This window comes from Wyeomyia smithii, chromosome 1, assembly GCF_029784165.1.
Source record: "Wyeomyia smithii strain HCP4-BCI-WySm-NY-G18 chromosome 1, ASM2978416v1, whole genome shotgun sequence".
Lineage (NCBI taxonomy): Eukaryota > Metazoa > Arthropoda > Insecta > Diptera > Culicidae > Wyeomyia > Wyeomyia smithii.
Genome location: NC_073694.1, coordinates 8,080,723 through 8,369,080, shown reverse-complemented (window position 1 = coordinate 8,369,080; position 288,358 = coordinate 8,080,723). Strand labels below are relative to the sequence as shown.

Here is a 288,358-nt window from a genome sequence, read left to right as displayed (position 1 = left end):
CTCCAGGACTTTTCCTTACTAAGTTATAGTGCATTGCAGCATATTTTTTCGACAACTTCAACAACGTATAGAATAAAGATTAGGTGGATTGGGACGGATGGAACTTATAGTAGTTTTGAGCACTTGAGCTAAACTTTGAGAAAAAGAATTGACATGATGGTTCCATTTGCCCCTTTTTCCTTTATACGTTCTTGAAGTTATCGAAAAAAATTGCTGAAATGTGCTATAACTTTGTAAGGAAAAGTCTTGGAGATGAGTGGCCTTTAATAAAAACGTGTATTTTGTATGCCCAAATGCTTCTTTAGAACAACGTTTTCTTGAAAAATGTAACTAACAAAAGTTAAATACAAAAAACTAACTTTTAAGTAACTTTTACATGAAATACTCTATAACTCTGTTCCCAGTGAAGATAGGAATTTTGTTTGTTCAACAAAGTTTTATATTTTTGCACGTTCTAAAACTTTACCGAATAAACCATTCCTCTATCCCTTAACACAAAAAAGTTAGTATTTTTGATATATGAGAACCTACAGTGACATATGCTCGCCGTACTCTTAAATGGGTGGATTGGGACAAATGGAACCTAAAGAAGTTTATAGTACTTCAGCTTAACTTCAAGGAAAAGTATTGACATCATGATTCCACTTGCCCCTTTTTAACCTATACGTTCTTGAAGTTATCGAAAAATAAGCTAAAATATGATATAACTTTGTAAGAAAAAGTCCTGGAGATATATGGTCTTTGGAAAAAATGTGTGTTTTGTGTGCCCTAACAATTCCTCCGAACTACACTTTCGTGTAAAATGCAACTAACAAAAGTTGAGTACAAAAAACTAACTTTTAAATAAGTTCCATGTAGTGTACTTATTAACTTTGTACCGAAAAGATACAGGATTTTCATTTGTTCAACAAAGATTCATATTTTTGAATTTTCTACAACTTTGCTGAATAATCTATTCTTCTATCTCTCAACACAAAAAAGTTATTTTGTTATTTTTAGTGTAGTAAATTTTATATAATTTTTGATAATTTGCGATTATGCGGGTCATTCATACAAACAATTGCTCCAAAGACACTATTAAGCTAGAATGAAGTTGAAAGGCGCTATGGAATTAAGTTCCACTTTTTGCCTTATTGGACCACTGTGCGGCGGTATCAAAATGAAATGAATCATCGACTCCGGTGCCCACATGAACAGAGATGCCAGATATACAGACAAATCTGTATTATACAGACTTTCTGTGTTGCGATACAGACACGCATAAGCCTACAGATTTTATACAGACATTTAGTATAATACAGATATTACACAGATATCTGATATTCTACATAATGGTTTTACCAGTATACACAAAAAAACGAACACAAAAACCAAAAGTCACTGTAACCGTTGCTGGAAAAAGTGAACTAGGAACTGAACACTTTGCTGAACATATTAATCTTGCGTTTTTGAGAGTGAAATCATGACAACGGGAATCGAGTCAGGCTATCGGGGTTTTTATCGGCCCCGTGGGCACTAATCTGCCTGTTTCGCCCCCAGTAACAAACAGCTGATTGTCTCGATCGATTGCCATGCAGGTTATATTGGTGAAAAGACCGTTTGTTCTATTCGGAGCAATATCCAACGTTGAAGAATTGCTTAAAATGTCCCAAACCTTAAAGGTACTATTTTTATAACCGCGAGACTTCTGCCATCATGTATCAGTTTAGCTACATTACGACGAACGACGATTTTTATCATGGGAAAGACTCTTACTTCTATGTGTTACTTAGATTTAAAAGATAAATTAGTTATCGATTAATCGACCAACTATGATAGACTCGAAAAAGAACAATCAAAACAAGCAATAAAACAAAACAATCTGACAGGTCGACAAATAATTAGGTATCAATGTATCGGTAACTTTTTTTCGCAGCGGTATACAGACTCATACAGACAATTTTATGGATTATATAGACTTGTAAAAAAAAGTCTGGCATCTCTGCACATGAACGTGATGACTCGAGGAAGTGGCTGAGAAACCAATGGCGTATTGTGAGCAAAAAGTGCAAATCGTACAAAGAACTCAAAGTATATGGTGATGGAAAATAAGAGTGAATAAGATCATCAAAATGGACATCTCATCACGGAACAAAACAGTGTAAATCTGTGTAGGAGACAATAAAAAAGGGCTTCCTCTTCTAAGCAAAGCGCCATCTATCGAATTTGGATTGCTAGAAATCTGCGGTAAGGTGTTCAGTGTTGCAATCAACCTGGGTAGTAAGGTATTACCACATACATAAGACATACGTAACACTCAGGAAGAAATCTTCCAAAAAAGTTGGTACAAAATGAACTACTCAAATGGTACCACATCCTGAATAAAATCACTGTTTGAGTTGTTTTTATAGGCAGTGTACCTGCGCAGCCCTGCATTTGTCTCGTTCCTACTCGACAAATGCTGCATTGATTTTGTAAATAACTTTTTGACAGTTGCTTATAGGATTTTCTTTGGGGCTCGATAAGGCCGAGAAAAAAAAATTCATTTGGTTCATTATTTAACGAGCAGTTTGACAGGGCGAGATACGGAGTACTATGGGGCAACGTGTACCAGAAAAAAACGCCAGTGTTACGTATGTCTTATGTATGTGGTATTACCGAGTCAGCAGTCATGCAGGAAACTAATGGCATTGGTGCTTTTGGACCGAGACCGACCCTCTCAACATCAACTGGGCATCTCCTCTCGTGGTTTCTGCCAAGGACAGTGGGCGTATCATGCGATTACGCGTAGATATGGACCAAAGCAATAATCCCGGAGAACATCTACCAACTTTCGAGGAAACGTTGTCTATAGTCACTGTATGTTTTACTAGTCTGGCGGAGTGGATTCGGGAACCAATTTTAACTGTTTTAACGGGAACCAGTCGTATCGAATTTCCATTGACTGGTTCCCGTTATAACAGTTTAAATTGGTTCCCGAATCCACTCCGCCAGACTGTAAATATAGGGACTGTAACGTTGTCCTATTTAGAGAGACCAAAATGTAAGGTATTCAAGTGAAATTACCACCTTCGTTACACAGGACGCATATTACCGGCATGAGAGGTTCGGGTTCGGATTGAACGTGACTTCTGAGAACTTTCAGTGGTGCATCGAGAAAGTGCTAAGGCCTGTACTTGAAAAATCCGTGTGTAACATTTTTGTCCGTGTATTCCCATCCTTTTTTTTCTCGTTCAAAAGCCAGACAAATATCCGCACCTTCGTAGCCCCGAATTGAGATGTCATCGAAACATGAAGAAAATCGCCAGAGAATTTTTTCGCTCCGTCATGGAAAATCCGACAGCGACCATAAGATGGATCGGAAGACGACTGGGGATCACCCATACAACTGTGTCTCGGGTGGTAATATCGTTTAAGGAGTTCCAGACGGCCGAGCGCATCAAACAGATTTCCAACAGCATGTATTCAAGTATATTACATGCAAGCTTTCATGTAATATAGGGCTTCGGAAGTTGTTTTCTTCAGCAGGTTCCTGCATAAGATCGCTGTAGAAAACCTGCCGAAGAAAACCACTGACGAAGCCGTTGGCTATCCTACATAAAGTACATGCAAGATTAAGATTTTAATTGCCTTATAGTTTGGAGGTTTCAACCAAGAAATACATTAGAAAATTATCGAGTGACTAGTTTGATACTTAAAAAAGTGACAGCCAGAGCCAGTATTTAGACGGTTTTCCTATCTATCTCTCAGCGCTTACAATAAAGTATTCTGAATTCGAAGCCGAATTCAGAATACAAAACAAGTTAAAATCTATATAACAAATCTTTAATTGCAACAAGATCGTTAAGATCGTTGATTTTTTAGTCCAAGAAGTTGCATAATTGCTTAGGTGTTCGAAATTTGATGCTACTGCGTGATACTGCGGTACATAATAATAGAAAGTTCATAATATTCGTGATCTTTAACTGAACGGAAGACCACCCAACATCTGGTTCGCCAAAATTTTATTTAGTTTCCATAAGAGACAACGTTCGCACATGCAGTGTTTCTCCATTAGTTCCGCTCAAACACCGATCTCTCGAATCCGAGGGGTCAACCTCCGGCCCGGCCGCGTCACATGTTGTCAACTGCTGCTGATTCGACATACAAATGCGATATGTTTCTTGCGATCCTCCTTTGATGAAGTCAACGCCGCCGCCTGCGGGTCTACTGTGAACTCGATCCCAAGATCAGCCTGAAGTTTTGCTTGTGCTGCGCCAGCAGCAGCGATTCAAGCTCAAGGAGCTTGAGAAAATCCGATATTGGCCAGAGCCAGATCATAATTTTCTGCTAAGAGGATTATCGGATGTGTGTGTTTCTTTCTTTTTGTGGGCGGGCGGCATCGGGACCATGTTTGCTTTGGAAATGATCTCCTGTGAGGCAAAAATAGGAGCATCCGAGCCACGGCAGCGGCGCAAAAAGAGGTGAGGAATGAGATAAGCGGGATCAGGCGACGACGACGACGGCGGAGCTTTGGATTGTTAGTTTTTTTCTTTCTTCTATCGGGGAAAACAATACAGGAGCCCACCTTCGATGGGATCCTTTTTCAGCTATTTACTTTGATGTGTTGAATACAAAGCGACACATGTGGCCCCGGCAAGGATCGGAGCTTTCCGCAGGGTTTATCATTATTACTGTTTAGTTTTGGTTTTGAAATGGTTATGGTTTCTTTCTTTACCTGATCAATGGCAAGAGAATGAATCCGTCCACAAAGGGCACGGCATTCAAGTCGGTATTTTCTTTCTGTCGATTCTTGAGGATCACCGACAGCCGATCTGCGGATGAGGAGGGTCAAAGCGAACAATGAGGTTACAAATTAGTTATCAAAATATTTGTTCTGCATTGTCCGTCCGCCTCTGGCGGCCAACTCTCGGTGTTGAGGTTAGAAATTATTTGAATGGATTGAAAGCCTAAACAGTTTTATTAACAATTCTAACTGTGATAGCGAAATGCTATTCTTACAACTAACGAAAGTGGAGGTTTCATCTCAATATCCCGCAGCCGTGCTGCGGGGCTGTTACCTTACCTAACCTAAAATATCACGAAGCTTCTCCGATCAGTTCGAATAAATCCGAAGCTCCGTCGAACGGTTCTAGTAGTCAATTGCAGCACTCGTTCGGGTCCAGAGTGCTCTGGCGAATCCAGCCGAAGAAGAAAAACCCAATGGCAGCACCGGAAACGACGGCCAAACCGAGCCATAGGTTAAAGGTCATAACAATCAGCATCAGAATGTACGACACGGAAACCTGGATCAGATGCAGTACCGATTGAAGGATGTGGAATTTGCTCGTTAAGTGTTGTCTGAAATGATACACAATCAAAAAAATTGAAAGTTAAAAACCGTTATTGTCAGATTCAGAACTAACTAGGGAAATTGTCAAAAATATTTTCTAACCAAGTGACATAACCTGTTTCGTTATATGTCCGGATCAATCCATCCTGATAACCTCAATTGGATTTGAACTCGCTTTTCGACACCCTTTCTTTTTCTAAGTCAGTTTAATTTGCTGCGAAAAAGATCGTATCGTATCCGGAAGATGAAATATTGAGTAAAATAATAAAAAAAAGAACTCCACGCTGGCAAAGTGCTCCGTCGCGAACAAAGAATCAAAGCAAAATCTTGTTTCGTTTCAAGCATCCGGAATCGATTGCAGTCCCGGTGATGCAACCGACGTCGAGTGGGCCGTCGGATGTGAGGTCACGTGTCGTAAAATTAAAAAAAGCTTTTCTCATTACAAAACACTCTCGCTGGCAGAGCTGAGGACAGTCAAACGGATGCGGGGTCGGCTTGCTGCGATCTGACTGCAGCGTCAATGTCAAAGGTCGCAACTCTGGGGGTTAACCGACGGTGGAATGCAATATCGCGCTTGCTGAGATGGTTATTTATCAAATAAAACGATTATTAATTTCCTTTTTATCCTTTTTTCTGCTTCCCCTCTTCATCGTCTGCACGTAGTGGATTACGGGGTGCTGTGAGATTACGGACTGTGTGATGATAGGCGGAATAGAAAAGTAAGTGCTTCGTTTCTCTAATGAGCAATCCAGTGCCAAAGCAAGTGGCAAACGTGGGACCACTTGTCGGCTTAGTCAGCCGCTCGGCTCGGCTTGGCGGAGATCCTTGTCGTGGCTGCGGTGGCAGCAACCAGTGCCAGTGCAGGGAGGATTTATAATTGTTCCTCATTCATGCCATTCGTGCCAGGAAATTTGAATTCTTTCATCTTCCTGTCGTCGTACGACGACTGTCGTACGTATGTAAGCGCACAAGCTTTCCAAGATGTTACGGATCGTCCACGCCTGCTTGGGTACGCAGTTTTTCCTCTCGAGTATGCCATGGAATGGAAATGGAAGTGCGTGGTGGTTTTTCCCTTTGAACTCTGAACCCTTTTTTTGATGTGTGTTCCCTCTGCCAGGGCAGCAAATAAAAGCGTTCAAATGAACAAAGCGACAGGATGCGAACTAAATTTATATGCTATTCGTGGGAGGTTCTACATCTATCTAAAAATATAAAATCAAATGTTCATCTGTCAAAATGTTAATACTATCAAAACCAAAAAGTAAATGTTGAAAATAAAAAAACTCAAAAAAAACATCAGAAACATCAAAATTAAAAAAAAAGTAATGACGGAATTTATAAAAATGATGTCAAAATATAGTAAAGATAATATAAAATTGCCTCAAAAAAGTATAAAATGAAAGCTAAATTGAGTAAAAATAATGCCAAAAACGTCAATAAAAGCAAGTAGCAAATTTGATATAGTCGAAATAGGTCAACGACCATCATAAGAATATAAAAAGAAATGCCTAAGTATATAGCAAAACACAATACAAAAACAAAATAGATTAGAAATGGAGTTAAAAATTGTAAGAAAAACTTTTAATAATGGTTTTCAAGTAATCCCAAGACGATTTCCAAATAGTGAGTCAATCACGACCATTTTCAAACGTCCGATGAAGTTATCAAAAAAAGAAAAATCGTAAACCGAAAGTATTAGAAATTAGAAATAGAACCAACATTAAAGCTGTCGTCGGGACAGGTAGTGCTGTATTCCGGCATACTAGGTGAAAATGTTCCACAGTGGGACGAAATCGAAAATAGTAGAACATTGGTGTTTATGAAGAAACGCATGGTTTTAGTGTTTCGATGTATTCTAGAACGTTTCTCAGTTTTATGAGTACTTTATTTGCGTGGTGATTTTTTTATTTTTGTTTAAGGGGGGGTGTACATCGAAATCAAAAAATTAACTTTATTTTTCTTGATGAACTTGGTAACTTTCTTCCGACACATTGTCTAGCTATTTCGGGTAAGTTTGTAGAGGATTGGAAAATTTTATCTCAACCTGACAAATTTATAAGGTATGAAAGTAAAGCACCCCCTTAAAATGTGTTTTTGCGTGAGTGTTCTACAAACTTCAAACTAAGATTAACTGTCACATTTTTTTAGAAGTAAGTTTATCGCTATCTCTTATTTTGGAGGAGTTATGTATGTTTGTGAAATTTTATGACACAATTTTATAGAGAAAAGGCAGACATTTGCAGCTACTTTCAGTTTCATTTCATTCGAATACTTATTCCCTCCAATTGTGTATTTGTATATACCGTACTGGAATCGAAGGGGATTCATAGTAATTTTTCGGAAACTAAGTTGAAACTTTTTTGGAATTTAATTATTTTTAATCAACGGGCAATTGGTGCCCGTAAATGAGTAAGCCATGGACGTTTAGAGAGAGCCAGAGAGAAAAGATAGAGAGAGAAAGAGAGAGCCGGAGGAAAAGAGAGAGAGCCAGAGAGAGAGAGAGAGAGTTAATGACCGTCGTTTAAAAACTGGCTTCGTCGTTCGATTTGGATTTAGGACTCAAGTATTTTTCCACCACATTTTATCGAACAGCCCGGGTTTTTAGTAAAGTTACACATTTCAGCACCTGTCAAATCACCAAACGTCCATGGCTTACTCGTGTACGGACACCGATTATCCGATTTAATTTTTTTTTGATCAAAAAAATATCAAATTTCAAAAAAGTTGGTTCCCTGCTTAGATTCTGCTTATCAAGTGGGAAACTATCAATAAGAAAATGACCGTGGCCAGATTCAGAACACGGGTTTGAAACCTAATCATAATCTTATACTATACGCCAACCGATGCTGCCGAGCTACAAGAGAAGGAAAACTTTTATAGTCAACTATATGACATCATCGATAAGGTTCCAAAAGGTGACATCAAGATCTACTCTAACGACTTCAATGCGAACATCGGCTTTGATAACACAGACTAAGAGGACATCATGGTCATACGGAGTGTAATCGTGCGGATCCAGCGCCTGGAGGAGGGTCGACTAGAAGATCCAGCTGTGAAGATTGCTTGTTAACAAACTGGAAATAAGAGCAGGCGATATTCCGGACAGTGGCAACGTAGAGCAACAAAGAACGGCCACCAAGAACGCCTTTACCGAGACTAGCGAGAATAATCTGGGTCAACTGCGCACACAGAGAAAGAATGGATCACAGATGGAACCTGGCGGAAGATGGATGAACGGGGCTGCGAAGCCCCGAGGAGCCAAGAATGAAGCCCGTCAACGGCTCTAGAGAGGACAGTTAAACGCTCTTATAGACGAGACAAACGAGCGTAAGCAGACTCCCTGGCTGATAAAGGGGAGAGAGTCGCAGCAACCGGCGATATCCGTCTCCTTTACGTAGTGAACCTATAGATATGAGAAATGACAAGACACTCACCGTTAAGGCAACTGTCAACATCAAAACGGATAACGGCAATGCAAAATTATACAGATCGCCCGTTTTGATGTTGACAGCTGCCTTAACGGTGAGTGTCTCGGCGTCTCTCTGGTGTATAGGCTGACTACCTTTACGGTATCTCACAAGGGCTGAGTGGAGCTAGTATGAACCAAGAAAGCAACTTACCGACCCCGCTGGTTTGATCACTTTGAATAATTTCTTCATGTTTCGACAGCCGACAAGTCATCAACATCTCGGAGCAGCGAAAAGTGCGATGTATCACTCGCATCAACTCCGAGGCCGCTTCACTGTAGGAGATTGAAGCAACTATCCGATGTACCCAAGTCAGAGCTGCGATTAATCCAAGCAACATGCTGACTATGACGAGAGAGAAAATATCATCGCACTCGTTTCTTTCTCTCATGAATAGCCAGCAACCATAACAGTAAGCGTGGAGATCCGACAAGTGATTCAATATCTTGTCTATTTTGTTGCCATTTTCGGGTTCTCATTGGCAATCGTCATGGATATACAGAGTTAACTCGGAAATATCACTGCAATGCAAATCAAGGTGATTTTTGGAATATCAAAAATCGTTTCAGTAGCGTGATTATGTCAGTGCCAGCTTGAAGTTTGTTGCTATCAGGATTTTTTAAATTTGATCTGCTTTGCGGTCCGTGACGATCCCAATTCAAGATATGGCCAACAATGAACTAGGTTTATAATTTCAAACTAGTGGTTACAGGTGTCGCTTGATGGGCTGGCACAACAACCCCGAGTATTCGGAATATAACCGGAACAGGTCCGCATTTTTACATTTTTCAATGAGAGGAATGTTAGGATTTTTAGCGCTTCTAAGCACTGCTTTGATCATCGTTACCATGTTACTGAAACATATTCCGGCCATATATCCGAAACCAGTCGATTAACTCCGGCCATCCTCTTCGTTAAAAGAAAATATGAATGAAAACTAGGAGAAAAGCAAAACCGTTCCGAACCGAAATTGAACAGTTTCAAATTTGAACCGTGCCAAAATTTAACAGGATCTGTATATAAATATACATACCCATACATATTTAAAAGGTTTCTGTTTTGCCACCCGCGATTCATTTTTTGCCGCGAACTAACACTGTCTTTAGTTTAACCTACAACAAGCACAATATTTAAGAATCAAATTAATAAACTCATGCTGTCAAAAAACAAATAAAAATGCAATATTATTTTTCAGATATGAGATCATTTGAAAAATATTAATAGAATTCTTTTTATTACAATTGGTGTTATGAAGAAGCATATTCTCTACTTAGAATAAAAATGAATGATCATACAGATTCAAAATGTACCAAACTAAAATACGCTCAGTTACAAAACGAAGTAATAGTTGCTTATTGACAATGCTTTTAGTCGGCGTGCAGCCAAACCGAACCAAGCGTCGAAAAACATTTACCGCCGCAATTACTGTGTACAAGCTGTTACAGAGAATTTTTGTTATAATATCGTTATCAAATGCTCAAACGATTTCGTTACTTCATAATAGATAGTTTATTACTTCTCATATCCACTGGGTGTCAATAACTCAATCTGAGAAAACGGCGCTTAGTTCGGTCTGATCGCACGCCGACCATATATCAATATCATACATATCAATTGAAGAAAAATCATTGATTTTATGTTTGCTATCCTCATAACATCATGCTGTCAAAATGAAGTTGATATTTTTGCTGGTTCAATCTCAGTACAGCTATACCCGAATGATCGAGAAAGATAGCAAGAAAAAAATGAGAGTGAGAGTTGACGCTAAGAGAATCATTGTAACATCGCAAACTCTTTTGTAATGAACCATGCATCGTAGTTGGCTGATTCTGGTGTTGCATCATTTTGGCGCAATGTCATTAGTATGATATTGACTTTCCGCAGCTCTGACCCAAGTAACACATGCAACATCTTTTACGAAAAAAATGAAAGGAAAAAGTTATAAATAAGTCATAAATAAGTTACAGGGAAAACATTGGGTTTTAATTCACTCGCATTGATGTTTTAAATCGGAATGATGTTTTAAATCGAAATAACAAGTTGAAGTTGTAAATACATTACGAATTGCTGTAAAAACTGATTTATAACATGTTTATAACTAGTTTTTTCTTGAGAATGAAAGAGACAACAGTGGTGAATATGTGTTTGACAGCAAAACGTATAGTGGAGACAAAATTGAAAAATGGCCGCAAAAGTTGTAGTTCAGTTTTAAATCAGTTGTAAATGTGATTTTATTTTGTGAACTATTTCTTTTTCATCAAATACAGTGCAGATCAAAAATACTGTTATAATATTCAAAACTATATAAAATATTTAAACACCCAGGGAATTTATGTTTGATTAATTGTTTGTAATTGATTAATTGATGTTTAATTATTTTCTCTACTACAATAATCAAGATGGTGACGGCGATTTTTTTTATAGATTGTAGTAGCTTTATATAGCCTTGCTTAATTGGTTTCACGATTCCATCTCCAAATTGTGGCAGAAATTACTCCTCGCTTGATTTGCTAAAAGAGTAAGAAAGTTCAAAACATTAGTACAAAGTGCATGACATCTTAGTTCACCTTGATGTTTCAATGTACATTTTTTCCAATTATTTTGCGATATTTTTACCGAAATAAACTTTATAGATAGTGGTCATATAACGGACAAAATCTTTGGGCAATCGGTGTACCCATTAAACGAATGCTAATAATCAACATGGCTGCCTCGTTAGCGCAAGCGGCGTGCTAAAATAATACTCAACACCATTTTTCTGTGCTAAAGGCACGTTTCATAATATAATCCTATCGAAAATATATACCTGAGGCTCATTCCTCTAGAGTTCATCTGTTACTTTTTTCTTTATTTCAAATTTAAAAAAAATATGATATTGATTACTATCATATTGTGGTATTTTCGAAGCGCGTAAATTTTAACGAAGTACAAGGCAAATATTCACGACAAATCTGAAATCGCACGTAGATTTATTGTATTTAATCACTATACCAACACCCTATTCTATCAATGAATTGTCTTGATAATTTCTAAAATGAATAGCCATTATTATTTTCGTGGGTCATCTGTTTTGTATGTATTAGAAACAATCATCAGCGAGTGAAATTTCAACTCATTTGTGCAATTTGTTTATGACCTATTAATAACAGGCCACCATGTTGGTACTGGAAATGTGAGAGTGGTGGTTATAGTCGCTACAAAGTTGTTTTATATAAGTCGTGTGAACGATTCATTTGAAGTTGAATATATGTTTTATATTGGCTCCGCCCCTTGCGCTTTTTGAGTTGTTAACAAGTTGTATATAAGTTTATACGTTATTGTTATAGTGACGAGATTTGTTATATATCAATTACCTAAACTTATTAAAGACTAACCGTGTTACTTGGGTAATGCTTCCGGGGTCAATCGCATATCAGCAAAGATGCTCAAAGCTGATCCCATGGTAACCACAAGAATCAACTATTCGGCGATATCCATCTGCCCTTTGTGGAGTTAGACCATTCCCGCTGCCAGCGTGGCATCAAGAAAGAACTTCTGGTACCGGGGTCCCTTGCGTCACGTTGGTCGAAACATTCTCTGTCCTCCTTGATGGCGATGCTGATAAACATCATGCCGGACAAGACAAATCGATGCGATGCGATGACATGGCACATGAGCCTGTAGGTACTTTCCTGTTCACCGCGGTAACTGTTAGTACCTAGCGCTCTGGACCACACTGGCCCACCATACCTAAGTATGGACGAAACCACGATGGCAGGTCTTCGCTGAGCTATTGGACATCATACGAGATAGTGCTGCAATAGCCGATGAGGCCCTCCTACGGGCATAGTCGACGTAACTCCCGAACGTGAGCTTATCTTTAACCATAATCCCAAGAGCTTCAGACATCGCTTTGAGGTGATGGTGCAGTCTCCGACGCTGACCACAGCCTGTTGCTCCGATTTACGGTTGTTCACAACCGTGACGCGTTATGTCGTCTGCAAAGCCGACGATCACAACCCCTACAGGGAACTTCAGTTTCAACACTCCGTCATACATGACATTTCACAACACTGGACCCAGGATAGAACCTTGCGAAACTCCTGCGATGATTGGGACGCACTTCTGACCCTCTTCCGTGTTGTAAACAAGTTCTTAATTCTGGAAGGAATTTTGACACCGGTAAATGGAAGCTCCTGAGCGCTAACGCTATGGAGTCCCAACTGGCGCTTTTGAACTAATTCTTCACGTCGAGCGTGACGATTGCGCAATAGCGTATTCCCCTTCTCTTGCGCTGGAGTGCTACCTCCGATGGCATTCAGCGTGTACACCCTCCAATAAACCCTGTATGCCGATGGGGGGTTTCTCAGCCTTCGACAGTAAGACCAGCCTCTGCCGCTTCTACCTGTCCGAAAAGAGACATCTGCATGACTGCCCGGATCAGTTCGGGGCCGTTTTTCATCGTCAGCCTGATAGCCAGGTTAGGGATACCATCCGGACCCGGTACCTTGCTCACCTTAAGGGAGTTGGCGAACATGATGAGTAACTCTTGCCTCCTCTTTAACCTCATACATAGTCGAATGCTACGCGGCACTCTGTCCTCTTGCACGCACTGCGAAGGTCGGCAATCGCGTCCGTCGACCAGTAAACCGCGCTCTCTTCTCATTGCCTCTACGCATACCTCGGCATCGAAATAGGATGTCTTTCTCCCGTGGACGGTCGGAGTATAGGCTCTACCCGTCGCTTGCCGCCTCTCGTTGTTGTCTACTCTATAGAAAACCGGCTGGTGGTCGCTATTAATATAGCCATCGTCTACCCTCAAGTTCTTAATATGTCCAGGGCTGGAGAACGTCACATCGATGATCGACACTCCACCATTTCTGCTGTAGGTACTTTAGTTTCCAGCGTTGGCCAGACCTAGGTTGAGCTTTGCCAAAGCATCCAGTAAGATCTGACTCCTCTAGTTCGTGAAGCGATTTCCTTACTTAACAGCCAGAGCATTGAAGTTACCCGCTTTAGGCCCGTTACCTCCATGGATAACAGGTCGACCATCTGGGTGAACCTTACGGTAGTTCAACGCGTTGGAACATAGCAATTGCAGTAGTAACACTCCGTTCACCTTGGAAACTACGTACCCTTCTTCTGAGATTAAAACAACCTCCTGTGCCGGGAACTTGCTCGTCGTCCATATGGTCGCCATACTGGACTTATCCGCAACCCAGTTACAGTTTCCGGTTCCAAAACGATGCGTCATCCTCACGCCCGTGGTTTCACAGCCAGCTTACCGGCTGGACACCTGGAGCCTCTTATAAAGTGGTCAGTTCTCGTTTTCCGAAACATACCATACACTTGGGAGACTCCCTACAGTCCCTCGCTTTATAGCCTGCATCTTCACATCGCCTGCACAACTGGATCCTATCGGGCCTCTTCCTCTTCCTTCAGGGCCAGGTTACCATCCGCCGACGCTAGTCGGAAGGTAGCTAACTGGGTCCCCACCGTACCTTTGCGGATGCGGACTCCTCAGCCACCTCCACCCCACACTTCACTTCGAGGGCTTGTGTAATGTCGCACCCCTCGGTGATTTCATTTAGGTTTTCAAGCTGGAGAGTCACCTCTTAGGTGAGTCCCCGCACTTGCACATCCTTCCCTAGGATCTTCTCGGCTACCGTTTTGTAGGTAGCTCCCTTGTTCTTGGCGTCCTTCCGGAGCTCAAGTATCATCTCGCCAGTGCAAGATCGGCGGATACTCCGCACGTCCGCCTCCAGATGTTTGAGCTTCGCCACTCATCTTCTCCAAGACTTCTGAGTACTTAGACCCATCCGTCTTGAGTATGAGGGCATCCCCCCCCCCCTACTCCGCGCCTTTTTGACCTTTTTTGGTCCTCTGGCCGCTCCACCATCGGCGATATCTGGGCCATATCCGGCCGACTGGATGCAAGACGTCTAAGTCAATTTATGTGGACAATTCTTCCAACTTCGCTTGGTTAATGACTGGACCAAAGGCGCATAACAGTTCCCACTAGTGAACCTCAGCCTTCCAGCTACCGTACCCCTACCTTCTCGTGGTACCAATCGATGTGCGAGTAACCAGTGGAAAGATCGGGTAACCAACCCTGGTGGGATTGCTGGTCGCATGCTGACAGGGGGCGGGACTTCATTCCTCGGCAGGGAGTTTCCTGGGATCGACACCAACAGAAGCGTTCTAAGTAACGCAGTGTCCTTCTCAAGTCCTGGTAGTGCCCGGGACTCTAAACAATGGCACTACGATGGACTTCCTGCAACATAGTGGCCCTCCTGCGATCTCTCAACTTCCTAGGAAGTACCCGCATGCTTTCCGAGGAATTGAAGACCCGCAAGTTCAACATCGTAGCGCTGCAGGAGGTATGCTGGAAGGGGACGATGGTGCGTATGTACAGGGATGATTACACCATCTACCAGAGTTGTGGAAGCACACATGAGCTGTAAACAGTTTTGGAGCGATGGGAGAGATGCAGAAGCGGGTGATCGGGTGGTGGCCAATCAGCCCTAGAATGTGCAGGTTGAGGATCAAAGGCCGTTTCTGCAACATCAGTATTATCAACGTGCGTAGCCCACACCTCGGAAGTACCGATGACGACAAGGACGAATTCTACGTGCAGTTGGAGAGTAAATATGACCGCTGCCCAAAAGATGATGTCAAGATCATCATCGGGGATTACAACGCTCAGGTTAGCCAGGAGCAGGAGTTTAGACCGGTGATTGGACGATTCAGTGCACACCAGCTGACGAATGAAAATGGCCTCAGACTAATCGACTTCGCCACCTCCAAGAACATGGCCAGACGTAGCACCTTCTTTCAGCATAGCCTCCACCATAGACTCGCCTGGAGATCACCGAATAGAACAAACAAATCGACCACGTTTTGATAAATGGTCGCCACTTCTCGGTCATTATCGATGTCAGATCACATCGAGGCGCTAACATCGATTCGGATCACTACCTAGTGATGGTTAAGATACGCCAAAAACTATCCGTTGTGAATAACATACGGTACCGTCGCCCGCCACGGTATAATCTCGCGCGACTGAAGCAACACGACATCGCAACACAGTACGCGTCATCGCTCGAAGCTGCACTGCCAGAAAAGGGAGAGCTTGAAGAAGCCCCTCTAGGGGATCATTGGAATGCCGTGAAAACAGCTATCAGCAGTGCTGCGGAGGAAGTCCTGGGACACGTGCAACCGAATCGACGTAACGAGTGGTTTGACGAAGAAAGTCGGCAGATTTTAGACGAGAAGAACGCAGCGCGGGCAACAATGCTGCGTAGAGCCACCCGTCAGAATGTGGAGCGATATAGACTGAAACGGAGGCAGCAAGTCCAATTCTTCAAGGAAAAAAAGTGTCGCCAGGAAGAGGAGGAATGTGAAGAACTGGAGCAGCTGCACCGCACACACGAAACACGAAAGTTCTACCAAAAACTCAACGCATCCCGCAGAGGCTTTGTCCCACGAGCCGGAATATGTAGGGATAAGAATGGAGGCATTTTGACGGATGATCGTGAGGTGATCGAAAGGTGGAAGCAGCACTACGATGAACACCTGAATGGCGTGCAAGCAGGAGACCACAACAGGCGATCGGAGAAGACGTGGTCGTAGCAACGAACGACGAAGATGTGCCACCCCCAACAATAAGCGAAGTTAAGGATGCGATCCGGCAGCTCAAGAACAACAAAGCGGCCGGAAAAGACGGCATCGGAGCTGAGCTTATTAGGATGGGCTACGACAAAGAAAGAAGGGGTTATCTGCCCCATATACAAAAAGGGTGACAAACTAGACTGCGAGAACTATCGAGCGATCACAGTCCTGAATGCCGCCTACAAAGTGTTTTCACAAGTCATCTTTCAACGCCTGTCACCATTAGCCAGCAGATTTGTAGGAAGCTACCAGGCCGGCTGCATGGAAGGACGACTGACCAAAACTTCACACTGCGGCAGATCCTCTAAAAGTGCCTTGAGTTTAGAGTCTCTACACACCATCTTTTCGTCGATTTTAAAGCCGCATGCAATACAAGAAACCGACAAGAGCAATGGAAAATTCTCGACGAAAACGGCTTTCCGGGGGCGCTAACAAGACTGATTAAGGCTACGATGGAGGATGTGAAGTGTTGTGTGAGAATTTCGAGTGGAACGTCTGACCCATTCGAGTCTCACAGGGGGCTCCGACAAGGTGATGGTCTCTCCTGCTTATTGTTTAACGTCGCGCCAGAGGGTGTTATGAGACGAGCGGGGTTTGACAGGCGGGGCACGATTTTCAACAGATCAGGTCAATTTATTTGCTTTGCGGATGACGTGGATATTGTCGGCAGAAAATTTGAGACGCTGGCAGACCAGTTTACCCGACTGAAACGTGAAGCAGATAGGATCGGACTGAAGATTAATACGTCAAAAACTGAGTATATGCTTGCAGGTGGGCCCGAGCACGACATGGCACGCCTAGGCAATACGGTAACAATCGACGGGGATGAGTTCGAGGTGGTCGACGAGTTTGTGTACCTCGGCTCTCTGGTAACTGAGAACAACGATACCAGCCGGGAGATAAGGAGACGTATTATCAGTGGAAGTCGTGCCTACTATGGGCTCCATAAAAAACTATGGTCGCAAAATCTGAGTCTTCGCACCAAGTGTATCCTGTACAAAACGCAAATAAGACCGGTCGTTCTCTACGGGCATGAGACGTGGACAATGCTCGAGGAGGACTTGCGAGCACTCGGAGTTTTTGAACGTCGGGTGCTAAGAACCATCTTTGGCGGTGTGCAGGAGAACGAAGTGTGGAGGCGTAGGATGACCCACGAGCCACGAGCCACGTGTCAGCGGATAACAGCCAGAAGCTACAGGTCTGCGTCAATCGATGTCTGCAGTATATAATAGTATCTTAATAGTATCAGGAAATCGGGAACGAAAGTGGAAGTGGATCGGCCACCCAATTTGAAGGAGCGAGCAAGCGCTGGACTAGTCCCTCAACTAGGAAATCAAAAAAGTCGATAGGAATCTGGTCTGGGCCCAGGTCAAGACTAAAGCGAGCAGTCGCCTTTTTCCTTAACTACCTAGTTACTCTATTTAACTCTATCACCTTGGCTACGACTCATTAATTGGCGACGAGCAAAAACAGCTTAACCGTGGAAGAGTGTCATCCCCAAGCAGGACACACAGTTGGTGGTGGTGGGGTTCGAAGCTTCCTGTGCTTCGCAAAGGGAGCCGCGGAACTCCTTGTGTTTAGCAAAAGAAGCCACGGTGTCAAAAATGTTGGGAACCACTGCTCTAACCTAACAAGAATCAAATGGAAAAGTATAAACACACAAACTCAAGTTGAAGAGTTGTCGTTGTCAAGGCAGTTGTCAAGTAAGGGTCAGGTAGATATGATGAATTATTGCTGCCTCTGGTGGGAGTACTTTCTAACGAAGGTATGTTTCAGAACGAAAGATTTTAAATCTACCTGGATTCTAAAAAAATAAATTCTAGTTGTTCATCATTTGTTCATCATTTAAAAATAGCACAAACAGCAGTGGGCCTAAATTGCTTCCTTGAGGTACGCCAGGAGATGGGATAAAACTGTCAGATACTGTTGATTCGACTTTCACGTAAAGCTGTTTGTTGCTTAGGTGAGAACGAAGCCAATTGCAAAATCTATCAGAACTTCCTAGACGGTGTAGCTTAGCAAAAAGAAGGTCATGATTAACGGTGTCAAACGCGGCCTTAATATCGGTGTATATGGCCTCAACCTGAGCTTAACCGTGGATTGCGCCGATGCAAAATTATGTAAATGCACACAGTTCAGTGTCCACACCTTTCTTATGCACCAGCAGCATGTGAGAGATCTTCCATGCAGAGGGAAACATTTGCTGTTCTGTGATGCAGTGATCTGTGGAAGATTGCCTGGAAAGGTGCAATCAAAGAAGCGCTGCACTTTTTAAAGACGCAAGAAAAAATACCATCGGGGCCTGGTTGATAGAACTGTTTTAGCTTCTGTGCGGGTGATGTGGCTCAATTGGAACAACTTCTTCTAATGCTAAGGAGGCGGTGCCATTCGTTATGACGGAATCACTGTAGAAGACGAGGTCCAAAATACGATCTATGTTGTTGCGATTGCTGTCTTAATCTTGGAAAAGCCATGTTATCAAGAAGTGATTGGCTGACAGAAAAAAATTGTGAAAGTTATGAATCAGCAAATGCATACCCGCTACTAGAACTTTTCCAAACCAAGTGAGGTTGATAAGGGTCACCCATCAAGACGCGTTTACTTTTGTCGCTAAACTTTCTGCTTATTTCAGAGACGGTGTTGATATGAAACGTCAAGTTAACGTCTCGACTTCTATCTAGTTGCAGGCGCAGCGATCAACACGATAAACACAAAAATCTGAATACGATCGTTAAAATTAGTCTCTGTGAACACGTACACACTATAGTCCAATTCAGTGGTAGAGAGGCAAAATTGATCGACAGTTCTAAGTTGTTCGAATAACAATGAAAATTGGGTTACCCTTTATGTGAATGATTGTTACGGTTACGAAGAAATCATCACAACTCTACACAGCTTTTAATCGAAAGCCAATAAAATCAAACCCGTAAACGAGGTCACTCCGCGTCCCATATCAGAACCACTTATCATTACAATCACCTCAACGTCTTGGTCGCATACGGCGTTCCTCCAGCGTTGAGTTCCTTTCGTCGCAACATCTCCCGGGAGAACTTAAGAGCTTCGTACAGCAGCGCCAACAGGAAGAACCCGAAACAGGCTCCCACGAACTGTCCCGTTTCGGTGGTGGCCCACTTTGGAAACAAAATTATCTCACAGCTGCCCCCGTGGAACTGCAATTACTTTACTTTGTACCAATTCCGGATCCTCTAGCTGATTCAAACCTACCGACATCTGCATTGGACACAACATTTCCTCGTCATCCCCTCCGCCATGGTTGTGGTCCATTGCTTGATTCTTGAACTTCCAGACAGGAACAGAACTTATTCTACCACTAACTAAACTCGCGAACTATCCGAATGGCTCTTCTGTGCCTCATGGTTTTATAGAATTGAACTCGACGATTGCTGATAAGACCTCTGAACACCTGTGAATAAGTATGAATTGGAAGTTGATAAGAACATTGAAATACTAGCATTTCTTACCGTTTAACGCACGAGAAAGTTTGATCCATCGGTTGTTCAGGAGGCACACTGCTGACCGAAGCGAAACGCTTATCTTTTCAAGCCCGGGCTCAGCACCCGAGTGCCCAATACAAAGTAAGCTGAAGTTATCTTATCTGTGCAATTGCAAGACCGAGTACACAAACGAAACCGAACTGAGCGAGAAGCCACCAAGAGGGCAACCATCGACGATGACCGCGGCCACCGAGTGACCAATCAATAAAGCTCGAATAGAAATCGATAACAGGATAACCTGGGAATCTGGGAAAAGTTGCATCGCTTTGGGGCCGTGTGCAATGCAACAACCTTTTTTTTTCGTTTTGGACCGTGTGCAAAATTACCCTTTCATAGTCACGGCGCGCGGTGTAAACTTCGGCTCATTTCGATTTCGGTTGTTGTCAAGTATGGCACCGAAAAAGTGGCCATTGTTCTATCGCGCTACGGGCTGAAGCTAATCAGTTCGATCGCTGGTTGAATGCGACCCGAATTAGTGCTTATCAAGCACCAGTAAATATGATTTTGTAAACATGGTTTAGTAGGTTTCGGCTAAGTTTGACGATAGTAGGATCAAAACAGAAAGAATCTATACAGATTTAACACAAACTGATGCTACGATAAAAAAAATTAACCTATAAATGAAATGAACATGACAAATAATGACAAAACAAAACCCAAAACCTAAATTAATCCACCTAGCGGTCAGACCCAGCCTTTCTCATTCAATTTTTTATATGTAAAAACAGATTTACATGAACGCTTCAATCCAATAAATGTATATTCACTCTTTAGGTTCAAAAATATTGATGTTGTTACCTATACATATAAAAATGCAGTCCGGTCTGTCTGTCTGTCTGATCCATATAGTATTTAGTATATACATATTGTATGTAGGGGTTTTTGGTGCCGATAAAGGTTCCTATGATAGTTTGGGACCCTTCCCTCTTCTGGAAGGGAGGGGTCCCATACAAATCAAACATAAATTTCTGCACAACTCAAGAACAAACCAAGCAAATGAAACCGAATTTGGCATGTGGATGTTTTAAGGGGTAACTAATATGTCCATAATAATTGGATGAAACACAAATTTGTGCACATCTCGAGAACTAATCAATCAAATGGAACAAAATTTGGCAGGTAAATGTTTTTAGTGGTAACAAATATGTACATAATGGTTTGACACCCGAATCCCTCTTCTATAAGGGAGGGGTCCCATAAAAATGAAACACAAATTTCGCACAGCTCAAGAACCAATCAAGAAAATACAACCAAATTTGGTATGTGAATGTTTTTAAAAGGTAACAAATATGTCAAATCTAGAAAATCTATAACGAGCGTCTTAGCAGAGTGATTGAGAACAGTCAAAGAAATAGTTATCGGTTTCCGTTATACTCTACTAAATTTTTTGGAAATAAATATTGAAATTCAGTCCGCAAATATATATTTCGACTGTGACGTACAGTCTTCCTCAGTGCTTATGTGGACGGGTAAAGAGCAAAGCGTAAATCCTGTTTTTTTATTTGTAGTAGGTAAAAATGAAAATTTAGCACCCTTAATTGGAGTTAGGTAGGGAATTATGCGGTCGATTGTTTACCGTACCATGTCTCGGGTTTTTGGGAAGCAGATTGAATAGCCATGAGGGGTGATTACGTGCGTCTTTATTGAGAAGCGTGCATGAGTGTTGTTTATAAATTTCTAAACTTTCAGCTACGTCTAATTTCCATAAATTATTAACGGGGCGGAGGAGGTGAATGTTATCCGAAGTTAGTGGATGTTCCTCGCTAAAAATATGTTCAGCCACTTTTGATTTGAAATGGTGTGGTGGGGCATTTGTTGAAACTTTACTTGCTTTGGTTACTTCTGCGAAATGTTCTTTGAAACGTATCCCTAGGTTACGTTTAGTTTGTCCAATGTAAACCATGTCACAGTGACTGCATGCAATTTTATAAATTCCAGCTTCGTTCAGGGTATCAATAGGGTCTTTGGTAGACCCTAATTTTGTTTTGAGTTGGGTATTTCTACTAGTGTAGACAATATCCATCCCAAATTTTCTAAATTTTGAACGAAGTGGGCGTGCCAAGTTAACGTCATATTCAACGGCTACCCTTTTCAGATCTTCTGTTATTGGGGTGAGTGTTGTAAAAGATTTCCGAATTTGAGCACGCTTCTTTTTATCAACAATGGCTTGAATGATACTTTCATTGTAGCCATTAAGTTTAGCAATTTCGAAAATATATTCCAGTTCCTTTTGCTTGGCTACTTCACTTAGAGGGAAAGTTTCCATGCGGTGGATCATATGATGGAAGGATGCCATTTTATGCTGGAAGGGATGGTTTGAAGTGTTAGGTATTACCCGTTTTGTATTCGTGGGTTTCCGATAAATTTCAAATTCCAAGTCCGTAGACTTTCTGACTACAACGACGTCCAAGAAAGGGAGTCTGTTGTTAAGTTCTTTTTCAATTGTGAAGCTTATATTTTTATGGGTATTATTAAGGGATATGAAAAAAGTTTCAAGATCCGCCCTTTTCAAAATACAAAAAATATCATCCACATACCTCAACCATCGAATCGGTAAGATGTTCCTCTTCTCTAATGTACTTTCTATATTTGCCATGAAGAGCTCACATAGAAAGGGAGAAAGAGGATTCCCCATTGGTGCCCCTTTAGTCTGTTTGTAAAATTTACCACGAAATTTGAAGTAGTTTTCTTTCATGCAAAGGCGTGAAAGTTTCAACAAACTGTCAACTTTCTTTTTCCAAGTATTATCAAAATATTGGGAAAGAAGCCAGTCCTCTAAAAGGTTTAAGGTTTCATTCACTGGAACGCTAGGAAATAAGGCCGTAACGTCAAATGAAACCATTACCTCATCAGATTGGATGTTACCCGAGGATCTTAAATTTCCAACGAAATCTCCGGTGCTCTTTACTGATCGACTTGGAAATTTATGGGGCATGGCTTGAAATTCTTTTACCAGCCATTTAGCCAATTTTTCTGTGGGAGCCCCTACCGCTGAGATAATTTCTCTCATTTCATTTCCAGGTTTGTGAATTTTGGGGAGACCCTTTGTTCTTGGAAGAACTGGATTTGAAACACGAAGATTTTGTAACGCATTACCCAAAACGGGTTTGCATTCTTTTATTGTATTTTCTACACGTTTTACCATATCAGCAAGAGGATTGAGTCGCAGTTGCCAATATGGACCTTTATCAATTTTTTGGGTTATTTGTTCATCATAGTCAGACTTGTCCATGATGACGGTTTTGTTCCCCTTATCTGCTTTTAAATAGAAAACAGGTTTTTTACGTAATTCCTCAACTGTCTTTAAATCAGACGAATTTCCATGACGGGGCAGTGTCTTAGTAATTTTTGAAAAAATTTGGCGTACTTCACCAGTTTGTTCTGTGGAAAGTTTACAACTGTCCATCCCAGCTTCTATATCGATGATCGATTGTTCAATATTGGGTCGTGAAGGAAATGCGAAATTTAGGCCCATATTTAGAAGATTTTGCTGGGGTTGTGAAAACTCGTACGAAGACCTATTGACCACAAAGTCGTCAATGAGGTTACTTTGGCTGTCTTTCTACTACTGTTATTTCGTAGAAGCAGTTGATTTAACTTTTTCAGTCCCAATTTTCGTTTTCTTTCCCCTTCACACTTTTCGGCTACTTTAACTTTAGTTAGAAAATTTTGAAATTCAAAAGGAAATTCTTTGGCAAGTTTTAAATGAAGTGAATAACATTCCAGAGTTGTGGAGCTAAGTTTACTATAAAGAAACTTGATGCTACTTTTCAAACACTCCCGTTCCATATGTTTCATAATGGAGGGGGCTATAGGACTTTTAACTTTTACTCTATGACTCGTGGGAGTGACATGATATTTCAAACAATTTTTAAGAAAGGAAATAGGTTTGTGGATACCCGCAATTCTCTTTTTAAACTTTAAAAACCTATTTGGCTCATTTGGCTTGGATGCCATTGTCAAATCTAGAAAATCTATAACGAGCGTCTTAGCAGAGTGATTGAGATCAATCAATGAAATAGTTATCGGTTTCCGTTATACTCTACTAAATTTTTTGGAAATATATATTGAAATTCAGTCCGCAAATATATATTTCGACTGTGACGTACAGTCTTCCTCAGTGCTTATGTGGACTGGTAACATATTTTTAACGAGGTACATCCACTAACTTCGGATGACATTCACCTCCTCCGCCCCGTTAATAATTTATGGAAATTAGACGTAGCTGAAAGTTTAGAAATTTATAAACAACACTCATGCACGCTTCTCAATAAAGACGCACGTAATCACCCCTCATGGCTATTCAATCTGCTTCCCAAAAACCCCAGACATGGTACGGTAAACAATCGACCGCATAATTCCCTACCTAACTCCAATTAAGGGTGCTAAATTTTCATTTTTACCTACTACAAATAAAAAAACAGGATTTACGCTTTGCTCTTTACCAGTCCACATAAGCACTGAGGAAGACTGTACGTCACAGTCGAAATATATATTTGCGGACTGAATTTCAATATTTATTTCCAAAAAATTTAGTAGAGTATAACGGAAACCGATAACTATTTCTTTGTTTGGTAACAAATATGTCCATAATGGTTCGACGCCCCTCCCTCTTCTGGAAGTACATGTTTCTTCACAAATTTCTGCACATCTCGCGAACTAATCAACTAAATGGAACCATATTGGCAGGTGAATGTTTTTAGTGGTAAGAAATATGTTCCATAATCGACCTCAGACAACATTTTGGATTGTAAGATGGCTACTTCCGGTTTCTGGAAAACAGTCAAAAATGGCCGATTTTCACCCAATATAATAATATACGGATCTAGAATAATACACAGGAGCTAAAATCGACCACAGATAGCATTTTAAATTCTAAGATGGCGACTTCCGGTTTCTGAAAACAGCTGAAAATGACCAAATACCACCCAATATGAGTTTTTCTTTAACCAGTATCCTAAATACCATTTTGAAATACAAGATGGCGACTACCGGTTTGTGAAAAACAGCCTAAAATACTATCCAATATGAGTATCTCTGGAACCAGAATGATGCAAGGAGCTAACAATTGCCCTCAGGCACCATTTTGAATTGCTAAACGGCAACTTCTAGGCAACAGTGGAAAATTACCGAATAATACTCAATATGGATATTTCCGTAAACGTGATGATGCATAGAAACCAAACATTGACCCTGGACACCATTTTGAATTTAAAGACGACCACTTTAATTTTTGGAAAACAACCTAAATAACTAAATACCTCCCAATACGGGTATTTCCGGTGTCGGATTGATGCCAGACAATCTGCTGAAAATGACCGAATACCACTCAATATAAATATATTTAGAGTTAAAGCGATGTACACAAGCCAACAGTCGAGGATGTTGTCATTTCGATTAAAACCAATCATTTCAAACGAGTTGTTATTTAACTTTGATCATATCCTATGGCCGATTGGTTAAGCATTTGCAGACTTTAAACACATCGCAAGGAATCAATGAATTTGAAACGTTCAAATAGTACGATACCACACTTAAATTATGTTAAGGCCACATATATCGATCAAAGCAGGTATAGTTTTAAATAGTCGTTGAATTTCTTTTCTTTCCATAACTTTTGAGCCACATATCAAATTGTTATGAAGTTTGTTATTTGTGAGTTTGAGAGATGACTCGTTCGTATGACACCAGTAATGTTCAAATAAGTCATGTACTCTTTGAGATAATAGACTTTCGTTGTATTAACAATTTAATATATAACAGTTGCTTAAGTTCGATTATAATCAAATGAAATGGAAACGTATAGGGCAGCCAAACTTTGAAACCACGTGTTCAATCATAATTCATTAGTTGACCCTTAACTAACCCGCTCATCTGATATCAATATTGATCAAATCGGTTGTGTAGTTTCTGAGACAATGAAGTTTCGTGATTTTCACAAGTCGGTACATCACAGATGAAGTAACAGTTCGATTACAGTAAAATTCATTTGACACTAATTTTGTGGAAATTGGGTTAGCCATCTCTGAGAAAAGTGAGTGAGTCCAAGTAGTCATCGGAATATGTTCCTTTGCATAGCTGGATTTCACATTTTTAAACATAACAGGCAAACTAATAGTCCGATTGCAAAACAAATCAATAGGGTTTTATGGGGCAACTAGACCTACCATTTGACACTGATTTTATGAAAATCGGTTCAGCCATCTCTGAGAAACATGAGTGAGATTAAACAGTCTTCAGAACACGTTTCTTTTCATAACTTCTGAACAACATGTTCAATCTTTATGAAATTCAAAACTTAAGGGTTTCCCAGGTAGCCCGTTCTTTTGAGACCAATTTTGTTCAAATCGGTTGTGTAGTTTTCGAGATAATGATGTTTTATGATTTTTACTATTTGATACATAACCTCGAAACTAAAAATCCGATTACAATGCAATTCAATAGGGTCTGATGGGACAACAAGACCTTTCATTTGCAATTAATTTCATGAAAATCGGTCCAGCCATCAATGAGAAAAGTGAGTGATAATAAAAATCTGCACATACACACACACATACAGAAAATGCTCAGCTTGTCGAGCTGAGTCGAGTGATATATGCCATACGGCCCATTGGAGCACTTTTATATTTTCGGTTTTGCAAGTGATTGCTATACCTTTCTAGGAGAAAGGCAAAAACTCATAAATTAAATGCATAGTCCTTTCAGAGCCAGATTTGGATCTTCTATATCGATTTTGTTCTAATTCTTTGCAACAAAAGTTTTCCGTAGAAAATATTTATTTATTTATTTCGTCAAGCAAACGTAGACTACCGTTATAATAATACAATGTTTTCTTATATTCTATACATTATTTCCAGTAGTTAGTGGTTTTTTTATTTGATTTCTGCCCATGGTGATGTCGATATTTTCGCAGTGCTGATTATTGTGACGCATCATGCGATTTATTGGGCCATTTTTTGAGTAGTTTGTTCTGTGCGAATTTTCCGAAAGTATTTTACGATTTCTTTATTGACGACTGGGTGCATAAAAATTTAGTTGTGACAATAATTGAGTAGATTGCACGCGTTGAGAAATAATGTCATTGATAAAATAAAGCATTGAAAGATCGCGGAGTTCTTTAAGTGCTTGTATGTCTATCAGCATGCAGCGTGCTTTATATGATGGTAAGGGAAATGATGTCCAATTTAGCTTACGAAGCGCGTACAAAAGAAATTGTTTTTGGACAGATTCAATGCGTTCTTCATGTGTGGCAATATAGGGATTCCATACAATGCTACAGTATTCCAGAATTGGTCGGACGTATGTAATATATAATAGTTTGATTGTATATGGGTCTAGAAAATTGTGGCCGAAGCGTTTTATAAAGCCCAGCATACTATTTGCTTTGTTGATGATTGTATTATAATGTTCTATGAATGTAAGTTTGGAGTCTAAGATTACGCCTAGGTCCCCTACGATTTTGCATTTTTCTACTGGTTGGTTTCCTAAGAAAATGTTTGTAGGTGGTGTTACTGTTTTTCTGCTAAAGGCTATTGAATTACATTTTTAAATGTTGAGTTGTAATAGGCTTTTGTTGCACCAAGTGTAGAATACATTAATTTCATTCTGGAATATTTCGAAGTCTTCTGCATTGGTTATTTCTATGAAGAGCTTCATGTCGTCAGCATATACAAGCACATGTATTGACTTAAGAAGAAAGGAAATGTCATTTACGTATAATATAAAAAGAAGAGGGCCCAGGTGGGAACCTCGAGGAACCCCAGAAGTTACTTCTATTGGGTTTGAAAAGGAATTTTGAAAGCGGACTATTTGTGTTCGATTTGTTAAGTATGACTGGAGCTATTCCAAAAATTTTGTTTCAGTTCCGTATTTTTCGAGCTTGAAGAGTAATAATGGTATGTCGATTCTGTCAAATGCCTTGCTAAAGTCCGTATAAAGAGCTTCTACGTGGTTACCGTTGTCCATTACAGTCAGAGTGAAAGTTATGAATTCCAAAAGATTTGTGGTAGTTGATTGGCCTTTGTAAAAGCCGTGCTGTTGAGTTGTAATTTGGTGTTTTTTTTTTTTTGTATGCCTGAAGGGCATTGGGTAGAAAGCGCCACTGCGACAGGAATGTTTGTCTTTTGTGGCTGGTCCCGATTGCTTTACACAGATTACAAGATGCTCGAACTCATTGATGGAGTTGAGCTAGTTGGTTGTAAGCCTGTGCCCCAATCCGGAACTACATGGTTGATGAAACCTGTGACCGTTTTGGGATCGGTGCTCCATACCTGGTATGGAGTTGAGAGGTAACTTCCAAAGAAGTTAAACCTCGATGAAGCAAGAGCCCCGCAAAAGCAAAGCAAATGCGCTGAGCTCTCAGGTTCAGCGTTGCAAAAGCGACAATAGTCGGTTAGGACTTTGCCGATTTTCTTTAAATGATAAAGAGCAGGACAGTGTCCAGTGAGAAGTCCCGTGATGATGCGTAGTTCACTACGAGTTAAACTAAGTAGCCGTTTGGTAACCGTAGGGTTAGGGTAGATAAACTGTTTAGCTTGCCTGCAACCCTGCGCATGTTGCCATTGAGATGCTATCTTTAGCTTTTCCCATGTACTTAGTTCGCCTTTAATGGCGGATGTGGAAGTACCCAAAAACGGTTCCGGTCCAATGAATTGCTGAGCAGATCCTTGTCTTGCGAGGCTGTCGGCATGTTCATTTCCCTCGATTCCGCAGTGACCGGGTACCCAAAGTAGCATAACTTTGTTGAGGCGGGAGAGTTCCCTGAGTGTTGCGATGCACTCCCAGACTAATCTGGAGACACATGTAGCAGACTTTAATGCCTTTAGTGCCGCCTGACTGTTCGAAAAGATTCCGATTTTCGCATGTCTATATTTGCGATGTAGACATGTTATAGCACAGATATATATTGCGTATACCTCCGCCTGAAAGACGGTTGGCCACTTACCCATTGAGATAGTGGCCTTTATACCTGGTCCGTAGATCCCTGAACCAGTCTGGGGTCCGATTTTTGAGCCATCCGTGTATAAGCGGATTGTGCCCGATGGAAGACTCGGCCCTTTATTGTTCCACATTGAGCGATCTGTGTCGATCACTATATATGGAACGTCCATGTTTGGCTTCGCTTCCATCCAGTCCGAGACTGTTGTTACTAAAGGTGTCAGCTTAAACTCCTTTAGGATGCTTAGGTGACCCGTTAGGTCACCTTCGAGCATCGTTGTATTTCTTTGCAGCCTTAGTGCGCCAAGCTCTGCTTCCTTCTTCACATGGAGATGTAGAGGAAGTAAGCAAAGCAAGGCCTCCAAGGCTGCTGTCGGTGTTGTGCGCAGGGCACTGGTAACTGAGAGACAGGCCAATCGTTGGACTTTGGTAAGTGTCGCCTGAGCTGTCTTTTCATTTACTTTAGGCCACCATGCTAGGTTATACGTGGCCGAGCAATGATGATGTAAGACCAGAGCGCTAATTGTGGTTTTAGCCCCCAGGTCTTGCCAAACAGTGTACTGCAAGCCCAGATAGCTGAAGTTGCCTTCTTGATAGCGTAGTCTAGGTGAGCAGTCCAGTTCAGCTTCTTATCCAGAATGATTCCAAGATATTTGGTCTCATTGCTGAAACATAGTCTTACCCCATTCAGTAGCGGAGGAATGATTGTGTGCATTCTTCGCTTGGTAAATGGTATAATGACCGTTTTAGCGGGGTTAATGTTCAGCCCTTCTTCTGAGCACCACTGAGAGGTGGTGTTAAGTGCCGTTTGCATGCGACTAGATAGAGTTGCATCACATTTTCCCCGAACAGTGCGTCTTGAACTGTCCTACAGATCAGACGTTTTTTCGGTTGCTTGTGGACTGGTCTTTGACTGCCTATAGCTTCAAAGTTTGAGTTTTGTCAGTGTGTCTTTTAAAGACTACCTGAAAGTTATTTCCCATCAGTCTTTCTCAAGACTACCTACTTTTGAATTTAACATTTGTTTTAACTTTTTTCGTATCACCTGAAATGGCTGGACGGAAAAAGAAACCTCGCATCGCTGCGGGGAGGAAAAGAGAGGCATCTCGTTCTGACACTTCGAGTGTCTGTAGTGACAATCCTTTTGATATTTTGCTTGAGCATGAAGCTGGTGAAATGGTAGTTACCGATAATGAAACTATACAAAATATAAAATCTTTAAAAAAGGAGAAAGTTCCACCTATTGTGGTAACTATTTCTTCTGAATTTAATATATTCAAAAAGGAACTTTCAACGTTTGTTTCTGACGTTAAAGTTACCTATCAAATTGGCCGTAGAGGTGAATGTCGCTTATTAGCCGACTAAGTAAAGGGTCGTGATCGTCTTGTTCAGTATTTAACTGACAAGATGTACAAATTTTTTACATATGACACCAAGAACGCCAAGCCGTTCAAGGTTGTCTTGAAAGGTCTCACCAACGATCAAACCGTTGATGAGATCAAACTTACTTTAACAGAATTACTTGGCATAGCCCCTACCCAAGTAATTCTAATGAAACAAAAATCACGAGGCGAAAACAGTCAGAGAACTGGAATTTCCCTTGTTAATTATTTAATTCATTTTAACCGCAATGAGGTTAACAACTTAAAATTTTTTGAAAAAGCACATGCTTTGTATAATGTGCGTGTAAAGTGGGAAATTTATAGGAAGTATGGCGGAGGTGAAAAGCATATCACCCAATGCCGTACTTGCCAACGTTATGGCCATGGTTCCAAATTCTGTAACATTGACCAAAAATGTCTTAATTGTGGAGACTCTTCTCACAAAAAGGACACATGTCCTGTGAAAGAGAGTAAAAATTTTCGCTGTGCGAATTGTAAAGGCAACCATATGTCAAATTTTTATCAATGCCCAGTCCGTTTAGCAATTGTTAAGGCAAGGCAAGGTAAACAAAATTCAATTTCTCAATTAAAACCAACTTCAAAACAAAATTCTCCAAGCGTACCATTGACGCATAGTTTACCTACTCCTTTGCATACCCGTTTAACTTATGCACAGGTTACAGGTAGTTCGAACATTATACCACCTAGTGTTGGTAGTTCGAAAATGACCGTTAATATGGGTAAGCAAAACACGCTAGAAAATAATTGTACACCTATTACTCCAGCTAATATTGCTGCCGAAAATATTTTTTCTAATGTCAACTGCCTGGGGCCTATTACGGCAGGTAAACTTTCTTTTTTGCAACAGGCAATGTTCGATCTTACGAACGCCATTTTGCAGGCAAAATCAATGTTTAAAGCCATTCAAATAGGCACAAATTTTACTATTAAAATTGTTTCTAATTTAAAATTTAGCAATGATTTTGAATAAAACAATTAAAATATTAAATTGGAATGCTCGCTCATTGAAGGCCAATGAGAATGAGCTTTTTAATTTTTTAACAGTAAATAATGTGCATATTGCAATTATTACTGAAACATTTTTGAAACCTAACATAAAATTAAAATATAATCCCAATTACGTGGTTCATAGATATGATAGGATTCAGGGTTCCGGCGGTGGAGTTGCAATTGTTATTCATCGCCGAATCAAACATCGTGCTCTTCCCCATCTTGAGACGAAAGTTATTGAAACTTTGGGAATTGAAGTTCAAACTGAACTTGGGATTTTATTTATTGCCGCAGCATATTTACCATTTCAATGCACACGCGAGCTCAAAAATTATTTTAAAGGTGATTTACAAAAACTCACCAGAAATCGTTCGAAATTTTTCATAATCGGCGATTTTAACGCAAAACATCGTTCATGGAATAATTCTCAAAGTAATTCCAATGGCAAAATTTTATTCAATGATTGTTCTTCAGGATACTATTCTATTTTGTCTCCGAATAGTCCTACATGCTTTTCTTCTGTAAGAAACCCTTCAACAATTGATTTGGTGCTGACAGATCAAAGTCATGTATGTAGTGATTTGATCACACATGCTGATTTAGATTCTGACCATCTTCCAATAACTTTTTCTTTATCACATGAATCAGTTTTAAACCCTATGAGCTCTGTTTTTAATTATAACAAGGCTAATTGGGAAAGATACAAAACTCATATTGAGAGAAATTTCAATAATGAGCTTGATTTGCAAAACGAAGTGAATATTGATTCCGCTTTGGAAGCATTAAAATGTGCAATTGTTGATGCCAGGAATTATTCTGTTCCAAAGGCTCAAGTGGAATTTGATTCATCAATTATTGACGAAAATCTTCAACTTCTAATTCGTTTGAAAAATGTCCGCAGACGTCAATATCAACGTTCTCGTGACCCTGTTTTTAAAACTATTTATAAAGATTTACAGAAAGAGATTAAACATAGATTTACTCTTCTGAGAAATCAAAATTTTGAGACTAAAGTTGAAAAATTGAAACCATATTCAAAACCATTTTGGAAGCTGTCGAAGATTCTTAAGAAACCTTCAAAGCCTATTCCAGTTTTAAAAGATGGTGAACGTTTTCTTGTATCCAATGAACAAAAGGCTCAAAGGCTTGCTCAGCAGTTTGAGAGTGTTCATAACTCAAATTTGAATTTAGTGAGTCCAATTGAAAGTGAAGTCACACATTTATTTACTACTACTGCCAACAGACATGAAATAACTTGTCCTAATGGCTACTAATATAGAAGTCGACGGAACAGTAACAAAAATTTCGAGCGTATAACACTAAACGATAAATGATAATCGAAGGCTTGTGATACTCTGTTGAAAGCGCGTTGTATACCGATGATGGCACTATTAGAGCTGTAGTTAGTTCGACGAAAGGGCAATAGCAACGCTGGCATCCTTCGCAGAGTTCTAGTGGGGGCATTCAGGTTGATTTGGCGAAGAATGGCAGGGCAGTAAACTCGTGATGTCAGCATATCTGATACTAGCATAGCACGCGCTGTTTCTCGGCGTAGTTGGAGAGTGTCGATCTGAAGAAGCTGACAGCGATCCTCGTACCTAGTATTACGCATAGGTTGCCGCCAAGGGAGCGTTCGAAGGGCATAACGTACAAACCGCCGCTGGATCTTTTCAATACGATGGATAGCATTGTTATAGTGAGGGATCCAGACCGTTGAACAGTACTCCAGTGAAGACCGAACCAGCGAACAGTAGAGCGTGACTAAACAGTGGATATTTTTAAAATCACGCGTCATTCGGAAAATAAGTCCCAGTTGTCTGGAAGCTTTCGCTACGATGAAAGATATATGTTGTTTAAAGGTGAGTTTTTCATCCAGAAGCACTCCGAGGTCCTTGATGAATTCGACTCGTCGTATTGGGGAACCGTTAAGGGTGTAATCAACATGTAGTGGCCGGAGTTTTCTAGTGAACGTGATCACGGAGCATTTGGATGGGTTAAGTGTCATTCGATTCAACTCGCACCAGTTGGCGAATATGTTAAGTTGTTGCTGAAGAAAAGTGGCGTCGGTGGTATGTTTTATTTTGTTGAAAAGCTTCAAATCATCGGCGAATGCTAGACGAGGGCATTTTACGGAGTAGTGAACGTCGTTGAAATAAAGCAGGAACACTAGTGGGCCTAGATGACTGCCTTGGGCGATCCCGGAAGTAGCGGAAAACGATTGGGAGATTTCGTCGTCGATTTTAACACTCAGTGTACGTCCCATTAGATAGGATTCTAACCAGCTCAGAAGGTGACCGCTGAAGCCGTAACGGTCGAGTTTAGCGACAGCAACACGATGGTTAATTTTATCAAATGCGGCTGAGAGGTCCGTGTAGATCGTGTCCGTTTGTGATCTTTCGATAAAGCTGTCGACAACAAAACTTGTTAGGCACATTAGGTTCGTCGTGCAGGAACGTTTCGGTAGAAATCCGTGCTGTTCGTCAGCTATGCTATTCTGGCAATGCGAGGTAATAGGTTGCAGCACGATTAGCTCGAACAGTTTAGATATAGCACACAGAGCTGATATTCCACGGTAGTTGTCGATTTGCGTACGATCACCCTTCTTATAGACCGGGAACAAAAAAGCATGTTTCCAAGATGTAGGAAACCTTCCTGTGGAGAGCGACAAGCGGAACAAAAAGCTCAACGGAATAACTAAACCGGAGATACACTTTTTTAGCAACGTGGCAGGAATACCATCTGGACCAGGAGAGAAAGAGTGTTTAAGTTTAGTAGCGGCAGCAATAATCATAGTGTCATCGATGTTGATGGAGGCGACAGAACGTCCAGTAACGGGAACATTATTGGCAGCTTCGAAAACTTGATCTTCAGTGAGAACTTCATAACTGAATACGCTCGAAAATTTCTTGGCAAACAGTTTGCAAATTGCGCTGGAGCAATCTGCTCTCTCACCAGCAAGCTCCATAGTAGAAGGCAGGCCAGCTTGCTTCCGCTGCATGTTGACGAAATTCCAAAACTTCTTGGGGTCTGTCTTTAACTTTTTTTCCATGAGCCGTCTATAATTAGAGTAGCAACGTCGTCGTAATCTTTTGTACTCATAATTAACTTGACGATAGTGATCGCGTAAACAAAGCGCACCACTTGCTGAAAATCTTCTCAGTGCAGCGTTTTTCAACGATTTCAGGCGACGTAGTGCTGATGATTGCCAGGGAAGATACTTCTGATTGCGTACTTTGGGAACAAAGCGTTCTAACAGTTCGCAACAGATAGATGTAAAATCATTTACAGCCAAGTCGATATCGATAGGATTTAAAGCATTAGTCCAGTCAACGTTATGTAGCGCGCTTAACAAACCATCATAGTCAGCTCGACGAAAATTGAATCGAGTCGAGTTTGATAAAAACGGGGGATCGATACTGTATCGATTTTCAAGAGACAGTACAAGAGCCGGATGGTGAGGTACGGTCTTAACAAGAGGGTCGGGTGCGTATGCCATCTTGGGGGCCGTCTCGCTAAAACTGACGAAGCAAAGGTCCAGGCAACGTCCGTTTTCATTAGGATTTCCGTTGATTTGCTGTAAGCCAGCGGCGTTATAACCGTCAAGAAGGTTCAGTGCACAATCGTGAAAAGTAGACTGAGCCGGGTCGGGGTAGTAGAAGCCGTCGCGAGAAGGGCGCCAGAGCAGACTGGGTAAATTGAAATCTCCAACTATTATGATTTCGTCGCACGGTTTGGCTTTAGCGGTTATCGAATAAACAGACTGCAGATGGGCATCGATCAGTTGCTTTTCATGGGTACGATCAGGTGGGAAGTAAACAACGCAGATGAATAGTTTCCTATCGGCTAGCTGGACAGACACCCAAATCTGTTCAAGCATATTCCACGAGGGATCACTGATAATATTTGCTTTCAAGCGGCGACGAACAGCGATAAGTACGCCTCCACCGATCGTTTTCTGGCTGTTAAGTGAGCTCCGGTCGCAGCGGAAACCCTCATATTCGTCACCGAACAGATAAGATGATAGGGTACGATCGTCCAGCCAAGTTTCCGTTAGCGCGATAAAATCGTAACATCCCTCCGAAAAAGCGAGCATATAGTTGTCAATGTTGGAATTCATGCCGCAAGTGTTCTGGTAGTAGAGTTGGGCCAGCGTGTCCTGATCGCGACGTGGCGTTAGCAACGGAGCTTGCGGCGTTGGTAGGCTAAAACACGAATCAGAATGTTGGCATTCATCGTCAGGCACATGAAAAGACGGTGGATACTTAACTTGTGCGAGAGTCAGTTGACTCTCGCAGTCCAATAATAAAGCGTTTCTATTGTCGAAATCTATCCTGTCTTATCTGATCGAAGTCGAATTCGCGAACGAAAACACCGGTGGGCCAAGTAGAAGCACGTAGAGCGGCATCCTTATGCTCTTTCGGTATCTCCACCCGAAATGATATAAATTTCAAATTCGTTAGTTCCACATTTTTTTTCACCAACATAATAACGTTAGGTGCTTCACTTATGCCGAGACACTCTCGGGTCATCGAAACGACATCATCAGCTGTGTGACTGGGATCTAATCTGCTTACATAGAGCCAAAACTGCTGCCGTTCATCAGCAACTGTTTTTATTTTGCACTGTGTTGATCTCGTACCACACACACCGGCCGCTGCAGAACGAAACTTCACATTGTCTTCGCGGCTCCTTTTAGGTGTCGGTTGTTCTCCGGGCTGTCGCTGAGAATAAAAGATCTTCTGAGCTGGAACAGCCGCGCTGGTAGGAAAGTGTTTCTCGATGCGATTCGACAGATTTGTGACGACTGTATTCAAATTAGCGACAGCTTCACACAGTGATGATGTATCGGTGGCTGGATGTGTGTTGGGGGCTGGGAGCTGCAACCAGTCGTTAAATCTTTTTGCGCACTCATCGCATAACCAAAAAAGATTATCACTGAGGGTTGATAACACATCCAAAACAGAGCGCTGCAATCCTGGTATGCAGGTGCGATGAAACATCGAACCACAGTTTCCACGGCAGACTACTCTGTCGATTCCGTTGATAGGTGAGCTGCATGTTTCGCAAACAGAAGCCATGATTAGAACAACAGGGACACAATGCCAGTAAGCGCCAACTTAAAAACGGTGATTTTGCAACAGAAACGGCTGTAAATACTCCAAACTCGATATCACACGCGTGAAAGGCGTTGTAAAAGAGCAATAGGTAGAAAGAAATGTTTGTATTTAGAACTTTTACTCGAATAAAAATGTCGAAAAGTAAAATAACGGTTAGAGCAAAGTAAACAAACTATACACGTCAATTTGATTTAATTTCTTCCCAGAATTTTTTACCTGCAGAAATAATTGAAACTAACTTGAATGAGATTAAATCAATTATTAAAAATTTCAAAAATATGAAAGCACCTGGTGACGATGGAATCTTTAATATACTAATCTAACATCTCCCTGAGAGCACAATGGAATTTTTAGTGAAAATTTTCAATTGCTGCTTCAAAATTGCATATTTTCCCAAATTATGGAAAAATGCAAAAATTACTCCCATTTTAAAACCGGATAAGAACCCAGCTGAAGTTTCAAGTTATCGACCAATCAGTTTGCTTTCTTCAATAAGTAAACTGTTTGAGAGAATTATTCTTAACAGAATGATGTCACACATCAACGAAAATTCAATTTTTGCAAATGAACAGTTTGGATTTCGCCATGGGCATTCCACAACTCATCAATTGCTCAGAGTTGCTAATATGATACGAGCTAACAAATCTGAAGGTTATTCCACTGGAGCTGCTCTTTTAGACATAGAAAAAGCATTCGACAGTGTTTGGCATAAAGGTTTGATTGCGAAATTGCATACTTTTAATTTTCCAATTTTCCTAATCAAAATTTTAAAAAATTATCTTACTGATCGAACTCTGCAGGTTGTCCATTAGAATTCAAAATCTGATAGATTTCCTGTCAGAGCAGGTGTACCTCAAGGTCCAGTCATGTACAACATATTCACTTCAGATCTTCCTGATTTGCCTCCAGAATGCACAAAGTCATTGTTCTGCGATGACACAAGCATTTCCGTAAAAGGAAAAAGTCTTCGTGTCATATGCAGTCGATTGCAGAAAAGTTTAGATATTTTTTCTTCCTACTTGCAAAAGTGGAAAATCTCTCCCAATGCTTCTAAAACTCAAATGATAATTTTTCCGCATAAGCCTAGGGCTTCTTTCCTCAAGCCAAACAATAATCACGTTGTCAAGATGAATGGGGTTATTTTAAGTTGGTCCGACAAGGTGAAGTACTTGGGACTAATTTATGATAAAAAACTTATTTTCAAAAAGCACATTGAGAGTATACAAGCCAAGTGCATCAAATATACGAGATGTTTATATCCTCTCATTATTAGGAATTCTAAACTTTGTTTAAAGAACAAACTTTTGATTTACAAACAAATTTTTAGACCAGCAATGCTTTATGCTGTACCGATCTGGTCAAGTTGCTGTTCAACAAGGAAGAAAACGCTCCAAAGGATTCAGAATAAAATTCTGAAAATGATTTTGAAGCGTCCTCCTTGGTTTGGTACACTCGAATTATATAGACTTACTGGTGTTGAACCATTAGAAGCTATGTCAAATAAAATTATTAACAATTTTCGACAAAAATCGTTGCAATCCTCAATTGCTACGATAAGCTCTCTTTATAGCCAATAAGTTAGCAATTAAGTTAGTTGTAAGTTTACTTCCCCTTTTCTGACAAGTAGGTTTAAATCCCTACGAATGATAAGTCCTAATTGCGAAAGCAAACAAATCCTAACAATTAAAATTACAAATTTCTAACAGTGTTGAGAAGTCACCATTTGTGATTGGACACACATACTCATTATTTACTAATATTTATCATAAATACTTAAGCTACTAACAAATCCCCCCTTAAAAAAAAAAAAAAAAACATTTTCCCCGAACAATAAGGACTATATCATCAGCATATCCAATGACTTCGAAGCCCAGCTGTGATAGCTTGGTTAGGAGAACGTCTACCACCAGTGACCATAGCAGTGGAGAGAGAACTCCTCCTTGAGGACACCCTTTCACTGCCCCTACTGTGACAGACGTATCCCCCAATGCAGCTGTGATCTTCCTGCTCGAAAGCATTGCTTGGATCCAGCTCATTGTAGTATCGTCGACTCTTTCATTTTGTAGAGCCGTGTAAATTGATGCAAAGGACGTGTTATCGAAAGCTCCCTCAATATCAAGAAAAGCGCAGACCACTGTCTCTTTATATTTCAAGGACTTCTCGATCTTCGTCACTAGGCAATGCAAAGCGGTTTCAGTAGATTTACCCTGTTGATAAGCATATTGATGCTTGTGTAAGGGTAACTCCTTCAGAAACTCACTGCGGATGTAGTTGTCCGTAATTTTCTCCATCAACTTGAGAAGAGTTGACGTCAGACTTATAGGTCTGAAAGCTTTGGGCAATGTTTTGTCTTTTTTGCCCGGCTTTGGTATAAACACCACCTTAACGTTCCGCCAGTTGACCGGGATATGTCCCATAGTAAAGCTGGGTCGAAAGAGGCTGATGAGTTCGGACATAACGACTCCGTCCGATTTTTGTAGAAAGATTGGTAGAATGCCATCCGGTCCTGGTGACTTCATAGGCTCAAAAGAGCTTAGTGCCCAGTTGATAGAAGTCTCCGTGAAAATTCTACGAGCGAGCGCTGCGGAGTCACGTGACGTTATGCGTCTGGATTCGAGGCTCTGTAACGAATATTTTGGTGGCAGGATGTTCTCGAATTGACCAAATGTTCCTTAAAAGAGTTCCAGTTGGTTTTCTTAGGATTCCTGAAATGTTCTCTTCTCAGAGGAGTAGCCTCGACGTCAAATCTGATGTGTCTATGGTCTGATAAACTGGGTTCATCAGAGACATGCCAGTTCTTGACTTTCTCCGTTATCGAGGCGCTACATAGAATGAGATCTAGGACCTCTTGTCTAATAGCATTACTGAAAGTTGGCTCGTTTCCCACATTGCATACATTAACATTGTTAGAAGTAAGGTATTCAAGTAGGTACTCACCTCGAGTGTTGACATCCGAGCTGCCCCAGACTGTGTGATGCGCGTTGGCATCGCAGCCGACGATGAGTGGCTTGTTGATGCTTCGGCAGTATCGCACAAGTGCTGCGACTTCGGATGGCGGTATATCGTCCTCGTCCCCCGGGAAGTAAGCGGAGGCAACAACCACTTCTTGAGTGCCGTTGGTTGTCGGGACTTCCACCGCAATGGCAACCAAATCCCGTTGGATGAACTCTGTAATGGGAACAAATTTAATGTTTCTGTTCAGCAGAATTGCAGTCCTGGGATTTGACTGTTGATTACAATAGACCAACTTACTGTTTGTGTTGGCTAAGCCAAGGATCCTGGTGTCGTGGACCCATGGTTCCTGGATCAGCGCCACGGATAGCTGATCCTTGGTGAACCTCCGGCAAAGAACACCAGAGGCGCCCTTTGCGTGATGGAGGTTCAAAGGGGCTCACCAGGGAACGACCAAGATTGTGAGAATTTACGAAATGCTGGCCAAGTGCATTAGCTTCTTCAGCTGGTGTTATTAGCTGAACTTGGCCAGCTTGTTGATCAGAATGGGAGAGAGGAGAGACAGGTCTCGGCTTGTTTTTCAGAAGTTTAGTTAATTTCCAGAAGGGGTTTGCACAATCTGGGAGAAAGCGAATATGACTTTCAAAGCTTTTGTTTCTGAGATCCACCAACCGGGCCTTAATGATTTTATTAAGACGATTGCAGTATGACTTTAAGTGAGGCAGGCCAGTACGTTGATAATGGCGCCTAGTTGTGTTACGAAGTCTTATATAAGATTAAGTTAGGCTGTCTAGATTCAGAGTGTTACTCACCAGGTCAGAAGCAGGGATGTGTTGGTCACGGGCTAAGGATAGAGCCTCGTCGATGATCTGCAAGCACTGATCGATGTCGTCCGTCGATTCAAGCTCGATGTTGTAGTGGATGTTGGCGTCGATGAACTGCTGGAACCGTGGCCAGTCAGCACGATGGTAGTTGCGACGACGAGCACGAAATCGATTGGCGGAGTAGCCCACTTTGGCCACCACTGGAAAGTGGTCGGAGCTCAGTTCCTGGTAGACGATCGGATTCGAAAGGTTTGCCATGTTGGTGATGAAAAAATCGATGGTCGAGTGGACACCAGAGCGACTCAACCGGGTGGGCTCAGGATGACGTACGAAGATGCTTGTAAGTCATTGTGGACGACTTTGCCATTTGGATTGCTTCGAGTGTTGCCCCAGGCTTGATGTTTGGCATTGAGGTCACCAGCCAAGATGCAGTTTTGCCGATGTCTGGTAAGCTTGACGAGATCTTGTTTCAGATTAGAGGATGAATCGTTCCTTGAGCTGACTTGCGACGGACAGTAGGCGGCTATGATAATAATAGGGCCGACAAGGGTAGAAACCTCGACCCCAACCGCTTCGATGACTTTTAAGTTGAAACTGGGCAGCAGCTTACAGCAGATGTTCTTCCTCAACGCGATGGCTACGCCTCCACCCGCTGAGTGGGTACGATCGAGCCGAACAACTCGAAAGTCGGGGAGGTAGATGTTGACGCCAGGTTTTAGATGTGTCTCGGTGATGATAACTACGTCGATGGTCCGCTCGTTGAGGAAATCAGCGAATTCGATGGCTTTGCTCTTTAACGAGCAAGCGTTCCAGTTAGCGATGTTGATGCATTCACGGGCCATATTTGGTGAGGATGGAAACTGCTGCTTGCAGCTGTTCAGCTCTGGTTTTATAGGTGCGAAGGGCTACGAATGCTTCGGCCAGGAGATGCACGAACTCTTCTGTAGTGAGAAGGGAATCTGCGTTGTTTTCTTCGGCGTCTGTGCGGGTAAACTTCATTCCAGTGGCAGGAGTTGTAAGCCCTGGGAGCCCCGGGGGAGGCGAGGAACGGCTCGATGCTGCGACATCGGCAAACGAGGTTGTAAGCCGATTATTCAGTGGGAGAGGTGGAAGCACTGGGATTGCACGTCGCGATGTGATGACTGGAAAATTTTGTTCGTTATTCACTGGCACTGGGACTTTTCTCCGACCGGGTTGGTTGTTGATTGAGGCTCTTTTGCGGATCTCAATGAATTCCGCCCGCTTTGGGCAGGTACGACTGGTGGCCTTATGATCAGCTCCACAATTTGCGCAGACAGGATCGGCAGTTTCCATCAATTGGCAGGCGTCGGATGCGTGCGTTTATCCGCATTTGATGCAGCGGGAGGCCATATGGCAGTTTTTAGTCCCATGTCCAAACAACAGGCAATTGGAACATTGGGTCACATCTCGATGAACTGGTTTGTAGCGCTCCCAGGCCACAATGATGTGGAAAAGGGCACGAATGGACTACAAATCCGCCAAACATGTTGAATTTTTCTCCAGGTTGATAAGGTACAATTGGTCGCGGTACTTCCGAGTCTTGTTGTGGCGTGACATCTTATGGATCTGTATTGGCTTGAGTCCATTTCCCTTCAGTTCCTCTAACAGAGTGTCAATTTCCATGTCTGGAAGACCACGGAGAACAACCTTGAGCGGTTTTTCTGCTTCAATGTCATGGGAGAAATATTCCACCTTACGCTGCTGCAGTATTACTTGCACCGCCTTGTAGTGATTCAATGCCGGAACCATCAGTTTGTAGCCGTCAGTGCACATACGGATAGTGCATTTCAGTTCTTTCTCGATGTAAAAGACAATTGCTTCACGAAGACCTTCTGGAAATCCTTTCACATAGAAGGGTGGAATTTTCTCTTTTTTCACTATTTCGGGGTCCGTGGAGTTTTCCAAGACAGCAAATCTGTTGTTGGCCAAAAGCTTCTTAGCCGCCGAATCAGGGGCATTTCCAGGTCGAAAAAAAAAAAGAAAATACGCACATGAATTACTCCTAAACCTTATGACTGACATGAGTGTTCACTTACTGATAGAAGCAGCTCGTGTACCACCATCCACTCCCCATCATGGAGGCGCAACATTGACCAACTTCTCCTCGGTCGAAGGTAGAAAAACTTGTGATATTATGTTTGCTGAAATCAGGTTGAATTCACTTTCCACCCCGAATCTATCGAAACGAGCTGAAATTGTGGTTCCATTTTTTAGTTCCGCAAGCACCAGCTGCTCGTGATCACCGGTTCGTGTCATTTGATGGAGACTTTCCAAGCCCAGCAAAAAATTCACCCTGAAGATTTCCGAAACCATACTTGTAGTCGATCCACGATCTTTGAAAAGACACACTATCATCGAACCGTCGTTGAATTACGGTCCAACCTCCGTCTTTAACACTATTTTCACAATATGCAAAAAATGGAGGCATCGAAGTTGAATTGGGAAAAATGCGATAAACTCCATCACTGTGGGGCGCTACATCTTGGCACGAAGAAATTCTGCCGGGTTCTGGAACGAAGTATTAATCATTTTCCCGAAGGGGGTACGAAACTATGAACTTACCCTGGGCTGCCGTTGTGAGCACAACAATGAAATCTATGAAAAAACTCAGCATAGCTCCCAGCCGGAATACCATGGAACAACTGTACAGATAAGATACTGCAACTGACTGCGTTGTCTATAGGTCTGTAATAACGTTGTTATTAGTATTATAAACGAGGTATCTCTAAAATCGACACGCAAAAAGTAAGAATCTGAGCAATTTTTGATTCGGTTTGAACATAAATCCACAACTCTCCAAAATAATCCCTATCGAAAAGAAATTAAATTGCAGCTTAACCTGAATACAATTGATTAGCGGACCCCTCGACGCTGATACCCAATTTATCTTTGAAGCACCTGCCCTTTTCGCAGTCAATAGTTTTCCAATCTAGTCCGGGCATCAAATCAAAGTAGGCAACCGGTGGAAATTCTTTCTTGTCATGGCAACACACTCCCAGAGCCATGCTTCACTGCAATAAGTACCAATATTTTTCACTCCACGCACGGTAAATTGCCGTCGGAAAAAGCGCTCAATTATTACCGTATTCCTACGTAACCAGTTGTCGATGATGATGATGATGATGATGATATGGGAAAAAGGCGTATCTTCCTTGCTTGCTGAAATCCATCTGGACGGAAGGCGCTTATCGTCACCTGAGCAAACAGCAAGCAGCAGCAGCAGGCTGCGTTTGAAGAACAAAGTGATAGTCGAGTTGAGTTCGGGTGCACGTGCGGAACAACCTCTTCTTACCACACCTACTTTGATCAGCAGACCATGAGACTTTCCGAGGGATCTGAGATGGCGTTATAATTTAGTTCGAATTCCTGCCAAGGTTACAATACAACACACAAACTTCGCCGCCACCGCCGCCGCCGCCGGTTGCCAAGTGACGGTGGCGGTGAAAATAGCAACCCACACAGCCATCAGGGAAGAGGATATTTTTAACATTTTCAATTCGAATCGAACAGGTTTGTTGCTTCCATTCGATCTCGACGGTGCGGAAACCGTGTCCGGATTAGATCGGAATCTTCCTCGAATGAACGAATGAACGAGGGGTGTTCCCGTGGCGATGATGGCATGGAGGCAATAAAAGCATAATCGAAGCGATAACGCGGACCCGGGCGGGACGACAGAAAGTTCCTTTCCCCCATGTTTGGCTCGTTATTTGCGGCGACAGTCTTTTTTCGGACCGGCTGCAATCAGCGCAGAAAATAACTCAATAATAATAGTAATCATAATGGCCTTACGCGTACCGCCCGGAGTTTTACCGGTAAATCCTGTAGAGGAGGGATAGAAAGAAGACAACCATCCGCGAAATCTGCGTCCCTCCTGCGTCTGTAAGGCTAGTTCTGGTTTAAGCTCGTTATTACTGTAGCACGCAATTACCCACCAGGTCCAGCAGCCAAGGGGCTCCGAACCTATCCTGCCGTGCCGTATTGTCGAAATAGAATTACCCACTGTTCGACGTAAAAGTGGTTCACCGAATTACATGTTGCGGCTATAATGAAACTGTAATTCAATTCCGAACCCGGAACTGTCCGCTTTAACGTGCGGTGAAACCGAACTGTCAGACCAAGTGACAGTTGGTTTTTGAGTATAAACATAATCGTCACAAGTAATGAGTTTTATCATTTGCACCCATTTCGTCGATTACAATACTGTGCTGATTATATCAGATGCCTGAGAACTTATTAGATGAGGTTTTTGCGAAATCACATATTTTGAACGAATAATTCAGAATAAATTCAAGAGTTTCTCCAACATGCCACAACTCCAACATAGCTGTAACATTATTTGAAGTTAAAGGCATAGTAGAAATTTTTTTATTTTTTTTTTATATTTTTCGTCTTTTCAACCCTTTACGACATTCTGAAAAAGTCGCTACCAAAAAGTAATGCAATGTTGCTAATCATTTGTTTCACACCACAAAAAGGTAACAAAGTATCGCCAGAAGCCGTAAAAATCCAATAGTCGCCTAAAAAGGCAAAAATGGAGAAAATGTAGATTGAGTTTAATACAGTTAAAATATTAGTTACCAGGTTCGGAGATAAAATTATGAACGACGATAGGAATATTCCTACCATCTAGAAACGTTATTCTCCATGCTCTGTGCTCTTCATTTTTGATTCGTTTGGAACGTGAGTTGGTAATATTCGTAAATAAAAAAAGGATTGTAGAAAATCTGTGAAACGTCGAAAAGTCGTTGAAAGTCACCAAACGGCTTTCAAAAAAGCGCTTGGACAATAGTCAAAAGCTTCAAAAAAGTTGTTGGAGACAAGCTACAATAAAAGCATGGGAACAAACAGAAATTTATTTAAGAGTCATCACAAAGTTATCAAAAACTTGGCCAAAAACTATTAGAAGAAAAAATATAGATTTTAAAAATCCATAAAATAACGTTGAAAAGTTGTTAGAACATATTGGAAGCAGGCCACAAATATATTTTCAAAAATTCATCAAAAAATCATTGAAAAGTGGAAGAAAAATCACTAAAAAGGCGAAAAGCGCTAGAAAAAAAAATTTAGCAAAAATTGTTAAAAAGTCGTCACCAGGTAGTTAAAAGTTGAAAATTATTTGTTGAACACTATGAGTGTTCAAATTCACACCATAAAAAGGTGACAAAGTATCGCTGAAAATTGTAAAATAATAAATAGTCGGCAAAAGAGGGCGAAAAACACACTGGAATATCGAAAAAAAATGGGCCAAATCTGTTGTCAAAGAGTTGCCAGAAAGTTAGTCAAAGCTTTGAAATGTCGTTCAGAAAGTTGTCGAAAGTCTGAACGACGAACGAAAAAAAATAAGAGAAAGCTTTAAATTGCCAAAAAATTTCAAACGAAAATATGTAGATTGAGTTTAATACAGTTAAAATTTTTTTTACCAGCTTTTAAGGCAAAGTTATTATAAATGACGATAGGAATATTCTTACCATCCAAAAAGGTTATTCTTCATGCTTTGTACTAGAAAATCCATAAAATGTCGACAAGTCGTTAAAAGGTTTTATAAATGCTTGAAAATTGTCGAAAATTTCTAAACAGATGTCGAACATCGTCAAAAAATTGCAGTAAAATCATAGAAATAGCCAAAAATTTATTTAAGAGTCATTACAAAATTATCAAAAAGTTAAAAGAAACAGCAGCAGAAGGAAAGTTCTTATATCCATAAAATATTGTAGAAAAGTTGGTAAAAAATATCGAAAGTACGCTTTAAAATTCTCGACAAATATATTTCGAAAAATTCGTAAATAATCATTGAAAAGTGGAAGAAAAATTACTACAAAATTGTTAAAAGCTATGAATAATAAATAATTATTGAAAAGTGGAAGAAAAATTACTACAAAATTAACAAGCTTGTTACTTTTTAAAAAGCTTTAGAAAAACATGTGAACAAAAATTCGTAAAAAGTCATTACCAAAATGTAGTTCGATGTTGCTAATCATTTGTTAGACACTTACATTAGTCAAATTTACACCACAAGAAGGTTACAAAGTATCGATAAAACTCGTAAAAAATGGCATAGTCATTAAAAATAATCAAAAAACAAAACTGAAAAATCGTGAAAAAACCAGTTCTGTTCTCAAAGAGTTCCAAGAAAGTTAACCGAAAAAATCACTATTTCGTTCAGAAAGTTGTCGAAAGCCGTTCAGTAAAAATTTAGGAAAAAGCTTTAAAATTCCAGGAAACTCAGCAAGAAAGTGTAGATTGAGTTAGTTACAGTTAAAAAAAATATTCAACAGCTTTTAAGGCAAAATTATAAGGAATATTCTTTTCATCTAAAAACGTTATTCTTTATGCTTTGTACTCTTCATCATTGATTCGTACGGAACGTGAGCTCGTAATATTCGTGAATAAAAAGTTGTTTAAATACCGTTGAACGTCAAAAAGTCGTTGAAAGTCATCAAATTGGTTTTTAAGCAGAGCTTAAAATTTGTCAAAAAGTCCTAAAAAGATGTTGGACGTCGTTAAAAAGTTGCGTTAAAATCATGGAAATAAACGAAAATTTAAGAGTCATCACAAAGTTATCAAAAAGTTAGTGGAAAAAAAAACCGAAGAAGAAAAACAAGGAAGCAAGTTATGATCGAAATCGGACGCAAAAATTTTTCGCTAGCATGTTATATCGGAATAAAAATTGTTTAATTTAGTTGTGCATGTTCGTTATAGATGTTATCGCGGAGTGAGTTTATTTTCTAAATTTAAAATTGTTTTTTCTTGGAAAAGTTCGCGGATGGTTGTGCGAGGCCGTGATCAAGATTGGCCAGCTGGTTCCTGCTTTGAAATCATTACATTGTTTGGTGATTTTCGGTTATTTTACACCTAAAGAATTGTTAAACATATATACAGGTGTTCTATTGAAATGTGCTGAGTGCGAAAAGTGTGAAGTTCCACAAAAAAAGTGAAAAAAAGTGAATTTAATTGTGAAAATTGAATATTATTGCGTTGCTTTTTAGATTCACCAAAGTGTTTATTTTTTCTTGTTTTTTTTTTTCTATCGCTGTCTTGGCGACGGTTTGAAAGTGTGGAGTGTGTGGTGTTATTACATACAATAAGGAGAGTGTTTTTCGAGCAGCTGCTCCACATAGTTTTATAGTGATTAAATGCTCATTAGGGATTTATTCATTGGCATAGTGCAAATTATATTTGGCTTGTATCTAATTAAACTTGAAGTGAAAATTTGCCAATAAGATCAAAACCATGCATCGCTGTTTCAGTGTTTATGTGCTATCTCTTTTCAACGAATGAAATGTTGTATGGATTAAACGAGTGTGTGAAGGCATACATGCATGTTGCCACTGTACTTCCATTTAAAGAAAAGTCCAAAAACGATGAAAACAACTGGAAAATGAAGAGATGAAAGCTAAGTATACGTTTTGTCTTGTCTGTATTGTAAAGTGATATTTTGATGCTTGTTTCTAATTTACTTTTTGTGAGAAAACAGATACAGAGAGATTTTGATTTCATCGTTGAAATTGTGTGCGCGGTATTTTTTTCCGCAGGGTTTCAGTAACAATTTTTATTTTTGTCCACAAAGTGTTAGTGTGGTTTGTGGAGTTTGGAGTATGTGTTTCTCAGGAATCATATGCTTTGATTTTTTGTTTGTTCTAGCTTTCGACCAGTTGTTTTACATAATTTGTTATATTTATGACTAGTTCGGCACTTTGTCAATAAATTTAAAAATATATTCAGGCTTATATGTATATTTGCTTTTATTAAATTGTTGAGGCATTGGATGCATGGAAAATTGCCAATTTTCATATTTATTAGGCGTATTAGGCGTACATTGTTAAGAGATAATCGACGTAAACGCCGAGTTCCTGCGCGTATGTGTCGGCCGGGGGGATTTAAGCGGTTGCTCGTAACGCTTCGGTGTGAACGCGTATTCAGCCCGTGCGAGTTTTGCTGATATATGGACTTCCGGCGTGTGGTGATTTCGCGAAGTGAACCCAGATATTTCATCATATCTTTCTTATCTTCATCAACGTTAAGTCGGAGACTGTTCGCGCGTTGCATCTAAATTATTACATCGGAAATCGAAGTAGATTTCGTTGAGTCGATAAATATCATTTCAACCCCCGCGTCGGTACCTTCCATGAGGTCGTATTATCTTCAGATGGATCAACAACGCGCAATTGTTTTAGGTATAAAGAGCATCACCTTACGAGGAGATATACGGTAATTTTAAGTTGTCTCGGTTTAGTCAAAAATCCTGTATCCTCGCGTACGTTTTATTGTTGCGGTGTTACATTGTCAAACTAAATAAGTTCGAATCACATTATGAATATCGTGGCGGATGTAATAAACTTTTAGACGCGGCACTTGTTCTGAAGAACCCGACATTAGCGCATCGTTTACCAAAACGAACCCTGCTGTATACCTTCCCCTTTATCCAACATCCCAGTGATTTCTCGTGGAAGTGCAGAGGTGTTCTCGGCTTCCAATAAAGCGAGTATCACGTCAACATATTCCTATACAAACTTCTTCTTAGACCTGCATTCGGATGCGGCCGGCGCTGGTATTGCCTAATATAAAGATTTAGGTCACCTGTTTTTACACATTGAGAATGCATGTTGGTCCCAAACATCATCTGTTGGTTCTTTGTGTAATTACAGCTGATCTGGCAATAACGGAGTAGCAACCGCGGGCGGTCAATCATGATCATGCTCATGCTTCAACCCTTTACGACATTCTGAACCTTATTTGCTGTGACTTATCCATCATTTAAATCCTATATGGAAATGTTATTGAAGATTTTTTCAGCCAATGAATTCTTTTCCATATACAAAGGCGACATCGGTGGGAAAATTCTACTTCAAATCTCGGCCGAAAAAGACGATTAGATCCTAATTAGAAAAAAATCACACTGCCATATTAACATGATTCTTGAGGTAGAAAGTGAGCAGCGTTTATTTTCCAGAAATGGCGCTTCTCCATTTGCTACACACAAAGAGATAGAAATACCCAAGCAATAATCATCCTATATAATTCACACCTAAAGCTCACACTCCAAGATGAAAATCGTGTCTAAGTTTCGACCAAAGTGATACCTCTCCTTTTGATCATCGGCTTGGTGACAACTTATCGCTACTCAATAGCCCTCTCATGAATTCCCAAATCCAGCGTTTGTTTACTCTATAATTAATAATCTTACAATCAGGCTTCAAGGAACGATAAATACAGTCATACCTCGATATAAGGCGACCTCGATATAATGTAACTCGATATAACGTAACATTGAAAATGTATTGAAATTGGAAAAAAAAATGATACAGCAACTGTTTCCGGGGTGTAAATTGCTTCTAAAAATGTTTGTAGTAAGTTTTAAAATTAATGAAACTAATGTGAAAATTGTTCTAAATGGGCATAAGGAAGGTTTGAAAATACCTCTAGGTGATGGAAAATAGGTTTTCACGCATCCTTCAGTAACAATTCACAGTCTTGCATCAATTAGAAACAAATTTTTTTTTGCTTGTTGAAATTTTCTCTTAATGAGCATAAGAAAGGTTGAAAAAAAAACTGATAGGTGATGGGAAATAGGTTTTCGCGCATCTTTGAGTGACCGTCAACAGTCTTGCATCAATTAAAAAATTTTCTTTTGCATGTCGAAAATTGTCCTAAATGGGCATAAGAATGGTTTAAAATTACTGATAGGTGATGGGAAAAAGGTTTCCACGCATCTTTGAGTAACCTGTGTATCAATTGAAAAAAAAATTTTTTTTTGCTTCTGAAAATATTTCTAAATGGGCATAAGAAAGGTTTAAAAATACTGATAGGTGATAGAAAATGGGTTTTCGCGCATATTGGTGCAACCATTAACATTCTTGCATAAATTAAAAAAAAATATTTTTGCTCCGATATAACGTAACGAAAATAAAAATAAAGTTGCCTTATATCGAGGTATGACTGTATTGGTTAATCTGCAGTGCCTACTATGTATTTTGATACTGATTCAAACAAACAAACTAAATGCCGTAGTCGAGAATGGTTGACTCGATGTTGCACACACTGATGATTAGCACATTTTATAATATTCTTTCCATAATAAAACTCGAATAGCTCTACAACGATTCAAGATAGGATTTTTGTGTCTTTTCGGAAGTTTCTTCTTATAAAATTTCCATCTTTCTGTGATATAGGATGGTTGCTAGCGTAAAGCTTGGTACGCTTTTTAATGGTTTAATTTCAGAAAACACCAGAATTAAGAATTTTCAGTAGAGATAAAAAAATTTTCACAATGAAATTTGAGCTACATATTTTTTCCTCTTAGTTTGGATTCCGAAGGATGCGCAAAAAATATATTTGGGTTAGGTTTTACAGGATTAGTACGTGATAAGAAAATTGAGATAAGAACAACTTGAAAACTTAATTGAATTCAGTAAAAATTGGAAAATTAACTCCCCGAGCGAAACTCTTGAAGTTTTTGATATTTATTTGAAAAAAAAATAGACATCGCGAATTTTAGTGATCCGTTTCACGAATTCTGACCCTATACAAAAGTTTTTTTTATTACACCATAACCAATCATTTTCCGGTTGACACCCCGCCCATAATATCTAGAACGGAAGCTGGCCAGAGTGAATACAGTGCTGCAGGAACCAGAGGCGTCCAAAAACGCCCTACAAGTTCAGCGGCCAACGCCCGCTCAGAGGGTCGCTCCTTCAAGGATGTAGCTAGTTTGATGAAAGTGGGGATAATCCTCAAGGGATTTCTTGGGAATCAAATGACAACGGCGAATCTGGTCGCTGTACAACACGGAATGAAAGAATGAAAGGGCTTACAGAAAGCCAAAATGACGGTTTGAGCCCAAAAAGTTGGCAAATCATTAACCGTACAAATGTCAACAGACATGCCGAATGGAGACTGCATGTGGACGAGGAATCGCTTCAGATACTAACGAAGCGCAACTTCACACTCAATTTTCGATTCGGCGAAACACAACTTCGCAAGAAGAATCAACGACAGCGTCAGACTTCCCAGCCGATGGACGCTAGCATTCCACCCAGTGATTCAAAAGCAGGACCTAGTGGTACCAAAGTGGTGGCTCCGAGATCAGGTCCCAAATACAGAATTGCCGGTAACGGAAAACCCCGACTAGCGGAAAACGCTCACGACTTCCAACGGCTGCTCTGCTCCGCCTAAAAGACACGAGGAGCAGATTCCGTCAAACAATGGAACCAATTAGGTTTCTACAAGTAAACCTCCATCACGCTAAAGGTGCATCCGCTGTGCTATGTAGGAGGTTCAAGTGAGAAGGGGTGGACATGGCTTTTGTACAGGAACCATGGTCCAATAAAGGCAAAATTCTTGGAATTGAAACGAACACATGTAAGCTATTTTATGACGAGAAGCAGGGCTCACCCAGAACTGCAATTCGCGCAAATAAATCACTAAAATGTTACCCTATTACAGAGTTCATTAAACAAGACATCGTAGCGGTCAACAAGATCCGACCACTCTGGTTCGTGAAGCGACTTCCCCACTCAACAGCCCAAACGTTGAAGTCGCCCGCCACCACCAACGGCGTTAGGCCCTTTAGCTCCATGGATAACAGGTCGACCATCTGAGTGAACCTTTCGGTAGACCAACACGGCAACGCAAAGCAACCGCAGTAGAACACTCCGTTCACTTTGGCAACTACGTACACTTCTTCTGCGGTTGAGACAACCTCCTGAACCGAGAATTTGCTCGTCGTACATATGGCCGCCATACTGGACTTATCCGCAACCCAGTTACCTTTTCCGGGAGGGATGCGGCAGGAGTCCGATATGATGGCAATGTCCGACAACGACTCAGTGGCTGCTTGGTGTGGCAGCTGCTGGGTCGCGAAGCAATGGTTCAGGTTCAGTTGCGTTACCCTCACGCCCGTGGTTTCGCAGCCGGCTTACCAACTGGGTACCTGGGGCCTCCCATAAAGTGTTTGGCGTCCCGTTTCCCGGAACACCCTACACTTGGGAGACTCCGCAACGCCTGCACAACTGGCTCCTATCGGGCCCCTTGCAGGTCCAGGACTTATGTCCTCCCTCAAAGCACCGGAAGCAAAGTCCGGTTGCTGTAGTATGCTCAGAGGGCATACAGACCAGCCGACCTTCAACTTGCTTTCTTTCAGGACCAGGTTAGCGTCCGCCGACGGTAGTCGGAAGAACCTTTGCGGAGGCGGATCGACTTCTTAGCCACCTCCACCCCGCACTTCGGTTTGAGGGCTTGTGCTATGTCGTGCTATGTTCATCCAGGTTTTTAAGCTGGAGAGTCACCTCTGAGGTGAGTGCCAGCACTTGCACATCCTTGCCTAGGACCTTTTCTGCTACCGTTTTGTAGGTAGCTCCCTTATTCTTGGCGCCCTTCGGGAGCTCAAGAATCATCTCGCCAGTGCGAGATCGGCGGATACTCCGCACATTCGCCCCCAGGTCCTTGAGCTGGGTTTCCCCCTCATCTTCTTTAAGACTTCTGAGTACTTGGACCCGTCCGTCTTGAGTAACGGGAGCATCCCCTCTACTCTGCGCCTTTTTGACCTTTTTTGGTCCTCTTGCCGCTTCGCCATCTTAGCGCGTCACACCTTCCCGACGCTTCCTACCCTCTACGGTAGTCCAAGGGTTGCCCGTAGCCTCCACCTGTGCCGTTTTCCCGGTGGACCTTGAACCGGTTGGTGTGTTCTCCCGTGGGAGTAGCACGACCAATCGTTTCTTGGTGTTCCCGGGGGTCGCTTACCCCGGGGACTGCCTCGTTCGCTTAGCGACCTGCCCCGTAGAGCAGACTACGCCTCTTTGGATTCAGTCACCCTGCTGGTCCTGGCCGCTTTCTCGGCCGCCTCCACCCGAGCTACGAGTTCTTCGTGTTCCTTTCTGGCTTCATCAATGGTACTCCGAAGCAGGAGGAGGCTCTGCTTCAGGTCGCCAGCGATATTCTGCCTATTCGCCGCGTCTTCGACAAAGTTTTAGGTTATCTTAAAACAAGAAACTTTACCGAAGACATCATGTTTCTATCTCTTACATATTACGAGCAACATTGGGTTTTCTATTAGAAGGCACGAAAAATCATAATTTTCGTTCTAACTTTTTTTGCAGCTTTTTCCAAATTTGAAACCTTCTACTAAGTTATTAGCCATCCAAAAATGCACATGTTTTCTGAACATTGTTATATTTCATCTCCCAAAATAAAATAGTTATTCAACATATTTGTTAGAATGCATAGTTTTCCATCACATAGAAAAATGCCACTATCGCAGCCCCCCGATAAGATATCAAGTATCTTTTTTCATGTAAATTTTCGTGGAAAAGTTTTTGATCAGAATTTTTATTTGTGTATTGAAGGGTTTTATCTAAAAATTATTAGAATGAAGAAATTTAATGGGCTCTGGGAGTCAAAAAACTGAATACAATGCTGAACCAAACCAGGCAAAATATTCAAAAACAACCCTACAAAAATAAAAAAATGTAGGAATCGAACAGAATTGAAAAAAAGTGCAAAAAAGTGGGTTTGTAGCATATCCTGAAACAAGTATCGAAGCGTTTACAGGTGTAATGCATCTAAAGCTTAATTTAGTTATCTATGTCGTTACTACCTTATTCAGAAATCATAACATAACATGTCTGATAATAATACAAATAATAATTATTTCTACCATACTATCTCTGATTTAAATAAAAATTTAAACGTGAGTTGCAATGATAACAAGCTAAGAATTTTGCAAATAAATATCAGGGGAATGGATTGTTTGGAAAAATTTGATAGAATCAAGGACGTTCTCTCAATGTATACGGTGAATATAGACATCATCGTGACTAGTGAAACATGGCTTAAACAGGATCGCACGAGTCTTTATAATATTCGAGGATTCCGTAGTTTCTTTTCTTGTCGTTCTGATTCGTCTGGCGGTGGATTAGCTGTCTATGTAAGTGAAGCTATTAAATCCAATCTGGGAAAAGTTGAACATGACGATGGTTTGTGTTGGAAGCAACTGGAGCAGAACTGGGAACACCGTCACCGTTTCCTGTTTGCCGCTGGGCTCTCCCATGACAGCAAGACTGTCACTGACGCAGCCAAAGTGAGGTTATTAGTCCGGAAGTTGGGAGTAGCTGAACACGAACGCTTCCTGAGTTTCATCATGCCTGAGACTCTTAAGGATTTTAACTTCCAGCAGGTCGTGAATAAGCTCAAGACTTTGTTTGGAGCAGCGGAATCAGTGATTAGTAAGCGCTACCGTTGCTTACAGACAATAAAGTCTCCAACAGAGGACTATTTATCTTATGCTTGTCGCGTCAATAAGAACTGCGTAGAGTTTAAACTGTCAAAGCTCTCAGAGGACGAATTTAAGTCACTGGTATTCGTCTGCGGATTAAGAGGTGAATCCGATACTGATATCCGCACTCGTCTCCTTACTAAGATCGAGGATAGCATAGCCGTCACTCTCGAACAGTTGTCGACCGAATGTCAACGGCTGATGAACCTTCGACATGATCGAGAGTGTAATTCGGTCAACGTTATCAGCGGAAAACATCAGAAATTTCGGAAGCAGACGAAACAGGAGAGTTTCCCGAAACGGTCACCACCGGCAAATGAGAAGAAAAGGCCGTCTGGGCCGTGTTGGAAATGTGGGTTGATGCATTTCAGCCGTGATTGCACTTTCAAAAACCATCAGTGTGCCGAATGCAAGCGTTACGGCCACAAAGCAGGTTATTGTGGAAGTGCCAAGAAAACGTCCCGTCTGAATTTCAAGCGGATGTCTCAGCGTGTACCTGTAGATACTAAAACCGTCGAAGTATCAGTGGGTGCAGTTCAAGATAGACGAAAGTGCGTTTCTGTCATGTTAAATGGAGTGTCCGTTCGAATGCAATTTGATACCGCTTCGGACATAAGTGTCGTGTCTGTCCGTACATGGAAGCAGCTAGGAAGTCCGGAAGGGAAATCACCGTCGGTGAATGCTAAAGCAGCCTCCGGAGACCCACTCGAACTAGTTTCACAGTTCGACTGTCCAGTGAGTGTCAAGGGTGTAACGCATGTAGGTAAGATTTTCGTCAAGGAGAGGGACTTGCACATCCTAGGTCTGGATCTAATCGAAGCATTCCAGCTTGATTCGGTTCCAAAGAGTGCATTCTGTAACGAAGTCTCTGTATCATCGCCGTTATCGGAGCGTCTCAAAGCGCAGTATCCGAAAGTTTTCAGCAGCGAGCTGGGTAAGTGTACTAAAACGGCAGTAAAGTTCGAATTCAAGCCAAACCAGCAGCCGGTGTTTCGACCCAAACGTCCAGTGGCGTATGCCATGTATAATACGGTGGATGATGAGCTTGATCGGTTGGAGCGTATGAATATCATCACGCCGGTAGACTATTCGGAGTGGGCGGCTCTGATAGTGGTAGTCCGAAAAGCGAACGGGAGCATAAGAATTTGTGAGGATTACTCCACTGGTTTGAATGACGCCATTCAACCAAATCAGTATCCCTTGCCCCTTCCACAGGACATCTTTGTAAAGCTCGGTAATTGCAAGATTTTCAGCATAATTCATATGTCCGAGTCCTATTTTCAGCTGGAAGTCGACGAGCCCACCAGTAAACTCCTGGCATTTAACACTCACCGGGGCATTTACAAGGTCAACCGTTTAGCACCCGGAGTGAAAGCTGCGCCAGGAGCATTCCAACAAGTTGTCGATGCAATGCTGGCAGGTCTGCAGCACACGAGTGGATACATCGACGACATCGTCGTCAATGGGCGTACCGAGAAAGAGCATTGGGAGAACCTGAAGGCACTATTTGAACGTCTACGAGAGTTTGGATTTACCATACGTCTGGAGAAGTGCTCCTTTGGGGCTAGCCAAATTAAGTACCTGGGACACTTGCTGGATCAACATGGGGTTCGACCGGACCCAGGAAGGGTTGAAGCGATCAGACAAATGCCTGCACCTGTCGACGTGTCTGGTGTCCGCGCATTTCTAGGAGCCGTCAACTATTACGGCAAATTCGTGCCAAATATGCGTGCCCTACGATTTCCTTTGGACGAGTTGCTGAAGGCGGGCACGAAGTTCGAGTGGACGGCGGAATGTCAGTCAGCTTTCGATAATTTTAAAGATATCCTGTCGTCGGAGCTGCTCCTAACGCACTACAACCCAGAGCTAGAAATAATTGTCGCTGCCGACGCATCGTCCATTGGTTTAGGAGCCACGATTAGTCATCGGTTTCCTGACGGTTCTGTGCGAGTTATCCAGCATGCATCTAGATCCCTAGCCCCAGCGGAACAAACTATAGTCAACCTGATTGAGAGGGCCTGGCGATAATATTTGCGGTCACGAAATTTCATCGCATGGTCTTTGGGCGCAAGTTTCGGCTCCAAACCGATCATGCACCGTTACTTCGTATATTCGGCTCGAAAAAGGGCATTCCCGTGTACACCGCCAACAGATTGCAACGGTGGGCCCTGACGCTGCTTATGTATGATTTTACCATCGAATACGTGGCCACGGAGAAGTTCGGTCACGTGGATGTGTTATCTCGCCTCATCAACCAACACGTTCGATTGGATGAGGATTACGTCATCGCTTCTATATCGCTTGAGGATGATGTCAGGTTAGTTGCTTTCGATTCCTTTCGATTCGAAGTTCAGCAAAGTACAGAGAACGATCCGGTTCTCAGTAAGGTGGTTCAGTACATTCACCAGGGCTGGCCATCCAAGCAGACCGTGGCATCCAATCCTGAGCTGCAGCAATTCTACAACCGACGGGAATCTCTCACTACTGTACAGGGATGCGCACTTTTCGGTGAGAGACTAGTTATTCCGTCTCGTCTACGAAAACGTTGTCTGGATCAGTTACATACTGGCCACCCGGGAATCGGAAGAATGAAGGCCATTGCCCGAAGCTACGTGTACTGGCCTGCGATTGATGCTGAAGTCGAAAAGGCCGTTAAGGCGTGCACACAGTGCGCGCTTGCTGCAAAGACATCCCCTCGAGTCGCACCTGTACCTTGGCCAAAACCACAACGGGCATGGGAACGGGTCCATGTGGACTACGCCGGACCGCTCGATGGAGACTGTTTTTTACTGGTAGTGGACTCCTTCACCAAGTGGCCCGAAATAGTGCAAACAAGCCACATCACAACCACAGCAACTATCAAGATTCTGCGAAGCCTTTTCGCACGCATGGGGATGCCAGAGCTGCTAGTATCCGATATTGGCACACAGTTCACCAGTGCCATGTTCGGAAAATTTTGCAGTATGAACGGCATTGAACACACCACTACGGCACCGTTTCACCCGCAGTCGAACGGGCAGGCGGAACGGTTTGTCGATACCTTCAAAAGAGGTATCAAGAAAATTCGAGAAGGGGAAGGTCCGATTCAGGAAGCACTGGACCTGTTTCTCTTGAAGTACCGAAGCACTCCAAATCCGGCAGTCGTGGGTGGAGTATCGCCATCAGAAGCAATGTTTGGACGTCGAATCCGAACCAACCTCGAACTGTTGCGGCCACCAACAGATCGTCAGCAAGCAGAACAAGAAGAAGACCAGCAGAAACCCCGAAGCTTCAACAAGAAAGATCCAGTGTATGTAAAGGTTTACAACCGGAACTCGTGGTCATGGGTTCCTGGTACCATTGTAGAACAAATTGGAGGAGTGATGTATAATGTGCGCACCGAAAAACGTCGTTTAGTGCGGTCACACGTTAATCAGCTAAGAAAACGGTTACCGAGTGCTGAATCTTTTGAAGAAACGTCGGGTTTGCCATCAAATCCGCTCCCTTTGGATGTTTTGTTAAGCGCTTGGAACTCACCGAGCACATCTGTTTTACCATCATCGGCTACGTTTTCCCCCTGTGTCTCCAGCATTGACGATTCCGTCCATATCACCACTACGATCATCGGTTCCTGCTAGTCCAGACAGTTCAGTTTGCCCTATGGAGATGGGCGAACCACAAACACCAGTCATTCGCAGCAATCAACAACCAAGCATCGCCAGCAATTCCCAAGTACAGCCACTGCGACGTTCTCCGCGCCTTAGAAGATCGCATCCGCGGTTCGATGTGTATAGTACTATTGAGGGGGAGATGTTGGAAGCAACTGGAGCAGAACTGGGAACACCGTCACCGTTTCCTGTTTGCCGCTGGGCTCTCCCATGACAGCAAGACTGTCACTGCGACAGATGCCCGGTTGGCAACATGAATGTCATCATCCGGTATAGACGACCATATTGTTTTACAAGCATCTAGGTAATAAACGTTAAATATTTTATTTCGTTAACTACGCGGTTAATTGTTATAAGAACGTATCGTTGAGTGTTAATCTCACTGTCCCTTGTGGAAACACAACAGTTTGCATCATGTTTACTAGAAGGTTCGTGCAAATGCTTTGCCCATACATGTTCATGCAGTGTATAGGCCTCCATCCTATGATTTTGGACGTTTCTTGTCAAAGATGGATTCAATACTAACGGCGCAAGGAATAGATACTTCCTGTGTAGTCGTAGGCGATTTAAATGTTCCGGTGAATCAACAAAGCAATCCCTCTGTCATTGAGTACTGTAGTCTATTAGGCTGTTACAATCAGAGCTGCGGAAAGTCAATATCATACTACTGACAATACGCCAAAATGATGCAACACCAGAATCAGCCAACTACGATGCATGGTTCATTACAAAAGAGTTTGCGATGTTACAATGATTCTCTTGGCGTCAACTCTCACTCTCATTTTTTTCTTGGCATCTTTCTCGATCATTCGGGTATGGCTGTACTGAGATTGAACTAGCAGAAATATCAAGTTCATTTTGATAGCATGATGTTATGAGGATAGCAAACATAAAATCAATGATTTTTCTTCAATTGATATGTATGATATTAATATATGGTCGGCATGCGATCAGACCGAACTAAGCGCCGTTTTCTCAGATTGAGTTAGGCTGTTACAATTTTGAAGTTACAAATTCCTATACCACGCGACAGGCAAGTAAGAATATCCTGGACCATGTAGCTTGTTCCGATGCGATTCGGCGTAACGTTATTAACGAAACCATATTAACGGATATAAGTGACCACCACCCAATTTTATCGACCTTCAGCCCGGGTAGGACAATACAGTAACGCTCGCTAGAGAAGACTATTGTTGATATCCGCAAACTTAATGAAACCTTTAAGGTTGCAGCTCGAGAAATTACATACGTATCCGCTGAAGATCGGTTGCACAAAGTGAGGCGTCGAGTTGTTCGGACAACGCTGCCACTCTTGGCCGCGTGTCCATGCATTTTTCGACGGCTTTGACTAGCAAGGGACCGTCCACCGAGATGTCTGGTGTAAACACAGACCGAATCGCCGTTTTTCCACCTCCAGGCTTCGCCGCATCCGTCTCCGCTTTCTTCTGCGGAGACCGCTGGATGCCACTCCTGGTGCGAAGGGGTTAGGTAATCCCTCCGCCCCCGTCTCTTTCGTTTTTAAAAGGTTCATTATGAAGTTAAATGGGTCCCCCTTCCAGCCGCTATCCTTGTCCATGGTGGAGTAGTCGCCTTTGTGGTCCCATGGTGGACTATGCCGAAGCAGTGAGGTCATGGCTAGGGTAAGCAGTCATAGCGCCTTATGGGCAACTATAACTCCACCGATCGGCGCATGTCAGGAACAACCATCTGATCCTACTCCTGCCTGATTCCCACCAGGCAATGGACACGGAACGCACTGAAAGGCCTGCATGGTTTTATGCAGGTGTTGACGGTGTATGTCCTGCGTTGCTTTACAAAAGTGAGGCAACCCTGATACCGTTACTAAGGGAGACTTTTAAGGCAAGTCTAAGATTTAACTGTATTCCGTCGAAATGGAGGTCAGTGCGGGTTATCTTTATACCAAAAACGGGCAATAGAGATAGGAACAACCCCAAATCATATAGACCAAAAAGCTTGTCTTCGATTCTATTGAAGACAATGGAAAAAGTACTAAAGGAATGTCTAACTGCAACATACATGCATAGATATCCTTTATCTAAATTTCAATTTGCATATCAAACAGGTAGCTCAACAGTCACAGCTCTTCATACGCTGGTAAACAAAATTGAAAGATCTCTTTCAGCAAAATAAATCTCTCATTCCGCGTCGAACACTCGACAGAAACGGACGTGCAAAGTGGTCGTTCTATTACAATCCGGTCCGTGTGTACGAACAGCCAAACAAAAGAGTGTATTATTCGCGCTAAAGGCCAACTAGATTGTGAGTTGTGTCGCTACGTTCTGTACCCGGCTCGCAACTTTGGCTGTATTGGTGCAAAATACCAGCTGCAGTTTTGATCTGTGCACAGTGAATAGATCTCTCTAATTCAAGGCCATCAGTTGACAGTCGAATCGTGTTGCTGTGCTGAGTGATCTCACACCCGGCTTACTGCTGGTGGCTGTATTGGTGCTGCTGTACTGGTGCTGCTGGCTGCTTTGGGTGCAGCTTCGAACGATCGGACAACCACTGCTGGAAGGAAGAAGTAAAGAGGTACGTGTTCTTGTCGGCGCTAGTTCGCTAGTGCGCTACATTTAGCGCGATGGATATAGATCCCTCGCCTCCCGTGCCACCATCCCCGAACCCCCCTGACCCTGACCCTTCTGTTACCCCCTCCCCTGTTCATTCTCCAGTCCCCCCTCGCCCCAGGCTTTACCCGGACGGATCTCAACAGGGCAGCTATACTGTTTATTTTCGTCCAAAGACAGGAGTGAATTCAAAGCGGTTAAACATACTGCAAATTTCTAAAGACCTGACGAAGGGGTACAAGGCCGTGACCGAAATTTCCAAGGTCCGACCTAACAAGCTCCGTGTCGTGGTCAGTGATCTGGCACAGGCCAATGCTATCGCTTGCTCTGAGCTCTTCAAACGCGAGTATCGCGTTTACATACCCGCACGAGACGTGGAGATCGACGGAGTCATAACCTATTCGAGTCTGTCTGTCGAGTGTATCCTAAAAAGCGCAACCGGTTGCTTCAAAAATACCGAAACACAGGCGAAGATTTTGGATTGTAAGCAATTGCGGTCCATGTCTGTCGTCGGCGGTAAAAAAGTTTACACTTCGTCAAACTCGTTTCGCGTTACGTTTGCCGGATCTGCACTCCCTAGCCACGTCTCGATCGACCGGGTTCGTCTGCCTGTGCGATTGTATGTACCCCGTGTTATGAATTGCACCAATTGCAAGCAGTTAGGCCTCACAGCCGCCTACTGCTGCAATAAGGCACGATGTAGCAAGTGTGGGGAGACTCATGCGGAAGATTCTTGCAGTGTTAATGCTGAAAAATGTATTCACTGTGGGGAAAACTAGCATGAGCTCTCCACATGCCCGGTGTACATGCAGCGCAGAGATAAAATCAAGCGGTCACTTAAGGAGCGTTCAAAGCGTTCTTATGCTGAGATACTGAAGAAGACCGCGACCACTTCTACCATAACATCGAATCCCTTTGATCTGTTGTCCTCTGATGAAACCGATTCTGACGATTCATCAGCGGGAACATCTTATGCCAATCCTGGGGAGTCTAGAAAGAGGAAAAATGTTTCTTCTCCTAAACTTCTCCGTAAAGGTCCTAAGATTTCCCAAAGTGTAATAAAAAGTACGAACAAACCAAACAGTGCTGCGGAAAAACCGTAGCAAACTCCTCCTGGGCTTGCAAATTTAAAGTCCCAGAAGGAGTTCCCAGCACTGCCAGGAACATCTAAAACCCCAGTTGTTCCTTTTGCACATCCAGTTGATGAAACAAACTCTGGATTAGTGAAATTTTCTGACTTTGTGGACTGGATTTTTGAAACTTTCAATGTACCCGATCCAATTAAAATTTTTCTTACAGCATTCCTCCCAACAGTTAGATCATTTTTGAAGCAGTTGACTGCCCAATGGCCCCTCCTTGCAGCGATTGTATCCTTCGATGCCTAATTCAACTGCGTATATGAAGGATTCTATCTCTGTCTTACAGTGGAATTGTAGAAGTATTTTACCAAAAATTGATTCGTTTAAAGTTTTGATAAATAAAAACAAATGCGATGCATTTTCCCTTTGTGAAACTTGGCTTACTTCAAATATTGATCTCAACTTCCATGATTTTAATATTATTCGCCTTGATCGAGACACCCCATATGGAGGAGTACTTTTAGGGATTAAAAAGTGCTATTCTTTCTATCGTATTAACCTCCCCTCGATTCCAGGCATCGAAGTTGTCGCATGTCAAATGACATCAATGGTAAAGAGCTTTGTATTGCCTCAATATAATATTAAGGTTTTAAAATAGGGAAAACACATCTCTGCTTTGTTTTTTGTAGACTTCTTGATAAAGACAAAATATATTGTCGAAACGTTGAAGGAAAAGAGGCAGTACTTCGTTTAGTTCAGCTTAAAGACTGATGAGCCGAAAATCCAAGCAATAATACATAAACATTTTAGGTAACTCTCGACATGACTCCCCCCCCCTAAAATTACGTAACGCTGATCAGCCTGACCCCCCTCCGAAATTTTCAATTTCGAGCAAACATCACAGATACGTAACTGTCTCTACCACCCCCCACCCCTTCCCCCTACGTAACAATAAGTAACGCAGTTTCAACCCCACTCCCCAGCCTTCATGCGTTACTTAGTTTGTGTACGACGCCTAACTGTTTTACCTTTTTTACGTCAATCCAAACTAGAACTCTTGGGACATTTAGCTGGAGGAAAGGTTACGATTCATTGGTTTGAATATCGATTTTAAAGCAGCTTAAGCATTAAAAATCTTTTATTTTCTTATTTTCTACGAAGTTTTGTGGAATGAAAAATGGCGACTTCCGGTTTCAGGAAAATAACCTAAAGTGATATTTGGCCAACAATTTCAACACTTTCGAAAGTGGAACTCCATACGTCATTTTATAGCGATGACACGTGTTTTTTTTTTCATTAAAATGTTTGTTAACGTTCTGAAAAGAGATTTGAAGAAAAATAACAAGTATCTGATTACAAAATTTTAAACATGCAAATTTATGACCTCTAAAGTGATATTAGGCCAACAATTTCAATACTTTCGAAAGTGGAACTTCATACGTCATTTTGAAATCCAAAAAGGTGACTTCCAGTTTCTATAAATCAGCCCAAAATCACAAAAAAAAAAACAATCCAATATGGGTGTTTCCGTTCTGTGAGTTCTCAGAATATTGAAGTACTTAAAGTGATGCTGGAAATATAAGATGTGAATTATATTTTTGAAGTGAGTTGAGCTAATGCAGCAATAAAATATGAAAAAAAAAAACTATCTTTGAAACCTTCAATCCCGAGCATCGCCGGGAACGTTCAACTAGTTTGTGATATTTCGAGAAACGATTGAATGGAACAAGATATAATGTAATGTTCGTATTACAGAGTTCGCGAGAAACGAAACATCGAGAGCGCAAGTGAAAGCGGATTTTCACAATCTGGTTTAGACACAAAATCAACTTCACTTTGGCATCACTTCTAGGTTTGTTGTTACCTCAGCATGCCGTGTATTTTTCAATCCGGTGTCAGTTTTTATGCTACGCGTCCAATTAACGTGAAAACGGTTATTGAATAACAAAAAGCAGTGCGGTTTGATGAGACTACGTTCGGGAGACAAAGTTTTATTTTTACTACGATTTGAAAAAGTGCAGAAGTAGAAATCAAGCAAAGAATAACAAACAATCGATTTTTTTGTGAATTATTAAAAGACGGTTGGCTTTAAGAGCAGAAAAGTTGAATTTCATCAGAGTCGAGCTACGTGTTGCTCAAATACAACAACGCCATCTTGCATTGTAGCAAGATAAAAAGTTTGTTTTCTCGAGTGAGGCAATAGCGGTGCGAAGCCCCGCAAGACGGGGAAAATATCTACCCAAGTAATTCTGATGATTCTTGTAAATTATTTAATTCATTTTAACCGTAGTGAGGTTAATAACTTGAAATTTTTTGAAAAAGCACATGCTTTGTATAATGTGCGTGTAAAGTGGGAAATTTATAGGAAGTATGGCGGAGGTGAAAAGCATATCACCCAATGCCGTACTTGCCAACGTTATGGCCATGGTTCCAAATTCTGTAACATGGACCAAAAATGTCTTAATTGTGGAGACTCTTCTCCCAAAAAGGACACATGTCCTGTGAAAGAGAGTAAAAATTTTCGCTGTGCGAATTGTAACGGCAACCATATGTCAAATTTTTATCAATGCCCAGTTAGCAATTGTTAAGGCAAGGCAAGGTAAACAAAATTCAAAACAAACTTCCAAACAAATTTCTCCAAGCGTACCAGTGACGCATAGTCTACCTACTCCTTTGCATACCCGTTTAACTTATTCACAGGTTACAGGTAGTTCGAACATTTTACCGCCTAGTGTTGGTAGTTCGAAAATGACCGTTAATATGGGTAAGCAAAACACGGTAGAAAATAATTGTACACCTATTACTCAAGCTAATATTGCTGCCGAAAATATTTTTTCTAATGTCAACTGCCTGGGGCCTATTACGGCAGGTAAACTTTCTTTTTTGCAACAGGCAATGTTCGATCTTATGAACGCCATGTTGCAGGCAAAATCAATGTTTGAAGCCATTCAAATAGGCACAAATTTTACTATTAAAATTGTTTCTAATTTAAAATTTAGCAATGATTTTAAATAAAACAATTAAAATATTAAATTGGAATGCTCGCTCATTGAAGGCCAATGAGAATGAGCTTTTTAATTTTTTAACAGTAAATAATGTGCATATTGCAATTATTACCGAAACATTTTTGAAACCTAACATAAAATTAAAATATGATCCCAATTACGTGGTTCATAGATATGATAGGATTCAGGGTTCCGGCGGTGGAGTTGCAATTGTTATTCATCGCCGAATCAAACATCGTGCTCTTCCCCATCTTGAGACGAAAGTTATTGAAACTTTGGGAATTGAAGTTCAAACTGAACTTGGGATTTTATTTATTGCCGCAGCATATTTACCATTTCAATGCACACGCGAGCTCAAAAATTATTTTAAAGGTGATTTACAAAAACTCACCAGAAATCGTTCGAAATTTTTCATAATCGGCGATTTTAACGCTAAACATCGTTCATGGAATAATTCTCAAAGTAATTCCAATGGCAAAATTTTATTCAATGATTGTTCTTCAGGATACTATTCTATTTTGTCTCCGAATAGGCCTACATGATTTTCTTCTGTAAGAAACCCTTCAACAATTGATTCGGTGCTAACAGATCAAAGTCATGTATGTAGTGATTTGATCACACATGCTGACTTTGATTCTGACCATCTTCCAATAACTTTTTCTTTATCACATGAAATAGTTTTAAACCCTATGAGCTCTGTTTTAAATTATAACAAGGCTAATTGGGAAAGATACAAAACTCATATTGAGAGAAATTTCAATAATGAGCTTGATTTGCCAAACGAAGTGAATATTGATTCCGCTTTGGAAGCATTAAAATGTGCAATTGTTGATGCCAGGAATTATTCTGTTCCAAAGGCTCAAGTGAAATTTGATTCATCAATAATTGACGAAAATCTTCAACTTCTAATTCGTTTGAAAAATGTCCGCAGACGTCAATATCAACGTTCTCGTGACCCTGTTTTTAAAACTATTTATAAAGATTTACAGAAAGAGATTAAACATAGATTTACTCTTCTGAGAAATCAAAATTTTGAGACTAAAGTTGAAAAATTGAAACCATATTCAAAACCATTTTGGAAGCTGTCGAAGATTTTTAAGAAACCTTCAAAGCCTATTCCAGTTTTAAAAGATGGTGAACGTTTTCTTGTATCCAATGAACAAAAGGCTCAAAGGCTTGCTCAGCAGTTTGAGAGTGTTCATAACTCAAATTTGAATTTTGTGAGTCCAATTGAAAATGAAGTCACACGTCAATTTGATTTAATTTCTTCCCAGAATTTTTTACCTGCAGAAATAATTGAAACTAACTTGAATGAGATTAAATCAATTATTAAAAATTTCAAAAATATGAAAGCACCTGGTGACGATGGAATCTTTAATATACTAATCAAACATCTCCCTGAGAGCACAATGGAATTTTTAGTGAAAATTTTCAATTGCTGCTTCAAAATTGCATATTTTCCCAAATTATGGAAAAATGCAAAAATTACTCCCATTTTAAAACCGGATAAGAACCCAGCTGAAGTTTCAAGTTATCGACCAATCAGTTTGCTTTCTTCAATAAGTAAACTGTTTGAGAGAATTATTCTTAACAGAATGATGTCACACATCAACGAAAATTCAATTTTTGCAAATGAACAGTTTGGATTTCGCCATGGGCATTCCACAACTCATCAATTGCTCAGAGTTACTAATATGATACGAGCTAACAAATCTGAAGGTTATTCCACTGGAGCTGCTCTTTTAGACATAGAAAAAGCATTCGACAGTGTTTGGCATAAAAGTTTGATTGCGAAATTGCATACTTTTAATTTTCCAATTTTCCTAACCAAATTTTTAAAAAATTATCTTACTGATCGAACTCTGCAGGGTCTATCAGAATTCAAAATCTGATAGATTTCCTGTCAGAGCAGGTGTACCTCAAGGTTCAGTCTTGGGTCCAGTCCTGTACAACATATTCACTTCAGATCTTCCTGATTTGCCTCCAGGATGCACAAAGTCATTGTTCTGCGATAACACAAGCATTTCCGTAAAAGGAAAAAGTCTTCGTGTCATATGCAGTCGATTGCAGAAAAGTTTAGATATTTTTTCTTCCTACTTGCAAAAGTGGAAAATCTCTCCCAATGCTTCTAAAACTCAAACGATAATTTTTCCGCATAAGCCTAGGGCTTCTTTCCTCAAGCCAAACAATAATCACGTTGTCAAGATGAATGGGGTTATTTTAAGTTGGTCCGACAAGGTTAAGTACTTGGGACTAACTTACGATAGAAAACTTATTTTCAAAGAGCACATTGATAGTATACAAGCCAAGTGCATCAAATATACGAGATGTTTATATCCTCTCATTATTAGGAATTCTAAACTTTGTTTAAAGAACAAACTTTTGATTTACAAACAAATTTTTAGACCAGCAATGCTTTATGCTGTACCGATCTGGTCAAGTTGCTGTTCAACAAGGAAGAAAATGCTCCAAAGGATTCAGAATAAAATTCTGAAAATGATTTTGAAGCGTCCTCCTTGGTTTGGTACACTCGAATTACATAGACTTACTGGTGTTGAACCATTAGAAGCTATGTCAAATAAAATTATTAACAATTTTCGACAAAAATCGTTGCAATCCTCAATTGCTACGATAAGCTCTCTTTATAGCCAATAAGTTAGCAATTAAGTTAGTTGTAAGTTTACTTCCCCTTTCCTGACAAGTAGGTTTAAATCCCTACGAATGATAAGTCCTAATTGCGAAAGCAAACAAATCCTAACAATTAAAATTACAAATTTCTAACAGTGTTGAGAAGTCACCATTTGTGATTGGACACACATACTCATTATTTACTAATATTTATCATAAATACTTAAGCTACTAACAAATCCCCCCTTAAAAAAAAAATTGTGAAGAAAAATCTCGTTGAACGTTGATCGGGTGCGGACAGCCGGTCTGGGTGTGGTGCACTTTATCCGTTTGATTCGGTGGGAACCAGGAGCTGTCACCTCCGGAGTCATCCCTTATCCGGTTACTAGTTAAGTCACTGTTATGTTCTGGGGCGATTACATCCTCCTCTGTCAGTTTAGTGTCGTCATAGTTACACGCGCGATGTTAAGTTTATTCTGAATTGATGTCTCGTTGGAAAAATTCTGAGGCTATTGACATACTGAGGCGTCAAATGAAGCGAAGCAAGAAGCTTCGCAAAAGCGTCCGAGCTTCTTCTTCGAACGTCTATATGAAACGCTCAAACCGGTCATACTCGAGCGGCAACGCCGCGTCGATAGAGGCGGCGAAACAGAACGAGTAGTGTTTTGACGCGCGTATACTTACGCGGTAATACCTTGGTCAGACTAAATCTTTCATCGCAATGCTTTATATTTGCTTTGTTTTGGTTTGGTAATTGTAAAAAGCAAATAGAAAAAACATTTTTGTTTACAAAATGTTAAAATGTTTAAAAAATGTTAGTGCAGTAATACCATGTTCAGACTAAACTTGATATCGCCAGGTGCTTTATATTCGCTTTGTTTTGGTCTTAAATATAGAAAATATCGGGAAAATTTTTCAGGTAGTCAGGAAAATGACACTGGTATTTTTGATTGATGATTGATTGATAGTCGCGAAACGCCATTCGCTGAGTAACTAGCTGTGCTCACAGGGGTTATTCAAAGCCTAACAGATATCATAAACTAGTTGAACGATACTCGGGGTCAGCGGGTTTAAAATTTAGAATAATTTCTTATACTTTTTACTACGTCTGTAGCGCAACTGACTTCAGAAATATTATTTTACTTCATAGAAAGTTAAAGGGTATGTGCTTGAGTGCACAAACGTAGGCCTGCCGTGGGACTATGGTGGGTGTAAAGATTTAATTCTGCCAGAACCATAGTATATAACAAACACCAAACGTACAAATACCATACACAATAATCCATGAGCATTTCACAAAAACCCACATACACCTGTACAAACACCCACATGAACTGCCCATAAATGCATAATGGTCCCATGTAATTTCTTATTACTTTTTGCCTGAACTTCAAAAACTTCTTCACATGCTCTCAAAAAATCGCAAAAAAAAAGCTTTTTGTTGCTAAATTGATTAGAAAAATATGAATTTTGATCAGTCCCATGTTACAAATAAACGCAAAACAAGCTCAGTGCTGAAAGTAACTAGCATAAAATTATGGACACTATCATAAAAATACCAATTGAGTACTAACAGGAAAAACAATGAACTTGTTGCCTATACAAGTGTACTGTCATAAATATATTTACCTCGGATAAATGCATTTTTGCACACACATGTTATACACACATACACACACACACGTAATACACACACACACACGTAATACACACACAAACACACACATACACATACACGCTATTAACACACCCACACGCTACTCAGATACACACGCTTCATATACGACACACTACACACTTAGTTTCTTTTACCGAACTCAGCAATCTTTTTAACGAGTTCTCAACAGCTGAGTCATCAGCAATCTGTTCAGTAATTTATTTGCTTGACGAGTGTTCGGTAATTTTTCATTCTCGCTGAAACGTCAAACGTAGAAGATAGCTCAGTAGAAATTTACAAAGTGTTCATCAAAAATTGCTGCATGAGTCGGTATTCACAATGCTGACTATTCGTCACGAATTATCGAGCGTTTTGTAAATTTACAAAGCTGACGATTCGTCAAAAATTACCGAGCGTTCTGTAAATGTACAAAGAAAAGAGAAAAATAAATACGACCATTGTGAAAGCTGCTATTACAACCGTTGAATAATTTTATAAAGGTATTTCGGATTGTAGTGATCGATTATACTGGTGTTCCCAGCACATTCGAGTAAAAACTTGATACGTTTAATGTTGTGATGAATATAAGCTTTTTATTGCAGGCTTTTAGTAAACTGCTCTCCTGTGGTGGAAAAATTTCCATATGCTGACTGAAATGATTTGCATTATCTCAATTGTAATAGATAGAATTTTGGGTGAAATCATTGTTGTGATATGAAACATTCAACTAAAATACACAAATACGTACATATTTGATAAAAAACAACTCACTGAATAGATCGTGTACTTCCACGTCGTTTTTTTGTAGATTTGAAAGTACGATATCCATTTTATTTTATTTTTTTTTTTTTTGAAAATCACACGCGAAACACTTTAAAAACTCAGCTTCGAAACTCTTTGAATATTTGCATAACGGCAAACTTTTGTTTGTTTCGTTTTGACAGATGCATAAAAATTGCCGAACAGTATAGTAACAGATATCAAGAGTTCAGTAAATCAATTGAAGAGTTTTCAGCAACACCTAGGTAGGTGATGACAGATCGTCAAATATTTACTGAACTTTATGAAAGTGCAGAACATACTTTAGTTTACAGAAAAAGTCAGCACTGTTTTTTGCTGAGCTCGTCAAGTGCCTTTTGTATAACGGTAATCCGGTAAAAACTTTAACCGACATCAGTTATTTTTGGGGAAATTACAAAATGATCAGTATTTTTTCAAATTTACTGAACATGACCGTAATAAAAATTACTGAACAATTAAAACGAGAATAAGTGTGTATACCTACACTATCGGCAGCACCAAAACGGCTTCAAAGTCTTCTAATGCAGGGCTGTTACAGAAACCTTAATTTTGAATCCGCAAAATCCGCGCCACGGGATTTTGGATCCGCGCCGTGAAAACTAAATCCGCGCCGGAAAAAAAAACTAATAAAAACTTATGGTTCAACATGGTAAAATTAATACCATCTTTCAAATGTCATGCTGATATGTATAACTTGTTTGTATTTAGCTTCAAACGCAGGACAGTTGACCTACTGCGGCCATGTTTAGGAATGATGCTGACCAAAAATGTTGTTTGGAAATTCTTATATACAAATGAAAAATGCCTCTAGCACTGATTTTTTCTCTCGCGATTTTCTCTCGTTGAAAAGAGTATGATTATGACGAGTAAATTTCCTGTGAGACATAAGTTAGACATAAAAAGTGAGAATTGAATGACGAGATTTGGAAAGTGATGGATAACCATTTTAACCCGAATATTGTCGGAACATTCAATGAGTAATTAATAATCTTCGTGAGCTGCAAATAAAAGCAAGTTTTACTAAAATTTGCAAAAAATCTTGTTGAAAATAATTCAAAAGGACGAGATAGGTTTAGCTAAAAAAAGCTTATTGATACGATTATGTATATGTAACTCACGTATAGCGCCAAACTCCTGAAAGAAGAAACAATCGTAGAAGTAGAAAAATCTCTCAACTCGAATTGAGGTCTAACATTCAAACATAAGTTGAATGTCATTAAAAATGTTTTCGGAAAGTCTGAACAACATTCTCTGTAGAAACATGGAATAGTCTCAAGTAAAAGTTTTTTAATGCAGGGTGACCACTCAAAATCAATTTTCGATTTCCCGCTTTTTTCCCGCTATATATATACATGCTCTACATGCTTCGGTCCTCCGTCGATGCTGCGAAAAAGGAGCATGCCGAGCTCGAAATGAAAGCTACGGCTGCGGAGAAAGAGGAGACGAAGCTGGCGACGAAGTCGGTCCAAACGGACGCCAGCACGTTTGCGGCGGTTTGCGCGGCAGGACCAGCTGCCAAACGAACGCGACAGTCCCCGGGAGAGACGGCCCCCGGGGGCACCAAGAAGCGTTTAATCGCAAACAGCCCTCAGACCGGTGTAGGAGTGGCGCAAGCAACGCCCACGGTGGCAGCCAAGGAGCAGAAGGCTCCCGGTAACCCGTGGGTAACGGTTCCGGGAAGGAGTAGGAACCAAAAAGTGGTGGCCAAAAAACCGCACCCGGTTACAAATCCTGCGACGAAGAAAGTTAAAAATAAGGGCGACGCACTCATCCTTAAGACAGAAGAGTCAAAGTACTCGGAAGTCCTTAAGGCAATGAGAGGCGATGCGAAGCTCAAAGATCTGGGGGCAGATGTGCGTAGCATCCGCCGATCCCGCAAGGGAGAAATGATCGTCGAGCTCCGCAAGGAAGCCAGAAACAAGGGCCCAGCCTATCGGGCATTGGCCCAAGAGGCGCTTGGAGATAGAGTGCAGGTTCGGGCACTCACGTCGCAGGTAACCCTACAACTTAAATACCTGGACGAAGTCACCGAGGCATGCGAAGTCGTGGATGCCCTGCTTTCGATGCTTCGAGCAAGGACACAAGTCCTTTAGCTGCAAGGGGCCTGACAGAAGCGCCCTATGCAGGCGGTGCGGTGCTGCAGGCCACAGAAGCAAAGACTGCGGAGAGCCCCCGAAGTGCTTGGCGTGCGCCGGGAAGCGTGACGCAAAGCACATAATGGGAGGCCCGAGGTGCACGGCCGGTAAGCCGACTAGCAAGCCACGGGCGTGAGAGTGACACAGCTAAATTTGAACCACTGCTTCGCGGCTCAGCAACTGCTATACCAAGCAGTCACTGAGTCGTTGTCGGACATCGCCATAATCTCGGACCCCTACCGAATTCCTTCCGGAAACGGTAACTGGATTTCGGACGGGTCCGGTATGGCGGCAATATGGACAACGAGCAGGTTCCCGGTTCAAGAGATAGTGTCAACTTCAAACGAAGGATACGCGGTTGCCAAGGTGAACGGAGTGTACTACTGCAGCTGCTATGCTCCGCCTCGTTGGTCTACCGAGCAGTTCGCAAGGATTATCGACCGAGCCACCGGCGAGCTGATCGGTCTATCACCGTTGGTAGTGGCGGGCGACTTCAACGCATGGGCAACTGAGTGGGGAAGTCGACGCACAAACCAGAGAGGCCGGATCTTGTTGGAGGCTTTGGCGAAGCTCAACATAGATCTGGCCAACGTCGGCTTGAAGAGCACCTTCAGTAGAAACGGCGCGGAGTCGATCATCGATGTGACATTCTGTAGTCCAGGATTGATCACGAACTGGAGGGTAGACGATGGCTACACTCATAGCGACCATCTGGCGGTCTGTTATAGCGTAGACTGTAAAACGAGACCGCATGTGGCGAGTAGAATTAACACTCCAGCTCCTCGCGGGTGGAGGATATCACACTTCAACGAAGAGGTATTTGCGGAAGCAATTAGACTAGAACACGAGGCGAGCATAACTCGTAACCTGAGCGCTGATTAACTTGTTGCCATACTTTCGCGGGCGTGCGACGCCACTATGCCTAGGAACCGCCAGCCTAGGCATGGAAGGCCACCAGTCTACTGGTGGACCGACGCGATAATGGACCTCCGCAGAGCGTGTCTTCAAGCGAGAAGAAGGATTCAACGTGCGCGAACCGACGAAGAAAGGGAAGATCGTCGAGGGGCATTCAGTTCCGCAAGAGCGGCGCTTAAGAGAGCAATAAAAGCTAGTAAACGTGCGTGCTTCGAAAGACTGTGCGCTAGTGCCAACACTAACCCGTGGGGTAACGCCTATAGGATGGTGATGGCCAAGACTAAGGGTGCGATGGCGCCCGCAGAAAAATCACCAGCGATGCTTGAGCGGATCATAGAGGGACTCTTTCCACGCCACGAGCCAAATCCTTGGCCTCCGGCTGGCGAGTCACTTCACCGACGTTCCAGTATCTCAAACTCAGACAAGAGGTGGTCGGCCAACCTGCCGAACACCCAATATATGAGTGACGGCGTTAGCCGTGCCGAGGCAGAGGAGGCGGAAACGGTTACGAATGAGGAACTCATCGCGATCGCCAACTCCCTGAAGGTGAGCAAGGCACCGGGATTGGATGGGATTCCGAATCTGGCTGTGAAGAAGGCCATCAAGGAGGCCCCCAGACTATTCCGGGAAGTCATGCAGAAGTGCCTGGATGACTGTACATTCCCAGAGAGATGGAAGAAGCTGGTCTTATTGCCGAAGACAGGGAAACCACCTGGTGACCCGTCGGCATACAGACCGATATGTCTGCTCGATACGGCGGGTAAGGTGCTCGAGAAGGTTATTCTCAATAGACTGGTTAGGTACACCGAAAGTGCAAACGGTCTGTCGAGTAACCAGTTCGGCTTCCGAAAAGGCAAGTCTACGGTGAATGCTATTCTGTCCGTCACCAAAACAGCAGGGTAGCACTCCAGCGTAAAAGATGGGGCATTCGCTATTGCGCAATCGTCACGTTGGACGTGAAAAATGCGTTCAATAGTGTTAGCTGGGATTCCATAGCCCACTCGCTTCGGAAACTAGACATTCCGGTGTCTTTGTACAGGATTCTGGGAAATTATTTCCAGAATCGTGTGCTAGTTTACAGCACAGACGAGGGTCAAAAATGTGTCCCAATTACCGCAGGGGTTCCACAAGGTTTCATCCTGGGCCCGGTACTGTGGAATATCATGTACGATGAAGTGCTGAAACTAAAGCTCCCCCAAGGGGTTGTGATCGTTGGGTTTGCGGACGACATCACACTTGAGGTCTACGGCGAGTCGATCGAGGAGGTTGAGTTGACGGCTTCGCACTCTATAAGCGTCGTCGAGGACTGGATGCGCTCCAAAAAACTGGAGCTGGCGCATCATAAGACGGAGATTTCAGTTGTCAATAACCGCAAGTCGAAGCAACAGGCGTTGATCAGTGTCGGGAATTGCACCATCGCCTCTAAGCGCTCCCTGAAGCTGCTGGGGGTGATGATCGATGACAAGCTCGCCTTCGGGAGCCATGTCGAATATGCCTGTAAGAGGGCTTCAATGGCTATTGCAGCATTATCTCGCATGATGTCCAATAGCTCAGCAGTGTACGGCAGCAAGCGGAAACTTCTAGCTAGCGTGACTTCGTCCATACTGAGATACGGCGGGCCAGTGTGGTCCAAAGCACTAGGTACTAGTAAACATCGGAGTAAGTTGGAAAGTACCTACAGGCTCATGTGCCTGAGGGTTGCGAGCGCGTATCGAACTGTGTCATACGACGCAATCTGCGTCCTGTCCGGCATGATGCCTGTCAGCATAGCCATTAAGGAGGACGTAGAATGCTTCGATCAACGTGACACAAGGGGCATACGAGGTACCAGAAGATCATTCTCGATGATCAGATGGCAGCAGGAGTGGTCCACTTCCGTGAAGGGTAGATGGACGCATCGACTTATTCCGGATGTATCCGGATGGGTCGGGAGGCGCCATGGAGAAGTGAACTTCCATCTGACACAGATTCTGTCAGGCCATGGTTGCTTTAGGCAGTATCTACACAGATTCGGGCATGCGGGGTCCCCCATGTGTCCCGAGTGCGCGGAAGCGGAAGAGACTGCTGAGCATGTCTTCTTCGTGTGCCCTCGTTTTGTGCATGCGCGACATGAGGGTAGTGAGCGGGCCAGACACCACTCCGGACAACCTAGTTCGGAGGATGTGTAAAGACCCAAATATTTGGGGGGCGGTTTGTACAGCCGCCTCCCAAATAGTTTTAGAATTGCAAAACAGGCGACAGGTTGACCACCGACACGCCAGTGTTAGCTAACGGCCAGTCTCCAGGTTAGCTAGCTAAGTTAGCAAAGAGATCTATAGAACCAAGAGGGTGCACAGAGCACAAAAGCCGCTCCCCGAAGCAATACCTAGCGGTGGTCCCGGGGAGTATTATGGGCTGGAGACTGGAGGGGTTTTAGTGGGTCCGGTCACTGATTCAAACCAACCCCACACTCCCTGAGGTTGGACACCTCAGGGGTTTGGATGCAAATTTCCCCTTCACCTGAAACAAAAAAAAAAAACAATATATATATATATATATATATATATATATATATATATATATATATATATATATATATATATATATATATATATATATATATATATATATATATATATATATATATATATATATATATATATATATATATATATATATATATATATATATATATATATATATATTCTTGCGAGAATAGTGTTATTAAAACTATGAAAAATATTCGCCTTCAAAAATTTTTCTTCCTTCAACTGTTTATCGACTTTAGCGAGTACCTTCATGGAAACCTGCACAATTTGCGCCAATTTTATCTAAAAATCGTTGACAATCTTCCTTCTGCTTTTACTCTCTGTCAACCTGCTCTTGAATGCCAATGGAATGTATGGAAAAATTAAACATCGATCGTTTTAAATTATAGCTTAGAAGTTTTGTCTTCTCATGCAAAATTTGTTCTCAAGCGAACATCGATCGGGAAGAAAAGCCTCAAAGTGACCAATGAAAAAATTCACATGGAACTGTTGAATTTTTTTTATGGTAAATGTGTTGGAAATTCATAAAACGTTGAGATCTGTCTCGAAACATTTTTTTTTTTGAAAAGTTTCGATCTTCGGACCAATTAAATGTTTGAGAAATTCTCTAAAATCCGTAAAATAAATTCAACCGACACTCTGAATAAGCAATTTGAAAAGAATATTATTTGAAACAATCGGTGTAAAACGCGACTTTTCCTGGAAATCCGCATTATAAACCACGGAAGCTTCAATCGACGATTTGATGCAACTGCTTAGTAGACGTCTCATTGTACGATGCTGGCCTAACAAGCCAGTTGTCGTAGGCTCGAGTCTCGGCACGGGAAAGACTGCTAGTATCAGTAGGATCGTAACGCTAGCCCCGCAATTGTCCTGTACACTTAACAGTCGACTGCGAAGTCTGTGTATAATAAACAGAAGGTCAAGTTCAGAATCGGATTGCAGCACCAAGGCTTTGCTTTGCTTTGCGTTGGTAGCTTTGTTTACTTTTGTACCTAAACAAACAGTTTGAAATTAAGAAAAAATAAAACATCAACAAGATTGGATATTTGCATTTTAAACAAATTTGAGATTTCCAAATAGAGAAGTTTTTGTTAGAAAAACTTTTTTTCTTAAGAGTGACCATTAGGGTGGGACAAAAAATAAATGTTAGCTCTCATGCACTTTTTGTGTTCTTTATGGGTCCCATAACAGCTGTGTAACTTTTCAGATCGATCGGTGAAACGCCCGATTTGCGCCCTATTTTTAAAGTTTCCATACGATTTTATATGGGAAAATCCACTTTTTTCAATACTTATTCTCTCGAGATGTCAAGTTGGCTCTTAAAAAATATCAATACATGATATAAGTATGAAATTTTTCTGGGAAAAACTTTTCTGAAGGCCGTAGGGCGCTACGATGCTTGTAGAAACAGCTATTCACCCCAAACTAATTGAATGTCTGACGGACGGCTCACCATTGAAATTTTCAAGCAACACTGCTACAGCATGCTGCTATTCCAAACTTGCTTAAGTATGAGAAATAATTTCGCGTGGAATTAATTTTCAAAGTGTGATCTTTGCTCATAGTATCTTCGGGGAAGCCTCATATCGATATCATTTCTCATCACATGGTTGAATTTGGAACAGCAGCAAGCTGCAGCAGTATTGCTAGTAATATTCAATGGTGAGCCCTTCGTCAGACATTCAAACAGCCTGGAATATATTTTTTCACAAGCAAGGTAGCGCCTCGCGGTCTTCAGAAGAGTTTTTCCCAGGAAAATTTCCTATAAATATCATGTAAAAATATATCAATTTTAAGAGCCAACTGGACATCTCTATGGAAAAAGTTTTGAAAAAGTGGTTTTTCCCATATAAAATCTTATGGAAGCTTTAAAAACCGTGAAAACAGTGTGGTGTACTTGCTCAGAAATGGTCGACCCAAAGCATCTAATTAACTCAAAGAGTGCCAGGACTTCGAGCCAGGAATGGGAAAACCATATCGAATCAGCAAACTGTGAGTAACGTCTTTGGCTAGAATAATAAAGTTCGGATATTCGGCTCCAGGCACAAACAAAGAAACAAATAAAACTCAACTTGATTTTTTCATCGATACAGATCTCGCTTTTATATTTTCTATATTTAATTCAAGGACTTAAAATAGAATATATTCACATTAAACTAAATTAGATATAAATTACATTGTATCAAAAAACATTCAAAATGTTATGTTTATCCCCTCCTCAACCTCCTCCTCCTACTCCAAACAAACTCTTGTTGTTTTTTGTTTGGGTTTTGCTTTCTACAATTTTTTTTTCACTTTAGTTCGCCAATTTACAATCCGGGGAGACACAACTTATACACGCTTATTCGCCTCTCTAATGCTACTTACTTCGCTAGATAATTGCCTACTTATCGATTTGAGTGTGATGCATTTCTTGCTTGTTTTTTTTTTGTTCAACTAGTTTTCTCCTGGTTTTTTCTGTTTCAAGTCATTATCATTATCATAATGCTACACGCTTTTTTGCTTGTTAAAATAGATTCTCTTACTTTTGTTTTGCAAAATTGATTTAAGTGAAGCTCTTTCCTCGGTGTTTTTTTTTTCAATTATTCCTTTATTCACTTGTTTTTCGCTAACAATAATACAAATTTACAAGAGTATGCTTCGACAGCATTCATTTTGGATTATCTCGCAAACTACCTCTTAGAAACTAATATTAACAATTTGTTTTGAGAAACGTGAGAATTTCCAATAGCACTGGTTTGTTTGTTTTTCTTTTTTTTTTCTACAAATTCCTAAAACTAAAACGAGTACTGAATCGGCTGAACCCGGGGCTTTGCTGATAAAAAAAAACACAATCGTGAGGAAAATCGTCGTGACACAGAAACGGAAAAAAATTGGCGAGTGTAAACAAACGCTTGGGGGATTCCATAGCAACCACACCGCTGCTACCCCTCTCGCGGTCGCCGGAACACGGACACGAACACACACACACTCGGTGTAGGTGCGAAAAGAAGTCACGTATGATTGCGTTTGCCGGCCGCCTTCTTCGGTTGCTTTGATTTGCTCGCGCGAATCTCGCCAAGTGTTCGCGGTCGCGTTCTGGACCCAGCAGAAGGGCAATGGGTGGAGGGATTTCACGCGAATTCGCTTTTTAATATGGGTTTTCAAGCATAAAGCATTGGGTTATGATGTCACCAAACTCACAAGTGAGTTTGGTGTGAAATCCCTCTCTAATAGCATTAGCGTTTTTTTCCTGTTGGTTATGTTTTGCTAGTTGCATTTGCCTAGGCATGACTATTTTACCAAGCTGCTGCGCGATTAGTACTCTCTGTCTCTCTCGCTCATGTTTTGTTGATTGTTTTTTTTTGTTCTGTTCTGTTCTGTTGTTGCTATGTACAAGTTTGCCGGCTAATCTGGGTTCATTTTTTTGTTGCTGTTGTTTCGCACTGTTCTCCTCTGTATATATATGTTATAGAAAAAGGCACACATCTGGGGATATTTATTACACTTTTTTCTCCTCTTTTTCATGCATAGTTTAATTTTAATGTGTATGCTCTCTGATGAAGCAGGTTTGTTCGATCTCTGTACAGTTTAAAATAGTCCTTTGCTATAAGTTTTTCAAGTACTTTCGCAAGTTAAGGTATGCTTATTAAAATATTGCTTTTCTCTTCTGTTTTTTTGTTACTTTCGCTACATGATCGGAGCTTTTCTGTTTGAACGTTTGATATAAGTGTTGTACTTGCTTTTAGTTCACTTGTTTTGAGAAAAAAATAAGTTTTGGTGGTACTAGTTTTTGTTCAGAGATTTAGTTTTTGTTTTAATTTACAACCTTTTGAGCATTGGATTTTCTCTTATTCGCTGTCATCATACAATAGTCACCAGCAGTGGAGGAGTTCGAGATGATTCGATCGAATCTCCCCCCCTCTGTGTTAGTGTATTATCATCTTGTTTTGTACTGTCAGTTGTTTGTTTTATAAGCTTTTGTTTTTTCAATTATTTCCTGAATTCGATTAGTTTTGTCTGAATGTGTTTTGCGTCCAGTTCACCCCTGAAATCTGTGTGTATGTGTTTGTGAGTGTTTTACTATACAAAAATTATCGACTGACTATGGAAGCTTATACGTATGGCAAACTATAAAAAAAACTGGTTTGAAATTGATTTTCCAGCTGTATGTACGAACGAAGAAAAATCATACTAAGTGTAAACGCAGGTTTCCGTAACCTTGACATATTCACAATATTGCACTGGTTGGACATTGTTTTTCCCCCTCTTCCTCTTCTCACACTCTTTCGCACACACACAGGCACGCATTCGCACCACGTTTGTCACACGCTCAATTTAAGCTTTCATAAAAAACCAGTTTCACCCTAGTTGGTAGCATTAGCAGTAATAGTTGTAGTATAAGTAGTAGTGATAATAATAATAATGGTAGTAGTTTAAAAAAAGGTGACCAAACGGAAGAGAAAAAAACTCAAAAATAACACTGTGTAATTGAACGGCGTGTCCTGCCCCCTTTAAAATAGCACACTCTGGCTAGCCATCAGAGGAGGCCACGACGACGACGATGACGACATTGACGACGACAACACGGGTGGCTCCTATAATCCACTGGCGCTGGCCAGCCCGCCGTGGTGCATTCCTCCGCTCTGCAGATACATGTAATAGTTGTACGAGTTCGGCGATTGGTGGGTTGTGTCCTGCATCTGATGCTGCATGTTGCCGGCCATGTTAGGCACGACGGAACCCAGCGACGGAGGTGGTGGCGTTGTGTGACACTGCGAGACGGGATTGCCATTCCGGAGGGCGGCTACCGCGGCCTGGTGATGAACGTTCGCCAGGATATCGGTCACCGAGTGGGACGAGGGCCAACAGTGATGGTGGTGGTGAGGCGATCGCATCGGTGTGACCCCCGTCGGAGGGGACGGACTGCCGCCGCAGGAAACTTCCGATTTGAGCGAATTGGTCGTGTACGGATAGGAGGGATAGATCGAGTTGTACAGATGGGTCGTGTGCGGTGTGTGATTGCCACTGTGATGATGGGTGATGTTCCCCAGCTTGTTCCGCAGGATTCGCGAGATCGAACTAACGCTAGGCACATTGTTCTTATCGCAAACCCCATCCGACAGGAGTCGATCACGGATTTCCCACGCGAAAATGCCCGGATCTTTCTGCTTGAGCTCGCGGATGTACGTCACTACTTTGGGTGTTGTGACGCGGGGCTTGGAACCGCCGATGGCTCCCGGTAGGATCGATCCGGTCTCGTGGTAGCGTGCTAGTATCTTCGATACACAGCCGTGGCTGACGCGTAGCTGCCGGGAAATGTCGCACGGTCGGATTCCGAGTCGGGCTAGCTCCACGATCCGCATGCGGGTGCTGTTCGGTAGGGGACGCCCATTCACGAACACTCCTCCCAGCTGGTTCACTTCGCCGTACTGTTGGGCTTGGTTTTCTGTAAGGAGAGAGAGAGAGAGAAAAAAAAAAGAAGAGTTAGATGAGTTTGTTATGAAAATACACGTAATTGGTAGCGAGAAATCCGATTCCTTCCGGGCAGAGATTCTGGGTTAGTAGTGGTTGTTGTGTTTCATTATTTCTTGCTCTTGAGCGGATGTTTGCACGGAATTGTGTAACAAACATTGCTCGTGCCAAGCGCAATTCGAGTCAATAGAAACATAACCTCAAAAGCATGCGATTCATTCATCGCACTTCAACTATTTGTTACTTGTTATGTTATGAAATTTTTCATATGTTTTTCTGTTTCTTTTTTCTTGCAGGTGTGTGATGGCAATAAATATGGGATCCGATTCAAACCAGTGCGGAAGATCTTCTCAGGTAATAGAAACGAAATTCTAAATTATATCGAAAAAATTGAAATCCAATTGCAATGATATTAATTGTAATAGATCGATAGTTATTTGTTTGACAGTGATGTCTTGTAGAATATGAATGAAAAATTATTGATAAGTTATGATAATAAAATGTCTACCTTCTATTTCTATATATTTTTTTGGCAGATGAGTGATGATTCAAACCAATATCAAGGGTGACTCCAATGCAATAAAAAGGATGTTCTGGATGAAGTAAATCAAATGGTGAGTTCTGCTTCTATTTTCAAGCCAATTCATACTTGTTCGTAAATTCTTGTTTCTCTCTTTCGAATAACAACAAGGCAGTAGTGTCTTATCAAACCAAAGAATAAAACAAAAAAAATCTATCTTCGAAGCGCAGACAAACAGACGTGCCACTCGATGACGATTTCATTTCAGAAAAATAACAATTATTTGGAAATTTCGCTTAGTGGACAATAATGCCACTAGTGTCGCTACAAGCAAGCGTGTATATATTATCAAAGACAAAATGCCGCTGAGGTTTATTTAAGCGAGCGTACACACCCATTAGCAAAGACAAAAACCGTTTTACGAGAATCAGTTAGTAGGCAATAAGCTCACATGGCGGCGCATGAGTGTAACGTTTCAAATAAGAACGAAGATCTTTCAGGATTTTCCTTCGAAGAGGCGCGTCTGTTTGTCTGTGTTCAAAGTTTAAACAATATACCTCCTTGAAGATTTGATATTCTATGTAAAATTTCCTAAGGAATCCAAAGAAAAAACTTAACGATAGGGTCTCCTTAGTCTTGAACACTCCAAAACGTTAAAAAAACTAAAATGTAATAATGCAAATAAAATTGATAACAAAATGTCGGAAGACAAACCTTGCATGATTGCTGCTCCCATCACAGCTCCATTCAAGGATCATCACAAAATTTTCTTTTGGATACGAAGTGTCAGACTTCAAGTATTGAAAAACTCTTCGAATAGCATGATCAATAAAATTTTGCAAGAAAACGTCTGCTTCAGAAAGTTTCACTATTATATCTGTAAAAGTTGTAATGCTACAATGTGTGTCATAAGTGTGGTAAACATCATAATGGAACTAATGTTCAATTTTTCCTTGAGAATAGCACTGATTTTTAGCGGATAGTAGCAGGTTGTAGGTGGGATATATATCTGTTCCTCTGTCTAATATTGTCTTACGTAAATTCAGGTCCTGGGCTTTCGGAACTAGTTTTCAGGATTACCATACGATATTCTTAATCTTGCGACGAATATCTCGTGAATGTCAGCTGTTCTGCCTCTTCTTCTCTTTTGAATAAACACGTAGGCTCAACAAATGCAGATTGGTGACATTAGACCGGGATTCCTTACAGATTTTAAACGGTGAAAATTACCTTTTTCTAGCATTGCACATGTTACCTACGGAAATAGAATTCACCGCCAATTCCGGAATAAACAATACTTTAATCAAAATCATTGGATTTACGGTGTCTTTTGGTTCAAAGCTTCTATCTAGATCTCCCAGTAACATCCGCTTCTTGTTTTTAGAGTAATCCACAAAATCTCTCCATGACTCGGTTGCTGGCAACGGATGCATACTTCTGCTTTTCATTGGTTTTTTAAACAGATTCCGGTCCCTTCGAATATTTTTGTATTTTTCTTTGAAAATATGTGTATATCTGTATCTCGGGCCAAAAAATCTGTATCGAGCAAACTCGGAATGTTGGATGGAAACATTTTTACTTGAAGAATATATTTATACAGGTTTTGGTAAATTTATTCTTTAAAGCTTTCGTTTATTTAATATTAGTATCTCCTCCCTGCTCTGCAGGGTAGCTTTCAGCTTTTAAAATTGAGATCATTAGCTTAGAGGCCATGCAATTTCTGGTTTCAACTATATATTAAAAGTATGCGTTCTAAATAAGCAGAAGGGTGTGGATTTATTGAAAAAAATCTCACAAATGATCTGTAACGAAAACTTCAAATTACCATCCCGCCTATAGTGGTGTTCAACAACTCAGACCAAGTTAAATCATTTGTATTAATGAATCTTCCGGTCAAAAAATTTTTTTCAAGCGTGCAAAATTTGTTAGATAGCCCTTGTCAATCAGTTACTGTTACAAATTTAGAAAAATTGACGCATCAAATCGTTTAAATTTTCTAATTTCAGGAACGATTTAAGATTACTTAAAACTGCCGTTTTTACAACAGGGTTGGTGGAAACGCATCCCGCATAATCAATAACCATAAACGGATGATAATCCATATGGTTTAACGATACCCCATACAGTCGGGACTATCACCCGAACTAGTTGTTAGGCACGTTTTATGGTTATTGATTATGCGGGATCTCTTTGCAATTTATTTTACGAACTTTGCATAGAAATCCTGACAAATATTTCGAAACGTTCATTTTCGCGTTTCGTTCAAGTCACATTCCACTTCTTCAGCTTCGATACCAACATAATCCTAATGTTGTTATTTTTTTACAAAACTTTGAAAATCATATAATCGAATTTTACCTTTTAAATTGATTTCAGTCGTCAAAAAAAAAAATCTGTAAAATCTGTATTTTCGGCAATATTCTGTAATTCTGTAATACAGATTCTGTATTGCTTTTTCAGTTCAAAAATCTGTAAAATACAGAAGCTCACTGTAGCCTGAGTTCTCGAGGATTCAGAAACACCGAATTATTTTGAAGTTAGTTACATTCATAAATTGAATACTGTTATTTGGTAAAGACCAATGGAGCTATCCAGAAGGTCCACTCCACTCATATGTGCATTGTATTCCCAGCTTTCGGAAATTGTACAGATACTTCAAGCGTTTCTTGTCATATCGAGTGACTGTAGTGATTGGTTCCGCTCAAACATATTTGGACAGCAAAATGACGGGTTTGTTCCAAACTATTGCAGATATACAAAATATAGTTAACATTGTGCGGCACAGTTCGAGCACAGTTGTTCTGGCGGCTGCCATGTACCTTGCTGCTGAAGTGTTGGAATTGGCGGGAAACGCTGCTAAAGATGATAAAACGATAATCATCCTGCAAGTAGCAATTCGCAATTACAAGAAACTGAACGAGTTTTCGTCATTGACTGCTCAAGGAAATGATTTTTCAAATATCCAAGCTGTTCTGCCTTCGAAGAAAAAAGGAAAACGGCATTATTCGATTGATTTCCAGCCTTGTAGAAAATAAACCTAACTGTCCTTTTAAGGACTGTTACTTGCTTTTAATTGAAGCAGTTAATGAATGTAAGTATATTGCCAACCAAAAAGCGCATTTTTAATGCAAAAGCGTTTTTTTCGTGATGTTTGTTTGCAAATTGGGTTGTTTATAAATTAGCATCAGTAGAGTTATTCAACAATTACGTGTAACAAAATCCATGTGGGCTATTACTTGATTAAAACAAATAGTAATAGACTCTATGACTCAGTAATGAAATACTCTCAATAGAGCATTTATTAATAACAACCCAACAAAAAAATGTGTTATATACTTATTAGGCTGTTGTTCAGCCGGAATCCGTTCTATAACAGCTTAACAAGTTATCAATCAACAAAATGTCGGAAAGTGCGTATTATACGTCAGTTATGCGGTCGTATCTTAGATCGTCGTATCTTTTTCGGTTTGGTCGACCTATTTTAGAAACTATTTTAGAACTATTCATGAGTTATTTCAGAATTTTTGTAGAGTTATATAGAAATGACGTAATCGTATTCCTCCAGAAGTAGTGTCCATCCAGCGATCGTTGTTGTAATATCCTTATTTCCCATCGTCATTTTGAATGCGGAACAGTCGATGACGAACGGGATTCCCAGCAGATAACCTCGGATTTTTTTTGACCAGGTTTAATGTAAGAGGGACTTATCATGTCAAGAGGAAGGATTCTTATCGAAACCTCGTTCCCTAAGCCAATAACGCGCCACAATTACAATTCCCTGAAGAGAACTATTTTACGTTACTCAGACCAGTTTTGATTATAAGAGGGACCTCTAGACGGGCTTCGGTAAAATCACTTTTTAAGTATTTATTAAAGCTTTTTAGAGGTTTGATTGAAGCCCGCCAAAAGGCGGCATTGGGCACTAGAGGGTTAACAGGGGTACTGGAGAATTCTGCTCATAGAAAGGGTATGTAATGGAGGGCTTGAGTATACACCCATGCTAAAGTCCTTCGACAACCAAATGGCCTGATTCTACTAAGATTCGAACACACGACCATTCGCTTATCGAAGCGAACTCTGTGACCTTGCGACTACGAAGCCTCCTTATTATTAGCGTTACGTAATTTATGATTGTCAACTTAGAAAATCGGTTCATGAAAAAATTTAATTCTGAATCGCCAAAATAATTATTCGTAAAGTCAAGAATAACTAATAAACCCAGATTAAACGCCAGAAAAATCTCCAAAAATGTCAAAACAAATCTAAACTGAGCTTGAAAGTACATAAAACAGTGAAATGCTTGGATATATAACGGACGCAAGTATAACTTATATTAAGACTGAAAAATGTGGGAAAAGAGATTTACCAAAGAAGAAAATTATCCAAAATTATTTTAAGTCCAGGAAATGCAACGAGAAGCTTTATTGGATAATACTTGAAAACTTAGAACGATCTCAAACATATCTTACTTATTGCAAAACAATAATTAAAATTAACTAACAACGCTTCCAAAGACCAAAGATGTTAGAAAATTATATAGACGCTCAAAAAGTTGTCAAAGCTAAATAGAAAACAATATTAATGTGGCTTAGAATATCTGAAAAACGTTCCGCTTTATAGATGTTTCCAGCACAATTTTCTTAGATTCTAAGTTTTTGATACAATCCCACAATAAGCTAGAGTGGCACAAAGCGGTTTTTAAGTGTATCAAAACCCCAAAAATTATCTATAAATAATCTAATCAAAATTATTAAGAATCCCAATGTTCGAAAAAATTACAAAATTTTCATAAATATTGAAAACACAATACAAAAATATCCTAAATTATTGATTTAGCGTAAAATCAAGCAAACCCTTACTAACACGTAGAGAATCCATCCCCAGGCTACCTATAAATCAGTGACGGAATCGTGAAAGGAATCGCAAACACGATCCGGAGGATTCCCACTCACGATTCTTATTTCAAAAATCCTAGAGCCATATACAGGGCATTCCTGAGGATTCTTTTTCAGGAATCCTTTTCAAGGACGCTCAGGAATCCAATGTGAGGAATCCTAGAGAATCTATGCGAATCGTATGTGTTCGTTCGGGAAAGCTGAAATTTCACTTAGAACCAGCGAGAATCGTTCAGCTTCAAGCGGAGGATCGCCAAACAATATTTCTTAACCCATTCCCGGCGGAGAGAAATCAGATTTTACCTCGAAAAATTACCTTTAAACTCGTATTGCTCAGCAACTACATGTACAATTGGGTTGTTCAGCTATATCAGTTTTTGGTATCATCTGAAAGAGCTGCATTTTCTAAGCAAAACGTGATTCTATCGTTGTTCTTCGATTTTTAAATCACGAATTAAAACTTTTAGAAATCTGCTCGAAATCGCTACAATGACAGTTGATATATCGACGAACTGTCATTGTAGCGATTTAGAGTGATTTTTTAATCTTCATTGAAGGATAATGATATAAAAAAATTTAAAAATCATGTTTTGCTCAGAAAATACAATCATTTAGCTGATATATGAAAATCAGAAATCCGTGAACAGCTAAACAACCCAATTGACCCAAACTGTATTGCATATTGTATATTAATCTGTTCTCTAACTCGTCGATCGGTCAAAACTGTAAGTATAACTGTTAACCTTTCAATCAAAGTTTAAATCTCAGGAGATGCCATAGATGGCATCATCCGCTGGGAATGGGTTAAGGTCAGTGAAGTTAGGATCCAGAATAAGGCTCAAAATTAACCGAAAAACTTATTAAGAAATTAGAAAATACGAAAGAGGAATGCAGGTGAAGCTCCGAATCGCCGCTGAATGATAGCCAGAAATTGCATAAAATCTTGCAAATTAGGGATGAGAAAATTGCAACTAACTCGAACTAGAAGATGCAAACAACAATTCAAATTATATCTAGAATTGATGTATGGTGCCAGAGATCTCAAAAACAAGGATATAATCCTTCATAGTGCCGGAAATCGCCAAAAAAGCAAAAATTCCGAATTGAGTGCAAAAAAGCTCAAAATTCATCCTGGAAAATCATCAGGAAATCTAGTTCTTACCTTCATCGAAAACGTGTTTAAAAAATTGCAAAACTTCACACAAATATTTTACTCTCGTATCAAATTGCTGCACCCTTTCTTCTCCCTTCTCACCGAAGAACAATCAAACATATCTCATCTGAATTCGGGCTCTGCTCGCCCATGCCCGGTGAGGCATGCAATTTATTAAATAATTTGCGGTCGAAAGAATTCCGTTTGAAGTGCCTCCGGCCAGGGGGATGCCAGACAGGAGACAAAACGAAACTGACGACTGACGAAAAAGGGGTGATGATCTGCGTTCGATCTGGTTCCGAAATGATTCAACAATAGGGAAACCGTTTCGCCCCCTTTGATTGTGCATTGTTTTCCCGGGCGAGCGAGAGGAAAAAAAAAAGACGCAAGAAAATTGATGGTTTTGATTTAAATTTCATAATTGGCATTGTGGTGGGCTCGTTGAAAAACCGCCGGGAACAAACAGCGGTAATTGGTTTTGAAATTTTTGAAGGAATAAAGTTAACAATACTTCCTGCTTTTTTTTTGTTCTGTAATATCGAACGTGTGAGGGTGGGAGTGAATTGCTGTCTAATTCCTCACCCAATCGAGAGAGGCGGGTGCTGCTGGCTTTTGTCACCTTCGCCTGCGGTTGCCAGCGGCAGCGGCGCATGTTGTGTGCCTCCCGGGCCTGGAACACCCGAAACCCGAAAGCGTAGGAGCCATTGTGTTCTGCTGCACACAAAAAACCGCACGCAAGCTGACCGCAATTACGATTTGTAGCAGCAGTAGAGGCTGAAAACAGGAATTGTTAAAGAAAAGGCGCGAAGTGATGATGTTTCGTCAGCCAATTGAATCGCAGCGTAGCAAGCCTTGCGATGTACGGCTGTTGTTTTTTTTATTTGCAGCGGTACGCTGCAAACAGGGGTGCAAGAATGTCAGATTATACAAACAGTCATGTTTTGATTTAGACGCGCTTTTAGCATACACAATTTTCAACAGAATTAATTCAAAAAACTATTTCATACATTAATATTATCGGTATAAAAGTGAAACCAGACAAGACACCACCAGCGTTACGCAATTCAATCGAGTAATTGTCTCATATTCTGTCAAGCGGGGGGGGGGGGGAGGGGGATGTCTCAGTTGGGGTAATTACTTAGCGCACAGCGCTAATTAAATCATTCAGCGACTTAAAATTATTACACAGGCTAATGAATCCTTTTGTTGGGAGCGCGCGCGCGTCATTCCCCCTTCCCCCCTCAATCCAGGAGGCAGCTTTCGAATGAAAATCGAGATGCAGAGCGAGAGAGAGAGAGAAAGAGTATAATGCAAATGAGCCAAAAGGTCGAACCTGACATGTAGTGGCCGGACGGAACCCAGGCCAGGCCAGACCAGATGAACGACCTACGGCGGCTGAGGTTCGTAACACAGTAGCAGGCATTGTTTTTTTTTCAGCCTTCGGTACACTTGAGTGCAGAATCAGAAGCATTTAATCTTTTGCTGCTACTGTTTTGCTGTTCTTTGCGGTGGTGAGTGATGGATTGGAGACGCTGCTGGAGTGCGCTGTCTTCTCTGTCTCCACGAGATATGATGATATCTAATACCCCTCGTCAAGTTTCATGGCTTGCTGGCTGGCTGGCTGACTGACTGACTGGACGAGGGGATGGACGTGTCGGACAAAGGTATCCTCCGTTCGTGGAATGGAACGGAGAAGTGGTTTCTGTCTCGATGTCTCGCAGATTTTGATGCGGGACACGCAGATATAGTTTATTAGCCAGTATGTACACACAGATGAAATGTGGAATCCAGGAGCTAAGTGCGTTCGCAAACAGGTTTACGTCTGCTCAGTGACTGAGGTCAGGACACCGGTAATTAGACGGAGCTTAATTCAATTGTTTCGAAATATGTGGTTTTTGGGGCAGCAGCAAGGTAACCCAAAACCGAGTGCACTTACGGCTGCATGACTTTCTCGCCGGCATTGCCGTTTTAGGCGCCGGTTGTGGCCAGCCAGTGTCAAACATCCGAAGAGAAAGGGCCAAAGAATCCTCCTCGGGTGTAATTCGAGATTTATGGTGATGTTATTTCCACTTCACTCACTTAACCTTCTTCGAATTCCTTCGCCCGTTCTTACTTACGGCCGACGAAGACATTGGAAACGACTTAATTAACTTCCCCGACGCTCTGCGATGACTGCGTGTGACTGGTGCTTAGAAGTGACGTTTGTCAATCGAATAGCAGCACCCCACAAGTTTGGGCACGTGTTTGGCATCCCCCTTCTCTCCTGTAGTTTGGATTTTCAGAGCGCGCACTAATTACCTTCAAGCGCGCTGTGATTGATTTGCCCCTGGACCCCAAATCCGACAAAAACATCGCATCCTAAAGCAGCAATCAAAGCCACGCGACCGAAATTAAACCGAAAGGATCGATCAAAGTAAGCGATGACGACATCGTTCGAGACTAGAGAGAAAAAAAGTCGGGGGTGAAGAACTGTTCCTATAAATAACCGGGCCGCACTTTACGTGCGGGAGGGGGAACGGGAGAACAGAGAAAATCGTTTCACCGAATATTGTAACGAGATAATTAATGATTATTGGGTGCTTGAGGGAATGTTCGTTTCCGCTTGATTGACCCGGAGAGAAGAAACCGACGGAGAAGGTGCTGCTGGGTGGCAGGGCAGGCGCTTGCTACCGGTTAAGTGATTTGCGTCAATTTCCGTCAGGAATGCCGAGTGCGCACATGGGTGCCCTGGGATTGCACTTTGGCTGCACTCCAATCGATAAACGGGTATGTGTACCTACAGCTTTTCCTTTGTGCAAGTGATGGAAAATTAACTGCGTCGCAGGTTGTCACGGGGACATTCCTGCCAGGCATCGGGTGTGATAAAGTGGATTTCGAATTAGTGGGGAATTCGTCTTCCACTTTTATTGTCGCCCATGATGGGCTCTAACTTACGCTGAAATGGATCATTGTAGAGAGCGGTCTAACCTCACTTTTTGACAGTTCAGGGAGCTTTGTTTACAAGGTGTTAAAATTTGTTTGTTGTTGTTTTGGCCCTGGTTCTTACTAAGATTGTGACCTATTCCATTAGGAAGATCATGAGTAACTAAAGTAATAATTAATAAGGCTCAATCTGAGAATTTGATTTGAAAGCGTTTTTGGGGAAACTTGTCTAACCTTTGAAGAAAAATGCTTAGTTTAGTGCATTTTTCGCATTTTTCGACTTTTATTCAAACCAAAAATGAACCGGATTTGAATAAATCAATAACATATGCTAAACTGACTTAAACTTAAATCAACTTAAACCTTCAACAAAGCGCAAAATGAAATATGGAGTTCTAGGGGCAGGACACAGAAATTTTCTATGAGGTTTTTATTGCTTCTTAAAAAAGAATATTAAAACGATTTCAAATCATCCCAAAGTTTGACTAAGGCAGTGTAAATTCAAAGCAACTTTTTGAAGGGTGAAAAAACATGCTGTTGAAAATATATAGAATTTATAAGAAAGTTCTAAACTTTTCATTGTTGCGAACAAAAAAAAGTTCTAAACAAAAAAAAATTATGTTTGCTTGAAAAAAGTGCAGAGTTCACTCGCCCCGCAAATTATGATGAAGATCAGAAAAGAAATAAATTATATAAAGTTGGGATTTAATATTTTGATAATTTTCCGATACTCTCAACTAACAGACGTAAATTTGTTCAACAGACTTTTCTGGAAAATCGACGTAAGTTTAGAATCCACCTAAAAAAATTCTAAAATACTCGACCAAACGGCGAAAAGTCTCCAAAAAACTGTCGGTAAGTTAAAAAATCGTGGGACCATTGTCGAAGAAATCTTTAGAAGTTTGATAACAAAAAATAATCAATTGATTAATCCTAAAAATCTCGTTAAACTTGTGTGGAAATTGTCACCAAAGCGCAGTGGTGGGCACCATTCCGCTAATTCGCTATTTCGCTAATTAGCGACGCTAAAATTCAGTTAGCGATTTAGCGATTTCGCTAATTTTTGAGCTGGTTAGCGAGACTGTTAGCGTCGCTAAAATTTTGGCCTTCGGCACGCTAATCGCTAATTCGCTAAATTTTGTAGAGAAGCGACAATAGAAATATTTAGAAAAACTGTGAATTGCTGATGGCGTACGTGAACTGCTTCGAAAGATGAACATACTTTACTGCGAAAGTTACTTTTGTCAGTTTTTTTACCCTAGAATGGAGTTCCAGTTATCGTACAAGCCACAGAAGCATTTTGAAGAACAAGCACAAGGTCTAGATTAAATTTTCGGCACACCAAGAACTTTGGTAAATTGCAATGCGCTTGAAATTATGACAACTTTGGTTCAACTTTTTCGATTCAGATTATAATTGAATTTTCATGAAAACATTCCTTAGAGTATCTATTTTCAATGCAAGCTAAATAACTTTTGTTATTCTTGTTTTTACAAAATCAAATATGAATACCGTTTCGTGAACCTCTTACTGTAAATAGCTTTAAAAAGTAATTGTTTTCGTTTGTTTAACCAAAACAGATCAAAGTGGTCCAAATCTTACAAAACACGAGCAATAAATATAGCGATATGTCTATTTACGTATTAAAAAGTTAGCGATTAGCGATTAGCGAAAGTTCCGCTAATGTGGGTTTAGCGTTTAGAGTTTAGCGATTATCGAGCTGAATTTTCCGGTTAGTGACTTAGCGATTAGCGTCGCTAAATTTTCGGTTAGCGGTGCCCACCACTGCCAAAGCGGTACAAAGTTATCGAAAAATATCAAATCAATCGAAAAGTTATCACAAATCTGTTGAAAAGCTCCGTTAAATCATAAAAGAATACAGTAAAGTCTGTTTTTACACGGTTTTATTTTACACGGTTCTTTTTCACGACGATTTTCCAAATTAAGCGATTTTTTAAGTCGTTTTTTCAAATAACGCGGTTTAATTTTACACAATTTTTTTTGCACGATTTCTCGTAAAATTGTTACAGTAAGTAACAGTAACGGTAACAGACTATGGTAGGCTGTTTTTACACAGTTTCATTTTTACACGGTTCTTTTTTACGACGTTTTTCCAAATAACGCGGTTTTTTAACACGGTTTTTTTTTGCACGGTACGTAGAATCGTGTAGAAAAGAACTTTACTGTATTTTAAGAATCTTGAAAAAGTTGCCTTTCTTACTCTGGAATCTGTTTACATTGTGGTTGAGATACCAATGTTTTTATGAAGCGTTCTAGAAAAAATTTCAATGCCTAAACAGCAAAACAAAAACTCGTGAAAATGTTGAAAAATATGGAATCAAATTAAAAATGTGAAAAAAGCCGAAAAGCATGGTGAAAATCGTAAAAATTTAATCGAAGAGTTCCCAAACGATGTTCAAAAAATTCCGGAAAATCATAGATCATTGAAAACGAAGGAAAGTAATTTTAATCAGAAGACGGTTTCACTCCTTGTCAAGCAATGCGAGGGCATAAGTATCAAATCCGGCGGGTAAAGATTTGAATCGTAGTAGACTATGAGTGCAGTTTTTTTTCAAAATCGTTTATTTGGAGGTTTGAGGTTACGAGGAAATTTAAGTTTTTTTTCCTTCCTCTGTTTACTCCACACTCTTCTGTCAAGACGAAATTATCATAAAACCCTTCGTAAACTCCCAGTTCATCCTGTTTTCTTTTGCCACTCCAAAAAACTTCAAAGACTTACCAGCACAGTCGTACTAGCAAATATCGCTCATTATTATTAATATTGTTATTATGTACGAATAACATATAAAGTGAACGCTTTAAAACGTTTCTTGTTTTCTTGCTGGCTTTTCACGTCCTTCATTTTCTCTACCGCTTCGCGCCGGCCGTCGGGAAACCCACTGACTACTACCCCAGAGGGGCGGCGGTGTGGCCTGGCCGCTCTGCTACAAGCCGAAAAGTGTAATACGCCAATGATGGCGGCCGAGCAAAGTGTCGCAAAAAACGTGTTGAGTTTCCTTCATCTTCTCGACGGCGGAGTGAAGTTTTGCTTGCTCGCTTGCTACGCTTGCCACAGTCTACTTTGATCGACGGCTGCGTCGCCCCATCATCGGACCAGGCTGCCGTCGCCGTTTTCATATGTGACTTGAGCTAAAACATGCGTCGCACATTTAATTTCCACAGCTTTCATTACCGAAATTGATTTATGGCGATCTGTGTGCAGCAGCGCGGCCTGCTGCAACGAATCGCTCGTCTCTCGGATGCAGAAGAAGACACGCAGGAAAAGGAGGAAGGGAAATTGTTTCGGTTTTAATCTTTTAAAATTATCATGAATGTTGTTACGCGATTATGGGCGAAGAAGCGCATCCGCAAGGCTGCCGACGGATCGAACAGTGAAGTTCAATTTTTGTGTGAAATTGGATTTTTTTACACATGCCGGTAGCAGAGCAGTAGGTTGAACTGGATTTTCGCCTGTCCCCCCACCCGCCAGGACGACGCAAGGCGGGAAAGTAAAAATCCTGACAAGAATAACGAAATTCGGCGAAGAAGAAAATGGGGGAAAAACACGCTGCACCATCACGGCGGGCGCTGTGACAGAGAGCGAGGGGATGGGAACAAAATGGCGGACAGATATTAAACAACTCCACATCATCCTAAGGCCCCGACGGGTGAACTTCTGGCCGAAAAATATGGGGGAAAAAACAGCCTAAAATGCTTGTTACATTTGCCGCCAGCCTGCCGCGCTGAGGAAGGAGAAGAAGGCAGCAGAGGAGGGCCCGGAAAAGGGGGAAATAAAAACGAGATTTCCATAAAATTGTTGAGAAATGACGATGATGGGATCGTCAGCGAAGGGAGAATTATTGTGATATTAAGGGGGAGAAGAAGCAGGGCCATCACCAGCAGACGCAGTTGATAGGAAGGGACTGCTTGCGTTTTTTTCCTCCTTATTCCAGCAAGCCTACCTAGATCGACGCACGCGAATTGTGTGTGCGAGTGTGTGTGTGTGCGTGGATGTCAAACATTAGAATTTGAATTAAAGCAAATATTTAACCGCCTCAATTTGTTGGAGAATATTTTTCTTCTTTTTCCTGTACACTGTGTGGAAAAGTTTCTCGGTACGAGCGAAATCCCTAATGAGCGCTGTTTCGGTGAATATTTCGGTCCATTTTGTTTGACTTTAATTAGGCTTCGAAGGGAGTATTCTCTTACGTTCAAGTGTTTACAGATTTCCCCGATTTGCTGTTTTAAGAAGAGTTGTGTTAATTCCTGAGGTTTGATTCAAAGGATTTATTCATTGATATGAGTAGAATTATTGTTTGGAATAGACAGATACTGCAAAAGAATCAATAAGTGTGTAGTTTTATAACATGGTAGAGCAACGTTTTGATGTAGGTCTACAATTCTTCTTTGCGGAGCCTCATGTGTGTTCGCAAATTATATGTAAAATACACTATCGAAGCGATTCTCGGCTTTTTACGGAGAAAAGAATTGGAAATTGTTTCTCCAACAAATTAAGTTCATGAAACTGCAGCTATTGTTCAGGGTACAGGAATTTTATCAACAAAATTTCAAAATTTCTAGTAATTGTTCCAAGAAAGTGGGAATCTTGTACATTTGGTGCCTGGACAAAAAAACACCAACCTCGATCCCGATTTATTTTTTGATCTAAGTTTTACCTATCTAATAGAAATTTTAGGTTTAGTAACTCTAAAAAAGGCTTAGTCTAATGAAAATTACCTACAATTTTGAGGCTTTCTTTTAAAATGGCCAGAATTTCGAAGTTCGAAATATACGAAATAGAGACATTCGATTTTATCATTTTTATGAGGATTTACTAAAAGACGTAAGTTAACAGAGAATACAATAAATAGTACCGTTCTAGTCTATGGACCTTTTGAGTTGTTGGACCTTTAAACTCATTATCAATTTTTCATACTTTTATCAATCAACCTTCAAACTGGTTGGATTTTCGGCTTGTTGCACTTTTAGATTGGTTAGGCTTTTTAGTTCAACCCTCTGATGCCCAAGCCACCTATAAACGGGCTTCAGTAAAATCACTATAAAAAGTATTTATCAATTGGCGAGCATGGACACCAGAGGGTTAAAAGATCTAATAGATCCTAATATCAGGTTAATATCGGAACGTTCGAGGACTTCTAACCAAATTTAACGTTCCGAAATCGGAGAGCAACAATTCTTCAAGCCATTAAAGCTCGAATGATTTATATTAATATTGTTCAAAATGATTTAAAAAAAACTTCAAACAGATTACTATTTTAAAAATATATACATAGTTGTTTGTTGTTAGCATTCAAGTAATTTAAGAATGTCTCCGGCTGTGACTGTTCATCAACCCCAATGTGAGGCATTTGTTATATCTTCTCAGCACCAGATTTTTATGTCGAAGTCTTACTTTTTTTCGTTCGAAACGTCCTGATAATCTTTATATATGTTCAATTATTCAGTTGAAATATTTTTTCCTCTGTCGGAGCGCAGTTTCTGAGAATCTACAGAATTCGACTTCTCTCATGGATATCTTCGAATGCCCTGTCTCAGTCGCGCTTTTGAAAGGCTTGCAAAACAATTACAATTATAAGAATTTACCTCATGTATCAACAGAATATTATCGGAATGCTCGTGGACTTTCGACTAAAATTGACGTACCAGCGTAATTCTTGAGTACTGCCGGATACGGCTGGTCGTGTTTTGAAACCTTTAGTGCTGATTAAGAATTATGATGCACCGAGGAGCAAAATCAACAAGATTGAAACTGTTTTTTCGGCCTGCCATCTTTTAGCTGGATCAAAACTGAGATATAAAACGGTGAGTAGTTTTGAATTTCTCAGAAAATTTGAAAACTTAGGGTTATTGAAACTTGTATCAATTTTTTGGCCACCATCAGCAAAATCAACCTAGTTTATAACAAAAAAAAAATAATAATAATAGGTAAATTTGCTATCACCTCACCTGAACCTCAAGGAGAAAACCTATTCTCCCCCTAATACTTGTTACTGATAATGACAAAAGATTGTTGTTATATAAAAGATGGAAGCTCCGTAGCCGTGAAGTTACAGAGTCCGCTTTGATAAGCGGGTGATCGTGAGCTCGAATCTTAGTAGAATCTGGCCATTTGGTTGCCAAAGGACCTTTAACATGGGTTTATTCTCAGACTCCCCACACCTCATACCCTTCCTTCAATGTGAATTCCAAGGAATAAGTCCCTATTATAATAAAACTAGTCTGAATAACGTATAAAAGTCCTCTCCAAGGAGTTGTAATTTTCCGATATTTTTAGGATAAACAGAGGTTCTGTATAGTAGAGCAGTAAGCTTGAAACGAAAAGGTAAAACATACACACAAGCAAGGATATGAATCATAAGCGTATCACTTAACGTTTGCGGTAAAAAAGGGACTTGAAGAAATTTCCCATTAATGGTAATTATATTATCGGCAAGGCAGTTAACCGGAACATTCGCCATGGCGGACGAAAACATGCGTGTAGGCATGGTTTTGAGCTCTTTCTTCGTCTTTTTTTAAATTAATTCTTCCTCCGTTTTCGCGACAAAATTGTTGGAATAGATGTCGCGCTTCAAGTTTGCCCAGAAATTCTCGATGAGACGCAGCTGGGGGACGCTGGGTGGATTCGCCGACTTCGGTACCACATCGATATTCAGCCGCTCCATCTCCTCCAACGATCGCTTCGAGTAGTGAGCCGACGCCAAATCTGGCCAGAACACTGTGTATTCGCCCTTATGGTATTTCTTGATGAACGACGCTACTTCTGGCAGGCACTTCGTACTACAAATTTCCCCGTTCACGACCAGTCTGGAGCAAAAGAAGAGCAACTTTGACATCCCTTTATCGCTGATTGTCAGCCACAGCCGCACCTTCTTGGGAAACTTGGTCTGTGAAATAAACTTCACCCTGTGCTCACTTCCTTCGTGGGAGAAGTAAAATACGAAGTACCCTGCCAGTCGTTGCCATCCAGGGTGGGATAGGTTTCGTCGTCCATCATTATTGCCACGTCGCGATTCACCGGAAAATTGACTTGACCATCTTATTCAACCGCTGTCGTTGCGTCATCGCCTGCAGGTCCGAGACCAGTGGACGGGACTGCCGCTTCCTGACATGTATGTCCATGTTTTCCAGATACTTTTTCACTGTTTTACCGCATGCACCACCAACCTCGGTCTTTCTCTTCAGCATCCTTTGAAGCTACTTGTCGCTCAGGGTCGTTGGCCGTCCGGAGCTGGGCTTTCTTTCGATGCTCTGATCGTTGTCCAATAGTGTCAAGATGTTGTAGATGCCGGTACGGTCCGTTTTTGACGCGGCGGAGTACCGTTCTTTGAACGCGCACACCTCTGAACGGAGTAGCTTCACTTTTTTCGGCATAACAGTTAGAGTTTGACTAATAGAGCTGTCAATTTTTTTCGCTAACTAATGGGTTACTATGATTGATGATGCATGAGTAGTTTCGTCAGTGCGATTAAAGGTAAACCCATGAAAATTCGGCAATTTTTGTCCATTTTTTTACCGCAGACGTTAATTCAATAGTGATACTATCAATAATACATATCAAGTGCGGAGTACAGAAAACACCTTACAATAGATCTAATGTCTCTAGTCACAGTGATGAGTCCACAAAAAATGATTAAAGATAATATTCTCATGAAAACTAGTATCCTAATATCTTAATCTTAATCCTTCTATTTTTCTGAAAGACGTTGAAAAATAGAATTTATTGCGAAGTCTGAAAAATTCTTATGATGCTGTTCTGGAACAATTGAATTGTTTAGCTATATAAAGGTTATCTGATTTTTATGTATCAGCCTTAAGCCTGTTCAGAAAATTCACGAGCAATTTTACCATTTTCTTGGTTGGTTAGTGTCACGAATCGTTGTTTAATTTTTTATGAGCCTTTTTCTCAATTTAAAATTATTTTTAATTTTGTGGCGCCAGCACTAAATTAGAATTTGGAAGTCAGACTTCCGACTTCCGAACTTTCTTCCGACTTCACCAACTGCGTGTTCACACAACATGAACTGTGGGGATGATTGCCGGACTGACAGCGCAGTGCGGGCTGAGATGGTTGCAGTGTTGTGAGAATAACAAAAATAAACATCGAAAGTGAGTCTGACTGCCAGTTTATCAGGACGTTTTGATAATGTTTATTTTAATGCACAATAGTTTTTTTATGGTCTTTAGAAACGATTTTTCGCAATTCTGAGCTTAATTTGTAAATAATTTGAATGAGTATTTTTGAGATTATTTTTGTTTTGTGTTTTATTTTTTTTGGACTTGAGAAACGTTTTGCGATTTTGAGTTCAATTTGAAAATATCTTCTTACCTTTAGAAGTTTGCTTGTTTTTTGTAGAATTCTGAACTCAATACGAAGTTATTTTTTCTGTTTGGATTCCATTGTTTTTTTTTTTTCAAATTGAATCTAGTCCGGCAAGTGCTTCGAATCAATATATGAATCGCATCAATAATTTGTAGAAGATTTTTTTCATAATTCTGAGCTCAATTTGTGATTTTTTTTATAAGTCTGTTATTCAGAAGCGTCCTTCGGCAATTCCCAGCTTGATTTGGGATGATTATTTTTTATTGTTTTTCTGGACTTCATAAGCATTTTTTAGCTCCACTCGAGATCATTTGCGGTTTTACCCTTTCTAACCGTTTTTTCTCAATACTGAATTCTCTCCTGGTTTGGATTTTATTGAACCTTTTCTTGGCATGGCATGGATTTTTTTTTTATCAATACTTGTCCCAAGTAAAACACATAAGTTTCGCGTAGATTACGTCCTCGATGAGAAATCCTCAAGCTCATTCCATGCCCTGTCTATGCGACCATGATTCTTGAACGAAAATCGTGTTATGAGTATCCGTTGGATTCGAAATCTGTCGCATTGAGGGATTCTCAGATTTGGAAATGCTCGGACAAACACGCGCAACGAATCGCGGGCGTTCTTGAGAAGGATTGCCGGAAAAGGAATCCTCAAGACTGCTCAGTCTATAGGACTAGGATTTTGAACGAAACTTTTTACTTTAACCGTTATACTAGAGGATACTAGGGTACCCACAAATTGAAATTCTTGTAATTTTTGCAATTTCCTTCCATTTTCGATAGTTCTAGCACCAAGAGATTTAGTAACTTATTTACTTTCAAGTCAGCGATTCCTCGAAAGCATTTTCTCTCTTCCAAAAATTCGGCTTGCAGCGAACCGAATTTTACAAGTATTTTATAAGAACCTTACGAATATTGGAATATAATCAAAAATTATTGGTTCAAAGAAGATAAAGCGACAATTATTATTATATTGTATCATTTCCATCACTGGTTAGGAATTATTGCTTTCTCCAGGGAAGCTGTCTCAGCGCATATCGGACGAATTTGTATTGTACCCTTCCGAATCTATTTATCCACATTACCTCATGAGGCCACCAAGCAGCACTTGCGAATTCCAGAATCGACCTCTTGGGTACAACTCAACTTGTCCAACTTATTCAATAAAATAGTAGGACTAATAGAATCAAAAGCTGTATATATTGTGTCGACTGGAGCATTTTGGCTCATATTTTACGTGCAAAAAGATACGAAATCTACAACAGGTTAGTTTCTACGAAATGCGTTGGGACAAACCCCGTTTTGAACTCACTCAGCGCCTCTTAAATCTGTGTTGCAGTGGGCACAATATTACTACAAATGCAAGAAAAATGTTTCTTCTGCATAAATTGTATTGAGAAAGACTGATGACAGAAGCCCGGACTCATTCTTCTTCACTCGAGATATTTTGCGGTTTTTGGCTTCTAAAATCGTTATTTCTCAATTCTGAGTTCTCTTCTGGTTTGGATTCTATCGAATTTTCTCTTGGCATGAATTCTTATATTTTTTAATAAAAACTTGTCGTAAGTGCTTCGAATCTCGACTTCAATTTGATCACCTTTTTGCAAGTTTTTAACATAATAAATCTTAATCGATAAATCTTAGCAAATGTCGAAAAACAGTCGCACAGTTTCGTAAAAATGTTCTTGAAGAGAAGTTGTCATAAAACTGGTAAAAGCATTGCATCATATCAAAAATCGTCGTAGGATGGTAGTAAAGGTTTTCGAAAAATAAAATCTCGCCAGAAAAAAAACACCAAAACATTATAATAAAACTGTTGAAGAACATCATAGATTGAAGATCTTAAGAAAATCGTGAATAGGTAATCGAAAATCGTCTAAAGCTATTAAAAAATGCATTAGAGAAAAGTTACAGTTGTTTCAAGTTGTCCACAAATTTTCCACAAATCCGAAAGAGTTTTCGGAACGTCGTTCAAAAATTGTTAAACAGTGGTTAAAAGTAACTTATGAAATCGCCAAAACGTCCGATGAGTGCTAGTAAAAAATTATTGTAACCTCGTCATGGTCGTTTTTTTGTTCTGACTGTTGTTTTTATTTTTGTTTCCTCCATTGGAAAACCAAGGAACCCCCCCGTGCGCACGACTCTGGTTTCGCTGCGAATCGTCACACCATCACAGCCAAAAAAGCCAAGCCAGTGCCAAGTAGCCAAAAAAGAAGTCCATCGTTTGCTGCCGTTTGGGCGGAAGCAAACCGTGCGCAAATGAAGCTGATTTATTAGCTTTATCAAATAAATCTGTCCCCCCCACCTCGAATTCATCTCCCCCTATCCCCTCCCCGTCTCGGAGTGGCGAGACCATTTTTCAGTAGCTAAATAAATTGAAATTCGTCCGACTGAAAGGCAAAGCCCCTTCGGAAAGAGAGACAGCCAGATTGAGTTAAAAATGAGGCATGGCGGACGGGTGCAAGTTGGCCGGTAAAACACTCATCGCATCGCATTGCTCAGTCTCATCTCCTCATCACGGCACGGCACGGCACGGACGGGAACGGACGTTTGTCGTTCTTGCACGAGATAACCGCTGTTGTAGTAACAGCAGCGAAAACCAGCCTGTGAACGTGAATTTAATTTTCACGCACGTACTCCTCATCACTAGCGATGCAAACCAACCGGCTCGAGAACAGTAGGCCATGTATGTTCTAAAAATGGCAGGTATCTTTAATTTTAAAGCCACCATCTTTTCTCTGTTGTTGTTGTTTGCAAGGATGATGCTGATGATGACGATGATGCTCGATTGCCCCGACGACCAGACCGGAGACGCACAAATTACGGTGAAAATGAGTCGAACAAGCGATGAAAAGATAACCCTTCTGCATGGGAGCATAACACCACGACAGCATGTATGTTGAATATACACGGGAAAATCGCGGCAAACGGCGAGCAAAAGGACTGGAAAATGGCCATAAATTTATGTCGCGCTTTTGCATCTTCTGTTGCGTCTTTTTTTCCCTCCCTGTACGCAGTTGATCTTGGTACAAATTGAAGAACGTGATTTACAAATTGAATTAATTAAACGAAAGAGACTAGTAGCGCACAGCACATGCAGTCGGGGAAAAATATGGCCGACATCCAAGAAGGCCTTCTTGATGTATTAGCAATTGCCGTGGCAGCCGCAGCAGTAGACGCTTGGCACATTTTTTTTCTGTTTTGGTTTTTTTTATTTCTGACTCCATCAACGTCGTTGTCAAAGTTAGATTAGAGTAGGCTGCGAGCCTGGAAGCAAACAAACGAAGCGCGCCTAATATTGATTTAATTAATGTAAAAACACTCGACAGTCCGCGTCCATTGATGGATCGGATCGATCGATCGCCATTCATCGGGGGCAATAATTCATTCATAGTCCGCCTGGCGGGTAGGTAAATCAATTAATAAACTGTCTTGTAAAACATCATCAGCTATAGCGCGTTCTTCTTTTAGTAGGAGATTCGACGAAAAAATGTACACAGCGCGACAGTGACACGACAAACAACGGGACAACAGAGAAGAACAAATCTTGACATAACAAACGACGGACTAATAAATATTACGGCAAAATCTCGGATGCACACCAAAGATGAGGGAAACACAAAAAAAAAGTCAAACGCATAAAAATTAACCTGTCGCGCAGTTTGTCATTTACTTCTTGCGGGTGAGACGGCGGGGGGAGACAGCAAATTTGTACTCCGATCCGGGGAGAAAAGAAGTCTCGTCGGAACTTGAAAGATGAATGCGAGGATCACATTCTACCGACGACGCTTGTCATTGATTTACACATTCTTTTTTTTTTTTTTTGGTTAGGTTTGGTTTGGTTTGTTCCGTTTTTGGTTTTCCTAAATGATAGACATGTGTTTTGTTAGTTAGTCTTCTGCGGGTTTTAGTGGCTTGACTTTTGACGCTCGCGGGTTAAGAAGAGTGATGTGAACGATTGCCGGGGATTAGTAGGCTTTGCGGTATTGCATTTGTGAGTCTACTGAAAAATGTTTTATTGGTGGTCGTGATAACAATGATCCTCCATCGTTTTTTTAAATAAATTTTCAAGCCTTCACGATATTGAGTTTTGGTCGAGGGGCAGGACACTTTTGTTTTTTTGATGCTTACTGCTATTCTGAAGGTAATTACGATAAACTGATCTCTACCCGTTTAAAATAGTCAGCTTCTCAGTCGTTTCAGTTCGTTTGTTCTGTAGGTTTTGTTAAAAGTAACAGTCTTTTTATGAAATCACGGACACAGAAAATAACGGTGCAATCAGAAATAAAAACAAAAAAAAGTTCGGTAATTTTTTTTACCTTTTCGAATGAAGCAAACTGTAACTAAAATCATCAGAACAAAGAAAGGTAAATTATCCGGACGCTAACGAAAAGTATCTCAAATCAAAATGCTCGACACCTAGGCTTTAGTTTCTGCTTTCAAATTAACAGTAAATAATGAAGATCATTATTAAAAATATTGCTAAAATTCATCAAAAATTCAAAATACAACCAGTCGGAAAGTCCAATCAAAATAAAATAGTTAGCAGATTCAAAAATTATGAAGGATTATCACTCTTTAAAAATTTCGTTTTCAAAAATCGATAGGCCCTGACAGAAATAATCAGACAGCTGAAGCGCTGTCCTGGTTATTAAAGACGATCAAAAGTTTTAGTCTCGAGACCCGGCACTGTAACGTCAATTTGCAACCCAAAGTCCACGAACATTCTGATAATATCCTGAGACTTCACGGCTTAAAATCGTCGTTTTGCGGAAAAAACAATCATAGAGAATGATTTTCTGGAAGCTCCGTTCGAACCAAGTTATTCATGCCAGTCTGCGGGGCTAATGCGGTCTCAATCAACTAGATTAGTTGGGAGAGTTCGTTATCGATATTGTTTTTGGCACATTTTGCATGTTGTAGGATAAGTACAATGATACACAGTGAACCCGATATCACAACGGTGTGGGAGGGCTAGTCGACCGACATCGCTAACCACAGCACCACGGAGACCACAGCTAGAGTATGGTTCATATAAAACCAAAAAGGTAAATTCTGTGCAGTTTTGGCATTTCTAGGTGTTAAGGATTTTGCTTTCTGCTTTCGAGTCAACAGGAAAAAATCAAAACAAATGTTCAGAACAAATATAGGGTTACTAAGATACATCAAAAAGTTAGAAAAGCGGATATTCGAAATTTGAAGTTTAACTATTTAAAATATTCAAATCGGATAAATTATTACGTTCGATGGATTTAAAATTCTGATGATTCCGCAGACAGCTGGAAAGTTCAACAAATTGTAAAATTAAAAGGTCCAACTGCTTCCAAAAATTTCAAGCTCTTACGATTTAGAATGTCTATGACAAATCACAAGAACAAATTTTGAGCTCTGTCCGAAGGTCAAGGAACTCTTTTTTCCTTAAAGCAAAATCTGTTTGCTTCTCAGCCTTACTGAGATTTCTTTTTATTAAATTAATGCTTGCAATCCCGAGTTACTTACGCTGAAACATCAATCTTGATCCGAAGTCCACGACCATTCTGACAATACCCTGAAAATGCAGTCGCAAAGCTTGACTGAAGCAATGTGAACAAAGGTTTCAAAGTTAAATTCTTTTTGCGAAAATTGGGAAAACATTCAGTTGAGAATATAGAGAGTTTATCAGAAAGTTTTATACCAACAATAAGAAACTTTGGTGGATGAGGCTGAAATCCGGAAATCAAGAGGCGCGTTATAAAAACCATGTAGATTCCGAAATCCGTGTGGTTATTCCAACTTCATTTTGCTCTCTTATCACCTCCGGAGTAACTTCTCATTGAATCGTTCAGCGAAAAGAAATCAAAAATTTGCAGCTACTTTCCAACAGCTATGGAGATACATTACTCATGAACAGCGCTTAGTTGTGGTTCAAAATTAGCACCCTTGTGTACGCCATGAATAATTGAAAGTTGAATTGAGGGTTTGGGAACAAAAAAAAAACGTTTAAGTTGTTCAACCAAGGATAAAGCTTGTGTGAACTTTTTGTTAGAAATGTTTATCTAAGCGATCCATAGCACTGCCCAGAAAACCAATATAGTTGTAAAAACAATCCGAGCCAAACTGCGAATTTTCTTTTAGTTTTGTAAATCGAAAAACCTTTTTTCGTCTATTAATTCTATTCGCTTCAAAGGTTCTTCTTTACTTTCTGATTACTCTTAAAATCCGGAGGTTATTATTTACACAATTGTTCAGTCAATACTTTCGAAAGAAACAAGACTTCCAAGTCTGTCTATTTGCGTATGAAGTCTACGTAGAGTGGGCAGACAATTCTGATAAATCAGAGACTGGCCCCTGGGATTTGCTTTATACTTTAGAATTTACAGTAAAAAATTTAAAGAGAGGAAAAGAAGCATTGAAAGATCAGAAACTCCTTTCAGGTCGGCATATTGTGACATTCAGAGGCATTTCTTGCCATTTCAAATTCAGCGATAGAATAATTAAAGACTTTTTTTTACGCGGGTTCCGGAATTTACGCGGTTTTTTACGCGGCACGTATCCCCCGCGACTTTAGTGTATCCTTAATTGAGCTTAGAATGACAAAAAAAGCTTTTCAAGGCCAAGAAGATGCTAACATTCGCTTGAAAGCCAGAAAAGACCAGAACAATAATATCGCACGCTTAGCCTTGGGGCTAATAGCGGTCTCGATCAACTAGATTATAGTTGAGAGAATTCGTTATCGATATTGTTTTTGACACACTTTGCATGTGTAGAATAAGTACAACGATACACCGTGCCCCAGTGCTGAGTTTAGAAAATTTCCAGCTCGAAAAGTTCCTTGACTCGATCGGGAATCAAACCCGATATCACAACCGTGTGGGAGAGCTAGCCGACCGACATCGCTAACCACAGAGCCACGGGGACCACTAAAAGACTAGAACATCGATTCCAAAACGAATTCGGAATGGCAATAAAACACGCTTTTAGGACCACACAAAGTTTAAAGGGAAAGCCTAGAGGGGTGTAAAACCCTTCTAAAGGCCAGAAAAGACGCAACAATCAAGGCCAACTCGAACTCAAAATAGTAAAAAAGCGCTTCAAAAGGTCAAATAAGTAAAAAAGGACACTGACGATTCAAACGATTCAAGAGACTTAACATAGTAAAAAAACACTTTTTAAAGAATAGAAAAGCCCGAAAAGTCATCCAAAATCGCGCGCAGAGTTGTAAAAAAAATAAACCTTAATTTGGCATACCAGCAAAATTCAAACATACGGTCACAAATCGTACTCAGAAAGGCGACAAAACGCTTTTTAAGACCAGAAAAAGTAAATAAGAAACCAAAGAAAAGCGAAAAAATGCGTCCAAAAGCTCCAACTGGGAATGGCAATTTTCAATACCGCTTTTTTCGCTATTTTGGAGAAGATTTTACATAATCGTTTTTGGCTTTTGCTAAATTTCTAATTTTTTCAAACTTTCAAAAATGATTTTTTCAATCACCCTTAAAATATACCACAAAAGATCATAATAATGATCGCAGTGGTCCAAATCTTACAATAAAAATACTAACATAAGGGAAAAAACACTTCTAAAATCAGTCAAAAGTCGGTACTACGCCAGAACGTCAATTTTAGTCTAAAGTCCACGAACATTCTGACGATATTCTGTTGAAAGTATTTCACAAAACCTCGTTCTGTTCTAACTGCTTCTCAAAGGTTCGATTTAGACAGGACAGCGAATGATTTCATGAGAGAGTGTGTTTTTTTTTTCATTTTGAACAGCTAATTAATATATATTTTTTCTCCTTCTTTGGTGAAGCAAAACCCGTTAGAGTGAAACTCCTTTCAAGCCTTTCCTTCGACAGGCACAAAACCTTCAATCTCTTCAGTTGTGTTTGTTGCTCTTTGAAGTAAATACGGTATTGTCGATATGTTGGGACCATGTAGTCAGAACAGCAGTAGTGAAACATACGACTCGGTAGGAAAGTTGGGGAGATCAGTTGAACATCGAACTCAAGACAAACTGATGATGATAATGCTGTTACGGAAATGACGTGAATTCTGGAACTGTTGAATTGTCTAGCTTCATATGCTTGTACAGTCGAACCTCCATGAGTCGATGTTCTACGAGTCGATATTTTCCATTACTCGATAATATCTTCAGCCCCTTCGATTTGTCATATAACCTCGACTCCAATAGTCGATATTTCCCTAACTCGATGCCTCCCTTGATCGATGGTCCCGCTCGGTAACTATGCTCATTGTTTGGTTTCTATGAGTCGATATCGTTCTCAAGTTTCAAGATCGGAAGACGGGAAAAATTGTGTTGAAGAATAAGAAATAAATTATCCGTACTGAAGATGGAGAAAACTGAGAAACGGAAACTGAATGTGTTAACTATTTCCCAAAGAATCGAGATAATCGAAGAGTTTGATTCAAGTCGTGGAAAAGTGACAGAAATAGCGAAGAAACTTCATGTCCCCCAAAGTACAGTTTCAACCATCCTGAAAAACCGTGAAAATGGCAAGCAAAATCTCAGAATAAAAACCTTCAGAGAAAAAGAACAGACACTTGTCGATGATAGGCTAGACCGGGCTCTGTTGGTTTTCGTAAAACAAGCTAGACACGCCAACCTTCCTCTCTCAGGACCAATAATACGGGAAAAGGCTTGCCAATCAGCAGAGAAACTCGTAGTTTCTGGTTTCAAGGGTAGTAGTGGTTGGCTGTACAAATTTTTGAAGCGGCACAACATATCATTCAAATAATTATGCGCAGAAAGCGCTGCCGTAGATTCTACGATGGTTCAGAACTGGATGACCAACATTTTACCAGGGCTACTGAAGGATTATGAGCCGAAAGACATTTATAACGCTGACGTAACTGGTTTTTTCTACAAATGTCTCCCAGTCAAAACGCTCGCGTTCAAATCCGAAACATGTCATGGCGGAAAATAATCCAAACAAAGACATACAGTTATTTGTGCAACAAATGCGGATGGTAATGACAAGTTGCCATTACTAGTGATTGGAAAGAGTCGAAAACCTCGCTGTTTCAGGACTGTGAAATCATTACCGGTTCAGTACGAAGCCAATTTAAAAGCCTGGATGACTTTCATTCTGTTCGAAGAGTTGATCTTGAAGCTTGACAAAAGAATGAGTGACGAGAACAGGAAAATTTTAATGTTTCCAGACAATTGTACGGCACATCCCAAAGCTGTTGGGGCAAAACTAAAATCCATCAAACTTGTACTTTTTTCCTCCAAATGCAACGTCCGTACCGCAGCCATTAGATTTAGGAATCATCAAAACTTTGAAATATTGCTATTGATATGAGCTGGTAAAGGAAAGAGACCTTTGTATGGAAACAGAACACAACTCGCTTCTGGTAGGAGAAACCAGCTATTACCGTATTGGATGCCATTAATTTGATTTCCAAGGTTTGTATCTCTAACGTTAAGGCAGAAACTATCCAGAATTGTTTTCGAAAGGCTGGTTTCGTTTCAAATTCCATTAGCCGAACTTGTTAGAAGAGAAATCATCAGGGTTCAACAGGATGCAGTACTAGCGGAAGATGAGCTCTTTTCGGTAGAGCCAGTAGTGTCATTTAGCGAATATTGTGACAGTGACAGTAACGTAATTTGTAGCGATCTAATGTCTGATTCGGACATTCTGGAATACGTCACTGCTGAGGAATCGAAAGAAAATGGGGAAAAGGAGCTTCAAGATACTTTGCCAAACTCATCGTCAAATACATGCAACGACATGGAAGTTGCAGAAAAGCCGTCTTTTGAAATGAATTGAATGGACCCTCAATCAGTTTTGCACAACACAGACAATGTTCCTGTTGAAATATTTGAACATTCCTATAAAGTTGAAAATTTTCTTATCCGTAAATATAATTTCAATTGATGTGATATCTATGTAATATTTTTCAAGATCAGCATAGCATAGCATAGCATAGCATATTTGATCGCCCGTGTGTTGCCCGCGATTGACCAGAATCAGCTGAAATTGCACAAAGAACCGTCAAAATGGTGCCTAGGAGTAGCAAGCCATTTTCAGTGTACAATTCCTGGTGATTTTTCTTTTCACTGGTCAATAACGTAGCTGGCCACGCCCAATGCAGATCAATAGAGGAAGGGATATCGGGAGTGTTAGTTTAATACTTGTTGCTACTAGAGACCGAGGAATCCTCTGCATCATCCACAAGTATCAAAGGAAGGTATTAGTGTTAGTGGAAAGGAATTGATCTGGATCCATCGAGGTTGATGGTGCGATCTTTTCTACACAAATTCGCGCCCGATATGGATATTTCTCGGTCTCTGCGCAACCGGCCATCAGAAGACGATATAAATAGAACCGCATCACAATCGCTGTATCGGCATATAGGAGAATCGAAGTTTCTAGGTATCACCGGCAACCAATCGTTAACAGTCTGTATCACACCAAACTTCGCGTTTCATCCCGTGAACTGTTAAAATTTACCTCGAAACGAATGAATTTCGTAAAACGCACCGCACGCCGAACGCAAACTACTGGTACCAGCTCAAAGAACCGTTAGAGCGAGTAAAAAAAACCCACAAGGCACACCCGAGCATTATACGATGTAATGGTCATTGAACTCCGAAACCGCTGTATTAAGATAGTTACACTGAGCGCTGTCAAAATAACGTGCGCGAAACTGAGCCGACCTCCCCGAAGCAAACAATAGCGTGCCCACTACACTCCGGAAACCCTTAGATAAACAAAACTCACCCGGGCCGATGATGCGTTTCACCGGGGCATAATGCACGACCGCTCCATTTTCTCCTACCGACGCATACGCGACACGACGTTACGCACCAAAGACCTACTGAGTATGAAAACTGACAAAGTTCCATGCATTCATAGCCCAAAAACTCAAAAAAATACAAATAAGCATATTAAACAAAACAGAGTTCCAAGTTTATTATTAAAATGCCAAAATAATTGCAATCAAAGTTCAGTTGTCGTGAACTATTTTCACGCCCAAAACGATTTCAACATAATTAAATAAAAGTTACTTATGTATATCAACATATGTCCAAAAGCTAGGAAAATCATAAAACAAGAACATAGAACTGAATAAAATGTCACCGCCCGGCCAGGACTCACAATTGTAGACGATGCATCAACCGCATGCCGCATTGTCATGCTCGAATGATAAATTTTGAAACTACATTGTAAAACTGTCAATTTTGACCTGTGAGAGTGCATCGCACAATCTGGTTTGTAAATATAAAAAAAAACTCTACCCGCAACCGAAAAGCAACCACACTTTGTGCACCCAACAGATGACACATTTACACTTCTGAAAAAGTCCAAAACCCGCTAAAAACCACTGCACACCAAGCCTATGCATTCTTAAAATATTTGATACAAAAACTTATACTCATCTGTTTTATTTTGGTTATGCCTATGCCAGCGAAACAAACACCGACAAGCACAGCGCAACACTACTCTCTTCGCTCTCTCTCCAGATATTATCGTTCTCTTCGCTCACACCGCCATGCATTCCATTTTCGCATGTTAATATCGAACCGCTAGTTAGCGCGACGCACAAAGTAGGCACTCACACTCACGCAACTTAGCTGGCCTTACAATTTTCAATTGCAATTCGAGGAAAAATTATCATTTTCACGCAAGGAACACTGTGTTTTTCACAAAACCTTCACTTTTCTCACTTAGACAAAGCATCACAGATCACAACTTGACACTTTTTAACAAGTTTGGCCACTTAATTCACTTATAAATTAATAAATTAAACGGATAGCTTTCGGGGCACGTATTATTAGTTAGCCGTGATGCCAGCCTCCCTATGTAATATTTTTCAAGATCATCAAATTAAATTAAAAAAAGATTACTATTAAATATTGAACTCAATGTTTCTTGTTTCACTAAAAACTTTTGTAAAAACATATCCATTAGGAAACATTTGAGTTAGTGTTTTTTTTTTGCTGAAAAATAAACCACCAGATTTCTGAGTTGGAAACCCTGACTGAAAATATATTGAACTTTGAAAAAGATAACCGTTTTTACCACACTATGAAAAATATTTGTTTAAAAACAAACATTTTCAAAATAAATTCCATGAGTGGATATTTCCATGGGTCGATGGTCCCTTCGATATCGACTCATGGAGGTTTGACTGTATTTGCTTTTTTTACAGCAGCGATTCTCATTCTTTTTTTGTCTGCGTACCCCTTAGCGATATTTTCCAAATAAATTTTTTCTTGGTTTGTTTTCGCAGGGTGGGATAAAGTAGTGATAGATCATGTTGTGGAGGTCTACCTCAGGTTCCAAATGAGGCTATGACTTGTTTGACTGCTACAGGCATGTTTTAAGAGCAATATTGAAAACAAATGAAGTACTGTAAAGAAAAACTGCTTGTCCGCCATTCCTGTTTTTTTTTGTGTGTACCTCTTAAAGGCTTTTTTGTGTATCCCAGATTGAGTGAGGACCACTGTCTTACAGTAAAGCTGATTAGGGATGGGAAATATCGACTAAAATCGCTATCGATAATTATCGATAATTTCCCAATTCTATCGATAACTATCGATAATTATCGATAGTTTGACAGCTCACTGCAACAAGTCGACATATATTCTCTATTGAATTTGTCCAATGAATTTCACGTACCAAAAGATCTCTCAATTTTTGTGATTCCATTAGAAATCCATTTATAAATTAAATGTGATACAATAATTTTTACGAATCGCACAATGAAATAATTATTATCGGATTTTCACATCCATTTTATTTGATATTCATTTACGTCTAACATGTGCCGCAAAAATTTGAATTTACCGGCAATATTGCGGAATACATTTTATAAAATAAATATATAAAACCGCCATGTTTCGAAACCAACATAAATCTTATTGATAAATCTAATGAAAAACACACGTCGCCGCACTTCTTGTCAGTTTACTTGTGAAATTTTGTTTTGACGTTTGGATTTGGTATCGAATAATCCAGATGGTTATCAAAATGGCTACACCACGAAAAGACGGCGTCTTATTGGGCGATTGGAAGGAAATTTGCTTATCTCCAATGGGTAAGTTATTTTTCTATACTTCATTTGAGTTCAAACTTACATAGATATTCACAACTATAGATCACACCGAAGAAATTGGCACTTATCAAATTGTAGGGTAAACAACGAACAGATAATTGGAACTGGGATCAAGTGGCCAACGTTGAACCGGTAATTTCTTTTTTATTAATCATTTGTCAGGAATAACCGACGAAATTCATTTTTGCCTTAATTTTTAGGATTGCCGTTTAACAGTCAACAACCAAGTACAAATTTGATAAATATTATATATTTTATATTTTTATAATAAATTCTAGTACATTTCATAAACAAACACTTCGATTTGTTTTCATGTACATATCATATGAAAGAAACAGTAACAAAGAATGCATGAGATTTTCCTATGAAAATGTTAGTGTATGTCAAGATATAAATTATGGTATTTCCAATGAGTCTAATGGATTCTATGTTCTTTTGTTTTTAAAGGGTTTTCTTATCTTTTTTAAAAGCTTGGTAGTAATGTGAGTCTATCAGACGATCCTATGAAGAATGCATGACACATTTTCGATCACATCGTTTTGATTGGAAGTTCTAATAGTGCAAATTTATAACACTTCCATATAATATGAACAGGGGAGATTATTTCAGTGTAGTGTCAGATGCAGAAAAACAACAAAATGTTGCTTCCGTTGTGGACAGAAACAATATTTAATAGTTTATTCGCACACATCGTTCACACTTATGCGAAATTTTGCCGTTGTCCGTACGAGTTAAAGTGAGCGAAAAAGATTATCTTTCAATTTTCTAACAATTTTTAAGAGGATTTCGTTTGAGAGCGAACAAGCATCAAAGTGTCTTTCAACACTGGCAAGGTCAATTTATTGTTTTCAGTTCTGGCATCATTGTGGAGTATGCATGCCCCAAGTATAGATGACAGTTCTAAAAGGTATGCTATTCACGTCGATGCATTAGTATTAGTGATCGTTATGAACTTTTCCCAATTTTGTATGAAATTTGAAATGATTTTGCATTTTAAACAAAACTTATAAAACATACTTTCCTGAAAAGTTATAGAAATGATGTTGAAACATGTTTTATTTGTGGGGAATACATAAACATGCTGTGGTTTAGGAAAAATATGCTGTTTTTCATCAATTTACCGGTAACCTTTTCGCACTTTTCGTTTTTTTCTTTTGCTCTAATGGCGCTTCTAAATAGAGTCGCTTATGTTTCATACAGTAAAAAAAGCCATGAGCTATGACAATGACAAAGATTATGCTTGGAATATTAGAAATATAGCATTTTTATATATTTTATTTCGACATATTGTCGCAATTTTTCACACTAAATCTAAATTAATATCAATTTCTAGTGTGTTTCAACTGGAGATTCACTCTCCAACCAAAAAAATCACAGGAAGGTTGTGTGCAAAGCCACGACCGCAAGGTTGAAGTAGAATACTTTAACAAGAAAGATAACCCGGCTGCTTGCGTGTCAGTCATTTTGGAAACGGATTTGTTTCGTATATAAACATCACACTGCTGTGCATTTGCAGCAGCATCAAACCTCAGTTGCAGTTCATTAATAACCATTCATTATGCTTTTCCAAATACATTTAGTAGCCTTGAAAAAGGCCGATTGCTGCAACTGCAATTTTCATTCAATTATTGCATTAATCCTTCATGGCCAGATATACCCGCTAAAACTGCTGCGCTAACCATGCCACAGTTGTGGCCGCTATACGCTGCCATTGGTATCCGCTGTCCCTGCATCAGCTGGCATAAACATATAACGACCAATCAGAGGTCGAATTTTTCGTTTTGACAAGGCTTGACTATTTTCAATAGTACAATAGTTTGAATAATAAAATTACAATTATCTTCATTTGGGAAGAACCTTAGAAGATTTTCCAATCTATTGCTTCAGAAACGAAGGAAATCCATCGAATACTAACCGATTTATTAGCATTTGAAATTGGACATATTTTTCACTTTTTTTCGGTTTTAGATTTTCATTTCACATCCCTATGTAGCCAAACTTCCTGAGAGAAGTATTCTACTTCGAAATCAGAAATAAAACAACATAAAACGAGAAATTTCCAAAAATGTTCTGAATTCCATACAAAAATTTTTCATAACGAGATTTGTTTGTGTGCGTGGATAGACAAAAATGTAGCATACCTTGTAGAACTGTCATCATACTTGGATGCATGCCACCGCGAGAGAATTATCAATAACTATCGATAACGCTGAAAGCTTAACGATTCTATCGATAGCCGGCAACTATCGATCTTATCGATAATTATCGATAGGTTTCTCATCCCTATAGCTGATCTCGCTACCAGTTCGGGTAGCAGAATTCTTTCTGCGGCTTTACAGAATATAAATTTGAAGGTTTTCTCGTGTACTGACTTTCACAGCTTTTTTGAATTTTATCAGGTTCCTTTAATTTTTTTGAAACAGGCAAGGCATTGTATTGTCAGCTTACTGAATTAGTTCGATTTTTTTTGTATAATATCTGTGAGTAGGAAAGGTAAGTCGCTGGTTGTGGTGTACGTTTGTATTACACAACATATTGTGCATTTGTGTCACGCATTGCAACTAAAGCAAAGCTGTTACTGGCAGTATAGATCTATCCGTTTCATCATCATCAGTTCAGCGTAGAATAAGTGAACTTACAGACAGCGACTCTGTATCCGTCGAAGTGATTTTAGTTTCGTTTTATTCACAGCTTCCTAGATTGAAATTAAGTAGGGCAACTTTGAACGGTCAAATGCGTGATAGAGTGTTGGAAGTTGCTTACGTGGGAGGAATTTAGAAGTCTTCCAAAAAAAGCCGCGAGCTGAACTTAAACAAGTCGACACCCCTTCAATATGATGTTTGCAAGTTAATGAGGAGTCAAGTGTAAGCTTGAGATAATTAAAACTGGTTCCTTGGAGAAGCGCTGTTTAGTTTACTAGAAGAGGGGAGTTAGTAGCAGATTCAGAACGGGATGTTCGAAATATCGATTATCTTGTCTTGCCTAGACTGAGTGACAGAAGTTTCTAGGAACTCTAAGTACTCTTGCAGCGGTTTGCCATGTAATCTTAGTTTGGCTATGTCATTTACGTAGAATAGAAACTGCAATGGGCCTAAATTACTTCCATGTGGAACAAGAAAAGTCAAATTTCACGGGGCGCTTTTAGCTTAATGGATATCCACGTACTACGATCTGCAACACCTAAATTTCGTGATTGATGGTGCCGAACAGCTATTTCAAGGAACAAGACTCCCATCATTTGTCCTGTGTCTAGGGCTCCTGTAGTATCGTTAACGAGCTCCCAAGCGGCAGTTAAAGTACTAGAGCAAGATAAAAAACCACACTGGTAACTGTAATAAAACTTCGTAGAAAGTCGTCAATCCTTTTGGCTTAGCCAAAAGAAAAAAAAAAAAAAATTTCACCCCAATTTGGCATAGAAAACCATAAAAATTCAAATACATGATCACAAATCTTGCTTAGAATAACGACAAAAACGCTTTTTAACACCAAAAAAGGAGTAAGAGCATAGAAAAGCGAAGAAAAACGCTTTTGAAAGACAGAAAAGGACAAACAATCAACTTCAAACATTCCCTCATTCAAAACCAAAAACGATTATTGCAAATCTACCTCGAAATAGCGAAAATACGTATCAAAAGGCCAAAAACGGGATGCTGAATCAATATTGGAAATGGTGAAAAAACGCTTCTAAAGCAGAAAAATTATCCTGAATCGAAGCATGTAGTATGTACTCGAGACCTACGCCAGCACGTCAAGTTCAGTCTGAAGTCCACGAACGTTCTGACGATATTCTGTTGGTTCTCGAGTTGAATCGGTAAAATTGTAATTACTGCGATGGTATTCCACCAAACCTCGATCTACGCGCTAGTTCGATTGAGACAGGGTAGTTAAAGATTCCTAGTAGAGAGTGTAAATTCTGTGCAGTTTATTGATTCACACAAAACGGAAAAACCAACTGGGGTTGAACAGAATCATTCCTAAATCTTCTGAGCGCTATCTGTAATAACTGGAAAATCTATTTGGTTCTTGTAGAGCTCCGCCGTTCACCACAAATTACATTATTGAGTTCTTATGCAACTGTTTGCTTAGAGTCACCCTAAAATATATTACTGTAAAATATTCCAACTGTAATGATTTGAAGATTCTTTGCTGGCCAATCTTGAGACACCAACTTTGGACAGTAGTCCTCGAACATTCTGTTATTAACGTGAAGTTCTACAAGCGAATACACTGCCAAAATAATTGTTGAATGCCATTCTGCAAAATAATATGAAATATAGAATAGAACATCGCCAGTGAGTTGTTCTTTAAATTAGTGTCCGAAATTTTAGCATGGTCAAAACCTGGAAAATCAGGGAATGTCAGAGAAAACTGAAAATCAAGCAGGAGATTTTTTTTTAACGGATCTTCAGCACTAAAACGAATTTACTTAGCGTAAAAGCAAAAACACCATATCAAGAAGACTGGCATCTTTGGATCGATCCCATACAAATGACAAGCGTCGAATCAAACAGCGCACTCCATCTATAAAAGGTGGCAGTTTGCTATAAAGGTGCTGCTTATTACATCGCTGCGAAGACAGAGTGTGCGTTCGGCTTGCATCCGCATCACCAACACACCAACACACACACTAGTATGCGTCAGTTCCACTTTTACTCAACAGACTGCGCTGCCAAAACTGTCGCTCAATGTCAGCCAGAGTTCCCAGTCTTCTTGATATGATGTTTTTGGTAAAAGGCTAATGCGGGACCTTTACAGTTTGTTCATATGCTGAAAAATATCAGAAAAATAATGTCAGGAAAAATCAAGGAATTTAATTGTAAAATTTTTCGTCACCCTGATTAGTGTACCTATGATACATGTAATTTGCAAAACCACTTGCGGAATTGTGAAACTAAATCTATCGTGTTATTAACCTATTGATTCTCCTTCTAAAGGTAAATAGGAGAAAGGCAAAAAATTGAATTAAAAAGATTATGAAGGACCAAAAATCATCTTGAACCGAGCTCAGAATGGCCAAAAAAAAAACGCAAAAAACTCACAAAAGGCTGAAAATCTAACACATATCGAAACCAAGCAAGCAAAAAATCGTTTCTTAAAACCAGAAACGCCCAAAAAGTCATTTCTAATCCTGCTCAGGACGGTGAAAATCGTTTTTAAACACCGAAAAGATTGAAAATATAAAAAAGTTGAGTTTGCCAAAGTGCTAACAGACAGAAACCCTAATAATATTGTCAAATTGTGTAATAGTTACAATTTCATAAAATTCTCCCAGAAACAAAACCTTCTTCCCCACCCCAATCAAAAATCCTACGCACGGCTGTGTCTGAAACTATTCATGGCCCAGTTCGTTTGCAACCACCGCACGTGAAAGCGAGTGTGTGTGTGTGTGTTTTTGCATCAATTTGCATCTTGTCCTCGGTTGCAATCTTCACGATCCATTAGTGTCCAACCGCGGACGCGACGCGTCCAAGGTAAATCGCGCAATCGCGATTACATTGTGACGCTCCCCTCGTCCCAAGACTCTGTTTTTTTAAACTTCGTTTGATCTCTACAGCGGCGGCTGCGACGGCGGGCGGCCAAAATGTGTCGAAGTGCAACCAAAGCATGTAGAAATTTGGTAATAACTCATGTTAAACAGCCCTTCACAGTTTTAGCTCAGAATTTCCTTCTTCCAGTTTCATCTTCTCTCGTGACCGTGTGACACGGATGTACCGCTGCTTGGATTTGACAATTTTATTACCAATTTGGGATAGTTTTTTCGTTTTTTCACTCATCCCGACGCCGTCGGATGTAGGGTGAGCGGGTATTTATTTTGCGTCACTTTCCATGTTTTTTCCTGGGTATTACACATCGTACAATAATAACGGTTTGTTGTTTAATTACAAACGATTTCCTACTCGGAGGGAGAAACAATTTATTACTGAACTATCGAGCATCGAAGCAAGCCACCTTTACCTGCTTCTATGGCGGCAACAAAAATGGAGTCCGCCGTTGAGGTGTGGTTAACAGCTTGGCTTGTGAATTGACCCTGTGGCTGCGGCAGCAGAGAGGAGGGTTCGTAGCGAATAAAAAGCACGCAAAGGAATGGGTACAGCACCGAAGATTCACCCGGAATGGAGAGATAGTAGAGAAGGTGTGTGACAGGGACAGACCGAACAAAGGGAGTGATGTCACAAACACATTTGCACCTTCGATTGCTAACCGCAAGAACAGAGTAATGAATGGTGAAGGTGAAGCGAAACAATTTCAGGGCACTCTCTCCCGCTGGCAAATTGTTTGTAAACAAAACGCAACTGTCAGACGCAGACGCAACAACAACATGACCAAAAAAAAAAAAACAGATGGGAAATTATTTCGATCGTTGCCTGCACAGTAGGCTCGGTAGATTAGGGCATTTAATCCGTCCATTCAGAGCCTGCTTCGTGGGGAACGAACGCCGTCGGTACTTTCGTTCGGCCTTTCGACAACCAGAATCGATCGATTCAGCGAAAGGAAAGTCCACCGATGCGTGAAGGTTTTTTCCCCTCTTCCTCTCTAGGCTGTTGTTGTTGCTTGGGAATCCACTGGGAAAAGATTTCCGCACTGAAGGAGAACTGAACGCAATTCCTCCTTTTAAGACGAATCCTCTTCTTGTGTGTAGAGTCAGTCGAACAATGACTGCGTGATGGGACTCTCTCTCATCCCAAGCTGGTCTTCTCGGTGTGCAACGGCGCGTGAAGGATAAATCGGAACGTGTTGTAAGGTAAGAAACTTTTCCGTAGGACGAAAATGTCCTTAACATTCGGCACTGCCGAAAACGTCAATTGTCAAGAGAGTTGAAAAAGTTAAAAAACCATAAAAAATGACAGAAATAGAATGAAAAGGAAAAACGTAAAAAAATAACGAAAATGTCCAAGCAGACAACAAAATATATCAAATTTAAAATTGTCCTAAAATTAAATGTTAAATGAGTACATTGAGAAAAATAACTTGCATAAAATACAAAACAGTGTTAAAATAGAGAAAAAATCATTTTAGATTGAAAATTAGGCTATCAGTTTCATAGTTGCTTCACTCCGCCAGTCTAGTAATACGGTGACTATAAACTTTTCCGCCTACCACCCTCTTGTTGCCAACCCATCCTGTGGTTACGCAATCAAAATGTTTCACGGCGACCGAAGAGTTTGCGAAAATATTCGATCAAACAGCCAGCTTTTCGTCACACAGTAGGCGGTCTAATATGCCAAACAATTGTCACCTTTTTTCGGGTTTCCTCTCGTAATCTATTACAATGTGTGTTGTATCGTTTTAATCCGTGCCTGCCACAGTTGGGTCCGGACTCCGGACAGCAGCTATTTGTATCTGTTTAATCGAAATGTCGTTTTAATTCGCACATCATGACGCCGCCAACTGCAGCTTCTCAACGATGCAGCGACAAAAAAAAAACGAACGAACAAACGAACAAAAGGCTCATCGCTAGCCGGGTTTTAGTTTTTGTGTGTGCATGTAAAAGAACCGTTTTTATCCGCCGTGGTGTGTAATTCCACTATTTAACCACGTCGCTCATGCATGTCCAGCCTGCCACCACCCCTCGGCAGGGCAATAAGCTTGTTTCGTCCTTTTGCTCAAACTCTAAAACTACATAAAAGATTAGTCGCTGAAGGCAGTCAGCCCCCTTGGTGCGCCCGGTAAGCCGTGTGCTTGCTTGCCTTGCATTTTTTGTTCTACCCTGCTAATTCGGGCAACAATTTGATTACATTTACACGCACCTCCCCCCACCCAACCCACGGCTTGCTTTGTCTGTTCCACAGCCGTCCATCCAGCCGTGGCACCACAAGGCGCGCAATCATGATAAAATAGCAGGCCAGAAAGAAGAAGAAGAAAAAACACTGAAACAAAACAAGGATTAAAATGAACCGATTCGATAAATTTTCCTGTCCGTTTTGTTTGCCGTAGTGTGAGTGAGGTTTTTTTTCTCCTTCCGCTACCAATAGACACAAGTGACGTAAGCACGAAAAGCCGTCGGGCGGGAGAAATCTAGAAACAGTTGTTAACAGCAAGATGGCGCGTCCAAGGACGGACGCAGGCGCGAAATTTGGCTACCTTCGACCTTGTAAAAATACGAAAAAACGTTACCCACCACAAAAAAGCGCTACAGTTGTTTGCCATCGCCAAGGCCGCTGCACTGCCTGCACAGTTCAGCCAAGCCAACCAAGTCAGTGACTTAATCCGGACCGGAGTTATCAGTTGGATTCTGGACAGGAAAAGACCGGTCGAGACGATCAGCTTCGTCCAGCCTGCGTCCGAGACCGGGAGCGATAATGGTTTCAAGGGTCAACGAGATTATTATACACATATATGTACACGCAATCCGCCGCCCGAAGAAGCTGCCAGCCGTTTGCGCGTTCACAAAAATGATAGTGACTTTTGTGGCGGAGGAAACAACAAATGAGAAGTGAAAAACAAACACATAGTCGGCGTGGCGAAAGAGCCGATCGTTGTTTCTTGAACGGTTTGAACCGGAACTCTGCTAATAAAACTAACACCACGAGTCGTGTTTTTTTTTTCGATGGTTTTTGAGCGAAAATTTTGTGTTTTCTTCAATGTTTGTTAACATTTGCAAAAGTAATGTTGAAGAATTTTAAACGCAAATGTGTTGACAAAATCAGGTCTTCAGTTTAAAACTTTTTGTTCTTCCTAGTAATCAATTCAGAACAACCTGGTTTAATTTAAAGCTAAGCGAAACAAACGCGTATTGAAGATTACAATGTTACACCAATCTGCAATTTACAGTTTGTGTGGAGCAAAATCCACGAACGACAATACGACCGTACGTTGAACCTGAAATCGGTAGTTGGCTGTAGGAAAATCGACTGGATTTCTGCTTTTTATATATCAGGTAAAAGAGTGTAATTTTCTGAGCAAACCGTGATTTTTTTTAAATTTTATATCAGTGTGTTTCGAGTGTTAAATGAAAAATTAAAATCGCTCCAAATCGCTACAAGGACAGTTGGTATATGGACGAACTGTCACTGTAGCGATTTCGAGCAGTTTAAATTCGTGATTTAAAAATTGAATGACAACGAAAGAAAATATTTGGAAATCACATTTTGCTTAGAAAATGCAGCTCTTTTAGATGACATGAAAAACTGATATAGCTAAACAACCTAATTGTCGCTGGTCGATAAATTCGGGTTTCAACTGAAGTGACATTATTTTGCTCAGATCGTTTGCGATGAAATGTTTAGGTTTGTTTTGTCATTTATTATATAAAAATATGCTTAACAAATATTGACGGAAAGGTGGCCTTTTGGATGTTAGAACAACTTCTTTTTGAATTTTTTGAAACAATTAATCCCATGCTGCAAAATTCCGATTGTCCTGAATGCGGACAGTCCGCTGCAAAATCAATGCCGAATAAATGAGAAGTCATTTTTTGGGTCAGAATGTGAAATGTTTCTCTTGCCCTACACAAAACAAAATAAATTTAGGAAAACTCAGCTTTATTCACAATTTCAACATTAAGAAGTTCATAAAAGTTTGACTTTTGTCATTTTCTGTGTTTGTGATTTCTGACATTTATGCCATATTTGTCATTGGTTATATTTTCGATTCTTCGCCGCTTCCAACCCAGTTTTGTTGTTTCAGCTTTTCAATTTCTGGTCTTCCGATTTTCAAATTTTCCATCAGCCTGGACTTACAAAATATCGACAAAAATTTTTTTTTTTGTTTGTTTGTTAGGGAATTAGAATTACGTTGTCCATTGATGTGAACTTTTGTAATATATATCCCAGTCAATTGCTATACGTGTCCCCTTGCAAAATACAATGACCACTATTGTTGAGTGATCAGGTACCTGCACCGACACGCTCCCAGTCCGGTGAAATATGGTTTATGAAGCCAATCACCTTCCCAGGATTTAAAGACCAAATCTCTTTGGGCTGTAAACAGCCACTGCCAAGAAACCTTGATCTGCGTTTAAATAATGCACCACAACTGCACAGCAGATGTTCCGATGTCTCGCTTTCCATTTTACAAAAGCGACAGATATCATCCTGAACCCGACCAATGTTCTTTAAATGATATCTACTCGGACAGTGCCCCGTTACTAGGCCGACGTATGTACAAAGAACTCTTTTGTTGAGCTCTAGGAGCTTTCTCGAATGATTCTCGTTTGGTGGGATAAATCCTCCCAGCGTTTAAGCTCCATTTTCACTGCACAGTTTGATATACCGCAGAAAGGTTCTGGGCCGATAAACTGTGCGTTAGATCCTTGTTTTGCAAGTTCGTCTGCCTTTTCATTCCCACCAATGCCACAATGTCCTGGAACCCAATACAAATTTACTGAGTTTGTTTGACATAGCTGTCGCAATGTGAGAATACATTCCCAGACAATCTTGGATGTACATTTATAAGCATCAAGTGCTTTCAGTGCTGCTTGACTGTCAGAGAAAATACAAATATTTGCATGTATGTATTTCCTAGTCAGACATACATTCGCACATTCAAGGATTGCAAAAATCTCTGCTTGAAACACTGTTGGCCAGTGTCCCATTGCCACTGAAATATTAATTCCAGGGCCGAAGATTCCTGCACCAGTTTTGGTACCTATTTTTGAGCCATCTGTGAAAAATATCGTTGAACCGGGACGGACATCAGGAACTCCGACTTCCCAGTCTGCACGCGACGTTTCGCATACCTTGTAGGGAATATCATGGTTATCCTGAGGTGCCATCCAGTCTCCATTCATACTCATCATTGGCCCTCTTTTGAAAAAGTCCAGTATTGTCAGGTGACCCACAAGATCACCTGACAAGATAGTTTTTGTTCTTTTTAGCTTCAAGGCACTCTTTTCTGCTTCTAGTTGCACGTATTCGTACAACGGCAGCAGATGAAGAATTGCATCAAGAGCTTTTGACGGGGTGCTTTTCATTGCTCCTGTTATAGCAATGCACGCAAGTCGTTGAACTTTATCTAGCTTTGTTCTAGCGGTGGACTCTTTGGTTTTTGGCCACCACACTAACGCAGCGTAGGTCAGTTCTGGACGTATAATAGATGTGAATATCCACATCACCATTTCAAGCCCCACTTTCTCCCAACGGTTTTGGAGCACAACCATAATGCACTGACCGCCCTGTTGATTGCATAGTCAAGCTGTGCATTCCAGTTTAGCTTGGCATCAAGGATAACTCCTAAGTATTTAACCTGTTCACTGGATGGAATTTCTACTCCTCCAAGCTTGAGAGTTTTTAGATTGAATTTCCTCTTTCTAGTGAAAGGTACGATTACAGCTTTTGTCGGATTAATGCTGAGACCCTCCTTTATACACCAAGACTGGGTATACTTCAGAGCCTCCTGCATTCTTTTCGAAACTATGTTGTCGAACTTTCCTCTTACCAAGATGACTATGTCATCTGCAAAGCCCACAACTTCGAAACCTTTTGCTTCTAAGCTTTTGAGAAGATCGTCCACCACCAAAGACCACATAAGTGGCGAAAGAACACCTCCTTGCGGTCACCTTTTTGAAGCAATGCTGGAAATATTCCATCTACACTTGCAGACTTAAAAGTCTCAAAGGATCTCATAGCACTTTCCACCCTGGTTCTCGTAAAAATTTCATCCGCCACATCTGATACAGTATTTTCCGTTCTAGCAGACCAAGAGCTAGTCTGCGTAGAACAAATTTCAACTAAATCAGAAATGGCTGAATCCGTCTTTTCAATAGAACCGGGAAAATGCGTTTCCATCATTAGATTTAAGGTTTCACGAGGACCACTAGTATAGATTCCGTCGTGACGCTTTAGATTGCCAAGCTCAACGGTATGATCTTTGGCAAGAGTCTTTTGTAATCTAGAAACAACTGGAGTTTTTTCTATAGATTCACACATTTGAACCAAAGACCTCCTTTTAGATTTCCGGATTTCATTGCTATATTCAGTTAAGGCTCTTCTATATTGAGCCCAGTCTGAAGTACGTTTTGCTTTATTAAAAAGTTTCCGACTATTTTTTCGAAGACTTTCAAGCTTCTTGTTCCACCATGGCACGTCCCTACTTGAGGACGATTGTTTGGCGGGACAACTTTTATTGTATGCATTTATCACCATTTCATTTAGCTGAATTGTCATAGATTCCAATTCTGAAACTGTTTCAATTCTGCTCCAATTTAAAGGTGAATCTTTTCGCAAATATTGTGCATATTGATCCCAGTCTGATGATAACGTAACAGATGATGGTTTCCCACCAATCCATTCAAACAAAATGTGCTTGTGATCAGATAGTGAGGTTTCATCCGATACATGCCAGTTAGCAATTTTTTCAGAAATTGCTGGACTGCATAGCGTCAGATCCAAAACTTCACCTCTGATAGCGTTTGTAAATGTTGGTTTGTAACCTTTATTGCATATATCTATATTATTTGACGAGAGAAACTCCAATAGGCACTCACCACGACCATTAACGCCCTTGCTCTCCCAAACTGTATGGTGAGCGTTGGCATCACAGCCTATGATGAATGCCCTATTAATGTCTCTGCAAAATTTGACAAACGAAGCAATCTCAGGAGGAGGCGCCTCATTTATTTCACCTGGAAAATAAGCCGAAGCAACAATTACCTCAGTATTCCCCCTGGTGGTTGGCACCTGAACCATGACCGCTACAATATCTCGTTTTACAAATTCTGTCACAGGATAGCGTTTTACTGCTTTGTTCACTAGAACTGCAGCTCTTGGCGAACTCTGTGAATCGTCGTAATATAGTTTGCCAGAATTCATTTGAATCCCTAATATTTTACCTTTATTGCACCATGGTTCTTGAATAAGAACCATGTCTAGCTCCTCCTTTTTGAATCTTCTACTAAGGACTGCCGATGCGCCTTTAGCGTGGTGGAGATTCACTTGTGGGAGCTTAGCAGATTGCATTTTTGGAAAATATATCTCGTTCGGTTTGATTACCGAGAGATTTTTCCAGCGACATTTTATCAACCTTATTTAAGATTGATTTTAATAATTTCCGTTTTATTGTGAGACCAATTTATTTCTTAAATTCAATTTTAAATTTAAACTATGTTTTGAATAATTTATTTATATATTTAAAAATATTATTTTTTTCATCGTTTTTATCGACATTAGTCTTTTTTTTTCAAATTAAGGATATCTTCAAGTCATAATTGTTTCTCCATGTTGGTGTTTTGAAACTTCAACCTTATTCACATTTATTTCTCCAAGGTCTCAATAATGATGGGAATTTTTTCTTACTTTAATCGTACAGACTTTTCTAATTTTGCTCTTGACTACTTTTGGTGTTTCCGAATTGTATGTTTCCCAATATTATTGTTTTTCGTGTTTTTTCTTGTTTTGGTGTCACTCTTGACATGCAGTTCTATTTTAAACTTCTAACCAATAAAATCAAGTTCTCATGCAATTTACCTCAATTCTCTGCAAGCAGCCTTTGTGTGCCTTAGACTTCCCAATCTCATTTTTCAACATTTCACACTGAAAAAGATTCACTCATCCGAACCTGTAACCACATTCGATCCAGTAAAACGAAAGGTCGTGGATCACATCTTACTTTATTTGGCTTTATCTATTTTATGCTCATATCTCAGGCTGCAGTAGAATGCGCAGAAACTAGCTTAAAATTAACAATCCTGCGTTGTTACAGTCGGACAATTTGAATAATTTTTGCATCCTGCGGCTTCGGCTGGGGGATAACAACATTCTAGTCCTGGTGTCGGTAGAGGTACAAGATTTCGGGGCAGAGAGCTGATCTTTAGACATATTTTAGTGCAACGGAACGCCAAATCAAATTCGTGTTGACGGGAAAATATCACAACGTTGGCGATGGACAAAGAATCTTGCTGGAAAATTCTTCCAGGTCAAAACACAGATGCTTTAGAGCAACGGTTTTCAACCGGGGGGGAATTCCTCCCTAGGGGGGAATTTGACCGTTGCAGGGGGGGAATTGCGAGTGGAAAAATTTCACATGTAATGCGCTTTTGTGATTGACGGTGGTGCGACATTTTTTTCAGTGTCCAATGAATTAGCTCGCAAAAAACCCATGCAGCAGTTGCGAATTATTTTGCTCTACACGCTCACTCTGGGCTACTCAGCGGTTGAGTTGAATTTTAATCATTTTTTCAGTTGTTCGAAAATGTCAAATTATGAGTAGAATTAAATTGATCATGGCGGCAAATTTCCTCAAAATTGGGTAACTGGTGCTTGCGTGTTGTTTTTGTTATTTTTTTTGCAATTAAAAGCAAACAGAAAACTAAGCAAACCGTCTGAAAAAAGGAAGAAATAGAAATGTTTGAAATTAGTTGTTATCGGTATGTAATTCATAATTTGAAATAATTGACTGCAACTAATGCCAATTTTTCTTTTTCACCAGGACTCGTTGGTTGGATATACGGCGAATAAATTCGAAAATCTCCCGTGTCCCAGCGAACAAAGGTAAATTTTTTGAAATAAGCCTTTTTTAAAATAAAATTCATTAAAAAGGCAAAATATAATAATATCGAGTCAATTATGATATTTTTTCCGAAATTCCCTCATTGAAGCTTACAGTACTCATTTTTGAGTCGAAAATGAGTAACATTTACGCATCGCGCATCAGGTATAATATGGGTAATATTTACTCAATTTTTACAACATTCGGTGGTACTCAAAAATGAGTAAAACAACTTCTACTAAATTTTGAGTACATACGGTTTTAGCGAAACTGATTAAATTTTGACTCAGTTTTGGGTTATCTAGAGTGAGCGTGTATAGGCATTCATACGTCAAATCTCGCCAACCATGTGAACATCGTCAACAAGCACATTTCTCGCCAAACATGTGAAAAGGGCACACCTTCACAAGAGATGCTGAATTGTATGCCCGTGTATTGATGTTCTCCTGTTCCTGCTTGAAATCTGATAAAAATTAAAGTTTGAAAAGTCTTATATTTTTTAATTACTACAACTTCTCTTTCATGGTGCCAATAGGGGGGAAAAGCTTGTGTAAATTATCAAAAGGGGGTGCATGAACTGAAGAAGGTTGAAAACCACTGCTTTAGAGTATCACAATTTGTTGAAGAAAATACTTAAGTTGAATTTCCGTTCTTGTTTCTAGGTGCTCATGTTTTAAACTTAGCTGCTTCTGAGGTAAAATTACGTCTTACGGCAACGTATATAAGGGTACAAATTGAAAAACCGAAAACATCGAGAGGGTCACGAAAATTGCCCACTTTCGAATGCTTGAAACTCAGTTAGTTTCCAAAAGATTTCTCCATTCTAACAGTAATCCCTTGGAAAATAGCTGTGTTTTTATCAAGTTGCGGAATTGTGATATGGTGATGCTGACTGATGTACTATTGAAAAATGTATAGCCTTGTTAAACAAACAGCTGGTTTTAGCGCAGCAAGACTAAGCAGATGACTCAGTCGATCGCAGCGATCCACACGAACCAAGCGATGGATAAACAAAACATCGAACGCAGTTTCTTGACAGCTCCTGAACGAGTCGAAGACAGACGGTTTACCACGAAGATTCCGCAAAATGCATTTGTCATCTTGATGGGTAATAAAGGTTTTTAGGATAGGATGGTAATTTTAAAATAGCGTTTTAACCTGGTGAATTTGGCTTCGAACGCATATAGTCAGCTGTTGCTGCATCCACAGAACTCAACGAGGACTCTTCATTGAATAAATTTTTTAAGTTTGACGTTCGGATGAATTGATTGCATTGATGCCTTTTTCCTTTGCCATATTCACTGTAGCAAACACTACAAATAACCGCCGCCTTCACTGTCTGGACTAAATCTGGGTCTTCCGCGCTTCAGTTTCCTAGTTTCGAATTGCTTCAGATTACTTCTGCTCTCCTGTTTACAGGCAGAGCGACGCAAATCTCACATTTGCACATTCTCTGGGATCGCGTAATTTTAAAATTTTCGAACTTATAATCATGAATCCTGGGGACTCTTGTACTTCCTTTACTATACTCTGCACAGGCCACGCGGCATGTTCCGCATTTAACCGACGGGTACATGTTTTTCTTGGATTCAAAATTGACGTTTTAAATCCCGCCTACTTTTCTTCAATGAAAACAATTAATAGAATTTCATCCTTCCCCATTCACTCCACAGAAAGCAGTATTTTAAACTAAATTGAAGCCACTAAGCCGTACGAATAACATATTCAAGTCAATTTGGAGAGTTAAGTCAGTTGTAAATATTCATAATTGTAACAACGCCAACTACATTTTGGTTTAGAATGACTTGGATATATTTTTGAACGTTTTTCGGTGATAGACATTCGTTTAGCCGAGCTTCGATAATTTTAAAAATGCTCGAGAAAAAATATCAACTGCATTCAACGAAAACGATTCAAGTCGCGCTTACACACACACTGAGCGCGTTGCGGTGTTTATAAACATTTAAGCAACGTTTTCGTCCTAGACATTCGTTTAGCCGACGCACGGGAAATATTTGCTTTTGTACAACGATAGTGGTTTTTTAAAGTGGTTTGCAGTATATTTCGACTAAACTACGTTCAATCTACTAGGTAAGTAAAAATTCACAGATCAATTTTGGTTTATTGACGATGAACATTGGAATATCAGCAATGGCGAAAGGTAATCGTTTGACGGAGGAAGAACGGCGTATTACAATGCTTTTTAAGAAGGACGGTCACTCTAATGTCTCAATCGCGCGAGAAATTGGTCGGTCTGAGTAAGCGGTACGAAATGTCCTCAAAAAAGGCTCGAAATATGGCATTAAGCGTCCTACCAAAGGGAACACCAAAGTTTCGTTGAGGCTGAAAGGTCAAATAAGACACGAAGCTACACGGAATCGATTGTCCTGCTCCCAGATAAAGGAAAAAACTGGATGTTCCTGTGACTCCCAGACAAATTGCCCGAATTTTAAACGAATCACCGAACATAAAATGGAGGAAACTTCAAGGGAAACCGAAGCTCACCCTCATACATAAGCAGAATCGGCTCAAGTTCGCAAGTAAATACATGGAGTGGAAGGCGGAATGGCGTAATGTCGTGTTTTCTGACGAAAAGAAATTCAATTTGGATGGACCGGACTGCTACAGTTGCTATTGGCATGATTTGGATCAAACCAGTGTTGTCAGATTGAAATCGAGATTTCTCGAGATCCAGTCGGTGGATTTTTTTTTTAAATTGAACCAGAAATGTAAAATGAACTCAAGAATCTACCCTCATACTTGGTTTTGATGGACAATTTTTTTTACAATAATGGTCCAGCGGGGCAGCGTGCAAAGTAATCAAAGTAGGCAGTGTAACTTTGAACACGCATCCAAGTGAGCTTTCACCCTGAAAAGATAAGCATGTTTCGATATGCGTGAAAGGATAATCATGCGTCAAATAGACTCCCGATTTCAAATGATTGAAAATGCAACTTTTTCTTTATTAATTTTCGATTAATGGTCACTACACATTCGATAAAAAACAAAAATAGCATTTAGGTTTTAATATTTACTTATTGATCAAGAAAAAACGATAAAAAACTGAAAGAGCGAAAACATTGCTTGGAGCGAGGAGTCAAATTGACGCAGATTATCTTTCCAGGGTTGAAACTTGCTTGTAGATCTGTTTCTAGGTTGCGTAGCAACCCTGCTATCTGTGCAATAATAGAACACCGTTGTAATTACTTGAATTTACACTTGATTTGCGTTTGAATCCAACCGAATTCGGAATTTGGGGGCTATTCTCAATGCAAGGGTTGACATACTGCCGGTGATAGCATAAGAGTCCGACCTGCAAATTTTTAATTGACTTTTTAAAGAAAAATGTTCGTATACCGTTCGAACTATTAAAAAAAAAAATAAGTAGCCATACTTTATTCCGAGGGACATGAAAAAAATATTCGTTCAGTTTGTCCCATTTTACTAGTTGATGTCATAATAGTCCCATTATCATTATTGATACAGTTTCTGTAGTTTCATGTGTAAAAACCTAAATTAATCCACCTAGCGGTCAGACCCAGCCTTTCTCATTCAAACTTATTATTTGTAAAAATAGATTCACAATCCAATAAATGTGTATTCACCTTTTGGGTTCTAAACAATGATGTTGTAATAGAAGTATAAAATATGAAATTTGACGTAATGTAAAGGCTCAAGAAATAGCGAAATAAAAGAAATGACTCTTAATTTCGAACAATTCAATCACGCGCGATACCGGGAACATTCAAATGGTACGATACCACATTTAAATTATATTGTGGCAAAGCAGGTATAGTTTTAAATAGCCTTTGAATTTCTTTTCTTTCCATAACTTTTGAACCACATATCAAATTGTTATGAAGTTTGTTATTTGTAAGTTTGAGAGATGACTCGTTCGTATGACACTAGTTATGTTCAAATAAGTCGTGTAATCTTTGAGATAATAGAATTCCGTTGTTTTATTAACAATTTAATACATAACGGTTGCTTAGTTCGATTATAATCAAATGAAATGGGAACGTATAGGGCAGCCAAACTTTGAAACCACGTGTTCAATCATAATTCATCAGTTAACCCTTAACTAGTCCGTTCATCTGATAATACTATTGATCAAATCGGTTGTGTACTTTCTGAAATAATGAAGTTTCGTGATTTTCACACTTCGGTACATTACAGACGAAGTTACAGTTCGATTACAGTAAAATTGAATAGGGCGTTATGAGTCAGCTAGACCTTTCATTTGACACTCATTTCGTGGAAATCGATTCAGCCATCTATGAGAAAAGTGAGTGAGTTTATGTATTCTTCGGAATATGTTTCTTTTCATAGCTGAATTTCACATTTTGAAACATAACAGGCAAAGTAATGGCCCGATTGCAAAAAAAAAATCAATAGGGTCTTATGGGGTAACTAGACCTTTCATATGACACTGATTTTATGAAAATCGGTCCAGCCATCTCTGAGAAACATGAGTGAAATTAAACAGTCTTCAGAAGACGCTTCTTTTCATAACTTTTGAACCACATGTTCAATTTATATAAAATTCAAAAGTTAAGGGTTTTTTAGATAGCCCGTTCATTTGATACCAATTTTATTGAAATAGGTTGTGTGGTTTCTGAGATATTGATGTTTCGTGATTTTTACATTTTTTTAAACATAACCTCTAAAATAAAAATCCAATTACAATGAAATTTAATATGGTCTTATTTGATACTAAGATTGTTGAATTTATTCCAGCCATTTTTGGGAAAACGAGTGAATTTGAAAAGTCACCGGAACATGTGTCTTTCCACAATTTTTGAACCACGTGTTTAATCACTATAAAATTCATCAATTAACCTTTAGCTAGCCCGTTCATTTGATACCAATATTGTTCAAATCGGTTGTGTACTTTCTGAGATAATGAAGTTTCGTGATTTCCATATTTTGATACATTACAGACATTGTAAGAGACCGATTACATTGAAATTCAATAGGGTGTTATGAGGCAGCTAGACCTTTCATTTGACACTAATTTCGTGGAAATCGGTTCAGCCATCTCTGAGAAAAGTGAGTGAGTTTAAGTAGTCTTCGGAATATGTTTCTTTTCAAAGCTGGATTTCACATTTTTAAACATAACAGGCAAAGTAATAGTCCGATTGCAAAAAAAATCAATAGGGTCTTATGGGGTAATTAGACCTTCCAAATGACACTGATTTTGTGGAAATCGGTCCAGCCATCTCTGAGAAACATGAGTGAGATTAAACACTCTGCAGAACACGTTTCTTTATATAACTTCTGAACCACACGTTCAATCTTTATAAAACTCAAAAGTTAGGGGTTTTTTAAGTAGCTCGTTCATTTAAAACTAATTTTGTTATGATCGGTTGAGTAGTTTCTGAGATAATGATGTTTCGTGTTTCTCACATTTTTAAACATAACCTCTAAACTAAAAATCCGATCGCAATGAAATTCAATAGGGTCTTATGGGACAACTAGACCTCTCATTTGCAATTAATTTCATGAAGATCGGTCCAGCCATCTCTGAGAAAATCGAGTGAGATTGGGAGAGCGTTACATACACACACACATACAGAATCTCCAGTTATGCCAAGCCGTTTTTTGCGGCGTTCAATAAAAAATTCAATATTTTTGCCTTGTTCTAACACTATTTTGATTTTTTTTTCTTCACATAACATTTATTTGATGCGACACAAATACAATTTAATGTTGACGGGGCCAATTATATCTGATGACTTAAAAACTAAAAGCAAATTTTTGACGTGGGACTACGTCTTTGTTTACTATACTGGGATGCCTTCTGTAAAATTGGGAATGAAACTGGCAAATGTTGCGTCAGATTCAAAACGTTAATAACAGCATAACCACATGATGGATAACAATAACCAATATGTTGTTGGATAGATAAAATGTATAACAATTTTTTAATATGCTAGTTATCACTCTAATTTCATTGCTAAGCGGTAAAATTGATAAAATGTTTCAATAACAAATTTACGCGAATAATGAACAAATTACATGCGAGCATTCCTAGCACAGACGACGTGAATGGACACCATCCGTTCCCTGTGATATTCTCTGTATCAATATCGAAATAAAAATTGACAGAGTCTCCCCGTCCCAATAGGTCAATTTAGATGTCTCGAAGGTAAAGGTTTTTCGAAAAGTTTGAAACAACCCCCTTTTCTTGAACAATTTTTGAACCTGCTTTCAGAATCTAATAAAAACTGATGTCTTGAAAGAAAACATGCTAACATGCTGCAAGTTTTTCCATAATAAACGTATATTAGCTGTCTTCGTAATACAGCGAATGCAGTTGTAGGCGAATGAAAAAAAAATCAAGCAAAAAACAAAAATGTTATTGTGGATTGCTACGAGTTTTTGCTGCAACTTGTTAATAATTATGTTTAAAATATCTTCTTATGTTTGCCAATTAATTAACCTTTGTGAGGACTTCCATATTATTTTGAAAGTAAGATCCATATTATAGATTTGTTTAATTCAGAGTTAAATAAGAGAAAACCATTCATTATGATAACGTAAGTATTATTGGATTTGGTTGTTGAGGATATAGAGTTAACTCTGACTTTGACGCATTACGAGAAATTCTTGGTGCTTCTTCAACAAGCACGATATGCTTGTGCCTTATCAAATACATGTTGTTCGCACAAAAAAATATTACAGGCATAATGTCGTCCAGAGCTGCGGAAATTCAATATCATACTACTGACATTACGCCAAAATGATGCAACACCAGAATCAGCCAACTACGATGCATGGTTCATTACAAAACAGTTTGCGATGTTACAATGATTCTCTTAGCGTCAACTCTCACTCTCATTTTTTTCTTGCTATCTTTCTCGATCATTCGGGTATGGCTGTACTGAGATTGAGCCAGCAGAAATATCAAGTTCATTTTGACAGCATGATGTTATGAGGATAGCAAACATAAAATCAATGATTTTTCTTCAATTGATATGTATGATATTAATATATGGTCGGCATGCGATCAGACCGAACTAAGCGCCGTTTTCTCAGATTGAGTTATTGACACCCAGTGGATATGAGAAGTAATAATCTATCTATTATGAAGTAACGAAATCGTTTGAGCATTTGATAATGATATTATAACAAAAATTTTCTGTAACAGCTTGTACACAGCAATTGCGGCGGTAAATGTTTTTCGACGCTTGGTTCGGTTTGGCTGCACGCCGACTAAAAGCATTGTCAATAAACAACTATTACTTCGTTTTGTAACTGAGCGTATTTTAGTTTGGTACATTTTGAATCTATATGATCATTCATTTTTATTCTCAGTAGAAAATATGCTTCTTCATAACAGCAATTGTAATAAAAAGAATTCCATTAATATTTTTCAAATGATCTCATATCTGAAAAATAATATTGCATTTTTATTTGTTTTTTTTGACAGCATGAGTTTATTAATTTGATTCTTGAATATTGTGCTTGTTGTAGGTTAAACTAAAGACAGTGTTAGTTCGCGGCAAAAAATGAATCGCGGGTGGCAAAACAGAAAACTTTTAAATATGTATGGGTATGTATATTTATATACAGATCCTGTTAAATGTTGGCACGGTTCAACTTTGAAACTGTTCAATTTTGGTTCGGAACGGTTTTGCTTTTCTCCTAGTTTTCATTCATATTTTCTTTTCACGAAAAGGATGGCCGGAGTTAATCGACTGGTTTCGGATATATGACCGGAATATGTTTCAGTAACATGGTAACGATGATCAAAGCAGTGCTTAGAAGTGCTTAAAATCCTACCATGCCTCTCATTGAAAAATATAAAAGTGCGGACCTGTTCCGGTTGTGTTCCGAATACTCGGAGTTGTTGTGCCAGCCCATCAAGCGACACCTATAACCACTGGTTTGAAATTATAAACCTAGTTCATTGGTTGCCATATCTTGAGTTAGGATCGTCACAGACCGCAAAGCAGATCAATTTTAAAAAATCCCGATAGCAACAAACTTCAAGCTAGCACTGACATAATCACGCTACTGAAACGATTTTTGATATTCCAAAAATCACCTTGATTTGCATTGCACTGATATTTCCGAGTGAACTCTGTATATTCACGACGATTGACAATGAGAAGCCGAAAATGGCAACAAAAGAGACAAGATATTGAATCACTTGTCGGAACCTCACGCTTACTGTGATGGTTGCTGGCTATTTATGAGAGAAAGAAACGAGTGCGATGATATTTTCTCTCTTGTCATAGTCAGCATGTTGCTTGGATTAATCGCAGCTCTGATGTCGTCAGATATAAACGATATTCTTTCGAGTGTTGTTGAATATATTTCAAAAATTGATTTCCAGGGGAGACAGAAAAAAATACGTACAATCGCTGAGCAAACACATCGGTTCTGGCTGCAGACTCTGTATATTTTGTTGTAGAAACATATTCCAATTTTTGTTTTGTGCTGTACAATTGTCGAGCCACAATATTATCTCTTGGATATGTCCTAATCGGATGATAACTCTTTGGAAACAACTAAGAATATCGTTGGCGCTTCGACCGCTTGTCGACGCATCCCACAGGCAAGTTATCACTGGGTGAGTTCTGGCGTATGCGCCAACTGGAGCAAGCGGAGAAATCTTCGTCGGAGCTTTGTCCTAAACCTTCGTAACAGAACTTTATCTGTTCTAACGCAGACATTTCCCAAAATTTACTTTTGCGCACGATACGACACGTGGTTCACGTGAAAAAAATACAAATTATATGAGAAACGTCAGGAAAAGTGGGACTTTTCTGCGCTTACTTTTCGGTATGAAAGCGAAAATGCAGCATAACGGTCTCATCAAATTTTTATGCCTCCTTCTACTTAAAATTGGGGATATAATTATGGCATTCGACGCTTTTTAGGTTAATCAATTTAGGCACAAAATATTATTTATGATTGTAAATTGCAAAAAAAGTTATAATTAAAAAACGGTATAAACTTCAATCGCTATTGCCTACGTTTATAGTTTTTGCAGGTGGGACTGTTATGTTATCACCGTCAGCACTAAAATAACTATTTTAAAGGCTCTGGAGCGCACCTGGGAATAGCACCCACGGCTTTCTGTGTCACCTTGGCATAGGTTCTTTAAATATTAAGCAAGGTAGAAAATAAGGTTCGCTTCTATTCTATGAAACAATTTCGCAATATACGACCAAAAATTATTACTTTTCCGACACTCAATTAACTGTCGGCTGTCGCAGACAACCACAGCCAATAAGTTCTGCCCGGTGCTGCTGGTAGGTACTGGGGCCTCTCGCGCTAAGTCAACCTCGCCAAATGATACTTTATTTACCAAACAATGCCCGTGTCTAACGGCGGCGCTGAAGCTCAACGTCCTCTAACCTCTGCCCGGACGTCGAGGCCCACTCAGCCGAGACTCAAATATTCGGTCAGTTTTCTGTGCAGAAAGCACACAATAATCATCATGGGATAATAAAAAAAAATCTAATGTATTCCAATGTGCTCCGAGGCGGAAAAAGAGCTACATTCATTTGAAATAATCTGTGCCAAGTGCCGAGAGGCAGCCGCCATGCAAGAATCCAATCTATTCACCGCCGTCGTCGCCGTCATCTGAATTGCACTCCGCATTCGTGTCTGTCTGTGTGTGTATTTCTTGATTAAGCGGGAAAGATTGCTTCTCTCTCTCTCTATCCATCTCGACACTCATCATCATGCAATAGCAGTAAGTAGCAGTAAGTAAAAGACGACTATCAAGAAGGTTGTAATTAAAAATAAAAGATTTCTGCTTCTCTCGCTAGGCTGGCGCGAGATGCGGTCTTTTTCCTACCGGTTTTTTTTTCTGTCCGACTCTCTCAAGTTGAGCCTCATCGATTATCATTATTCCATATAATTATTTGTTTTCACTTTTTTTTCGCTTCCTCTTGTTGTGAATGTAACGCTCATGAACCATTCAATTTATATTGCCTGCTTAATGTGATTGGATGTTTACTGTTTTTGATTTCGCGTTTACAAGCATACATACACCGCAGTTTGCCTGTTTGTCTCTGGCTTTGAGGTGAAATTCCTACCCGCTTTCTTTGAGCAGCGCTTTGAGTAATGTTCAACATAACTGTTCCGTTCCGTCGACTGTCAACAGAGAGATGCCTCGAATGTGTGTCTACAAACCTGAAAAGGGAATGGAAAAAAATGATCCGAATTAGTGACTGAGAATCGCAAAACGTCAACATCGTCGTCGTCGTCGCGTTGTCGGGCGCTGTGCGCTTACTTTGATTGATCATCATCATCATCAGAACAAAACCCACAAATTTGCGAATGATTTTACATAAACCTTCGAACATTTTTTTGTTTGACGAAGCATCACAGCTGTGATGACTTTCAAATGATCGATAATATTTCACCATTAGTCATCAGACTTTGGCTGTTATCATGCACTGACTGAACACGCACACTGCTTCATTTTACGTTGATAACCGGATCCAATTGGTGCTGGCAGTACAATCCGGATGAATAGGAGAAAAAAAAATTGAGAAAAGCGCGACGCCGTGTGACCGTGGGTGGGTTGAAAGCCTCCGTGGATAATCGAACGCACGGCATGAAGAATCGAAACCGAACGTCAAGGATTTTTGTCGTCGAAGAATGGCTTTCAACTTTTCCAGAAGGACTTGTACTTGACGAGGCCTACTGTGAGCGGAGTGCAGAGGGGTGCTCTAGTAGGCAGGCAGCGCGTCAAGTGTGTAATCGATTTATTTTCAGTAATAATTGCTCGATCAGAGTCGAGATACACACGGCCTTGCGCCGTGGATTTGAAGTATGACCGAAGAGGGATCTTAATTAATCATTCGAGATTTCGGTTTTTATTGTTTTGTTATTGCTTGCGTCGGAATTGAATCACGATTATTTGCAGCAGCCCCCATTTTGCTCGGTGGCAATATGGCCGACTCCCAATTAGATAGTCGACGTTTTGAAAGGAGCAAAATTTGTACTGTGCTAATTTTGGCTCGCATGTGCTAAAATGTGCACATGCAGACATGCACAAGGTCTTTGGAATGGTCCCATTATAAGCGCGCGAAAAAAATATGGCGTTAATCTCGAAATGGCAAATCAAATTGTTGTGTCCTGTCTTGTTTAACACCGAAAATTTAACATCATTCTTTCACATGTAAACTCAAGTGCTAAATGTAAACTGGAATAAGATTTTTTGAATTTAAAACATTTTTTTTTTCGTAAACAATATAAAAGGGTTAGGTCAAATCAGTGAACATTTAGCAATTGGATTAATCACACTTTAGAAACATTTTAGAATCATTTTGGAATCGTTTTGGATTCATTTCATAATCTTTTTTTCAATTTCTTTAGGAAATATTTAAAAATCATTTTAAGGTCCTTCAGGAATCATTTTGAAATAGTTTTAGAGTCCTCCAGGAATCACTTGGAAATAATTTTGGAGTTCTTTAGGAATCGTGGAATCATTTTCAAATAATTTTTAAATCCTTAAAGAATCCTTTTGAAATAACTTCAAAGTCATTTTAGAATCACTTAAAGATCCTTTCATAACTACCTCTTTATTATTTTAGAACCATTTTGTGAAGATTTCAGAAACACTTCAGAATCTTCATTGAATTGTTTTGGAATCATTTCAGAAATATATTGAAGCCCTTCAGGAAACATTTTGAAATAAATTTAAATCCTCTAGGAATCATTTCGAAGTTATTTTAGAATCATTCAAGAACCCTTTCAGAACCACTTCAAGAACATTTCAGAAACATTTCAGAATCTTCAAATAATAATTTTGGAAAAACAAAATTTTTTTTTCTTCATCTTGTAATCATGTTCAAATCTTTCTAGAATTATTTTAGAATCCTTTCAGAAACATTTTAAAATAATTTTGTGAACATTTCAGAATTGTTTTGGAATTATTGGACCTTTAAAGAGCATTTTGGAATCATTTGGAAATCCTTTAGAATTATTTAAGAATCATTTCAGAACCACTGTAGTATCATTTTATAATGATTTTAAGGTCCTTCGACAATCATTTTGAATTATTTTAAGAATCCTTTAGGAATTGTTTTGCAATCATTTTCAAATATTTTTATAATCCTTAAAAAATCATTTTGATATAATTTAAAAGTAATTTTAGAATCACTTAAAGATCCTTTCATAACTACCTCTTTATTATTTTAGAACCATTTTGTGAAGATTTCAGAAACACTTCAGAATCTTTATTGAATTGTTTTGGAATCATTTTAGAAGAATGTTGAAGCCCTTCAGGAATCATTTTGTTAATAAATTTTGAATCCTTCCGGAACAATTTTGAAATTATTTCAGAATCATTAAAGAACCCTCTCAGAACCACTTCAAGAACATTTAAGACACATTCCAGAATCTTAAAATAATAATTTTGGAATCATTGTAAAAGAAGTTTTTTTTCTTAATCTTGTAATCGTATTCAAATCCTTCTAGAATTATTTTAGAATCCTTTCAGAAACGTTTTAAAATAATTTTGTTAACATTTCAGAATTGTTTGTGGAATTATTGTAAAATAATTTTAGAGAACATTTTGAAATCATTTTGAAATCCTTTAGAATTATTTAAGAATCATTTCAGAACCACTTTAGAATCATTTCACAATATTTTTAAGAGTCCGTTGAGAATTAATTTGAAGAAATTTAAGAGTCCTTTAAGAATAGTTTGGAAATCATTTTTGAATAATTTTTTAATCTTTTACGAAATATTTTGGAATCATTTTAAAACAATTTTTCAGTCCTTCAAGACTTATTTGAGAATCCTTTCAGAACCACATCAGAAACATTTTAGAATTATCTCGGAACCATTTTGTGAATATTTTGAAAACATTTCAGAATATTTTTAGAAATATTTTGGAGTTATCTAGTATCTAGTAATTGTTTTGGAATTGTTTTGGAATCATTTAGGATTTTTTTCAGGACCACTTTAGAAATATTCTAGAAACATTTTTCTATTATTTTGTGAACATTTTAAAAATATTTCCTGTGTTTTTTTCAATTGTTTTGGAATCATTTTAAAATAGTTTTGAGGTCCTTCGTTCATTCAGTCCTTTCGAAAATCATTTTGGAACTATTTTGAATCCTTAAGGAATCATTTTGGATTCATTTGAAAATCATTTTGAGGTTCTTCATTCATTCATTTTGGAATCGTTTATAAATAATTTCAAAGTTCTTTTAGAATTTTGAATACTTCTAGAGACCTTCAGAAAACTTTTGAAAATAGTTTAAGAGTCTTTTAGGAATCATTTTGGAATAATTTTATAATAACTTTTACTTCAGGAATCGTTTAAAAATAATTTTAGAGTTCTCTAGAAATAATTGTGGAATCATTTGGAAATAATATTTGAATCCTTTAGGAATCATTTTTAAATCGGTTTCAAATAATTTTAAAGTCCTTTGGGAATCATTTTGAAAAAAATTGGAGTCCTTCAGGAATCACTCAAAATAGTTTTGTAGTCCTTTAGGAATCATTATCAAATAATTTTCCCTTTGAGAATCATTTGAAATCGTTTTAAAATAAATGTAGAATTTTCTAGGAATCATTTTTGAATCATTTTGAAATAATTCTAGCATCCTTTCTAATTACTTTTGGATAACTTCAAAATCTTTTTAAATTGTTATTTGAATCATTTTGAAATAATTTTTGAAAAGATTTTTTTTCATTTGAACCTAGGATTTTTTTTACAAATATTCCATAATCGTTTTAATATCATTTTGGGATAGTTTTAAAAGAATTGCACAACAATTTTGAAATCTTTCTGGGATCCTTAGAATTATTTGAAAACAAGTTTTCATAAGAGATTTTGCCCTAGAGCTTAAACTGGAAAAATACAGAAAAAATTGCAGCATCCTCACCACTCCTGCGAATTTTTGCTCGCCAAGAATTCTTTTCGTCGCATCTACGTTTGTTTACGGGAAAACTTTATTTTTTTATACTTTATGCACTTCCAATTCGGCTAGGAGCACCCAATCTTACATAAAAGGTTAAAAAGCTGCAATCTTTCATTTTGTCTAATTTGAGCTCAAGGACATCTTTTTTTGCTTTTGTCGACCAGTGGTAGCATCTTAAAACTATTCGAAAAATATTTCAAAATCATTGTAGAGTTAAGAATAATATGAATCATTATAGAATTGCTTTGAATCTCTCTTCATTTCAAAATCATTTCCTAGTTTTTTCTATATAACTTTGAACATTTTTATAATCATTTATGAACCATTTTATAAATGTTCTAGAACTCTTGAAAAATTTTCTCAAAATCATTTTAAATTGATTCTCGAATAATTTAGGAATCATTTTAAAGTCATTATCGTCGTATCACAATCGTTTAAGAATCATTTCGAAAGTCCGAATAGTATGATACCAGATGATAAGTTTTTTAATGTCTCTTGTGACCTCTCAGCAACAGAAATAGGTTAGAGCCCAGCTCCCGAACGAAATGATGTGTATGTATGAACCATTTTATATTTGTTCAAGAATACATTCTTGACATATACTTTTTAAAATCATTTTTCGAATCAATTAAGAGTCAGGTTAGGTATCGTTTCAAAAACATTTTAGCAACAAAATTGCTTGAGGACCATTACGAAGTTTCGAAAAGTATGGCAGTGGTCCAGATTCGATCCTAAATCGCTGAAGACCACTTTTGAGGTCACAAAAGGTAAAAACATATTAGAAATTACAAATAAAGTCAAATCCAGACCGAAAATTTTCCTAATTAAACCTATTTAAAATGATTCAGTCAAGGGTGAACAGAGGATTTCTAAGTTAGTTTCAACTTCCGAAAAACGTATGTGAAGCTCAAAGAAAGTCAGGGAAAAATTCCGGTCAAGTTTATTATCACTGAAAGACCGTTTTGAGTTTATACATGCACAGCGAAAGATTAAACTGGAGTCAAAATTCACTTAAAAGACCGGAAAAGGTAAAAAGTTTCCCCATTGAAATTATATTCGATTTTTAATTACTAAAAACCATTTCTAGAGGTCGGAAAGGAAATTAATATTGATGACAGTATGTTTTGAAGGTAAAACATCTTCAAATTAGGAAGTTTAGTAAGAACCACTTCCAACGGCAAAAAAGATCGAATCAGAAAAAAAAACAAAAGTTGAACAGCATTCATAGAACATTCTTCCAATGTTTTGGCTCCGTTATCCCTTCCACCCAACAATGCTCAAAAACACTAAGTTATAGTACAGTTTTTTATAAAAGGTACCAGAAATAATCGTGAACCCCGTTCTCGAGAGCTTTTTGACCGAATATACACGAATTTTCACCTGCGTGAATAGTTTATGGGCCCAATCAAAAACTTCCGAAGGGAAAATTTAAGGATATCGCTACATTTCTCACAAGATAAGGTTGAATTAGAGTTCGATACTCAAAGAATAAAATAGTTCGTGTGCAATTGTGAAACTCAATTTATGAGGATCGATAGTTGAAAATTTTAGGGATATTATCTTCAAGAAATCCAGCGTTCCAGATTCCAAGAGTTACAAGGTTTATTTTGTTTTGTTCTGGAATTATAAAAGAACCACCTTTAAATCGATCTAGTTTCATTTCGAATTCATTTCATTATCTTTTCACTATTATTTTTGAATGATTTTCAAATATTTGCATCATAATATTTGAACTATTAGAATCTTTAATAAAGTCATTTCTGGATTGTTTAGGAATTATATTAGAGATAATCTCCTTTCGGTCACTTAAGGATCATTCCGAAGGCCCTTGTTATAAGCGAAACCAGATTTAATTTGCTGAAAACTACTTCAAAGCTCATAAAAGGCAAAAATAGATTTGAAAATATTTCCAATCCAACCAGAATAGCTATTTTTGAGCAAGAAGTAGAACAACTTCAAATTCAGTCTGGTACAGGTCAGTGAGAAAACAAAAGTTTATTTTTTTCTCAAATAGTATGAAGCAAAATTAGAAACCAAATATGTTCTTAAACTAATCTTCATCTTGACCGGATCTTTGTCAAAAATAACATAAAAATAACTTTGTCAAAAATAACATCGGATCTTTGTCAAAAATAACAAATAAGGCAGAACATAAAGTTTCATTTTTATACTAAAATTTTCAAAAGCAATCTTTATAGAGTAAAAAGAAACAAAATGTTGACAATAGTGTGTGTTTTTTTAAAGCTTGAATGCCTTTAAACAGGCTTTGTTTTGCTCATCTTCATCTAAAAGAGAAAGAGCTTTCTTTCCTCTTAACAACTGCGAGCTTACATTCAATGTGCATCACACCATCTGCTGTAGAGAGAGCGCAGAGTAATAGTTTCTCTGACGAAAAAACGCTCCTAATTTGACAGAGCATCCGCGCACGCAAGAAAAATGAAATAAATTGCTCGGCAACCAACTGAGCATTGCCGTACCGTTCTCATCGCTCTGGGGTGTGGCAAAAACAGTATAAAATCGAGCTTTCTGCAGAATACGCACCCATGGTGAGTTATGAATCTTCCTATTATATTAAATTCGAAAACGGTTAGGATGTGGCTTCAATATGAACCTAAATGTTTTGATATTTGGCCAACTTCTCTTCTAGTAAAGGAGAAGCTAACGAAAACTACTCCCTCTTAAACTGGGAGAGCAAATCAAGGTTTATCCCTAACACGTGATGATAAATAGTGAAAAGGAACTCTGCGACTGAAATACTCTACGCCTAAATGTGGATAATTACTCACTCTGTGCGAGAGAAAGTCTAGTTCTCCAATGAGTTTGGCAGGTAGAAAAGGAAATTTGGGCAAAAAATCAAGAGAACGGAAGAAGCCTGCCTTTAAATCAGGACTAAAATCGTTGGATGTCTATTATTGTACATTTTCGTTAAATAATTCTTCCTGAAAATATTCAACCAGCATTGATTTATTCTGTCAATTACCAGTGAATCTTGTAATTCAGTGATTTGTTATAGAACTTTCACAATAGCAATAGGTAATGGGCCCAGCTTTTGAACGTGAAAAAAACCGTAAGAAACAAACTGTGTCAGAATGACCCAGGTTGATCTTTTTGACCATAATTGAATCCGTTTCAATTACTGAAGTATTTTAAAAGTCTGAACATTTTTAAATTCGAAAAATTAGAAGTCGAGGAATCAAAAAATTCACGAAGTTGATATGGTGGGAAGATGGGAAACTAACATTTTTGAATCAACGAGTCGTAAGTTAGGGTCCTGGGTGGAGTCGCCTCTCCAGCGTCGGTGATTGGTGACAATAACAGTGGTGAAATTAGAGCGACGGAAAATAAGCGAAAAAAAGGTCGAACATCCAGAACTTAAACGATCAAGATTCCATACCTTCAGAGTGGATCCTGAAACACAATATTTTTCAGATTTCATGAGTACAGGACGGAACTCCGCGAGTTTAAGAATCCAACTGTAAATAAAAATCCGAGTGCCATTAGTATTGGAAGTTTACGTATTCAGCTCCACATGCTAAGACATTATAAAATAGGATCCCCTACTATAAAATGCAATTGCAGAAGTGTATTAAAAGTCGAAGAGTTCACAAGTTAAAAAAGTCGACCCGTGAAATCTGAACTATTATGAATCTTAGAACTATTAAAGATATTTCTTTAATTAATTAAATTAATTAAATTTAATTAATTTAATTAATTAAATTTAATTAATTAAATTTAATTAATTTAATTTAATTAATCAAGCAGTTGAAATGCTGGACAAAGTTCTTCTAGCGATACTCAAAAACACTAAATCATCCGAACATCCGAGAATTTCAACGATAGAAGCAGGTTATGGGCCCAGTCGAAAACTTTCGAATGGTAAATTGAGGCGTCAGAAGTGTACCAAAATTTTCAAAATATTCAACGTGGACTCATTGCTACCAAAACAACGGCAGAACTTGAAAAATCGGTTGTGGCAAAGTATCACGAGATAGCGAACCGAATTCAATTTAGATTTAACCACAGTACAATTTATGAAGTTCATGCTGAAACAAAAGTGAATTGATTGCTCAACAATGCTTAAGTAAAACTCAGGTCTAATTCAAGCTGTAAACCCTCCAAAAATCTAGTTTTCTAAAGTTTTTTTTTTAATGAATATTCGTGAATGGTAACGATAGCAACAGGTTATGGGCCCAACCGGAAGCTTCTTAGCTTTAGCTTGCTTTTAGCTTGACTGACTGCACATATCAATGGTTGCACTCCGTGATTGATTCGAATCAGTTAAGTTGCACAGTGAATCAAAGGTTATGGGCCCAGCCGGAAGCTTCTGAACGGTAAATTGTAGCGTAAGAAACGAACATGAAATCACCAGAATAATTGTGACATTATGATCCTAATCAATTGAAGGCAATTGATATTTATTGAATCTAAAAGCTCGAGAGAACTGGAACCCGAAAACCCAAACTGTCAAGTTCAAGAGTTTGAGCCTATGTTTGAGAATCTAGAGTCCCCGAAGTTCGAAGTCAAATTGTTTAGGATTTATGTGCTTGATAATATCAAAATTTTAAGAAAAGACCATGACAAAATCGAAAAGTCTAAAGGTTCAATAACCTAGCAATTGAGGAGTCAAGGAACCCGATATTCTCAGGGCTCAGACAGTAAAAACTAGGATTTTCTAGAATCCAAAGCTCCGAGAACTCTAGAATCAGACTGAAAATGTAAAGCAATAGTTCAAACATTCAGGATCTATCTGATCAAAGGCGTCAATCGGAATAATAAATCAAAATAGGCAAGTAGGGGCAAGACACCCTCCAGATTTTAAAAGTGTATAAATCCAACATTCAATGATTTTAAAAATTACTTAAGAGACTTCGGTTTTTTGCAAAGTTTATTGGCACCTGTTTCATGTACTATTCAAAACATTTAAAGCTAGATAAACTCCTCAATCTGTATGGGAACCAGTAACCACAGAATGTCTCTGTCTAGAATCTAATAAATCGGCTTGAAAATCAAACCTCACGTACGAGTGCACAGCTTGAACTTGGATTCCGAAAAAAAAGCAGACAATAATTATTACAACAAAAACCACTTCATCAGCAAGGATTAAACCGCATGCAGTGCTTGCCAGGCACACTCCACCGTTTGGAAGTCCTTTCGGGTGCGTGTCACTCTCTCTATGTGTCCGTTAAAATTCTCTAGATGAAGACATTAGCCAGACATGCAAACAGATAGGAGGATGTATGCTATCATCTCTATGGCTCTCTAAATGGGAATCATTACCCGACAACGGTTGCGGGACGGATGAGGAACGTCCGCACAAACTAATAGAAATATCGCCGGCACGCGACTTTGAAACTGATGTGGTTTTCAAGAGTTTTTGCGCTTTCCATTCTGCAACCAATGCGACACTGCGATTTTCGTGTTCCGTACGCGCAGACCAGGCCGGCTGCTTACACCATTAATTATAGCGATTTTCCCGCGTGCCCCTCGTCGCGCTGCCGCGACGCCTAATAACGGATCATAACGCGCGCGTCCTGCCGAGATATTATTTGAATGTAATTTGGCATGTGACAATTCGTTCGGCTGCTTCCCAGCCAGACAGAGAGAGAGAGAGAGAGCGAGAGTACGGCACGTGGCCCCGACCGTGCGCGGCTCGATGATGCTGCGAAAAATCTGGTTTATTTCACCCACAAGGAACGGCAGCACAGGAATCGATTTCTAAACGATACCATGCCTAGTGAAAAAACTGTTTAACCCCTCGGCTCCGCCGACGGTGATGATACGACAAGCAGATAAGTGCGTCATTATTTGATGGTTCTTTTGAGAGTGAGATCACTATCACAGCTCGTGTCATACTCGAAAACAGCGCATTGTTTGCTGCGATTGGAAGTTTTTAGGCATGTTATTGTCTGTCCTTCCCATTCGAGTGATCCGATGCGATTGCTGGTCGTGATCGGTTGGTGGTGTTGACAGTTCAAATGTCAGAAAGCCACGCGGCGTTGCTCCTTCTTCCAAAAAATTGACGAAATCGAGGGCGCCATTGGCTGTGTGCCTGCGTGAAAGTTTTCATCGTTGGTGGCAGCTTTAAGTCACCGCAGATGATGATGATGATGACAACCGGGGGCTTACGCTATTTTATAAACAATTCAAACAGAGTAAAGTAAAGTAAAACAGAAATACAATCACGTTCGCGCAGCGCAGCGATGTTTACTCTTTGCGGGTGACACTGGCTGACTTTTTTTTCCTTCTGCTCTTGTGTCCTCATAGATTTCCGACTAAAAATGCTTTTACAATATTTGCCAACTTCTGACGTCCCGGCCGGAGGAGCATCGGCCGAGAAGTGGGCAAACAGTTTGGCAGCTACCGAAATAGGCCATGCTTTTTTGTCCATTCCAATTATTGACAAATTCAAAGAGTACCCCGTGTTTGTCTCTGCGCTACCTGAATTAGGTGCGTTAGGAATTCTGAATGTAAAGGCGGAAGAAGAAAAAAAATCCATCATTAACGGCCGGCTTCGGAGAATTACATTGAGCGTCCCCTCGCAAAAGCCGACAACGCGATCGATGCCACCGATTTTGAAGACCCATCATCATTAATGGTAATGAAAGTTAATACCCGGCTTTCGGTTCCTCGTTAAAATCCTGCATATCCTTCTAATGCTCCCTGTTAATAGCCGTGGATTAGAAACAAAAATTGACCGCTGCTAGACAGCTGGACGCTTGCCGCCGGAGGCCGCAGGGGAAGCCCAACTACGAGCTGCGTTCGGTTACGCAATGTTTCTTCTTCCAATTTCCTGAAACGACGCGAGAAAGTTGTTACTTTCCTGGAACATTCTCTGGTGTCTTGAAGGGAAGAGGATTCTAAGCTCTTTTTGTTCTAGGTTCCTTTTAGTTTTGAAATAGAAGAATGCCACAATCTTTTTATTGCACTCAAAACGGGAACATCAGTGCTACTGGTGACACAAAATTTTTCGTTTTGATTTATGTTCGAATTTAGGGCGAATAAACTTTAAATTCCGTAATTCAGAATTCTCTTCCTTGGATGTTTTGAACTGCATTATTAAGTTTCAGGACTCTTTAAGTCTCAGACTGCAAATTTCTAAAGTTATTTGGACTCTTATACTTTTGGACTTTTTGATCTAGAAAATATTCCTTAAACTCTTCTCAGTCTCTAGATTGTTTGAGCTCTTGGAAACTTGAGCTCCTGAACACCTAAATTTTCAGGATCTTGGATCTGTAGACTCTGGCATTTTTGTGTGGTCCTGTTATAAACACATTCATATAACATTGAAATCTTAACCATTCTCGAACTTTAGAAACACTAGATTCTCGCACCATAATTTTCCTGTCCTTCACTGATGTCTAGTGGTTGAACCTCAAATATCAATTTTTGGAGATTATTGTCTAATTCTTTCGGTACAATTTTTCATTTGGAAATTCCCAGCTGGGCCCATAACCTGGTCTCTGTGAAGAGGACCTCAAATGTTCCAACAAAAACCTGTGAAGAACAAGGTTCATAATTATTGCTGGTGCTTCACAGAAACGGTTGCACTACGAGTTAGTGTTTTTGAGCATAATAGAGAGGATTTAATAACGAGAAACTAACAGGAAGAATTTTTTATGAATATCTTTCAACTCTATTCGTGTTTTATTTTACTACCCTTTTTTCGGATTGCCTTTCCAATTTTTCGACTCAGAATCCACCTGGCTTGGAATCTTCATCGTTTGAGGTCTGAATCTTGGACACCCGAATTTCTAGGTTCTTGGAATGTTCGACTTTTGAACTCATTAACTCTTAGACTCTTAGATTTTGACAAATCATTTGAAATAAATTTAAAAAATTTTAAATAATGAAATCTTAAGCAGCTGGACCCTCTTGAGCTTTGAAACTTTTGGACTCGATTATTCGAAAAGTGAACTCTTTAAATTTCGGCTCCAATTTTCTGGATTCTTGCAGTCTGAAGCTAACAGATTTCTGGCCTCTTGGTTCAGTGATTTCTGACAGTTTTAAACTCTTGGCCTCTTGAACTTTTCGACCGTTGGGTCTAAAAGGACTAGTTTCTGCCGGTTTCTTGAATTTATAAGTTCTTGGACTTTGAAAAAAATCAGTAATAGCAACTGACTTGATTCAGCGGGGGCCTAGTGTGGTTGTTAATTTTTGTTTCAATAATCAAAATATGTTTGACAGTATTGACACCGTTTAGAATTATTATTTTTTAATATTTTTACCAACTGTTTTTGATCGCCAACCACGCTCGACGCCTGGGTTCGAATCCCACCGCCGACATAGGTGTCGATGGTTGTGAGGTGGCGTGATCCACTCACAACCAACCCAACTGGTCTAGATTCAATCCTAGCCGACACCGGGAGATTTTCTGAGGCGAAAAATCTCTGGGATCACGCCTTCCATCGCATGAGGAAGTAAAGCCGTTGGCGCCGGTCCGTTGATAAACGGGTCGTGAGTTAGGGTCCTGGGTGTGAAGTCGCCTCCCTGGGCGTCGGTGATTGGCCACAACAGTGGCGGAACTAGACCGACGGAAAATAAGCGAGGATAAAAAAAAACTGACTTGATTCCAATAATATTATTTAAATCTTTTTTTTTTTGAAGCTGGGCCCATAACCTGCATGTGTTGTGGAAGGTGTTTAACAGAACTGAATAATTTATGGTTCAGTATTTTCGAGCACTTTTGAGATGCATTAATTAACGCAAATATGCCAAAATCAACAATTTTGGTCCTAATTTGAAAACATTCAAGCTTAAAAAAAGCAATCCACAATATTGTCAGTAATACTTTTTTTGTCTTTTTTGGTTTACAGAAATGGCTGGTATTAATGTTCTGTGGTCATTTTCGATAGTTCTTAGACAAAATTGGGAAAACTTTACTGATCTTTTCTAGTGATTTTTTTTATCAAATTTCAAATCATTTGTTTTGAAATGGTCTTCCAGTGACATCAAACTTTATTAAGTCTATTGCATGTTTTGTGTTTTATCATATCAGCTTTGAGTGATTGGATATGAAGGGTCGCTTATGAATAGTTTAGGTTCTAATTTCTGGTTTATTTGAGATTCAATTTAAAGTTGCTTCTTCGCTCTTAGAAGTATTTTTCTATCCATAATTTCATTCGGGTTTTATTGCAATAATTTTTCAAATCTATTTGTGCCTTTTAAGGCCTGGTCTTCAAAGATTTTAGAACAAATCTGGTATCGCTTTTAGCCTTTTCAGACCTTCCAAATGGTCCCAAAAAGAATTTCCGATTCATCAGAAGACCGAGAGAGATTTTGAATTGATTCTGAAATGATTTTTAAAAGTAAAATTTTGTTTTCAATTTCTAAATCGATTTTAAGACAATTATAAAATGACTATGAAAAATATTTCAATATTCTTAAATCATTCAACAATAATATAGAAGAGATGGTGAAATGGCTCTGAAATGAAACAAGATTGACTTCAAAGTGATTCAATGATGATTCCATAATCAAAAAAATGAAATAAGTTTCAATTGATTGCAAGAATTCCAGAATTATGCAACAATGATTTTAAAATAATTCAAAACTAATCCTAATATGATTCTAAAAGTATTGAAAAATGATCCCAGAACAATTCTAAAATTATTCCACAATAATTCTTGCACTTTCGGTTCGTGGAAATTACCGGTTGGGCCCATAACCTATTTTCTATCGTTGCGATTCAATGTATTAACAAAAATCTTTAGAGAACAAAATTTTTGATTGTTCGTCGCATTTCACAGAATCGATACCCTAGTTCAGGGGTTCTCAACCTGGGGTACGCGTACCCCTACGAGTACGCGAGAGCCTTCAGGGGTTACGCGAAAGAGTAATGGCGGACAAAGCTTTTTTTTTTAAATACTTTATTTGTTGTTCAAACTTGCTCTTAAAACATGGCTGTAGCAATCAAACAAATCACAGTTCAATTTGAAACCTGAACTAGACTACCACAACATGATCTACCACTACTCTCTCCCACTCTGCGTGAACATTTCAAGCCTGGGGGTACAATTGATTTGGAAAATATCGCCAAGGGGTACGCGAACAAAAAAAGGTTGAGAACCGCTGCCCTAGTTCAACTATTTTATGTTTTACTCATTTTCCGCACTTCTCATTTGCTTTAGAATGACGATCAGATTCAGCAGATAATAGTTCTGTTCGATTCAGCAACATTCTGTGGATAGTGGCTTTAGTTCCCACACAAGTTGAGGAACAAGTTTAATACAGTTATACAGTTATCTATAATATTTTATTGTGTTTCAATATTAAATATGTGTGTTTCAATATTAAACATGCTGAGCTTGAATTTCTATAAAATTTCTATAAAATATAAAATTTTGTTGCAACGATTAAATTTTGCAAGTTTTTGCATTCGTGTGTGTTTCAGGATTTCAGACGCTTGGATTGTTGAGCGTTCGGAACCACAAGCGCTCTAGGACTCTGGAATATTTTTACTTTCACTCTTCTCGCGTGGAGTCCTGGATTTTCAGACTCTCGATCGTTTGAGCTCTGGAAGACTAGGGCTTCTAGATAGCTAAATTTCTTGGTTCTAAGACTCAATAGTCCAATCCAAGAGTGTAAGGGTGAAAGAGCTCAGAAGTTGCTGAACTTTGTTTGACTCTTAGACTCTTGGATTTTGGATTCGTGAACTCTGGGAATTTGGAAAATTTCAAGAATCTGCTTCGGTATTCTTGAACTCGATAATTTTGATACTCTTGAGCTCCAGTAATTTTGGCTCTCACATAGGCGTAGCCAGAGCGGGACAGGGGGGGGGGGGGGCGTTGCCCCCCCTAAATGTTGACATTGGTGCAGAATTTTGTTTCCAATAATTCTAATAGCACAAAACGACATCTTTAGCCCATAGAAACATCTGTGTAAAGTAACAGCCAGTTCAAAAATAATTGAATTGAAATCAAAAATAATTGATTGAAGATTTCAGTTGATCCACCAAGGATATTGCAGCGGCAAAAGTACCGGGCAATCCGCCTGCAGCTTGGAGTATTGAAACCGAGCTGTGACAATTCCTTACCTTGATTCTCTTGTAACCTCACTGGAGACACGGTTCGATGAAGATAGTGCACCTGCCTACGCGTTGTCCTTGCTGCATCCCGCTAACGTAATACGCATGTCGTTGGAAGAGTTCAAGCGCAAAACCGAAAATTTCGTAATTTTTTATGAAGTTGACAATTTTGTTGGAGAGGCGGAAGTTTTGTATTAACATTGCAGCAGTATGAGAGCAGATCGTAAGAACTTGGAAGAGTTGAATCTTATAGACCTGCTAGCTAAAGCTCGTTCTTTCTACCGTGCGACTGAGAAAGTAGTTAAAATTGCACTTGATCTACCATGTGAAACATGCACGATTGAACGCTCGTTCAGCACATTACGTCGGGTGAAAGCCTGGCTGAGGTCAACAATATTTGAACAGCGGTTAAGTGCTCTCTGCTTGCTGAGTGTTCATCGGCAGATGGTCAACAACAATCGTGAAAAGACACATGAACCGCTTCCGGAACGTTCGACGTTTGATGCCCGAAGATCTTATTGAGAATCTTGACTGTGTCTTCAATCTTCACGTCCTTGGTAAGCTTTGACAGGATGTAGTTGAAATAGCGGCTGTGCGAATGGGTGTCTAGCTTCCGGAGAAGTAAACGTACCTTCACCGCATCATTCAGCTGGCCTGCATCGTTCTCGGAAAGGTCCTGGTAGCGGTTAAACAACAACGTCCGAACGTAACGATGATGTTCGAAGAGAGGGTCTCCAAAATCTGCTCTGGGGTTTGATACTGACGCTGCTGCTGTTGGACCGCTATCCGCTGTAAAATTTGGGCCATCTTGTGAATCATATCTTGAATTCCCGGTTGCGGCTTGGACAAAGAATAATCAAAGTTTCCACTCTGATGTCAAGGACAACTTTTCACTAGTTGCCTTGGTGTAACAATCACTAAAGACTAGTATTTATTTCTATTTTTCAAAACACACTAAAGTCGCTTTTTACGCGGGGGATACGTGCCGCGTAAAAAACGCGTAAATTCCGGAATCCGCGTAAAAAACGCGTAAATTTCGAAATCCGCGTAAAAAAACGCGTAAATTCCGGAATCCGCGTGAATAAAGCCGCGTAAAAACAACCGCGTAAAAAGCGACCTTAGTGTACCATTTTTTTACTTCCAAAATTTTGAAGAGCTTGCCCCCCCCCCCCCCCCTATTTGAAATTCTGGCTATGCCCATGGGCTCTCATGTTTTTGTTACGGTTCTATTTTTTGCTCAAAGATTTTCGGTTGGCCCCATATCCAAACAACAACGAAAACGCAACAGAAAAAGGTTCATGATTGTTTCTGGTGGTTTTCCATTCTTGAACTCATTCGGATTACTGAATAATGGATTTTTGGGCTCAGTTTACCTTGCTTTATGAACTCTTGGGCTCTCACCACTGCTTTATCAGAATTGGTTCTCCGTTACGTTCATGAACTGCCTTTTTGCCTCACTCATCTCATGATGATCTTCCACAATCAATTTTTTGTGCATCTGTGAAGCACTAATGGTTGAATCTAAAATATCAAAATTGTGGCCATAAATAATTTTTGACGATTTTATCTGCTTCTAACGGCTCAAGTTTTCGTTCGGGAATTGGCCCATAACCTACTCTTAATGCGGAAGTTTACGAATGTTCTATCAAAAATCTGGAGGAACAAAGTTGATAGTTATTTCTGGTGCGTCACAGAATTTATTACACTGAGATTCAAAGTTTTTGAGCATTGTACGGAGGATTCAACAGCATTTGGAGAATTTTCACTGAATATTTTTCAACTCTCATCAGGTTTTCTTAATGTTTTCTTCCATTAGATTCGTATTTTTAGTTTTATTCGTTTTAATTTCTCGATTCAGAATCCACTCTGCACCCAAGGAATCTTCATATTCTCTGGATTTTGAGCCCAGGTTATACAACTATTCGACTTTCGAATTCATTTACTCTAGGACTCATAGATTGCGACATGTTCTTTTCTTGAAATTTTATTTTTTTGTAAATATTGACATCCTCCACTTTCAAACTATAGGAACCTAAATCCTTGAGCTTTGGAATTATTGGATTCGGTAATTTGAAAACTTTTGAACTCTCAATTTTAGCTCTGGGTTTTTGAGATTCTGCAGTATCGAGTTAACAGATTCCTGGACTCTTGGACTGTTGATTTCTGTATAGTATAAACTCTAGGAATGTTTGAAAATATTGACCTCGAGAACGATTGGATTCCTGGGCTAATGGACTTCTGGTTTATTGAATTTATAAATTCTCAGACTCTAAATCATTTAAGCATTTGCCGCTGATTTGATTCAGGCTCGACTTAAATTATTATGACGATTTTTTTTTAAAGCTGGGCCAATTCGTGGGGGGTCACGAATGCTCTATAAAACATTCACGCTTTTTTCCGGTTCTTAACAGCATTTCTGGAAGGAATTGGTGAACGGAAATATGTCAAAATCGATTTCGAAGAACTTTAGTCCTGATTTAAAGGCATTCAAGTTAAAAAACACGCAATATTGTCAGAATTGTTGTTCACCTTTTAGACTCAATTTGAGGTTGTGCCCTCACTGGCAATGGTTCATCAGCTATTTTGAATTGGAATTGGAATCTTGTGCCTTTCAAGTGCCTTAAAGTGGCCTTCAGCGATTTTAGAACAAATTTGGTATCGTTTTTAGCCTCTTCATACCTTCGAAATGGTCCCCAAGCGAATTTTCGATTTACCGGAAGACCGAGAGAGATTCTGAATTGATTCTAAAATGATTATCAAATAATCCAAAATGATTTTTCAAGACTCTAAAACGATTTTAAGACAATTATAAAATGGTTCGAATATGATTATTTAGAATATTTCAATATTCTTAAATCATTCAACAATAATATAGAAGATATGGTGGAATGGCTTTGAAATGAAACAAGATTGACTTCAAAGTGATTCCATAATAAAAAAATGAAATAATTTTAAATTGATTCCAAGAGCTCCAGAATTATGCTACAGTGATTTTAAAATGATTTAAAACTGATCCTGAATCCTAAAATGATTTCAAAAGTATCGAAAAATGATTCCAGAACAGTTCTAAAATCATTCCAAAATAGTTGTTGCATTTTCGGTTCATGGGAACTACCGGTTTGGCCCATAACCTATTTGCTACCGTTGAGATTCACAAATTTTCCAACAAAAATCTCTGGAAAACAAGATTTCCGATTGTTTCTCAGTTCTAACAGAATGAATGAAGAAAATAATGAATTTTTCGACTAGGTTTCTTTTACCGGGTTTTACTTCTGTTTCCTTTTCAAGGTCTTTGCGGCCCAATTTTCGAGTGTCAAATTGATTTTTTTTTGTCGTGTTCGTCAGAATTCACTGGCGGAGTTTTAACATTTTTTATCAATTTTGCTTCATCTAGTTGCTGTATTTTATCACAGATAATTTTGGAATCTTCAGCAAAATTTATTGGTGGATTTTAAATAAATTTGTTCTATTGTTTTGTCCAGTAGCTATTTTAACTACGCTTCTAACACGCTTCTTCATCTCTGCATTTCCTCAGCCTAAACCAATATTGTATTAGCGGTGCTTCAGTTTTTTTTTTGCTGGGAAATAAAAGCTCATGTCAAATTTAGCTAGATTTTACAAATGAAAATGTTTCAACTAGGTCAAATTGTGAAAATATACATTGTGTTATTCTTCCAGAATAAATTATTGAGAATTATTCAAAAATTCAGCATAATTTCTGAGTAGTTTTGTGAGCACTTGTTTTCAATGATGGAAGAAAATTGCCGAGTGCCGAGGAACAAACTGCAAGCTGTGTTCTGTTAGGTTGGGGTTTGAGACCTATGCATAGGATCTTATTCAGCAACATTCTGTTATTAGCAGCTTCGGTTCAAAAACAAATCCAATACAGTAAGCTACGATATTTTGGTTCATGAATTATTTTATAGTGCTTTTGAAGAGTTGTATAAAATGAATTCTACTTGCTCCTGCTAAGGCCATTAAACTGTGTTTCATAAATTACAGATTTTTGGATATCTGATATTTACTCATTTGAGTTAAGGATTGTTTTACAATAATGGCCCTAAAACAGTAAAGTAATGAGTTGAAATATTAAAATATAATTTAGCGATTTGAAGTGATTTCCAATGTCTTCCAATGTTAACTATGTTAAATTTAAGCTTTTAGATGCCTTAATTCACAATTTTGAGACGAATTTGTTGCTGATTGGACTCTTGAACAATTGAACATTTCAATTTTTGCATTGGTGAGTTTTTAGAATGGATTTTTTAACCACTTGGAACCATTAGCGTTCTAGGACTCTGAAGCTTTCTAAAATCCGCTTTTCATGCTTGGAATCTTAGATTTTCAGGCTCTTGATCGTTTGAGCTCTGGAAGTCTTGAGATATTGGACAACTACATTTTTGTGATTTTAAGAATGTTGAACTTCTGAACCCTTCTTCTGGGAATTTGGAAATGTTCGAGAATCTACTTTGAGATTAATTCTCTTGAACAAACATTTAAATAATAATTTTGGCTCTCATGTCAATGTTACGGTTCTATTTCTTGTTCAAAATTTTTCGGGTGGGCCCATAACCTGCTTCTATCGTGAAAATTAGTGGATGTTCTTTTAAAACACCACAGAAAAAAATTCATGAATGAAAGAAACAATTACACTCAACGATTTTTGACATTGTTTCGGAGATGCCAAAACTGTAAACATTGGGAGTACTTTATATGATGATGATGATGCTTTTACTCATTTTTCACCCTTTTCTTTCGCTTTAGAATAACACTACCCCCCAACAATTACTCCCATTTATTGTTATATTCAATAAGAAATCTTGTGCTGATTTCTTTTTCACATTTTTACTGTTTCGTTCCTTTTTTGACTTTGATGAACCAGGCCCATAAACTACTTCTATTGTGAAAGATCACAAATGTTCTTTAAAAAATCTCTGATGAACATGATTTACATGATAACTATTTTTGGCACTCTACAAAATCGAATGCACTATGATTTAGTGTTTTTGAACATTGCCGGGGTAATTTAATAACGAAGAAAAAGATAAATCTGAAGCCGAAGTAATGGGAGAGTTTAATATGAATGTTTCTCAACTTTTGTCTGTTTTTTTTTCGCAACATTTTGTCAAGTGTCCTTGTGGTCAGTGTCCTTGTGAATCAAATCCTTCCTGAGTTTTAACCAAGTTTTTAATACTCAATTTTACTGTACACGAATTCTAAAAATCTGCATTTTGCAGACTAATCTGCTTCACTGGTGGTAACCCCGTTTCTAATGAACGCCAAAAGTGACAGCAGTTTTATTTACACTAACAATGTCGTTATTTGTATTCAAGCGGAAAACTTTTTGCTGTGTGATGAATGATTTCGCAGTACACCAAAATCCTGTAGGAGTCAGACCGAATCGGGAGACATTCCCCAGGAACGCACGCAAAAAACACAACCTCAAAAGTTCAAACACTTTCACCTACGCAATCCACGCTCACCCGGTCGTCATTTAGCACAATCAGTGCGCGGCACTTTTGTAGTTATAGTGGCGAGAAGGACCGCCGGCCAAAAAACGAGTGGTATGTATTTACTCGCATCCATCTCGTCGGACTCTGTCCAAATTGACGTTTCGGTTGAAGTAAAGCACACATTTCGCGGTGTGTTAATTGTCAAACAACGACTGCTGCTGCTGCTGCTGCTGTTGCTGGAGAAGAGAATGCATCCTACGATCTGAGAGCGCTTGGGTGCACTGAGCATGACACGTGCACTACGCACCTGACGGCGGGAACGGTGGTACGCTTCATTAAAATTCCCAAATCATTATGATTCGGGTACTAATTGGGTCCGAGTACGGGGGGGGGGGGGGGTGGGGGGAAAGGTCGGACCTTTTGAGCCAGTTAGAAGCAATTTACGCACACCCGGCTACTGTCTTGCTCAGCTCAGCTCAGTGCTTCAAACAAAGCAACCCTTTCAAGCTGGACTACTTTGCTCTGCAGTAGCCATTTCTCAATGCGATCGTTTAATTTTGTCAACGCATGCTCGGATGTTTCCTGGCGAGCGAAGCTTGCTTCGTTTGCAGCCGTGGTGATCCAACGAAGCAGATTGAAAGCAAATTTGGCATGAAATAAGATTTGTGCAGTTTTGCATTCTAATTAAGTTTTAATTAAACATTTATTAGCTCGGTTCACTGCGGCCGATTCTGGGCCAGCAAACGGTGAGCCCCGGGCCGGGCCTCGAGAGCAGCGCAAAAACCGCAGGCCCACTCACAGGAGAAGGGCAGTTGCCAAAAGCTGTCAGCGCAGTCATCAACGTTGATCATCCGACGACGGCCGAAATTGCGGTCAAAATCACAGCCTGCTAATGGTTCGTGAGATCACACATTTCGGCGATATTGTTTGCTGCTCGCTGCGCAATTTTACAATCGAAGCCAAGCCAGCAGGCTTGTTTCATTTCCCACAAATGACAAGTGCCGCGATTTGTCACACTTTTCCTGCGGGGCTGCGAGGTTAGCTAGTCAATCAAACACTATCAACCGTGACGTATTTTTTAAAGAAAGGAAAATGTAATCCTCATTCATACAAAAGCTCACAACGAATCCGATTCGCCATGCCCGTACGTATACGCCACGCTCTCTCTGTGTGTGTGAGTGTAAGTGTGAAAATTCACATCGGAGGATTACTTGCACAGAAGATCCTGACGGCGAATGATTCGCACACGTGGAACAAACCCGGACTGAGCGAGCGTGAAAAAAGGCTGGCAGCCTTGCCTAACGCGCACACACGAGAGTGAGAGAAATTTGAAACACGGATCGCGGGGGAAAGAGGTAAAATTTATGTTTCATCTCGCCCCTGCTTTTTTTTTTGCTGCTGCTGACGGAGTCTGAGATTATTACAGCAGTGAAAATAATAATTTACACCCGGAACATAATCGACGGAACAGCCAGCGCCGTGGGGAGGAGGAAAAAGCACTTGACTCGAGTGGTTATTGCAACCCTGAGTGGAAAGCCCGAAGGGGTTTCTCACTGATTACTATCTCAGCACTCTTGTGAACGCCGAACCGATTTGTAGCGGATTATTATTTTTAAATAACATTCGAGTTTCGAGAGTCGAGAACATAATCATGTTTAGCTGATAATATGTTTTTTCTTCCATCGGTGATTTCGAGAGGCCCCGCAGAGGTGGAATAATTTTCCTTTTCCCTAACCTGACACTTTCCCCACTTCGTAGGAAAACGTCTTAAAGAAGAAGTGTCCTTCCTTGGTGGGGGCCTGCGCATTCGCGTTTACAAATGCTAGTGTGTTAGTGGCGCTGCTTTTCCTTTTCTTCGGCGATAAGGAAAATTTACGCAACCGGTTGCTTGGATCGATGAAGTTACAATTTTTAGCTACACAACACGCACACTTACACTTTCAAACCGGGGCGCCACATTGATTGAACGGAAATTCCTACCTAACCTCATTGACGTCCAAACTGATTAAACTCCGTCGGTCCTCGCGAGAGCCCCTGAAGAGAAGCAATTTGTTCCCGGCTCGTAATGTCATTACGGTTTAGGAGCGCACAGCAAAGGGGTTTTCACTTCATCAAAAATCCATTTCAGATTAAATCTCCCACTTCACTTGTTGCCAGCGCCGAACCAGAGCATATGGATTGGACAAACCACCACAAAACCGGGCTTTCGAAAAAGAAGAACAGAAAAAAAAACAATAAAACTAATCTCCCTTACCTTATCACCGGCAGCCGGAGGGAATAAATTTCGGTTTTCGGATTGCTGAGATGAGATTAACGCAAGTGGTTTCCAGATGTGACGGTGTGTGAAAATTCACCGTGCGAAAGTGGAAAAGTTTAAACGAACGAATGGTTTAGTTTTTTCCTTGAAACATGGGACTTCAACAAAAATTAAAAGAGAATTTTGATGGTTTTTTTTTTGTATATTCGTGAATTTCAACAGCAAAAGGCAAAAGGTTATGGGCCCAGACGGAAACTTTTGAACAGAAAACCAGGATAATTGTGAATTTGTGACCTCAATCAGAGACAATTGATATTTGATGTGGACTTACTTTTCACAAAACAGAGCTCAGTCTGGAACTACCAAAAGTAAAGATTCTTTCAAGCTCATAGAAGAGTTATAATCCCAATTTTCCAAAAATCTAAACGTCCAGAAGTGTAAATATTGCATCCAAAAGTTAAAAAAAATGAAACTGAAATGCTAACTAATTTTATTCTTTTTCTTTGTCTTTTTGGCATAAAAAATCGTTATATTTCATGCTTTTTTCATTGGTCAAAAAAGTGAAACTTTGACGGAATTCCGGAAGTTCGATAGCAAAGGCTATGTTAATCTTCAAGACCTTTGCCAGAGACTTGTAGTATAGAACTCCCCGTACGACCACCCGGAATCAAGTTTGTTGCTGTTACTTTATTAATTTTCTTGTGCCAACGTAAGAACAATCACATACCGCGACGACGCGAGACAGGACATAACACTTATTATTCTTACAAAACATAAAAAGGAGTAAATTTACCTTTTTCGTCGACCGGTTTCGGGATACGCAGAGAGTTGTACTCAGAGTTGCCAATGTTCCAGTTTAAACTGGATTCCTCCAGTTTTTTTCAAGTGATCCAGTCAAACAGTTTATTCCCAAAATCGTTTTTTTCAGATATTTGCCAGTTTTATCCAGTTTTTTATTCGCTGAGCTCCGTTTGATTTTCGGAAATATTTTTAAAACGTAAATTTTGTAGATTGATAAATTATTTTAACAATTCTTAACAGCATTTTCAGTATTCTATCTTCTCGCACGAAGCACAGTCAAATTAAAGACTGCATGACATGGTTGAGATGAAACCAAACAAATAGATTTAGAAAAAATTCTATTTATTTTCTGTTGCGGAGCAGTTAAAAAATTGTTAGAAGAATTAGATACCAAAAGATAGCGAAGTCAGAAATAATTAAAAGTTCAACTTCACTGATGTAACGAAAGAAAATGCTGCTCTATTTTTTGATTTTGAGATAGATTGATTGCGTATTTTGAATTTTGCTGCTGTTAGAGGAAATTTTTCAGTACATAATTTTAACAAAATGTAAGCCCGAAACAAAACACTTCTGATTAAAATGAGTAATTTTTTGCGAAGAGTTATCTCTTTAGTTGCTGTAAAAAAAACTGTCATTGAACCATAACAGAAAAGCACTCTCACATTCACTTTTTTGCTTTTTTTTTCATTTTTTTTGGAATCCAGGTTTTTTCCAGTTTTTTCCTCCGCCTTTTTCCAGTTAAATCGAAAATTGTATTGGCAACTCTGGTTGTACTGTATTTACAGCTTCGTTAGATGGTAGAGAGGGGACGATATTGGGGGGTCGTCCTCATTCATTAGTGGGTGGTCAGTGGTAGTGATGTACATGGATTCCCATGCATTTAAGTGTGCGGTTTTTTGTACATTTTTTATCAGTTTAGCCTTTTCCCAATCAACACTATGTTTTTGGGATGTAGTGTGTGCTGCCACACTTGAGTCATTTACTCGATCGTTTTCTACTGCAGTTTTATGTTCTCGCAATCTAGCTTTAAGTTTACGCCGAGTTTGGCCAATGTAAACAGCGGGGCAGTTTTCACAGGGGATTTTGTATATGCCTGATTTTTCCTCCGGAGGCACTTCGTCTTTAAGTTTAACCAGCAGATCTTTTAAATTGTTATTGCTTTTATATGCAGCGTGGAAACCATGTTTTTGAAGTACGGATTGGATAGAATTTGTCAATTTTGGATAAAACGGGAGGCTGATCCAACGCTTTCTTCTCTCTCTGGCTGTAGTGTTGTGCAGTTCTGTCTGTGTTTTTTCCTTTCGTGTTTCTGGAGGATTTTGTCAACGAAGGTTTTATCGTATCCATTCAGTTCGGCAGCTTCATGTATTCTATTTCTTTCGGTTACAAAGTTTTCGCTCTCCATCGGTATGCTGAAGAAACGGTGTACCATCGAATGGAAGGCTGCTTGTTTTTTAGCACCGTGATGGTTGGAATCTGAGGTAATGTATCTGTCTGTGGATGTCGGTTTTCTATATATTTCGTACTTTAGTCTATCATTTTCTTTTCTGTTAATTATAAGATCCAGGAATGGTAGCTTCCCGTCGGATTCTTTTTCTACCGTAAATTTAATTGTACTATGGCGGGAGTTTAATAAGTCTAGCGTTTGTGAAATATATCGTTCTTTTACCACTGAAAAGATGTCGTCGACATAGCGCCTCCAAACTCGCGGGAAATATTTTTCTTTGAGCAATCCCATTTCAAAGTCGCTCATAAAAGCTTCTGCCAAAAGTGGTGACAATTTATTGCCCATACTGAGCCCAAATGTCTGTCTGAAGAACCTACCCCTAAATGAAAAATAGTTCTGGTTCATACAGGTTTTCGTGATCAAGAGATACGCTTTGATGTGATTGGGGGGTACACGTTTCTGTTCTAGATGTCTGCGCAGACTATCCAATGCGTTATTCACTGGTACGCTGGGGAATAGAGCAGTTACATCAAATGACACCAAGATTTCTCCCCTTTTCGGCTCTATATCTCGCAGTCTATCCACTAACTCTACAGAATTTTTCACATTCATGCCATGGGTTATGGGGTATTTTTTCATCTCTTCCACCACCCAGGCAGCCATCTTTCCCATCGGTGTACCGATATTTGACGAAATAGGACGCATTGCTAATGGGACTTTGTGTATTTTTGGGAGGCAGTACAGCACTGCAACTTTTGGATTGGGAACGTGAAACTTACGTTCCAGATTATCCTCTCCCAACAGGTGCGCGACTTTCTGCCGAACGGCATTCGCTTCTTCCGTCATTGCATTGAGCGGGTCTCTGGGTTTGCCAGTTTTAAATTTGTGTTCTTCGTACGGGCCAGTGTTGATCATATCAAAGACTCGAGCATCGTAATCTTGTTTATCCATGATCACTACTGCATTTCGTTTGTCCGCACGAGAATACACCACATCACGGGCCTTTAGTTGGCGCATGCTGTTGCTGATTTTTTTCAACGAATTCTACTTAAACCTAACCTTCTCAATCCCCGGAGAGAAAGAACTCTCGATCCATTTTTCTCCCTGTCATTTTTTAGCTTTGTAATTCTTGTTTCTGTCCCTTATTGTTACCAATAAAGAAAACTTTATCGCTACTTTTTTATTGTTACCTACCTATTTGGATACCATGGGACCACCGTTTTTTCTCTCACGGGAACTAAGGTGTCTAGTATCAGCACTTTATTCTGGCTAAGATTTATCGAGAAAGAGTACTGTTTCAGATTACAAAGGCTGCTTCGAATGTCTTTTCTAGATTGTCTAGAATGTACTTTTTTGCCATTCTAAGCTCAATTCTAAACCGTTTTTCAGCTTTCAGAACCGTAATTCCGTCATTCTGTGAATATTTCGGGTTGGATTTACAGATTTTTTTAACCCTGAGAAACGTTTTTAGCGATTCTGATCTTATTTTGAAAGTATTTTATTGTAGTATTTGAAAGCATTATTGTCATTCTGAAGTCATTGATAAATCTTTTCCATTGTGGCCTTCGACAGCAAAGATGATTTTTATTGCCTCTAAAATTGTTCACTTTTTGTTTTTCGGCCGTTCGAAGCGTTAGTTTATGATTATTTTCTATTTTCGGGTTTTCCTTACCCTGTGAATGTTTTTTTTTTTGCAATTCTGAAGTAAATTTGGGATCATATTTGCCTTTCCTAACATTAGGAGCAATATTTCATCATTCAGAGCTCAATTCTCAATTATTTTCTTTTCGAACTTTGACAGTATTCAGTCAATAATTTGAGCACGATTTGGGATTATTTTCTTCTTGGTCTTCAAAAGCGTTTTTTTCTGCCATTCTGTGTTCATTTAGGGTTTTTTTTCTTATTTTTCTGACTGTTAACTGCATTTTTTTCTCTTCTCCAAGATAAAGTTGAGAACATTTTCTTTTATAGATTTTTTTAGGTCATTCATTTGCCATTCTGACCTCAATTTGGGATCGTTTATTCGCAACGCCTCAAGAAGCGTTTTATTTTTCTGGCTTGGAAAAAATATTTGTTTCGCTGCTCTGAGTTCAATTAAAGATCATCTATTTCTTTGGTCTAATGACCTTATGAAGCGTACTTCCATCGTTCTGAACTCATTTTGAAAATATTTATTTTTTGCTTCTTCTAGAGTTGTTCATTATCATACTTGCTTTTCCTGGGCGTTGAAAGGTTTCAATTTGAGTTTAGCTAAGATTTTTTTTTGTTCTTTTTCGCAATTTTGAGCCTAATTCGGAGTCGTTTTCTATTTTGCCTTCAGACGCATTTTCTCCGATCTGAGCTAATCCGGGCGTTTTAATTTAAAAAATTGCCTGTTTTTTTTTCTTACGCTAACCGATGACCGACCTTTTACAATTTTTCTCTGATTTCCATTTTTTCCATTTTTTTTTTGTAAATTTCACTTACTGGCAAGTAGTGTACAAAGTGACATTTCTGCACAATAACAGCTGAGCTAGCAGATCTGTGGAAAACATAACCCTGGTTCACGTGTCATGACAGGGATGCCAGATGTGAAGCCATGACTTCTTTTCGAAAACGTTGGAGCCCATGTGCTATGACACGTTAGTGATTTTATTGTGGCAGCATATACTTTTAATTGTGTGGAAATGTTTGATTTTGTGCCAAATAATCATCATTTGCGAAAAGTGTTACTTTTCTTATGTCATTCAAATTTTCAAATGAAGAATAAAAATCGCTTTAAATCGCTACAATGACTGCTGTTATATGGGCGAACTGTCATTGTTGCGATTTCGAGCAGTTTTAACTCGTGATTTGAAAATTGAAGGACGATAAAAAAATTTTGAAATCACGTTTTGCTTAGAAAATGCCGATCGTTCATATGATAAATAAACTGATATAGCTCAACAACCCAATTGGGCGGTTCGCGTGGAAAACGGCGATGAATTGAAGGAATTGATCGATGAGAATTTATACCAAACGCAGGAACAGCTTGCTTCGATATTAGGAGTCACCAAGCCATTCAATCCATTTAAAAAAAGAACTTAGTTGCGCACCTAATATTTAAACAATAAAAAAAATTAGTTGAACTATATAGCTAAAAGAGATGCAGAAAATTATTATCTAAATCCTGTTTAATGCTTTAAGTTCTTTAGACCGTTGGAAGTTTTTTTAATATTATCAAATAAAAATCAAGGAGTAATTGGACGGTCGGGTGTCGACGATCAAAAGAGGTTGGGTACAGTACTACCACTGAGAGGGATGTTCAGATCCAAATGAAATTTTTTATGACAATGAAGATGGAAGGAACGCGAATCGATGCAGCTAGAGGTCAAGTCTAATACACGAAACTGTAAGCCGAATGTTTCTCAGAAATTTAAACTCTCTTTTGGAGTCATCAATTATTGACTTCAAGTGCAGCTTTCCAGTGGTTTGTCACCTATTTTTTTACTTTACTTTCAAGCAAACAATAGACAATATGCCTAAAGACGAGCATTGTTTTAGGAATCATTTCATGTTTTGGTCCTAAGTAATATTTTATGGCCGAATTTCGAACCAAATTCGTGATCAGTTTTTCGTTTTGATCTTATTTTGTTAGCCTTTTCAGGTCTTAGGAAGGTTTTTAGTGACATCAGCTATTCAAAACCAATCACTTTATTTCCTGATGTTTTCCGCCCATTAGCATTTCAGATCTAGTTCGGAATACAAACCAAGCAAAATACTATGAGAATATTCATTTATTTAAGGTCTGCAAAACCGAGCAGCGTTTGAAAAAGGTGCCAAAGAAGAAAAGTAGATATGTATCAAACAAAAAAACAGGAGAAATTAAAATAAATAATGGTAAAGAAAGCAGCGCAGCAACCCCAATGAAATGAAATATATAAAAAAAAAACAACAACAATAGCTTCTTATTTATTGTTCAGGCAGAATTAAGCTATTTTACTGGAAAACTCTAGCAAATATTCTACGTTTAAAAAGCTCATTCAGTGACCTTTGGTTTGGTTTTGGCCTTTGGTTTGGTCTGGAAAAGAGGTTTGACTTTTTTCGGGGCTAAGAATTCTTCCTCGAAAAAATTTTTCTATGTAAATTTAAGAATCCTATTTTAGTGACTTGTCCCCCATTTTGGGATCGTTGGGCACTGTTTGAAAATCGATACCTTTTAAAGCCTGTTACCTATTTTGAGAAAGTATTATTCAGCAATTTTGAATTTGCGTTGAGGGCTTTTTGATTGCGAGTTCAGCAATTTCAGGCCAAATTCATGATCATTTTTTTCTTTTTGACTTTACTGTCCTGTCACTTAGGGTTAAGCGACTGACGTTTTGAGTATCATTTTTCCTCATGACCTGAAGAAATGTTTCAATCCTATTTCAGAAACATTTTGCTTCCTAACTTTTCACCAGCGACTTTCACGTTTTTTGGAATAATTTTTTATTCAAACCTGAAAAAACTTTCTTTAGCAAGTTTGAGCCTATTCTGGGATCATTTTATTCGTCTAAAATATTCTTATTATTAGACACATTTCAAGTATACATTCAGACACATTACATTCTAGTTTTTTACTCATAAGCTTTTTTGTAACTTTTCCTACCCAGTGATATTTTAATCAATTTGATTCCGAGTTTGCCCTATGGAAGCATTTTTAGGTACTCCGAAAGCATTTTTTGACCTTTGGGAGAATTTTCATTCCATTTGGAAGCATTTTTTGGTGTTTCAAAACTCAATTTGGAATTTTTTCTCGCTATTTATCTACCAATTAATTCTGTTCCTAGGCGCTGAAAAGTTATATGATGATAAAAAGTTATCCTCTTGATAATAATTTATTCTTTAAATTAACAGAGCGTAAAAAGTGAACAAAAATCCATTATCGGTAATTTATAGTTCACGAGTGAAACCTGTTTTTTAGTTTAATGTCATCGCAAAGAATCAATTTCCCTGTCCAACAAAAGTTTATCTGCAATCAAACAAAAAAAAAAAAAACAAACACTTGACAATTCGTTCCAACTAAACAGTGTGACATTTTATGCACTCTATACTCCGTGTATTGTATGAGTCGAGTAGGAGTCCCCGACCCAGGAAATGTCATCGCTTCCAAGTGGCAACTAAATAAATCTTCCCAAATGTCTGTGTGTCCTGTTTCGATGCAGTAATAAAGCCTACGCAAACGGATAGTGAACTTTAAATCAACTCTCAGCCTGCTAAGTTCCCCCGCGACAGGAGTTGAACAACAATAGCGCCTACTGCCACTATTTGGTATCATCATCATCATCATCGTCGTCGGAAACGTGAACGCGCAACCCACACGGAATCAAAAGTCGGCCGAAGAAAGGGGTTGCCTCGAACCGTGGAAGTTGATTTTTATTGTAGAACACGGTGGCGTCGCCGCCTCTACCCCTCTTCCTCCAGCTCGACTACTGCTTTTGTGTATTTTTATATTGCTTGTAATTAAATAAACGGAATAGCTATAAAAGTTTTGTCGTGCGGCATTTCGCTACCCAAGGGTAACAAGCACCGACTCTCTACTCTGTGTGCTGTGTTGTATTGTTGAATTAGGACGGATAAATTACATTTGCTCGACTGCTGCTGGCACTGGATTGAGTTGTATCTGGCATCCGTGCTCAGTACGGCGGAACAATGGAGCAATATTTCACCCTCGTATGATTTTCCATTATAACAATCCACCCCCTTGGCCCTGCGTGCGTGCCGATCCTCTTCGTGCCGCAAAGCGGCAAAGGCAGCAGCAGCAGAGGTTGATTTTTTCACGCAAATTTGGCACCTCCGACTGTCAGTCTGTGCAGCAAAGGCAGCTGTCAGAAACAATGGCCAGGGCTTTGTTTTTCCGAAATTTCGACAGCCTGGCAATCCGGCAATCGAATCGTTACATGATTAACTCAAATCACATTAGAATAATTTGATTACGGCGCGGTCTTATCGATAGGGAGTCAAATTTTCTCTGTCTTCCCCCTCAGAGTCGATAGAGAGGTGTTCTGGTTTGTGTCATTAGTGGTGGCCCCTCTCTGGGTAGGGGGGGATGACATTCGAGCCGCCACGCGTAACCTACTGACGCGATTTGCGATTAGAGGAGGATTAGAGTGTAGGCAACAAAACGGAATCTTTGTCAACTGGCCTGTGTGCCTGTGCCTGAGCTGCGTGTGCAGTACAGGGATATTGACGCAGTATCGATTTCGAAGAATTTTTCTGCCTCGCACACACACCGCTTGCCGCGATTGGGAAGGAAAAAATATTGTATTACATACCTTACACACAACGGCAACGCGACGAACGCAGAGATTAGCATACACATACTTCAGAGCCGTACGAGAGATCCTTAGTGTCAATATTTGTTGACAAAACGCTGAGCGCTGTCAAAATTGGTAAACAATCGGGGACGATTGAGGGACAACAATTTATTGCTCACAATTATGATCATTACGGTACGGTACGAGAAGTACCGTACCAAAAAGCTAGGGAGCTCATATTTCTCCGGGTTCTGGTTCTGGTGCTGGGGGAAACAACAGTGTGTCAACAAACATTTACACAGCCGAGAACAAGTACGACAATCAACAGAGAGCAAGGACGGTCCACATAGTTTGGCTAATCATGCTTCCGTACCAGTTGGTGGAGAGGAGAAAAGCCAAGGGTCCTTAATCAACTAATAAGGAAAGCGATATTTTTACGTTATTTATAGAGGGTTGACTGTTTGTTTTCTTCTACGTAATTAACTTGTTTGAAAATATTGTCACCGAAACAGGAACCTGGATCGGGATAGTAAAAACTCGCGAGGTATTAATTAGAAGAGCAAAGTGCATGGCCTGCTACTGCTCAATTGTTCACCTTAATGCATCAGCTCCGAGCTTCGCTAGCGAAGCTCACCGAGTTTGTCATAATTAAAATTTACATTTTATATCTTTCCCGCCACCACGGCTGCTGCTGTCACTGTCCGGCCAGAAATGGCAGCATGCGTGTGCGTTTATGATGAATCGTGGCCTGCTGTGTTCGACTAGCAAGATCTACAAAGTGGTACTTTGAAAAAGTCATAGAGAGAGAGAAACAGCGGAGGACCACACGCAGAGTCATGTTTTGACACCTGCGTTCCGCGTTCCATTGAAGTTCCCGCGAGAAGCGAGCGTGACGCGCTTCAAAGATGAGCGACTTTTTTGGGGACACTTTTTTGCTGCTGTTGTTCAAAGGTCCCAACCGAAGCGACGACCGTAAAGCAATCCGTCCGTCCCGGCGCTAATTGGGCTTTAGCGTCAACCCGTGACATTCCTCTCTCTCTCTCTCACTCGGTGTGCTCTCCAAAGCGCCCCCAAGTGGAACGAGCCGAGCTCTGGTGGGGTAGTCATCCGGAATGGTACTAATTATGCATTCCTGAAATGCTATATAACGGGAATCGACGCCGCCGCCGGAGGGGCTCGGGTTTGGCTATTGTTTGCAATTGGCCTCAAAATCGAACCGAACAGATGCGTTTGCCATGCCAATTGGATGTAACATTTTGCGCAACAATTGCCCCCGGAGAAACGAAACTCGGTGAAGCGAATAAAGTGTGTGAGGGTTCATAACAATCGACCGAAGTTTGCGCTATGGTTTCGGGGCCATGGAACAGATGAACAAATGTTGGTATTTTTGTACTTCATCCTTTTGGGATAATTATTTGACTTCTCGGAGGTTTTCTTGTCTCTGCTGATTGCTTTCTGCGAACGTTAGTAGGTAAAAATAACCTTTAAACCACCGGACAATAAACTATTGTGTTGCTAAAAAAAAGTACATGGCTTACAGTGATCGGTCGTTGACCCCGAGCGGTGATAATCATTCCCACTAAAGCTGAGATAAAGTTACTCCTGGTGCTTCTGTTGGGACAACCTAAATGACTTTTCACCCTCGCCACTTGTTGGACGGTTTAACAACTATCGGGTACAAACGATAAAAGTTAATGTTCTCTCGAACTAAACGACTTTCTGGGTTTAATTGTGTCGGCCTTTCTTTCGCCGCCCGGTCATTATTAGTTTGTCTAATTCAATTTTGCCGAAATCAGCTTGCCTTAATCTGCCATTAAATTGTCGATTATCTGCCTGTCTGTGTAGTAAGTAACAGCGACACTTTGGTCAAGTTTTTCGCGTATTCAAGATAAGATGACACGAAAAATTGTTAGTAATGATGCATTTGCGAGATAAAAATTACTTATTTCCAATTAAGAGCAAACGAGAGTGCAGGTTACAGTTTTCAATTTGCCACAGTCTATCAGCGTTGTTGGCTAAGTTAGGCACATAATAAAAAAAAAGTTAAAAAATGTCAGAGGAAGCCAAAAAGCTCAGAGAAATAAATGATTCGTGATTGAGCCTAGAATAGCGAGAAGAAAAAGTTTCTAGAAGCCAGAAAATGTAAAAAAAGATCCCAAATTGAGCTCAGAATGACCACTAAGCGCTCATAAGAACAGAAAAATTCAAATAACAGAAATTGTTCCAAAATTACGCTAAGAGTGGCAAAAAAACTCTTCTAGCATCCAAAAAATCTATAAAAGATTATCCCAAACTGAGATCAAAATGGTGGAAAACGCTTCCAGATATCAAAAAGAGTTTTAAATGATGGAAGACCACTTATAAAAGCCAGATATGGTCAAAAGTATGAACTGATTTCGAACTGAACCTAGAATGACGAAAACGCGCTTTTAGAGGCTTGAAAAGCAAAAGAAAAACACCTCCAGGAGCAAGAAATGTCTAAATTTCAAAACGAACTCGGAATGCTTTTTGAACCAGAAGAAGAATGATCTCTAATTGAGCTCAAGATGGCGAGTTAACGCTTCCTGAGGCCATAAAAAGTCCATGAAAGCGAATAGGTTCAATTGTAATGGTTGAATAATAATAAAAAAAAATCTCTAAATGAACTCAATAGAACAGAAAAATCTTTTTAGAATATAGAAAAGCCCGAGAAAAAGTCTTCTAAATTTTACTAAGGAAAGTAACACACGCGTCAGAAGCAAGGAGAGTCCGAAACAATGAACTCAAATCGAGCTCCGGAACAATCGTTTGCATGAATCTCAAATTGCCAAAAGTTATGAAAAGTTTAATATATCAAACTAACTTTTTTGTGTTAAGAGATATAAGAAAGAATTATCTGGCAAAGTTGTAGAAGATAACAAAAGATGAAACTTTGCTGAACAAACGAAGTTCCTATCTTCATTAAGTATAAAGTTATATAGTATGTTGTATGAAAGTAACTCAAAATTTAGTTTTATGTAGGGTGATTGATCGTGGTTCGCGTTTGTCTCATTGTTTTTCATGGCACCCTAGTAATGAATGCAAAATTTTTTCTAAAATTGCAATACTTTTCAACTGAAATTTAGATTGAATAGAAAGAGCAACTATAGACGATTAAATTAGTTGCCTTTAAAAACACCTGATGTCTAGTAAATATCATTGGTATGAGTTTTAATGCAAGCGAAATTTTGTTCCTGGTTCGTGCCATGTTGATCGTGGTTCGCGTCATTTATGATCTTGGTTCGTTCTAATAAAAATAGAAATTCCCATTGGAAATTGACGGAACACACGTAATATAAACGTACTTTTGTGTCAAATACAGTTATATTCTCCATATATCTACTTATCAGTGTGGAAGAAACTTGTATATAATTAGTATTCAGATTATTTCGAACAATATGAATTCAGACATTTTTTTTCAAACGGAAATTTACTCTGAGAGTTTCGCACTTTTTTCTATACGGACTTCCTCACTGCGCCGAACCCTTGATCTATCGTGAGATATGCCCGGGTGTCTGCTTTACCCGCGTTTGTATTATTAGCAATACCGCTATTAAGAAGTGGGATGCTTATAATTATTTCATTCATGGTGGTGTTTAATATGATTTTATTCTTCCTTTTTGACATTTACTGCTCTACTATACAGAGTTTTGTTCCTCCTGCCAAATATCCCCACTTATAGTTTTCTGGAGAAGTTTCGTAGGACGACTTTCTGGCCAGTTTCATTATTAGAAGGACTTATTTATTTTAATGTCCAGAAAATCAATGATAACTTGCCTTGTTAGTTATTTTTTTTATCTAATTCCTGTGTTTTATAGAAAAGTCCGTCTGTTTGTTTAGATTTTTCGCGATGTTTTCCAGAGCGGTTGACTGAAACTCTCAGGTTAAAAATAAATAATACACATTGCCCCTAGCGGTGATTTGGTGAAACTATTAGGACAAACCACGAACATTTGCAGCGCGAATCAGGACCAAAAACCTAATATTGTATTATTAAAGAAAAAACACAATCGGAGACTTTTTTCTATAATAAAAGTTTCAGTACTGGTGAAATATAAATGGATCAACTTTTTAAACTTGATTTGAAGTTTTACATCACGAGCTAAAATACTGTAGAGAACTTTATACAGACTGCTTCGGTGAAGACATTGGCAGCCGAATTTACATCTTTCATTAGCTCGGCTATCAGGGTTAGTTGAAGTAGTTTCCTTTAGGAAAAAATCAAAGGTATGTATTGTTAACAAATAGCAGCAGCTTTAAAAATTTATTTAAATAAAAATCTTTGACTATTCAATGGTTTATCGATGATTTAGTTAATAGCACGAACCAGGATCAGGTTTTGCATAGTGCGAACCACGATCAATCACCCTACTTAACTTTTTTTTAGTTGCATTTTACAAGAAAACATTGTTTGGAAGGAATCGTTGGAACATGTTTTTGTTAAAGACCACACATCTCCAGGACTTTTTCTTACAAAGTTAAGCATATTTTTGCTTACTTTTTAGATTACTTCAAGGTAAAAAGTATTACTTGAACTAGACTTTGAGGAAAAGTATAATGATTCCACTTGCCTTTTTTACGCTATACGTTTTGAATATTGACGAAAAAATAAGCTAAAATATGCTAAACCTTCGTAAGGCATTGACCTCAAAATGGCGGAAACGCTTCTAAAGGTACCAAAATTCACTAAAGCTTAAACGCTTTCGAAAGGTAAAAAAGAAAATGATGCCAAATTGAGCTCAGATAAGCACAAAAAAGATTCTAGGGTTTCTTCCTCTCAGAAAAAAAATCGAATTGAGCTTAAAATGACGCAAAAATAGATCTTGAAGTGACAAAATTTAGGAAAAAAAATATCCTGAATTGGACTAAGAACGTTTCTGAAGGTAAGAAAAAAATCTAGTTGTACTTAGAAAACCAGAAGAACGTTTATACGAATGGCGAACTGAGCTCAGGATGAAGAAAAAATGCTTCTAGAGTATTTAACCTCCAAGAAATAAATAATGTCCCTTAAGCTGGAAGTACAGAGTCAGCAGAACAAAGAGTTAATAGCATGAAAATTTAGTGCTCATTCAATGCTCATTTAATGCCATATCGCCGAATTTAATGCTCCATCATTTCTTTGAAAAATGCATTTGTTTGCTAGCTTAAGAAAATAGCTAGCAGACAATATACGAAAATAGCATTTTTAGTCACAAAACAGATCTATAACGGTCAAAAACATTTAATGCTCATTAAATGCTCTTGAAAAAACTTGAGTTTCATGATAATTTCATTGATTTTGTATAAATTTTTCAATAATATTATAATAATATGATAATACATGAATAGCTTCAATTTTTTCAAACGTTTTCCTCTGAAAACAATCAGAATCCTTTTGATAAGATTAGATATCAATTAAATGCTCCCATATGCGAGCATTTTAAATAACTTAGGTGCATTTTTCATTAAATATATTTTTTTCAAAAATATTGTTCTGCTAGCTCAAGAAAAAAGTTAGGAGAACAATGGCCAGAAACAGCATTTTTAAGCGATAAACTGTTGGAGAATCGTATCAAAAGGATTCTGATTGTTTTCAGAGGAAAATGTTTTAAAAAATTGAAGCTATTCATGTATTATCATAGTTTTGAAAAATTTATACAAAATCAATGAAATTATCATGAAAATCAGGTTTTTTCGAGAGCATTTAATGAGCATTAAAATATTATGACCATTCTCCAACAGTTTATTGCTTAAAAATGCTGTTTCTGGCCATTGTTCTGCTAACTTTTTTCTTAAGCTAGCAGAACAATATTTTTGAAAAAAATATATTTAATGAAAAATGCACCTAAGTTATTGAAACTGCTCGCATATGGAAGCATTTAATTGGTATCTAATCGTATCAAAAGGATTCTGATTGTTTTCAGAGGAAAAATTGAAGCTATTCATGTACTATCATATAATTATCATATTATTTAAAATTTTACACAAAATTAATAAAATTATCATGAAAATCAGGTTTTTTTCAAGAGCATTAAATGGGCATTAATTGTTTTTGACCGTTATAGAACTGTTTTGTGACTAAAAATGCTATTTTCGTATATTGTCTGCTAGCTATTTTCTTAAGCTAGCAAACAAATGCATTTTTCAGAGAAATGATGGGACATTAAATTCGGCGATATGGCATTAAATGAGCATCGAATGAGCACTAAATTTTCATGCTATTAACTCTTTGTTCTGACTTTGTACTTCCAGCTTAAGGGACATAAATAAATTATATCGACTCGAACTCACACGAGAAGCGCCTTTAGACCAAAAATGTCCTTAAAAAATGTTAATCCTGAATTTAGCAGAGAATAATGAAAAAAGAAACTATTGATTTGATTTAATGAGATTGGAGAAAAAGCATCCGAAGACAGGACAGAAAATTATTCCATCATTAACTCAGAATGGCAAAAACAGGTTTCTAATAGCATAGATAAAAATATATTTCCTCATTGATTTTAGAATGACGCATGAAACGTTTCTAGAAACCAGAAAATGCCATAAAATCAACTTGAGCTGAGCTGAGAAAAAAAAGATTCCTAGTTGAGCTCAGAATATCGAAATGTCGCTTCGGAAAGGGAAAAGCAACATTGAAAACTAACGCTTCTGAAGGCTAGAAAAGTAAAAATAAAATAATTCTAAGCTAAGTTCAGAAAACAAAAAAAAACGCTTCTCGCGGCCAGAAACATTTAGGTTCAAAATTACTGGAAATCTAAAGGTAAATAACTCTCCCAGCTGGTCTCGAGGTACGATGCTGGCTTAACAAGCCAGTCGTCGTATGTTCGAGTCTCGGCTCCGGAGAGACTGTTAGTGTCAGTAGGATCGTAGCGCTAGCCCCGTAATTGTCCTGTACACTCAACAGTTGGCTGCGAAGTCTGTGTATAATAAACAGAAGGTCGAGTTCCGATACGGAATGTAGCACCAAGGCTTTGCTTTGCTAAAGGTAAAAATCTAAAATAAATTATCACAAATTGAGGCATATCTTGGTTCAGTTATATAAGCTAGGGCGAATTGAAGAAATACGTCTGATACCTTTGAGGTTTGAACAGGTAATGAAAATCTTTATTAATTTTTCCAAACAACTAACTAACTTAGCACCTAAGCTATGTAGCTTCAATGCATAACATCAATGTTGCTATGATGCCATGCTGTCGACTATGTTGCTCCTCAACACTCCTCTTCAACATTGGTCGGTTTGATGCCAATAGCCTCTCGTAATAGCTTTATTTTGATTGCTCCCAAAGGCTTGGTTAATAGGTCTGCTTCCATCGAGTCCGTCGGGCAGTACTGAATGGATGCAATACCATTTTCCACGAGATCCTCAATGAAACAATACTTTGTGTCAATGTGCTTTGATTTTCAGGTGGTCCTATCAGCAACGGTAAGAGCAATACAACTCTGATTGTCTTCGTTCACTATGATTGGTAAAGGCAGCTTCTCGCCAAGATCGTTCATCAGTTTGCGGATCCATTGCAGTTCTTGAAGACATTCAGCAAGGGCGATATATTCCGCTTCAGTACTTGACAATAAAAACCAATCTGCTTGCTGCATCTCCAGTTAATAAGTCCACCATGCAGCTTGAAGATGTAACCGGTATTTGATTTTCGGTCACCGACTTCGCCAGCCCAATCAGCATCGGCAAAAGCTTCCAGTCCAGTCTGCACTGTGCCTCTCAAGTATAGTTCATGATCGATTGCTTTAGTAGGTTCGGATGCCCATCTTCCAAGGATGGACATCAGGTCTTGTATTGACGGCGATATATAACCAAACTCCAGTTCCTACCGAACTCTGGAACTGCTCATGGTCTTGGAGTTGTTCGCTTTCCTCCTTCTTTTGTTGAATAAAGCCGGTTGTCATTGGGACCTTGGATACCTTTGCATTTGCCATTTTAAAACGTGAGAGAACTTTATTAATGTAATTCTTCTGGTTCAAGACAAATTTTCCTTCGTTTTTTTCGCACTTGAATTCCCAGGAAGAAACGTAATTCGCCCAGTTCTGTTAACTTGAACTCCACTCGTATTGCTTTCACCAAATGGTAATACTCCGATTCTGTTTTCACAACTACGACGACGTCACCCACATAAACTAGTAGATACGATGTTGAATTCTTTGTGCGACCTCTTGCCTTGTATCTGGCCACTTGCCCGTTCTTATCTTCTTTCCGCTTGAAGACCCATTTACATCCTATTGGCTTACGATTTGGAGGTAGATCAGTGATTTCCCATGTGCCATTTTTCTTTATGTGACGCCATTTCTTCTTCCATTGCAGTATTCCATTTGACATGCTCCGAACATGAAACAGCGTAAGTCCTTGGTTCAGTTGGTAAATCCACCGCAAGAAGTATGAAGTCCGTATATCGTTCCGGAGGAACACCAACATTAGATCGAGTTGAACGTCGTGCTGGATCAGAAAATGTTGCAGAATCTCCCGGGTTTGGCTCTTCACAATCATCACCGTCTTCAGCCTCGTAGAACTGCGCAGAATCATCTAATTCTTTTGGTTGTTCATTTTCTTCTTGTGGCTGAACATCTTCCATATCCGAAAAACGGACTGGAACTTCTCCAGAAACGTTCTCTTCCAGATCTTTCTCCATGAACTCATCTGATAACTTCTTGATTCCATCATCTAGTTCCAAGAATCGGACATCACGGCTAATGACTACATCTCCTGTTTTAGGGTTCACCAATCTATAGGCTTTGCTATTTGCTGCATATCCGACAAAGGTTAACCACAAACTAACAGACGTAACACTGGAACCTAGCTCCATCGCCACAAAAAACGTTCATTTCAAATTTTCAATCGAATAACAGTCATCGCGCGAAAACGTCGTCTGGGGCGCTGTCATGCAATCTCATACATATTTTGTAGTTTCTCATTTGACACATGCAGTAACGCTGGCGCTTATGTCGACATACATGACGCAGCGCGAACACGACAGCAGATGGTGTTAGTGTTACTAACGTAAAGTACTGGAATCCTCCAAACGATGATATTATTGAAAAGCTGTTCGACGTGTTATGTCTGTTAGTCTGTGGGTTAACTTTATCGCTTCTGGCTCGAACTTCGTGCGTTTTTGGGATGGCATGCAAACGTAAGCACCGCAGCCAAATACCTTTAAGTGTTTCATATCTGGCTTCCTGCCGAATCAAATTTCAAACGGTGTAACATCTACTGCACCGGTTGGTAGCCTGTTCTGTAAATATGCTGCTGTATTTACAGCCTCCACCCAGAATCGTCTTGGCAATCCAGCGTCCAGAAGCATACCCAGCGCCATCTCGTTCAAGGTCCTATTCTTTCTTTCGGCTACACCGTTTTGTTGCGCAGAATAGCCAGCCGTATATTCTACCCTGATAACTTCTTGCGCGTAGAACCTCCGGATACTGCTGGCTTGTATATTCTCCACCTCTGTCCGATCTAATTGCCTTGGGTTTCTTGCCAAACTGGTTCTCCACAAAACGAACATATTCACAAACTTTAGCATCAACTTCGGATGTTTTCTTCAGGAAGTATACCGTTGTATATCTGCTATGGTCATCGATCATGGTTAAGTAGTACCTGCAACCACCCATAGTTCTCGTCATCGATCCGCTGACATCGCTGTGAACAATGTCCAGGATCTCCTTTGAAATTTTCTGCGCCACTGCTGGAAATGCAAGCCGAGCCATTTTTGCTTTGATACAACACTCGCACGTTAGCTGGATTTGACACTTTTTTACATTCATGCCAGAAACAAGATTATTTCGTTCAATTGTTTCAAAAACATTCGGATCCCTGTGGCCGATTCTGCGGTGCCACACATGTTGGCATTTTAGATTGTGTCGTCGGTCAGCCGGTACAAGCCACCCATTCAATCACCCGTCGCAATCACTTTATTGTTGAATAGCAAACTGTATCTTTCCGTATTAAATGAAGCACGAACTCCTTTTTTAGCAAGCTTAGTCACTGACACAAGATTTCCTTCTAGTTCGGGGACGTAGATCACGTCGGTTGAAGTTATTTTCACTTGCTTCCCTTGGCCATCGAGACACTGAACCACGCAATCCCCGACACCGGAGGTATGATCACTTTTTCATCAGTCGTTGAAATTACCGGCCGATCGGATCTATTCAACCGTTGGAAATATTTACTGTCGTTTGTGAGGTGGGACGTTGCACTCGATTACCCACGAATTCGCGATATCACTCCGATTTCGAACCATGAACGTGAACGACTTTTTCTGGTCGCTTTCGCGCACTGTTTTCGCTTTTTCTGTTGACAACTTTTTCTTGTTCTTTTCTTCTGCTTCCTTCTCAGCTAGAAAAGCACGACAGTCTTTTTTCCGATGTCCTGGATTCTCGCAGAAGTAGCAGACCGCCTGATTTTTCTGCTTACCTCGGCCAACCGTTTTCAACGCTTGTTCTTCCGAATTACCCCTCTGCTTCTTTTGCTTATCGGCTTCGTCGATGAGTTTGACCTTCACCATCTCGATAGTTAGTTCTTCTTCTTTATGAGCTTCTAGAGCAGTCGTCAGAGGATTGAACGAATCCGGAAGCCCACATAGAATTAGAGCAACCTTCATACATTCTTCCATTTTGAATCCGGAACTTTCCAACCTTGCGTAACGCTTCATTATTTCGTCCAGATACGCTTCCATACCTTCACCAACTTTGTAGTTCTGGTTCGTAATCTGCTTCAGAAGGGTGACCCTTTGACCCAGCGATTTCGTGTTGTGATGCTCCTTCAACGCTACCCAAGTCGTCTTGGCCGTGGCGTTGTCCTGGATGATGCTGTACTGGCTTTCCTCCAAAGTGAGTTGAATCGTTGCCAGTGCCTTTTCATCCCCGTTTGTCCAAGCCTCGGTCACAGGATCCGGTGCTGTCCCTGGATCTACATACTTTAGCTTTCGGAAAATTGTTTAGCTTCGGAATTCTTCCCCACTCCATTTCAGGAACTGGACAACTTGGCTTCTTGATTATCTGTTTGATAAATGACCTGAGTTCTGCAATCCGCCTAGTGGTTTTCAACTGCTGGGCCCATAACCTGTTTGAGTTATATAAGCTAGGGCGAATTGAAGAAATACGTCTGATACCTTTGAGGTTTGAACAGGTAATGAAAATCTTTATTAATTTTTCCAAACAGCTAACTAACTTAGCACCTACGTTGCTATGTTGCTATGTAGCTTCAATGCATAACATCAATGTTGCTATGATACCATGCTGTCGACTATGTTGCTCCTCAACATATCTATTCTATGCATAAAATGTTTCTGGAGGCAGGAAAACTCAAAAAAATGGGCCCTGAATAACAGAAAATAATCCCAAATTGGTCTAAGAAAGAAAATGATTCCTTATTAAACTCAGAGTGACGAATCCAATAAAGAAAATATTTCCAAAGCACAGTTCAAAGTAGCGATAAAACGTTAGGAAAAAAATCTGATTTTTCTCAGATTGGGAAAATATGATCTCAAACTAAACTGAAGGTCCGAAAAAGTAGAATTTTTTTTTCAGTTTAGCTTGGAATGGCAATACAAGTAAACGCTTTAAAAAGGAAAAAGGTTCGAACGCTCAGTGCTCAAAACATGGAAAAAATGCTTCTAAAGTTCAGGAAAACCAGATAAAAGCCCGTAATTGGACTCAGGATAGATATTGTAGGAACAGTCTAGAAAAACGATCGTCCCGTGTTGAGCTCAAGATGACGAAAAAACTTTTCAAGGGTTTAAAACAGAAAATGATCCCTGGTCGAGCACAGAATAGTGAAGAACTGTATCTAAAAGTTAGAAAAATATGATCTCAGAATGGTGAAAATCCTTTTTAAAGGCCAGAAAAGGCTAAAATAAAATAAGTTTAGAATATTGAAAACAAGCCCCTCAAGGTCAGAAAAGATTGTAAGAACCAAAAAAAAAAAAAAAATAAAATTAATTTTTAATAATTAATAAAAAATTTTATGATAAAATTCCATTCAATTGAAAATCGTCCGGCGATAGTGACGCTGGTAACCTTCACTTTCAACTGAAAATCTCTCTTAGTACTCTCCTGCCGGAGATTTTTGCCACTACCAGTACCAGTTTTACAACCCTGAATGACTACGGGGCTGGAGGTTTACATTGATCGCAACTTGCGTGCCGTGTTCAATAGATGGTGCCACATGGCCTTCCAATTTCGTGTGTCCCACGCCGTTTCAACTGCGACTTGCAGTGAATCGAAACGAAGAAAAGGCTCATGCCCTCCGATTCTATGCATGAAACATTGTGATTAATTCTGATCTAACAAATCTTACGCGTTTCAAAAGTATCATCAAATCCCGTGGTGCGGTGTTAACTTCAAATGACACGCTGAAGGAAAGAGTCATAGCTTAAAACACTTCTGTTTGAGTAGTTTACTGCCGTTCCAATCATAGTAGTCCCATGTTCTACACAAACCTTATGCAAGCTGGGACAACTATGCTTGGAACGGCAGTTTAGCAGCATGAATCACGTTCTTACTCGAAAAATGCTGCATAGTTTTTGAAAACAACTTCTTGACGTTTTTTGAAAAAAAAAATTGAAGGCTTGATTACAGCTTGAGTGAAGAAAATTCATTTTGTCTATTGTTTGTCAAGCAGTTTTAAGGTGTAGGGACTAACATTCATTAGGTAATGTGGGAGAAAGTGTACCTAAAAAGTCCAGACGAGAAAGAAATCTTTAATCAAACTCGTTTGTCGGGTACGGGTCGGGTTCGGGTTTTGTGAAAAAATACTTTCGGGTTCGGGTCGGGTTTAAAAATGTCGGGTTCAGGTATGAAAACCAGAAACCCGACTATAAAATCTATGAAATCTCGGGTTCGGGTCGGGTTCGGGTTTGAACGAAAAATAAGTTTCGGGTTCGGGTCGTGCATGGATTTCGACCGCAGCAAAAATTCGGGTTCGGGTCGGGTACGGGTTTGAAAAACATCAAACCCGACCATCTCTAGACAGTAGCCGGACGGGATAAAATGGATATAAATCGGTTCGATTGGAAATTGGCTGCACGAAATGTTTAGTTTCTTTTCAATGCTTAGAAAATGTTTTCAAGACAAAAGAAACCGAAAATTTGATATAATTCTCAAATATCCTCAGAAGGGCAAAATAATTCTGACGTTGGCACTCATTCCAAAACAAAAGAGACAAGAAATTCATTAATTTTCGGGCCGTATTGAAAACTGAACCCTTGGATCTACGTCACAATGTCATCTCACGGTAGAAAAGAGGCAACATTGCCGAAAGCGAGGAGTCAAATTGTCGCAGACAGAGCCCAAAGTATTTATTGAGTGCCGTGTCTTAAATTTAGGTAAGAATCTGGATAGCATTTTCTGATCTGAGATTTTAAACCATTTAATGGCACTTTTGGTCACTCACTGACCTAAATCTATGCTGTCTTCAATCGAAGAATATTCTAACCTTTTTAGACAAACTTTCTTTCGAGAGAACATTTTACATAAACAAAAGCGAAGCACAACACAGACATGATAAGGGGGCTGCTTCGCAGTCTACTACGACCGCTTTGCTGTCGACTGCGCGAATTTTCGTGTAAACTGCGCTGCTGCGATAAAAGGTGCATCACATAAAATGGCGTGAAAATGATCCCAATTTGCCAAATCGTTCGAACCGCAAACCGCCGAACTCATTTTGGGACCACGGAATAAACTTGTTCTGCCTGGTTCTCTTCGCGCTCAACGTGTCAAAAACAAGTGCAGACCGAAAAGGGTAACATGCACACTTAGGCGAGTCTGGTTTCAGAGATTAGATTTGGTTACAGAACTTTTAAACCGTCAATGTACATGAAAATACCGCGATCGAACATTTTTTGGTTTTGAATTACATCCGACTCGAGCTGACGAAAATTTGGCTTGAAGATGAAGAAGTCTACCAGTCTTTTGGCAGTCAAATCAATAAGACTATAAAACTGAATCGTTGTTGATCGGATGCTGCTACTATATCGACTTACTGGGAATCTAAGCCTCAAAAAACCTACATCGCCCAACAAAAGCCTACGGCAATGTGGTTCTTTGTGTTCGTTGGAAATCTCTTCAACATAATTACTTGTTGAGTTCGAGTTCCGAACTAGAAATGCCTATCTATCATTTCGTTACCCTCTTTCTCCCCCTCTCATCAAACTCGCCAACAAAACGGCTCAAGTTTGTAATCTAAAAAGGATACAAATTATTCCATTCATTCCACTTTGCCCCGGTCTGTCGGTCGGGTCTCGCGCGCTATCGCAGGCTTTCAATCTCGGCACGCAGATGGATAGATTTCAGCCCTGGAAATAAAGAGCCAAGATACTGTTGTTTGTTGGTTGCCAAAACCCTCAAAAACGGACACGGCTATAAAACAAACCTAGCAAATCTCCCATCCGAGGGCCACGTCTGCCGGTAGGGAACGCAATTTTATCTTTCTCTTTCTTTCCCGCGATTGTTCCGTCTCTTCCAGCAACGTCAAAATCAGTACCGCGCTGAACCGAATGATGAGACGAGAAAACACAGGGCAAGCAAAGAAAAAAAATGAATTAAATTTCAATTTCCAAACCGCAAATTTTTAATCCGATTTTACGCAGCCCAGAAGGTACCGTAGGTAGTGCCGAGCGAAGAAAGATGCAACATTTCTCGACCTGATGGCGTGAATGCATTGAACTGAAACTGCAAATCCCCTTGCTCACAGAGCAAGCCATGCGTGCACTTACTTGTACGCACATCAAACGCCGAACAGAGCAGGCCATTGTCGGTGGGCAAAAACTATGATTAATAATTTCGGGTTCGATCTCTGCCGGAGCTCTCGGCTTTCGCCAGGAAGAGGCCAAATCCTTTCTCCCCTTGGTGGCTGTAATCTGAGATCCCTCCCGGGTACAACATTTCTGTGGTTCTTGCTCTGATGCTGCTGCTGCTACTCGAGAAAGGGATGCGTTCCGTCGGAATGTTATGTGTGCTCGCACCGAGTCTGCGTGCGCAGAAAGTCACTCATCCGAAAGAATGCGGATTCTGGGTGCAACCAAAAAAAAAGGATTCACCGGAAAGTTGACAGATTGTGGTTAGACGATGAACCCGATGGATGATGAGCTGAACAGTTGTTGTGGTGGTCAGAAGCGCTGAAAAGCCAACCCCGATCTGTCAGCTCCCAATCGGTGCATTCGAAACGGCGCAATGATTAATCATCATCATCGGGACGGAGATCGATAAACCGCAGAGAATTAAAGCGGGCGAGCGCCTCTATACAAATCGTTAGAACTCAATCCCCAACCAGGCGAATAATTTGCAAACACGCAGCTCAGTTATCAGCTTAAAAACTGTCAGGTGACGATGACGACGACGACGACGACGAAAAAATTCTCGCCCGGTTAGTTTGGTTAGGAATGAGCCGGGAAGACACAAAACAAAAAAGAAACCAACAACACAAAAGAAAAGAAAAAAGAAACCGATCCCCTAACGCCGGTAGCTAATCAACTTTTCACAAAATCAATCAGCTCTAAAAGATACAGAAGACGTTAAGCGGTTAGTCTTCCAGGCTTCTGACAGGTTCCCTCGCGGTGACAGGCACAAGAGACGGGAACTCGAAAAAACGGTAGGCGAAGCGAAAGCATCAAAACAAATGAAACCCGATCCGTCTGAAAACCGGAGCAGCAGCCACTTGGCAGGTTAGAATCACCGCATTTCGAGAGATTCGAGGGGCTATCGGCAAAATACGACCCCCCGCATTTTGGCAGGCATCTAGCAGGCGGGGAAAATCAGCTGAAAACTGTGCTGTGTTTAAATGGGTTAACGGGAATATCCCTTCCGGTCTAAAAACTAAACTATACAACGTATAGCTCTAGCCCATGCTCTAGAAAATCGATAAAACCCATTTCGAACGAATAATTTATTTGCCCCCCCTTGACAAGTCCCAGCATCCCTGCCGTCGCCGCCAGTCAGTCAGTCTTATGTAACTTTCGCTACCTCCCTTCCTGGGGATGGTTGTAAAATTTTCTAATTTTCAAAGCCACCTAACGTCGCTCTTCCCTGCCGCTTTTTTCCTCCTCTGCCACGATGATGGCGAAGTTCAGCGTTTATCCGGCAGCCGGAAGCTGTTGAACTTTCGCTTTCATTTTCTGTCACGCTACAGCGATCTAGTAGACATTGGGTGCTCCCCATCAACCGAACCAATAAGCGTATGTGTATGTGTTTGTGTCAATCGGTGATGCGCATGAACGGAAAGACGCCCCGAACTTTTTTCCTGCGATGAGGATACGAAGTTACGGAGGGTAAAAAAAGCGCGACCATAAACCAAACGCGGAGATCGGAATCGAATCCGGAATGAGGAAAAAAAAAACGGGATTCGTTCAGTAAACATGGGGCTGACCTTTGTTTGCGAATGTGTGTGTGTGTGTATGTTTAGGACGAACGTTTTAATTACAGAATGGTATCCTCCAAAAATAGAGCACAAACATGATATAAACACTCCACATGAATTAAATTCAAACTGCACGAAATGATGCAAATAGCAGAAGTGACTTAAACACGAATATGGCATTAGAAAAGCACAATACAAACACGTTGCGAAACGGATTCCAGAATAACATAAATTTTGCTACAGAAATAATCTCAAACATGCCTTAAAATAATACAACAACTTGCTCGCAATTGGCATAGAATTGGTACCAACAGTGATACAAAGAGATGCAAAAATGGCACCAAAATGACACGAGGATAAAAAGAATTCCAATGTCGAAATATTACAAAAATATTTTTTACGCTTAATTTTGGTGAAACTCAAGGTTGCCAGTATGTCAGATAAATTTGGATTTTACCAGATTTCTTTCACGTTGTTTCGCAAAAAGGTGCTCACTTGACATTTTACAGTTTGGCCCTGAGACCTGCATTTTATCATTTTTTTTCGAAACATAACCTAGAAACAACACTTTATTCATTTATTTTTTCTTTTCTAGAATTATATTACACACATTTGAACTGCTATAACATATGATATAGATAAATACTAAAAAAGTAGATAATAAATATCTACTTTTTTAGTATTTATATACTAAATATATAAATCTAAAAAAGTAGATGAAAAATAAAAAAAAGAAAACAAAAACTGTTGAAGAAAACTGAAGGTCATGCAATAAATATGAAACAGAAACAATATTCGACAAAATAAATTGACACAAAAAAAAATAAAAAAATAGTAATGCAAAAAATAATATTGAAAGATTGTGAAAAAAATCTCAGTAAAAGAATGAATAAAATTGAAAAAAATTCAACCGCTGAAAAGAAAATCACACTGATACAATACTTTTGCCCTAAAAATAATTTGAAAATAACGTGGAAAAATGCACTGAAATCTCCGCAAAGAAAAATTATCACAGAGCACTTCCCATCAACAACTGAATGCCGTAAAATAACAAAAAACACCCTCAAAAATGATACAAAAACTGCACGAAAATGATATAATTGATAAAAATCATAAATCATAGAATATAGAATGTTAAAGTTACACAAATAAAATAACGCAGAAATGACATAAAATCTGTTCAAAAACAAACAACATGCAAAGACAACAGGTAAAAAGGGCAGCAGAATAGACAATATAATGGACAATAAATGATGATTATTGAAACAATAACTTGAATACATCCCAAAAATTGAACTGGAATTTGAATTGAAAATTTTAAAAATTTGCTCGGAAAAAACATTAATGAATGGGGTCCCAAAAATGGTACTCAAAAACGATAATGAGAAAAGTATTCGAAAATATCACAGAAAAATGACCTGCGAATTGATCGAAAATGATCCAAAGCAGGTTCTCCACCAAACATGCTTAAATTGAATTGTGATTTCTCGAAAACTAAGGCAAATAGAGAGTTGGTGTCAAAGAACGAACTGTAGAGCGGTTTAAACACACAAATGTTAACTACGTTTTTTTGTGGAAAAATATTCAAAAAATAATAATACTTTTGAACATTTCTGCTTTCAAAAAGTTATTCATACATTGATTTCGATATCGAGAGACTGTATCCACTGGGGAATGTTCTCAGCTTTCAAATGGAACCAATATAATCACTACAAGTGGTATACGTTTAAAATTAGACCCACTCAAAAACTTGAAAGTTGAATAACTTTGAGTAGATTAACGTTAGGGCATATGCGAAGAAGAGTTTTTTCATCAACTCTACCAAAATTTTGTGCAATGGATGAGTTTAAGTGACACTGAATTTTATTTTGCCCCTGCAAAACGTTCAATCTTCAAATATTTACTTGGTTGTCCTGAAAAGGACAATTTTTTGGTCAATTGAAAATCCGCTACAGTGGTGATAAGGCAAACTGACAATATAGTGAAAAGTTATTTTCACACTGAAAATTAGACGCCCGGTAGAAATTTTAATTGCCAGCATTCAGAATGCTTGTCTTGTAGACAAAACAAGGCAGAACTTCACCGAAAGAGGTGACCGTCCGTCTCTCCATTCTCTAATAAAATGATTTGTTTGAGCCGAATGGGGACTCGGAAAGTCTGCCGCTATCACTGTCGCCAAATTATGACCGATCATTGTACCATCCGATAGTAAAATGGTTGATTTTGTAATTGGGACAACAAAATTCTGTTCGTGCTGACCGGTAACAGACATGAGAATGGAGTTCGAAGTCAAATTAACCATCTCTGTTGAGGTGAAACGGTGTTGAAGTCACAGACTTCAATTCAGAAAATTCGAAGTGGTGGCTCAAAGTCGGTTATTTGTGGATTCAATACCGTTTGTCCTTCAGGCGTTCTAACATCTTAGATTAAGTGTGGTGGATATTTTTAAATTTTTGTGCAAACAAGGTGCTACTATTACTTTGAATTCTAGCGCAAAATCTTCTGAAAAAATATCCTTTAACCATTCATTAGTCCTGAGAAGGACAGTTTGTTGCTCAATTGAAATCAGGTATGATACTGATCGCACCTCTTTAATACGATGACAGTGGGCAACTCTAGGCACTCTGTCCACAACGGAGAAAAGCTGGAAGGTAGAATTTCACCTGAGAAAGGGGAAGGATATCCGTTGGCATCCGTATAAGCATTTAAAAAGGGACAAATTTCATCTTTTTTCTGTTATTAGATTTTTCTTTCACACCTTTGTAGCAAAACTTCCTGGTAGACGTAGTTCTAAGTCAAAAAGCGGTTCTACCCTCTAGTGCCTAAGCCCATTTTTAGATGGGCTTTGGTAAAATAACTAGAAATCTTTGTAAACTTTTTTAAAGTATTTTTTGAGCCTATAGGCAGGCTTGTGCATTACAGGGTGACAGAAAAGTCCGGTCACACAGGGAAATCTCAATATTTCAAAGAATAAGAAGAAAATGTGAATCTGGCTAACTCATAAAGATACTTCACAGACGATATCTCGGAATTACACCACCTTTCTCTGATCGAACCAGCTTCAGACGTCTCGGAAAGTCGTCGCAAACGGCGCGCAGGTGCTTCATCGGCATCTCGTCCCAGGTTTTCGTGATAACTCGCTTGAATTGCTCCAAATTTGTTATTTTATAGTCGTTCAGCTTCAGATCCGGAGACGACGGAGGCCATTCATTCTTCGAAATGAAATCGGTCAAGTTTTCCTCACCTGAAACAACCTCTGCGGTGTGGGATGGGGCGCCATCTTGCTGGAAGCAGTAGTAATCGTCTACAAACAATAGTTCAGCTTGAGGCAGAACATTTTTATTCAAAACCGTGTCCAGGCAGTACGCTGCGTTGATTTTGACCCCTTTACCGATAAAAATTAGAGGCAGTTTACCTCTCTTGCAAATGGCTCCCCAAACCATCACTGACGTTTTATTTTGAAACCGGGAAACGTTCAGCTTGTCCGCAAGAGGCTCACACTCCAAACTCGATCATTTTGGCGATTGACTGTTTGCTCCAAAACGAACAGCTTCTCGTCCGAAAAAATAATCTCGTCATCTACGCGCCAACCGAGCAACTCCCGCGACCCTTGATACCTCTTGTCCTTTGTAGCTTTGGTAACCCCATAAACCACCTGTTTTAAATCCTTGCGCAGAAGCAGGCGGATTGATTCTCGGTTCATTTTAAGGTTCCTGGCCAGCTTCCGTGCAGATTGGGCGGGATTCCGACGAATCCGGTCTCGTATAACCTTTTTCAGCCTTGGAGTTCTCACAGACCTTGGTCGTCCAGATCGTGCCTTGTTCTCGGTGCCTCCGGTCTCTAGGTACCGATTTATGGTCCGGTACACGAATTTCCGGTTGATTCCGAGCGGTTTTAGGTGTTTGAATATGTGTCCGGGTTTGTACCCTTTCACATATTCAGCGATAACAGCTGCTCTTAACTCTGCCATGGCTCACAACTCAATGTAAACAATCTGCACAGAAACGAAACTCTGCCACTTTGTGCAGCAACGTTAACCTTTTCATTTGACATATAGATGGCACCAGAGAGATGCAACGTGTAGGCTACAGGCGACCCCAAAAAAGTGTGACCGGACTTTTTTGTCACCGTGTAGAGGGTTAAAATGATCCGGAAATATTCAAGAATGGCTTGACAAATAATTAAAATTTCGTGAGTTGATTGAAAAATATCTACAGTGGCATTCAATTACCCAGAAGTAATCAAAAAATAAATAAGGAACACAATTTAAATGAAAGAAAAAACAGATAGCACAAAAAATTTTCAAACAATTGCTCAAAAATGGTCTGAAATAATGCAAAACTTACACATAAAATGGCTCAAAAATGACACAACAATATCAAAATAATCCAAAAATGTGACAGGAAAAAATAAAGAAAACGATCCTGAAATCTTAACCAAATTCAAAAATGACTAACAAAACTTTAAAATAATGTAAAAATTATCCGAAATTGAACAAACATAAACAAAAATGATCTATAATAAGAGATTATAGCTCCTTAACCTTTCCTGTGAATGCTGGTGCCCCCCCCCCCCTCCTCCCAGTCAAGTTTTCAGAGTACTCAATGGAGTTTTCTCGTAACCAGAGTAACAGCGAAATGACGAACCAGACGAAAATTTACTCTGTGGCTGACTCCCGAGACAGCTGGGGGTACCAAAATTCACAGAAACGGTTAAAAAACTGTAATTTTTTTTTCAGTTTGAGTTGTTAGTCTTCAGAGACATAAATGAGTTTTCCGACAAGCCAACGTAAAAGCGACGAACTCGGCGAGTAATTATTCTGCCGCACTTTGACGCACTTCTACATACACTAAGGGCACCAAAATTCACAGGGAATGGTTAAATCATTTCAGCTTTAGATCAGTTTTGTTCAAATTCAGTTCAGGTTATGATTAATTTCAATCCGGTTTATTCAGTTTCAGTTTAGTTTGAATTATGTTTCAGTTCTTCTTTAATTTTGGTTAAGTTTTCAGCTCATTTCTTGTTCAACTCAAGGTCAGTTTCAATCTAGTTTTAGGTCAGTTTCAGTCCAGTTCTGAGTCAGTTTCAATGCAGTTGTAATTGGGTTCAGTTCAGTTTCTGTTAAGTTCCAATCAGGTTTTGGCTCAATTCTGTTTGTTTTATTGAAGTTTCAGTTATTTTTTTGTTTACTTTCGATCCAGTTTCAGTTAAGCTCCAGTTCAGTATTAGTTAAGTTTTAGTTCAATTTCAATTATGTTTCTGTTCAACTTTAGCTCTTTTATTTTAGATCTAGTTTCAGTTCAGTGCTCTGTTTAGTTTCAGCTAAGTTTTCCTTCAGCTTCAGTCTAATTGAAATTCAATCTCAATTCAGTTTTAATTTTGTTGCAGTTCAACTTCAGTTCCGTTTCGGTTCTGTTTTAGTTGCAGTTCCGTTTCAGCTGACTGTCAGTTAAAATTGAATGCAGTCAGCTCATTTTACGTTCAACTTCAATTCTGTTTCAAATAAGCTTTAGTTTAGTTTTGTACTGCTTCAGTTCAATCTAGGTTTTTTTTTATTTCATTTTCAGTTTTAATTTTGTTACGACACACGTTCAGTTTAGTTTCAATTCAGTTTCAGTTATTTTATTCTACTTTCAATTTAAATTCAGTTTCAATACACTTTGAGTTTTGTTTCTTTCAAGTTTCAGTAAGGTTCGGTTGAGTTTCAACTCAGTAACAATTCAGTTTCGATAGTCCAGTTTAAACTTAGTTTCTGTTCAGTTCAGTTTCCCTTTAGGGACCATTCATGGGGTGGAGCTAGTTTCGATTATTGTGACATTTTGTGACATATGGTGGGGAGGGGGTTAACTTGAGCGTGACATTTCAACTAAAAAAAAATAAATAAAAAAGTCACATACCTAACCACAGAATTCAACCCTATTTATAATATTTGCATCATGCATTCATAGTTCTACCACGTTCTACGATCCCTGTTTTTTGCTTGAGATGTGCTTAAGATGAAATAAATGTCATTTTTTTCCGTTAAAAAAGCATAATGTTCGTCAATTCTGTTTTACCGTGTATGTTTGTGTAAAAATGACAGCGCAATTCCGTAATTTTTTTGTCTCTTTCAATCCTACAAAAATTGTGACAAAACGTAAATAAGAATGCTTGGCTATTGTATTATGTGGAGAAGATTTAGATTGCGAATTGATTGAAGAAGAGGAACTGAATATAGATGGTCTTTCAAAAATCAGCAATGATGCTGCAGTTACTGCCTCGGCTTCCTATGTCATCGATATGCGACTCCATCAACAGCATCCTTTAACTAAGGATTAAACGCCTTTTCTAGTTATCTTCTATTATCTACTTTTTCTTTTAATTTCAGTTTTTCTTTCAGTAAAATCATTCTTATTTCGAAAAAATGCATTTTTGACAATCGATTTTCTATCAATTATTACCAAAGGGGGTATAAAAACGTGATGTAATTAAGGGGGGATGGTCAAGGAAGTTGTGAAGGGGGGAAGGGTTTAGGAAATTTTTTTCCAAATTTACGTGACATCATTAAAGGATGGTCCCTTAGTTTAGTTTCAATTCAGTTTCAGTAAAGTTTCAGTTTAGATTCAGCTCAGTTTTAATTACAGTTTAGTTTTAGCTTTGGTTAAGTTTCAGCTCAGTAATAATTCAGTTTTAGTTCTGTTGCAATTCTGTTTTAGTTCGGACTTAGTTTAGTTTCAATTGCGTTTCAGCTTAGTTTCAATTCAGGTCTGATTTTAATTCAATTTTAGATTCTGTTTAGCTTCATGTCAATTTCAGTTAAGTTTCAGTTTTTTCAGTTATAATACAGTTTCAATTCAGTGTCAGTTCAGTTAAAGTTCAGTTTTAATTCAGCTTAAGGTGAATTGTTTTTTTTTTACCGATTTGGTTAACTAAAGCAGTTTTGTAGCAGGTAGACAACGCTAAGCAAATTTTTTTATGAAAAATTGTTGCTAGTCTGGCACCGTCTTGCTGACGCTTCTAACCAGAGCTGCGATTAATCCAAGCAACATGCTGACTATGACGAGAGAGAAAATATCATCGCACTCGTTTCTTTCTCTCATAAATAGCCAGCAACCATCACAGTAAGCGTGAGGTTCCGACAAGTGATTCAATATCTTGTCTCTTTTGTTGCCATTTTCGGCTTCTCATTGTCAATCGTCGTGAATATACAGAGTTCACTCGGAAATATCAGTGCAATGATTGATTTTTGGAATATCAAAAATCGTTTCAGTAGCGTGATTATGTCAGTGCTAGCTTGAAGTTTGTTGCTATCAGGATTTTTTAAAATTGATCTGCTTTGCGGTCTGTGACGATCCTAACTCAAGATATGGCAACCAATGAACTAGGTTTATAATTTCAAACCAGTGGTTATAGGTGTCGCTTGATGGGCTGGCACAACAACTCCGAGTATTCGGAACACAACCGGAACAGGTCCGCATTTTTACATTTTTCAATGAGAGGCATGGTAGGATTTAAAGCACTTCTAAGCACTGCTTTGATCATCGTTACCATGTTACTGAAACATATTCCGGTCATATATCCGAAACCAGTCGATTAACTCCGGCCATCCTCTTCGTTAAAAGAAAATATGAATGAAAACTAGGAGAAAAGCAAAACCGTTCCGAACCAAAATTGAACAGTTTCAAAGTTGAACCGTGCCAACATTTAACAGGATCTGTATATAAATATACATACCCATACATATTTAAAAGTTTTCTGTTTTGCCACCCGCGATTCATTTTTTGCCGCGAACTAACACTGTCTTTAGTTTAACCTACAACAAGCACAATATTCAAGAATCAAATTAATAAACTCATGCTGTCAAAAAACAAATAAAAATGCAATATTATTTTTCAGATATGAGATCATTAGAAAAATATTAATAGAATTCTTTTTATTACAATTGGTGTTATGAAGAAGCATATTTTCTACTGAGAATAAAAATGAATGATCATACAGATTCAAAATGTACCAAACTAAAATACGCTCAGTTACAAAACGAAGTAATAGTTGTTTATTGACAATGCTTTTAGTCGGCGTGCAGCCAAACCGAACCAAGCGTCGAAAAACATTTACCGCCGCAATTGCTGTGTACAAGCTGTTACAGAGAATTTTTGTTATAATATCGTTATCAAATGCTCAAACGATTTCGTTACTTCATAATAGATAGATTATCACTTCTCATATCCACTGGGTGTCAATAACTCAATCTGAGAAAACGGCGCTTAGTTCGGTCTGATCGCATGCCGACCATATATCAATATCATACATATCAATTGAAGAAAAATCATTGATTTTATGTTTGCTATCCTCATAACATCATGCTGTCAAAATGAACTTGATATTTCTGCTGGCTCAATCTCAGTACAGCCATACCCGAATGATCGAGAAAGATAGCAAGAAAAAAATGAGAGTGAGAGTTGACGCTAAGAGAATCATTGTAACATCGCAAACTGTTTTGTAATGAACCATGCATCGTAGTTGGCTGATTCTGGTGATGCATCATTTTGGCGTAATGTCTGTAGTATGATATTGACTTTCCGCAGCTCTGCTTCTAACACATCAGCAACAAAACCGACCACTATTTGGATCAGTTGTCAGGCTTTGTTTTCAACTCAAAATGGGTTTCACGTTGAGATTATTTCAAAAATTGTTCTACTTTTGAAGTAGAATACTTCTCTCAGGAAGTTCGGCTACATAGGGATGTGAAATGAAAATCTAAAACCGAAAAAAAGTGAAAAATATGTCCAATTTGAAATGCTAATAAATCGGTTAGTATTCGATGGATTTCCTTCGTTTCTGAAGCGATAGATTGGAAAATTTTCTAAGATTCTTCCCAAATGAAGATAATTGTAATTTTATTATTCAAACTATTGTACTATTGAAAATAGTCAAGCCTTGTCAAAACGAAAAATTCGACCTCTGATTGGTCGTTATATGTTTATGCCAGCTGATGCAGGGACAGCGGATACCAATGGCAGCGTATAGCGGACACAACTGTGGCATGGTTAGCGCAGCAGTTTAAGCGGGTATATCTGGCCATGAAGGATTAATGCAATAATTGAATGAAAATTGCAGTTGCAGCAATCGGCCTTTTTCAAGGCTACTAAATGTATTTGGAAAAGCATAATGAATGGTTATTAATGCACTGCAACTGAGGTTTGATGCTGCTGCAAATGCACAGCAGTGTGATGTTTATATACGAAACAAATCCGTTTTCAAAATGACTGACACGCAAGCAGCCGGGTTATCTTTCTTGTTAAAGTATTCTACTTCAACCTTTCGGTCGTGGCTTTGCACACAACCTTCCTGTGATTTTTTAATATAGTTTCTCAGTTGATCTCGAGTCGATGGCTTATTTTTGGTATAGTGAAACTATTCTAGTTAAGTTATTATGTAATTATGGTCGTTTTAGTCCAGTTCTGGTTCAGGTATAGATAAGTTTACGTTTGAGTTCAGTTTTAGTTTTAATTGAGTTTCACTGCAGTTCGGATTAATTTTAGGTAAATCGAATTTCAGTTCAAGTTCAGATAAAGTTAAGTTTCAGTTTGGCCTAAGTTTTGTTTTTGTTCTCGCTTAGTTTGAATTCAGTTGTAGTTCGGTTTTCGTTCAGTTTGATTTCTGATTCTGTCCTCTTTCGGTTCGAATTTTTGTTTGGTTTCAGTTCGGTTTCAGCTTTACCACTTCAATTTAATTTTGTTAGTTAGCACATGTTTATGTTGAATGATCATTTTAAATTTATATTACCCTTTGATAAAGACCTAAACCAGAGGTCGAAGCGTCAGGTTGAACAAAATTTAGTAATTTTGATTCCTCAAGACCGAAATAGTCAACCCCCCTCTGATTCCATTTCAAATCAGTTTAAGTTTAGTTTGAGCTCAATTTTGGTTCATTTTTAGTCTGGTTGTAGTTCAATTTCAGTTCAGTTTCAATTTCTTTTCGATTTAGACTTAATTGAGTTTCAAATCAGTTTCAGTTTTGTTTTAATTCAGTTGAGTTTAGTACGAGCTTAGTTCAGTTTTGGCTCAGTGTTAGTTCCAATTCAGTTGAGTTTTAGTTTTAGTTGAGCTTCGGTCAGTTCAGTATGATTTGAGATTCAATGACCTTTAAGTTTAGTTGCATCTCAATTTAGTTTAAGAGTAGGTCTTATTTGAGTTCAGTTTTTTTCAGATTTCAGGTCAGTTCTGGTTCAATTTAGTTTTGAGTCAGTTTCAATGCAGTTTTAATCAGCTTCCCTTTCAAATGTAGGTTAGATTTAGCTGGGTTCAAATCAATTGCAGGTTAGGTTCCCTTCAATTTAGCTTAAGATTTATCTCAGCGCGAGTTTAATTTTTGTTCCAATATCCAATGAAGTTTCAGATTAGTTCTGTTTCATGTTTTGATCAGTCGTAATCAGGTATCGGTTCCTTTCTGCTTGTTTTAATTCAGTTTCAGTTCAGTTCAATTCTGGTTCAGTTTCAATGCAGTTTCAAACGAGTTAAAAGTTAGTTTTTAGTCAGTCTTAGGCCAATATTAGATGAATTTTAATTTCGTTTAGTTAAGTTTTATTCAAATTCAGTTTAGTTTCATTCTAGTTCAAGTTCATTTTTAATTCTTTGAAAGTTACGTTTCAGTTAAGTTTCAATTCAGTTCAGTTCTATTCAATTTACTTAGATCCTGTTTCAGATGAGCTTTATTCCGTTTTATTTCAGTTTCTATTCAGCTCTACATTAAAATAATATTATTACATTTAAAAAAACCCTAACTCTTCATTCAAGTTTGCTACAGAAAATTATTTACAAACGTTAGCAACACAACGAATAAATTATGTTCTCTTACAAATAGCGCACTTCCTACAGACTGGCGAGTTTACAAACATTAAAAAAAAACAAAGTCCACTTGACTACTCCCTCTTTCTCTGCCTGTGTCATTCAGTGACTGTTGCAAACCAGGCCAAACCTAGTTGCACAACAGCGGAACCATAAACCGGCTGCTGCAAAATTCAAAAATATCAGCGTGAAAAATGAGAACCTCTCTGTTGTGTTTTCTGTGCTGTGTGTAATGAGGAAGTGTGGTGCCGTACTTGAGCTAAACGATGTTTACGATTAGGCGGAACTGTGCCTTTTACAGAGCATCAGCAGAGAGCAAGTCAAGTACCGCACCGCGGCGGGGCCCTCTAGTAACAATGTAATAATTTTCATTCATGGTTCCCCGGGTAACGAAACCATCAGGGAAAAGCCAGGCAGGTGTTTGATTGCACTTTACTTGCACAGCGGTTGAGCAAAATCTCAGTCACTCGCGCAATTTGTCTAAGTGTCAAATTTGTTTCGGAACAAAAGTCAGTCCGTCAAGCGGGCTTCAATTATGTTTGCTAAATGACGGAGCTGGGTTTTTGCGTAAAGGGCACATAAAAATGCTTTTTATTATCGCTCCTCGGGGACATCATTGTAAAGTAGGCCGAGAATGACGACTTTGTAGCAGGCCACGATAACAAATTGCCTCACATTTAGACATGTGTCTTACCCCTTTTTTTCGACTGGCCGCCGGGCGTCCCAAAAAGGTGGGAAGTAAGAATAAAACTAATATTATTTCGTCATCCCCCTCGAGCTGTTGTGTGGGATTTTGGGTTGAGCTCTTGATCCACCCAAACTAGCAACACTCTCCTTTTTTCCGAGGGTGGCTGGCTGCCGACAATAAAAGGCAGTTATAGACATAAAACTGTGTGCCTGCACTTTAATTTTTGTCATTTTTCGCAGGGAATTTGCAATCTTAGTCCTGGTCGGGGTTTCGAGCTCGTTTACCGACAAAAATTTTGCTTTCTCTGCAAAAACGCGCGCACACAGCACGAGAGAGGGGTGAAATTGTGTAGTTTTTGGCGTACACGGCGGCGTAATTGAATTCATCCAACTAAATAGCGGTCGTAAATCTAGTTGGGCTGTCAGTTTAAATATAATAACCCGGGTGGGAAGGGGGAAGAATAAGGGCGGAAGGGAAAGAAAGGGCTGACGACGGCGTACTATTTTTGCCTGTGTGATGCGACGGTGAGGTTATGTACATGCTATTGTCGACGAAACGATTTCGGAGATGATGATTTGCACCGGTTGAGTGGTAATATTGATGCCGCCTGACAGTCCCCCGGGAGCGGCGGCTTGCTGCGATCTGCCATGGGACGAATTTTGATTGAATTCGATAGAAACACTCGCGTCTGATTTGTTCACGGATGGGGCAATCAGTAGAGGAATAATTTGTGGATGGTTTATTAATTATCTTACAGAAAAAAAAATCATATGAGAATAAATTGGGATTTGCACTTAAGATCAAAAGTAACCCATCAACGTTTTGAGAAATGAGATTATGCATTCCACGGTCGCCATATATTCACCCCGTATTTTATTTACCTTTGGGCCTTTATGAGTATTCGTTTTTCAGATATTTTAAAATTGGTTTCATCAAATTTAGTCTCACCGCGAAGAGATATTAGCAAACACACACGTAACCGTAGCATGCCGCGCTTCCTTCCTGAAAGCTCGTGCGCGATTCCAAAAAGATTTTTCTTTAATTCAGCAGCTAGTAAAATAAATACAATTAGGCGGAAAGCGCACAGAAGCTCAATCTCGGATTGTTGTTTGTTCTGAATTTGTCCGAAGAATGACTACTGGGACGAAAAATTTGACTGCGTAGCAGCATTCTCGTAGCAACTGAACCGCTAGAAAATCTAGCTTACTTGGATATCCAGTTTTTTTCTGTGCTGGAAATGTTTGTTTGTTTAGCTTTGAGCGCGGAACGCGCGAGATTCATGCCTCCAGTTTACCACTTTGTTCTTCATTCTTTCCATTGACTTCCATTGTCACTTTTCGGTCTCCATTCAGCCGCGTTGAAGCAGCGGAGTTTGCCTCTAGCCGGACCGATGTTTGCCAACTAATAATACTTGAGCCTTGAAGAGAGTTCAGTTTTGTTTGACTTCGGCTTCGGCGCGGCCTCTGTCTGGCTGTGACCGGTTTCGCTCGAATCTTCTTCCGATTAGGCTTAACGAAGGGACACTACTCCCGGTGTGTGTGTGTGTGTGCTACCGTACCTTCACCGAGCCTAGGGCCGCATATCTGTTGACTTCAAAGTGAGGCCTCTGACCGCCGCCGCCGCCGCAGCAGCTTTCAAGCCCAATTTTTACCATAGCATAAATTCATTACCGGCCTCAGCAAACAAACATTCCGAGAGATGCGTCGGTAGTCTGTTTGTCAAGCCACTTACGCACCAAGCTTGCTCGAACCCTTCGAAGCCGAAGGGAACCTTCGATCCCGCCAGCAGAAGTCGCAGCAGCAGCAGCAGCTGTGACAGGAAGTTTGACAGCAAGCACCGTTCGATTTGTTTACCAATTGGAGACTAATCTCCTAATCTCTCTGGATCTCTGCGAGGATCATTATTGGCAATTTGTTTCGGTGGCTTCTGTGCTGCTGCCGCTGGTCGGGCGTTTTGAGGCTAAGAGGTACTGGAGAAAAAAAAATAGAAGCGAGAAGAGGGTCTATGACTGCTTCCGGTTATTTGCCAAAGCCATCGGCAGCAGTGTGGCGGCAGCCAGATTGAGATGTCGCAGAATTGTGACAACAACAATGGTGACAACTGTTAGTTTTTGTTGTCGTCGTCGTTGCCTTTATTTATTCTACATAGTTTCAGTTACCTTTCAGCTTGAAGGTACAAAAGCTCAGTTAGGAGTGCAAATTGCTGTTGCCTGTTTGATTGAAGAAATTGAAGGCAGGAAGAAAGGAGAGGAAGAACGGAACCGGGAAGACAGCAAGCAAATCTGTCATCTCAGCTGGCTGTGGGACTGGGCACAGGTAATCCGATTAATTTATACAAGGAAAAGATGTTTATCTGGCAATTAATGGAATGTAAATAGTTTCGAATGGTTTTGCGCACAGTAGGCGCCGCACTGTGTGGCGTTTTCGTCAAGGGGCTCGTGTGGTTGTCAAACTCCATACATTTTCCTTCTACCACTCATTGATTCTGGTACCAGCGTTTCTGGTACCCACTTTTTGGTTGGTTTGCCCTAAAACTAGTGAAATAGAGTAAACGTTCTACATTGTCGGTAAACTTATTCTCGAATAAATATTGTTTCAGATGGAAAAAACAAGAACTCAACATTTGTTTACAGTACAATGTGCACTTACAAAAAACAAGATAGGTTGTGTAAGCATTTGAAGTGAAATATTGACGCCGTGATGAATTGATGAGTGGTAGGCAAAATGTTGACGTTTATAGTACCCTGGTTTTCGTGGATAATTTTTTTTTTTTCATTTAAGTACAGCATACACTGAAAATATATTTTAGTTCATTCCACGAAAACGTTTGTTTTATATACACTGAGAGAAAAACACTCAAGAATTTCATAAGTTACAACTTATGAACATGTATAATGTTGATTTCATTAAACACTTATGCATTACATATCAAGCTTATAAATTTCATAAGTATATTTTAAGATTTTCATATAAACGTCATGTGTATCCCATACGCGTAACTTATGATTTTCATAAACGTTAACATTGTGAAAATTCTATATGCATATCTTATAAAAGTTATTATGTTTATGTTATTATGTTTTCATGTTTTAGTCGAATTAGTTTAATTTGTTCCAATTATTTGACCCAGTTATATTTGAAATCTGTGAATTTTTTGGCATTTTACGTGCCATTTTTGTATGATTTTTGTATCATTTGCACATTAGTTTTTTGTCTATTATTTTTTTAAAATGACATATGTCATTTTTGTTTAACTTTCTGAATATGAATAGATTCGTAGGACTGGAAGTAGCCAATGACTAAAATTATTTCAAATTGAGCCACAATGCTCATTGAAAGCCTATAAAATTCCAAATAAACCTGAGGTGAGTTTCAAAACGCCGGAGAAGTGAGCTTAATGCGATTCTGAAAGCCAGAAACTATCTTAGATATCAAGTTATTAAATGTACCAAAAACGTTTCTAAACATTGAAATGGTGGAAAGCTTGTGTATCAATTTTGTTTATTGATGTGAAGTATTTTTTGAATCAATTTTGTCGGGAATTTTTCTTCGAGTCATTGCATACTTTATGCTTATTGAAAGTCAGTTGTTGTGTGATTGTTTGTAAACATCATTTTTACGTCAATGTTGTAAATTTGTGCACTTTCAAATTTAAAAAAAAAGCGACAGTATATCGGAGCAAATTCGAGTCGAAATTGATTCAAAATTTACACAAAATGAAAAGTGATGAAAAATTTTGTGTCCGTTTTTAGTCAATTTCTTATTAAACTTGTGGCGTTTTGGTTTTAATATTATAACTTTTTTTGTCTCAGTTTTTGTCATATTTTACAGTAGTGTCTTTGTTAGCGTTTATTTATTTTAATATCCGATTTGTGCTAATGTTTTGTCTCAATTATATTCGAAAGTCATAACATGATTTTGGTAGCATTTTTTTTTACGTAGAAATATGTCTTTGGGCAACATTCTGTAAGAGGGGGGTAAAATGAAAATCTAAGCATCGAGAGCGTCACGAAAGTTGTCCAATTTCAAATGCTTATAACTTAGTCAGTTTTCAACGAATTTCTTCCATTCCTACAGCAATCGACTGGAAAATAAGTTACGCGTTCAATACAGTTGAGGAAATCGTGATTCATGTTAACTATTGAAAAATATAGTCTTGTTTTGAACGCGTATTTCGACCAAACAGAGCTGAAAACAAGACCAAATAGTATCCAATATGCGTGTTTTCGGAGCAGAGATAATATCCAGAGGCCGGAAATCGACCTCAGATGCTACTTTGACTTCTGGTTTCTGAAAAACAGTTAACAATGGTCATTCCGAAATTGAGATGATACTCAGAGACCAGAAGCCAAATCGAGGCGCCGAATTGAAATCCAAGATGGCAACTTTCGGTCTGATAAAATTTCTAATAACCTACAAAATAAAAATCTTTACCGAAGACACTTTTTTTTCTAACTTCTTGTTTTATACCAGACCAAAAAATCATCTCAAAATCGTGAGGTTTTTTATTAACTCTCCAAATGCTGGTTTTATAGACATACTTTTTTCAGAAAAAGAATCATTACATAATCTAACATTCCACTCTTGCTTTTTGGAGACATGGTGTCTTCAGCAAAGTTGTAGATAATATCATCCAAATACACAACTTTGTAGAAGGCACAAAAAAGATAGCTTCTAAACAGATCAATTTTTTGCCAAAATCGGCATACTTTGAGGCTTTTTTTTCAAATTTTTTCCTGTAGATGTAAACTTCTGGCTTGTTAAAATAATGGGTAATCTTCCTGTGGACCGCACCAGGAAGTATGGGAACACTGGAAAACGTTGACATTTAACCGTGAATCACTTTATGTAGAGTGCCTGTAAATATATAGAGTGGCGGCACTGTCAAAATTGGAATGAAAATTATCTGTCAGTGTCATTCCAATTGAGCAAACAACCTATTAAAGACGTGTGGGGAAAAGAGAAAGGATGTTCAGTATTACCAGCGTTACTTTGATGACACGGCGCCACTCTAGTTATATATAGGCACTCTAACTTTATATACAGCACTCAGTACAGCACACTGATTTTTTATCGTTAATTTTTGTTTTTAAAGGTGCGAAGACTTTCATCGGAATGCAGTAAGATATTACTGTACGAAGACGAAAAAATTGGCAAAAGAAGAAAGAAGTAAGCATGGAACCAGTTCGTAGCGCAAATAGACAAGTTTGAAGAGGAAAACCCTTTCGAGGTTTTAAGTGATGTAGCGAGAAAGGTGAGTACATCTGTATCAAACGTTATGAGTGCTATGAAGAGACATGGGTTGAAGATATACAACAAGCAACATCTGTTAAAGCGAGTTGTATGACAATTTTTTTTACAAAAATGATGCCTGTATAATAATGGATGATGAGACTCATGTCAAAGTTGATTGTAAAACTCTATCAGAACCTTAGTTTTACAGAGCAGGTGAAGCGAAAAAAATGAGACGGTGATTTTCTTCGAAAATTTTGGGGTAAAAAGGTAAGCAACTTTTCACCTAATTTTTAATTGTGCTTACACTTTCTGATGCGATCATATAGGCTAAGGAACAGAAATAATTTGTCATTATAAGACACTGGTGAATTGTTTAGGTTCAGTGAAAAATGATACGTTTCCTAAAATCGGTACAAATTGATTCAAAAACCTCACACAAATGTCATCCCCCTCGTCGAAACCCCAGCAAAGCGGGCGGCAAGGTTTACTTTGATCACCTGCTGCTGCTTGCTGCTGCTGTGGGCTGCCGGCCACGTTTCGAAAACCATAATCTAACGGACATCCAGCTCGCAGGTCAAAGCTGAACTCCCGCTCTGCCCGTCTGCTACTGGCATTACCCAAAAGAGGTCCCCTCTTTTTCTTCCTCTAACAGTCCTCTATCTATCATCCGTTTCCAAAAGGGAAAGAAGCAACCGAAGAAAAAAAACCTACTGATCTATCCGAACGTAGAGTTCCATCCCATCACCGTATCACATTTCCCGCTGGAATCCCGAAACGGTTACAAGCCTGAATACCGTCACACATCGGCCCGACTCTCAGAGTTCAGAGACATCGGAGAGGGGGCCGAAAAGTATCGATAATTTATTTGTCATTCAATACCCTCCCGACTGCTGGTGTGTCCTTTTCGATACAATTCAATTGCCTCCTCGGAGAAAAGCTGACCAGATGACCATTCCGTTCCGTTCCGTGCCTGTCATCATCTGTTTCACTTTGTCTCTTTGTGCCTGTCGGAAAAGGACAATTGTCGCACGTTGTTGATGTTGATGTACTGACTGACCGGACCGGAGATGGCTATCGATCGATCGTCCCGTGTCCGGAAAACACTCGAGTGTGACCTTTGTTGAAATCGATTGTTAGATAATCTAGGGAACATGTTTTAATTATTTCTACTTTGGGAAAGATCTCTCTCTCGCAGTGTAGGGGGAAGAGTGGATTGTGGTGGAAACTGTCGCACTTTGTTGCAAGAGGGGTGCCGAGGGATTTTACAATATCCGAACATGTTTATTTAAATTGTTTCTGTACAGCCGATGTGAAATGTCACAACCATCATCGAGCAGCAGGCAAGGTGTAAGTAAGCGTCCAATAGTGCGCAGGCAGCTGTCAAAGCGAGATAGCATCTCCTCGTCACAGCCTACTTGCAGTAGGCTGGAGAAAAAGAAAGCGAAAGAAACGGAACAATTTGTTTGTCGTTTTTGCGTTAGCGTCAGGGAACCGAAAATGATATGCGATTATTTATATTCGGGTGACATTTCGATAATGAATTGTTGCCTAAAATGTAATAATGCAAAAGTCGGCCCGGGACCCGCGCGCGCGAGCGGGATGCCACTTTTCCGAATCATGATTACGGCCTGAAGGAGGACGATGATGATGATGAATAATGCAGTCATCCCCCTAGTAAGAGAGCCGAGGGCCACTTCAACTCACTGAAGCAGTCGTAATTTATGATCCTGTTTTTAACGCACAGTGACTCACTCCTTTCTACCCTCTGGAGTTCCTCTTGGTTGAGTTGTTTTTTTTTCTCTCCTGTCCTCTCGAGGAGGACGAGGAACTCCCAGCGGGAAAACATATGTTTGTAGTGATTTTCTCTGGCATGTTTTCGCGAACGAAAACTGTCCCCTCGGTTGTCTCTTCGCGGGACTTGCAGCGAGAGAGAGTGCAGTCAATTGAATGATTCGTAATTAGTGTGCAGGGACATTAGACGGCAAAAATGACAACATTTGGTCGATTTGTTTGGCCCATTGTTGGCAGTATTTGCTTGATTAATAGTGACAGCTAATGAGGCAGAAAATATGCCGCTACATCATCTAATTTTATGTTTCAATCGACCGGGCCACGTGCTTCGGTTCTTTTAACAGCGTTTTCGAATCCGATTATTCCCAGAAACTTAAAATGAGCTTACGGTAGAACAGTATCCTTTCTGCCGCTGAGTACCGGCATTCGAAAAACAATCGGCAAATCTTCACCCGAGCACGGCTTACTTCTGTTTTAAGCGGGCTTTTTTCTCTGCTCTCTTCTGGATCGGCTTAAGGGGGCTTGCAAGTAATATCGTAATTATCGATTATCGATAATTATTTTTTATTGCTATAATTTTCATCCGTCCTTTTCTACTTTCAAGTGCCTAAATCTGTGCACTGACAACCGATCCGATTGGGTAAATGTACTTTCGGGTCCTAATCCTTCTTCAGTCTCTTTCATCCGCTCGGCCCTCAGGGGTAACGCACGACACTCCAGGAGAGGATGAGGACTTATAACTGATTTAATATTTTCAGTTTTTCCTCTTCACTCTTCAGTTGAAATTTATCCTTTTTTTGTACTCTGAAGAGTTATTAACAGATAACAAAACGCAGCCGAGGCTCTGTGTCAGATTAGAAACCGATCTTCTCCGGGTTTCGGGCCCCGTAAAACCGAACCGAAAAATTGCGTTCATTGTTCGGGTGTGGGCTTTCTTTTCTCATTATTCAGCGCTGCAGCTCAAACTTGTTGGAACTTTTTTGTTTCGGTTTATTTTCCTTCCACCGGTTCACAATTGACCGCAGAACAAGAGAGAAAATCTCGAGAAATTCCTTTAGTTTTTTGATTCCCAACACCGGCGAAACCCGACCCAAACCGATCTGATCGGGTTAGCAAGACTTTCGAGAGGGCTTAGCCCATTGTCTTATCAAAGGTGGCCGGGGAGAATTTCCCAGAAAATTGTTTATTTTTCCCATCATCGCACATACACGCGCTTGGAGCAGAGGGTTGAAAATCAATTTCGTCATTAAGGTCCCCACACCATCACTGCCTGCTTGGATGTGAAAAGGCGCACATACACGACAAAAATCCAATTATTCGAACGCTAGGATGGACAGGAATGCACACCGTTATCGGCTTGCTGCGATCTCCCCTCCAGCGTTAGCCTACTAGTGGCCGTTATCGGGACAGATTGATCTCCGCGCTCCCTGTTTTCTTCGACAAGTGGTTTCTTCGCTCGCCTTATCCGGGGCACTTTATTTTCAGGGTTGTAATTGTATTACTATTAATTTGTTTCGGTTTTTATCGACTGCAGTGGAGCACAGTTGTTGCTCTCGCTTTTGGCTGGATGGATGCTCCGATAAGAGCATGTGATTTCAATTGAAATCGAGTAGTGGTCCTTGTTGCGGATAAGAGGATTTCTACTCTAATCTAGGGCATTTTGGTGGTAGAATGTTTATTTTAATTTCAATAGGATTTGAATTCGATCCATCTTCGCTTTCAATAAAGGTGGTTATTATCAAAGAATGCATGAATAATTGAAATTCTTAGATAATTCTCCTCATTCTTTCTTAAGATTTATTATGTAACTCTCATGTATTTTTTTGCAATTTAAAAATTAAATTAAATTTAGGCTGAATTTTATACTAGGTTTGTCTCGATTTTCTATGTAGGTTAAAGTTTTCGTACACTTTTCGAGAATGTTTTCTTAATATTATTTTAACCTCACTCCATTAAGTTTAAGCAATAATTATTGGCTATACCAAAGTTAGCGAAAATCAAAATCATGAAGTGTCAAATTTCATCCCATGCTGTGATGTAAAGTAGCTTATTAGTGGCGTAGTAACTTGCGCAAATTGTCGTGCTTGCTTCGATCGTCGGACGTGGTCGTACAAAACTTTTTTTTTCAACAAGCTTCTTGGATTAATCGGCATCAGCAGGCGGATTACGTTGTTTTTGTGCATCACTTTGAAGGGTTTCCAGCGCATAGTAATTTATAAAAAAACAAGTAAACTTCTTCCGTAAATTTTTTTCGAACGTGCGTTACATTGTTGCCTTAATTCGATTTAATACTTTAGTGTGGCCGCCGTTCACTGATTCCAGGCGAACCCTGATTCGTATGGTGAGCCCTGCTTCGATGACACACGAGTGGCGTTTTACGCGTGTCTCTCCCTGTGTGTGTGCGTGTAATGCAAAACTGATTTTTTTAGTTTTTTTTTTCGATGCACCACCAGCTGGAAGTTCAGTAACCGGTTTTCTGTTCCACGCGGAATGAAATTTGGGTTTTCGATGGAGGCAGATGTATTTGAAAAACTAACCTATCTAGTAATGCAATTTGACATTGGATGGTACTGCCATTTTCGAGTTTCATATTGATTTTTCTACCGTGAGAAAAATTCGGAAGCACAATTCGATTGTCGAACGAGGGGTAAGACAGTAACTATGAAAGCATAGCTCCTGGCTTGCTTTTCAATTGTCGACTTCAGTCTCCACTCAACAGACACCAAAGTTCTAATGTTGTCAACGCACTTTTCATATAGTAGACCTGTAACATAGTCTTAATGCCAATTTTAGGTTTGAAGAGTTTTCAATTTATGAGTGAAACTCTCTACCAGTGAATTAAAAAAACCCAACTGAAGAGTTCGACAATGCTTTTTAAAAGAAATAGTTAAGCGTAAAAGGCTTGCTTTTGTCAAACAAATCGAATTCCTTTTTAAATTCAGAATATTGAAGAAGAGTTTAAGAAATACATTGGTTCTAGATGAGTTTCTTGGGAATTTGGACTTTTCACCCGCGGTTGACATAAGAACGTTAATACAAATCCCTCAAAGTCTACTCTCAGACCAATCTGATTTTATTCTGTTCCGCAGTTCAAAAAATTGCGCGAGTAAGCTCGAGTACTTTCGTTTACTATTTTCGGACGAAATGAAGCTCAAACTGCACGGAATTTTTCTTTAAATTTGATTTGACGAATGTCTTTCACCACTTGGAACAACACGAAGAATCAAAAGATCTGAAAACATTCTCAACAGGAAGACGGCATGTTCGAGTTTACCCGATTAATGTTTCGGGTAAATTGCGCTCTGGACATATTCCAGCGAAAAATATCGCAAATTCTCGGAGGTCATAGTCTATATAGATGACATTCTTGTCTTTGCCAAACACTCGGAGGACCTCAATAAGACCGTGGAAGAAGTACTAAGAATACTAAGAGCAAACTACGTTTGCTGACAGTCACAGAGGTAAGATGCACTTGGTAATTCGGTGGTGTGTTGAATGAGTCCTCGACTCTGGATTTCAGATTTTTCGCAACCTCTGATCCCGGACTATTCACAAAGTCCATCGTCTTGTTCATGAATAAAACCTTGGTTTTCCGTCCACAGCTGCAATTTTCTTGCCAGCTCATTAGTTTCCGAAATTACGGAATTTAAAACGAACCTAACGGGGACATCACCCTGTTTTGCGGTGAGATAAAATTTCATTTCGGGATGTTGTCGAAAATCCACCTTCTCATATATTTCGTTGGCCCTAAGCAAGCATCTTTCGTACTTCATCAGAACCTTCTCATACAACTTCCGAGCGCGTGTTTTTGTGGAATTGCTGGAGATGGAGTTAAAAATATCAGTAATACGCCCAGACCACTGTTTAATGAGGTTGTTAGTAATTTTTCAAATAATATTTGTATGAAGCTAATCAAATTGATGAAAATCTTGTAAACTTAAAATAATACTTTCTATGGACCTTTAGTCTTTCGTCAAAACTTGGCTCACCAACATTAGTCTAACTCTTCAATTTCTTGTTTTCCAAACATCAAAGTTGGTGGTCGCCATATTGTATTTTTGCAAAAAAATCGGTTTTTGAGCAAATGCCTACCTACCTTAAAAGTTCTACCGCCATTCGAAAGCTTATGCATTTATTACACAAAAATATGTTAAAATCTGAGCTGACTCGCCATAAGTTGGGAATCGCTTCACAAACTATTGCAACACCCAATTTGAATATTGCAGCATCCTCAAAATGTTTAGCATTATCTGGAATAAGGTCGATGTCGTGTGTTTACGATGACTTAGAAAGTTGCGGTCTTCAGCAAATTTGTTCAGAAAATCAAGGGCTTCTAAATAGTGGCCAGTTTAGTGCGGAATTCCACCTGATAAATAGCGCTCGAATTGCTACTGTATGCACGCATCAGCACACAGTGGTCCAATAAGACAAAGAATGGAACTTAATTCCAGAGCGCCTTTCACCTTCATCCTAGCTTAATAGTGTCTTCGGAACAATTATTTGTATGATTGACCCGCATAATCGAAAAATTATCAAAAAATTATGTTAGTTATCGAAAAATAAGCTATAATATGCTACAAATTTGTGAGGAGAAGTCCTGGAGATGTGTGGTCTTTATCAAAAACGAGTTTTTTATGCCCAAATGCTTTTTTAGAACAACTTTTTTTTTGTAAAATACATTTACATATACATACACTAACACAAGTTAAGTACAAAAAACTAACTTTGAAGTAACTTTTAAATAAAATACTCTTTAACTCTGTACCAAATAACAACAATATCGCACGCAAGCCAAAAGGAATAATAGTGATTCGATCAACTAAATCAGTTGAGAGAATTCGTTATCGATATTGTTTTTGGTACATTTTGCATGTTGTAGGATAAGTACAACGATACACCGTGCCTCAGTGCTGAGTCAAGAAAATCCTCGAAAAGATCCTCGACCTTATCGGAAGTCGTACCCGATATCACACATTGGAACGTAAATACGAATCTCACAGAGTCCACTTTCAGACAAACTTGTTGTTGGACAAAATGAAGTTTAAACTGCACAGACCGAAATTTTTCTTCAAATTAGACGAACGAACGAACGACAACTCCACGAAGAATCGAGAGACCTGACTACTTTCTTAACAGATTAATGTTTGGAAAAATTGCGCCCCGAAGATATTCCTGAGAGAAATGTCGTGGATTTTCGGAGGGCGTCTTGAAGGACCTCGATCAACGTTTCAACATCAATGAAAGCAAAATGAAGGACAGTTCCAAATTTAGAACCCCTTCCACTGTTTCAGAGCTTTAAAGCTTCCTATGGTTGGCCACTTTTGCAAGCTCGATTGTGGGCGGTTACCCGAACCAATTGATGGTCCTGGAGTGACGAGCAGACAAGAGCCTTTGAACGATTGAAGGAACAAATCGTTCTACGTACGACGACGCTCGGATATTTTTTAGGCGAACAATCAACGGTTCTTTCCTTTTTATTATCCAGGAGGTAAGCGGTGTCGAAAACTCTCGCACTCACTGAAAAGCGATACCCAAAAAACCAACGTGGGCCTTTGGGGCCCATTTGAGCAGTAGGGCATTCCTTGGAAGACCTTTTACGCTTCGTACGGATGCACAGGGCTCCACATTCATGTTGAATCGGCTGCGTAGTAATGTTAAATGGGCCTTAAACCGCGTTGATGGCTGGGTTTTAGGGTGAAGCCTCTACTACTTCAAACGTCATTGTAGGTCTTAACGCACGTGATCAAGACAATGTAGCTGATCCGTCTTTACGGCTATACAAAGGACAGGATAAGCAACAACGGAATCACGTTTCCATACCCGTAAACACACCGGGATAGAAGTAAAAGAGGGAATGTAGGTTCTCAGGTGATACCAAAGGCCAGACGCTTAAAACACATGTATCCAAAAAAGTTCACGACTGGAGACAAACTGAAGGAACGACAGAATCAGCAGATCCGGATCGGTCCAGTGGAAACCCTGATACCACTCGAATCACGCGCACGACGACCCACGAGAAAAGTGGACACCTGATTATTTTAGAAATCATACTCACTGAACGGAAAACTGGCACGTAGGATAGTAAAAATTATTTATATGAGCACACCATTTGTGAGATGGAGACAAACGTTGATGACAGTCAACTCTTGTTGTTTTGGACCAAAATAAGCTAATAAATCCAAGAAGTCCTTTCCAATAAGTACTCCAATAAGACTGGAGATGTGCGGCAGCAGAGTTACTTCGGCAACACTGCATGTGACATCTTTTACGCGTCACTCTTTAAGGGCTATTCCCACTGTTCCGTGTGTTGTCCGGGCTCGTTTGAGATTGATTGCATGCGTTCTTATGAACGCATTCACACCGACGCGCCGTGCCCAGACCGGGGCAGCGTGGAGTTGCCGTCGTGCTGCCGCCGTGCGAGAGAAAAACTATCGTTGCCGACGATACTTTGTGTTGGCCGGAGAGTGCACGGAAGGCACTCGGGTGGATGCGTGTATGTTGTAGTGACATATTACGCGCGGAGTGAGCTGCGGTATGAAAAAAAGAGAAAGACATTCTTTCACATACACACATCAAAATTTCTCAACCAGAGCGCGGCGCAGGCACGGATCGTACACGGCGCAGTGTGAATGCATGAAAAGTCCAGGTTTCTCGTACGATCAAAGCATCGGCCTTTTTCGTTTAGTGATAGCCAAGAGGTAAGGCGCACTTGGTAATCCCGTAGCGTGTTGAATGATTCCTAGACTCTGAGAACCTCCGATCCCGGACTATTCACAGAGTTTATCGTCTTGATTGTGACTAAAACCTTGGTTTTCCGTCTACAGCTGCAATTTATGGAATTTAGGGAAAACTAACATGAATTTGGCTATCACCTGTGTTGCGACAAGACAAAATTTCGTTGCGGGAAGCTGTCCAAAATCTATCTTCACATATGTTTCGTCGCCCATAAGCATCTTTTGTACTTCTTCAGAACCTTCTCGTACAATTTTCGAGCACGTGGTAAAGCCCCTAGTGGCCCCCCTTAGTTTTGCTTGCTTGCCGAAATCCCGATACGAGAGTCCGGGGTTCACCTTGATTGACTTCAGCTCCTGTTCAGCTGCCGGGACACAGTCATCTGTTCCCGGAAACGTTTGAGCTCATCATACACAGTTGATCTGGCGGATACTCTTTGACAATGGTGGCTAGAGCCGGGGTGGCTCGTGCTGTATCAAGAAGTCGTCTCCATTCCACTCGGTTCTGGGCTGTATGGCGCCATGCTCCCAGGCGTCTTATCACTCGTAGATCACTTTCAATCTGACCAAGCCATCCTGTACGCTGTGCTCCTCTGTTTCTGGTGCCGAAGGGGTTACGTTTTAACCGGGTTGTCCTCCGGTTTCCTTGCGACGTGTCCGGCCCATCGCAATCTGTTAACTTTGATCAGATGTGCAATGGGGGTCTCTCCTGTGTTCATCGAAATGCTGCTCTCACCTGTCGACCACCTCGCTGTCGTTCGTGATGAGGTTACCTTCTGTATCCTTGCAAAAGTCGGCTCGCGGCACATAGCCTTTACGGGATTGGTTAACTTTTTCGTAGAACGTTGACAATATTCATCACAATTTCAATATGCGAATTGATGCTAAACTCGGTCAATGGCTGCAACTTTCTTAAATCTATCTCGCCTGCTGTAGCAATGACTGTGAGAAAGTCATCGTTTTTCACAAAACCAGTTGTAAAAATACTGAGCTAGGCTGCAAGAACCAAATTCAAACTTTATTGTAAATCCTATTATTCAAAGGGGTTTCTTACCTTTTTATTTTGTAAAAATTCAAAAAAAAACTTAATTGCTCTATCTCAAAATACATTTTTTCCCACATTCACCATATTCGATGTACAATGTATGTGTTCCGCTTCCGCTTGGTATAGATCGATAACGGCGTTGGCTACGTTGGCTACGGTCGGTTATGGAAGGAAAGAAGGAAGTGTCACAATCGTTGTATCCAGAGATCAAATTTCCCTGTACGTCTCTAACGACGGGAAAGGATAATATTTTCTATCACCGTGATTAGTGACGGATTTCTATATTTTTATCCTTTCTCTGTACACGCCTATAAATAGACTCTACTGCGCTTCTTTATCGAACCTCATTAGTTATCACTACAAAATATCGGTAATTATAACTGCCTGGAAAGGTATGCATTCAACTTTGTTCGAGTTTTTTGTTTCTGAAATTTAGCTCGAGGGAAGGGTCAAGTAGAGGTATGGGAGGGAGCCTGAGAATAAACCCATACGTGAAAGTCCCTCTGACACCGTACGGTCTGACTCTACTAAGATTCGAACTCATGAACTCATTCGCTTGTCAAAGCAAACTCTGTAACCTTGAGGCTACCGGTTCCAAAGTCCGGAAAAGTCTTGACAAAAATACTAAGTAAGACTGCAAAAAACACATCCAAACTTCACTATAAGCTCCATTATTTTAATCGTTATGTGCTCGGCAGGGTACCCAGGTATGGTGGTATTGCTTTGAAAAACAAGGTAAACTTAAACTCAGCTAGCTACAACTCATAGACTGTTCCTAACTAGTATGAATAAATCATTTTCCATTATCAGACTGTTTATAGCAGTAGGGGGAGGGGGGTTGAAGGAAAGAGGTATGAACTTTTCCACCCCATAACTGCTCGGCAACTACTTCACCAAAACAAAATGCTTCTAACTTTTTCTCTTATTGACCGATATTGGATCTAGGCCCGTCAAAAAATAAGAAATTTTCCGAAAATTATCTTCAGAAGCAGATTTTCGCTCTTGATAATGATATGATGATGGTCCCACCTCATACCCCTACATCGGTTTGAGCTGGTCGATTTATCTAAGAAAGATATTATTTAAAGACATACAATGTAACCAGTAGGCAAACAAATAACGGACTGGTTATTAATACAGACATAGTAACCCTTCAAAAGAATACCAATAATTTGAAAATTAAAAAAAAAACGATTTTCCAATAACATCATTGATCCAAGGCTCATCCAAAACGTTTCCAACCCGAAAATTATCTGGATTTGGTTAGGAATCGAACCTAACATTTAGGAGCTTCAACTAATCAGAATTGGTTCTGGATAACGATCCAAAACTACGAGAGAGATCCTATGATACTATAGTTATCGATAACGAGCTATACAGTCCACAGGCAAACACAAGCCTTTTCAGTTTTTTCTCCCAACCCTTTGTTCTAAATCGTGAAAGCAGATAAATATTAAAAATCTTAATGAAAATATATATAATATTACAAACCAAAAAAGCAACTTATCAACCCGATATGCCTTTTGTTTCAATTTCAAGGGTTTAACCCTGATGTACTCAGTATCCAGATTGTCTATGTCAGTCTACGCGCGCGTGGCTCAAACATGTGTAGTCAACTCATTTTTTTTTTAACTCTACTATTTAATATTATTAGCTATATTCAAACAAAAATCCATCATCATCAATGAACATAATAACTTAGTGTACCAGATAAATTTGAAAAAAAAATATACTTAAATATTACAATCTTCTTTATTAATTAACAAAAAATTCGTTGAAATCTGTCTACAAAACAGATTTTATGTGTGAAATACAAAGCCTTTTAAACTCCGCCATTGTTGCTGCACGTTTCACTTGTCTGGGCATCGAATTGAAAAAGTTAATTCCTTTATACAACAGAGAGTTCTGTGATCTAATAAATAAAAAGTGTGGTGTTCTAGCGTTTTCCGCGTTTCTAGTGTTGTACCTATGAAAATCACTTCCCCTATCAATTCGATCACACAAACATCGAGGCAGAATATTATTAAAAATTTTATAAAGGAACACCATTGTCAAAAAATATACTCTTTGCTTCACAGAAAGCCATTGCAATGCGTCCAGCATAAAACTCGAGGAAGTGTATCTATTACATCTTAATATTAATCGCATTACTTTATTTTGTAAGCGCTGCAGTCTCAATATTTGTGTATTATTTGCAAGGAATAAGATGGATGAGCAAAAGTCTATATGTGGTGACATGATTGACTTATACAACAAAATTTTACTACTAACAGTCAATTCATTTTTTTAACGGCACAGAATACCGTATTTTTTAGCCATTTTTCTGATGACGTTGTCAATGTGAGACTTGAAAGTTAACTTGTCATCAATGATTACTCCAAGATATTTTAACTCATTCACGCGATCAATCGTCTCACCATTAATTGCAATATTTACGTCTGGTCTGGAGTTGGCCGAAGAAATAATCAAATATTTAGTTTTGCTAATGTTTAGCTTAAGTTGTTTAAAATTCAACCAATTCGCCAGATAATGTAAGTCTTGGTTTAAAAGTGTTTCAACATCATTTGGATTTTTAGCCGCAATGAACAGAACAGTGTCGTCGGCAAATAAATTTACATCACACAACCGTAAAACTCGCTTCATGTCATTAATATAAATTATAAACAAAATGGGCCCTAAAACACTTCCTTGCGGTACACCCAGTGTATTAGCAATGGAAACTGATTCAGAATCATAAAAACGAGTCTTCTGAGTTCTAGCACACAAATAGCTTTCAAACCATTTATATGCTGTCCCTACGATACCAAAGCGCTTTAATGTTTGCAACAATAAGGGCCTAGAAATTGTTTCAAAAGCGCGTTTCAGATCCAGAAACACCGCAAAAATAGTTTCTTTAGCCTCGATTTTCTCTTTCCATTTTGCTAACACCAAATTCAATGCAGACTCACAAGAGTGTCCCTCTCGATAACCTGATTGTTCTGGGATCAGCAAATCATTACTGTTTAAATAATGCATTAGCTGGCCTTTAACAATTAGCTCCAAAATTTTCTCTAATGTGTGCAGTATATTAATGGGGCGGAACTCTTCGGCTTTATCCGTCCCAGTAATTTTGGGGATAGGAACCACAAGAGATTCCTTCCAAACTTCAGGCACGTGCCCTGTTTGTAAAGATTCGTTGACAAGGTCCAGCAGGTCGTGTCCAATTACATGAAAGCAATCTTGTATTACTTTTGCGTTGACATTGTCGATACCAGCCGATCTCTTCAAAGAGAAACAAATATCTTTCAACTCTGCAAAAGTAATAGGATGAAAACCATCAAATCTACAGTTATTATGGATCGGCTGTATTATCTCGTCAGGTTCATTGACCACATCAATACTTTGATTGATCGATTGAAGACTTTCAACGAAATAACTGTTAAATTTATTTGCAATAACTCGCGCGGAGTTTTCCTCAATACCATTAAAAGTTATGCACTGTGATAATGTATTATTACTTTTCATTTATTTTTTTAAAGTTTTCCATAATTCTTTGCTGTTATTTTGATGTTGATCGATCTTCCGTTGTATATATGCACATCTAACCTTTTTCAAGGTGCGTGAATATATGTTTCGCGGCGCGGTGTACCTGTTCCAATCATCGTTATCATTACTTCTACAAAATTTTTTATAACATTTATCTCTTTTTCGTTTTAAACGCACAAGATCTAAAGAGTACCAGCTGTTCGAATTTTGTAACTCAACAAATTTTTCAGAAACTAGATTCTTGGTACAGTCTTCCAACGTTTTGGTTAGAACAGCTGCTTTATTGTCCAAATCTCCAGTTATTGGATGAAAATTCAAACTTCTTGAAACAAGCTGAGAAATTGCTTGTTTCGAATAACTATTCCAGCACTTTATTTTTACTTTATCCTCTCGGTTTTGATCGTTTTCAATTGAAATACAAATTGTCTCATGGTCTGTTATTTTATAATCGGCCTCTGTGATGGAATTAACATTATCAAAATTGGAGAACACATGATCAATCAAGGTACGAGAGTGTCTGGAAATTCTTGTAAATTGAAAAACTGTTTGTCTTAGATTGAAAAAAAAAAACCGACTAATTGCTTTAATTGATTCGAGTTCGATCCACCAAGCCAATCAATATTGAAATCACCAGCAATTACGTTAAATTTATTCAAATCAACAAAATTTTCCCACCAATTATCTAAAATTTCCAAAAAACGCTGGTCACTCGAACTGGGGGAATGGTAGACTATTCCAAAATTTCCCATCGTCATGCCTCTCTGAACTGATACTCCCAGGAACCAATTGTTTTCGACAAATTCGTTTGATAGAATGTTGAACTTGACTGATTCCTTGGCGTAAATAGCAACCCCACCAGTATGTCTGGAATGTGAAAGGCAAAAAGCAACTTTATAACCCGGAATACTATATTGATCGAATGCATCAGCTTCCACTATGTGAGTTTCAGCCAGCAATACTAACATTGGTCGTTTTTTTTTCCACAAGATGCCGCAAAGCAACATAATTCGTGGATAAACCAGCAATATCAAGATAAACTATTTCTAATTTCCTCTCACATTGCATTTTCTTCAGCTGCTATTTACTTGACAACATGTTGCTTTTTCTTTTTTCAAACAGTCTGCGAAAAACTGGACACTGCGAACTTGATGCTGGATGTTTCGCGTCCAAATTCATTTCTAACTCATTATTATGTATTAAACAATTTACGCATTTATAATCAGTAGAAGCGCATTCCGATGTTTTGTGCTTTTCAATGCATTTAGAGCATGTCTCAGGATTAACACACTCTGTGCTTTTATGACCAAATTCGCCACATTTAAAGCAACGCAATACATTTATGGCCTCTCGTACAAAACACTTGTCCCACCCAATGCTTACCTTTCCAGCATTCATTAGGCAGTTATAAGTGTCTAGATCAACTTCGATTATCACGTTAAACTTGTTATATTTGAAGCGTGAATTTTCATACTCGGCAATAACCTTTACTTCTTTAAAGCCGATGCTATCATTCTGACTTTTCAACAAGTCTATGAATTCATCGGAGGAATATCGATCACTCATTCCCACAATCTTCAACTTAGGCCTCGCGATTGTGGGAATAACAGCATTATATCGTTCACCCAGGTTGCTTTCAATGTCTTTTTTAACAACCTCAACATTATCCCCTACTGCACACTCTGAAATTATCGTGCCATTCTTACCGTTTCTAAAGTTCCTGATTTTGTGAATTTTTGGATCTAAAGTTTTTTTCAAAAAACATCTAGTATCTTCACTAGATCGAGAAGTCTCGACCGGTTTGATCACAATGACCGGCCGAGCCTTACGGTTTTCCTTTTTCTGTAATTTATTTGATATACTCCCAGTCGAACTCGCTAAAACATTCGCGTATGTTGGTAAACTTTCCGAAAAAACCTCGTCATCACGTACTAGTAACATCTTTTTACTGGGGTTAGAATCCGATTCAGAGTGAACCGTTCTCTCATTTCGACTACTTTTTCTGTTCATTGGACCATTATTTCTATCGCGATCGGTATTTAAGACTATTTGGTTTTTGAAATCATCCAGCTTTCTGGCAACACTGGTCTCAATGTTTACCAGACTCTCACGAAGAGAATCGCTGACAGATTTCAATATAGTCTCGATCGCGTTAGAAACAGCAACATTTATCTGGGTTTCAATTTTGTTTTGATTATTTGTGAGCGACTGAGAGACAGATGATAAGGCATCTCTCATCTTTGTCAACTCACTCAAAAACATCACAGGCTGATGAACACGAAACACATTTAAACACAATATTATCATTATCATTAACAACTTTCGCTGCTATTTTCGTAAGGGGCGTGCACACTCTGTGGAACTGAGATTTGCATTTACCAACACAAACAACCGGATCGTCGCTAATGCGAATGATATTACCACATTTGCCACAATCCATCTTCCCGCTGCAAACAAGCCGAAGCTGCTGCAGACCAATACGCTGGACTCGTCCAGCAACAACGGAGGTTAAAGGCAAATGAACAATGAAAAAACACAACAATGAAATTTCAATCAGCAGCCGTAGCGTCTATATAACATAGATGCGTTGGTCGGCGCTGGTATAAAATAAATCGATAAAAAACAGAATAAATTAAAAGCATTCAAAGACACTTCTACTTATCCGTTGAGATATCCAATTATGCCGTCGGATCACTAGCACTAGATCACCAAAAGCACTTGATTTCACACAAAAAAATAGCTTTTAAATCAGCACACTAGTGGTACACAAGCTACCATGCTCACCGTCATCACTTGAACTCAGCTCATAAACGTGATCCCGGAGATCCAAATTAGTGAACAACATATGGGGCCAACGGTCCCATATACTAAAAATAGATTAATTTTCCAATCTTTTGACTGGCCTAGATCCAAAATCAGTCAACAATTGGAGAAATTAGGAGCATTTTATTTGGTGGGTATCCGGGTACCCAATAGGCGGTCCCAAAAAAAATCGATGTTGAAAAAGTCAAGGTGATCAACCCTAAATTGAAAGTTAATGTTATTTATAGCATTTTTGTAGAACATTTCGACTTTCTAAAAAATCGTTTTCAGGTTGCCTAAACGTGATTTATGAAAAATGACTCTTTTAAGCTACAAACCCACTCTTCTGCACTTTTTTCAAATCAGTTCGATTCCTAAATTTTATCATATTTTTTTTTTATTTTTGTGGGAATATTTTTGAACATTTTGCATGGTTTGGTTCAGCATCGCATTCAATTATATGACTCACAAATCCTATTGAACATCACAAAAAGTGAATTTTTCTCATAATTTTCAAATAAAACCCTTCAAAATATATATAAAAAATTTTTTGATCAAGAACTGAAATTTTTCCTGCAAAACGGGATTCCACGACAAAAGATCCTTGATATCTTATCGGGGGACTGAGATATTGGCGTTTATATATGTGATGGAAAACTATGCATTTTGTCAAAAATGCCACTAAAGCTCAATATCTCTATTGCACAGTGTTTTATTTTTCAAATGTATCTTAAATAGTGATTCAAATGTTGATTATAGCCGTAGGGTAGGTTTGGAGAAGTTTCAGGATATTCAAAAATGTATCTTTTAATGTAGGAAGATGGATGATCAATCCACCAATGAGTGAGATAAAAAATTTACTTTTTAATCAGAATAAGATAGACCCAAGGTGTCTTTGACAAAGTTTTAGGTTATCTTAAAACAAGAAACTTTACCGAAGACATCATGTTTCCAGCTCTTACTAAAAATCACAATTTTCGTTCTAACTTTTTTCGCAGATTTCTCCGAATTTTTAAACCTTCTACTAAGTTATCGGAAATCAAAAAATGCATTTGTTCTCTGAGCATTGTTATTTTTTATCTCTTAAAATAAAACAGTTATTTAACATAATTGTTAAAATGCATAGTTTTCCATCACATAGATAAATGCCAATATCTCAGCTCCCCGATAAGATATCAAGTATCTTTTTTCATCTAAATTTTCATCGTAAATCCGGCTTTGCAATGAAAATTTCAGTTCTTGATCAAAATTTTTTTTTATTTGTGTTTTGAAGAGTTTTATCTGAAAATTATTTGAAAAATTAATTTTTTTGTGATGTTTAATGGGCTCTGGGAGTCAAAAAACTGAATGCAAGGCTGAACTGAACCATGCAAAATATTCAAAAACAACCCCATAAAAATAAAAAAATATATGGAAAAATTAAGGAATCGAACAAAATTGAAAAAAGTGCGAAAGAGTGGGTTTGTAGCTTAAAAAAGTCATTTTTTCGAAAATCACGTTTGGGCAACCTGAAACAATTTTTTAGAAAGTCGAAATGTTCTACAAAAATGCTATAAATCACATCATCTTTCACTGTAAGGCTGAGCATTTTGACTTTTTCAACATCGAATTTTTCTTTTGGGACACCCTACTGACGAGGTTTTTTTATTGTTTCGAAAAAAAAAAACTGAATTATGCCTCAACTCACGGCGTTTATGGACAGCCCGTTGTCACTACAATACTTTCTCATATGACAAAATCATCTACAGTAGAAAACTAACAATTTGACAACAGAAAAATAATTTTACGGTAGACGGTTTTGTACATAATTTCATCGCTATGTGGCGCGTGTGGAACATAGATTTTCTCGTATTTTTACCTGCATTTTTCTCATGATTCCAACCAATTAGATTCGGCTCAGAAGGGCTACGCAATTCTCTGTACTTTGACATGTCTCACCGTTCCGACTTTATAGAAAGTTGCAGTCTTCAGCAAAGTTGTTCATAAGGTCAGTGTGCGATTCTTACTTCCTAGAGAGATGCGGTCTTAAGCCAATAGCACTAGGGGTGTTGATGTGAGCTGAGAAATATTTTAACTTCGTGTTGTATTCTGCCTCAATGAAAGAACACATAAAATGTTTCAGAAATAACACATGAAATGTAAATCAATCATTGAAAAGATTTGAAAAACAAAACAATTTGAACTGCATAATTTCTCCTGAAAAATTTATTCGCTTAGTTGCTGAAAATTGCAACCTTCTAAGCAGTTTGGTTTTCGAGATAAATATAGTTTATGACACTGGAAACTTAACACACATAAGCGTCACGTACAGGTTTCATTTCCAACCAAACTGTTCATGCACCAAAATCCTATAACTTTCTGAACAAGTTTCCTGAAGACCACAGCCTTCTAAGTGGTTGAATTCAAGTGATAAATTTAGAGGAAAATCCTCAATGCGAATTAAACTCGAATCATAACCTTCTGAACAACTTTGCTGAAGACTACAGCTCTCTTGGCTGTCGAAATCTCGAGACAGAGTTTCGGAGTGCTGCAATATTCAAACTGGCTGTTGTAATACTCAGCGAAGCGTCGTGTAAAACAAGGTTAAATGAGAAATAATTGACACAACTTTTAATATGTCATCCAGTAACAAATCAAAACGAGCCGTTAGAGTACAATACCAGTTCGATCTAATTTCTTGTAAATTTGATAAATTGGACAGGAATCAGGCTCAACCTACAAAATATTACCAAAAGGTGAATTTAGAAGTACAATTTGACGTAATCTAAGATGTACTGTAGTTGTCAGAATAAATTTATCAACGCCAAGTTCTCATTGAGACGCGTGGAGTAGGGCCCCAAGAAAGTGCAAACGTTTTGGTCTATGTGGACAACTGTTCCGCAGGCCATTGAATTTAAATTTTCAACACCCAACACTACATCGATAGTGCAGCAGATGGATTTGGGGATAATGAAAAATTCTAAACATTACAAGCGTAACGCCCTGGTGCAGTCCTTGATCCTATGAATAAACAAGCGAGATTTTTGTTTGAGATGAGTTAACTCAGCGCTTCGCGGTCTTCAGAAGAGTTTTCGCCAAAAAAATTTCTCACATCCATGTATCAATATATTTCTAAAATCGAACTGCACTTATTTTGAGAACTAGTTTTGAAGAAGTTGATTTTTCCATCAACAATCTGGCGCAAAAATATATTTCCTGAAACTCAAGCTTGTTCGCAAAAAAATCTGGACAGCTTCAGAAAATATCCAGACAAACATTTCAAAAGGTCCTATCTGCTTCCATCGTTTTTCCGGAGCGTCTTTTCATCTTGGTAATGGTTCAGCTTTAGTGACTCTCCCAAAAAATCGATCAAAGCAGATAGGACCTTTTGAAATGTTTCTCTAGATATCTTAACTGTAAGTGCAAGCTTTGTTCTAGTCAAAAATGGTATCGAGAAAGTCATGAATGATTATTTAGGTATTATTTATTTTTGTAACAATTTTTACTGACTGTTGCGAAACAGAGACAGAGTTCGATAACGCTATTGATTGGTGCTACCAGGCACTGATCCCACACGCACACGATCGCACCTACGATCATATAATATCGATTAGATCGATTCTTATCGACACCCGGTAGCATCCATAGAATCGCATCTCAGCCTGAGTAGAACGATAAAATGTGATAGATATCAGTCGCGAATAAACCTTTATATGAAACGGTTGTGACGCCTTAGATCTCTCCACGTCCGAATAAAGGCTGGGTGCCTCCCAGAGTCCCAGCAGTGTAACCGTGCAAGTTTTTAGTTCCAGTATATAGCACCGAAAATCCCGACAGTGTGGCCGCTCTGATCCGGCCCAAGTTTTAGTAATAAACACTGACTACCCTCAATCTCAGACATGGACTTTGAGTAGAGGGGAGCTCGTAGCCTCATGGTACCAGAGTCCGCTTTGGAAAGCGAATGGTTATGAGTTCGAATCTCAGTAGATTAAGCCCGTTGATGCTTGGCAGGGTAACTAACGAGGCTCGGTGAGAAAAAGTCTATATAAAGGCGTAAAAGTCACTCACCAGGGTGACAAGGTACTATTCCTTTTCATAACAGTCGTTAGTAGAGATGGGCGATACTTGCATCGATACCAACGGTATCGATACATGGAGCCGAAGCATCGAGTATTTTGGCATCGATACTCGTTGCTAGCGATGAGTAGCGGTATCGATACTTTGCCAACGATACTTTGAAACGATACCGATACCACCAATGCCTTCTATTGGGGATGAGCGATACTAGTATCGATACCAACGGTATCGATACTTTGGCCAAAAGCATCGAGTATTTTGGCAACGATACTTTCTATACCGATACCACGATACTTGGTATCGTTTTGTGCAAAAGTATTTGAGTACTCAGGTACCGATACTTCAGACAGTATCGCCCATCCCTAGTCGTTAGAGATGAAGAGGTGCGGGAGCGGGAGCTACTGAATTGTTGTACATCAAAGATGTTAACTTAATCCCAAATCAGCGGTACTCCACTAGCTCAGATCCATCATGGAGGATTAACTACGAAATGTGCGTCCAGGGCCGGATAAAGTTTTATGGGGGCCATTTGTTAGTTGTTAAAATTTCAAAAAAGGAATATGTCAACTTAAGATAGAAATTTTACAGCAAATGGTTAGTTTGAGAGAAAGTTTCTCTTTTTGCACGTAAAAATATGCAGAGAGGTGAAGCGAAGTTGATAACCAAAGTATATTCAGGGTGTCTAGTCAACTTCGACATTGAAGTTCCCTGATTTTACCAGAAGGGTTTATTGATTATTTTCATTCCAATAAAAAATTTTACATAGGTCAGGTGGGACAAAATGAAATTAAAACTTAAAAATGGCTTTTTTCTGTAGCTACTTTCTGAAAGTAATGATGAAGTGGAAATACTTTTTAAAATGCTCATCGCAAAATACATACTAAGAAATCAAAATTTGAAAGTGATATCCATTAACGCATAAAACAAAAATAAATGCTATCGAGAAAATCTGTTTTTAGTTCAAAAATTATCTCATTTTTATTGCCAAAAATCGAGTCTCGACGAAAACAGTTGTTGGAATATACACATTAGCCTGAGAATTCTTGATCCGCTGTTAACAACATCGGATCGTTTATTCTACAGGGTGTCACAGTGAAAGTGATACATATATTGGAGTGCCTCTTTTCGCATCAGGAGGCTTACTCTGTTAATCAGCTGTGTTTGTGATGAGTGCGATACTTGTAAGCAATAAAGGCAACGTTTCAGAGGAAATTTCCAATGGATTCAAGTAGAGAACAAATCACGATTTTGTATCTTTCTAGAATGAGCAACATACAGATCAGAAGAAACATTTGGTTTTGAACATCGATTCAAGGAAAATGGCACGGTGGTCCCCAAGCAGAAATGAATATGAGTCATAACTCAACACTATGCAGAAAATTATCAAACATTACCTTGGATACGAAGCTTTCAAGAAACAAAAAAGAAACGCAGATTATCTTGAAGAAACATCGCCGACAGGGTTGCCAGATCTCGATTGCTACTGAAGACGCACGCTGCCCACAACATTATTTTATCAGATGAAAAATTGTTTACGTTGAAAGCTGTTTTGAATAAGCAGAATATCGAAAATTGTGCTATTCCGCCCAAAAAAAGAGGAGTGAAACGATTCCAGAATGCTTCAACTGTGACAATTTAGGGAGCAACATAGTACGTCATTGAAGACCCTGTGCCTTGTGCCAAAGAATTATTTGGAGAAGAAAGTTTCTGCTATCAACAAGATTTAGCGCCATCGCATTGGTTGTTCAGAAGTGGTACAACGAAAATGTATTGTATTTCATAAACGCCTCTTTCTACTACTACATTATTATTTAAGATTTTTTTTGAAGGAGCATGAAAAAATCAAGAGTTTATTTGAGAATAAAACCTGTTTTTCAAGTACAAATTTTCACCGTGCAAGATGAATGAAGGCAGCCTTCATAGGTAGGCCTTTATAGGTTGTAGGTTTTGCAAGCTTCAGTAGGTTTTGAAGACTACAAAAATTGTTCTCGATAAAATCTGGACTGCTGTCAAATGGTATGTTAAAAGTTAGTAGTTGGAAAAAGTGTCGAAAAACGACTAAATTCATGCTGAAGCTACAGTCAGAATCCGGATCTATCGATAAGGAAACATGCTGGGAAATTTTATTTTTTTTCCATGGGCATTCCAATCGGGTTTCCGAAACATAAGTGATTTTTGGAATCGTAAATCCATAATATATGTCCCCTTGGATTTTAGACTTCTACGCCCAACTTTTTTTTTGAAGTAGAATACTTCTTTCAGGAAGTTCGGCTACATAGGGATGTGAAATGAAAATCTAAACCCGAAAAAAGTGAAAAATATGTCCAATTTCAAATGCTTATGAATCGGTTAGTATCCGATGGATTTCCTTCGTTCTTGCAGCAATAGATTGGAAAATCTTCTAAGATTCTTCCCAAATGAAGATAATTGTAATTTTACTATTCACACTATTGTACTATTGGAAATAGTCAAGCCTTGTTAAAACGAAAAATTCGACCTCTGGTTGGTCGTTATATGATTGCTTCCCAAGCACGGTCGACAGAATCATATACCTTGCAATTGAAAATATGCTATTTGGCCTATATAAGAGCCTGTTTCAGCCAAAGCCGCTCATAATAGTTCTAGACAGCGACAACTGCAGTCCTCCATTAGCAGCAGCAGTAGCAGTGCAGTGGATACCAGCGATAGCGGATAGGGACCACAGCTGTGGCATGGCTACGGATAGCGTAGCAGTTGCAACGGGTATCAGCATCGATAGCAGCTGATATCGGGCACTGCTAAATGCATTCAATGAAAAGTTGACTCATTTTGACAACACATGAGCCGTCTAGATTTGAGTGTTAGATCAGCTTTTCATTGTTTATTTTATCACAAGGAATACTTTATTCGCACTGTCAGTGATAACGCCAAGATGTGATCGGTATCTTATCCGATATTCAATTGAACAACAAATTGTTCTTTCAGGATGCAATAAAAACCTGATGATTGGAGAGTTAATATTTTCTTTTGAGTTAATTTACATTTTAAATTTGTAAAAGCTATAAATTTTACTTTATCTCCGTGTCGCAGAACGTACTGAATCATATTTTTCTTCAGTCATGAACACGACATCCGAAAAATTTTCATTATCTGCATAAAAATTAATTTTACGCATAATCAAAATTTAAAAATTGTCAAGCTCAAAACAACAAACAACTTACTGTATTATTGAAAATGGTCAATCCTTGTTGAAGGGCAAATTGATCTGATTAGTCAACGTTTATTTACTAGAAAAAATGACTGACACGTAAGCAGCCGGGTTATCTTTCTTGTAAAAGTATTCTACTTCAACCTTACGGTCGTGACTTTGCACACAACCGTCCTGTGATTTTTTCTTCTCCAAATCACAAATATCTGACAGAATGCAACATAAAAGGCTCGAGAGTCAAACATTTTTAAATCTTAACTTTAATATGTGCTTTACATTTGGAAAGGTTAGAAAAATAATAACATTTTATTGTGATTCGTGGCTAGCGCTTTCCGAATCCTGGATTTTGAATTTTAATTTCGAGACTTGGGAATTTTAATTATCGCAGATGGAGTCTGGTTTCGGCATTCCCGGTTTGGGATTGAATCAGAGTACTCAATTTAGATTAATTCCTAATTTTCAAATTTTAATTCAATAATTTTCAAATATGACATTTCTTAGGTTTAAGTTCCAGATGTGATCCAACATTTTTAAATTTCGTTCCAAAATTTGCTATGAATGAATGAATGATCCTGAACTATTATGTTCAAACTCTGGATTTAGCATCGTGAACGCCGCCAACTTTGGTTCTTTAAACGGTGAACTGGGTTCTGAATACTATTTAAGTAGAGTCTTGTAACGCTACTGCATTCACAGGAGTTCGTTCACAGGGCCTGAATTTTGAGTAGAAATTTTAAATTGCGAAGTTCAAGATCGCAATGTGTATTTTAGAAATGAAATTTTCGATCACATTTGTAATATTCGCCTGGTTTTAAAATTTTGACTCTCGCTTCATGATTTTGGATTGAACATTTCAAATTAAGTCTTGTGGATTCTAATCTCGCATTTACATACGCATTTTACATGCGCATTTTTAGACCTGAATTGCTTTTTTACAGGCAAAAAGTTCGGATTCACTATCCTAAATAGCAAATCCTACCATATGAATTTCAAATCTGGAGCATTGTTGAATATGGAATCTGAATTACATTTTTATCCAGTCTTCAAGCTTGGGGTTTTGACTTTTTTCCGATTCTTTAAAATTTCAACTATCTAGGAATCCGGATTCTAGGTACATAACCTTATTTTAATTTGAATCTCTCAGCTCTGAGTTTTAGGATCGAAAAATCAAGCTTCGAACGCTGGACTCTGGACTCTGTGATCTGAATTACTTTTAAATGCAGAATTTCTATCTAGCGAGATTTTGGACTCAGAATTCGGGATTCTAAATACCATCTTCCATGTTATGGACTGTAAATCTGAAACGTGATTCAGATTTTGATTCAGTTTGAGGTTTCTAAATTCTGGATTCTGATTTTCAGATATGTTAGATTCTATTCCACAAATCTACCGAATCTTGTAGGAAAATCTAGAATTTCTAACCCTAAATCCTAACGTCAAAGAATAACACTACCAGTTTGGATTATTTGTTGTTGGAATTCTTGAACCACTGTGACAATTCTAATCTCTAGTATAATTTTAAACCGACTTTAAGCTTCTGTCTTTTTGGAATCTTTTTGTTGATTTTTCCAAGAATTTTTTCACCAATTGAGTTCGCCATAGCGAACCGCACCTCCGATTTGACACTAACAAAACTAAAATCCAAAAATCCAACAAGTTTAAAGACTTAAAACTCGCCAAGATCAAAGCTCGTCATAGCAATCGTTGACAACTCCGACCATCAACTGGAAAGTCGTAAACATTTCGACTGTCACTTTCAATTCTCTCACTGCGAGGGTATGTGTTTTTTTTTCCGCAATCCTTGTGTCAGCACAGACAGCACTAAAATCCCCGCGCGGAGTTCAAACACCGGGGCCCGTCTTCTAAACCGTCGGGGCCGGTAGCACTTTCCGGTAGCGGTCAGTCCTCGAGAACACCTAATTAAAGCACTCTTGGACCAAGAAGAACCCGATCGACCGACAGACAGACCGACCGATCGACTAACTAAGAGGTGATGAGAGGTCTCAAGTCTAAATAAAGCACACAGAATGGAAAGAAGTAAAAACAACAACACTATTTCGAAACCAAGTAGGCATCAGGCAGAGCAAATATTTATTCCCGGCCCGAAGGGCGAAGGGCAAACAAATCCAAGAAGGCTTCGTGGGCGATGCGCCCGGTTGAGCTGAGAAAGATGGATTAGCGCTGCCCGGGTTAACGTAGAGTCGAGTTGAGTGAGGAGTAATAGCTAAGGTCTGCACCTTTCAGTTTAATCGTTTTTTTTTGTGTTTTTTTATTTCAAGTTTTGTTTTGAGCCCGGTTCTGCGGCAATTTTGACGGTTCGTCGTCTTGTGAAAACTAAGGGCCACAGGCCCTTTCACATAAAACCCCCTTCGGGCAAGACAGATCCGAGAGAAAGACGTCAATTTTCAGATAAAGGTTTGACATTTTTCGACCACATCTTGATTTCATGTTTTCTCGGGTGTCGGACAACTTTTTTTTTGTTTTTTGTTCCCAGATCAGAATCAATTTTCGATCCCCCTCCGCGGAGCGGAGCTCTCCTGCAGCTACCGGAGTTTGATCGAACGTGTCGTGTTTCAGCCAGAAACTGTGTGACAGTGAAACCTCCGTCACTCGACTAGGTCAGGGCACTCACCTGGTTCCATCTTGATGGCGGCCGCCTTTCGGCTGTCCTCCGGCGCTGGCGTCGGTGAATAGAGTTGCTGCTGCTGCTGGCCAATAAAGGCCGATGATTTGTTGCTAAACCTGGGCAACAAATCGGAACCGGAGAATCTTGCTAGCGGCTCCAACTTTGTGGCTTTTGCGAACACTACGATTTTGGGTAATCCACTGTTTTTTTTTTTCTCTTCTACTCTTGTCTCTACTGTAAACTTTCGATATAGTTTTGTACTTTCGGTTGTTCTGGTTTTGTGAAAATCTTTTGTATTCCTGCTTTTCGGTTCAGTAAGGCACTTTCCCTATTGATAGTTAAATGTACGATTCGTTTACTCCACGATTGCTAGGTTATAAATTTAAGGTATTTCGCTTGCTTTGATCCACAATGAGTTGAGTTTTAAGAAAGTTTTAATGCTTGGCGCAAATCCTTACGTGAAGACGATTTCAACCATCATCTCCTCGCTTGCTCTCGGCGCGGCACCGACGTTAATCCCGAAAATCTAGTGTTTACTACCGTGTGCGACCATGGATGACGACACTTTTACGAGCACATAATCACTGAACCACGACCCGCAGAAAGACCTTCGTCGGAAAACTAAACGGATCGACCTGTCTTCTTCATTGGAGCATCTCACGGCACACATACACCGGCACACCAATGTGGCATTTTCGTTCACAGCCCGAAAACAGCCGAAACGGGGTGGTGAATTCCGGTCAACCGTGCTCCTGCTGACCGTTTGCTGTTGCTGTCGTACTTAATGCCGTTCGTAAACCCAGAACGAAAAAAAAACAAATTTGTTACTCCCAACAGCAACAGGAACCACTGAGAAAAAGTTATGCTTGATTTTCACCAAATTACACTGGAAAAAAATTGCGACTTCGCACACAAAACACAAGCAAGAGCGCGTGCCGCGCGAAAAACGACGGTAACTGCGATTGACAACGGACAACGACGACGACGACGATGACGACCAGCAAGAACTTTTCGCGTTTAGGCTATCACTCCGTTCATGGCACACTGCGGCGATCATCTGTGAAGAAGCTGAACCGTGGTATTCTCGCTCTCGCCCTACGCGCTTCTACACACGCGCAGCGTGTACACTCACACATGCCCGGGTCATGCCTTGCACATTGCCAGTGAACCTTTCGTTACATTACCCATCCCAAAACAACCCTACAACACACACACCGACAATCGGGTTGGCCGTGTACGGTTGTGTCAGTTTGGCTGAGTGACAGCGTGAAAAGGGGCGTGCCCGGCCCACTACCACTCGTCACAGCTGAACGGCCAATCTGCTGCCAGCAAGCATAGCTAATGGGGAGGAGTTTTCGGAAAAATGGTCGGCCGGTGCCTGTCGTCGCACTTTTCACACACAATTTCATAATCAAAATCCATTTTATTGACAATTCCTCTCGCTTGCTTGGTTTCTGGTTACAAACAAACGAAAAGAAGGCAGAAAAAAACCCTCGACACGCACTTTCCTGCTTTATTGCCTGCCTGTGGCAGTGGTGGAGTGGCAGAGAACAGATCAGAGCAAGCCAGTGATTGTGGAAACGGGACAGCGAGCAACAGCGAGAGCAGACCATGATTAAGGTAAAACGATGTGTGGAAAATGATGCAAACTTTTGCGTTCCGCTGCGTGAGTGCGTGCGTTTGACAGATGCCACCAGGCAGCAACAGCAGCAGAAGGCGAGGGAAGCGACGACAACAGCGTCAGCGGAAACAGGACACCCTTAATCCTTGTTTGTCTGTGCGCGCGGACGCAAAATTACGTGAATGGGAACCATGGAAAGCCTCTCCTCGGATCGATACACGGACGGTTCTGCTGCTGTGGGCTGGTTGAGAGAGAGAAAGAGGATGAGGATGAGTAGAGTCACAGCAGGTCTGGTTAGCAGCTAACGAAGCGTTTCAATTTTCGGCTCGGCAATGGGTCAGCGGAAATAAATTTGACACTCAATTTTCAAATTGATCAAGCGGTAAGCACCATCGCGAGGCCTAAAAATCGGCTGATGGGCTACGGAGCGATGGAACCGGCGCGGACTAAAGGCCTACAGTGGAAGTTTGGATGACTAAAAGTTTCTCACCGATTTGGTAACCCTCAAGTAAAGGTTTTGTCTAATCTAGCATCATTGTGGATGTTGAGAGCTTACACTGTCGTGTTTTTTTTTAATATTTAGTTTATATTTGAACCCGTTTTTGATCAGACTACGTCTGATTCAGATCGAAAATGTAGTCCGAGTTGCCAATTATTAGAATTTTGTCAATTAAAAGTAAATTTCAGTAAATGATGAAACTCTAACAGCTAAAAATGAATCTGCTCACTAAAAGAAGAACAAGAGACCAAGATACAGTGCCCCCGGCCTTAACACCTCCAAAAAACAAAAAAACGCTAGAGGAAAAAAATGTTATTGCTCCTGAAGTTTTCCAGGATCAAAAAAATAATTTACGTAGGTGAAGTATTTTGCTGATTTGATTTTGAGTAGAAATAAACAGGGTGCAAAGGGTAACCTGTTTTAAACATTTTCTTTTGATTTTCTCGCTGTCGTGAAGAGTTGTATGAACAGTTTTTTTTTCTTGTTTCATTCACGTAGACTTGAGTTTGTTGCTAGTTTTTTTCTAATTACACAAAATATAGCATAGAAAAAATAAACTTCCTACCAAATATAGCGTGTTCATTTACAAAGCAATACTTCAACTGTCACTCGCATCCTTTTGAAGTTGGTATTCCATTTGAATAAAAACAGGAGTATCATTGCGCAGCTCGATTCGAACGTTTTTTGCTATTTTCGAGCACGTTTCACACTGCCAGTTTTGCTTTGAGCTCGAAACGAGCTGTCATTATCATTTGTCCTTTGGCTCATCTAACCCAATGAGGTATATGTAGGTGAGGAAGAAGAAGATATTTTTATGTATTAGTAGCGTAAAAAAGGCAAAAACCATGAGCTTTTGGGCTGTGACGTAGATCTCCAAAAGAAGCAAATGCCTTTTGAAATTGTATTCCGCATTGTTTATTGGCACAGGAAGGCTTTTTCAGTCCTAAGCTGTCATAACTTGTGAAAATATGTACCGAACATTGATTTGTGGGCATTGTTTTGTTGACATCTACGTTATCCATGTTGACAAAAACAGCCACTTAATTGATTTGCCTTACCTGTTTACATTACATTGCATCTCACCCACAAAGACATTAAAATACGAAGAACTATTGCATCTTTTAGAATTTGTTGTTGTTTTTTTATTATTATTTTCAACAATCAAAAAGGTTTCCGAAGGTTTTGAAAAAGTTTACGTTCGTTATTCTGAGTTCAATTGGGTTGTTGAGCTATATCAGTTTTTTATATCATCTGAAAGAGCTGCATTTTATAAGCAAAATGTAATTTTCCAATAATTTTCTATCGTCATTCAATCACGAATTAAAACTGCTCGAATTCGCTACAACATATGACAGTTCGCCCATATACCAACAGTCATTGCAGCGATTTAGAGCGATTTTAATTCTTCATTCGAAGGACAATGATTTTTTTTTTCTAAATCACGTTTCGCTTAGAAAATCACACTCTTTTAGTTGATATATTATAAAAATCAGAAATCCGTGAATAGCAATACAACCCAATTTTGGGTCATTCTCGCTCTTGGGCTTTTTCTAGTGTTCTGATTCCATTTTTTGAGTTTTACATTTTATGACTATTTTGAACTTAATCTTCTTGATCTTCTCTGGTCTTCTGGAGCTTTTTTTAGGTTTTTTTGGGACTATTTTCTTTCGCGGCCTTCGAAAATATTTAAGTGTTAAATTGATGATTCTTTTTAGCATTGGAGTCTTTTATTCCCTTAAAGCCTCTATCTGAGCTAAAGTTAGAAATATTTTGTTTTTGCTTTCAAATAATTTTGTCGTTATTGTGTATTCAATTCAGCTTTAGACGTCCGTTTTCCGCCATTCTGAGAGAGATTATGAGTAATTTAGATTATTTTTTCTGTTTTCTTTCAGATTTTTAGGCGTCTTGTTTCAGCATTTTAACCTCATTCTGGGATTATTTTTTTTTATTTTACCCCAAAAACTTTTTATCGTTTTCCGTCGCAATTTGAATTTTTTTTTGTGTTTCTTCGCTATCTTGAGCACAATTTATATATCCTTTTCTTTTTTTATTTTCATTTTCAGCTTTAACCATTCCCGGCGGAGAGAAATCAGTTTTTACTTAAAAAAAAAATGAACTTCAAACTTTTATTACTAATCAACTATATGCACAATTGACACAATCTGTTCTCTAACGATACTCAATAGTTTCATTGTACAAATTTCCAAGCATAATTGTTAAACCTAAATCTAAGTTTGAATGTCAGGTGATGCCATATGGCATCACCTGCCGGGAATGGGTTAGGTCGCATTTTTACGCTATCTTGTGCTCAGTTTGCGATTTTTTTTTTTTTTGCATTGGAAGATTTTTATCTTTTCGCTATTTTGGTTACATTTTAAAACTTTCCGTTGACCTGGTATGAATTATCCTTCTGTGTGCCATTTAGAAGTAATTAAAAACTGCTTCAGAGTTTTTCTAAATTTTCAGTTTTTTTAGTTTGAAGCCTCTCACGGTTTCAAGCATTTTAAAGTATATTGTAGGACGATTAAAGGTTTGAAATTTTTTAGATCAGTATGTTATTAGGGATGATTAAATTTTGAAGGCTTTTAACATCACAAGTTGTGTTTTTTTTCTTCAAATTATGATTATGGTTTCTCAAGTCGTCGGAAACTCAAATTGTTTCGAACTCTGCCAATTAACAATTCTTCGAATTATTTATCTTTTGAAACAATTTTTAAATTATTTTTAAAAACTTTATCAATCTCAAGGCTTAGGGCTTTGTTCTTTGAATCATTAATTTTTATTGTTTGTTTAAGGTATTAGAACTTTCTAATTTCTACTTTTTTCTGTTAATTTTCGACTGTTTTGTTGAACATATAATGACATTGCAACCTTTTTGTGTTTTTCAATTTTTCGGCATTTCTTACTTACTCTCTTTGACATTTTATTACCTTTTCAATATTTTTATAATTTTTGCCTGTTTTTAGTTTCGACATTTATGATACTTTTGATATTTTCGACATTTCAACTCCTTCGACGATTGTTGAATATCTTTAATTATGTTTTTAGTCTTCGACTTATTTTTTGAGACCTCTATAGCTACTTTGATCTCGATTGACATTTGTTATTTTTTTTTTGAAATTGTGACAGTTTTAACAGACATTTGCATTTTACAACATGTTTTTTTAATTTTTGTGTAAGATTAGTATTGGCATCAGGGCTCTACATTTACGAAACAAAACAATGAAACTGATATACTCGCGCTGTCATTTCGATTCGAACAGTTTCATTTTCACCTGATTCCTTTCGGCTACTGTCAACGAATCACTTCCTTCTCTCTTTCACTCTTACTTCTTTCGGATAATTTCAAATGAAGCTAATGACTATTTCAATCGACGGATAGAGTGACGGAGAGAGAGACTCTTTCCTTTCCTTCAGCTTCTCAATTGAAAATAGCACCGCATCGCGTCGTTCGATGGTAGTTTTCTAATACCGAAAGCCGTAGCTAGAACGGCAATGGCATCCAATAAATACGTTACGCAAGTTCCGATCAATATTTCCTCCCTCTTTCCTATAGTAGTACTATAGTAGTAGGAAGCCTTCTGTCTCCGTCAGCGCTCATTGTCATTTTCAATTGAGAATCGTCATTTGAGAGTGATGGTGATAATCTCCGCTTTCAATTGAAAAGCGTTTGTATCAATTTCAAGCCCTTCAGTTGTCAGAATCATAGCAAGAGCTCTCGACTGGGTGTCATGTGACTCACGAAGTGCTCGAAAATGATACAAAAGCTTTTCAATTGAAAGTCAAAGCGTCACTATAACCTGATAATTGTCAATTGAAAATGACTTTGTCAGGCTCTGATTGGCATAGATAACCAAATTTTGTCCATATGTTAAAATTTTGAACAAATTCAACATATTCGATTTTTGATTTTAATTCTGTCAGACCTCGTTTTTGTTAGTTTTAATTTCGATCTATTCCATACTGCCAATTGTTCGTTCGATCATTTTGAAATTTAAGCTTGCTGACATGTTTCTCATTCGCAACAATTTTTAACCTCTGATTTTTTCTGACTATTCAGCCTGTTAACATTTTTCACCTTTCTGGACATTCTCTACCACTTTTAGTAGTTTAGATCTTGTTTGCATCTATAACGTTAATTCACCTGTTTATCTTTCATTTATTTTTTTTTTCTGGCAAATTAGGGCGAATCGGTGTAGTCCACGGCGTGTAAAAAGAACAACTTTATTTTAAAAAAATGGGCATCGCCAAAATCTTAACCATTAGAAAATATAGCTTTTTACCTTTCATTTGAGACCCTCCGGAAAATCATCCATCGGGCTTTCGAGCAACTTTTTTTTCTTGAAAAAGTATTTTGACAGCAAAGCATCTGACTACCGAGAGGATAGTATGGTGCTACAAATAAAAAAAAGGAAGCAGCAACTTTTGTAGTGACACAGTGAAGGTTGTAAGTTAGTCGAGTGCAACTTTCGCTCATACTAGAAATTTTCCAAACACCCTAAAATTTGAAGTTATGGTCAAAATGCCGGTATTTTGACCTCAGCGCATGAAAATTATTTTTAACTCATTTGTTTTCCAACCGATTTTGAATGTTTTAGCCGTTTTGGAAAGAGGAAAAGTAGAGTTTTCAAAATATATACAGGTTTGTACAAACTTCATTAAAATATGTGAGTTTTTCGAGCGTAAATCTCATTTTTTAAACTTCTTTACGCAAATGAGTTATATGTTTCTTTTTAATTCACTCTCATCGAACAATAATCTTTGGACTGTTTATTTTACGGTGCTATAAATGGAAAAAAATGCAAGCACTTCTGATGTGATCAAATAGCAAAAGTCGTGTGTTACTAACGCCCAAACTTGAAGTTTTTCAAATACCCTTAAAATTTGAAGTTATTGTCAAAACTCCGCTTTGGATCGTGGTTCACATGTTGATTTTCAACTCTGTAATTTTTCCACCAATTCTTTATATATAGATTGTTTTGGAAAGGGAACATCCATAAATGACGTAGCTTTTTTTTGACCCCCCCTATCGTAGCAGTTTTCTTAGTTTCATATTTGCTACGTAGCTTGGCTTGGCCCCCCCCGCCCCTCTTCCTCCCGTCACATTTCGTCACAAAACTGCAAACCCCCCCTTCCTGCTCGAATGATACGTCATTTATTAATGTTCCCAAAGGTGAAAAATAGGGCTATCCAAATGTTCGCACATTTTTATAGAAATGTACTTTAAATGCTCTATAATTTGTTACAATCTACACAAGGTGGCATCAGAAGTTGTTGCATTTTCTTCCATTGGTTGCTCCTGCAAATCGAGCTGAAAATCAAGAAAAAATTTACAAAACTTCGGCCAAATCAGTGAGCATTCCGCGTGAACAAAAAAACTTTCTTTTTTGCCGCTGGAGCAGTTGTTTACAGGCAAAAAAACGACACTCAACGTCCCTTGGCTTTCAATCAAAAGGAATCCAAGTATGATCAGTTGAGTCAGTTCCAAAGTATACAATCGCTTGGATATGGCTTGGCGGGTAACTCATGAATAATACCGAAGTAAGCTGTTTCTGCGCTTTACATTCTTCAAACTCAGCAGCATCTCCAAAAATTTTTGGCTTTTCCTCTCGCGAACAGTCGTTAACATTAGAATTGCCGTCTTCGAAGCGATAGAAGCAATCACGGTACGTTGTTTCAATTACAGTAGCATTCTCGTAAACCTGTTTCAACTCTCGATGCGCTTCAGCCGCCGTTTGCTCTGAATGGAATAAGAAAAGTAACATTCCTCAAAATCAGACATTTTCACGCAGCTAAAAGTAGCGCCACAATCACTACCGTTTATTGTGCATGCAGAGAAAAATCGGAAGCGACGAGTCACTCGTCTGACAAGGATTTTCCAGCGAATTTCGTAGTATTTGAATATAATGTAGTCTTTAATTCAACATAAATGTCCCGAAATATGCAACTGTAGTATTTTCTAATAGTTCTGATCGTTTTCTAGTCGTAAAACTATATCAATTTGATCAAAGAACATTAAAATTGCATTGTACTGTGCGAGAAATAATCATTCAAAATGACATCGCTAGAAATCTCCGCGTCGCTGGACTCACCAGCGAATTGTAGAGTAGTGCTGCAGCGACAATACAAGCAGTTTGTTTACCGTATGCCTCAGCTTGATAAATCACGTTTTAGATATTCTCCTAAATTAAGATCTTAGTCCTAGATTTTTTTTTACATTTTAACACATGTCAATGGAACTAAGAATTTAATATATTCGTATTTCCATTCGATGACAAAGGACTTATTCTAAGTCTCCTCCACACAAAAACTTCTCTCCAGACTGTGCAACTCTTATCTGAACGTTGGGAAATTTCATCCACGTTATTCCTTTCAATAACCTGCTTGAAGCGATGACAGGATCCATAAAAAAAAGATAGGAGAAAAGTAAGTCTGGGCAAATGTAAGCCTTATAACAGGTGGCAGGTAACTTCTCCATAAATGTCACTGGAAACAAAAAGTGCGAACTGCAAGAAAAGTTGGGACTTAATGTCACAAAAGATTAAAAATTATTGGTTCTCACGAAAAAAAAAACGTTTTCAACCTTTTTTTTTTGACATTTTTCGTCTTCATCGATATTTGTGACATTATTGACGCAGGTGTCAAGGGTTATTTTTTCTGTTTTAAAAGTTTTGATCAATCTTTTTGAAATTATCTTGTTGAGTTGATTAAGATTTTTTGCATATAAAAAAATTGGCAGATATTGTCAATGACACGCACTGCCGAAACTACCCATGCAGCATCAATCATAGTAACCCGTGAGTCAGCAAAACAAACGTGAAGGCTCTATCAATCGAACTCTAACCGTGATGGCGAAAACAGTGAAGCTACTCCGTTCAGAAGTGTACGCGTTCAAAGAATGGTTGAAAACGGACATCGTGTGCCACCTTATGGGCGCCGGGCTCGCCCGTATCGGCATCTACAACATCTTGACACTATTGGACAACAATCAGAGCATCGGAAGAGAGCTCAGTTCCGGACGGTCGACGACTCTGAGTGACAAGAAGCTCCAAAGGATGCTGAAAAGGAAGACCGAAGGAAAAGTGGCTACATCGCTGCCTGCGCTTGGTCGGAAGGTCTATGCCAGCGGTTCTCAACCTTTTTTTGTCCGCGTACCCCTTGGCAATATTTTCCAAATCAATTGTACCCCCAGGCTTGGAATGTTCACGCAGAATGAAAGAGAGTAGTGGTAGATCATGTTGTGGTAGTCTAGTTCAGGTTTCAAATTAAGGTTGAACGGTTCGCAATCCAATAATGGCTACCAAAATGGCCGGATCCTCTCTCACACTCTCTCATCAATTTTACGCTATACGTACACGTCGCACACACCTACAACTTTCACTCTCAACCAGCGAATCATAATTTTTACTCAAATTCACTAACATACCTGCGCCAATTTTCATAATCTTGCAATTTTAAGATCATTATAATGGTATCTTCACTATTTGATAGCTACCTCCATGATTTTCACATGTTTTCAAAAGATTTCTGCAAATTTGTTGGGGTGCTGTTGGTCCACCATCACACTAGGCAAAAATCCTACCGCTCGGCAAGGCTGGTTTAAATCAGTTTTTTTCACCACTTCCACTGTAGCTTCATTACCTATATTTTTAATTTACACTCGGAGATTGTTTATTCACCTAACGATTGAAGATTTTAGCACGAAAACTGTTTCAATTTACCGGTAACTGTAAATTTATTCCAATAAATGAATTTTTTTCACTTCGTAGTCACCTCAGTATCACATCATTTTTTTTACAAAATGGTTCCGGTATGTAGGGTAAATCAGCCTAGAGTGTAACCCTTCGAGGTTTTTAGCGATTTTTCATTCCGAATCTTTATTTGTGCAACCAATTGTATATCTATATTACATACCTACTTCTTGTCTGAAAACACCCCTCACTTAAAACTGTTTATTAAAAATGATGACAAATCAAAAAACAACTTCGTATGGACAAGATAATAAAATCGCATCAAATCAGCCATCGGATGTACCAGGAGGTCCACTGTTTGTCAATTAACCCTAATTACAACGCAAAAACGAAACCGTCTTCCAACACATCTTTATTGCATCAGCGTGAGTGCAGTGTTGGATGTTTCGATTTTATGATATTTTGTTCATTGTTGAGTAATTGCATAAAAACCCTGTTCCAATTATTTTTACAATTGAGGTAATCAAAGGAATAACTGAAATATTTTGAAAACATTCAAAAGTTGTTCCATTTGCTACTTTGCAGTTAAAGTTTCGTTCAGTTAATTTTTAAGATAATCTATTCAACCGCAAAACTGGCCACAATGTTATTCGCGATGGTTGTCTTGACGACAACCAAACAGTGTAAACAACAACATAACTAGAAAAGTATTGCCGCTAGAGAAAATGGGCTGATGCACTAAACGTCGTAGAGCTGCCTTTCAGCGGGAAATCAAAAAGAAAGCGAAACGCGATGTTTCTGATCCCTTGATTTGGGATGTGACAGATCCGTGGAGGATTACTTCAAGAGGTGAGTGTGAAGAACAAAATGCAGCCCTGAACGACATTCTTGCATCAGAAGAGCATACAGCGGAACACTCATTCTCGGAAGCTCGATCAAAACTCGAATAACCGGAATGCGAAAAATGATACAACACGGCGTTGCCAGCACTTTCGCCAATAGAAAGCAGAAAGAAGGCGACACAAAAAAATGCGCCGTGTGGAAGGCACGATGCGTCCACACGGGAGGCTATCCCATATTTTGGAATAATATTTAAACAGTTATGATTCCTGAGCGTCTTTGAATGCCAATGCACATCATCACACATAATGGGTTCAATTGCCCTCTAAGGTGAATTGATTTTCTGCAAAATTTGTAAACAATGTTTGACAGGTAGACAAAATAACGTGCAGGATATTTATTACAGGCCTCATCCATACATATAACATCGCATACATAGACTTCACGTATACATAAACACCGAAAACACGATAGTATTGGTGCACTAGACACAATGCATTGCGAGAGGTTTCACCTTAAACTGTGATTTGTTTGATTGCTACAGTCATGTTTTGAGAGCAAGTTTGAACAACAAATAAAGTATTTAAAAAAAAAGCTTTGTCCACCATTACTGATTTTTCTTTCGCGTACCCCCTAAAGGCTCTCGCGTACCCCTAGGGGTACGCGTACCCCAAGTTGAGGACCGCTGGTCTATGCAACCGGTCTAACAGTGAGCATGTAATCATGTCTAGCGTTAGGAAATAGTAGTCCCGTCCACTGGTCTCGGAGCTGTAGGCAATGACTCAGCTGCAGCTCTCGAATAAGATGGTTAAGTCCATTTGCCTGGCTAATCGCGACGTAGCGGTGGTGATAGACGACGAGACAGTTCGTGTTTTACTTCCCCCATGAAGGAACTGAGCTCCGAGGTGTAGTCCATTTCACACACTAAGTTTCTCAAGAAGGTGCTGCTGTGGCTGACAATCGGCGAGAAGGGAATGCCAAAGCCGCTCTTTTTTTTGCTCCGGACTGGCCGTGAATGGGAAAATTTATAGTATGAAGTGCCTGCCGGAAATTACGTCGTTCATCAATAAATACCATTAGGGCGAAGACGCGGTGTTCTGGCGGGATCTGGCGGCGGCCCACTACTCGAAGCGATCGTTGGAGGAAAAGCAGCGGCTGAATATCGATCAGGTACCCAAGTCGGCGAGCCCGTCCAACGTCCTCCAGCTGCGTCCCATCGAGAATTTCTAGGCAAACCTGAAGCGTAAGACCTACTCCAACATTTTTTTGGCAAAAACTTAGGAGGAATTGATAAATAAAACGAAGCATGCATTCATGTTTTCTTCCGCCATGGCGAATGTTTTGGTTAACTGTCGGAAAGCCGCTCGAAAGTAATCCAAGTAGTAAGTAGAATTTTATTTTGCGAGTAAGCTAATATAATTACCTTCCATGGGATATTCGATTTTTTGTAGTAGAATTTAATTGAAACATAACCTATTTAACTAATAGATGGAGTGCGCTCAATGAGCATAGAAGAGAGGTGAGGAGGAGAGTGAATTTTTCTAGTATTAGTAAATGCTTCAAATGTAAACAACTAGACGAACTCAATGGGAAACCCATTGTCTTCTTGATATGATGTTTTTGCTAATTGGCTAGGGGCGAAATGGTCAGCTCTATGTGGGGGGAAAAGAGCACATTTTGTCACATAAATTTGCCTTAAATCAATCTCAGTAGACTTGTCAGTTTGTCGGATTCTATAGTCAGTGCCTATTTACAGTGATGGTGCAAACATATATTAGACAAGCTCAACAGAATTGGTCAAAAAACGCCCTGCAGGCAGAATTGATCACCATAAGGTTCGACAGACCATGCACAAAACAAGCCGCCAAGTATCACGACATCTCGCAGCAAACGTTAGTACGTTATATACACCTTCAAATCATGTTTTATAAGGGTGCTCCTTATACCCGATGGGGTGCGCATTATGCTTAAGGAGGGTGCTCATTTTTTGCATAAATTTAATTTGTATTTTTCACCATTTAAAAATCAACTTTTCAATTAGTAAATAGTGTACCTTCAATTATAGATTGTTAATTCATGTTTTGCACTAAAGAGACTCTAGAATTTTCCGTCGTTTTCAATGCTTGAAGCAGCAAATAAGTTAGGGTGTTCATCATGCCCCCGATCCCCTTAAATGGCGGTTAAATATTTTTCATGGCTGTCAAGTGGTTATTTGTTCGACTTGTTTTAGCATGTGTTTATACATTTCTGACATTTTTGTGGCATGCTTAACAAGTGTTGGATGTATCGGTTAGAGTATTTTAACATATTTTCCGACTGACGGCCTCCGATTTTCAATTCGTTATCACCAAGGTCAAGCAGTTTTATCGTAACCCAATATAGCGTCGTTTGTTTACAGCAAATAGGAGAGAGCAGCTATCTGTTGTAATGTTGAATACTCTAACTGATACATCCTATTCATCGATGTTGTCTACAAGTATCAAGGTCCTCAGTGAAGTCATATATGACCATTCCTGTTTCTGCTGTACATGACCGATACCGACGGATAATCTGATTCTTGTAATAAACAGCTTTGAAAGTTATGACGCTGAAAGCGTAATTCAAATCCTTCCTCGATCGTGTGTATAAATACGATTTATCTAAAATTGTTTGTTACTAAATTTGAATCTGTCCCATTTTGTGAACGAGTTTATTCAATGAAAACCCGGCCACGCTTTCCAACCGTCAGGGCTCTAGGGCGGGCGGACCGGGTGACATAATTATCGTTATAGAATGATGCATTTTCTAGGTCACACAGCGGTCAGAGAAGCGAATCGAGGTGGAATGATTCGTTTATTCTCCGCTCCGGCTTCCGTTCTACTGGAACCTTCTTCTTTCAACGGTTGTCTCTGGCCGCGAAGCGTGGCGAGGACATTATTTTGATTGGGAAATAACGCTCGGCTCGGCAAGACAGCCCAAAATAAAGCATTTTAATCCGTTTCGAGACTGTCAATCATTGTCGTAAAACTTCCGAATGGCGCCCGTTGAACCGGAAAGATCATGCCAGTCAACGTGTGCCAACTGCCGCGGGTGATGAGTAATGTTCCCGTTGAATCCCGTTGACTCACACACACAGACTGATGGGGCGCTCTGGCTTTGTGTCCTGGACGTTTAACTCGACAAACTTCGGACGCCCACAGCAGCATCAGCAGCAGCAACAGCAACAGCCGTTTATTTCCGGTTGACGGATGCGGAATAATATGGAATGAAAAGCAAACACGTTCTTTACCTCAACCAGCAACCCTCCCTTTCTCTCACCAGAGAATTTGCACTTACAACATCATCATCATTCAGCGTTCGGCGAAGGCGATTCCTAGTAGGCTATGCCGAAGTGGAAGCACGAAAAAAACTGACAGATCTTTTAACTCTTTTTCCACTTGTGATGTTTGAGCACTTTTAAACTGCCTCCGTTGAATGTGCGTGTTTGTGAGTGCTCACGAACGATAACGACGGAAGAAGCTGTGCTGAGCTGTGAATCGGTCGCGGAGGGAATATTTTTCACTTCAGAGGAAAGGATAAAAGGAACTGTATTTTTTCCCGGGAAAGCCTTGCGAAGGGTTAGCTAGGGTTGCCATTTGTTTTCTAGAATTACATACTTGAACCGGTTTTAACTGTTTGATGATGTAATGGTTTGTCATTGGATCAGTTCGAAATTAATCCATCACTTGCTTATTGATCGAATCCGATGACTCCGGAGCTACTAATCAACTAACCACAGATTCATTGAGACCACATATCAATAATGTTTCAGCTGTAATCTTAAACACGGAACTAGGAAAGAGCACTACTTTTCGAATGGTAGAAATTTTGGTACCTAATAAGTTACTCTGAAGTGAGTTCGCCATTTTGAATCACAAAAACATTTAAAAAAAAATCCTCAATTCCAAGAATATTAAAAAAATAAAAAAAAAATATCTAGACTAGTATTTGAAAAGGGCTAAAATTGTATAACATTTTTTCTATGAAACTATATTTTTGAGCAATGACAAACGACAGAGAAAAGTTGTCAAGGGATAATTGGCAAGGAAACCTTGCCTGAATTTCCATTTGAAAATATTAAAAAATTATTTTGGGATGATGTACTAAAAAAATCAATATTACAAATTACAGTGAACAAAAAAACTGTTCGTTTTTTCTCAAAATAATATTTTTTTAAATAAATAAAACTCTTCTGAAAATTTTAAAATGGACAGTCTAAAGAAAAAAAACTTACTAACAATAATCACAGCAGATTCTCTGAAAACCCTATCCCAAGTGCAGCACATTTTTCATTTCCTTCCGAAGGGCAAATCACAAACGGTACCGTCCATTCTGCCTACCTCTGGCACATGACACCTTCACACGCGGTTCATTCCACCAACCAACCCACCAACATGGGGGATGACATTTTCACTCGGAAAGCGAGAAAATCACAATTTAATCTCCTTTCAGCCACGTTTGTAGTTCTTTTTTGTACTTTATTCTCTCCTTCTTCCATCGACAGAGCCTTCTTTGATCACCACATCACACAGACACAGGCGCGCGCGACAACACGCATTCATTGTGCGACCGACGGAAAAACCGTTTTTATTTTCCGTTTTTTTTTTTTTTTTGTCGGTGCGTTGATGCGACTACACACTTCGCTTGACATTGACACGTGTTTGGACGGTCCGCACCGATCCTAGAGGCGCATCAACCAGCAACCCAAGGCCTGCAACAGTGCTGTGATCCTTTTTTCCAGTTTGGTCTCGGAACGGCCGCCGTGTACGACCGAACGTCGAACGACGCACGGCGGCCAAGGATAAAAAGCAGCATTTTATGCTAAATTATGTAGGGAAGCGTGAAATTTTTCTAAAATACCATTAATTCCTTTGCTTTTTTCCCTTTCGGGTGCCGGATCAGGGCAAGCCGAGACGAGAGCAGGTTGATGAAAGCCCCGATGACAAGGCACGGCCTGCTAGGGAATGAATAGATAATTTAACTAATAATGACATCGTTTATTCTATGGTCGGTCAAACTTTTCCGACGAGGCATCGACCATCGTCTCCTTGGTCCCCCCCTTCGGCTCGGTTTCGGGGGAAGAAACAGAACAAAATTAACTGCACGTTTGCCGAGAGGCATTATCATGTACCGTGATGCACTTAAATTAATTATTCAGCTCAATCTAGCAGCAGAAATCTCAATTATTAGTGCTACTACACTACACTGGCCATGCCTGGCAGTAGTTAATTTTTACCACGGCGCAAAACTATGTAGAGAAATGGCCCCAATTCCGCTTTGCGATCGAGTCGAGGATCGGAGCCTCCCGCACACTGTGGTCGCAATTCCATTACGACATTTTGCGCATGGTTGGTCACGTGCGGACCCACCGTGAACTGCGACTGCAGTGCAGTGATGATCAACCCTGGGGCTACCTGCTGCCCTGCTCTGAGTAATGGCGAGCATCATAATCGACTGTACGTGTACGCATGTATACACAGAGAGTCTGTGCAGCCATCCACTAATCAAAGAGGCGGTCGAAATGTGCTCCTAATGGGCCGGATTATATTTATCTTTTGCAACAAGTTGACAGAAGCATCAACTGTCATCACGTTTCACCGTTTTTCTAGGAAGAAGGGTGGTTGGGTGGAGGCAACGCAACGTTGCCATTAGTCCTACCTTAGGAGAGGGCCTACTACGGTGCGCGCACAGTTCACTTAGATGAGCGGAACGCGCGCGCAACCGCGCGCACTCAGCAAAACAACCGAAAAGTGTACACAGAACGCACTCCTCTTGTGAGGTTATGTGCACCGTGGGTAACGAACCAAGCAGCGCTTGGAAACGCTTCAGCTAGCGACAAGACCGCCGTCGTGTTTGGCCTCTGGTGCTGCTCTGCACCCGGCTCCGGCTCGGTTCTGTCCTGGCTTACGAGTGCTCCTGGAGGAAATTTGAAAATTCCAGCCCGATTTCCTGGGTAACGTTTTAATTTTACATTGGTTGACATTTCACCACGTGTCCGCTTGAGGTTAGGGAAGTTCAGTTCCTGTTCGGATTTGTTTGTCTTGAGTATTTTTTTTTTCTTACTTGCGCACACGGGGAGGAGTGCGTCAATATAGGTGTGAAATTGTTTCCACCGAACAGCAATTAGCACCACTTCCTGGCCCGGGCTGCTGATTGATTCGCTTTGTTACGACGGCGTGAGATTTGATTCGCACTCGGGCGACGCAAGAGCATCGCGGATCAGCGGACGCATTCGTGCGTGCAGTGCCTAAACGATCTTTCTTCACGTTCTAATCGAAGTAGAGTGCACTGGTTAGCACAATCGTCCTCTTTGTAATTTTCTGAAAGTTATCTGAAAGTTATTCTGAAAGTTATCTTTTTCACGTAACAAAATGCGGATCCACGGTACTATAATTACTACAAATATTTACTCTCCTTCACATCAAATCAATCTTTTTTATTGACCGGAAATATGAAGCCCAATTTGAAGGACTCATTGGAACATGGATGCCAAAAGGTAATCTGTTCCTATGGGAGTATTTAGCAAGCTCTGCTGCTGCCATGAGACGTGACGAAACGATTGACTGTATAGTTGCTGATCACAGTGTGAGGTTTAACGTCAGGTGTTAACATTTGTGGCAACCACACGCAAAAAACTGTCCTTCTATATGCTTTTAACAGGTTATCAGTAACCTTCTTTTGAATTCCAATGACAAATAAACACGAGATATTATCAAATAGCGTTAAAAGTGTAGCGAATCGGAGAAGGCATTTGTTACCGGGGTATTTTCTTTTATTTACATTGTGGTGTCACCAGATTAACCGTATTAAGGAAGGTACCGCAGCCATCAAGTTGTATCCGATTCTAGTCACTTCTGGTGTCCCCCAAGGCTCTCAATTAGGACCTCTTCGTTTCATTTTGTACGATGTACGACGTTTCCTCTATCTTCTATCTATCAGCTATCCGACCGACATCGCTCTCCACGGAACCACGAGGACCACATAGAAGCAAAAGCTTACTAGTGCCAAATGTGAAAAAATGCAACCTAATATCATTCTGTCGAAAAAGAACAACACCAAACATCAAAATATCATAAGGAAATCCAACTATAGCAAATTGTGAGAGTAAAGGACTTAGATTTGATGTCTTAGACTCAAAACTAACATTCATTGACCATTACAACACAATAATCCACAAAGCTTATAACATGCTAGGCTTTATAAAACGCTTTCGTTACAACTTTCAGGATCCTTATACCATAAAACACTTTATATAGTCTATGTAAGGTCAATACTGGAATACTGCAGCATTGTATGGTCACCCTATACAACGAAGAAAGAATAGAATCAGTACAAAAGCAATTGGACATCATCTTCTCGTCTGTCATATGAAGCACGTTGCCTGCTCATAAACATACAATCATTAACGTGAATCGGGACGGAATCCAAGCATTCCTCCTGCATACTACCGCATTTCGGGAATGCCTCATAAAATAACGTTGATTTATTAACTAACCTGCATCAATGTTTTTCTCTCTCTCTCCTTGTTGTTTATATTTTCGCGCCGGTAGCGATTAGAACATTTTCCATGAATACCGACACGTAAGAGTCGCGTTACCACTCAAACTCAGTATACTTTTCTTTTTACACTATTTTTTCCTTTGTAGAAAACTGAACCACTGCGACCATTGTTTGATCTATTGCAGTGAAGGCATGAACTCATGCAAAGTTCAACTGAGTAACACTTTTCCGGATTTGAATTCAACTTGAATCTGCTTCCTCTCGATAGTTTGAGTTTTTTTGCAACGCACACTCTGATCGACGCAGTGCACGATATATTCAACGATGCAGGCGATGTGACGCGATGAGTTTTGTTTTTAGATCGAATTTATGCTTTCATAGGACAATGCAACAAACTGTTGCAGCAGACGCGGCGCGAATTTCATCGCAATTCGATTTTTATGCAATTGTTGTTAGGCAGGATTCAAACTCAAATCTAACTCAAGTGTACTGCACTGTTAGTAGGGTTTACGTGCAAACCGAAAATAAATGTGCAAGCAAGTTTTAAAACTTACTTGGATACGAGTGCAAAGTCACACTGCCTACTCTGATCTATTGTGGTACTCTTCTTGTTACACTGATATACAGCGCGATCGTGACTAATTTGCTCGAAAAACTCGGCTGATATTGGCTAAAACTTGGTTGCAAAGTGTAGCGCCTTGCAAAACTGCGGTGTTTGTTTTTTCCAAGCCAACTGCATGTGTCAAAATTTGAGCCCGTGTTGTCAGCACTGCCAGCAGCAGGCTGCGCTAGCATATAGAAATGTTCAAATTGTTATAACATTGTTGAATTTTATGGCATCAAAAAAATTAAAAATTTGGTAACTATAAAACCATAAATAATGCTGAGATTCAGTACCGTTTCACCTTAAAAGAGCGTCATGAATTTGCAATAGTTTCATTGTTGAATTTTATGGCATCAAAAAAATTAAAAATTTGGTAACTATAAAACCATAAATAATGCTGAGATTCAGTACCGTTTCACCTTAAAAGAGCGTCATGAATTTGCAATAGTTTCATTTGTAAACGTTATCGTTTCGCAGGACATTGAGTCAGTTACACTCTTATCTAAGCTACATTTCTACTACTTTATTGTTATTTCTGCTATGAGAAAACCGTTTACTAGCACTTTGGATGAGGCACTATTATAAATATTTTCAACACATTCTATGAAGATATGTGTGAATTCAAATTAATTTGAAACTTCCCACAAAAAGTTGTGCTCTACCCGATCGAAAGTCCTGTTCAGGTCGATACTTACAAGGAACCCTTTGAACCGTTTGATTCCGCAAGATTTAGTTTGTATTTTCCGAAGATCTTTCAAGTTGTCCACACAAAATTTATTTTTCAATCAGGCTGTTTGTCCAGTAGACAAAAATTTTTCCAGATGTACCGATATCCTTTTTGCCAACATTTTCATGAATAACTTATAATCACTTTTCAGAAAAAAGATTGGACAATAATCGTCCAGTGATTTGCTTAGAGTTCCTTTTTAGGTATAAGTTTTAGGTATGAGTTTACTGGATGGAAAGTTTCCGATAAATAAAAACATCTATCGTTATCATTTAATCTGCTAGTTAAACTATGTATGAGGTCATCGGTATCAACTACAGCATCAAAATTTAGTTTAGAGGTGAGCCGTTCCGAGAAATACTGGTGTACATCACCGATTCATACCGATCGTTGTTTGCTCCTTGCCGTAGCTTTACCACAAGCACATTGTAGTTGGTGTCCCGAGCCGAGACTCGAACTCACGACGACTGGCTTGTTAGGCCAGCCGCGTACCTCGAGACAGTCTGAGAGAAGTCAGTAAAACAGTAAAAAAAGTTTCAAAATCAATTGTGTTTCGAGTAATCGTTAGTATGTCGTTACAGAGCCCCTTCCGAAGGACTCTGTCAGGATGTGTGATATTCGAGCCTGTACGTACGGTCAGACGGACCGTACGGAACCACTTTTAATTTTAGATTGATTATTGTGTTACATGAGAACTTACTGCTAGCCCTAGAGTGTATTCCGCGAGATACAATTCCCCTCGCGGAATCACTCCCTATCTCTGTTATGCTAATGGCCCTTTTCGGCCTTTCTCTGTTTTAGTACCTTAATTCGTGAGTTTAAACCCACTTAGTCTAATTCTACCGAGAGCGGTGAGCCGTACGCTCTGCCACTCCATCGTGCCTGTAAACAATCACCGGTAACTCACCCTCGCGTTGCGGCGACGAATTACCGGCCCATCAAGTATTGAACCACGGGCTCTTGTTTAATCAATTGTGCTCACGGGTGGCGGTTTTCGTCACCCAAGCCAAGCGAAAGATTTGGCTTCAACTGTAAGCAAACTACTTTCATGCACAGCTGAAGGCTGTGTCATTATACGGAGAATACGGTAGAGAACCGGCTTCTTTCCGGGTTCTAAATACGCCATCTATGCGCGGAACCCTGTAGGCAGGTACAGGACGCGTGGGTGCCGTTGCATCGTTCATTCTGTTTCTACTCTTTTTAATTTGATCACTATAATATCTCGAAATTCACAAAATTCTGTATCCATGCGACAAGCAAGGATAATTTGGGTAAATTTCAATAATTTATGTAGAAATGAGTCCATCTGGCCCGCTCTGTTCGTATTGCCCGTTGTTTCCCTAATATTTCTCCGTCGTTGAGTGTTCCGAATCCGATTCATTGGCATCTCTCTCCTTCGTTGCTTGTCTAATTACAATTCCTTGGAGAGAACTTCCATATGTTACTCACACTAGTTTTTTTATAATAGGGACCTATTTTTGTTAGGAGGAGAGCCAACAGGGGTACTGTAGAATCCAGATTGAAGGAAGGGTACGTGGTGGGGAGCCTGAGAATAAACGCATGCTAAAAGTCCTTTGACGACCTAATGGCCTGATTCTACTAAGATTCGAAGCCACTACCACCCGCTTACTAAAGCGGACTCTGCAACTGGCAACTGGCTACGGAGCTCCCTGTTGTTCGGGTTAGATAGATCGCAGTTTTCCTTTAGCTGTGAAAAAGTGGTGTGCTGAATGCTGAATTCGACGTTTCGGCGGGTTTGTTATGGTCGAGAGCAGAGGCAGCCATCGCGAGATAATGATTTTAGCTGCGTCCACAGTTTTTAACGGTTTAATTTTTACAGTTGGTGTCGTGTGAAAAAGCGAACGTGGTTTCACTTTGTGTTATGTAAGTCCAACGAAGGTTGTGTCGTGGATCGTGTGCTGCCGTCGTGTTTTGCTCGCCGGATTGGTAAGCTGTGTTCACTACCCCGGCTAAGTGTCAAGGAGTTGAAAAATCGTCCCACCGCACAGTGGGGCCGTTTTGAAAAAAGACGGTTAAAAGTCTTTTCTCACTTTTCCTTACGATTTAAGGGGTTTAGTGTCTTCGGAAGAGTTGTTCAGAATACTGATTAGAATTATCTGACATTTTCATTTAATTTCTTATTATGGTAGTATTACACTTAGAAAAATTAACTTTTTTTATTTTACGAGATATTCTATTTCTATCTTCAGCAAAGTTATAGAGCTATCAATTTCATGAAATTTTGCCGATGACACAGAATTTCTAGGTCTTATCTCTGAAGAGATATAACTTTCTTTCTTCAAAGACTACCTTCGAACTAGTTTTTTCACTTGAATTATATCTTAACTACTTCTGATCAACTTGAGATGTTCTAGTAAGTTTTAGATAATAACAAAACACAAATTTTACTACAAAAAGAAGTTATTTCTGTTGACCCAGCTCCGAGCTAGAGCGGTTTTGAGATAAAATTATGTGAATTTTTAAAACCTAATTATTTAAAATTGTGAAAGTTTGTGAAGTATTACTCAATATCATTTGTTTTGGCATTATTTGAGGTACAAGTACCGTAAACTGGGGTGACTTTGATCACTATACTTCTTTTCTGAAAATGTGGTTAAATCGCGCTCGTAGTGCTTGGGATTTGTCGTAATATTCACTGATTGTGTGGATATATGTTCGCATTGCTACTATTCATGCATTTCCTGCTATTTAAAGAGTGTTTTTCATGCTAAAATATTATTTGAAAATAATGTGTATTTTTGGCGATTTTTGTTGCATACAAACAATCGGTTCAAGCAGATTCAAAACAACAAGTTGCAATACGTAAAGTGTTTTTATTCTGTTCCCAGATTAGTTCTTAAGATAAACAAATATTATAACAATACATTTTATTGTTATTTTTGCATGTTTTTCTTCGAAGGCAATATTGAGTCCCAATTTTCTCCACAGCGTATTACATATTTCTTCCTAACAAAAACCCAAGACGTGAAGTAACATGCAAATTTGGACAATTTCATAAGTCATATTCCTCGTGGACTAGTTTTTGACGATTTTAGACCACCTTCTCTCTCAGTGAATAATCATACATATATATTCTAAAAAATTTGTATGAATCATGGACATTCGCCATTATAAACTGTTCACGTAGAATTTGAATGGCCCCCAAATTGCTTTGCATATTTATAAACTCGTTCAAGTCGTTTAAGGCTGTTCAATTTAGTGAAAGTAGCAAAGTGTTACTCCAAATTCATCAAAACAATGAAGTGATCAAAGTCACCCCGGAATGATTATTGGTGTAATATTTAAAAACAGCAAAATTGTTGCTAAACTTTTGAAGTAGTGACTGAATCTTTTTCAATGCATGTCAGTACTTATTTTAAAAATATCAAAGAATATTGTTTTCAGTATATTCTGAAAATATTTGAGATACAATCAAAAAAGTGATCAAAGTCACCCCAGTTTACGGTAAACATATTTTTTAAGAATCGGGATTTCAAAAACGGCCTCACTGTACGCCGAGGATTGTCGCAGCAGCTGAAGGAGATAAATTTTTGTCAAATTTTGTTTGTTTTGTTTTCTACAGGGTGCCCCTCTGTTACAATTCACAAGAAAGCTTCCCGCGGTGTGTGAATAGTTTAACCAGTGAAAATAACGCCACCTTTATATTTAATTTTGCACGCAAAAATAACTTCGCGAAAAATCTCAAGATAAGATATTCATTTATAACTAGCTAACCCGGCAAACTTCGTCCCGCCCATTTTTGTGTTTGATTAAATAATTTTAAACATTCCAAATCCATTGATTCTTTGCGATTTGCTTATAGTCTGCAAATGCACGACTAATCGGTTATAAAGGACAAATCGTTTGAAATGATTGGTTTTATCGGAATGACAATCTTCTCGATTTTTGGATTCTGTACATACCCGCTGCTTCCCAGAAGTTGCCATCTTACAATTCAAAATTAGAGGTGGGAAAAATGGTTCACTATAGTGAGCGGATCAGAGCGGTTCCGCTCACTAAGATGAACTAGTTCTTTTTAACAGCTCACTCGCTCTTTTCGTTCCTCTATAATTTTTGGTTTTTATCAGTGTAGCTAATTATCAGACACCGCAAGCGAGAGCCAGGTGAAAGCTTTACACCCGATTTGCCAAGCGCAAGGTCGCGCGCAAAATTACAATAGAACTCCCAGAAACAAGCTGCCACTAAACGTCTGCCCTGATATGCACGACTGGCATTTCTCATCACTCAGTCACCAGCCAGCCGCAAAAGCATGCAAAAAAACAGGAAGGTTGTGTGCAAAGCCACGACCGCAAGGTTGAAGTAGAATACTTTTACAAGAAAGATAACCCGGCTGCTTGCGTGTCAGTCATTTTTTCTAGTAAATAAACGTTAACTAATCAGATCAATCGAATTTTACGCTTCAACAAGGATTGACCATTTTCAATAATATAGTAAGTTGCTTGTCATGGTTGGGGCTTGACAATTTTTAAATTTTGAGATGAAAATTTTTTGGATTTCGTGCCCATGACTGAAGGAAAAGATAATTCAGTACGTTCTGATAGATAAAGTTAAATAAAGAGATAAAAATGAAGTAAAAAGGAGATAAAGTAAAATTTTTAACTTTTTTAAATTTAAAAATGAAAATAACTCAAGAGAAAACATTAACGGTTTTTATATCATCCTGAAAAGGACAATTTGTTGTTCAATTTAGTATCGGATAAAATGCCGATTACATCCTTGCGTTATCACCGACAGTGCGTACAAAGTATTCGTTGTGATAAAGTGAACAATGAAATGCTGATATAACACTCAAAACTAGACGGCTCACGCGTGGTCAAAAAGAGTCAACTTTTCATTGAATGCATTTACTAGTGCCCACTATCGCACAGAGACTCCATTTCACTAAAGTGCCTCACTGCATCATCCGCTATCGATGCTGAGATCCGCTGCAGTTCGCTATCCATAGTCATGCCACAGTTGTGGTCGCTATACGCTGCTGCCATTGGTATCCACTGTCCCTGCATCAGCTGGCCCAGCTGCTATCGTTGCTGGAATCCGCTGCAACTAGTGCGCTATCCATTGCTACGCCACAGCTGTGGCCGCTTTCCGCCATCGCTGGTATCCACTGCACTGCTGATGCTGCTGCTAAGGGAGGACGACTGCTGTTGTCGCTGTCTAGAACTATTATGAGCGGCTTCGGCTGAAACAGGCTCTTATGTAGGCCAAATAGCATGTTTTCAATTGCAAGGTATATGATTCTGTCGACCGTGCTTGGGAAGCAATCATATAACGACCAATCAGAGGTCGAATTTTTCGTTTTGACAAGGCTTGACTATTTTCAATAGTACAATAGTGTGAATAATAAAATTACAATTATCTTCTTTTGGGAAGAATCTTAGAAGATTTTCCAATCTATTGCTGCAAGAACGAAGGAAATCCATCGAATACTAACCGATTTATTAGCATTTGAAATTGGACATATTTTTTACTTTTTTCGGTTTTAGATTTTCATTTCACATCCCTATGTAGCCGAACTTCCTGAGAGAAGTATTCTACTTCAAAACAACTTGCAACAGTCCATACACAGGTACACGGGTTGGCTAACGCCGAGTACGCACACGAATGGATGTGGAACGAAAAGAACGAAAGAACTGATTCACTGATCTGGCAATCCGCTCGCAGGCTGATCAGAAGATTCAGTTCTTTGAAAGAGCGAAATCTTTCGCTCTCAAAAGAACTGGTTCGTTCGATGGCTTTTTTGTTCAGCTCGCAGGCAATCCGCTCGCGATCAGAAGATTTCGATTTTTTAAAGAACTGATTTTCTGATCAGCTCGCGAGCGGATTGTCTGCATAGATTCAAAAGATCAGTGAACCAGTTCTTTCGCTCTTTTCGTTCCACTTTTCGTGTGCGTCCCGGCGTTAGCCAGCCCGTGTGCTGTGTGTGAACTGTGGCAAGTAGATTTTATTTTTTATTCCCGCGGCTGGTGGATGGTTATGCATAGGAGAGCAGGCAGCCGGCGGCAGCTATTTTCTGGGAGTTCTATTGCAGTGTCGCACGCCGCTTTGCGCTTGGGGTGTAAAACATCCATATGGCTCTCGCTTGCAAAATCAGCTTCAGCTTTTTGCTTGAAGTAAGGGGTGAGTTACCGCTCTTTGAAAAAGAGCGATAGATCACTCACTCACTTTGAAGAACCAGCTCTTTAGATCAGTTCGTGAGCGGATTGCCCACCTCTATTCAAAATGGTGTTTGAGGTAAATTTTTTACTCCTTACATCATTCTGGTTCCAGGAATACTCATCGGTGTTATTTGGTCATTTTCGAATGTTTTTCAAAAACCGGAAGTTGCCATCTTACAACTCATAACGGTGTCTGAGGTCAATTTTTAGCTCCTTGCATCATTCTGGTTCCAGAGAAACTCATATTGGGTAGTATTTGGTCATTTTAGGCTGTTTTCCAGAAATCGAAAGCCGTCATTTTGGACTTCGAAATGATAAATCAATTTCTGACCTCTGGGCGTTATTCTGCTTCCAAAAACATTCATATTGAATGGTATTTGGTCATTATCGGCTGTTTTCCAGACACCGGAAGTCGCCATCGTCGAATTCAAAATGATGTCCGTGGTCGATTTTCAGCTTCTGCGCATCATTCTGGTTCCGGAGATACTAATATTGGATGGAAATCGGCCATTTTTGGTTGTTTTCCAGAAACCAGAAGTTGCCATCTTACATTTCAAAATTTTGTCTGAGATCGATTTGTGGCTTCAGTGCATCATAACAATTTCGGAAATACCCATATTGGGTAGCATTCCGTCATTTGCCGCTGTTTTTCAGAAATCAGAAGTCGCCATCTTGGATTTCATAATGGCATTTGGAGACAATTTCTGGCCTCTGAGCGTCATTATGGTTAAAGAAACTTTCATATTGGGTGGTATTTGGTCATTTTCGGCTGTTTTCCAGACACCGGAAGTCGCCATATTGGATTTTAAAATGGTTTTTGGAGACACTTTCCGAATAGAAACCGGAATTTTTCATCTTAAATTTAACAATGGCGTCTAAAGTTGAGTTTTAGCTTCTGTTCATCGACCCGATCATTTTTGGCTGTTTTTCGGGAAACCTGGTTGAAATACCTGTTCAGTTTGTATGGGAAACCTACCTCCCCTTCCGGGAGAGAGGCAAACCACCATAGAAATTTATGTTTGATTTGTATAAGAGCCCTCCCATCAAGAAGTGGAGGGGGCGTGTCGAACCACCATAAAATTATTTGTTGCTCCCAAAAACTTCCATATGCCAAATTTGGTTCCATTTTTGGAAATATAGACCTTTTCCCGTGCCCTGCACAGGATGAAACTATCACAAATGGATTTACTGACCAATTTTACATAAGAAATGCTATATTTCAGGTTGCCAGCCCAGCGGCTTCTAATTAGTGGGAATTTGTGTTCATTTTTTCCCAGTGTGCAATGTATGTTCTTGATCGGGGTTGTTAATACGATAGATTATCGTCGATAATCGTCATCCCCGATACCGACAACGTCTGCTATCGTTATTGACGATAACGATAATGTCTTCAAACATTAATATTATCGACGATGACGATGGTCACCAGACGTTATCAGCTCACTAACGTCTGTTGTTTTGTCAGAGCAAGTGCACCAGTTGCTAAATTTCGGTTGCCAAAGCTGACAACCAACAAAATAACCGCCTCGAGCGTTGCTGTTTACTGGTGGAAAATTACAACCCACGGAAGTGAAAATTCTCGAGTAGCAACGAGTTCATAAGTTTGGCAATGCAAAAGCAACGAGCCGATCCGTTGCTATTGGATCAAATGCTGCTTTGTTTGTGTTGTTGACAGCAACCAAAATGAAATCAAATTGTGAATTCGTTTATCAGACGTCATTGATTAGATACCGCCCAGTTGCTATCGTCCTTGGCAATGACGATAACAGACAATATCGTCATCGGCGTTTACGATAGGTTATCGATTAACAACCTTGTTCTTGATAGTAAAATTCGCAGAAAAAATTTTCATGGCGAGGGGGGTTGTTTAAAAGCTACGTCATTATCTAGAAGGGCCTACAACTTTGTGACGAAATGCTACGATGGGGGAGGGAGAGAGTAAAAAAACTCAAAAAAAAAGCTACGTCATTTATGCATGCTCTTGTCACTGTTGTCACTAAGGTATTTTTCATAACTTTTTTTTTTCTTTAGGTAAAGCTGTTCTAATTTACCGTGCTGGATCGAAATCCGTACACCTAAGCACATGATAGTCTTCGTCGGTCAATATAAAATAAAGAAATCACATATAGCATTAAACTGACATGTTTACTTGTAGGTCTGCTTATATTTTATCACTATTTTCAAGCAAAATGATTAAAATCACTCCGAAACTCGAAAAAATCATGTTCAAATAGAACATGTTTTGAACCGAAATCCGTACACAGTTTTTTGTCTGAATCAAAACTCGTACACTTTTGAATCGAAATCCGCACACACGCGATATATAGACTGGATCAAAGTCCATACAACAATAAATCATAATCCGTATCGTTATAGAAGTACAAAAATGAACATCTTTTATTTATAATTTATCTTTAAATTAACGAATAAATATATTTTGAGGATCAATTGGTTCCTAAAGTTTCTAATTTTTTATATCATCTGAAATAGTGCAATTTTCGTAGCGTTTCGTAGTAACCGTAACCTCTCGAAGCTTTCCGGTACGTCTTCCCCTTGCGCATCTCAGTCACAGCTCGTTCGAAATTGTTTGCCGTATATTTATACTTGTTTTCTTCTATTATATGCTGAAAACAAGAAGAAAGTTCAACAATATATGCATGGTACACACGCTGTACGGATTTCGATTCAAGCAAATAACAAGAATTATAATCCGTACGGCACAGTTTTTGTTGAATAAATACAATTTACACTATTTACCAGACAATATACAGCTCGAAAATGACAAAGACTCACCTTATCCATCAATTTTAAAAAGATTCACAGAGTAAAACACTTATATCCCACTTGAAAATCGTTTTTATCTGAAGAACGTTTCCTTAATAAATTCACTAACGATACAACGAAATGTCAACTGAAACCGATACACGATTGATTTTTCATTTTTAATATTTTTATTTCATGACCTACTGGCGCAGAGTTTAATTTAACAGAAGGCCAACAGCTAAACGGATATGTACATGTAACTATAGGGGAAGGGGTGCTAAAATGGACACCCTGAGCCATTTCCCAATTTCCTCCACAATTTAACACTACAACTATGAGTCGATAACGCACATTAACTGAGCCACTAATGATTGATACAAAAAAATAAAAAGAAGTATTCAAATATAGTATTTTTCATAGTTTTCATGAGCATTTCAAAAGCAGTTTTTTGGGGGTAAAATGGACACGTGTGGGTAAAATGAACATGGAGAGGTGGTAATATGAACACCTTGGGCGTGAACATTAATTACCCCTTCACAGATAGTAAAATGTTGTTCCATAGCACGTGACACACTCATGCATTCACCAACAGTTCAATTTTCACCGTTTGTCGTAGAATTAAAAACAATACAGACTTAATCCGCAAGAAACTAAGAAATGGCGGAAGCTTTTTACGGACATACCGCATTCAATGGTACGTTTAGCCGCGGTCATCTATTCATCGGTCCGAGTTTACCTTTGCGTTTTCTCTGATATAAACACGAAGCATCTAGATTTTTCAATGGAAATCAACATAATTTTTCCCAATCACCATGGGCTGTCCATTTTACCCGCACATACATATTATTGAAAATACCTAAATATATCAAGAAAATCATTCAAACAATCATTAACCTTTGATGATTTTTTCTTGTTAATAGTCTTAGTACAGATATTTGCAGAAAAATCGTTATAAAATACTGTTTTACACTAGAAAAAACCTTATTTTTTATAGGCCAAAAATAACATCACCACCACGAATCTACACGTGTTTTTGTTTTTGTTTATTATTTTGACTGTTTGACTGTTTCATGTCGCATACTTTGTTTCAAAAAGCTTCTAGTGCCTTTAAGATAAGGTGCCAAGGAAGTTTGTACTATTTTTAAACGTAATAGTCGAGTTTAAAGAGGTGTCCATTTTACCACCCCTGTTCATTTTACCCACAGTTCCTCTGATATGAATTTTCATTTTTATAATGCTTAAAACTGAAGAAAACCATCAAGGTGTACGGATTTCGATACTGTACGGGTTTCGATCCAGCACGGTAACCCTCTAGTGCCCAAGTTAATTTTCAGACGGACTTCGTAAAAATCACCATGGATCTTTTTGAACATTTTTTAAGTGTTGATTAAAGCTTTTTAGAGGTGTGACTGAGGACCGTCTAAGGGTGGCACTGGGCACTAGAAGGCTTAAACAATATATTTTCTGAATATTTCTTAATTTTCAGTCAACTATAACCAAAGAGGGGGAGAGGATTTTGAAAACGTGACGTAATCAAAGAGGAAGGGGGTCAAGGAAGTTGTGACAGTTTGTGACAAGGGGGAGGGGGGGGGGGTTGTCATCATGACGCGGGATCGTCACTAAGTGTGAAGATAAATCCATGAAAAATCGGCCATTTTTGTCCATTTTTCTGGTGTAAACGTTATTCTGGCGGGCATCACCAATGTCGTTATAAATCAAAATATGCTAAGATTTTTTTTTGTTTCAATTTTTTAAAATAATGTGCAATATGCGAAAGCGCAAAAAACAGTATTGGTTTTAGGGGTGAAATTCCTCTCGGATTCTAAAAAAAATCAGACTTTTGCAGATGAAATCAATTTTAGGTTTTCTAGGCAGCATATCCCAAAACACAGAATTTTCTGAAACGGAGACATTTTTGAATTCTGTCTTTCGAAAAATTTTAGAAAAGACATGAAACTATGTAGATTTTTGAAAAAAAAAATGCTTCAGTTGTTATCCTTTTTGTTGTGAGAAATAGCTGAAACATGTTCTATGTTTGAATTCTTCGAGAGAATTATGCACATTTATGAATAAAGCAAGTAATGGGTTGTCCTTAAGGACGCAAGGTCTAGAGTACAAATCTGGCAGCGTAAATGAAATCCATCCCCTCACACCCCGCATTCTCACACGTCACCTCATTGCGTAGTATTGTCATGGTAACAAAACAAAACTGCATAGTAAAATATCAGCTTCGAAAATTGTACCCTAGAATGAGGTGAAATTGATTTGAAGGTATTCGTTCGTGTTAAAAAGTATTGATCAATGTAGACTGATTTAACTACACTACATAATGTTCACGTGTCCTCAAATACAACTTTCACGAGAACCACGTACTTGTCAAAATTAACCTTTGAATCACAGGGGTAATTTCACATATTTTCGTGAAATTTCACCAACTTCGTCAAAACCAAATCAAATTTGTTCAAACAAGTTTCAAGAGCTAAAATTTCATTGAATTCATTCAAAGTAAACTTAATTTAGGGCAAATTTCGCTAAACTTTGAGAGCTGAGTAAAGTTTGTGTTTATGTTGATTTTTCTTGAAGTTGCATCGATCAGTGATTGAGCACTCAAACAAATTTTCACGCCGAAAGTGCGTGAAAAATTGAGTGGAATATTTTTCTCTAACTTTTCACACATCACAGCCAAAATCCCACACCGAACAATAATCACTTTTCTGGAACGCAAAGATCCAAAATCGGCAACCGTTGCTGTGGACCGCAACTGCTTTCACGGCCAAGCCTAATGACCGAATCGCTATCGACTCTGGGCCTAGAGAGTGTATGTAATTAACGCCTCGTTGAATCCGAAGGGCTCACACCTTTGTTGCCGTCCTTTCACCGGACCTTTCTCCTCCGGATCTCTGTCGTTGGTGTTGTTGTTGCTGTTTATTGCGTATTCACACACGTTTTCAACGATAATGTACGCGCGTTCCCCGTCGGTTCCCGCACAAAAGGCTCATATAGGACCTAGAATCTAGAACCGCACACAAAACACAGGGAACCACTTGTTAAATGGTCGATGAAGAATAGTTACATGCTTGACGAGTTTCAAGTGATGAGAAGGAAACGGTCATTAATAATTCCTAGTTTTTCTGCTCCGTGTTCAGACGGGTGGAGGAACGTACCGGCAAGTCGGGTCCGGGTGTTGGAGGTTAAGAAATGTGTACAGAGAATAGTGGTAATTAGGATTAGGTTTATTCTTCCTTCGAGCTGGCTCTTCTTGCTCTTGCTCTTGCTCGGGTATACATATGTAGATTTCGTTCGTGTGAGGACAAATTTTAATAACTTTTCCAAACAATGTTGACATCTGTTTGCCTCGTACTCTCGGCTTCTCGAGAGTGCCTCACACGCATACAAAGTGCCATTTCGGTCTGCGAAAATCATCAATTTAACCGCAAAATTCCGCAGAAATCCCATTTCGGTTTTGTGGGCCCCGATTCCCGGAGGGGATGGCCAAAAATTTTACATATTTTCAACGTCTACCGTCTACAGTATCCTACTTCATCATCATCATCGTCGTCGTCGTCGTCGTCGTCGTGAAGCGAGAGGCGACATTCATCTCCCGTTGACGTGGCGGTTTTTGGCCAGAGCCTGAGCTGAGTGATGACGTTCCCCGCGTTTTTCCCGTCCGACCCGGGGTGACATATGACATTTATTTATGACATGCCCGAGTGAGCACCCCGGAGAACCAACAAGCAAAAAAAAAACAACAGGAAAAAATGCCAGCAGTTAAAGAGAGGAAGGAAACCGGAGAAACCGAAAACTAAAACTATGTGCGCGCTTTCGATTCGACTCTTCTCGTTTGTAAATGAAAAACAAATGATCAAGTATTCATTTAACAAAGGAAAAATGCCGCCCTTCGCGTGCACCGTATGTGAACTTCTAGCGCTGAGGGAGGAGGACCAACAAAAGAAAAAAACAACGAGAGTCACTAACATGGGTCCAAGTAGACCAGATGACAACTACACCGCCGCCACCTCTGTCGCCGATGATGTATGATGTGTGGGAGCGGGTCCTATTTCCATGTTCGTACGTTTGTCCTTAGCGTGGTCGTGTTCTATTTTCCTCCTCTTCTTTTTCCTCAGTGTAGATTTCAACAAAACAAAACAGAAAAATTGTAACTGATAACCAAATAGAATCCTAGCGCTGAACTAGGGCCCACAGTGTTGATGCGTCAAAATTGCATTCCCATTACGCAATCACCTAAAAAGTAATCTTTTCCTTGTCGGCAGCTTCGTTCGAAGTTCCGATGTTTTTTGTTTGGTCCCGGGATTAGCTTACCAAACGACGCCGACTGAACCGAAAACATATAGCTGAACTGGGGGTGACACTATTGGTTTCGATTTTTTTTTTTTGGTTTAATTCTCGCAAAGACATTTCTCGGTAAAGCCGACGCGCGTAGATTTGGGCTTAGCCGCCTCACACACAGATGTGGGAATCACAAGCTTTTACAATGCAAGCTTCAAGATTATTTCGTGGATGTGACGGTATTTTGCTGTTTGATGTGGTTTCAATAGAGCGATTTGTGGCGATCTCTACCTGTGCGTGTTATAGGTTGAAAATTGCGTTTATTTTGTTTTGCGGCATAGAAGAAAGTCACTCGCGAATTATAATAAAAATGACAAATTGCTTTCTTCACCCCCACAGCAGGCGATGATTTATAGCAGCCGGGAAGCGCGTGGAAGTTTCTTTTTTTTCTCTTGAAAATTGGATGCATATTTCCTAAAACGAATGGATGAAAACTCTCATCAACTGTGGCACGCTATTAGGCGATGGAATGTTAATGGAATATGAGATTCTTCCGGATTTAACAGGGACTCGGCTTGCGACAAATTTCGGTCAATTTTTTCAGCGTCTTACGTTAATATAAATCTAGACTCGGATGCTCGAACGGCATTATGTGTCATCTTGTAATTTGTCTTAGTAACCTATGATCTTTTATTTTTTGTTCGAGACAGATGGCCAATAAATTACAGTCTAAAATCATCTATTTCAACTAAAGACATCCATAAAAGACTCAAACGATGAGCTGTGTAGCCGCAAGGTTACAGAGTCCGCTTTGCCCTGCGGTTGGTCGTGGGTTCGAGTCGTAGTAGAATCAGGCCATTCGATGTCAAAAAGGACTTAAGACAGACTCCACCACCACTTACCTTTTCTTTACGCTGATTTTTTTACCTTTGCGTGACTTCCTCTTAACAAAACTAAGTTCCTCCTATCAAAAGAACTGGACAGAAGGACGCAGTGGAGCCGATAGCGCGTAAAAGAGAGGGTAAAATCACATTACACACAAGCACGGTTAAAACAATAATACTAAGCATGCCACATCTCAATAGCGGTCTTGCTAATAATAACGATTTTGGTCGCAGTGAGGAAGTCCATACAGGAATAGAAAAGGGCTCGACTTTCTAGATACAAAACAGGTGAACCTCGCAATATTTTTGATTCTCGAATAGTTAAATAAAAACCTTTTCCAATTTTTTTTGTGGGACATTCCTAGAATTGGGTTGTTTAGCTATATCAGTTTTTATATCATCTGGAAGATCTGCATTTTCTAAGTAAAACGTGATTAAAAAAATAATATCGTTGTCCTTCGCTTTTTAAATCACGATTTGAAACTGCTCGAAACCTGCTCGAATCGCTACAATGACAGTTCGCCCATATACCAACTGTCACTGTAGCGATTTAGAGCGAATTTTTATTCTTCATTAAAAATCGAAGGATAATGATATAAAGTTTTAAAAAATTACGTTTAGCTCAGAAAACTACACTCTTTCAGATGATATATAAAAATCAGAAATCCGTGAATAGCTAAACAACCCAATTGTACTAATGGCTCGTGTTCTACACAAAAGTGACATTACGATCGGAGCAAGCAGTTAAAAAAATCTTATTTATCATGTTGGTTAATCGTTGAAAACAAAAAAAGATTCACAACAAATTAAGTTTTTTTTATTGTTTTTGTTTATTTTGATGATTATCATCCAAAAGAAGCGTACAATTAATTGCAGATTTTATTGTTTTCGTTTATTTAATTGAATCATTTCCTGGTAACGACGAGACATACGTATAAGGCAAGTCTTTGAACCTTTCTGAACCTCCTGGTTGATCGTAGGACCATGCTGTAATAGCTGTTGCTAGAGTTTTTACGAAACTGCTTGGAGGCAACAATTCATGGTCAAAGAAAGTAAGACAAACCTCTTCCATGCTCTTGTCCTGGTTTGTTTCACTTAAGTCCGGCACAGTTTGGAAAACTGTAAGCACATCCAGTATTGGTCTTGGCTTTGTCTATGGCCACGTATAGATCCCGCTCGTCAATAATATGAAGCTATTCAATCATTTTCAAATTTACTTACACTGCAAAGTCGGATGTTTCCGGTGATAAAATAGTCTGCAAACCGTGTTGCTGATTTCACTGAATTTCTCTCTGCGCCTCACTCTGACGCCCTCTCGAGACTCACTCTGAGATTTACCTGAAGGCTAGCTGCAGAAATGTCACTTTGTTCACCTCTAGACAATTTAGAAATTAAAAAAAATCATGAAGATCTGAGAAAAATTACATATTGCCTACTGAAAGGTCGGTCATCGATTAGTAAATATAAGAAAAAAAAAAGATTTTTTTTCCATTGCAAAAAAACGCTAAGGTCACAAGAAAATTTCAAATTTAAGTTCAGAACCGCGACAAACGCCTGCAGAAGACAGAAAAGGCCGAATGATTCGAGTTTCACTCAGAATCACGAAAGAAGCGCTTCCAAAGGCCAGAAAACCCAAAATAAAAATTGAATTAAGCTCAGAATCACAACAACGTCTAAACAAGTCAGCAAAGGCTAAACGGTACCAAATCAGGCTCAGAATTGCGGAAAACACAGTTTCTAAAAATCAAAAAAGACTAACAAAATAATAATCCGATTTTTTTTAGCATTGAAAAATTTACTATTCTTCAAGCATACCCATTTTGCTTGTTCTAAGCCAATGGAATATAGAAAGGTACGGAGATGGTTTGGGTCTCAAGTTTAAAGGGCTTTCTTTTTGTCAACATTGATGACATAGAAGTTCAAAAACAATGTCCAAAAATCAATGTTTGGTACATTTTTAATAAAAAAATACACAGGTTATTACAGTTTACGGCTGAAAAAGGTTTCCTGTGCCAATAAACAATGCGGAATACAATTTCAAATGGCTGTTGCTTGTTTTTGGAGATCTACGTCACAACCCGAACCTTTGTATAACTCATTGGTTCGAAGTGTCTTCAACTCTCTTTTTTGGATTTCTGCCTGATGAGTTCTACATATTGCTTTTCGCACTATTCTTTTCCAGTATTTGGACATATTCGGCAGAATGATCAGGATTTGCGACATCGTTCAGGATGTGTTTAGGAACGCTAATAAGTTATACAGTGCTGACAACACTGGCGCACAGCTTGACACACGCAGTCGAGTTGATAGACCGTATACCGAGTCTCTCTTTTCTGGCAGTTAGTGGTAATTTTATTTACGTTTTGGACTTTGTGCTTCTTCCTGGTGGAGCAATCGTGTGCGTAGTGGAAATGCTGCCCAATTTGTAATTGTTCTTAGTGTACTGGTACATCACGCACAACATTCAAAGAGTATTTTGGTCACAATCTAGATCATTTCACTACTGTAATTGAAAATTAAACTGCATCGCCCGAATGTAAACAAAGTTACTTGTATCTGTCAAACTTAAATGCGTGACGTCACCGTGCAAGATAAGTTTTAACTCGTTTCGACCAATTTTTCGCGGAAGCTAGACACGATTGCAATGTTTATTGGTGTAAAATAAATAGTTTGAAGTTTTCAGGAAGGCGAAATTGAAAGTCTTGCAACATTTTCAATCAGAGTTGTTTCGTTATAAGTTGCTGGAGCTGGATCGCCACTATTCCAATTGTCATGATTGGTTCAAGCTCCAGTTCTCGCCTCTTTATGCCAGTATTTGTTGTTTTGCTTATGCATGCCCAGCTCTGTTAAAAATGGCGTCGAAACAAGGAGCATTCCGCAAGCGCATTGTTCGCTATGAACTGCACAACATTTTTGGAATAAACTTCACGGAAAATCATTTTGAAAACGAAAATCTTTCGGTTTCGAATTGTATTTCCTGCAAACGTCAACAATAATCTGCCAGAAAGGTAGTGATAGATCGGCCAGAGTAGTGGATAGAAAAAGATTTTTGAACAACGAAAACAACCGGAGAGCAAAGAACTGCAAACAGTTAATTGGTAGAATCAAGAGATGCATTCGAAAAATCGACGTGAATACTGAACGACGTTCTTGTTTTGGCATCCGGACAAAGCTCTGTCGAACAGCCTATTCTGGGCCTTTCTCAAATGTTCATAAATTTTTGTTTATGTTATGTACCGTACAGTGCCCATTCACCGCTCACGTTCCACTTGGAAGTTATTATTTCCATAAAAAACACACTTTTTGAAAAATATTTTCACCGATACTTGAGTAACAAGGATTGGGGAAAATATTTTTCGGGGAAGTGTGTTTTTTCTTGTAGAAAAAATAGCTTTTAAGTGAAACGTGAGCGGTGAATGGAACCCTCACGGTGAATGGGTACTGTACGGTATCTTTGAGTGCTATAAATCAGTTTTTGCTCTAGTACATCCAGTGATGGCATAAACTCATGCAAAGTTGAACTGAATAACACTTTTCCAGATTTGAATTCAACTTGAATCTGCTTCCTCTCGATAATTTGAGTTTTTTTTTGCACCGCACGCTCTGATCGATTGAGTTTAAATGCATGCAGTGCCCGATGTATTCAACGACGCAGGCGATGATGTGACGCGATGAGTTTTGTTTTTAGATCAAATTTATGCTTTCAAAGGAAAATTCAACAAACCGTTGCAGCCGACGCGGCGCGAATTTCATCGCAATTTGATTGTTATTATGCAGGATTCAAACTCAAATCTAGCTCAAGTGTGCTGCCCTGTTAGTAGCATTTATGTTAAACTGAGAATAAATATTCAAGCAAGTTTTAAAACTCACTTGGATACGAGTGCAAAGTTACACTGCCTACTTTGAGTATGTACATCCAATTTTTTTTTTGACATCACAAGAAAAAAAAATCAATATTTTTAGTTTTTCGAAGGATGCATTGCTAATTTTCTAATCGATTGCTATAAGAATGAAGAAAATCTGTTGATAACTGCATACCTCTCCAGGGCCTTCTTGATGTCATTTTTATAGGCACTTGTTGATGTAAACTTCCTGGTTGATGGTGCTGGTTGCTCTTCTCTCCACACGAGCATATCGCCTGTAAAACCAGAAACCCAAAAGAAATGTGGGAATTTCGGCAATTTAATGTATTTAAATTTCTCTACCATCTGGCCCCTTCTTGTCGCCGTGTAGAATTCTTGTCCCAGAAGCTGGTTAGAGTCGGTTCTGACGCATGTCCCGTCATCCATAACGATACAGTCGAATTTGGTCAACATCATCGTGTACAACAACCTCTCACGGACAGAACAACTGAAGACCCGGGCGCCTAAAAACGAAGTAGGCGCATCATTCTACACACCTGTGCACAGTGGGGAATCGCTGGGCATCAGCCAGAAAAATTTTTTTCGTTAGCTGTTTCATAATATTTTTCCTTTATTGCTATAACATTCAAGTGTCTAAATCCAAAATTTGGGAGCAATATCATGAAATCTGAATTTTTATGACTTTTCAAAGCTTGGCGAACTGACGTTTTTTGTCTTGTTCTTGTCTTTGAAACGCTCTGTAGCCTCAATGATAGCTTGGATTTTTTTGACGTCAAAGGAAAAGTTGTTGTAAATATAGTGCAAAATAAACCCTTTTCATTAGATATTGTGAAATTTGGTTATAGTAGGCCTGACACTAAAAAAAAATTAAAAAAAACTTATTTTTTTGTAGAAAAGTAGCTTAAAAGTTTAGTTGCCGCAGTTTGCCACGGTTGTGACTACATTCAAAATTTAGGTAAAAACGTAAGCTTTCAAATGCATACTGTCCGCTGTAGCGCAAAACTGCGCAAATTGTCACTTTAGAGAATAAAAGCGATAGCAGATTTTTTTGGTTTTTATTTTTGAAGTTGAAATTTCATCCAGGATTAATTTTAATCATAACCATGATATCCCATTAATGAAAATTTATGATATCGTACTCAATCCGCGAAAATCACAAAATTTATCAATGAAAAGTTATGAAATAAGTGTTAAACAAGAAAACAGTAAACAAATCTTTATGAAATTTTAATTACGTCAAACTTTATCACTTTCTTCAAATTTAAAACAATATTAAAAACATTCAGCCCTTTTCAATTTATGATAATGAAATTCGCTAAACTGATTGAAGTGTCAAATACTAGCAGCAAATTCATATCATCAAAATTCGGTTAACAATAGTCCGTTTGAAGATTGCTTTTACTTCGCACTCGTTTGCATACAAAAGTAAAGCACACATTTTGCTTTACGAGAAAGACACAAAGAACAGTCGTCGCCCTTCGCATCTTTTCGTATTCATTTAGAACGTTGTGTCATTCCAGTGCCTTGGTTTTCAAATTCATAAATTCGCTGAATTTTATTATGGAGCCTTCAACTTTAGCGGCTACACCTAATTCAATGTCTAGTAAGTTGTCAATTCATGGTAATTACATGTATTTAAATGTCCTCTTTCAACCATAGAAACCGGATTAGGAAGATAACATATATATGAAACAATTAAACATCGAAAATAACTAGAAAAAATGAAAATTGCAGCGAAAGACATTTTTCCTGCTGATAAGTATAATGAACTTCAAATTTTCTGGAAACAATTCAACACAAAATTAAAGCGATCACAGCGGAAGATGATGATGATGATGATGACTTTTTCAATTTGTAAATAGTTTGTATTACTTCTGTTGTTTTAGTTTATTTAAAAAATATATATATATTTAGGAAAAATTTGTTTAGTTCGAGGGGTCGTTCATAAATTACGTATTTTTGTTCAATGGGGAGGACGCCCGGTGGCACTACCTGTGGTCAAAGATCATATAATTCTATAAAAAAGGAAAAAAGTGCCAAAACATATTAAAAATTGGATTCTGTGCTTTATGGACGGCCCCAAACATAAAATGGATGCCAAATTCGTGTTCAGCGCCCCAAAATTATGTAATTACCAAGTTTTTGTCGCATTTATCGACACTTTTTTTGCTTGGCCAGCCTTTGTATGGAGTCGCCCCACTGTGCTGTGCCAATGAAAATAGGGGTCCCCATTTTATTTTTGTTTTCAAATAATCGATTATGGAATTGATGCTATATTGAAGTTGAGCACTCTTTGGTCGTTACACCCTTTAGAGTAACATCCTGGATTATCTGCGAAATTTTGATTCCGGCGTCTTTACATATTTTTCCTGATTTGTTTTTAAAGCCGATATTTTGAATCACTTTTATTTTTTTGGTATCATTGTTTCTCTTTGAAAATTAGTAGGGAAGCTCGTAGCCTTGAAGTTACAGAGTCCGCTTGGACAAGTGAATGGTCATGAATTCTAATCTTAGTAGAATCAGACCGTTCAGTGTCGGACTTCTACGCATGGGTTTATTTTCAGTCTAAGAAAGCTAAAAAAGTCAGACCCGCAAAAGTTGAATGAATACACACCCCTTCAGGCAATTATGATTATTTATAAAATTATCCATTATAAAAAAAATTGTAATTGTACCCGGCGCCCTTATCGATCTAAAGGGTGTTACGGGCAAAATGTGGTCAAGCAAAAACGTGTTTGTCTTTTTATTAAAAAATCACAGGAGGGTTGTGTGCAAAGCCACGACCGCAAGGTTGAAGTAGAATACTTTCACACAGCTCTACTTACAGCTGTACATTAACCTACGGCCGGGCAAATCGGTTCGCGCCGCTTTTCGCGTTTAGCCTGGCAGAGACCTAAAGCGCACGGCCAACACAATAGAAAGGTGTTTTCACATTGAAAATTAGACACGGATTTACTGGAGTAAGTGTTGGCAAATGCATCTACCGCTAACACCGCCGCTATCGTACGAAAAATGACGCGCGTCTAAGAACACCCTAACTGTTTCGCCGTGCCGCTTCCATTTACTTCCTTATTACATCGGCCTTAGGGAAGTACCGGCTGCACCTACTGCTGAGGCTGTTACCATACTGCTACTGGTACCCAAAACTATTAACTCTCCAACTTAATTTGAAGAGTAGTTTTGTTTGTCCTCAAAAGAACAATTGTTCAATTCCAAATCGGATATAATGCAATCGCATCTCTGTAATATTACCGACAGTAATATTCTTCTGAACAAAATGATCCAACTTTTCCATTAGAGGAAGTGCCGGCTGATGTACGGCAAAAATCTCGCCCGACCGCTCGCGTTGGCGTTCGTTCTCAGGCAAAGGCCTGAGACGTGGTAACCAACCACAGGGCAAGTGATTTGTTTAATTTGAAGGCAGCCACAGGCACAACCCGGAGGTCCATCCAGCTCACCTTCCGACTAATGAATGTAGCTAGTTTTCCCAGAAACACTCTTTTATAGTCGAAGGGTGCTACGAAATAGGCCACGCCTTTCAGTTCAGTTGTTCCATTCCGTAATGTTCTTCAGACAAATTATTTCACAACTCGCATATGATTTTTGTATCCAGCGAATAAACACCGATGGTGCTCTCACACACGCAACGGTTTTAACCCGTATCTTATTGCGATTTGTAACATCAAGCGATTTCGTTTGCTCGCTGTTGCGTGTTGCATCATGTTGCAACTTGGCAGCTGGGAGACGACCAAATTCTGTTTATTTATTTATTTATTTATTTATTTATTTAATATTCTATTTCCATCTGACCTTATAGGTCTCCATGAAAGTGAGTGGATGGGGAAAAGCCTATTTGAGGCCGTCCTCATGTAGGCATAAAAACCCCATCATCTTTTGATAAATATACATAAAATTTTACGTTACAATGAGTCAATAACAAAACGACAAACAGTTCATATCTAACATAGAATTAAATCAATAATACATTGGGTACAACTTAGTCATTACATAAAACATTAATCCTATTATTAAACAATATGGTCAATTATAAAATATTCGACATGTACACTTTCTGAAGAAATTTATGTGACGGTTCGCCGAACTCGAAGATCTCCTCTACTGGAGCGAAAGCTCGAACACATGCAGTGACAGGTTCATTATATCCGAACAAAGTGCGATGTACATTGGGTTGAAGTAAACCAGCAGATCGAAGTGACCGTTGCGGTGCACGAAAGTTCAGCAAAGAGTGGATTCTCGGGGAGTCGACTTCGCCATTTAAAACCTTGGCCACAAACACGGCTTGTTGAATTTTCCTGCGTCGCTCAAGCGTATCAAGATTAATAAGGCGACACCTCTCGGAATACGGAGGGAGATTAGCAGGATCACGCCAGAGAAGATTTCTCAAAGCCAACCGGATAAACCTCTTTTGTACTCGTTCGATCCTTAAAGTCCAAGCAAGTTGATAAGGAGACCAAATCAAACACGCATTTTCCAATAATGGTCTAACAAGTGAGCAGTATAAAGCCTTTAAACAGTACGGATCCTTAAATTCACGTCCTATTTTACTAATAAAACCGAGCTGTCGAGTTGCCTTGGAAATAATAGATGAGCGGTTCAAGTTAAAATTCAGCTTAGCGTCAAGTAAGACACCGAGGTCATTCACGTGATCAACTCTTTTGAGTACGTGTCCATCAATCATATAATCGAATTGAACAGGTTTCGCAGTGCGATGGAATGTCATGACCTGGCATTTTGCAATACTAACTATGAGCCAATTTCTGCGACACCAATCAATAAAAACATCCAGCAGTCTCTGTAATTCACGACAATCATCTACGGACCGCACAGCCAAATACAATTTTAAGTCATCGGCGTAAACCAGCTTGCACCCAGCTCCTAATAGCAATGCCACGTCGTTAAAATAAAGAAGAAAAAGAAGCGGCCCCATATTACTGCCTTGTGGTACTCCAGAAGTGTTAGTAAATTCTGAGGATAAACAGGAACTTAGCTTTACTCGTAGTGTTCGACCACATAAGTAGGATCGTAGCCAGTCAATGAATTGTTGCGACACACCAAGTCGAGAGAGCTTCCGTAAAAGTATTCGGTGATCAATCCGATTCTGTTCATGCTGATTGATTGAATCGACTTCATATTAGCTCTGCATAGTCGAACTAACTGCTTTTGTGAATGCGTTCTAACAGGGCAGTTTATTATTCAAAGTCGGTTATGCTGATCGCAGCCTTTGCGCTGCCCCTGCCGTGGGGCGTTTACTAAATAAAGTAAAAATTAGACAACTACAACAGAATTTGATCCCGCACAGAATGTCCGCTTGTGTTGATGCCAGAAAATTATTCTCCTTCAATTACTTGTTTATTTGCCTTGAAAAGGCATTTTGCGGTTCAAAATCGGTTGCTGATCGCAACCTTTGAGCTGCCCTAACAGGGAGGCAATTAAGATACACGGACAACATGCACTGTGGAAGCTCTTTCACATTCAGTGAATTAGACGGGCGCGACAGATTTAAATTGCTAGGATCCAACACAGAATGCTTGCTTACGTTGTCAAAAAATTATTAACTTTCAATGACTTGTTTATTTGCCTTGAAAAGGGCATTTTGATGTTCAAAATTGGATTTCCTGATGGCAATCTTCACGCTGCCCCAACACGGGGGAATAATGGCAGTCTGGCGACAAACGCTGAGAAAAACCGCGCTGCTCCTGCGACGTGGTGACCAACCACAGGGCTAGTGCTGCTGCTAAGGAAGGGCGACTGCTGTTGTCGCTGTCTAGAACTATTATGAGCGGCTTCGGTTGAAACAGGCTCTTATATAGGCCAAATAGCATGTTATAAATTGCAAGGTATATGATTCTGTCGACCGTGCTTGGGAAGCAATCATATAACGACCAATCAGAGGTCGAATTTTTCGTTTTGACAAGGTTTGACTACTTTCAATAGTACAATAGTGCGAATAATAAAATTACAATTATCTTCTTTTGGGAAGAATCTTAGAAGATTTTCCAATCTATTGCTGCAAGAACGAAGGAAATCCATCGAATACCAACCGATTTATTAGCATTTGAAATTGGACATATTTTTCACTTTTTTCGGTTTTAGATTTTCATTTCACATCCCTATGTAGCCGAACTTTCTGAGAGAAGTATTCTACTTCAAAATCAAATCATGTTTCTTTGTCAAGTTCAATTCGTAGAGAATAAAGGAAAAAATATCGGCTCAAGCTTCCTTTTTAGCGAATGCGAATTTTCGGATTTTTCTCTTGACTTCTTCCATCAAGTTTTGTACAGCCTTCTTGGTTACTTCGATCGCGCAGAACGCCAGTTAGCTGCATCTCGTTGACAACTGCCCGATATTTTTCTATGAGGCGGAATTGTTGTGTGTTGGCACCAACTGGATGTTGTGCGCGGCACTACTCCATGGCCTTTGCGTAATTCCGTAAAATAGAACGGAACAAATGTGTTGCCTGAGAAAAGGCACCTCTGCACATAAATTTCCTGGTTGACGCGATGAAAATGGTGCTCTTCAAACCACAAGAACAGAGAGATACATCTTTACAAACTTCGACTGCCTAGTGTTTTTGAAAATCTCTGCCACCTTCCCTCTTCCAGTTTCCGCAATACATACTTGCTGTTTGAAGTCTGCCTTGACGTAAGTTTCATGGTTCTGTACCACACAATAAAACTTCGTCAGCATCTTAAAGGACAGCTTTCGCGAGCGTTGTCTGGCTCGTTTTTTAGCTCGATTCACAGCTGTAGAAAACACTCCCAGCTTGCTTGCGGAATCTCGAACGGAAAGGTTGGGATTTCATTTGAAACTGCTGACCACTCTTTCCGTCGTTTTTGCAGCATTCAGGTTTCGATTTCCCCCCGATCCTGCCTTCCTGACAATCGACGAATGTTCTCCAGATCATACACGAGTACGACTCTATTGCAGACTAGAACAGATGAAAACAGAAATGATCCCGAATTGACCTCAATATGACGAAAACGCTTCTACTTCCTAATTGAGCATAGAATAACGAAAAAACGCAACTAATGTTCAGAATAAGATATCAAAAAATGATCCCAAAAACCCTTTCTTACACAAAAAAGGTAGGAACAAAAAAGGTTTGGAAACAAGTTCGGGATGGAAATTTTTAAGACAATAAACAGAGTAAAACGAATCACTAATCGAACTCAAAATAGCGAAAATATGCTATTTATGACTAAAAAGGTTAAAAACGAAATGATTTAAAAAGCCAAAATAGAAAACAATTCCAGTTGGGTTATGAAGTGTTTTGAAGGCCAGCAGAAACCTGAAATGGAAAATAGTGAAAAGTTGCTTTCGAAAATTTTTTTTAAGGCCATAAATATCAGGAAAGGAAATAACACCAAATTGTGACCAAAATAATGAAAAACTACACTTTAAAGCCAAAGTCAGGAAAGACAGAACCATAATAAACCGAATAAAGCTTTAAATAGTGTGAAATAATGAAATATTTTGAAAGTAAATCGATTTCAGAATCCACTAAAAAAGGTCGTGAAATAAAAACGTAAATATTTGAAAAGCCACAAAAGGTGTAAAATTGCTAAACAACACTAGAACAACCAATAATGGGAACAAAACGATTTTGGTCAGATTTAAGCTTTTCTTGATTACGCCTGAAAAATCTAATCAAAGTATGAAAAAATGCAAGGTAATGTTTCAAACATTGGCACAAAACAACGAAACATGCGTTTGGAGCTCTTAAGCAGAAATAATTTTAAAATTGGTCCAAAATCACCTTAAACTAAAACTAATGAGATGAATCAGTCGTTGCAGCAAAAAACTGGATTAAAGTTGGCATTTCTAGACAGAATCGCCAGAAAGTCAAATGTTGCAAATGTAAAATAGTAGGAGGGTGGTATCCAAGACACGACCGCATAGCTGACGTAGGACTACAATAGTTTTATATGTCCCTTTGACTAACTCCGCCTGTTACGATTCTCTTGGTTCAGTTTAGCCTTTACGAATAGACTTGAATTATTGAGAACTGTAGCAGAGGGTCCAAAGCCCCTGTAAAGGAGGATGGTGGCAACAGCTCTTAACCATGGCTGTTGCGTAAAATCCAATGGTTAAAACCCCTAAGCTAAGGTGTTATGCGACCCGTGCCGATGGATGACGTGGTGGGGGGGGGGGGTTTAAGAAATACCCAGCCTCTAACGGAGCCTGTGGAGTACCAGGGCACCCTTCACAGTAATTAGCCCTTACTGCATCACGCGGGTCACTGATGCAGCGGACTCTTCTTTACCCAGCGACTCGTGGGAATTTTATGAACGACAAAACTTCACAAAATTCGGCCACCGGCTGCCTTTCTTTGCCGGAACCCATGGACTCATCGGAGCGTAGTCCAATAAAAACAAACGCACCGGGCAGAACGGAGGAGATGGAGCATGAGGATGATTTCAACCTCGACAGCGAATCGCTGGACGGAGAACTCTCTGCTTCATCCTTAATCCTACTTTCTCCACAAGGGAATGGCGGAAGTCAAATGGACTTAGTTCCCGGTCCACAGACAAGGCCCGATGACGAAGGGAAACCCGAATCATCGGCACCCCTTGTCAAGCGACTTTCAAATGCGCAAAGGCGGCGACTGAGCAAAAAGCCAGAAAGCTGGCCCTCCTTCCAACAGAGCAGCCTGCTCAATCGAACCAAGTTGCCGTCAAGCGACAGCGGTCGGACGACTTGGTGTCCCCAAACACCAGTACTAAGTGTCCACAGCCTAAAAAACTGCGGAACGGCACTGGTTTGGGGTCATCGGGTTCGAAGCCGCTCCCGAAGGCCACATATAGGTACGATCACATTGCGGACCAGGAAAATCCAACCACCAAGCCCAAGTTTAACGGTTGCCATCTAAAAAATGGCTTCCTGCAACTTGCCTGTGCCGACAACGACACAGTGCAGTGGTTGGAAAGGGAGGTACCTTCTCTCGTACCATGGGAGGGAGCACAACTTCGTGTATACCACATGAAGGATCTGCCGAAGGCCAGACGGTATGTCGGTTACTTCGCGGACAGTGCAAACTCTCCGGACGAGAAGATTCTTCGTTCACTCCAGAATCAGAACGACCATCTCTCTACCAAAATGTGGCGAGTCTGTAACCGCAAATTGGTAAAGACCTTGGTCGAACTAGTTCTGGATATTGACGAAGAATCGGCCAAACTCGTTGAGAGTAGAAATAATGAACTGCACTACGAAAGACTCCGTCGCAATGTCAGGGAAGGTACGTGCGGGTAACTCCTCCGGGAGTACTCTGCCACCACCCAGGCAAAGCGATCCTGCGAATGGGCTAAAGGTTCGCGTGGAAAACTCCTCCGGGAGTGCCCCACAACCACCCAAACGCAACCCTGCGATTGGGAAGGTACGCGCAGGATGCTCCCCCGTGAGTGCCCTGTCACCACCCATACAACGCAACCCCGCGGCTGCTCGGACGGTTCCGCCGAAGACTCGCAAGAGTGTGAAGCATCAACCACCGAAAAGTCGCACCCCCCGGAGTCAAAAACCGCCACAGTGTGCGCGACGACCTTCTGTTGCCAATCGACTGCTGCAACCGAAGCCGAACAGTGAGGAAGAGCAACTTCCATCAACCAGCCAAACCGCTGTTGGCAGCCGTCAGCCAATACCAGGATCATCTTCCGATCCGGACAAAGACGGCAACTTCACTGCAAAGTGAGCAGCCTTCGCTGCTTGCAAGCGAATCTCCATCACGCAAAAGGCGCCTCGGGTGTTCTTTGAAGGAGATTCGCCAAAGAGCAGCTAGCGGCTGCTTTCATCCAGGAGCCGTGGATCAACGAATCCAAAGTTCTCGGACTTAACGCTCCTAACGGTAGGTTAATCTACTGTGACACGCAGTCAAACCAAGGACTGCAATTATGCTAAATAGAGAACTAAAATTTTTACCTATTACAGAATTTATCCAACGCGACGTCGTTGCCGTCACGGTTGAAGTACCGACAACCAGAGGAAAGCAGGAAATGGTTGTCGCGTCGGCCTACTTCCCGGGCGACCAAGGTGATATACCGCCACCCGAAGTTGCTGCGCTCGTGCGGTACTGCAAGGTTATCAACAAGCCGTTTCTGATCGGCTGCGATGCCAACGCTCACCACACGATCTAGGGCAGCTCGGACACCAACACCAGGGGTGAGTACCTACTTGAATACCTTACTTCTAACGATGTCAATGTATGTAATGTAGTGAATAACCCCACGTTTATCAACGCTATCAGACAGGAGGTCCTTGATCTCACTCTGTGTAGCGCCTCTATTTCTGAAAGGATTAAAAATTGGCATGTCTCCGATGAAACTAGTTTGTCGGACCACAGACACATCGTTTTTAATATAGAGGCTAACCCTCTGAAAAGAGAGCTGTTCAGAAATCCTAAGAATACAGATTGGGAATCCTTTAAGGGACACCTGATCGATTCACGAACTTTCAGTTACAGCAACATTCGAAATTCAGTTGACCTGAATTCGGCAGCAAATGATCTACAAAACAGAATCATGGATGCTTTCGACGCTAACTGTCCACTAACACAGCGGTCAGTATGCCGTGACGTACCCTGGTGGAATGATCAACTTAGTGACCTTCGTCGGGAAACTAGGCGGTTGTTCAACAGGGCGAAAGTCACGTCTAACTGGGACGACTACAGGGCGTCCCTCACTAAGTACAACGCCGAGCTACGCAAGGCTAAACGGAAATCCAGAGTTAGTTTCTGTGAAAAAATCCAAACTCTGCCGGAAGCTACGCGGCTCCAGAAGGCGATGTCCAAAGACCATACTAACGGTTTAGGACAGGTGAGGAAAGAGGATGGATGCCTCACTGTCACTACCAAGAAAACGCTGGAGGTTCTTATAAACACCCACTTTCCTGGATCGACAGAGACCGAAGAACTGAATAGTGATGGGTCGCGGCAGGACAATTCGAGACATATGGCGTCTCGGGAGTCCATCCTGCTGGCCCGTCGACTGTTCACGGAAGCTTCAATAGGTTGGGCTCTAAGCTCATTCGACCCTATGAAGTCTCCTGGTCCAGACGGCATACTACCCATCTTTCTACAAAAATCGGCCGCAGTTATCATGTCCGAACTCATCAACCTCTTCAGAGCCAGCTTTATTCCGGATAACTGGCTGAAGGTGAAGGTAGTGTTTATCCCCAAAGTTGGAAGAAAGGACAAAACCCTACCTAAAACTTTCAGACCCATAAGTCTGACTTCATCGCTTCTCAAGTTGATGGAGAAAATAATGGATAAATATATCCGTGACGAGTTTCTTAAAGACTCCCCGCTGAACAGGAACCAACATGCCTATCAAAGCGGCAAGCCAACAGAAACTGCTCTTCACAGCTTAGTGACGTTGATTGAAAAGTCCCTAAGTTATCAGGAGACGGCGCTATGTGCCTTTCTTGATATTGAAGGGGCCTTCGATAACACGTCCTTTGCATCAATCGATACGGCTCTTTCTAATAAGGGAATCGACCAAACTTCAAGGAACTGGATACACGCAATGCTCTCTAGCAGAGTGATCACAGCAACCTTGGGAGATTCGTCTGTAACAATGTCAGTGGTCAAGGGGTGCCCGCAAAGAGGAGTTCTCTCGCTCTTGTTATGGTCACTAGTTGTCGACGCACTTCTCAACAAGCTTTCACAGCTTGGTTACGAGGTCATTGGATACACCGATGGCATCGTCCTCATCGTCAGAGGTAAAGATGACGCAACTCTGTCGAGCCGAATGCAAACGGCTCTGAATACCACCATGTCATGGTGTTTACAGGAGGGTCTAAACATAAACCCCTTAAAAACAGTCCTAATTCCATTCGGCAGACGAAGGACGATCTCCATCACTCCTCCAATACTGAATGGAGTTAGACTGGGCTTCAGCAATGAAGTCAAATATCTCGGAATTATTTTGGACAAGAAACTGAACTGGTCTGCACAACTGGATCATGCCGCTGAGAAAGCGATCTCAGCGATCTGGGCCTGCAGAACTCTGTTCGGTAAGACCTGGGGACTAAAACCAGACTTGGCACTCTGGTCTTATAAGACCATTGCCCGACCAAAAATCACCTATGCTGCCCTAGTGTGGTGGCCTAAGGTGAACGAAGTGACTGCGCAAGCCAAACTCAAAAAAGTTCAAAGACTTGCATGTCTTTCGGTTACCAGCGCTATGCGAACAACTCCAACTGCAGCCATGGAAGCTATGCTTTGCCTACTACCTCTACATCTTCATGTGAAAAAGGAAGCAGAGCTTGGCGCTCTAAGGTTGCAAAGGAGGAAAACCATACTTGAAGGGGACCAAATCGGCCACCTTCGCATACTTAGGGAGTTCAAACTAACTCCGCTATTAACCACAGTCTCCGACTGGATGGACGTTAGGACCAACATGGATATTCCATATAGAGTGATTGAAACAAACCGCTCTATGTGGAACAATGGAGGGCCTAATCTTCCACCTGGCATCGTCAATTTTTATACGGACGGCTCGAAAATGGGATCCCTAACGGGATCTGGTATATACGGACCCGGTATCAGCGAAACGTTTTCCCTGGGAAAATGGCCCACCGTTTTTCAAGCAGAGGTAGGGTAGGAGCGCCAGTTATAGCAATAGCACCAGTTATGGCTATACTGCTAAAAAAATTGAAAATTGAAAGACATTGAATATTTAATGTAGAAAAAAAATTACGAAACATGAACAATGCTATATGATTTATGATAACTAATCATTAAACATAAATATTCATTATTATTTAGCAAGAAAATTAAGGTTTTTAAGCCCTACTTCCATTTAATACGAGTTCTTATCATTTTACTAGTGGACATGCTAATTTGAAATCGCTGTTAGGAACAGGTTGATAACAATATAAGTTTTAAAATAACGTATTTTGCATTAAAATTGAAATATCCGCCTATATAAACAATTGAATTGTAGTCTTTTTTATCGAACTACACATTTTATCAGTATTGCCATAATCGGTACGAAATAATTTGAAGTTCCCCATTTGGCAACATGCGAATGGATCATAGCACGCGTGGGAAACACCAGCTATCGTCATATCAAAACGAAAATAAACAAACCATCAGCAAACGTTTTTTCGGAGTATTCTTAGTGATTTCTGCTTGATTTAGCGATAGTATTATCATTCCAGGTTAGTAACTACCTAAAATATTAGTTGTAAAAGCTGCAATAAGCGTTTGATTTTTCAGAATGGCGTCAAAGCAGCGTGAGAATATTGCATACCAAGTTGGTCAATATTCTGAAGAAATGCTTGAGACATGCATACAATATATAAAAAACGAAAAAAAGACTGTTTATGCGGCCTGCAAAATGTTTAAGATTCCAATGTCCACGGTTCGATACCGAATGAGTGATCGGTGGCAAAGGAAAAAGCTACGGGGCCCCGATCAGTGTTTACCGGTAAGGAGGAGCAGCAAATAGCTGACTGGCTCACTGCAATGCAAGAACGCGGATTCCCAGTTTCACGAAGGACACTGATTTTTAAAGTAACAGATTTTTTGACGGAAAACCCACGAGCCACGCCATTCAAAAACAATTGCCCTGGTGAGTAACATTGTACCGATTTTACCGACACCAAAAATAAATTTATGTTGTGTTAAGGACGTAAATGGTTCGCGTCATTCTTGCGCCGAAATCCAGGTTTTTAATTGCGCACACCGGAGGCTATAACATCAGCAAGCGCGCGAGTGTCCGAGGAGGATCTTCGTGGTTGGTTTGGTTCTACCAGACCTTTCTTACGAAAAATGATTTGCTCCTTATATTGAGCTTTCCTAATAGAGTATGGAATGGAGATGATCCTTTTACCTACAACTCAAGTCCAAGGAGGTTATAGCACGGACCGGTTCTCGCAACGTCTACGAAGTTGAACAAGCACCGGGAAAGCAAAACGTAACAGTGATGTTTACTTTCAGTGCTGCTGGAGCGGTAGTTCCTCCTCATGTGATCTTGCCAGGTCAAAGAATCCGGAAAGAAGTGGTAAGAGGATTCCCTAGCGACTGGGGTGTAGGACAGAGCGAGCGAGAATGGATGGATGTAAATAATTTTCGGCAGTACATTGAAAAGATCTTCCATCCCTACCTGGTGAAACAAGATGTAGAATTTCCCGTCGTTATGTTTGTGGACGGTCATGCTTCCCATGAATCTATTGAAGTAGCGGACCTTTGTCAGTCGCTAGGAATAGTACTCATTTCGTTGTACCCGAACACAACGCATATAACCCAACCGGCGGATGTCGCGGTTTTTAAACCTTTGAAGGACGAATGGAAGAAAGTGGTGGAGAATTGGCGATCTGAGCACTGTGGGGAAATGTTTACACTAACTCATTTTGGACCAGTGTTGGCTGAAACAGTGGAGAGAGGTATCAAAATCGATAGCATCATACACGGCTTTGAAAGATGTGGATTGTTTCCGTTCAATCCGGACAACGTTGACTACAGTAAATGTTTGGCAAAAAAACGCAAACATTTTCAAGATTGTATACCTTCAGATTTCTCTCATATTGAAGCTTGTAATTCGGAAACAGTTGTCAATGCGTCAGTTGGCGAAACCGATGAACCAGTAGCTTTGTCACCCGCACGGTATTCAGCTTTTGTATCCGAAACTGTACGTTCTAGAGCTCTTTGTAGGTCTCCAGTTGTCTCTGTACGAACAGAGAAGAAGTATGTTCTAATTCATATTGAGAAAATCATACAAGCTATTGATATGATTGGTACCCAAACTTTGAAAAAAATTCATGGAGACGTCAGATTCCTCTCACGAGAAGAGCGAACCATTCGTTTCTTCTATCGGGAATTCGTCCAGCCTTATGTAACCATTGACAACGAAGAGATGGCTAGTGATCAAGAAACAGACAAAGATCCCGGAGAGTCCTCCATATATTTGTGCGAAAAACTTACAGCAACTGATGATAGTATTTTTAGTTCATCGATCTCTGAATCACGGCGTTACGAGAACGAAACAGTAGCAGTTGAGAAAAAGAACCAATGTCATGAAAATCCAACTATTATTGAACTGACTGATTGTACTCTACCTGAGACGGAAAACTCGGACAATGTTCTCTGTTGTCCACTCATTACAGAATCTGCGGTTGTAAACGATCTGCCGAATGGAAATACTTACGGTATTATGATTACAAATATTTTCGTATGCCAATACATATTACAAAAAAAAAATTATTTGCTTGCAGATAATGGAGGTCTGTTAATTGAAGTTCCAGCTGAAATAGAAAAAAGCGATCATTTGATGGTCAATGTAATCAACAACTCTACCCAGTTTGATCCCGAAACAAGTATGTCAGTAGTAGACGGAAAAAGTATACCATGTGAGTTAGTTACCTAGTTTTTTGTTTTTTCTTCATCTATAGTTTATTTGACACGGCACAAATACAATTCAATGTTTAACGGCGCCAATTATATCTGGTAGCTTACTTTCTAAAGTGTCTTAATAACTAAAAGCAAATTTTTTATCCTCGCTGCCGACTACGAGCTGAAACTAAATCTAACTTAAAGCTAGAATATTTTGCATTAAAAGCACTGATTTGTTGTTTGATGGTTTTCCATCGCCATAGGTAAGCAGCATATTGAATTTGTTCCGCTGCTGGGCCAAGATATTACGGACTGGCATATTGGGTTGTTTCCATCGGGCCTTGAGAGTATCGTGCGGGTCTGATTGCTGTTTCCGGATCCGGGGTCTTAACGTGTTCTTGTCGTTTGGTTGGATGTAGGCGGAAGGGAATAGGATTAAACTGGGGCGTGGATGGATTTCAGGAAAACGTATATAAAGGACATGTAGGATAGGTCACGGCTCGCCAAGACATCACGAACAGGAACAGCCGGCTGCCTACCTTCGGCCTGCAGGGAAGCTATTAATCTAGACCTGGCGTCACGGTGTACAGGGCATGACCAAACAACGTGCTCTATGTCGTGATAACCTTCACCACAGGCACAGATACCACTCTCCCCGAGCCCAACACGACGGAGATGCGCGTCAAATCTATAGTGATTGGACATAAGCCGGGACATCACGCAAATGAAATCCCGACCTACATCCAACCCCTTGAACCACGGGTTCGTCGACACCTTGGGGATTATGGAATGTAACCACCTTCCCAGTTCCCCTCTGGTCCAAGCATTTTGCCAACTGATGATCGTATTCTGACGTACAAATGCGAAAAATTCATTAAAGGCAATTGGTCTTTCATAAATATCACCGTTTGTTGCGCCCACCTTAGCCAAAGAGTCCGTTTTCTCATTACCCGGTATCGAGCAGTGAGAAGGGACCCACGCTAAGGTAATCTGAGTAGATTTTTCGGATAAAGCACTCAGATGTTCCCGTATTTTCCCCAGGAAATACGGAGAGTGCTTAACATCTTTCATCGATCGGAGAGCCTCAATGGAGCTGAGACTGTCCGTAAAGATGAAATAATGGTCCGTGGGCATTTTTTCGATAATCCCTAGGGTGTAATGAATTGCAGCTAATTCTGCGACGTAAACAGAAGCAGGATTATCGAGCTTATGGGAGACGGTTAAATTGTTATTGAAGAAACCGAAGCCAGTGGACCCATCGAGAAGTGATCCGTCAGTGTAGTACATATTGTCGCAGTTGATGTTTCGATATTTATTGGAAAAAAATTTAGGGATCTGCTGCACGCGTAAATGATCCGGGATTCCACGAGTTTCTTCTATCATGGATGTATCGAATAACACAGTAGAATCAGAAGTATTTGATAAGTCGACACGATTTGGAATATTCGAAGAAGGGTTAATATTTTGGGACATGTGATTGAAATACAATGTCATAAAACGGGTTTGAGAATTAAGTTCGATTGACCTTACAAAATTTTCAATCACGGGACGGTTCAAGACCTCACATTTGATTAGAATACGAGAAGACAGGCTCCAGAAGCGGTTTTTCAATGGTAGTACTCCAGCTAAGACCTCCAAACTCATCGTATGGGTCGACTGCATGCAACCTAAGGCGATACGCAAACAACGATATTGTATTCGCTCCAGTTTGATCAAATGTGTGTTTGCTGTGGAGCGGAAGCAGAAACACCCGTACTCAACGACAGACAATATCGTTGTTTGGTAAAGCCTTATAAGGTCTCCTGGGTGGGCACCCCACCATTGAGAAATCGTTTTACCCATTAATTGTGTTTGAAGCTGAGCAGGTTCATGCTTCCTAGAAAAAACTACTATCTCAGTCTTCTCCGGAGAGAATTCGATACCTAGCTGTAAAGCCCAAGCAGACAAATTGTCCAAGGTATCTTGCAATGGTCCTTGCAAATCGGCAGCTTTGGCTACTGTAACAGAGATTACACTGTCGTCTGCAAGTTGTCTTATCGTGCATGAATTTGCCAGACATTCGTCGATGTCATTTACATAAAAGTTGTAAAGAAGGGGGCTTAAACATGAGCCCTGGGGAAGACCCATGTAGCTAATGCGAAAAGTTGCCAAATCGCCGTGCGTAAAATGCATGTGCTTTTCGGACAACAAATTGTGCAAAAAATTGTTCAAAATTGGAGAAAATCCTTGTCGGTGAAGTTTAGTAGAATGTCAATAGAAACGGAATCAAAAGTTACCTAGTTATTCACTTAAAGTTTTCTTTTTCCATGACCTATTCCCATTCCCATTTCAGACGACAAAATTATAAATTTTACAGATTCGAGAACAACAACTTCTTTAAGAATTGTACAAAAAAATCCACCAATCTGCGAACCCACCGCAGTTCTTGAAACTTTGCTTTTGAATCCAACAGACAGCATTCTAAAAGAAGCAGGCAGCAAGCCAAAGCTGGGGCATGCTCGACGATTGTCAAATTTTTTAAAACTACCACCAACTCCGCGCCGCGTCGCAAAGCACCGTAACTATTCAAAGCGATTTTTCCCTGTTCTCACAGCAAAAGAAAGACTTGACGAAATACGGGAAAAGGAGAATGAGAAGAAGGTTATAGAAGATCGAAGAAAACAAAAAGCTCAAGAGCGCGTGGCGATGAAATTGAAACGCGAGGAAATGAAAAAGGCCAAAGCAGAAGAACGTGAACGTAAGAAAGCAGAAAAACAGCAAGCTTCAAAATCAAAACGAAAAACTAAACCCAGAGTTTTGTAATCAATTCTTCTTATTAGATTTTGTATAACTTTCGATATGTATCAATAAAATTTAATCCTTGAGTATCAGCTTCGTCGGGATTGTGATTTCCTGTGGTTTCTTGTTTGGGACCAAATTGATTGGCGGCTTAGTATAAACATAACTTTTAGGGGGCATTCAAAAGAACTTAGACTTCTAATGAGATGAGAAGTCAGACCAAAGTTCATGTTTCAATTTGGTCGGCGTGCGACCAGACTGAACCAAGCGCCAAAAACAATATTTCGAGTATTCGGCGATCAAAGTTTAACCTCCCCATATGCTTCCTGCAAGCTGCTGCAGAGAAATTAGGTTATAATACCTTTATAAACCCTCCAAATGATTTCGTTTTTTTATGAAAGATAGATTATCAGTTTTAACATCCACTAGTGTTAAAAACTCAATTTTCAAAAAAAATGGCGCTTGGTTCGGTCTGGTCGCACGCCGACCATTTGATATAGCAATACATCTGGCATACGAGAGGTCAACGGTTCGTGTTTTTTTTTAAACAACTATCGTGGTTTATAAGCCACCCCTTTGAGTATGATCAATTTTTGCAGATCATTATCTGGTAAAATTGTACGTGACGGAAATAGAAACTCAATTTAATGTTTTTTTTTTTCGATATGACTATAACTGGTACATTCCTATGGCGAACAAAAGAACATTATGGCCATAACTGGGACTCGGTGTAAGAGTTTTTTTGCGGCATTTCATCATTAAACTATAATTTTCAGTTTCTAATTATATTATGAATTACAATTGTTATTACCTTACGATGAACACCCTGTACAAAAAAATATCCAAATTTTTACAACCGAAATATTCAAAACACTGATACATCGTGCAAACTATTGCCATAACTGGTGCGCTTCCTCTATATGCCATATATATCTGCGCAAAAATAGGTCTGCAACGCAACTACAGACATGCGAAAATCGGTATATTCTTGGACAGTCAAGCAGCACTACTGGCACTTAACTCCGTCAAATGCGCTTCCAAACTTGTTTGGGAATGCATTGAAACTCTACGGGAACTTTCCCGACAGAATTCAGTTTTTCTGTTTTGGGTGCCCGGACACTGCGGAGTCGAGGGTAATGAACACGCTGACTACCTAGCAAGACAGGGATCAGCTCAGCGGTTTATTAGCCTCGAGCCGTTTCTGGGTACGTCCATTTCCGCTATCAAAAGCGAAATACTAACTTGGGAAAGGCTAGAAATAGTATCCCAATGGCAACAGGCACAGGGTTGTAGACAAGGCAAACAGTTTATCTATCCGAACCCTGGAACCGCCAGAAAGCTACTTAGTCTAAATCGTAGTGACCTACGGATAACCACGGGACTCCTCACCGGACACTGTCCCGCTTTTTATCATTCAAAGAAAATCGGCGTAGTATTGAACGACACCTGCCGATTCTGCAAATCTGAACCAGAGAGTTCAGAGCATTTGCTTTGCTCTTGCGAAGCTCTTGCTTCCTCTAGGTACAACTTCTTAGGAAGTTACCTTTTAACTCCATACCAAGCATGGAGCTCCAATCCCAAGCAGGTCATTAGTTTCATCAACTATGTTGTACCTAATTGGGGTACAGGTTTACAACAAAACAGTTCTACTCCATCAATGAGTACGAACAATCCGTACCCTGTGCACAGCAATCGAGGCCCGCCACAAAAGACAATCAGCAAGAATGTCGCAGTGGCATTTCAGTACCCAGTGCCCTTCAGGCATACAGAGATAGGAAAAAAAAATATGTCCCTTTGAGGATCTGTTTGATTTGAGCTTGTTTTACTTTTGACACGGTTAGATTTTGGCACACATGTTCCAAAAACGAGCGATTATGTCTAATCACATTTCTTAGTTTTCTTGATTATTTCAACCAATTTAGGCTCAACATCCTCCAAAAGAAGGGTATTTTGGTTCTTTATGTTGCCGAGGCGGATGACTGGAATCGGTAAAACGGTTCCTGGAAGATGACTGGAACATGTGCCGGTAATATAATGATCATAATCTAAGCAGTACTAAGCCTCTAATTACTCGAGTAGTAATATAAAGTATCTAGGTCGTCAGCCTGAATTCATAGAGCGACACCTCAAACGACTTGGAACTAAAACTAGTTCATTGGTGGAAATATCTATGAAAAAAGTCATGAAAAGAGAACCGCTCATTTTGGCATGGTTCAATCTTGGCAACAGGAAAATTCTGCCATGTCATGTTTGGCAAAATCGAACAGGGTCTGTATTTTGATTACTTGTTTGCAGCACTCTATTTTAGAAGAAAAAATATTCTCTTTAACATTGATGAATGCCATTCATTCTAATACAGTCAATTTTTTTCAATACGCGAAAAGTTAAGCTATTATACAGACCTAAATTGAGTACGATTACGGACGAGTACGGAAAAAATAACGATAAAGAATTACAGTTTTCAAACTTAAATGTAAATTCACAGAAAATTTAAAATGGACATAAGAAAATCACTGTGTAGAGTTCAAAAACAAACAACGCATTTTATCTGTACAATGAACCTAATTTATATACCCTGCTACCTGCCTCTACAGACACGTACAGATTTGTTCTTGTCCCCGGTGGAGCAGCGTATTTTGCGGCACCCGAATGATCATATTGAATTCTGATATTTGCTACTATACGAAACAGAAAGACAATTCAAACAAACAAATCGACAGCAATCCTATTGTGTTCCAGTTCGTCAAGCGATACCTACGTGTTAACCCAACACGCCGCACAGTGCGTCGACAGCGGCAATGTAGTCTTCACTTGGCTTGGCTGCACACAAATGAATATCAAGTTCTACTGCACTGATAGACGACGAGTGACCAGCGATCTATTCATACATTGCTCGGTGCAGTACTGTTGCCTGTGCCAGCATGTTTTCCTTCAAGACATCAGTTTTAATAACATTCTTACAGCAGAACGTAAAACTGTCTGACAGTGGAGGTGGTTACGAACTTTCCGAAAAAGCTTCACCTTCAAGACATCAAATCAGTCTAGGCTCATGGAAGCGAACATTAGTTGACCTATTGGGACGGGGAGATTCTGACAATTTTTTTGCCACTGCTATACAGCAGGCACTTGGTGTCTACTCATGAAGTCTGTGCCAGGCGTGCTCGCATGTGATTGTACTTTGTTCGTGAAAATTCGATCTTGAAACTTTTATGAAATTTTCACTAATTAACAATGAAATGATAATGATAACTGAGGATTTACAAAGTTGTCCATCATTTTATCAATCTAACGACATATTGATTATTGTAATCCATCATGTGGTTACAACAGCATCATCGTTTGAAATCTTTCATTCCAACGTTACACCTTGGTTTTAGTTTTCGCAGAATGTATCTCGATATAGTGCGGTTAGACGTAGTCCTACGTCAAAAAAACTATTGACTAATACTAAAAATTTTTAAATTTTTGTCAAAAATCGTGCTATTTGATCAAGTAAAAACAGGTAACGACGTCAAAAGCTCGATAATGCTTAGTAAACACATTGCACTATATTTTCTCCGGTATTTTAATTGAAAAATTACAACACCAACTAGAGACAACACCGAACAACCAGAGCTGACGAAACCCCTCAGCATCCATTACCGGCCACTCCAAGATATTAAATTAAAAAAAGAAGAGAGAAAAAAATCGTCATTCAATCCCACTCCAATCCAGCTGCTATCTAAAGGCGTGTTCGACCCACGCTGACCGGATCATCACCCAGCCGTCAGATTCCAGCCAGCAGCAGCGCCAAGCGACTGGAGACAAACAACAATTTACCCGAAGCAGGGGGAGGCGATCGAGGGCCAGGCCACTGTCTGCGCGCCACTTGACCGCAGTGGAGCGCCAAGCAACCGTGCCCGGTATTTGCTCGGCCAGCTTCTGAAGGAAAAATGGCACAGCAAAGCGAGCCTCGCCACGGAACGAACCGTGAGGTGCAGTGTGTTTGAGCAGTCCTCAAGCATCGCAGCACGCCTTAGCCTACTGTGGTGCAAGCAGCAACAGCACTAGTGGTGGCCGCCATCCGTGGCACGTTCGAGTGCGATTACGGGGCGAAGCTACGTGACATGAGCAAATAACTAAAGTCGCACTCTTCACTGCCGACTTTAGCCAAACAGAGGACGCCAGATAAAACAGTGACTCCGATCGGGGTGGACACAACGACATAAGAGGGCGCCTCCGTTGTTCGGTTTTTCCGATTGTGTTTACACTCATGCGACCGGGTGTCGCTGCCACGACCGCCACGGAAACCTGCTGAAAGTTACTCCACCAAATCCCGTCTAATTGGCGCATAAAACAATCAGTAGCTCGGGCAATCCAATCCCATCGAATCTGGCCACATGTGCGCGATGCTGGCGCGCATGCTTCAAAGCAAATCTCCGATGCAGAACAACAATAATAACACTCCAATAACGGAAAACAACAGAAGGAAGAAAATCTAAGCCCAGCCACCATCGACGCTCTTCCGAAATAATGAAACCGGCGAGGCGACACGAGACAACATGTGCCGTCAACTTTTCTTCCGACCGACCGAGCAGTGGACCAATTTACGACTTTATAAATCATTATTAGTACTGCACCGGAATGATGATGGCCCCCTTTTATGGGCTTTTGGAATATCGAGGATACGCGTATGTTTACCACCCTGAAGGCGACGTTTAGGTCGTCACAAGGGCTAAAGTGGTTAATTGCACTAAGTGGCACTTGTGACGAATTGGTTTGCGTGCGTTCACACCGCGCTGTGTGTTGGGCTGTGATCGATTTTTAGTTCGTTGTCTGTTTTTTTTTTTTTTTTTTGTTAATTATGTTACACCAAATTCGTTAATTTTTTAGTACCTAGTACTCCCCGTCTTTTGTGTTTTTAAAACAATTATTCATACTGATATTAAATTGTTTCCCTATTTATGTTGAGAGTGTATCAAACAGTCTGTAATCTGTGACTCCTTAAACTAAAATTACAACATTACACTGTATTTTGGTCGCCGGTTTTACCTCCTTGTGTGTGAAGTGCTTAACGTAACGGAAAATAAGGCCCTTTTCCCGAGAGTCCGTTTTTTGAACCGATTGCAGTAGCGGCTTCTGCCCGTCGCTCGCAGATGGCGCAGCAAGTTGACTCGTCTGCAAGGTTGCGTTGCGGCTACTGGTAGAAGCCCGTGTTCAATATTTTAACAGGTGCAGCAATTTGAAGTCAAGTTAACAAATTCGTGTTTATAAGCATATAACTTTTCACTCTAGATGGATCAGGACAGGTATTGAAAATTAAAGTAGCATTTTGCTCCGCTCAACCGAAACTTACTAAGTGCGCCTTTGAGCATCTGCCGGACCTGTTCAGTATGATTAATGCAAGTCGCAAACTTGCAAATGTGCGACTGTTTTTTGACTTGGTTCTACACACGTGCATCGATGTTTAAATTTACACGCGACCATTCGTTTACAATTTGTATTTGACTAAAATTAATTCGAATGAAGATTGCACAACTGCTCAGCAAACACTGTGACTAACATCACCTTAGCCTCTGTTAGTTTTTATTTTGTACCTAATTGACAAAAGCGTTCGTTCGCAATTTAAACATTCGTACGCAGATGGTTTCTGAGAAAAACCCTAGTTGATCTTCTTGGAATTACATTACGATCAAAAGTATCGTCAATACTTATCCCCATGATAACTAGAAAGTTGTTTAGAAAGTGATACGTCTTATCTTTCCTTGTCATAGTCGAATAGTATGAATAGAATGATACCAGCTGCATTCACTTAAACTGCTTCGGCAATGTTGACTAATCGTGTAACTCTGCTCTTTCTCGTAACGGCGCTAGCGGATGCTGCGAGCAATGTCACTCTTCAAGTGAAATCCAAATTAGCAGCAAATAGCGTGATTCCCTCCTGCCAGGATGTGGCATCAAGAATCTTGCAACTGCAGACTGCAGCCATTCTTCCGTAAAAAGAAATGCTTTACGTGCCATCCGAGTTATCTAGCGAACAATTGAATCCTCTTCCGTGGCAGTCAATGCAGTTGGTTTAACTTTCCGTGGTTTTCCTGACCACTTGCTGCTAGCACGGAACATTACGGTGGATCCTGGAACATTGTAGCACCTGCCAGCTTCTCCAGTCGAAACACCACTTTTTTTTGCTTGAAGACACTCAGTAACAGCTGCTTCAGTATATTTTTACCCAATTTTCGGCGTTTTTCCTATTTTAGCAGCAATTTTGTACAATAACACGATCATAACAAATTTATGGTAAGAGCGGGGGCCTAGTGTGGTTGGTAACGTCTCCGCCAACCACGCTTGACGCCTGGGTTCAAATCCCACCGCCGACATAGGTGTCGATGGTTGTGAGGTGTCGTGATCCACTCACAACCAACCCAACTGGTCTAGATTCAATCCTAGCCGACACCGGGAGATTTTCTGAGGAGAAAAATCTCTGGGATCACGCCTTCCATCGCATGAGGAAGTAAAGCCGTTGGCGCCGGTCCGTTAATAAACGGGTCGTAAGTCAGGGTCCTGGGTGTGGAGT

The 288,358-nt window shown here is 39.5% G+C and overlaps 4 protein-coding genes across 4 annotated transcripts; 2 read left to right on the top strand and 2 right to left on the bottom strand.

The window, feature by feature from the left end:
* Window positions 1-4,920: 4,920 nt before the first annotated feature.
* LOC129718449 (high affinity copper uptake protein 1) lies at window positions 4,921-20,134 on the bottom strand. Its single transcript, XM_055669239.1, has 4 exons — window positions 19,911-20,134; window positions 19,654-19,852; window positions 19,408-19,598; window positions 4,921-5,319 (listed from the first exon to the last, which is right to left on the bottom strand). Exons 2-4 carry the CDS (start codon window positions 19,711-19,713, stop codon window positions 5,118-5,120), a joined length of 453 nt encoding a protein of 150 aa, XP_055525214.1. The 5' UTR covers window positions 19,714-19,852; window positions 19,911-20,134; the 3' UTR covers window positions 4,921-5,117.
* Window positions 20,135-53,922: 33,788 nt separating this feature from the next.
* LOC129721210 (uncharacterized protein K02A2.6-like) lies at window positions 53,923-56,484 on the top strand. The gene has a single exon (XM_055673510.1). It carries the CDS (start codon window positions 53,923-53,925, stop codon window positions 56,482-56,484), a length of 2,562 nt encoding a protein of 853 aa, XP_055529485.1.
* Window positions 56,485-56,510: 26 nt separating this feature from the next.
* On the top strand, window positions 56,511-58,073 carry LOC129721202 (uncharacterized protein K02A2.6-like). Its single transcript, XM_055673498.1, has one exon. It carries the CDS (start codon window positions 56,511-56,513, stop codon window positions 58,071-58,073), a length of 1,563 nt encoding a protein of 520 aa, XP_055529473.1.
* Window positions 58,074-77,511: 19,438 nt separating this feature from the next.
* Window positions 77,512-227,255, bottom strand: LOC129728336 (paired box protein Pax-1). The gene is made up of 2 exons (XM_055686774.1): window positions 226,215-227,255; window positions 77,512-80,867 (listed from the first exon to the last, which is right to left on the bottom strand). The coding sequence occupies exons 1-2, from the start codon at window positions 226,222-226,224 to the stop codon at window positions 80,017-80,019; spliced, it is 861 nt and encodes a 286-aa protein (XP_055542749.1). The 5' UTR covers window positions 226,225-227,255; the 3' UTR covers window positions 77,512-80,016.
* Between the last annotated feature and the right edge of the window lie 61,103 nt (window positions 227,256-288,358).

Excerpts from the sequence above, each read along its gene's own strand:
- LOC129721202 (XM_055673498.1), top strand. The coding sequence starts at position 56,511 with ATGGTCTTTGGGCGCAAGTTTCGGCTCCAAACCGATCATGCACCGTTA.
- LOC129718449 (XM_055669239.1), bottom strand. The coding sequence starts at position 19,713 with ATGGACCACAACCATGGCGGAGGGGATGACGAGGAAATGTTGTGTCCA. Across the intron at positions 19,599-19,653 it reads TGTGTCCAATGCAGATGTCG|TTCCACGGGGGCAGCTGTGA; the intron begins GTAGGTTTGAAT and ends AAGTAATTGCAG. Across the intron at positions 5,320-19,407 it reads TATGCGACCAAGACGTTGAG|ACAACACTTAACGAGCAAAT; the intron begins GTGATTGTAATG and ends GTATCATTTCAG.
- LOC129721210 (XM_055673510.1), top strand. The coding sequence starts at position 53,923 with ATGGATTGTTTGGAAAAATTTGATAGAATCAAGGACGTTCTCTCAATG.